This window comes from Neodiprion virginianus, chromosome 7, assembly GCF_021901495.1.
Source record: "Neodiprion virginianus isolate iyNeoVirg1 chromosome 7, iyNeoVirg1.1, whole genome shotgun sequence".
In the NCBI taxonomy this organism is placed as follows: domain Eukaryota; kingdom Metazoa; phylum Arthropoda; class Insecta; order Hymenoptera; family Diprionidae; genus Neodiprion; species Neodiprion virginianus.
Genome location: NC_060883.1, coordinates 20,603,348 through 20,876,539, shown reverse-complemented (window position 1 = coordinate 20,876,539; position 273,192 = coordinate 20,603,348). Strand labels below are relative to the sequence as shown.

Genomic DNA, 273,192 nt, shown 5'->3' with positions numbered 1-273,192 from the left:
GCTTGATATAAAAAGTTGAGATACAAGATGTGAACTTTTGAAATGTTGATGTTTGCCCACACTTTATACCAAATCCGCGTGATTCTAAGATCCTTGGATAAACAATAGCGATAACTTAGCATTAATAAAATGTTCGAAGGCATGTGTAACTCGGATGGGTCTGTAATCCAAAGATGTCCGAGATAACACTAAGTAATCAGTAAGATATCTTCCTGCCTCATTCACGGCGATGAGTTGAGCTCGTTGTCGCGAAGGAGAGAGTTTCGGCTACGGTTTTGATTCGAGAGAGTTACTCGCAGAGATGTCTCAGCCAGTGGAAATTAATGACTTGGTGAACCCACTGGCCGAGGAGATCTAGGAGAAACAGCAGATCGTATCAATTAAATTGAACCTCCCTGGAGATCAAAGGAATCTTGAAACGAAGGTTTATAAGAGGCGATGGATCGGTATATATGCCTCCAGGTTATTTAGACGGTCGTCAATACCGGTCAGTGTATAGTAACATAGTATAGATGTGAGCTGGAACTATATCATATGAGCTGAAAGAACAACAGCTCCGACCAATGTCTTAGTAAATGAATTGCCGATCTTCTTAAAGTACTACGATGTCTCAATATTAGCCGTTGACTGGACAGCCATGGCCACCATGATGTTATATTCCCGTTCATCCTCATCACCACATATCTGACGAACCGGATGGACCATATCGCAGATCATTTGCAACGTCATAAACTGTTGAAGATCTTGAATGGAAGTGTTCTCTGTGGCTCTGGACAGGTTCTGGCTAACTTTCACTGGCCAAGCGGTAACTGCCACGACTCAGGTGATTATACCGTCGGCAATGACGTGCCTGATTTGCGAAAGACACGTAATCAACTATCGACAATCTGCCAGGTCTTTCTGAATGGAGAAGATAAAGATCAGCGAAAAGAAGGAACCGTTTACAGCGCCAATCAAACGATTGCTGACAAACAAGAATTTCTCGACATTGGTTACCTCGTACGGTATTGGTGTTGGAGTCCTTAATGCCATTGGGACACTCCTCAACCACATGGCAGTCGTCCACTTTGAGGTGAGACATGTGACGATTGGGTATGTTTAATCGCTTCTTGTGGATTTGGTATGCTTCTTCTTTGGTTTCATGTTCCGGTCAGGACGGATAGAAGAGTGCCGAAAAAATTCGACTCTCACTTACGGTAATGAGGCTACTGGACGCCACGATGTTCGGTCTAGTCCTGGACAAAACGCACAAATTGAAGCGAGTACGAAGACACGAGGCGCCGTTTATTACCTCCCTGTCGTTTTGTAACGCGAAACTCGTTCAGTGTGTTAAAACCATGGAAACCGCGATAGCTGTGTACCTATTTCGTGACCCTGCGGGGTCAGATACTACGCAGTAGTGATGACTCCCTAAAATGTACCGCTGGTATACGCCTCGGGGATGTTTCAGGGGTGAGTTTGGTAGTCCAACGTTCTTCGAAAACGCCAAATCGCTCTTCATCGTTTCTTTGAAATCCTGCGTAGGTTCTTTCTCCGCGTATACATATACCTATGACCTTGAGGCATCGACTCTGCGTCGAGTAAATGTTCCAAGAGCCGGAGGACATAGCGACCGGTTTGCTGAACGTGATGAACAACATCTTCGCTATAACGTTTATCCTGGGCTTGAGCAAGCTCGTAGAATCCTACGGTGACCTGGCTGCGCACGTGTCGCAGTTCTTGGGTTTCCAGCTTGGTCTCGCAATAACCGTCATAACCAAGGACGATCAGTGGCGAGAATGGATCCTCCATAAGAGCTGCACTTTGTCTCTCCTTGGCATTTAGTTGACGTCTGACTGTAGAAACTGAAATCTTAAAGACACTACTACTCCATCGGCAGGTCAGGTGACTCGATGATTGAACCATCCACTGGAATTGATGAGCAGTAAATTAAGACTGCTGTGTACTGGAAGGCTGATCTGTCACGATGTTCCTCTATTTAAAACCGGATGTCTGAATGACTAGCGTTTGTACCTTCAGTCGAATTTTTTCAATTCTTTATTTTTTTAGTATTTCAAACCTACATAAAAGTGGCTTGTGTTATATCTGCTATACAGAGTGGCAGATTACAATGTAATTATTTTATTAAATTACTTTTACATTCTTTTCTGTTCTTTTTTCTCGCAAATTACTTTTTATAGTTTTAGAAGACAATATTTCGGAAGCTTGATCATATTTTCACAGGCTTGTACATTCGCTTCTGTTAGCTTCATAGACAACATTATAGCTTTTACGACATATGAAGTCGTAGCTTCAGTTTCAGCAATTCGTTAATGAATACCAAGTGCGTTGGTAGTCGAGAAGCAAGCATTGCCAAAAAATCGACGTTCCAATGTTCTTTACCATATTTGCATAAAGAAGATTCGACTACCTTTATACTAGCGAGTGATTCGGCTGAGTTGTAGTGATTTGCTTTGCACCGATTGACCGTCGCGATGCATTCGCGCGTTGGGTCTTCTGTCGTGAAACCAAATTCAGTTGATTTCGAGGACCGATTCCTCTCACCTTCGCTCAGGCACTGTATCGATGCGACAAGAATTTCCGTGTAATGTCGCAAATATGCGACGTCTCGAATGCTGCGCAGTTAATTGAAATATTCATAAGCTTACCAGACGAAGGGTGGGTGCTAATTGCGTTACAGTCGCCGCAAAAGCCGTTAAAGAAAATGGCAAGAAGATTCTCAGAATACGCCGACGGCAGAGTGAGCAGACATAATACGTATATACAGAGGAAGGTAAAAGGCTTTCGTCTCAATGTATCCCTCGTTCCTGAAATTCTCCTTTCCCCATTGCTCCCTCTTCTCCCTCTCCAATCTCCTTCTCCCCGAATGCGAAGCGAAGTGGATATACATGAATGTATGTACACGGTATACAGGCAGATACTCGCCGAGGTAGTAGGACACGGCTATAAATGATATTAAAATCTCCCCTGATTACTCTTGTAAAAATATGCAAATCCATTGGCGAAAAATGTTCCTCTCTCGGAAGGGGATCATTCCAGAGGCACGGTCGGCACCGAGGGTGGAGAAGAGGTCCTGAAGGATCTCGCTTCACGGATGCAATTTGCTCGCTCACGAGTATGCGTATCCGTCATTCCATTCCGTGACTGCACAGCGCAGCTTAGAATAGCGAACACCATGTTTTGAATAAATAAATCCCCACCTCAGTTTCCGTCTGCTTCCATGAACAGTTAATTACGGGTTGTCCGATATTGGTCTTTTCCCTGCTTTGGTAGACGGCGCAAGCTTTCGATTCTGGAGTATTACTCGATTCGCTTCAAAACGCGACGTTCGCGAGGAGGATCCCCTTTAACGTCATAGAAGTATCACTGTGGCCACTGCTGCAGAAGTGAACCCCCGGAGGGTTCGAGTTGCCCGCAGTGTGGAGGAGAAGAGTCGAGGCGGCGGGGATTAGTGATTTTAGCCAAGCGTAATTTTGGCTTTTCAAACTTTTAATCGGCTTTATCGTGCTTGAAATGAGTTCCTTCCAAACCCATTCTCTCCTCGTTGCCCCAACGCGGGAGACAGATAGGGAGGTGGATAGTTTAATCAACTAATTTCTCTATTTAAGATAGTTTATCTCCTCTTTCGAAACCCTTCGAGATTCGACCTCGTACGGCATTGATGCCGGAATATCGTTCAATTAAACACCGAGCGGCAATGTCTGCACTTCACGCGTCGATGATCGCCCCCAATCCTTTTCGAAATGCTTTTAAAATTCTGCTCGAGCCGGAACTCGGTTCCAACTATCCCCAGATAAGAACGATCGGAATCCAATCTGAGCCAATTCCGTTCCGCTCTCCAAGGAGACTGGTCCGCAGGAATTTTTCCAATTTCATACCATGGAATCGTCACCGTTTTGACTGTCAGCTGGATTCTTTGAGTTGCAGCTCGAGCCTCGAGCGCGTGAACGTGTTACAATCGTAGGTGAAATGAAGAATATCAGGATGATTATCACCCCTTTAAAGTCATCGGTTCGACCAACTTCCCCTTTCGAATAGCAGACAACTCATATTGAAACGAACTCGTTCATCAAAGTCCTGGTGAGTTATCGCGACGTCGATTTGGGCGAAGCCCGATTCTGCAACTGGATAGGCAGACAAACTCCAAAAGTCTGGTCTGATTTTCCTGGCAGAACCTGAGCTCCGGAAGCCGCAGGAATACCTGCGTGTATTGTATAATACACTCGGTTGGCCGGCATTGTTCACCCGACCCTTTGCCCAAATTTATTACAAGCACTGCTACACACGCGCCCCCGTTTGCGGACTTCCCGTTTTTAGGGCTGGCATAAATCCCCGTGTTTATGAGTGACCCGCGGGCCACGCGAGCCTCGGGGTCCTGTCGTCCAGCTGAGCAAGAGTGTTGATACGCCACCGCAGGGAGCCCTTACCGTTGCGAAGAAAGCTCCGTCGCGTGGACCACTAGCGTCAGGTGAGCACGGCTACGAGATTGGCCGGAAGTAGGATCGATCGGATACTTCGCAAGCCTTTAATCGCGAGAATGAACCCGAAACTGGTTCCGGACCATCCTCAAGCCGAGCACTCGAGTAGCTTGCGAAAGAACGGAGAGTTCGTGGAACCCGCGAAACAGAGGATCAGACTTTTTAAGTGGCATTCGAGGAAACCAGAAGGGTCGGGAGGGGGAGGATTGAGTCGATTCAAAAGACGGACCGTCCCCTCGGACCTAACTTGGCCTTTTAAAAGTTCATTCGTCTCGCGGTATTTGCTTGAAGGAGGACCCTGGTTTCACATCACACGCGTGGCCATGGTTCGGTTTGACCTATTTTTCAATCCCCGGCATTGGGGACAAAAGAATGGAAGGCGCATAACCTCGTGGAATGATAAATCTCGTCTTTGTTGTTCGAAGGTTTTTCAACTCCATCACGTTCTCCCTTGATCCTTCATACCTTGTGTTCCACGGTGGATCTCAGGAGTTTTGTTACCGGTATCCTGTCCGAGCGGATGGAAGACCACCGGACAATAGAACGCCGGTAGAGAACTTGGCTCGAACTCATTCAGTCGTTAGTTAACACAACTATTTGGTTATTCAGCGCGCAGTCGACTCGGCGAAACCTTCCCAGGGGGTTCCGACTTAGCAACGCTTCGACAACTCCCAGGACTCAGGCTCCAATTTCTCCTGGGTCTGGTTAGACCAGCTTACGCTGAAAAAGCTCCGCTCGAAATGCTCGCGAAGTGAGACGGCCTGCCCCCGAGTTATCCGGAAAGGGCTGCCCTGATGGACGGACACAGAGGAACCTGTCGCCCAACTTTGGTACAACTGTATCGGGGGTCCCGGCGTGTTCCAGGGGCGAGCATGCAGCCTGAATACACGCGATAAATCCCCGCCGCCAGGTTGTATAGCGGCAATCCGAGAGGAACGGTGTACTCTGGAAACGAGGTGAGGGGCCGGGTTTTCCGCCCCCGTTTCACCGTTTCCTCCCTCCACCGACGGTCAAATTACCGACACTCGAGGCCATAGACCTCGAGGCCGAACGTCCCCGGTAACGCTGTGCGCGAATGCGAATTGCAGTTCTTTGTCCCCGGGAGAAGAGCCTCTTTTTTCACCCGTATCCATCCCTCCGTAGATATATCGGTCCTCTCTCTCTCTCTCTCTCTCTCCATTTTCATTTCCCCGGCAGCTCTTCTTTCGAGCGGTTTTTATCTTCCATCCTCCCCCCGCGAGCAGTTGTGTTCCAGTGAAACGAGTAATGAGTTTTCGAACAATTGACTCGACCGGGATAGCCGAAGAGGGAAGAGCGGAAGGAACGCCGGCGAAGCGTTTATGCAGCCAGTTAATTCGAAACTATAAACAGAACAGCTATTATTTTTCAAACCTGAACTACGATCCGGACCGGATGCTCCGCGCGGGAAGAAACTTTCCTGCTTTATAATATCCGGTTCCGTTTCGTTTCCCAGACTACGCGTTCTTCTCTTCGCGGTCCGACAATCCGTACACGAATAAACGAGGACGCCAAAAGGATCCTGGAATTGGAATTGTACCACCGCGATACCAGGACTCCCAGTCGTAAGTCACATTTATGCGCCGATGCGAGTGACACTCGGGCATTCATTCCGCCGACGGAACGCGGCCGCGTGCGGAGACCCATCCCTGGATCGAACATTACCCGAGCAACCATAATCCCCTGCTTTCTCCCTGTAATATACCTACCCTCGCTTACTAATCTCTGACCATAGTGCCTGCCTTCCACCGTCGTGCTTGAATTAACTCGTTACTTCGTACGCGATTCTGCCAAAGTAAGCTCGACGATTTTTTTCCACCCCTCACCCTCGGTTAATGTTTATTAAGCGACGGAAATTAGCAAACCTTACACCCTTGTAACGATTCGAGTACATCCGCGTAAAAATCATGACAAGGATCGAACGGAGTGGTGTGTTCCTCAGCCAATTGCACCTGTCATCTCAAAAAGTCAGGCTCTTTCTTGCTAAGCTCTTCAAGAAGCACGACGTGCTGAACCGCAAAATAGCAGAGGATAATTCAAGAAAGACGATTTACATTTGTAATTTAAACTCGAGAAACAAGACTTTTTTTTACAATTGTAACTAAAGAAGACGATTTATACGTACTATGTTAATTTTACAAACATGCTTTTGAACAGAGAATATACATTTCAATTTTAGTGAGCGATTGACCAAAGGATTCGACGAATGGTTGTACAATTTACGTCGCAGCTATTGGTAAAAGGTAAAAAACCACATATATAATACAATTCTTTACGAATTTCCGTTTTAACTATTAATTGTTCTTATAAATGAAAATATCAAAATATTATACATGAATATTACAACCTGGGATAGGTGGGCATATCCTTATACACAAACCTTGAGGATATTTCGTAAGAAAATAATTTTTCACGCTGTTAATATCGATTGCACTTCTTGAAAGAGCTTTTTTTCATCATTTACTATGAGTGTTTTTTTCAAAACCAACGTTCTGTGGAAATATTTTCGGGTATCTAACCAGTGAAAACCGTTCACAGATATAATGTTAAAGCTGTCAAACGACATTGCAAGATTTCAATGACAAAATTCATCAAGATAATTTTTACAGAAAGTTAAAACGTAATGCTTGAATTACGACAAGGAATTCGTGAAAAGCACAGACCTGTATTTTCGTCGATATTTTATTATAGGATAGATTTTCTTCGTTTCTGACATTCTTGTAAAAGAATGAAAAAAAATGTTCGAAACACTCCATTTCACTGCATTACGCAATTAAGATGAACAAAAAACGCGGCTCCATTCCATGACGATTTATGCGATTCCGATTCTGCAATAATTATAACTTCAAGATTTCGTTTACACAACTCATGGCTTATAATTATTACGATTTCAATTCTACAGAAGAACGAAGCTCTTCTTTCTCAGAAAAATAAATCGAACGATTGAATAACTGAGGGCGATCGAGGTTGAGGCGTAATTAAAAGCCGAGGGTTGAGGGATGTGGTGATGAATTTTAATGATCTTTGCAGGGGCATTCAGGCGGTCATACCTCGATAGAATTGTCCCTTCTTTCTCCATTTCATTTCTGTTCATATTTCATTACCGGGCTTGGTTCTCGGCCTCGTTTCATATTTCCTCGCATTTCCTTCTTTTTTTTTTTCTTCATCTACATCTTGATTTTCCTCGTCGCGGATCGATGAACGATCTCTTTTTTCACAAAGACGAGGCGAATGTGCGTACCAGTCGTTCAACCGGCGACTATATTTTCCATTCATCTGTCAAGAGCGTCAGGTGAGTATTTTTCTTCCCCCAAAACTCAGTGCCTAATGTATCCGTGATCTGCGCGTCGAAATGACGCCGGGCTTTTTACCCTACAATCGTAATTGATAGTGGCTGTAACGAAAAGACACCTCGGGAAGCGGCGAAAACGCTCGGCATCCATTTGTCAAAGAAACTTTTGAAACGACTCAAAGTCGATCACATACTTTCGAAAAGTGCCGCGCGTTACTTCGCGGGGTAAACTAACTCAATAACTCCGGTCCATCTTTTTCGCATTTTGACTTTAACCCTTGGTCGGATGTCACATCCCCGCTTTCAGAGTCACAAATTGATCGAGGGACTTTTTTCATAACCTCCAGCTTAAGGATGTACTGCCTGTACAGTCTCAAACAAAAGTTAGTCTCCTCGACAATATTGAATTCTTTACCGAGGATATAAAAATCAAGAAAAAGTCAATCACAGTAAAGGCGATAAGAAAGTTAAATTTGATGAATAATAATGCCCAAAATTTATCAATAAATTGTTTAAACAAAACATTGTTCAACAAATTTATAGGGAATGTTATTTTTTTTTCTGTTATGTGAAATGAATTCGTTGATTGTTTTGAACAAGCATGAATTTTGAAAGAATTTTCTAACCAATTTGAAATTTCTGTTTCCGAAAATTTGTAAAGGCGGTACTTACAAAACTGTTCGTTCAATGCTCCGGAAACTCTTTAATTTTAACATGCAACGTTTTTACACAAAGATATCCAAAATTCACTATCATCCTCCATTTTTCAAATTTTCAAATGTTCAAAAACGGGAATTTCAAAATAAGCATTCAATTCTTAAAAAAATTCATGTGCATTCATAAAAATCAACGAATTTATTTCCCATAACAAGCAAAAAAAAAAAAAACGTTTCCCAAAAATTTGTTAAACAATTTATTGATAACTCCTGGGCGTTATTATTCGACTTTAATTTTCTCATCGCTTTTATTGTAGACGATTTTTTTTCACTTCTTATCTTATCACAAAATATTCAATATCGTCGACGAGACTCACTTTTGTTTGAGAATGTAAAGCCGGTACATCCTTAACTTTGCCCCTGAACGATATTGTTATCGCGGGGAGATGTGTCGCCTGATTTTGCCAATATAATACCCAATTTTTTACTTTTTTTTTTCTTAAACCGGAAAGTAAGTCGTTTTATCGGATGACAACCCCGCGACGCAGGAAGCAGCCTGCTATTTGCTAAGCTATTCCTGTCACGATCATACTTGCGCACTGTCTGGCTCACTCCGCGGCTTTAGAACAAACTAGTTATAATTACACGAATCCACCCGTCTTCACCGTTTTCAACAATTATGTAGCAGCCGACAGTCCGTGAAATGGAGATAAAACTATCGCGGAAAAATTTTCTGCTTCCCTTTTAATTCTTATAACTCGCAAAGTGCCTCTGAGTTTCACGAGTAGGCTGCTTAATCTCAACTTGCAGGAGAACACGAGCCGATAAAGTGATAAAGTAATTGATCGAGCTTAAGAGAAAAAAAAAAAAAAAACGGCAGACAAAAAGATGTTGATCAGATTAAAACGGATGAACTTTATGTTCTGGAAATAACGGAAAAGTTCCTAATGGATTGAAAAAAAAAAAAAATTCTCAAGTCAAGTAAACGTTGGTGCTCTGATAAAAATTGAACGAATTTACTTTATTCCGAGCTTGCAAGCGTTTGTTTCGTCATTTTTTCGTACGACCCAATACTCGTTATAATTTCTTATCACAACAACGGAATAGTGAAAAGTTAATTTTCGTAAAGCTTCGCGGCAGTCTTGGCGATAAAGGATAACGAATTTACCCACTCAGAGACATCTCATTATCGGCTGAATTTTCCGCCAAGCAGAATTGAGAAGTGTTGGAAGGATCCAAGAAGCGCGGAATATCAGTTATCGGAAAACCGATACGGCGACAGCGATTAAAGTGTGAAAGCGCAGGTGCTAGACGGGGAGAGTAGGTATCCGGGTATCTGCGAGGGGGCTGGTGGCCTGGCTCAGAAGCACAACGTGTAAGCTCCTCCAGAGCTTTTTATTCAAATCACGAGCCCAGGCTCTGATATACAAGGCGGTGGAATAAAAGCGGCGGGACGAGTTAAAAGGATAAAGCTTACGTATGGCCCATAATGTGGGAATAAAAGCCGATAGCGTTGATCAATGGCAGCTTTTGGCTTGCGGCAGTTACACCGGTGCGCTTATAAGCCTCGGACTTACAACACCCGACTGTATATCTACACTGAGAGAAATTTTCAGTTCCGTTTACCGCTCAGTACTTAACTATTGTCATTTTTTACCACAATCGAAAAATACAGTTGTAGGTAGAAAATGAAAATTAGTTTTCTACCTGTTACCGGAAAGTCGAGTATCCGTTGCTATTCTTTCTCATTACGATCACTGTTACTATATTTTCTTGTAACTGTTGCGAAAATTTAATGCTCGTGCAACAATAAATTGACGTTAAAGCCTTGTTTAACTAAAAAAAGTAGAAACTGATTTTGCGTTGCAATAACCAAAAAAGGATCGACGGTAGCGCAAAATGGTCACGCATTCCTCGTTTTTCGTAATTCCAACAATATTCAAACAGTTTTTTTTAACGATACCTGTTTCAATGAATTTTTCTAGTTACTGTAACAAATGAAATTTTTCTCAGTGTACGTGTATAGTACATTCCATCAAATCGTAGTGTCTTTTTATTTACCACCGTGGAAAAGTTTGACAAATTAAGATGAAACACGGGCTCGCGGTTATTTCACTTTTCATTATTTTATCCAAAAAATAGGGGCGTGTATTTTTTACCGCTAAAAGCGAGCGGCTCGCCCTCTTTAGGCGCCGAGTTCCGAGCCAGTGTTAATATTAATTACCCTTGTCTGCAAATTGTTGTCAAACTTCCACGGCCGTTCGCATCAACGTTAATCGAGCCTGGTAACGAGCTGCAATGACGTTTAATCGCTAGCTAGCCTGGCCACGGACAGTTTGAATTAATTTCAACTATTACGATCGACGAACCGTTGCAAATTCCATCTCTCTCACTCTCTCTGTCTCACCATCTTACTCACTCAGGGTGGGAATAATTTTAGAACATAGGTATTTCATACAGTAGACAAAATTACGGAATGCCAAAATTTTTTTATGTTCACTTTTGAAACATTTGCAATTTGTTTAACCATATGAATGCGGAAGCATAGAATCATCGCTTCGTCACAACTTTTACCTTTTTTACAAACCAAGCTTCAGATTCATCTGACTGTTCGAGTTTTCCGCAATGTAACAGGAAAAAAAAACTAGAAAGAGAAAAAAAACAGGAAGCAGATTCCGAGACGAGTTTCAAGTCACGAAACGGAATTCCATATCTCGTAATAACTAGAACGTTTTCAATTCCCCCCCGAGAGTTACATGCATGCATAAATACACGTACAAAGGGGAAGAAATTCGCACACAAAGTCGAAGATGTATCGAAGCCGGATGTGTCTATCGGTTAGGAGGACTGCGAGCTTCCTTCCTCGCCGAGTTGGGGATGGTATTGTGAAATAGAGGGAGTACAAAGTCGGCCCGAGTTTGAATTTGAATGGGAACAAGACCGGTTGTCTGCAGTTGCTGCTGCTGCTTCTGTGGGCTGCAATTTATAACAATGCACCGGGACGTTTATCACGAACAGCCCCCGGAGCTAAGTGAACGTGTGATATAGAATCTCCGGCTGTAAGACGCGGGTACAAGGGGTGGCTGCAATTAATTAGGACGCGCAGCGATCGGCCAAAATCACAATTGCGGCTGAAGTTTGCAGGAACAGGATTACGGAAATCGGGATGATTTCAAGCCGCGTGTTCGTTTCACGGTAAAAGGATCGCAGACTCGAGTTACGGGTGTGTACGGCCGTCCTATTTCCTCGAAATCGATTTTTACCCACCCTCCGATCCAGCGAAAGGACATGAAAAGAATTCCAATAAATATGCCTTTAGACTTTGTGGATTGTCATTGCATGGCACATATGTACTTCTGTCTACCCAACGGATATAAGGGGGCGACGCCCGCCTAGAAACCCTCGACTATCTATCAGCGTGCAATAACCGATCGGTTATTTGATCCAGAATGGTATTTCGGCTCGACAAAGGGGCGGTTTGTCAACGACTGATGATCGTCGGAACGACCATCCGTGATAGTACATGGATCTAGAATGCCGGTTTGGATTCAAGGATCTACGCGGCAGACGCAATGGCTCCTCGAATATTTCTGACGGATGATAAAGAGAATCTAAAACCAAGATTTCAGAGACGCCACTGAAGTCGATCGCGTTGTTTATTCGTTTCAAATAATATTGTTTGATCAACGAGAAAGAAGGAAAACAAAAACACACAGGGGCGAAAGAGGGGATTCGACTGCTCGCGTTCACCCTCGTCTTCTATTTGCTTCGAATATCAGGTGAACTCGTTGTAATACGTTGTAATTTATACTCAATTTTTCAAACATCGAAGTCATTTTTTTGCTTTTTTTCTTTTTGCATAGTCGAACTTCTAAGGTGTGAATTTTAATGCTTCAAGAGGGATTATTATGATTCCGCAAATATAGTGAGCGCTTTAAATAAACAAAGTGTTGAAAATGTCTGTTTTTCCGAACGAATCTGCTGTAAATATTCCAGAATTCAAGATATTGGATCCAATATAGTGGACCGAAAATATAATAATTGATCCCAACCACTCTTATTAGTTCCGCCATTTTGAATTTTGAAAATTTCTTACATTTGACCCCAGTTTTGAAATCAGCGACTTCAAAAACCATTACATACACATTTTCAAGTAATTTGACAGTAGGGAAAAATTTATGCTTTAAAGGGTTGGGTTTGAACGAAATTTGATCGAGGTTAAAACACCAATAAATATATTCAACGAGTTGATCCAGCAGTAGATCGATGTGATTAGCTGTTTACGTAAAGTTCTTGCTGATAGATTATGTTACATAGGCATAGATTAAAATTCATGGAGAACACGAAGAAGGACACACGAAATAAGGGTAGAAGACTAAAAGGCCCAGTGAAAGTTAGCAGAAAACATTTTGGAACCAAATGTGTGGTTGTAAATTACATCTTAAAGTCTAGCGCCAGGGTCTTGGGACGCAACATCGATCTTCGAAGAATTTATAAAGGAGAAGGGTTTTTGATGGAACGGAGCTTCCTAATTTTCACACGTCACAGGAAGGAGAATTAATTCGTGAAAGCTCACGCGGGGCATTCGAATTAATCAGTTCTTTTTTCCTGAACCTTCTCGCTCAGGATCAGGGGCAGGCGATTTTTCCACACCTGACAGGAAGTGCCGGGGGTGGTTTACGCCGTAACACTGTATGCAGAAATTGGTGATCATTTTGCGAAGCTAGTCGACTCGACTCGGCGCTCTGCAGTGTTGTGCATATTGCAAGAGAGCAAAAAGCGCGAGGGGCTGCGAGCGTTTGAATATCCGCGTTCGTGTTCGTGTTCCGGTTGCCCTCTTTTCCCCATATTCCTCTCCATCTCGTTTTTCTTCTTCTTATTTCTCTCTTCCTCTTCGAGCATTTATAAGGATTATTTACGAGGCATCTTAGCGGTAGATTTATAACTCCGTGCGGGGCTTCTGCTCCTATTTATTTTCAAGCCTAGTTATACCGCGACCGTGTTAAATTTCATCCTGCTCCGTTGAACCCGGCTTGGACAAAGTGATTCCGAACCTCAGGGTTCTGTCCTTATCAGTCAATCGGTCCCCGTCGTATCGCGAATACGGTCGCATGTCGGTGAGGAGAATTGTCGAGAGATGAGAAAACGTCACGACTCAAAGCGTAAAGTTCATATTCAACTACCGCGATTTTAATCCCACTTTGCGTCTCGGTTTTGGGCTCGTTTCTTGAGAAGCTGAGCGGAATTATCATGCTGCATGGCAAGTGTCGCGCTGCAAGCTCAGCGGGGAGACATTCTCATGCATAAGTTAGTCCCACGCCTCGAAGACGTTTCAGGTGAAAACTACGCTCATGTCTCGACACACGTGCTGGTACAGCGATGCAGGAATAAAAGTTGGTAAGGATAAAAGTCTTCCGCAAAATTATCCCTGGTCTCACCCCCCAAGAACACGCAACCAACAACATTGCAGACAGTTTTCACGGGGATCGGCCATACAGTTGTACACATATACATATATTGAGAATTGAAAATGAAATTTGGAAATCGGACATTGGATTAATTGAAATCGCCGAACTGCAAGAACAGAGCCTGATCGTACCGTGCGCAAAAAAGGAGCTGATTTTCAAAACAAAAATGAATTTCGACTGACTGTATCTTCGCTTTTACGATTTTTGATGATTACCGTTCATGAACTTGTGTGGTGAAATTATTACAGTATGTTTTTCGTTGCGGTGATGTTAGGATTTCATTATTTTTTTTTTTTCTCACAAATGATTTTTGTACCGCGATGCTATTTTTCTCCGAAGTATAAAAAGGAGAGACACCGCTTGTCGCGGGCGGTGAAATAATTACATCAAGCTTCTTCAAAGAAATTTTTTTTTTTTTTATAACATTACGAAGTTAGCCAAGAAAGAACGCGTCAAGCTGCCGCGCGTCTTGACAAAAAGCCGAAAGGCCCGAGGACCGTAGAATTACCGTAATTGTGAGCCACTTGGCACCTCGGCTCATTTTTCAAGGGACAATACGGAATGACCCGGTTGGTGCTGCAGTTGTCGCGAAAATTTTTTACTCTTTTTTATTCTCCAGCCCCTTTTTTTCTCGACGCACCCCTTCGGTCTTCGCACTCGCGATGAATCTTCCCGAGGATTAATGTGGCTTTCAAAAAGTACCCAAAGGGCAAGCTGCGACGTCTCCAATTTTCGCACTCCAAATATATGTATACATTTTCTATTGTGTGAGCTTTTTTTGGAAGAAAAACTTCCCAGTGTTTCGGAAATAATTCCTGGGGCAATTCGATAATTACAAAGTTGAATTTTGGTAATTAACGCGTCGCAGGAAAGCCCGCAAAAGTTGTTTGCCGTGTCGACAAAGCCGGCTGGGAAAACAAACGGCGCGGGTAGTTTCGTTGCAAGCGAAATTATCCGAAATCAGCGAGGGAAAATAAGAGGAGAGGCAAGGGGAAGAAGGCAAAAATGAGAACAAATACCGTCGACGTAGTGGCTTTGAGGAAATCGGGGAAAACTTCCCGCGGCCATTTTACCACGTTCTTACCCATCGGCCAAATCCCCAAGTCCATGAAATTCAGTCGGGCTGAATGGAAAACCGTTCCAAGGTCTGATTGGGTGCCGGGATGGTACGAAGGATTTCCGAATCTCGAGCCAACTTGTCTCAAACTTTAGATTCGGCAAGCTGCCGAATATCGTCAATGAATTTTCAACGGAACTCTTGATTCGCGTCGATCAATGGTCCGTAAACAATTTTGCCGCCAGATTCTCAACGTTTGCAAAATACTGCGTGTAGTAAAAGTGTCCCAGTTATTGACATTCTTTTGGTTGTATCTGTTCGATACTTGGTTACAAATTACCAAAAAATAAATTTGCAGTATTTAACTCTAGCAATTGGCTTTAGTCATCGAGGAATCCACAATTTGTGCAGTAAATTAATAAATTTGAAAGATAAAATGGTCAAAAATTAAGTTCAAACGTGTCAATAACTGGTACACTTATCTTAGCGATTGAATCTTGTCCTTCCTTTACTTCAAATACAGCGACGAGCGAATAGACGATTTTCGTGAAATTGGTGGCAGCGGTGGGATTGTTTGACGTTTGGTATGCATTGTACATGGGCTTAATATTCTGGGGTGAATTCATCCCTAGACAACGTGTTGCTCTTGTAGTAAATGTATACACACCGAACGATCACCCCGAGAGAATAATTTCTATTTGCATTTACTACACCGCGATATCAGTGCGGTTTACGTAAGGTAACTTATTCATCGCGCTACTACATTTCTGAAGAAGTATAGACGAAGACGAGAGGTTGAAAACTTGGAGAGATGGAGCGAGATGAGAAACTCTCGGAATTAAGTCCCGCCTGCAATAAATCTGAATACTGATGAAAATGCAGATTCCTTTTTGTTCCCTTGGTGTTCACAATGCTCTCAACGCAGATACGAACCCCCTGGAAATACGGGGGAAAGTTTTTCCTACTCGCGGTGTACATCGAGTTTAAGCATGATTTTCGGATTCGATTATCAAGCTCAAGCCGTCCTACACAGTTTGTAAATTTTCCCAGGACTCAAAAGGGCGCCTCGTCTCTGTGCAGGGTGAAAATTGGCTGCAGGAAAGAGGAGAGAGTGTGGAAATTTCCCAGGTGCCAGGTGAGGCGTTGCGCATAACTGTAGACAGTCTGTTGGCTGAGGAAGTGAGTTAACTAAAGTGGATGCGCAAATGTCTAGTCCCATCTCCCGCGAGGGCGCTTCCGTTGTCACAACCGTGTCAGTCGCGAGGTAAAGACGATAAACGCATTCCCCGAGAAGCGGGTTGCAAAAGCTTCTCATATTCTTGCCGGGAAAAATTCATTTATGATCCAGACCACCGACGACGCGCAAGCTCAGCTGAGACTTGACGAAAGCACGTCAAAGTGGCCGATCAATTCCGAGCGTGATTGAAACCGAACGAATTCGTAAAACCTCTCAATCTTATACTCGAATTCTCACCCCGGAATATTTTGCGAAAAGTTTAAAACACCCGAACAGCTTATGCCGTTTGCGAGAAATGTGAAGAGCTTTTTAAAAAAGGAGTCAACGCTCACGAAGTCTGCAATTCTGCCGAGTGCTGGCATGCACGCCTCTTCGGTGGAGGGAATAAATTCTGTAAGCTTGAAAGAAATCTCGATCCCGAAACTCCATCTCGGATCTTTCCAAGGTGTTGACCGCGCGCCAGATCCATCCTTCGGGAACGGGATCGCTTTGTTGCTCCGACTGAAAAGAGATATATGCGAGAGGCGCGGATTGAAAACTCCGAATTCGAGTCGCAGTGTAACCGGTGTATGCAAGTTTTACGGCTCTTCATCTTTCCCGGAACGAAATGCATGAGGAACAAAAAACGCGTACATTTTTCACCCGGTCCTCGAGTACTGCTCGTGAGAAAATACCAGCCACATACTTCGGTCCTTCAGACCACTTCGTGCACCCGGGGTTATTTCACCGCAAGCTCTGTCGGTCTAGCGATTTCGAAAACATTGCAAACTCCTCGAAAGTCAGTTGCAAAAACCCTCGAAGAAGGGTCTGAAGCATCCCAGAAACCGTTGTTGCTTTTCAATTAGTGCGTGCAAACTTTTATGTAGCCTAATGGAATCAACGATTTAGATCGTTTCGCAGAAATCGTCGCACCGTCGAATTACGATCGTGCTTTTTTGCTCGGCATTTCACATCGGAGCATTATTTCGATATGTACGGAGGGTATCTCATATCGGTTTTCAACTGAAAAAGTATCTGAGAAAAGTGACAAATAGTGGTTCAACAAGTCACCCGAATAGCGCCAATGAGCAATCAGGGTTCTATCCGATCGGTACTTTCTGTTAAATGTGGAAGACTTTTCCTACAGCAACGCCATCTTGTAATCTATTTTATGGACGCTTTCTGTAGACGGAGACAGTCCTCCTTACCTCTACTCTCCGTATTGATATTTCATACAGGAAATTTAACACCTGCGTTAATGCAATCGCTGCAATAGACTTCGGCAATACTCATCCCCAATTGGATCAACAAATTGGTGAATTCATCCTGTGCAAAATTACCCGTGTGATATTACAGGAAAACATCCCGGTATATCGAGGCATTAATGTCTTCCGGTTTCCATCGTTCTTTCTTATTCAAACACCGGCTGAAGCGTTTCCGTAATGAAAACGGAGCTACGTTACAGGTGCAGGATACGAAGTGGAGCGGTATCCTCGGAGTACAAAATACGTTGCAAGGATTCAGCGAGCCAGAAGTGCTTCAGCCATCGCCCGCGGGCGAGAAAAATAAATCTCAACGACTCGACTCGAGAAGGTAGCAGCAAGTGGAGTCGGTTACTTGGAGTCCTCCTTCCAGACCGGGTCATCACATGCATTCCATTTTTCCATCCGAAGCTCATGAATCGATCGTTTCTCGTTTTCTCGCAGTGTTGATTTTCTCCCCCCGTCCCGTCACACATCAATTACAGTGCGATTCATCCTCAACGAGGCATCAAATCATCCGGGCAGAACGTCCGGAGCTTGCACCTTCGCATCGTCACCGATCACTCGATGTATCGGGATTATCGTGCTCCTCGCGTTCAGAGATCGAGTGACGTTATTGGCACTCGGGTGTGTTTGGCAGAGTTGATTGTTCAAGACTCTTCATATATCCTGGGACAGGACCTCGACAAGGAGCGGAAGGGGGAGGGAGGGGGCGGAAGCACCGGACGCCTAACGCAACGCAATACTGTATTAGCTATGTTGTCCCACAGGCTCGACGTTTTCGTTTGATTGAGTGCCTCCCGTCATCTCCCTTCCGAAATATCGCCTACATCGGCATCAGCTATTCCCACGATCATTGTTTGTGGGATATTTTCACCGTTGGTAGAAAGAACCGTCTCGTTTCAAGTGTCTCGTCAAAATTTCACCGGCTCGCAAGTACTCGACGTGAAAAATCACGACCCTCAACCATTTTTTGGGGTCGGTTGTTGTTGTTGTTGTTTTATTCAATTTTTCCAGCTTGTACGGACGTTGACGAATTCGTCCGATCGATCCCAAGACCGTAGATGATTTTCCTCGGAATCAGGGTAGTAAAAAAAAAATTTATCTCAGTGCACACTAACTATCTGAGGACGGTTTACTAAAAATTTTGCACTCACGGTTTCGTATCGGTCGTTATAAAATCGTGCCATACGTCGATTGTTTGAGGTTCCGGTGCAATCGAGAGGATAAATATGTGCGGAGGCGATGCTGGACGTGGAGGAGGAAGGGAGTGTTAAGGGTGGAAACTAACGCGGCAATATCCTGATTTATTTAGATTTGATTAGTCCTGGAAATTGGCCATCCCATGGAAACGGCCAATTGACGCTCCACGGTCATTGGATTAGAGTTGGGCAGAATGGGTCGAGCAATGAGAGCGCGGCGAATTCGACCCTTGGCCGAAGCGAGCGGAAATCATCCTACCTGGAATCCCGGGGGACAAAAATGTCCCAAAGTTCGTTCGACTGCCTTCCGGCGAATGTATCTGCTTAGCATAGTATAGTTTACCGGTTAATCTTCGGCTGGGTTTCCCGCTGCCAGGGGAAATGAAATTTTTCACAGATTTTATACGACCCTCCTATTCCCTCCCGGGAATTCCGACCCTTTCTCGACTTCTACATATGCGCCGCAATTTATTACCGAAACATGAGAAGTCGGCTCCCACTCTCCCTCCCAACCCTGCTCCCTTTTCTCAGATTCTCCGAGCTGTAATCTGATCGGGAGAGCTCTTAATCTGAGAGACAGATAGAGAGATAGAGGGAGAGAGGAAGGAGGAGAGGAACCGGTTACTCGAAACGGCGAAAAAGAGATTGAAACAATGCGCGAGATAACCGAGTCGAGGAACGGCGCGGCTGATAACGAGCCAGTTTAAAGGGGGCCGCCAACTTTCGTGGAAGACAGGAAAAATTCTAGACCCCAAAGAAAGAATCGCCTCATAGCCGCCCCGAGACGGAGGAATGGGGAAATGGAACGTGCCGAGGAACGTCGGGAAGTACCGATAAAAGAAACAACGTCCGCAATTCGAGGACTCGGATTCTTTCTCCCCCGTTTTCTGACCCCTCGACCGTTTGCCGAACGCGAACCCGTCAACCCTTTTCTATCCCCTGTTTGTCGGATGCTCGATGTTTCAGTCCCTCTTAAAGTTTATCTAGAATTTTCTTTCAAGCGAAACGAAAAATCGGAAAATCATCGCAGTATTATTCGCTCGATAACCGCACTGAGTAAAATTTCATTTGTTACGGTAACTAGAAAAATTCAGTTAAACAGGCATCGTTAAAAAAAAACTGTTTGAATATTGTTGGAATTACGAAAAATGAGGTACGCCTCATCATTTTGCGCTATCGTCGATCCTTTTTTGGTAATTGCAACGCTAAATTAGTTTCTGAGGTTTACTCTACATTTTTAGTTAAATAAGGCTTTAACATGAATTTATTGTTGCACAAGCATTAAATTTTCGCAACAGTTACAAGAAGATATAGTAACAGTGATTGTAGTGAGAAAGAATAGTAACGGATACTAGACTTTCCGGTAACGGCTACAAAACTAATTTTCATTTTGTATCTAGAACTGTATTTTTCCATTGTGGTAAATAATGAGAATAGTTGAGGACTAAGCGGTAACCGGAACTAAAAATTACTCGCAGTGTGGGAAAGGGAATCCGAAACAATTTTGATTTTTTTTTTACTTACGAAAATCTAAAGCTTTCAAACTAATCAAGAAACCTTCATTTTGGCACGAAGATTCACTCAAATACGATAAGAGGGAGAAGAGGGTATACAGCTTTTACAGTTTAAAATCATACCTATTTTTAGGAGTTTTTTGAATAAGAAGAAGAAGAAGAAGCAGAAGAACATAAAAACACTTGGAGTAATTTGAGTCTAAGGAGTTTATTATTTATAGTTTGAAGAATATTTTGAATTTTTTTTTCACTGATATTTATTATAAAATTTTGACATGACGCGTAATAGTAGCGAACGACCACGTTTTCAATCCGTTGGCGTGGATTCCTCGGTCAATTTTTATCCGATTGACTTGAAATTTTGACACAATCTTTGAAACTCTTTTATATCGATTTAAGCTCGTGGGTAGATTTTTAAATTTCCATCCCAACATCATTCTATACAAATTTTATTCAATAATTTTTTGTTCATTACCGTATATATTTAGGATTTTTTTTTAACATTTCGGCTACAGGCTCAAATCCGAAAAGGTGTTTTTAACTGTAAAAAATTTTTCCATCCATTACAAGTTGGACAGTGATGTCAGGAAATGCGCCACCGTGAAAGCTCTCGAGTTCGGAGTCGTTCGCTACTTATATGCGCCATGCCGCCATTTTATTATTAAGTTCAATGAAAAAATTCGAAAATATTCTTAAAACTATAACTAAAAAAGCCCATGAACTCAAATTGCTCCAAGTGATTTCATTAACTTTAAAAAAAATCTTAAAAATAGGTATGATTTTAGACCGTCAAAGCTGTCACCCCCCCTCCTCAATACCACCAGACATGCGATTAAAGCTACGTTTCGAAGATGTAGTTGCCGATTTTTTGGCATTGAACGGTGCGTTTCGCAGAAAACTGCCGGCATGTCTTTTCAAATTCAGAGATCTTGACGGGGCGATTGAAGTAGATCTTGCACTAGGATCAAGGCTCGAAACTGTTCTCGGAGTTTAACATCAGGCGCAACAAACTGAAAGCGCGTAAAATAGAATTTCGTCTTAGGTGGAACCGAAAGCTCCAGCGGTTGATATCGCTCTTCGCCCGTAACTTCGAAGCCATAATGCAATTTCAGCTCTCTGCGGCGAACATAACCCTGCTAATTTCGGCATTTCCAATTCTGAAGGATCGCAAGCCTCAGCTGAGCGATTATCCAATCCATGCACGGCTTACGTTTCAATGCGTCACGGTGGTATTGATAATTCCGTTACCGTCGTTCGCCCCGCGGTTCAATTACTCGAAATGAACGGTATCGGAATTTCAGGCATACAGGGAACCGCTTATACATCGCTCGTCCGAAATGGAAGAGCGGTTTGCCCGAAGCAAATATATTATATTCCAACAGTTTCTCTGCAACCAACAAATAAAAAAAAAAAAAAAAAATATTGTGAGAGAGAGAGAGAGAAGGAGAAGAAAAAAAAGGAAACTTATACAGGGTAACGAGTTTTCCCTGAATGAAATTCTGAACCCGTCTCTGAATTACGCAGCGACATTCACCCCCCTCAACCTGCAGAAAATGTTGCGCTGTTGCACCCCGCGTCACTCCGGGCAAAATAGAAACGTTCTCGCAGCCACGACATCCGTCCTCGAGATTTCATAGGGAGTAAAATCGTGAATAACGCTAGACTCCGGCACTGCAGTTGACACTGCCTAATAGAAATACAGAATCCACTTTGCTTGGCAGCCTTTCAATCGAAATTCGACGCGGAAATTTTCCGAGTATGCAGCGAGAATTTTGTAGGGCGGGAAATCCGCGTGATTGAAAATTAAGACTCAGGGTTCGACCTGCTTATCTGTACTGTGAAATGTGAAAAAAAAAACAAAGTTGAAGTTTCGAATTTGAAAAGTTCTGTAAGCGCCTAATTCCGAATTATTTTTTGGGGAGACTTGAAGTTGAGAAATCAAATTTTGAGGAAACAACCAAGTTTCGAATGCTTGGAAAATCGATGGGGCAAACTTCCCAAATGCAAGATTCCAAAAATTCAAGTTACGTGGAGCAAAGTTTCAAAGAATAAAGTTTCTATAGAGCTAAATTCAGAAAGTTGAAATGTACTAGCACAAATGTACTTCAAGTTTCACCGCCAAAAAAATCGGAACGTGGAGCTATCGAAACTCTTGAAATTCAGATTTTCAACCCCGCCCGAAATGACAAAATTTCAAATTTCATCCCCTGCAATATTTGTCGAATAATTCGATCAGCTGTTATCGTTGTTTGAAAACGCGAGGATTATTTTCGGGAAGGGGTGATCATTTCACGCTTGAATCACGCGTTCGCAAAGCAACCCCTGAATCTCTTTCCCCTCGGGACGTGAAGGGACCGAGTTCACCCGGTATAAAACGATATTAAAGATTAACGTTAACGCACGGAGCAATCTGGGACAGGAAATGTCAATACTTAGCGACAGAGCACACTTAACGAAATTTGCAACAGCGACTGGAAGTCGGTTCGGATCCGCACCCCCTAAAATCGAGTTCAACCGCTCGATATTACGCGTTATATAACATGGCGCGGGAAAAAACTGGGATAGCAGACAAACCCGCGGCTAAAACGGTGAAAATGAGACGCGACTCAAGGTCTGAGGAAAAAAACTGAGAAAAATATAAAAATTTGGGGGTATATATATACGCAACCCTTCGTCCTTTCTTACAACGCATCTCCACCCTTTATATACACCACGACGGCTCTGAATCGGCGATAACTTTTACGGCTTACATGCCGAATCTTCCGGCGCATGACAGGGTTCGGTAAACAGGTGACGCCCCTTTCGAATTCCTCCTAATGCGGGTAAAAATTCCACCCCCGCGTCTCGCCCCTCCGTCCCTCCCCCATTCCCTCCCACCTTTTTAATGGTCTCATAAAGTTTTACCAACTTTTGTCCCGCTCGGATACTGCGGTCTGCGGCCCGCGGGGGTGGAAACTCGTTTCATCCCTCTCGCGATTCTCTCTGGCTCCTGATGTACGTTTTCCATATACATACATATATATATATATATATATATATGCTTTTGGGAAAGTTTTTAATCGGCTTTAACTACACGCGCCTGGCTCTAAGTGCCAGACAAAAAGGCGATTCTTGCGGGGGTGGATTGATCTCGAAAGAATAAGATCGGCGTATCAAGGGGGTGGTTGGCTCATCTCGTCTTATCTCTGCAGGCGTGGCATCATCTGTGCCTTTATATACTCGCTACGTGAGCCTGCCCTCAGAGCCTGGATTTGGCAGGCTCGATATTAGACACACAACCTAGGCGATAGAATCGCCTGACGGAAACCTCTGCAGGCGTCTCGTGCACCCTTGTATCGCATGATCGTAGTAGATGCGTGGTATAAACTTCAACGCTCCGAACGAATAGTGCTCGCTATCAAAAAATCGCTGCTCCTTCACCGTACTCCGGATATTACAATTTTTATTAGAAAATCCAGATGGCGAGGACGAACAGTTATGACAGATTCTTCAAACCGAGACTCGATGTTATCCCCGCGAATTTAGCGCACCGAAAAGTAGAAAGAGTATATAGACCGGCTAATATCGTTCGTTCTACCAGAAAAAAAAAAAAAAAAAAATAGAAAACAAAGTCATTAATTTATTTATTTAAAAAAACCTGAAAAAAAAACAACAACAGCCTGCATGTTATTTTATTTTTTACAATCTTACTTGAAAATCATTGAATCAATTAAGACTGCGATGAGTGTATATAATAATTAATTGTATACCGCTACACGACTTGAGCATTTAGAGGAAAAAAAAAGATTTTATATATGTGTCACGAATAAACGAACGTCAATAAATACTGCAATTATAACGATGGCCAATTTACAATAAAAATAAGAAAAAGTCAATTGATTCAATAGAAAGAAAAATAAGAAGAATGGACAATTGAAATGTGGCAAGTAAGCTGGGATTGCAAAGGGAAAATTGCAATAATCGAATGAATAGGTGGTAAAACATATTATATGTGTAGGTAGGAGAAATGCAAAGTGAAAGTGTCCGCGACGCATACATCAGGAAACGTCCGAGCTTTTGCAGAAGTTGACAAATGCGCACCCATATACATATATATATAAGTGTAACGAATCGTACACGCCGGTTATACCGAAGGAATATATATAATCCGTCAGGTTTTACCACATACAGAAATCGGTCCCTGAAGCCCGACAATTCAAACCCCTTTGTGCAACTGTCCGCGAGTTTCTGAACTGACTCGGACCGATCGTTTCCCATGGTCGTTAACTCGATAAAGCTTGCGGGGCATTAATACAACCTTACGTATGCAAACACGCACACACACATATATGTATATATTTATATGTATATGTATCCTATATTTGGCAAAACGATATTCATTATACTTGACAAATTTCACCGCGGGTCACGTATTAGACCCTCATACACTTATATAGGCATACATATACGTATGTTTATGTATAATGTATATGTATGTGTGCGTATAAATGCGGTGGTGAAAATTTACTGCCAAGATTATTCTCGCCGTGTCGAGAGTAGGTATATATGTATATAAGAGGTACGATAATTATTCCATTCGCTAATTATCATCCCCTCGCTGGTGTTCGGCGATAAGGAATTCCGGTTTTGCGGAGAAAATTTTCACCGAACGAAGAAGAAGGGCGGGTTAGGCGAGGATCGAGAGACTTACTTTTTGTTTTTTTTTTTTTTTTTTTCATATATATTCTTACTCGTTTTATTCTATTCCGTTTTACCATACTCGGCGCATCGGTTCCGCTTACTTATTAACCACAATTCGTCTACTTCGACCAAGGTCAGGCTTTCCGTTTCGTAGCGTCAATTTTTTACCAACCCCCGAGATCAATTTCAAACGGCCAAGTTTCGGGCCGTGGAGAGAAAAAAGAGACGTGAAAAAAAAAAAATAAAACAACGTTCGGGCCAATAAAGAAAGTGGGAAGAAAAGGATAGAGAGGGGGGAGTAGAAAAAAGAAACAGAGAAACATGTGAAAGTTATAACAAAAAAAGCTCGATCGCAAAGTTTTGCGGGGCAAGCATTTATGGATGAGATCTCGAACCTTTTTAGGTACTCGGGGTTATTAATCTTGGAAAAATTATCGTTTGTCTTCAGGTTCAGGTCATTGGAATGAACGTCAAGTCCGCAAAATTTTCAACCAAAAGATACGCGTCTCCTATTTATGTTTCTGTAAACACCTCACTCGGATCACGTAGTTCTGTTTACGTTACTCGAGGTCGTTGAGATAACTCGAGATCACTACCAATATCAGTATCGTCGCGACTTTCTTTCCGAGCAGTCCGTCCGCGTCTTAATAATCCTTTTGTGAAACTGTCACGTGCTTTCATTTCGCAAAGTCGGGTAATTCGCGTAGTTACAACAGTTATAAGTGATGAAAAGAAGCTTAATCAACGCAACTAGAAACTACGATTTAATCTTCTGCTCATTCAACTATCACCGTGATTTTTTAATCATCTTATCAACGATTTGTAGAAACTTTAATTCGTCGATGGAATTGGCTGCGATTTATCGTATTTGTCAGAAAAATGATACGGTTTCGACGGTTTGAAAAAAGTGATCACAAATTTTTTGTTTCCTCATCAAGTTCGTGGGTTTTACAATTTTCTTTGCAATTCATGAAATGCTGTTCTAGTAAAATTTAAGTCAAACATTTTTAGCCACGTCTTTTTAAAAACCTTTCTCTGACCATTTCAACTTTCTTGTTATTTTCTTCCGGACGATTAATAACATCCATAAACTCTTTGAAATCAGCGAGTGAGTGAGTTGAGTGTATCAAGATTTGAGAAGCAGACGAGCATCTATTACGATTCATCGATCATGAGCAGTTCTGTAAGTGATCTGAAAACTTCTGTTTTAAATAAAATAATCTCGTTTCTTATCTGGATAAAAATTAGGATTGAAAACTCACGCGAAGTAGACATAATATCGAATACTTCTATCTTGTCACTTGACAAATCCATCACGTATACACTGAGAAAAATACACCGGTAACAGCTAGAAAAGTAATTTTCATTTTCAACCTAGAACTATATTTTTCGATTGTGGTAAAAAATGAAAATAGTCAAGGCCTGAGCCAGTGACCGTAACTAAAAATTTCTCTCAGTGTATGTGAATTTATTAAATAAATTAGTAAATAATTGCTTAATTCCGGATATATCGAGAAGGGTGAGTATCGAGGCTTTGCGTGCCTGTTGGGGTAGGTCTGAGGGATCGAGCCAGTTCCGTTCTGGCAGCACACACCGCGCAACGACCTATCGGAGTGAATAATATTTCACTGAAGCTCATACATATTAATGTGAGAAAAAAAATTGAGAAAATGTCGCTGCAGAAACGAGAAGGGGAGGCTTGAGTCCCGAGCGGGGTGGGGGTCGTACAAAAGGGAGGCGGCCATCCGCCGCGGAATAAATTCTCATATTTGACTCTCATAATGTAAATTGTTTTTTCATATCGCCATCGCTTCGCGTCGGAGACGAAACAGAATTTAATATTTTCCTTATTTCGGTGTGTAAAACCCGTTGACTTTCTCCGTTTGCAGGCGAGTGAACTAAAGCGCTTTCGACTCTTTCTCCCCCCCTTTTTTTCTCTCTCTCTCTCTCTCTCTCTCTCGTTTCTCCCAGCCTCGTCGACGAAAAGCAAGGCAACACCGAGTGCCGTTGGCTCCTAATGTCTTTCCCCTTGTGATTTATAACGTCACTGACAAAACCTGTCATTTGCCTAAGCCGCGCGATATGATTCTTCGAGTGGCCCTCGGATAATTTTTTTTTTTTTTTTTCTCTTCTTCGCCAAATATTGTATAAAACACCGGCTACGAAACACCATGAATAATTTAACCACCCGATGACGTGGAAAAAATGTGACGAATGTTTGAGGGTTGTACGAAGAAAAGAAAAAGAAAAATAAAATAGAAACTTCAAGCCCGTGCAACGTTCTCATTACTCAAACTTCTCCTGAGCTAATGACAGTTTAATTGCACCTCGAGCGGTTGTTTCTACAAATGCAACGAGCTTTCGGAACTGTTCGAACGCACGCATGAGATTTCGGTACGACGAACTATCGCCAAATTACCGTCACTGTAGCGAGTGTGAGGAATATTGTACAGAAAATGGGTTTTTAGTCGACCGTCTCGTTAGAGTCTCGAGCTGATTTGGTAATCATATTTTTTCATCTCTCTTTCCCGGCTTACTTACTTAAATCTTTGCATGAAAAATCGTACATATTAGGTACAGAGATATTTCCAACCGTTCTGGCACACGCGATTTCACCCGCTCGTTTAAGCTTCGCATGCTCGATGGGCTGTAAAATTGAAAAATCCATCTCATCGCAAGTCGAGCGACTTGCGATTTATATAATAAAAAAATGCCGCGATTGATTTAATCGTCGATGTTTTAATCACTGTTCAAAATCCTTCTTTCCAATATAAATTTGTCGTAAAACAACGGATTAGCACTTTTTAACTTATAATATTAACAAACATATTTTGCAACGAAGTTTGCCATCCCTGCAGAGACAAAAGATTCCGTACCTCGTCGCAAAAGTAATAATTCCATATCCATAGCTGCTTCTGCTTTTGTCTAACGTTATAACGTATGCGAAACTGAATATTATAATTCCGCAACGTTATTTACTCGACAAGTTTATACTCCTCATACATGAAATCTGTAAGCCTGTTAAAAGTTTTAATGAAAGAGAGCAGCACAATTTATTCAAACAAGAATTACAACGAACGTAAAGAAGAACTTTGATCATTGATGATTAAAAAATAATTCGCACCGTAGGAAATTGCGATTTACATAACAGGTGCGTAATGTAACGTACATGTTTAAAATTTCTTGAGAATCTAGATTTTTCCCGAATTGATTTTCATTTTCGTACTGATCTCACTTCTTTTTACCTGAAAAATGATTTCAAAATATTCCAAAATCGTCTAAAAAATACACGAGCATTTTTCATCCCCTTTTCGACGTTTGGTCGTAAGTTTTTCCCACTTTTTTCCCAAATTTCTCGAGTGAATTTTAACGGGGCAAAAGGGTTTGAGTACCTGCGGCGGGACGTCACTGCGGTTGTTGGACTACAACCTGCACGAACCGAGGGGGTGTTGTACCTTGGGAATTGGAAGGGGACGTTGTAGAGGGGTTGGTTTTGGTCCTGGCAGAGGCTTGAGGGCTGGCATGTAGCTCGGGCAGCGGCACTTCATCACTTACGCCGCACTGAGTTATGTCCTCATAAATCTCGCAATCTTGTTAAGCCGTGGCGGGGATTATAAAAAATTAAAACTCCTTAAAAATGTTATTCCATTCGTTAAGGATCCTGCGAGAGCTTGCGAGCCGAGTGGTGGAAGGTCCCGAGGATGCCGCTTCGCAATTAATGTCGCCACGGCACTCGCGACCCTTCGTTTATAACGCGTGGAATATACGCGCGTTGAGAAATATTTTTCGAAAATGGAACTCTCTTCGTATAACAGAGTCCCTCGCCTGTCTCGGAAAACCGCGCCGATTATCGCCGTGCGGTTTTTAATCGCCGCGCACGTCTCAAAGCCTCTTGCATGCAGGGTAGTTGGAAAGCTCGCCGTCTGCACAAGGATCGAATCGGTAGTGTACTCGAATTTTCATAACTCGGTTTAACCAACGAATTATAGGCGGGGTAGATAAATGCGAAGGAGCAAAAAGTCGACGGGTAGAAAATTCGAAATTTTTGAGATACGAATTTTAAAATAACGAATGATCAGTGAATCGAAATTCGGATTTTCGATTAATCGCCCAGTTAGAATAACTGGTTTCTCGAAAGTTCGTTTAACTGTACGCTGTTTTATTCAGAATAGAGTGTTTCTAGAACAGTAGGCAGTAGGAACGAACAAAGCGTAGAATGTGAAGACACGGAAAAATTGAAGTTTCGAAATTAAAAATTGAGAATGGCTGATACTTAAAACAGCCAAAACTGAACCAAAGATTTTCTGTCGAAAACCAAAGTTCAGAAGGAGCAAAATCTTGATCTGCAAAATGCAGAAGGACCAAAATCCCGAAAGGACGAAATTTTGAATCGCCTGAGAATTCGAAATTCATGAAATTCGTTGACTCAATGCTAGTTTTATCAAGATTATTTCGTTGTATCAGATAATCGTTGGTATCATCGAAGAAAAAGGTCGACAAAAAAATTTGAAAAGTCGACTTTTTGACTCTTCGGTATTTTCGCAATTCAATATTTTGCCCTTCGTAATCTTGGCCATTTTCAAAAAAATGTCGGTATTAATTTGTTTATAAATTTTTGCCTTCTCAATTTCTATTTTTCTGAAAGTCAAATTTTCTCATTCGTGGTTTTTCTACGTCTTTAACTATCGGTAACTTGACTTTCGACATTTCGTCCCGTCGAATTTTTGATCTTTCGCATTATCGTACACCACCCGAATTATGGACAGCTTGCCAGGGGCTGAAAACCCGAAGGGTGAGTCTGCGTGTGCAGAAGACTCGAGCCAGTACATCATCGGGGCAAAAAAATAGAAACGTTGAAACTCACGCGGAAATGAGAATGGAAGAAAAAAATAAAAATAAAAAATTGTCACGGTTTCCTACGTATAGTTGCAACTCTCGAAAAATATCTGTAACGCGTTATACGTTTTTCACTCTATCCTGCAGATTTACGACGCTCAAGAATGCGCGAACGACTGAAAACGGTCTTTTCAACGCTCGAGGGTCTCTTCTTCACGTCCATAGCTCAGATTATCTCTCCCTTCATCAAAGCTGTGTCTTTATTTTCTATTCCCTCCTGAACTACATTTTTTCGCACCCTTCCGCGAGCAGCTTTTTAAAAACTTTTCCCGATTTATCGATAATCGCTGGGAATGAAACCCGTACCTCGAATCGACCAGACTTTCCTTTTCTTCTTTCACCGATCAGGATTAAATATCATACATAACCTCGATGTTTACTCACGGTTTCGTACAACCGCGCGGCAAACAACAAATCTCAAGGGTTGAATTCCCGCCGCGGTTTATATACCTAGAAGGAAGTGCAGCAATTGATTCAGTCCGAGCGAGGGGCTTTCGACCAGATTTCCGAACGCTTGGCCGAGTACCAAGTTGCTTCGAAGAGCTTGCGAGCTTCCTCGCAAAAAAGATCGCCACCTTTTCTATCGTTTTGCAGGCGGCTGCAAGGACGTGCTGGTCCGTGAAGAGCTCGAGCTTCCGGTTTAGCGTTGACCGTAGAAACGACAAGCGCGAGTCTCGTTCAAGTTCGACACCAAAAATGCAACCGCGTGTTAAATACTGCAGATTCAAAATAATCCCTGATTCGTTAAAATAAAAGAATAAAAAATCTACTTGTACATCTTAGAATTTTGCTTATCGTCTTTTTGCTTGAAGAGAAATTATTTCAATGAATTTCAACGAGATTGAATAAATCAGTCGACCATCGTAGGAAGATTTGTAATGAAGAATCCACTATTTTTTATTTTCCTACACTTTTAAGGATATATTTTCAGCCTATGAATACAACGATGTAAGAAATACCGAATCCAGGACTATATTTCCGGATAAAACGACTGAAAAGTGTTCATTTTTGGCAAACCAAGCTTTTCAAGCTAGTCCGCCACTTTCATAAAACCCCAGTACACAAAATTCGCAGTTTAATTCCTCAAGGTTGTTATGAAACCAATAAAAGCTCGACGTCAGATTTTGACAGAGGAAACCGCGATTTGTTGACGTAAAGAAGGGTGATGATAGAATAAAGTGAAGCGAAGAGAACGTAAGAAAAGGAAGAGAAAATAAAAAGTGATAAAAAATAAATAAAATAAAGAATCCGTTAAGAATGGGGCCAACCGAAATCTAAACAAGGGTTGTTTACTCCTCGCCCTCGAAACCTCGTCCCCGAGGTAGACCCAACAAGAATCTTGATCCTCTTTACTTAGGCGTTGAAAATCCCCCGTTTCCCGTACCTGTACATATAACCACCCCTGCAAGCTCGTCTTCTTAGGCGTAACTCGCTCTCCTTCTGCACCCCTGTGTCTAGTATATGAGCGTGAATCTATCCGCAGAATTACACGGTGTACTTATGCAGTTTACCCCTCTCTCTCTCTCTCTCTCTCTCTCTCTCTCCTCGCTAGTTGTATAATAACGACGACGGCTCGAAGTCAGCGGGTCGTGAAATCCCGACGAGTATATGTACATGTATACACCTCAAAAATCAACCCGCTAGCGATTGCGGCTGTGATCAAGGGTGGCGGCGCCTTTCAACCTCCCCCCCTGACTCGGAACCCCATCCTTAGGCCGTTCCGCGTTTCGGGAGGGGTTGAAATACTGCCGAGATAAGCTAATATATGACAGACTAGAAGAGGGAGAGATGGGGGACGCCCAGATAAACCAGAACCAACCCCTAGCTACGCTTCCTTTCATCCCTACCGCGAACAGTCAACGTGTAAACTCTCCACCTGTAAGGTCCTGGGCTCAAACGTTGCCCGGTCTCGCGATCGATTGATTCAATCCTCCGGGATGCGTGTATAAACATCGTGTAATGGATATTCGAGATTACGATGAGAAATTTCACGGATTTTCAACACTTTTGAAACACTTCTTTTTATAATTTAACTTTCCCGGGTTTCGTTGGTTTTCTTTTCAGTCATATTGCAGATTTTGTTGTATATTCATTTATCCCAATGATAAAATCGATTGCAGATAGTGTTGATACTGATTGTGAATTTACTATACATTTAATGTACGAAAGACTTGGCAATTTTACGTTATCAGGCTTAAAATTTACAAATTCGATGCAACGATGTAAATTACTGTGTATTTGTCTTAAATTTACAATGAAAATTTTTGATTCTACTATTATTTATTTAAAATAGTCAAAAACGTAATTTGAATTTGGTGTTTGTAACTTGAATAAACAGTAAATGTATGGTGAATTCACCGTTAGATATTCGAATAAAATTTCCAATACAGTATAGGAAGTTCTATATAGAAATTTTTAAGTGTGACGAATATCCTTCAAAAAGCTCGACATTTGACAGTAAATCTTTGTTGTTTTCTTTTTTTTTGGTTTTTTTTACACCAACCACGAATTTTCATTATCAATATTTGAGATACAATCTTTGTAAATAACAGAATTGAAGTTTAGTAAGTAAGTAAGTGATTCAGAAGTCGAGTTGACGACGAATTTTTCGAGTAGTTCTTTGAAATTTTTGATATCTAGATAAAAATTTCAGTCCAATATCGTGTCCGGTGATATTTCAGAATATTAAAAACGTATAAAAAATCAGTTACCATACCGATGCGAAGATACGAACTCTATGAGTACGATGCACTTTATTGTTTAAACAGTTTCTCATACGAATTGCTACACATTAACATTCCGGTGTTACCTGAAATGACAGACCAGCATCCCTGCATGTCCCGAGTTGATACCCGATATAGAAACGCGTCACGTTTCGAAGCAGTTTTACAGCTTTCATCCCGTCGCAAGTGTACACAGCGAGAGTATGGCCGGATTTTTCTACGAGCACTGCAAAGAAGATCCGGCGATTGCCATTAAGCTCGGATAGAGAAGATCACTCTCGAGTGAGCCGGAGAAGCTGTCGTATGCCGTGGTCCTTTTACGACCGACGACGTCAATCTTCCGAAGTAAAATTATTACTCATGCATAGCACAGAGAGAGAGAGAGAGAGATAGAGAAAGAAGATGTCAAGAAGTTTGGGACGGGGTTGAAATTCTGAATTTGTAAAGTTCCGAAGGCGCCAAATTCTGAATTGTTTCGTGGCGAAATTCAAAGTAATGAAAACAAACTTTGACGAAACATCAAAGTTTCGAAATGAGAAAATGTCGAAAGGGCGTAACTCCGATGAGACAAAGTTAGGAAATTGTGAAAATGAGAAAATTGAAGGTTGTGAAACATCGAAATTTCGAATGATCGAAGATTTTCAGTCCTGTGAATTTCTGGCTCGGTGAAATTCCACCACGTTGATCTTTTTTTGTGTCGGGAATTCCGGTCATTTCGATTTTCGGTTTTTCTCATTCTTCACCCTCCGTTACCCTTTGACTCTGTGGAAAGTTTATTTTTTGGAATTCTGCTCTATCGGAGCTTTACTTTTCGGAACTTTTCTCTATCGAGACTTGAATTTTCGAAAGTTTGAGCCGTCAGGTTTCCGATCATTCGAAACTTTGTTGGTTCTCCAAGGTTTTATTTCTTCACTTCAAGCTTCGTCACCAAATAATTCGGACTTGGGAGCTTTCGGAGCTTTTAAAATTCTTAACTTCAACACCGGCCCAGAAGTTCTCGCCGCAAAAATGACAAGGGTACGTCTGTCCGTCGCTGAATCGAACGGCGATCCTAATTACACGGGGAAAGTATTCCGGTTATTATTTACCCCATCGATACCATTATTTACGATATTCGAGAGCGTATATCACGAGCTTACTTTCGGCTGCGCGTCCTACGAGTGGAATTGATCCGGCTACTCCGGAGGCTGCAGGCTACGCGAGACCTGATTTATAGTGGCAATAACTTATTTCGCTCCAGGTTTTCATACCTCAAACCGATTTATCGATCTTTAGATACCTCCGAGCCTCGATCCGACTGACCATATCCGACTTGTTTATCTTAGCGGGGGTGGAAAAAAAAGCAGAGACAAGGAACGGCACGTTTCTTGCGAAATTTCCATCCCCTCGGCTTATGAATAACCAAGTATATCAATCGAGTGATGGTATTGAAAAGCGATGAGATAAATGGACGCGCGAAGCCGCTTCGCCTCCCGCCATTGTGAAAAGCACTTTCAGCGGATATCAGCTTTCTTCCTCGGAATGATTTTATTATATTTCACCGATATTGGGAAAACTGAGGAACGGAATGCGCGAACCGTATTATACTCGAATATATTTCCAACGCCTGTCAGGTCATCTCGGCCGTCATATCTGCCACTTATTTCGCCTTCGAGAAATTATTCATTCATTTTTTTACCGGAATGTTTCATCCTTCGAGGATATTCGCGTCTCCCCGCGTCTCAATTTAATTCTCGCGTCACGTTCACGAATACAATATTCCAAAGATTATTCTTTCGGACAGTCGGGATCGAAAATCTATTACAAACGTCAGAGATATTTTCCTCCGTGTTTGCCGCAAAACTGTGCACCAAAAAGAAAAAGGAAAAAATAAAAAGAAAAAAAAAAGGTGTGTGTTTCAGCTCCGACGCACGACTGGAGTTTACTCCTTACGAACGATAATTATGATATATATCAGACCTGTCCTTAAGACGGAGAAAATCGCATCGTAATGGTCTTACCCCCCAAATTGGTTCGTAATAATTCAAAAAAAAATGTAAGAATTTTTAAAAAATTTTCCCTCCATATTTACCCACCGCTAAGAAGCCTTACTTTTTCCCATAAGAAAATCATTGATTTTTTGCGATTTTTTATCTTTTTTTTTACCGCTGCCCTAATTATCAGCTAAAGAATCGTAAATGCTCAGAAAATGTTGACAGTTATGTTACCTTTTTGTCGAATTTTTTGGAATTCGATACAAGCATTTTTGAGCTAGATCGATCACATCTTTATTCTCTGTATGTTGCGAAAAACGTGAAAGAAAGCAAAAAATTCACCCTGCCGATTGTTGATTGGAAACTAAATTTGCAGTGAATGAACGATATTCATCTGCAGTTGAAATTGCATGTGGTAAGAATAAATCGAATACAGTATTCAATCGAATTATTACCACATTGCGAAAGGAATATTTCTTTTCTTTTTATTTTTGTAGCTCCAAAAAATTTTCACCATCTTTTATTCAACGTCACTGTTTAGACAATCGACGAAACATGCAATTCCTCACACTTTTGCAGTATCGAAAAGTTTTAATAATACTTCCGTAAGAAAACGTTCCTTCGAGTTTGGTGTCAAGTAATTTTTATTCCGGTAAACGAACTGAATTACTAGTTTATATATCGAGAAAATATCTTGAAAGTTTGCAGTCCGTCACCACCGAACCCATTTTTAATTTCAAACTGTGAAAGATCGTAAAATTATTGCATCGACGACAACAACGACGATTATGTTTCAATTTTATTTACGGGGCATTCATTGGCAAAACATAATCGTCGTCTTTGTCGATGCAATCATTTTGCGGTCTTTCGCAGTTTAAAACTAAAGACGGGTTGGCCAGCCTGCGAGAAACAAACGAAGAGCTCGAGTGGGTGCCGAGTCGGCGGTGACCGAATTATCGAAGAAGAAGAAAAGAAAAGATTCAATTTCTAGGCATACGGGTTACTTTAAATCGTTTAATACAACTCGCAACCACCTCACCGTTTGAAAAGAAAACAAATTTGTGCGTACGTGACGAAAGTTTACAATCCATTGAAGCCGATCGTAACATTGACGCGAGTCTCGAAGGACGCAGCGATGTAAACACGCTCGAAATGTTGACCGACAATCGGTGCTTTACTATCAGTATTCGACTGAAGCTGGCTTCGAACGCATGTAGGTACCGAAAATTATTCTCGTACTACGTGACTGTGCAAAAACGTGCCAAGTATATAAGCTCAACGATTTCCGTTACGTTGTATTACGTAATTGGGGGTGAATTTCGTGTCCCGAGTTTTCATTGTTTTGTGCAACCGTAAACCTGAGATGCTTCGAGAACTACTACATGTAAAAGTGTGGAGAGGCCCGGATTTCAGGTAACGATACTGACTTTAATCATTGATTGATAATTCGATGTCGTACATTTGAAGCCGAACTTTTGTTACAGTGTGCAATGCGTGAATATTAAACTATACAACGGTAACAATTAATGTGAGAAATGAAAAGCCGATTTGCTAAATTAATCCGGGCCTCCTTTTTCGTTCTACCGTGCAACTTCAGGTCTTTGCGAATTCGATTCTCGACTCTACGCGTCGCGTGTCGTTTGTTTGTTATTTGTTGGTGCGGCCGACCTTCGGTGAGTGCGTAGATGCATCGTTGACAATTTCAACTCACAATCAGTCCTTTAAGCAAGCAGCTACGACGCAAAAAGTGAAATCGAGTTTAATTATCACGCTGCAGATCTTTAAATTTTAGCTTTCCGAAGCTTGCCGAACAGGCTAACAACATATTGAAATTCCTCTCGGGCAGACTTTTGACTCGTCAGAAGCGTTTTGTGACAAGAAAATACTCCGATAATATTCCGTTGCGGTTTTCTTTCTGATATTATGAAAAAACGGGCCTTGCGGAAGGCGAGCTTCGTTTGACAATGAGTTCGTAATGCAATTGTAACGTGTTTATCAGTGAGTGGTTTGTTTGGGCGGCATTCTTTTTGTATAAAAATAAATTATCGGTTCGTCAACCGAATACGGAAGTGTGTTATTATTCACGCATGTGTAGCTGTGTCGTTACATGTTCGTCACTTCGGAGGTTTGTCTTTCGGTTAAGCTCTATCGGTGTTCGGTCTTTGATTATGTTTTGTAAAAATGATCGCTAATTTTCAATAGAGCGTGAATTTATTTGGAACATGGAATACTAACAAAATGTTATCTCTTATCTGACTACAGGGACGGACTACATTTCAGTGTGATTGACCAAATTTAGCAACGATCCGAAAGAGGCGGCTCGATCGATTGATCTCTGGAGATAAGGTGAAAACTAGACCATCCCCTACAGTGGATAAAATCGGCAGGTACGTAACAAATATGATTCTTGATTACATTGTCGCTTTTGGTCGTAAATAGTGGTAGCTGTTCACAGGCCTTACTCATATATATATTCGATACTTGTGTCTATTTAATTAACTTTCTGTTACTCATTTATGGAGTTCATTTATTAACACATCGGAAACCACTGAAATGTTGTGAAAAAAAAAAAATTAATATTATTTTGACACACACAGTTTGTAGGGACATGAAATCTGATCCAAGTATGTACAATGAGTAATATTCTGTTATATTCTTATCGCAGTGTAAAAAGTGCGACGCTTCACCATTCGACCTGATTGTGAGATGCTACGCGAACTACTACATTTCAAGTGTGGAGCAACCTAAAGGAGGTAAGAATACTCATTTTGATAACCGTTTAATTGTTCAAGGTGGTACATTTGAAGCATAATTTTAACCCTTGCGTAATCTGTAAACAACGGTGATAATTAATTCGAGAACTGAAAATGCATTTATACATAAATTAATTCGGGCCTCCTTTTTTGCTTTTCCAGATTTAAGCAGAGACTTCCGAGCAACTTCTCCATTACTCGGCAACGTCGGTGAGTTTGCACGTATTTAGGTTACGGGTATTTCCCTGGGATTCCCCTGTCACGTGGCGTGGCGGTAACAATTGTTACACAAATCTTGGATTTCTTAGCTGCATGGATAGGCTCATTCGCGATCGCAACGTGCTTGAATTTTGGTCAGATAATTTTCGTTTCGCAATTTAATTAACCGTAGCTTGCTTGAAGTTAGAAATTTTACACGTTGCTGAAAGTGGAATGAGCATCGCGACAGGTAACCATCGCTTACTCGGCACTCGCGAGATCGAATTGTGTTTCGCAACTGATGTACTAATCCACGTTTCAATTTACCGACGATGTCATTTAAGCGGTGGGTTCACCTGAGGTTTTAACGTATTCAAATATTCACATTATTGTTATATCGATGAAATTCCAAAGTCTGTCATAACGTAACGTAATCAAATTGCATATTATATTATACGTTATTTTCAATATTTTAACATTGAACAAGTATCGATCAAATGCTTTGTTTTCTTAGCTCGCTTAGAAAAATGCTAATTGGCATACAGGATGTTTCTAATCACTTTTACAAAAGGTTGATGTACCGATAGTCTGCCAACATTTGCTAAAATGATACATACGATATCAGGTTTGGCGGGAAACAACCGCGATACTGTATTCCGAGTAGGCAGACTACGATACAAAAACATTTTGCTCCCGACAGGTAACCAACGAAAATGTAAGTCAGTGACCACGGCGCGAATGACGAAGAATGACGTGTGTTGGAAAGAATGGAGAATCGTTTAGATCGAATATAGGTAACCGGGTAGGTAGGCGAACGTTTTCGGATCCGTCGCGGGGTTTGTGCGTGTGTGTGTGCGTCTCTCTTTTCCATTGGGAAACAGGCAAGGGTAGGAAGGTCGCGATGTACCGCGATGTTGCTAACTTTTCTAATCCACAGCGTCGAACGATCGCAGAGATTTTTTTCCCAAGAGACTCCGTATTCGAGTCTCTCGACCGTTTGTAAGCGTTTGAATATTAACGAGATAGAGTTTTCCATTTCTTGTCACTCTGCAACCATTTTTCCATTGTTGTTCAATTCAATTATTCAGTCATCACCGATCGTTATTCCATTCGATTAATTTCTGTGATCGTCCGAATGGGCAAAACGCATCTCTCGACCATCCATCGCGTTCCGTGGTACGCTGGATGGCGAGATGCTGAGCTCGAAGACTTCGCGTCGAAGAGGAACGCCGACCGTCACGCCACACAATATATAGGTGATTCATGCCCTCCAACCTCCCTCCCGGACTTGACCCGCATCTCGGAAGAACAATCCGCATCGCGACGTGTCGGATTCGAAAAGACGCGGATGCGGATTGGGTTTCTGCAGAATTTTGCGACAAGTTCTAGATGTTTAAGGTATTTTGGCAGGTAAATCGGTCGCGCCTTTTTCCGCGTGTAAATTAATCATCGGAATCGGACGCGCCTTTTGCGCGATTATTAATAATCAGAGTGGCGACAAACCGGGAAAACCGGAAGTAGTCGGAGAATTTTGTCTATCGGGAAAAGTCAAGGAATTATGACGAACCATTGGAAAGAACGCACTTTTCTATAAATTGTTTTCAAACTTCAGCCGTGCTTTGTAAATTCGGCCAAGCTAACTGCCGGAAATAGAATTGTACAATTTCTAATTATTCGTGTGAGACGAAGCAATATTATTTGCGTTTTTTAGATCCAAATTAATATATTCAAGATGTACATTGTACAACTTCCGGAGCTGTGAGATCGTAAAAGCTGCTCAACAATATTTAAGTTTCGTGGGAAAACGTCAGGGAGTTCTGAATTTTTTTACGGGAAAAGTCAGGGAATTTTATTCGAGCACAATCGGCGCCATCCTGCAAATGATCCAATGATCCAGTGATCGAGGGATCGGTGGGATCCGGTAATCGACTCCATCCGGTGGTTAAGGTGTCCAAGGTGATCCAGTGATCGAGTGATCGAGTGATTAGTCCGGGAGGTAACGACAGATTTCGTTGCACAATTTTCACGAGCTTCATTTTTTTTGTTCGAGTTATCCGTGTTACATACAATAGAGTAGCACGAACGTCTTCCAACGCGCCCCCACAACGAGGGGTTACACGAGGGTTAGACTTACAGCAAAAAGTGAAGACATGACATTTTCTAAGCTTCTTATGTTTCAATTAATGCGTACGATAAGTTTCGCGTATTCGGCAATACGTTCATTTTTTTAAATTTACTTTGCTGTAATTGTAACCCTGCCGCAACCCCCCGCCGTGAGGGTGATTTGACAGACGTCCGAATTAATATTATGTGTTACACATTCAACTTAAAAAAGATGAAGCTTGCGGAAATGACCCGAAAATCTTTGACGCTGCCTCCGGGACTAATCGAGTGATCGAGTGATCCAGTGGCCCAAAAATGGATGATCCGGTGACCCGAGTGATCTGAGGTTCGATTCGAGTGAGCCAGTTGAATCGAGTGATCCAGTGATCTAGTGATCGAGCAGCGTGGTGAGAGACTTTTAAAACCGAGAAAAGTCGGGGAGATATGATCGACCAAATGGAGAATCGTACTTTTTTTTTCATAAAAATCGTTATCAATCTTGAACTATGCTTCATAAATTCAGTTAAACCGACCATCGGAAATGGAATCGTTCAATTTCTAATTATTCGTCTCAAACGAAGCTATGCTACGTGTTTTTTAGATCCAAATTAATATATTCAAGGTGCACAACCTCTGGAGCTGTGAGGTCCTAAAAGCTGCTCAATAATACTCAAGTTTCGTGGGAAAATGTCAAGGAATTCGGAATTTTTTTACGGGAAAAGTGAGGGAAAAGTCGAGGAATTATACTTTAGTAAAATTGTCGCCACCCTGATAATGCGAATCGAACGATCGCGCTCTTTGCCTAGCGATTTCGTAAGCGGTATATGAAAAAGTAACGAACTTTCGATGTGTTAAGTCTACAGCTCTTCGGTCAATTTTTTTTTTTTTTACCAACAACTGAGTTTTCAAGCTTCAATTGACCGCGTCTGTTGCGCGTCGGCTTGATAGTTTTTGGTTCTGAGAGAAAGCGCGGCGTTTCCAAGCCGGCGGCCAATTCACGGGGATAAAAATCGCGGAGTGTGTAGTGACGGTGAAGAATCTTGGCGTAAGTATTTATGAAATATATCTGAAATATACAGAAACACTCGTTCAACCGATCGTATTATTTTCTGTTTCAGGGCAACAAAACCAATTTTTTAACAAATGCACTGACAATGGGAACTATAGAATGTTGAGTCGAAAACGATATTCACTGTAATAATTTAAAGCACAAAGGGATGTCCAGTGTATGGACTTACGTGATCGTGCTAACCGTACCATCGGTTGTTTCAGGTAATAAAACTTTTGCTTGTTTCAGGTAATCAAATTATCTGTGTGTTTCAACTAATTAATATGTCTCTTTTTGTTAATTATATATTTTTTACCTATCTAAGCTAGGTATATTTTTGTCTTTATCGACATATGTCACTAATTATATTTTCCTCTGATCGAGGTGACTGAGGTTTATTGACTATGCTGAAAAATTAACGTTTCATTTCTTGGGTTAAAAAAAAATAAGTTTCTGCGTCAGCTCCGACGCACGACTGGAGCTTACTCCTTACGAACGATAATTATGATACATATCGAATAGAAAAAGAGGGTAAAGGAACGCATCTTCCAAAATAATAAGAGAAACAAACATATATCTAATTATTCGGATTATTTATATCACTTCAATAAAAGCGTAGTACATAAAAATACACGTATCAATGCATAGAAGTACAAGAAAACTTTAAAATCAAAACATTAAAAGTTGATGGTTAGGTTGCTGTTTGTGTACGTTGTATCGATGCAATAAATGCTACTATATGTATTTATTACATTCTTTTGCACGTTCAATATATGTGTTTGTCTCTTTCTATAACGCCTCAAGTTTCCGTGTTACACTTGATTTTACTCCCCATAAAATTTCCGTACCGGGCCCTATAACTCAAATCGTTTCTTAAGGAGTAAACTCCAAAAACACTTCCAAAAATATACAGCGTCGGTGTCGTTCGAAGCGATTGATTTTAGGCATTTTTGCACAAAATCGGTGACACGTTTCAATCGGAAAAAGAATGAACTCGATTTATCAGGTTTCTTAGCTCTATCTTTTGTCTCTCTTCCGAGGGATCTTCACTCCAAATGCGAAGTCATTAACGCTTTTCGGCCTCACTCTTAATTGGCATCCTCGAGGGTGGTGAAAATACGTTGAGCATTTCCCGGCTGAACTTTTCACCTCTTTCCATAATCTGAATTCCGTCGGAGAACTCGGAATTCCTCTGAAGCAAATGATTGAATCAATGGATCGGGACTTTTTCGATTATATATATACAGTCGTTACGTGAAATTCAGAATTACAGAACGAATTAATCTTGACGTAAGTTATATACTTACGGTTCTTCAATAAAATTTAACGGAATGCTGGAAAATCCAAAAGCTGCAGTACGGTTTTTGGGGTCGGTGATTACGAATCTGATATCTGATTTAAAAGATTCATGATTGCGGATCAATATGGTGGACGAAAATTTTTAAATTTATCAAATACGGTCGAAAAACTTTACGCAGGGGACTTTGGGGCCGCTGATTGGATTCGACATACTGAATTTTCAAAATCCGATTTCAGATTCGTAATCATTGATCCGAAAAACTTATAGTTTACGTATGTAAAACGTGTATATGCGTAGAACGGTGATTATTCCTTCAATTCACACGATTTTTTCCAATCAATTTGCTTCTAACGATAATAATTTACACTACATCGCAATAATTACTCTCGACTATTGGAAACCTATTTTAGTGTATCATCAGAAATAGCAAAAAAGTATGTTTCCAAAGTTCTCCAAACATACAAAAAAAATGTGTATAAAATGTGTGATAAGAATACTTGATACTTTGACTCTGGTACATGGCAAAGCCGCGAATTTCGTTTTCACCGGCAATTCACAGCCCCAGTAAATTCCGTCGACGTTTTATCAACGGACCGAACCTTTGTCTTGAGTTTTGAATCGAGCCGCAAGCTTTTGTTTCCTGCGTTAACATCATTAGCGTGGTGGGATATTCCCGGAGCTGAAACGTCCAAGAATGACGTGGGTACGAATTGAACTTGCAGAAATTAAGACGGCTAGACATATTCCGACACCGGTGCCTCCCGTTTGTTTCATTCGAGTTCACCTTTACTTTCAGCCATTACATTCTCGCTCCAGTCAATCCGCAGATTCTCCAAATGTCAAAGCTGACTTCGTTCTAAATAACGTAATTTTCCACGCTCTGCAATTTTCATTTAAATTCATCCCCTTCTCTCCTCCTGAGACCCTCAAGTGTCCTTTGTTCCGTTGTAAAATCTTGCGGCGAGGGTATGGAAGAAAAATAAGAAAAAAAAAGAAAGAAAAAAAAAAAACGAAGAAAATGAGAGATCAAGAGAGGGAGAGAAAAACAACGAACACAAAGTTCGCCCTTAGGTAGGATTTGAATTGTTTAAGCAGAACAACAGTGATTACACTCGAGTTTTTGAGCCGGGTGATTGTCAACGGGAAACTTATGCGGCCCGGGCTTGCGGCTGCTGCGATTTAATAATTAGTAGTATATAAGGTACTTCTCGACGACCGAGTGCAAGCGAAGGAAATGGAAAACAAAAGATGGGATGTATGAATTGTTAAAAAAAGAAGGGGAAAAAAAAAAAATAAAATAAAATACATCACGAGCTTACGAGGTAAATTGAGAAGGTATCCTTTTCTTTTTGCTCATCGGTGAAGATGCAGAACATGTGAAGAATTTCAGGTGAACCAAACCAATGTCTAGCTTTCACTGTTTTTGATTCTGTTAAAAATATTTTCTGAAATTGTACCGACTCTGGAAAAGAGTACTCTGAATTTTTTCAGATTTTTATTATTCGACTGATTACTCATTTATAAATATTGAGAGTGATTTTGAAAATGACTTTTGTTAAAATCGACAGGAAAATTTAAAAAAACAGACAAAAAAAAAACTGTATTTTCTTTTCCAAACATCTCAAGACCAGGCTCATGATGGGTAGACTTTTTTATATTTTATTTCAGCACTTTCAATTTCTTTTTGTTGAACTGGAATTTAAACATCTTTTAAACTGTTTGAAATTTCCGAAAAATACTCAAAACTTCTATTTTTTCCTTAGATAATTTCTATACCCGTCCCATCATGAAGTGATTTTTGTCTATTTTCAGACACATTAAACTTTCTTTTTTCTTATCAACTTCACAATGAAACCGGCCAAAAAATGTTTTACCTTTAGCTGACAAAAAAAAAAAAAACAAATATTGAAGGTGTTGAAAAAAGTAGAAAAAAATCGGCCCATCGTGTGATGTTTGGAAAATAAAGTACAGTTCTTGAAAATTTCTTGAGTATTTTCAAAAAGGTCCCTCTTCAAAATCACGTTGAATATTTGTATATACATAATTAAGCAGTTGAATAAAAAAATCTACAAAACATGTAGGGTACAATTTCGGGGTTGATACAATTGCGGAAAGTTTTTTGAACAAAATTAAAAGTCGCGAAGCTCGGACGTTGGTTGGATTCGCATGGAATTCACCATACATAGACGATCATGCCGAGCAAAAATTGACCATCTCGGGTCTCTATATACGTTCGAACGTTCGCCACGTCAAACAATTAACGAGGGGTGTGGAAAAGCCGACGGTTTTACACTCCCACGCACGTTCAGCGATATTCGCTAGACCGTGTATACATCGGCGGTACATTAACCGTCGAAACTACACCCAAGCTAGCCATGGAACTGAAAACTAAATACAACGTGTTTTAGCGCTGATTCGTGTATCCGGTTTGTGTTTGAGCGGCCATTCCGAAACTACGAAGCTCTTCCCTGTTTACCTGGCAATCTCGAAATTGCCACGTGCACACGTTACGCGCTACGCTGGGAGCGGAAGTAACAAGAATAATGAAAACTCTGCAAACACGAAATCGTCGTGACCAGTCTCGACTAGGATCCGAGGAGGCTGGTTCTCCAAAAATCGATACTTTCCATCAACTTCGTTACGAATTAGTTGCGTAACAAACTGTGAAGGTATTTTCGATAATAGAAACGTAGAGGATACTGGAATTTTTAACTGAAGATTAGAATACGAAGGTGATTGATAGTATAAGATCGTGTTTTCTGAATAAAACGCGTCATCAATATGGCGTGAAATCATTTAACGAAAGCTTTCTCTTATCGCATTTAATAAATACGACTACCTGTCTGGTAATAAACTGGTCTCGATAAGAAGTGTAAATTTTTTGCGAAAAAACCTCTTTGAACAATCGGCTCTCTGACTTTTCTGAAGTAACGGGAATTAGAGAAGGAGTTTAAAAATTAAGAGGTGCTTGTATTTTTATTTCTTTATTTTTTTATTTTCTTAACTCTTCCAACGATCGATCCACGCAATTGCCACTTCAAGAACCGCCAATTACTCAGAGAGGAGAAAGAGTGAGAGAAAGAGGGAAAAGAGATAGAGAATAATTGCGGCGCTGGAATAAAATTTCAACGTAATTATTCCCGCACAATGGCTTCGGGCGTCCGTGTGCACTATCGCTGATTAAAATTAAACAATAGCCGATGATTGATCGATTCGGGATACCGATTGTGACGATCTGATGCCTGTAAATGACAAAGTAGCTGTTACAGAACAGCGGCGCATCTTTCGCTGTAACACAATTATCTTTTCTTAATGAAAAAAACAAGGTTCGGTTTTCAAAGAATTTTAATCTTTTGAAATTTAAACTGATCAAGTGTTCAACTGAACAGAATTTAGCTAAGAGTCTACACTTCTGATATTTTGAAATTTCGAAGAATTTATTTCAATTGAAATTAGAATTTTTTGTGAGCAATTTAGAAAAGTGTTCAAGAGATAATTCATGAAATTTGAAATCAAATTTTCATATCTCTCTGTTTGAAAACTAATGCGACTTAAAAGTTTTTCGTGAGGAGTTTAACTTCATTCCTGCTTTCATTGATCGTTACAAGAAAAGATTATTTTATATCTACTAGGGTATCATTTAGTGATTTTTTTTTTCTAATAAATGTATATATCATATTACTCTAGAGGTTTGAGAATCGTGACGAAAAATTAATGACCTAGATGCAAACAAATTTTGTACTAGGTTTATCATAGTAGAGAATGTATAATTTTTTTGTCGAAAGCGGATATTAGACCTTTAGAATCCATAAACTCGAGCCACCGGAAATTTGAAACGAGTTGAAAGTTGATGGCCTGAAATTTTTTCAGCATTTAGAATTTAAGTTGCGTTATGAATTTTCGTCATATTGAAATGGATCAGAACCGCCTCGATTTTTGGATTTCTCTGATAGTCGAGGACACAAAATGAAAAAAAAAAAAAAAAAACTGCAAAACTCACGATCCGGTTTAAAGACGTGTTTAGCTTTTAAAAAAGAAGTGAACGGGACGGACAAGTACGTTGGCATTGACACGTGGTTTCGGCAGCCTTAAAACTCGCTTTTCGATCCCGCCTTGCGGTGGCATATTGGCTTTTCCGGCGGTGTGACTGAAAACGAAGCCTTTGTCAGAGACCGAGTGGGTATACATAGATGCTCGATTTCGATTCAGGAATAAATCCTTGTCTCAAGAGCCCAAAGTTCACCCCGAAAGAGCTTTGCCTCCGTGTCGCCTCAGCTGCTCGGCATAAAATACGCCTTACACTCACAAAAAAAAAAAAAAATCACGGTGATGGGTTCAAGGCTACTGAAATATTAGCTCCGCCTCTAACGGTGTTTCGGATGAAAAAAAAAAAAATTTTGCATGGTCTCTCAAATAGAAAAAAAAAATAACAATAATTCAAGTAGCTTTTTCACCTAGCTGAAGAATTAATCTGAATTCCTACCAACAATAAGCAGGACTATTTTCTATGCTTTAAAATAAATTTCCAAGATGAATTAAAAATCACGAGAAGGAAATAGAAAAATAAAACTAGCTTCGCATGAATGAAATAAATGTGTCGTGATTTGAAGTCAAGATCCATTCGATAAACGGGGTAAAAAAAAATCAGCAAACGAGTACAAGGTTGAGTGTAAATGATTCTGGCAAAATTTTACGTTATCGTGTAATTTTTGTAAAGCTACAAAAGTATCGTCTTATCAGCGAATAAAATAAGCAGAAATTTTTACCATCTATTTTAACTTATCAACAATCACTGTATTTCATTTATTCAAAGAGCTTTAACGACACAAGGACTTTTTTTATATCTTACGATATTTAGATGAAAAATAAAAATACTCGTTTACTCCTAAAATAATTAGATTCTATTTTTGGGGATGATTTTGGCTTTACTGAAATGTATTAGGGTTAACTAATGTTTTTCATATCAGATACGGATTTAGAGTAAAGAAGTATCACGGTCGCTCTTTCAAGGCTGAAATTTTTTTTTTTCTCATGTCTCACAAAATGTATCGAAATTTCTCGACAGTGCTTTCCAATATCTCCGGAAGCATTCGTACTAAAATTTCTTCCTGAATATTAAGGTATCATAAGGTATCGTTTGGTCCTTGTTTCGGAAAAATTCACGTAGAGCCTAAAAATGAGCAATTTTTGTGGGGTCCTTTACGGTTCATAATTTTTTTCGAAAATTCAGCTGAATGACATTTGGTAAGGATTTTAAACAGTGCAATGGCTGAATCCTTTTTTTGGAATCGACCCTCTGAACGAGGTTCGGTACAAAACGCAAGGAGACATGCAGGCGGATTATACCTGCCAATATTTAGGAGACTGTAGGAGGATCGGCGAGAGATAAAGGTCTTGCCGTATTGCGAATTCGGGTCGCGTGCGCGACCCTTGTTCCGTTATTTCCTTATTTCTGTTTGCAAAATCGAGTGGCACAAATCTCACGGAATCAAATCGATATACGTGTCCAGGTTGAGATCAGCGGCTCACGTAGGTCGGATACCCGACTGCAGCATCAGTTCAACGTTCGAATCTTCCTATGAGGGAAAATATCTCTCGACTTTCGCAGCTGAGAAACGATTACGACGGAAAACCGAGAGGAAATTGTAAAACTTGGCAGATTGAGTGTTGGATTGCGCATGCGCGAGGCTTGCCTGCCTTCTTTGCACGCAGGCTGACCACCTTAAACTTCACAAGTCAAACGTGACTCACGGAGGTTATGTAGGCGATACGTACTTATTCGTGTTGAACAGATCTCAAACAGTCGATGGTAGGAATTCGGAAAAACTTGACACCCGTTTGTATTCAATTATTACTGCTAAGAGTCATCGCAGCAACATAATTTCAATTTATTACTGAAAATTGGAGAGTTTAACGTCTCACGTTCTTCTTCGAGTTAAGTTGGCTATCCTGTCTAGCAGACGAAAATCTTGCGCAGTCGGTAACTTTGCTTAAGTTTTACCCACTGATCTATATAGTACCTTGACGGCTGAACAGAGTCCTCGGCCTGAGTCGATTAAAAGCAAATGAAATTGATACCAGCGCTTCAATATCCTCAATGGATCTAACGAATCACGTTTTTGACGATATACTTTTTATGTGTGCTTTGAATTTAATGTTATCGCTGACAAATTTTAGGATACAGTTTTCACACATCGTCATTTGATTGACAAGGAGCATGCAATCAAGCTTTTCCAAGTCGAGTCACGTGACTAAACCTATTTCTGACAGACTGTCACCCACCGGTATGACCAGTTAGTTCAACTTCGAGTATTGCAGCGCTAGTGTCGGTTTTCGGAGCTTCTAATCAACACAGTCTGGCGTGTACTGAAAGCACAGGAGTCAGCCAATCGGTTAGTGTAAAGATCAGTGGTTTTACCGTTTATTCTCGGTATAATGAAGGCGGTGTGGAGGTTATGTTACCGCCACACAATTATAGATACAATCCGCCAGCCGCGCCATCTCGTTTCTTATGAAGAAGAGTCGTCCAATTGATATCCAATGAGAAATCTTGGGGCTGCAGTGTGAAGAATTCGGTAGGAAACGAAGGGGGATTAATTCACAGGTGGTTGCCTCGGGCTTATTGTTTATCGAGTCGGGCGTTGACACGGGGCGCGCCTAATTTGCCGCGGAGGATTCGTTCGTCTGCAAATTCGAAACGCCGCCCTTTCTGATTTCTTCCCCGCTAAACCGCACGGCCAACTTCCGCTGGCGTTGCTTTATTTCCGCAGAGCGGTAGGCGCAGATGTACCACCATCAGCTATATATACAGCCCGCCGCTGCTGCTTCGGTTAAATGTAAATGCGAAAGCTCGCTCTGCGAAAATTGGTTTCGCTCCGGGCTACCAAACCGCCGCGTTACCCCGCCCGCCTCCTGCCCATCCCCAAAAGCCCCATCTCAATAATTCAAACAGTTTCTGTTCCCTGTCTCTCGATGCCATTACCAAATTCTTTCTCCGTTCTTCTCCGCCTGTTTCACCCCCCGCCCCCCAAAAACTCCCGTCGCTCGGCCCTATCTTGCTTCTCTGCAGTGATCGTTATATCTAATGGGATTATTCACAAATTACTTATACTTGCGTTCCTGCAAGTTTCTCAGCCGCAGTGATCACGAAGGGTTCCGAAACCAGAACATATTTATTCACGCTGTGGGTAATCAACCCCTTTTGCATTACGTGTACAAACACACTTTCATCAACTCGAATCTATTAATTGAAGCGAAATTCATTGGAAGTCAATTCTAATGGGTCAACTATGAAAATTCGATGCCGGTGACTGGAAAGCTTTACATTCGAATCAACACATCAATTTTTCTAAAAATCTTGTCAATTTAGTGAAAGAAACTTGCCCAAGAATAGAACACTGGAATGAAATTCGGATCGAAATTTTTTTTAGTACACAGTTTACTTCACCTCAGTGTAACTCAAAATAGTCAGTAGCGATAAAGCTTTCAAAGAATCGCTACGCGACATATGTAAGTGGAAAGTTTTTGAAGCGTAACATAACAGATGTTAACAAATGATTGCCAGAAACGCAAGCTCGTTTCATTCCTGCTTTGAGAAAGGAGAGTGGGAGAGAGAGAGAGAGAGAGAGAAAGTGATGCTTTGCCATATTCCGGGCAATGCTTGCGGTCGAGCCGGAATTCGTCGTCCCATTCCTTAATGCCTACGCGGTGGAAAGGGTTGAGCTTATGTCTGAAATATCTGGGGTGATGTACGGTTGCGCGTTTGCAATTCTCCGCGCTTCTACGGCGTCCCTTGATGGTGGTGATGCCGGTACCGCCGATGGTTATACCAGCATTACCCGGTAATAGGATATTTGCCCACTCTTGTAACACTTGCCTCTTGCAGACGTACCTGCGTATGCTCACGTCTCTGAATCCTCACGGTTGGATACCAAACTTTGACATTCCTTGGGTGAAACGACGCGATTCTCGTGTGAAAAGTTCTGCGGTGGTGACGATCACTCATAAGGAATGTATCCCAGGTGGATCTTGCGATTTGATTTCTTTTGTAATATGTTATAGTGGACTAAAAACTAAGCGGCATATATATTTTTTTAACTGTCATCAATCACTTCAAGTGGGTGAAACCGCCCTTTAAAGTAAGGCATGTCAAAGGGTGATATGGCAGTTTCGCCCACAAGAACATAATATTTTTTAACCAGTGCTACTGAAAAACTTTTCTCATAACGAGAAACGAAATGTGTAATTTTGTCAATAAAAAATAAACGAACCAAAAAAAAACTGTCAAGTCACCCCTTGACATGTCTTATCTTGGAGGGTGGTTTCACCCCCTGAAAGTATTCAGTGACAGATAAAAATAAATATGCGTCGCTTAGTTTTTAGTCTACTGTAACATATTACAAAAAAAGTCAAACCGGAGAGATCGATCTGGGATAGCATCCTTGTCAGTAACACTATTAGTTTTAGTGTTGTGAAGATTTTGTCAGTTTAAAAAATATTCGGAAGCTTCTAAGCTTCATCAAAATACAGGGTATCATATGATTCAATGATGTCAAGCTGCAGCGGTGAGCGCAATTCATACAGGAAGAAATTTCTTCAAGGAGGATAAATAATTACACTCACAACGGCCGCGCGCCTTTTGACCGAACGGTAATCGATTTCATCCGGATGTAAGGGCAGAGGCAACATCGCTAAGGGTTGAAAGCCGGGCTGTTTGTCTTGTCTAAGGCTGAGCCTGGCTCTAAGCTCTTACGTGATGCCATCAGGAATCGAATGGCGCTACCGACAGGGGAATAATTTCTAGAGAATGACGATAAATAACGGAAACTCGATCCATCGGGATGAAAGAACGCTGATTGTGCGATTTTGCCTGACCAAACAGTCCAGGATGTGTTCATGAGCGTAAAGTCGCGCAGGATGTTCCGATAAAGTGAAGTGTCCCGTAGGCTGTTGATTTGGTACCCGAACCTTGATTCGCGGAACTGAATTTCAATTTTACTTCTACTCTACTCGAAAATCTTCGTCTACCCGAAACCCCGTCTGACGACAAGGGTGTGTTTTCTTAACCCAGAAGCTGAGCATTATCGAAACACGATCCAGCTTTCGAGATAATTTTCTTAGGTGTAACGTTGAAATTCGAAGCGTCACCGTCGCTTGTCTTGTCTTGTTTTGTTTGTTTTGGATAGGAACGCGCTTCTCGGAAGTTGAGAAGTGGAGAGTTTCGAAGCTCTTGTCATCTCGTAAGCTCCGGGTGTTTACCAATCGCGACTAACTTCTCGCCCTTAGTCGAGCGAATAGTCATTTTTGAGTTTACATTTCAACGTGTTTGTGTGCTTATTAACTGAGCGGAATATGCTTCTAGAGAATATTCAGTGAGTATACCGTCTACAACAAGCCCCGGTAATCCCCCGTGACTCGAAAGCTGTATGTCATTATATGTTTCGCCGTTATTGTACCTTGTTATCCGTCAATACAGATCGCGGTACTTGTTATAGGAACCTTTGTGTCTCCGCGAAAATTCACGGTACACTTCTCATTTTAGCGAGCTTGTATCTCTCCGTAAGCTTACTAACGATAAACATAGAAGCGTCCCTGCCTCTCGAAGCTCAATGTCATCTGAACTCGTGCATATGAAACGTAATTGCGGCAGAATGGATGGCGGAATAATTGATAGCAAAATCGATCAGAGCCATTATCAGTCGGCGGCATTGTGCAACAGCATCACGTACACTGCAAGCGTTCGTCGACGCGACACCGGAAATAGGGGGGCTGGTAAGGGGTGGATGACGCGAGCTGCAAGGACGTGCTCCTTGACCCGTATTGTATTTCGAGGAAATTGTACCGCGTAACATGCACTCGGCTAATATCCCGGGGCTGGCAGTTGGCGGATATCATCTCTCCTCTCGTCACCAGGTCTCGATAGACATCCGTAAAACCCAACTCGTGCCTAATTCCGAGTCCCGAGTCCCGGAAAACGGAGAACAAGGGTGCGTGGAAGATGGTATCGGCCCTGATCATCAGCTCGTTGTAAATTAATCCGCACATCGCGCGGTCTCGGATCCAGTGAGTTAATTAAAATTTTTCAACCCACATCCCACCACGCTGCCACCAAAAACTCTTCTCGATATTTTTCATCAGTGCCAAAATACCAGAGATTCGTTTTTTTTTTTTCTTACTTTTTTCTCACCCCTCGAGAATGATGAACACAAATTCTACCGCGTCTCCGAACCCGCTAGCAAATCCTTTTGAATCTTGCAATCAGCGTTATTTATTGGAAGCCAAGAAGCGTGTCCCACGCTCCCGGTTCTTTCTCGCAAAATTTAGTCGTAGATCACGAGTTTCAGCCCGGGTAGGGTGCGGAATAATGGGCTTGCGGGATTGGGAAGAAAAATAAGTACGATGATCAGGTGCTAACGAGAATCTGTAGCTGCCAAATTGAACGAACTTCACTTTTCGCTACCTAAACTCTACGACAATTCAATATCGTGCTAATCGCAGTCATTTTGGGACAGAAATATTTCGCGGATTATTTGACGAACCAGAGAAATAGGAATTCCGATGTAATAACCACCTGCTATTTGGTATCTCGGAGTGTGGTTGTCATCAGTTCGAACTTGGAACGTTCGAACGGTGGAACGAGTATGAAGAACGCGGTCAATTTGCAGAAACATCCATATTCATCATCGACCTGATCTTATTGGAACTGAATATTCATGCAGCCGCGGTGAGTTCCGACTCGGAGTGAATAAAGTGATTTAAGAATCGTTGACTAACTTTTCCCTCTTACCCGGAGCCGTCGAAACTACCGAAAAGATTCTGACTCAGGAAAGTTTACGTCTTGTTCGTGTCGCACACACGGTTATAATACCGCTTCGAGGCCCCGGGAACGTCTCCCGTTATTCTATTGAAGAGTTAGGCCAACTTTCCAAAATGGGCTTTCTACTCCGTTCCCTTTTTCGCCCCTGAAAATTGTGTACAGAACCTGGAAAACTTTTCTAAAATCCATGCAGATTCTATTCCGTTATACGTGTTATTTTCGAAATGGTGAGCTGGGGGGCGGATGAGGTACGCAGCTGTGAAGTTGCGGCAACGGTTCTTGAGGAAATAAGCTCGAGCTTTTCTCCCACCGTTTCTTACGCCGATCATTGAGGTCAACTGAACACGACCGGGTCGGAGGATTGCTTCCATCTTTCATGGAATGGTTCTTTCCTTGGTGCTTTCCGGAAAAACAAATTTCAACCACCGCTCCCCAAAAGTGGTTCGTCGGAAAATTGTACTTCTTATTAATATTATTTCGAGACAATCATACGTCGAGTTTTTACTCGATCATTATATTCTTAATCCTAATTGATCACTTGGGATGAATATTACCCTGCACACATTCATCAAAATCCCCGTAAAGTCCTAAGGTATTGAGACCTTAACTTTACCGATGTTTTAAAGAATCAATTTCGGTTAGGACAACTGCAAGAGCTTTTTCTGCGATGCTTCAACAACACCGAGATATTTTTTCTTAGATTTTGAATGAAGTGTGACCAATTAAGTCTGCGCTACAAAAACCTCTTCGAAATATACGAAAATAGCAAACGCTGCAATAAAATTAAAAGGATGATCGACTTTTGGCCAACCAATGTCGTTATCCAAAGGCAGTAGAAATAGTAAACATCCACAATCATCTCGATTCACAGGAAACAGTTGAAGTTTGTTTTATAAAAAAACACTGTACTAAAATACATTGAAGTTGATTAGATTATTTTTTAATCTTCCCAATTCTCCCGAAACTTCTTTGATCTCGGAATAAAAAATCGAGGAGATGAATCTAACATATGGCTACCGAAACGGAGGGGATCTCTTGGAAAAAACGATGACTGGTCAAATTTCTTACCACATTTAAGGCAGTACCTTCGTAACGTTTGGCAGAATTGAAATAAAGCTCAATCACGAATTCCTCGCCAGTGGTTATTTTTCACGGGTAGCATCTGGTGGCTGCTGCTGCTGCTGCTGCTGAACGCGGTAATATGAGCCAGCAATATATATAAATGTGAATAAATTTTTGGCGAGCATCAAGATGGGGTTCATATCGCTCGCGTTGCGGGCGAAGGTGTAACACCCCGGTGTTAAGTTGGCGTTATGGTAATGCCGGGGCTTCTTGAGGCGATGTTTGCGGCGGCGATTTATGCTCGTCACGGTGGTCAGCCTGGGCAGGGACGGGACCCTCCATCCCTTATTTTCATCCACCCGTGTCAGTGCGCGAAGGCGAAGCGCAGGCCTGGAGTTTATTGGTTATACCGGGGATGGAGAACCTTGGGAAACTTGATTTATGAATTATCAAATCCAATAGGGCCTGCCCTTCTGACCCAAGTCTAAACCGAGCTCGAATCGATTTCTCGCAAACATTTGCGGCCCTCTGTTCATACCGCGGATGCTAAAATCAACAATTTCTCCAAATACCGCCGGCTGACTTGACTTCGAATTAAAGCCACCGGCGAAGTTTGTCTTTTCCAAAGAAACGCCAACGAGGATTTCCACGCAAATATACTCACACGAGCAATCTCTGTATAAACCTTGCTCTAAAATCATCACTACAAATTGATCTGTAATTTACACTCGAGGAAGAATCGGGGTTATTATTTGATGACAAATAATACTCTTCAACGTGAATTCGGTTATCGTTATTATACAGAAGCTTGACGGATATCCGCAAATATTTTCATTATTATATACCGAAATTTCTGTTTGAAGAGAAACTTGACGAATGTCCAGGAAAAATTGCCGCAAACTTTTTCGAAGCTTTGAATTATTCGACGGGTCATTTCTCGGAAGTCAAACATTTTATTATTTCTCACTAATACGATTCGGTGAAAATCGTTTTAAACGGCATCAAAGACAAAAACTGAGCATCAAAAACGCTTCCTTGGGATGATTTTTTCACTTTGAAGTCAATTGAGATTTATAAATAAAATTGTCATATCACGTCGGGTTTCATAGCGAAAAGCATTCATTAATTTTTTCTTCTAATTTTATAAATGAGGGTCACAAAACTTTATTTTTCATTAAAAAAGCTCAGCTCTTTTTGAAATATTGACTTTCATCTTGCAGTCAGTTATCGTGGTATCCCACTTCTGACACCACTGTAACAAACTTGGCGTTTCGAAATTAAATCGGGTTGATTGACCGCTAAAGAAGTGACCAAAAAAGGTATAAATTAAAAGACGGGAAAAATGTTTCATTAGCGACACTTGTTTCTTGGTGTGAGTTAATAACCAGACTATTTTTACAATAATATCGATTGACGTAGCATGTCTTTGATCTGTGACGACTACTAGATCAGAAAAAGGGGGTGAAACGAGTGATTTTTCACCTTTTGTAATATTTATCTTGTAACCGTGGTTTTGAGACATGATATCTAAATACAAACTTGCTTTCTTTTGTTGACCAGGTATACGTGATACGAACAACTATTCGAGATATTAGTGAATTTTTTATTATTGCACAGTGTAATTAACCAGAAGTTGCTGGTTTCAGCAGGTTCCCATTTTGGATAATATCTATCGGATTACATCGTAAATATTTCAGCTCCCTGTGATTTCAAGCCACGTTTGGCAGGAGGGATGTTTTTTTTTCTTTTTCATTCTAGATTAAACCATCGAAATTGTGAAAGGTCGTTCTTCACCCAAACCGATACTTTTTATCGTACGAAATTGACAAGAGTAGAAAATCGAGAATTCGTTTTTCCCCACTCATTCTTCGGCATCGATCTTGGGTCGCGAAGGAAGTGCGAAGCACATGCCCCCTAACGCGGGTAGGATGGTAGGAATGCCGATGTAGGAAATGTCACTTACTCTCAGAACACTTCACCTTGGAATAAAATTATTATTTACATAATTGGATGGGTTCGGAAGAGTTTTCGGGGTATCATCAAAACGATTTCCGCGTTCACAGTCTTCGAGGACGATAAAAGCACCCAGGGAAACGATCACCACCGTTCTCGTCCGTTGACGGGCTACGTTTAACTCTGGTTCCAGTGACGTCGGCCTCCCCAAGAGAAGCTCACCCCCCACGTACGAAAGCGGGAAAAAAGATGGAGGAAATCGAAGAGGGACGGAGAAACGGTTACGCGGCTGTTTGCTCATGCAGGCTGCGGAATTCGAGATAGTTATTGAGGCTTTGCCACCACGTTTTGATTACAACCTTCACGATTTTTGATACCCGTTTCCTTTCGAAGGACGATTATCTTCTTCCTCCAAAGCCTCAGAGTGGATCGGCTCAGCTTACTCATACTTTGATTAATCAGACCACGGGCTTCAGCTCCTCATTTCCGTTATTTCCTAAAATCTTTTCTTTTTTTTTTTTTATTTTCTTGAATTACCTTCTCACTCGTGGATGAAACTCAGGGGTGAATGACCGACTGATTCGAGGCCGAGGGTGCCGACGTTTCGCCGTTTCACCATTTCACCCTTCACTTTCGAAGCAAAGACGTCTCTGGAGGTGCTTTACAGATTAGAGGCCATCTGCAAGGTGGAGCTTGGCAATGACAGGCTCAGCTTTTTACCCCGCTATCAATCAGCACTCGCAGCCTTCTTGTCTTCGTATTTTGCACCACGGTCGCGTCTTCTTGCTGCTGGATCTTCGACGCTCGCCGAGTCTGGTCTCTCGGATCAGGACCACGTCCTCGTTCGGTGCGAGCACCTGGTGGCAGCGGTGGGATTGGACCGGAAGAGAAACGGAGTAATGGATGAATGAGGCGGGGGTTGGGACCCCCTCATTAATTCGTACACACCGAGACTGCCGAACCAATAACGCCGGAAAGCGGGACTCGCTCCCTCGACACGTTGGGAGGAAGTCGATGAGGAAACGGGGCAACCGCTTCCGGCTTGCTTCGAGCCACGCGCGGATTCAACGCCGGCGACGTCTTAATTTGTCAACATGTCACTTAATCCGGAATAACAGGAGACCGGCTTCGCCGACGGCACTTTGTGACGCTTCATTTACACCACTGCGAAATACCCCTTACTCTGAATTCACCAGCCTTTGGCCAAAAATTGAGACCAGTGAATCGAATCCAAGTTCATTCGAGTGGAGCTCGAGAAGGAGAATGGTCAGGAAATGAACCGCTCATGGAAATGGAAATTGAACTTTACGAGCGTGGATTGAGTTTTATTTAATATAAAAAGCATGTTGATCGAGCTTACTTCACTTATTCCAATTCTTATTTTTTATTTCAAACCATGATTATAACATTTTTTGTCTGTTTGAAAAGAAAGAGTTGCACATTTTTTGAGGTAAAATCGAATTTCCACTTCAAACTGTCGATATTATACGTAACGAAAGGATAATTCAGATTATAGCAAAGAGCATCGACTAGTCCAAAATACTGTCTCTAAATTTGAAGTTATTCGGTTCAGTCATGTTTTTCAAAGTTCGCAACGAACACCAAAAATGTCGCTTAATGAAATGGTTAACGTTATCGTCGATAACAATGCTTCCTACAAATTAATTTCGATAAAAAAAATGCGTGAACGAAGCTCGATCTAATTACTTTTAAATTAAAAAAAAATTCGGTTGTCGAGGTATAAATTTTCGAATTCAGCCCTTTCTTCATTCGTCTATTCTGATATTATAATGCATCGAGTAAATTTGTCATTTTTCATTTCCCTCTTTCTCAGTCCCTTTTGAGGTTTTATTTCCATTCTCAGCCGTCTGATTGAGACACCCTTGTACGCGTAATTGGGGACGTTAATTTTGATTTTCCTCGCTTTTAATCTACCTCCATCTTTCTTCTCACTGTTTGAAATACTTTTATCGAGGAATTAATTGAAGACGATAAATCTTGAGCGTGGTCAAATTTCGAGGAAGGAAGAGATCCCGCCGCGGTATATTCATTCATGCCGGAAATATTACGGAATGTAATACAATCTGGAGACTACTTAGGCTTTTCAGAGAATTCAATACAGCCGTGAACAGGACCGGGCAGTTCTCGGAATTTTCTTTTTTTTTTCTGTTTTATCCTTCGACCGTTTTGTTCACTCGGAGAAAAAGTTCTTCACCCTCGTCCGATTCTGGACACGTGGCGTAGTCGAGACGACAGCCGTGTGATGTGTGAAACGATCGGAGCAAAATCATTAATTGATACTCGGATGGATTTAGGAGAAATTCTACCGTTGGAAGAGAGAGAGATAGAGAGAGAGAGAGAGAGAGAGAGAGAGAGAAAGAGAGAGAGCGAAACTACGGAACTTTGTATTCACCGTGTATAAACTGCAGGAATGTCGGGACAAGTAAATTCTTAAGAGATCGCAGATAAAAGGAGGGACAGAATGAATGTTTAATCGAAACGCAGTTTTCCAATCGCTTTGCATGCGCATTGAAACGTTAACGATTTCCCGGAAGTAATTTTCTATGGCGACGTTTTATAATACAACAGTTAGTACGTTTTGCGCGGAACGGAGAAGGTGGAAAGAAATTTTTAAACTTTTCAACTCTTGAGACCCCATTGAGGACTGTTGAATGGATTTTTTTTCTCATCCTCTTCTTCTTCTTCTTCTTCTTCTTCACATCATTCCTTTTCGTTCAGCAAAGTATAGCTGGTGAGTGATATCTTTTCAACGAAGTTAAGGCCGGTGATTAAAAAACGGTGCAGCTGATTCATCTTTTCACAGCGACGTTAAGATGTACTTACACATATATACGTCTCTCGTGCAGAAGAAAAAAAAAAAAAAGATAACAAAGAAAAGAAATAAATGGCTCCTCAGTGATGAGCATGCGAATATAAATATATCATGTGCATGGGGCATTCCGTGTCAAATTAGCAGTAGATTTTCTTCATCCATTGATGAGTTTTATTGAAAATTGCAAAACGAATTACGAAAACGCCAATTTTTCAGAAACGTAAAAAATTCACACGGATTCTATGATTCAAAATGTGATTTTTGAGCAACACAAGATAATTTAACCTCAATAGTTTCTATTTGTTTTTGATCATTTATTTTTTATATGCGTCGATCTTAACATATTGCTGAATCATATTATTTTCTTATTCCGTAATCCACTCACATCGGGGAGTAGAACAAAAAAATCAGATTCCGATATGGGAAGATTAAAAACTTGGGAAAAAAATTGTAAATATTGAGATCGCATTATCGTGTGGTGCTTGAAAATCACATTTCCAATCATAGAGTTTGTGTACATTTTTTTCAGATTTAAAAAAAAATAGCGTTTCCGGAATAGATTTTTGGATTTTTTTCAAATTTGCCCGGTGGTTGAAAAAATCTGAAAAAAAATACCGATACCTTTTTGGATCAATGTAAACATTACACTAAAAAATGATTAAAATCGTAGAGGATGAGTTTCATGGGCTGCTAATTTTTTGTAGAACGCCCCATATTCGAGAGTAAAGAATTTTCTTCTATCCGATCGCGCAACGTGTATGCGAAAACCTTTCAAACTTTTCGATTGATAAAAAGGATATCGCGCTATTTGTATAGAGTTTTCGAATATAGGTGCTGAAGATGAGACGAAGTATTCCTCTATTGCAAAGAGGAGCGGACGGATGGAGAAAAAACGTAGAAGAAAAATGGGCAAAAAAAAAAGCAAAACCCCGAGAGCGAAATACGAGTTCAAAAATGTCCGACAAGTTTTAATATCAATCCAACGAGCACTTCAATCGCCTCTCGCGACTAACCCGAAATGAAATTACTCAATTTTGCAAACGAGATTTAAATGTTTACGTTTCTCATTCTTCGGTTCGTGCCTCGGGTATCGCCGTGTACGCGATTTTTCATACACTTTTCAAGCTGTTCACCACCGTGAAATTTCACGTAGGGTGCTTTCGATATTCCCTGACCGAGTCAGCTGCCGTCTGTTAATGATCCGTGATCTGAAATAGCTTTTATCGAGGCAAAGCGAATGCCCTCGAATCAGTGATTTCCTGCGGATAAAAGTCCAAGAGAAAGCGCATCGGTAATACTAAATTACACGTAATAAGAGAACGAAGTCGAAGATTAATCGAATTTTATTCCTGTGCTGCAGTGTTACATGTACACGACTTTATTTCCGACTCAATTCTGGCCACATTATTGACTTAAAAGTGTTTCCCTTTTATGTCTAAGTGCGATCTGGTCTGTATGAAAATTATAACGTTATTGAAAGTTTGTGATAGTACAGAGATACGTAGTTTAAGATAGAATAGAAAGAGAGAAAACTCGAAAAAGTGTAAAATTAAGCGCGGGAGAAAAGTGATACTTTCTTTTTTTTTTTGTTTATCGGGGATGAAGAAAAAATGTAAAGAGGGAATAAAATGTTACTTTTGTCCCGATTTTTAGGTAAAATAAAGTGAACGTTATCGTTGAGCCGGGAATAAAGACTACAATCACAATTACATCGCCACGAATGATCGATCGTCGGATCTCGATGGATGGATCATTCTTTCGTGTAAGGGTATAATACACGATGGTAATCGACGAGTGATATAAGATATTCGTAGAGTGAAATTAAGGCTAAGGGGGAGTATTAAGTCATGGAACCGGAATAGAATGAAATGTAGCCAATCACGGCATAATCGTCGAAATCGAATATGGTGTGCATGCGTGCGAGGCCGAGCCATGCTCGAATGCGTGTTCGAAGGCAGTTGAATCGGCGAGGCGTGATGCCCAGCCGATAGGCTTCAACGCGTATCGCGAAATAACAAATGTCTCTCTCAAAGGAACGCCAGCCGCCTCCGGCTAATCTAATCTTTCCTGTTTCGTTAGCCTGCGGAGGGTTAAAAGCTGCGCGAGTGGCGTTGTCGCTTTTTGTGAGTTCCTATCTCTCTTTTTTTCCCCCCTTCTTTTCTCCTTCAACCTCACCGTGATTATCGTTTGTCCGGGGATGGGATTGAAATTTCGAATTTGAAAAGCTTCGAAAGCGCCATATTCCGAATTTTTTTTGTGGCAAAACTTGAAATGAAGAAATCAAACTTTGACGAAACATCCAAGTTTCGAATGGTCCGAAAACCGAGGCTCAAAGTTCCGAAAGGTTGCAATGCCGAAAGGGCGTAATTCGGACAAGTCAAAGTTCCGAAAGTGCAAAAATGAGAAAATTGAAACATCTGAAACATCGAAATTCCGAATGATACAAAATTTGCAGTTCCGCGAATTTCTGGCTTATTGAAATTTCCCCATTTTGATATTTTTTTGTTTTGGATTTTCGGTATTTTTACATTCGGAATCCTGGTCATTCTAATTTTCGGTTTTTCTCATCTTTTACACCCACTCGTTGAGTAAACTACGCTCTGTGGGTATATTTTAATTTTCCAAATTTTACGCTATCGAAGCTTTATTTTTCGGGACTTTCCTCTGTCTCGACATAAATTTTCGGAATTTTTGAGCCCTCGGCTTTCCGATCATTCGGAACTTTGCTGTTTCTCCAAAGTTTCATTTCCTTACTTCAAGTTTCTCGACGAAATAATTCGGAATTAGCCGTTTTCGGAACTTTTCAAATTCGCAACTTCAACCCCGTTCCGCTCTTCCGTTCACTCACGCCCCGCGATGCAAATTACACACGCCAAGCGGAGTGAGCAATCTCTAAATCGTATTGCTTTCGCAGCTCGGTCGAGCTTGCAGGCAGCAGCTTTTGGGCCGCGTCGTCATCGCGCACTGTCCAATACCGGGGCTAACGAGACCTCGGGACGTCTAACGACGCGTAGGTCCTTTAATTACCCGCTTAAAGCTACGCCCGAGTGTTAAGCTTCAGGTGGTAAGTGGCATTAAAGCACAACGGACAGGGTCAATATTCCCTAAGGCGCCCATCCGGCACACACGGGATCTCTTACCCCGTACGTGTCCGTGAACCGCAGACCAACCCCCGTATAAATCATCCTCGTGAAACGACCCTGTTAATTGTTCAACTTAACACGGGACCAACTCCGGGCCGAATCACCCTAGTCGATACATTTTTCACGGGGCGCGTGATTCGAGCTTTAGGAAAATTCCCACCTTCGGCACCTTTCTCACGTCGGGGACGAAGACTTGGAAGGATTGAAATTTCAAAGTTGCGGAAAATCAAGCTTTCGAAAAATGAATTGTACGAAAGCTTGATTTTCGAAACTGTCACTGATCAGAATAACTATTGATTGTATCGATGCTTGTAATTTCGATATATCGTCCATTCGGAATATCGACCCTTCCAATTTTCAAACCCCACCCAATTTTCAATCAGCGTATTACGGAAAATCGAAGTTTGACGCGCGTAGCTTATCTCCAAAGAAGCTGGAAAATCTTTTCACCCGGCGTCAACTTTCGACAATGTGTATTGAACTTGCAAAAAGCTTGGAGAACGTCGAACGCGGATTGGTGTGTGTATATATCTGTATTTCAGCACTGAAAACCCGACTGCAATCCACTCCGCGATGCAGAAGAGTAATAATATTCGCGGAGGAACGTAGTCATTTCCGTTACGAGCCAGTCGGCGGGGAAAAACGTTGGAAAAGCCGTGAACAAGAATACGGCATAATAACGGGCGCTGCTCCGAAGGGCGGAAAACCCCGAACGGAGCTCAGCTCTCTCCTTCTCTGACTTCTTAATAAAACGGCGTTCAATTGTGTTTTCTTAGAGAGAGAGAGAGAGAGAGAGAGAGAGAGAGAGAGAGAAAAGAAAATCTCGAGCAAAGCTCCCGAAGGGTGGCGACAGCCGAAGCTGACGATGGAAGTGCGGCGAGGGGCGCGTGGTCTGAGAATTGAGTTTCGTAGATTTTCCAGAGCCCCAGGAAATTGTGTTTCTCGTCCTTGCTTCGCGAAGCCGTCATCCAGAGCAGACGACAGCGCGTAGCTTGCGACTTGCGGCGTGTTAAATTGCCAATTGTCAATTTGGCGTAAAGTTGCCGAAGGCGAATTTACACGCGTGAAAATTTATTTCTACATAATTATTCATCGTACTTGATAAGGAAAGCGATTATTGCGAGCTTGTAGGAGCTCGAGTCGGATGTTTCGGAAAAGTTTTCTAATTAACGCAATGCTGCCTGCCTGCCTGCCTGCAAGGAAAAAAACTTCTGAGTTATTTAGCTCGTTCGAGCTTCGAAGGATTTACTAAGGATCCTTCGGGATTTCGGTCTGTTTGGTATTTCGGCTAGGTTTGTTAGTTTTTTTTTTTTTTTTGTCCAATTAAGGAAATTTCATAATTTTGTACTGATCAGATTTTTTAACACAGCGTGATTGATAGTTTACACTGACTATTTAAGGGTGGTTGGAAAAAAAATTTTCCAAGGATTAGAAAATATCAGGCTTACTACAATTTAGTGATTTTTTGAAAAGCGAAAGTTTATTTTATAATTCGACGATTCTGTGTTTCGGCTTTATTAACTTTGATCTCACCACGTTTCAAATTTTCATAAAATTGATTTCGCCGTATTTGGAAATTTCATAAATTCTTAGCCCTAATTCTATTTTCATCGATCATCCTGAATTTTTCACTCTCTTCGATAACACAAATTTGCTGAACAACAGACTCTGAATATTTTCCCCAGGGAAAAACTCTGGGAGTAAATTTTCACTTGCCAATTGTTTCGCGGGGCGTTATTTTCCCCATTTCTCAACGGTAAATAATTTCCCTAATAGAATCACTCTCTCGCCGTTCAATAATTTCGAATTATATTTCTGCGTCAAGGGCCTCAGACGGGCGATAAAACCATGACAAAGGACACCGCTATACCCTCGCTAAGCCGCCCCTTCAACTTAATCCTTTAATGTCTTTAATCATCGTTGACGTGCGGCTGACTCGAAGTGTCTCGGTTGATCACCGTTGATTAGATTACTCGTAGCGAAAATAAAGGAATATGAGATAAAAAAAAAAAAGAATGAAAAGAAGAAAGAGAGTTGAATTGAACGAATTCAATTTAGGCGGAAAATTTTTCCACTCAAAATTAGCACCATTTTTGTTGTTATTATTATTATTATTATTGCTTGTGCGCACATTAGTTTTTTTGTTTTTCTTTCACCCCAACCCGACGTCCAATAAAATTAGACGTTACCAGGATAAATTTCACACAGAATTCCATTTGCGGGATTGTCTTTCAAACCTACCTGAAAAACGGAGGGAGAAAAAAAATATGCCTCACAGGGTGGTTTATTCTCGATCTTAATTTCGCGTCTGATGTAATTCTCATCCTCCCTTGTCCCCGCTTGCAATCTGTCAAGCAGCCCCTCTCCCTATTTTCGCGGTTATCTCGGTTTAGTCGGACGAGGGGCGGGAGGGCAGGGGTTTAATCTCTCAGGTTGATTGGTCGATTCAATCGTAAACTCCGTGAGAATCGATACTCGCTACGGAGCTTTTACTATGCTTGCATTACCCACCCGAGGGTAGAAAATTTTTTTTTTTCACCAAAGTTTTATCCACGATACCTCGATCGTTACAACGGATGCAACTATCTTGGAAAAACGCGGGGGATGATTCCGGGGGTGACTCAAATTGGCGATGATTTAATCGAGGTTGGTATTAACCCTTGAGTCAAGGGTCATTAACGCCCCTTTACGCAAGATAAATAGATCAATTACAAAGAGCAAAAGGGGCGGTGAGAGGGGGGGGGGGAGGGGGGGAGGAATACCCCAGGGTTCAAAGAGCGCTGCAGCTGACTAGACTCGCAACGAAACTTTTCGGGTAGGTATAATAATGGTATTCAAATTGCTCGCCGAGGAATAACTCTGGCCAGTTTTAATACAGTCCTTATGGTTCAACTTACATGCTCAGAAAATTTTTGAAATTAATAACTAACTCTCGACCGCTTGAAGCTTGCGGACTTGATTTTACTACGTACCTTATTTCGGTGTTAAATTTTTAAAGAATTTTTGTTATTTTTTTTTTACTACTTCTTCTTCTTTCACTCAATTATCTTCTTCGACCCCCTCGTCTCTTCTGACCGACTTTCAAAGCTTTATTTTTAGCTTTAATGGCTCCTCAAAATCCAATTTAAAAATCTTCTCTACCATGTAATACACCAACTCTCGATGATAAATCACTCGACTGGTGAATTACCGATTCTCGAATCCTGGCTCACTTCGGGACTCTAGACATTACGAGCTCAAATATAGTACGTTGTTCAAATTCATGAACAGTGATTAGAACGGAATACGCAACGTACATTCAATTATATTTCACTTGTCAATTCAAGAAAATGATCGAAAGATTCTGTGAATGCCGTTTTTTTCCCCTTACAAAATAGATAAGTTTTGACGCCAGTGTCTTATGAAAACAGAAAATTATCAAGAAACGAGGACCTTACATGCTGATTTAATTCTTTTCTTCAATTGTATATATTCGATGGGAAAGTTGAGTGAATTTTTTTTCTGTTTCATATGATGGTATAAGTTTAGGGAACAATAATTTGGTGATATTTTTTCGTTTTACCTTTGAAACAGAAAATTAAACCATACACATTTGGTTGAATAAATTTAGTTAATCGTGACATCAACGATTCTAAATTATGCATATTCTGTAAACATCGAGATTTATTTGCCTATAATATTTACAATCATCATTCTCGAGGAAAATGATAAGAAGAAAAGAAGGATGCAATTATTTGAAAATACTCTTCTTTATTCACACGTAAAGGAGACAATTTTTTTTCCATAAATTTTCCTTGAAAATTTCTTTTTTCGGTATTTCAAATTTTTTTTTTTAACCTACATTCATTAAAGCTTTTGGTACAGGGAAACAATCGTGAATTGTACCCTCAAAATTTACACCCTTGATACGTAACGTGGAGAGATTGAGAAAAGCTCGTGAAGAGTTTGAAATTTGCAATCGAGTCTTCATTCACTCGCGAGTAATAAAAAAAAAAAAAAAACAGTTTATTACGTGATCAAGGATTGTCGGTCTTCGTCGATTACTTTTTCTTTTTTTCTCGATTCGCGTTTTTCTCGGATATCTCTTTACACCCCTGAGTATTTTTTTTTCCTTTCTTTTTGTTTTTACTCCTTGCCATTTTCTTTTTCTGATACTCACTTTTCTCAGACTCTTCTCGCACTCCTCCACACTTTTCCTTATCATCAACCTCCCAATGGAGCTTTTCGCGCCATCGTCATCCGCATCATTCGTACCTTCCCCGTTTTACTTCGAAGAGTTTTTTTTTTTTTTTGACAAGTCCCTCCTTAGCTTGCAGCAGGATGAAATCGCGCACGCGGCAAAACCTGGAACGGAGCTGCGCTCAGCCTCTAAGAATGATTTTATAACGAGTTGAGAATCTTTTTCAACCCTTGAAAATTGTAAAAAATCATTTCGATCGCTTGCCAATTGGCGATAATTTCGTTGCAACTGCCTCGAGCCGAAAATCGAACAACGGAGTGTGAAAAATATCGTGCGGATATCTTCCCATAATCTTTTATCGGGTACAACTGTACAAGGTGAGCGGATGAGCTTTCAGACCCGTCCGATTTCATCCCCCCGGCAATAATACTCGATGCGGTACATATTACCCGCATACATATACCGATGCGATTTTCCTCCGCAGGTTTGCGAACAACTCGAGGGATCCGAACGGTGCAGCCGACTTAACCCTATAATTAGCGTTGAGCTTGTTGAAACGAAACTAGCAAGTAAGCCGTTTCATTAAGCTGGATGAGATCGTTAGGTGCGCGTTTCCGAGCCGAACTCGAGCGCCTCGGCAACCGGGTTGGAAAAATTATTATCGTAGCATCATTCGGCGCGACTCGAATCCTGTTCCTCAAGCTCCTTGCTCTAACTTTTATATATTTTCCGATTTAACGACCCGCCCTTAAACGCCCTCGATATAAACTCCCGTCGATCCCGAGGCGGCATATCGAACTTCGTTAGAGAGAGGCGGACTTGGTATAAGGTACATATTGGATTTTCTACTCCGATTCTTGCTGCTCATTCCGCTCGGCGGTCGCGCTTCTGATGCAGGAGGATGGATACGCGGGGAAAACTTTACGCTGATACCGGTTGTTTCTTAAGTACATTATAAGAAGCAATATTGGAGAGAAGACGAAGGGAAGGGAACGAGAAGTTGGCGAATCTGGGAAAAAGCCGTGCTGTATTAATTATCACTAGTCTACGGCGTTGTTGCAGCGGGGTTGGGGGTCAAATACCGAAATACCAAAAAGTCACGCAAGTAGAGATCCGAAATTTTCGAGATACGAATTTTAAAATAACAATTGGGATTTTGGATAAATCGTACAGTAGATAAGTTGTTTTCCCGAAAGCTCTTTTATTCGAAAATGTATTTTCAGAAAATACGGCACTGCTAATGAACAAAGCACAGAATTTACAGGAAATATTGCAAGCTTTCGGTATTTTCTCCATTCTGTCTCAGTGGGTTCCGGAATTTGTCTTTTCGAGTCTTTGATTAGTCGTTATTGATAAATTCGAACTCGTCAGTTTTCGATAAAAGCACGAGTCTGAAATTTGAAAAGTCGTCTTTTTCACTTTTCGGTACTTTCGCAATTCAATATCTTGCTCTTCTTCGAGACAACTTTTCATATTTATGGTCTTTCTACGTTTTCGACTGTCGCTAGTTTGACTTTCGTAATTTCGTCCCGTCGACTTTTCGGTCTTTCGCATTTTTCCACCCCATCCATTGCAGTACACTTGATTCGTCCTCCCACTAATTATTTTATTCATCAACGCGATCATTATTCTTCCTCTATCCTAGGATGAAAAATGGTCTTCGCAAAACTCGCGCAATTAACGTGACACATCGCGGCAATTAGAGACTTGGATAGGCTCGCCTGGTTAACCGAGCTTTTTAATTACGCGTTATGCGATTGAAACGGTCACTTATTCGGTGATATGCACCGCGCGAGTTCCGCATAATAGTATATACACATATTTAGCAGCTGCAGCGCGTCAGCGATAATTAATTAAATAATTGGGGCAGCTTTTTTTTACGTACTTACGTAACTTGGCGATGAAAACCGCGTGAAAACAAATTCAAAAAAAAAAAACGCGTTAAATTAGATTGTTTTTCGTGACAATTAATGAATCCGTACTCATAAGCGGCGTCTAAAAAAAACTTTTTCCCTACCGTGTTTAAACCCGCTAAATTTTGCTTTAACATTGAAAATAAAAATCGAGCCTAAAAAAGGGCGGAGCTTAGGAAAAAAAAGGAGGGGGAAACGCAAACGAAATTCCGGAAGCGAAGACCAGACTGCAATACGGAATACGGCCGTCATTCAGCCTCCGGCGATATTCTTTTGAATCGAAAATCGAATGGAAGAGAAGCTTCGGCCGCCTCGAGATATTTTCAGGTCAGGTTTTCTCCGCTGTTCAAAGTAAGACCAACCGGACGAGCAAAACGACGCCGTTCGCTGGGGGCGGATAAGAATCTTGACCAAATCGAGACCGCAATGCGAAGGCAGTCAGGAACACGCATTTCTTCTCTCTCTCTCTCTCTCTTTATTTATATACGTATATATACAACCTGCCTGCCTTCCTGCTCACTCTCTCTCTCTCTTAGGGTTAAGATAATTACAAGTAAAAATTCTCACTTACAATATATGTATCGCTTGCTCCTTGCACTTAAGGGTTACCGCCCTCGCACAACAAAAACATGTTCTATTCTACTCTATTTTATTCTTTCTTTCTTTTTTCACATCGGATCAAACGACTCGGTCCGATTCTGTGAAAGAGAGCTCAAAATTTTATACCATATTCGTCTAAGAATATTCCTCGCACGATTTTACAAAGTAAATTTCCTCAAGGCTCATTCCAATTTCATCCATCTATCGATTTTGAATGGTATTTCATTACGGTTTTTGTTTTTTTAACACCAGAACGGTTACGGGGTGCGAAGAAACACCCAACGCGAATTTGAATCTCCCGCCGCAAGAGAAAGACTCACGTTCTCGACTCGAGACATCGAACATAATTCAATTTCATTATTCGAGAGTGAAAAGGTTTTTTTTTTTTTTTGTCCACGTGATTCTTTGGTGAAAAACGATGAAAATTGAACGCTATAAAACCCTTAATGATACAATGCTCCCGAGAGATGGAACTTACAAGATTGTGACATTTCTTCACCGACATCTAATAGACGAAAAAAAATGTTTAAATAACGTTACCATTCTAGGATTAAATCCAAACGATCCACTCCGTGATTTTCCCTTACGTAAATTGACCGGAAAAAAATGGAATGTCAGGAATTAAAACACAAATTTAGTTCATTGCAACACGCAGTTTTTTTTTTTTTTGCGTATAAAGTAATCGTATATGTTTAAGTATATCACAGATAGAAATTCCAACAATTTATCATTGGATGTGATGTGGAATATACTGAATAATTGTTTATAAACAAATGCTTTTCTCCTTCGATGAATCGGAAACCGAACCGCATTGTGTCGATAACAAACAAACCGCTGATAAAGTCTGATGACACTTTATCGCATATTGTTCTAGATTCAGATAAACTTCTGATGTTGCAAAATATCGGTACGTAGATTTTAACACTGTTTTGTTTGTTTTTTTATTTTTACCTTGTACCTTTAGTGAAAAACAGATACCTATACCTATACTATATTTCCTGTATCTATATGTATATCTACCCATATCGACGTATCCTGCAGGCAGAAATTTCGATGCGCAATTTACGTTGCAGTCCTCGGGTTAATTTCAAACTATTGTTACACTCTCCGGAATATGTTCGTAACTGAATTAAATGACGATTGAAAAGCTGATTGAAAACTGTATCCGACGATCGATTTTTACCGCCCAATTAATTACACGGGCAAGCTATTGAGGGCTGAAGTGCAATGATTGATCGTCAAATCTACAATCAAAATTACGAACTCTGTGAAAAAAGTTTTTACGGTTGAAAAGAAACTTGAGGAAAACAATTTTTTTTTTTTATGAAAAGCGGAAATACCGGTAATTCCAAATTGTTATTCGAGGCATGGCGTGCAGAGCCCGTCGGGGTGAAAGTATATTTCTATTGAAATTCGGACAAATTTATTCGATACGGGATCTAGAGGGCCATGTCACGAGTTGTGTTCTGAAGTTGGGGAAAATATGCGCTTCGTTTATTTCCTTCACGGAAAATTTATATCCTCCGAATGAATTTTTCGCAGGGTTTAAGCAAAGCGTCATTTTTATTCCAGAGCAGCTGAAAAGTAAATATATACAAAACCAGTGGATAATTTATCCGGTAAAGCCAGACGAAGATTAGCTGGCGAGTGAAATTAGAGGTGTTGAAAAGATAGAGAGAAAAAAAAGGAATATAAAGAAAAAGGAGAAGAAGAAGAACAAAGAAAAGACAACTTTTTCTTAAACATAGGATAATATCTTTAATCGTAATTCGCTTTTTACGGAGATTTAGGGATCAGAGATAACGTCCTTGAAATAAGCTTTACTCTGCGATCGCAACTTCCTCTTCCAAATAAAAAGCGAGGAGGAAAAAGAAAAATCGAAAAGAAAATCTCGTGGATTATTCGACGATTTTCTGAAAGACTTGGGCCTCGTCATTTGATAAATCCAGTGGATCACATTGCGAAATTACTCTCTTCGATCACACTCGAGTGAATGTTTCAGGGGCTCAAATTAATGGATAGTTTAATATCTTGATGTAAATATTTGTACAAATACTCACATCGCTGAAATTGAAGAAGAGATTGAAATCCCGAAAGTTCAAAGTTCGGTGGGCAATTTTATCTTTGAAAAGATCCTATTTCAATACAGTTCTTATAATGCGATATTATAAAGCAGTATGCAATGTATGGTGTACGTAAATTTAGTCAAGCAGCGGTTGGAATCGTTGAAAAATGAGGCTTGGTAAACGCAGAGTTTCCGGAAGTAGAAAGGAGGGTCAGCGTGATTGGCACGCTCATAAAGCAGGATATAATGAAATTAGCGGGTAAGGTAATAAACGCGATCCATTATGTACGTATTATAATTTCGCCCTCAGGGACTCGGCGTCAGGGTGAAAGTCGGGATCTCCGGTCGGAGAAGGGGGCTGTACACAGAACCGGGCGTACTTCCCGCTTACGAAACTTGAAAAAAGAAATCTCAAGAGAGAATGAGAAAAAGAGAGAAAGAGAGAGAGAAATATTCATCGGAGAATGATAAACAGGTGTTAAATTATAGGCGAATATTGTTACATCCTTGAAATTTGACGGGGAGAATTCGGCGAGTCGAAGAACAGTCTCAAAACAATCATCTCCTAATTATTCTACTAATACATTTTCCCGCAAAGAAACGTGCCTCGAATTAAATTCACCAAAAGACGGAGACTCGGTTTCCCCAACTGACGAAAGATCAGCGCGTGACTCAATTACGTCCGTAATTATTCCGCGAGCTGCGTTCTTCAAAAGTGCGAAACTCAATGATCACGGATGTATATCTATATATAGTGAAACTCGGCTACAACCAATGCGGAAACTTATCGAGAGAGGGAAATGACAACTTAATTAAGGAGACCCGCAAGTGAAATTACGGCCCTACGATACACGTGTGCTAAAAAGCCGCTGATTTTTTTTTTTTTTTTTTTTTTGCGTACGTGGTCTTGAATACGAAATAATGTCGACGAATAATTCCGGCAAAATCTTTGACATTTTCGAAATTGACATTTTTCAACGCAGAGTAATGTCGAAAAATCCGTGCAGCCAATCCCATTGCTATGAATTTTTTTTTTTTCACTTTTCCGTTTCGCTCCTGTTACTTCCGGTACTTTTATATCTACATCTTATTACAGTAGTAGTCATAAGACATGAAATTGAGAAGCTCGTTGATATGAAAAAGAGCCTGTCAGTGGTTTTTATTTACTTAAAAATACATCTCCTCTTTCAATACTTGATATCTTGATATCAAGATTCGCCGATTTTTTCACATGTCCTGTTGACTGTTTCGAACAAATTGGCGTATGGATTTTGCGACATTGAAAATTCTTCGTTAAAAAATGTGAATTTCAAAAATATAGCGAAGATTTTACCAGAATTCTTTTTCCACGTGGGATATAATTTCTATTACAAAAACTATTTACAAAAAAAAAAAATGAGCGGTTTTTTTTAGCATTTTTGTATCGTAAGGCTAGAATTCCTCTTGCGGGTCCTCTTAACCTAACTTTCGCGCAGATAATTTGAACCACGATACCTGTGCCTGTTGGTCAGGAAATTAACTCCCTACCAAGGACGAGATCCGTATCTCAGGTGAAACCGCGCTTTCGAAATCTTGACAGATACGTTGAGCCCGGGTTTTCGAGCTACGTTCAGCCGTTTGACAACCGGGGGATAACGAGCTGTTTTTCAGACGCGCAGAATCCGCAGCGCAGATTCAAGTACAACTTGTTCCAGCGATCTTCGAGAATATTAATTACTTTTCGTACAACGCGAACATGTTTAACGCGTTTTTCCACGTGTGTTTTCCACACACAAAGTACCCGTTTCCATGACGGTAAGGCGAGTCTGCGAATGTGCGTGCTCGGAGCACCGAACAGATCACTTTTAAGTCCTAGGAGTTGAAAGTGGTCTTTTCCGCACTGCGCGCATGCGCTGTCGTTAACAAATCTTTGATTACGCGACCCTAACCTCAATTTTGCATTTCGTGAAAAAACGCGCAACATACTTTTGTTATGTTAGGAATCGTCTGCAAGAAGGAGGAAACACCCTTTTCACCTCGCGTATTTGCGATATTCGTCTTCGGCTCACCTACGACTTATATTGCAAGCTTACGCTCGGCCCGAAAAGCCCGAGTTTGCATCCTTGTTACACAATGTACTGTTTCCCGCCGTAATCCGAGGGCTTGACCTTGAACTGCAAGCTCCACGACGCGCTGTCAAAGCTTGTTTACATAACTTGTACACATAAATTGGACTCAGCGCATGAATTATTTACAGCTGAAACTCTCACTATAGATCCGCTCGTTATATCACCGCATCCCGTGGTTGACGTCATTGTTATCATAATGTCAACGTGGCGAGGAGCACAGTTTTCTAAAACAGATTGAACTCGTTTTCCCGTGCAAATTCCGACGGCGGAACTATAACGAGGGGTGGTCCGAATTCATAGTTCACGGTAGCGGACAGTCGTTACGCTACTCGTTGATCACACAATTGTTACCATTGTGGTAATAAATCGCGGTGTAAGTCCGCTCGTTATATGGCCGCTCCTCGGTATAATCAAATCTTTGCGATGCAATGACAGAGAAGAATTTGAAAATGACTTGAAACATGTCAGAACGTCGCGTCGGAGTCTGATAAAGTGTAAAACGCGACAGCCCCACGAGCGGAAAGTTAATGAGAGGCGGCTGTATCTCGGGCCAGGATCGACCGATGGCGACGAAACAAAATGCAAATGAATCGGTAGAATCTGAACAAATCGTTTCCGATCTGTGCTCGGTAATATGACACAGAATTTCAGTCGACAGGCTTTGGAGTGACGGAAAATTGTCGAAGTCTGAGCTTAATCAGATTTCAGTCAACGATCAATGGCCGAGCAGCTGTGACTGCGAACTCTGTAGATGTTTGCTTGGACGTGAGGGTGTTTTAAAATAAATTGTACCATCACTCGGGCCGACGCCGCGACGCTGCGAGGCGCGTAGAGTTAAGTGAGACCTGAAAGGAAAAGTTTTTGGGGTTGATAGGGCGAGGAGAGGACTCTCGTCGTCCGGGATCCCGAATCTCCCGGAATCTGCACGGCTCTTGATATATCCCCTTCCTCCTCCCCGCCGCTTCTCGTTTCTCGTCCTTTATTCCTGACCCCGAATCCGACTGGCGCTTCGCTTATTCTCGGATGCGAATTGATCGTTCGCATTAGGGGAGCTTTTATCGTGGATTAACACTTCTGTATTAGAATGGTCGAAATAAATCTCCTCCCTCACCGTCAGCCATGCGAATCAAACAGGCACCGCGGCGTTTCTCCGAATCTGCAAATTCGACTCGCTGATAAGTTTTTTGGTGTTCTTGAAAAATTAATACGCGGTTCCGCGGTATAACGAGCCTCAAACTTTTTCCATCAAATAACTACACCGTCGTTTGCATGAGCTATTGAACACCCTTTAACGCACGCCCCGTCTAAGCTCGCGTTATTTAACCACTTCCTGCCTGCCCGTTTCTATGTCCTTCGAAAGCGTTCACTTTACACATGCCCGAGCATCCACCGCTGCAAATTCAAGTTGCGGGTACGTTAGTTTTAATTAATGAGTTCCACGACACGCCCTCCAATTTACTGCCACATCGACTGTTATTACTGCATACTTGAAAAACATATTTTGTTACGCCATGCGTACATATCGTATGTATGTATAGCATTCATACTGAATCACTGAGGAAAAATAATATTCCTGCAATTAAAAATTGTCAAACAAGTTGTTAAAAATTTTTTTACAAGAATATGCATACCTACTTGCGATAATTGTTGAGGAAACTTCGACTATGCGAGACGAAAATTAAAATGTTTCTCTCTCGATCTGGAATCATTAGATGCCTTAATAAAACAAATCATACATCCAATGATCATTAGCTAAAATTCATCGAAAACATTTATTTACATCTCTTCGAATATCTTTTTATTTTTTTTCATATATAATATAATAATATAACTTCAGTTACATGTATACATATATATATATGTATGTATGTAGGTATACAATATTTTTCGTGATATACAGGCGGGGGTTCATTATTATACATATACCTATATCTTAATCATATCATATATTAGGTATATATATATTATATAATATGTTACGTTCACTGCGATGATATCTATACAAAAATACTTGTGAACTTATAACGATAATAATTAATAGAGATTGCTTGTTTTCAATAATATCAAATATTTATGAAACTTCTTTTCTTCCTCTTACGTTTCTTCTCTTCTTTTTCTTTCTATTTCTCCATATCCTTCTCTCATTTGCTGCATTGAAAAACGATTTACAAAACGGGCTAGAGATTACACATCAAATGACCAAGCGGGCTCAAAGATTGTTGTTGGCGTTCATTAAAATTTTGTCAACAAAATTATCGAAATGTAAAGAAAAACATAAAGTAAAATTTAATGATCTTCAAGAAAAACAAACGTAAAAACAACCAAAAAAAAATATCGAACCTCAATGAATTATGCGATTTGTTGCAAACGACTTGCTCTTTAAGAACAATTCATTCAAATTTCATTTCTTATGGTCAAAAGAAAATTCTAACAAAATGGGTGTCGTCTCGATAACGGTTTAAATATCGTTGTAATTGCAAAAAAAAAAAAAAATAACAAAACCTTGTATCAAATTTGCACGGTCACTATTTCGATCGAATATCACCTTCGATAGCAAATTTTTGGGTTATCGGAACGTGAAGTCTAAATGTTTTTCCAATTAATCATAACAACTTAACATCAATGCATCGTTTCACCGTCATCAAATTAATACGTTAATTAATGGTGCAAAGCTTAAGAAGGTTAAAGTAGGAAAAAAAAACAGGTTCCCCCACATTTTTAACGATGAAAAAAAGAATGAAGTAAGAAATCGAAAGAATTGTGGGAAAATCGACGAGGTGTGCAAGTTGTCACAATTCACGATATCCTCGGAATTACCAAATACCGAGACGTCGATAACGGAAATAGAAAATGTGGGGCGGGGGAGGACACGAAGACGTGACACGTAGGCAGGACTAAGGATAAGACGAAGGATCGCACGCAACGTTGCGCGTTGCCTCCTCCTTATAGATCCGGGTAGGTATCCGAAACTGGTCGCAACTTTACGCACCAGATAACGCATGGTTATTGAGGAGAGACTGTAACGGATTACCAAACGGACAGAGATGTATAACGATCGTTTCGACACACGGAGTGGCCCCGTAGATCCATTGCAGGATCGATCCGGATTCTAACGGCGGCAGTAGAATTGCGATTTGCTAGCCCTGTTTCCTGGCTCCCATTTTACGTACAATGATCATCCGTCAAGCCGCTTTTGCGGGTAACGGACTTTTCAACTTACGTGATTAAATGAATAATACAAAGATTGAAGAAATATGTTTATCGCGATTAACACCCAAAACTTTCTTTAAACACTGCTCGTTTTATTCTTTTTGACAGATATTGCTTAAGGTACGTCATTGATTTATATTCTCTGTTTATTTATTTATTTATTTTTTTTTCTTTCCTTCGAACCTCTTCTCGATTATTCGTATTTCATTTTGATACATGCATGTATACCTTTGTTTTTACCTTTAATTTACATTATTATCATATGAAGCGATCATTAGCAATTGGGGGAAAAACTGCCCTTTTCATGTTTGTAAGAACGGATGAAGACGTTTGGGGTGAATTTTTTCTCTTTCTTTTTTTTTTTTTGCTCCAAGTGTTTCGTTCTTTTGTACTGTTCTTTGTATATCTTTCTATTTTTCTTTTTCTTTCTTTTACCGAAGCGACGGAAATACCACAATAATAATAGCGTATGTTTGAAAAAAAAAAAAAAAAAAAAACTAGACATTCCTTGATAGAGAATAACAAAGAAGGAAATGAAATTTATCAGGTTTTTACTTGCAATCACTTAAACGTAATCTATAATTCGGTGTCACATGATAATAAGGGCTTCAAGCGATTAACGCGATAAGATCGTATGATTTTTCCACTCCCGATCCGATATTTTTCTTAAATTTTTTTTTGTCGACGGAGGTGTCAAGAAAAATGATCTTTTCTCACGTGAAAATCGCGAAGTTATTCAATACGCTATGAAAAATTATATGTTAGTGTTTGGCACGCGTACATTTTACATTTACATAATAGTTAGTTTATTTATGGACTTACACTTTGCTACGCACGCTTCTCAGTTTCGTTATAGCCTTTTATATTATATGAGGAACGTTTGAATGTGTGTTGGGGTAAGACTTCTGAGTGGGCGCGTAAATATGACCGACACATCACTCGCAAAAAAAAAAAAAAAATTCAAAAAAAAAACTATGACAATCGATAATTATCGTGACAAGAATAAATAAACTAAAGTGGTAAAAATAAAAAAGAACATAACGACTGTATATAATACATATTTATACGTATAACACATGTACAAAAACAAATTATCCATTTTCAAAGCAACCAAGATTGTTTTTTTTTTTTCGTTCTAGATTCCCATTTTTTTTTCCTTCTAACAATGTTAATAATGACAACAAGCATTCAAATATAAATGCAGCGTATGGCAAGATGAAGGATCCGTCGTTCGGCAAGTATCTGGGCGGATTCAATGAACCTAGATCTTTGAGTCCCCGAAATTACTCACCGAACAAGGCAATCCATTTTTTTTAATAACAAAAATTACATGAGCGTATAATTTTTATAGGCTTAATACATCGTTTATATTCATGATTGTGTGTGTGTTTTAGGTGTTTTACAATCTTATTGATATGAGTATTTTTTTTTCTTCCTTTACATTCGGTTTTACAACTAGAGTAGATCAATAACAAGAGACACGTCTGGTAATTTGTAAATTTATTTACTGGCTTAACGACCGGTTTTACAATACGAACAAAAAAAAATTCACAAAGTCATTTTCCAAAACGAACGAATGAAAATCCAGTAGTAACGCAATCGAGCGTAATATATTCAAGTGAGTCAATTTGCGCAAATCTATAATAATAACAATGGATACCGTCAACTATAAATTTGAAAATTTGTCCGGCGATGAGAAAAACGAATGATTGTTTTTTTTTTTTTTTTATCTACGAAACGTGCTAATTATACGTAGATTATTAAACGATATCGAAAATATATCACGCCGGTCCTTGTAATGGCTGCCTTGATTGCGAGAGCCAGCCCTCTTTAATCGTAATAGCATTTCGTTGTTGAACGCCGCCCCTCGATAGACGACGATGCATTTTCCTTGTTAAACAACACCCTGGCTAAGCCCTCTAACAAGTACGAATAATAGTCACGGTAACGTGATAGAATATCTAATGCGACAACGATTTTTATATTCGTTATTTTTATTTCTCGTTTATTCGTTTTTCTTTTTTTTTTTTTTTTTTTTGTTTTCTTTCCTTGTTTTTGTTTCTATTCATTTTTGGTATTCTAATTTTTATTTTATACTTTACCCTGTTTACAACCGGCGAATAGATAGAAGAGTACACAGTAAGTATAATAATCGATATAGCGCATATGAGAGCTTTGATAAATAACTAAGATATTCATCGCGTCTGTTATAAGAGAAAATGTAATATTTAACGCAGCATACACGCAAGACTCGACATTTCTCATTATCGCAGGTAAAATGAATTCCAATTAATTCAATCGAGTTATACGCCTATATACAGCTAATCCGTAACGTTTTTATTACTCACCTTCGTTTCATGGACGGAAGATCACAACAACAAGAACAACAACGAGAGATTAATAAATATGCCAAAAATATTAAATGGTATTATAAATTTGTTTTTTTCTTTTTTTCTTCTCTCTCTTTCTCTCTCTCTCTCTCTCATCATCTTCCAAATTAATGAGGGGCTCGTTTCGAGGATAAAAATGTGATGGAAGAATTTTTTTTTTACCTTCTTCCTTCGCCTTATTAAAGAAATTGCGAATCTGATTCCTATAACAATTAATAACAGGAAATAAAAGCACGGTTTCCGTTCTTATCCTATACACGCAATTTTATAAATTTCATTTTCTCTCTTCTTTCTTCAACTCTCGTATAATATAATGTAATGTTATATTCGTCAAGATATGTCGAGACTTGCAGCAGAGCGCATGCTGTTTGAATTGGCAAAAAGAGGGGCGGGCGTCACGTGTCAATTTGATATTTTACTTTGCTTGTTTTCTCCTCATTTCTTTTCCATTTTCTCTTGTCTCTTTTTTCAAATATAATGTACCTATCAATATGTAATGTAACAATTCTTATATTACATATATGTATATATATATATATATATATATATCGCTGATCGTCTGATTTTCATGCGATATTCATAATTTTACATGACGATTAACCGATATATTATAATTAGGATAATTAATATATTAATGTAACAATGATACATAAACTTTTTTTTTTCTTTTAATTTCTATAATCGTCGTCACATATGACCTCCGTAGATTTCTTCTTAACCTCGCGACTTAATTTCAATGACAAGTATGATGAGGGGTAGGGGTGGGGTGGGGGGGGGGGGCAGCAAGGGGATCGATTATTTAATGCTTTTGATATTCGTATCAACGCCTACGTACGTTGCGTAAGTACGTCACGCGTGTAATTATTAATTAAGTCGTTAAAATATCACGAATTCTGTACAATATATAAGTTCTAAATTTAATCGTTCATTATTACTATTATTATTATTATTATTATTATTATTATTATTATTATTATTATTATTATTATTATTATTATTATTATTATTATTATTATTATTATTATTATTATTATTATTATTATTATTATTATTATTTATATCATTGTTATTTTTTTTTTCTTTGTGCACACAACATGTTTATATACACGCGTTTATTATGTATACATGTATAGGGTATGGATAGGCTATTCGCATATTGATGTTATTATTACCATTCTATTTCAAGATATTATAATATTTATAGCCAGTGTTTATCTAACGATATTCTACCAGTTCACCGAGCATAAGCTGCAGGGTATGATTCACGAGCAGCTCTCATGAGTTTGAAAAACGGGAAAAGGGTTTCTTTTTTTCAAATCAATAAACGATCGTGAAAAGATGATGGAAATTCAGTAAAAACTCTGGCGACCCGATCTTTGTATAATCGTTTTTTTCTTTTCTACGAATTTTTCTTTTTCCAACTGTACTCTTCGCGCGTGCCACGGTATCGGGGGTTTTTTATTATACATAGAGAGAAGGTACGTTAGTTGATCCCATATACATATATATAATATGATGCGTGCCTCCATATTGCGCGAATCGAGACATTGACTCGTCACGGTACATAAATAAATATATATGTATGTACAATAGGCATCTTCATACCGGTCTTCGTATTCCTCGTTGAAATCCCCATCACTCCCTTGATCCTTGATCCTGAAGACTTCAAAATCGTTACAGAAGCTCCTCGTTGTCCTGATTGTGTAGAGGACCGTACATCGAAGGACGCTGCTGGAGCTGTTGGGGCTGTTTTTGTTTCTGGAGGAGAGCGATGCTGGCAGCTTTGTAGTTTATAGGCCCGTAGGAACGATAGTCTACATCGGCGTAGTCCAAGTCCGAGAACTCCGGTCTGTAGGGCTGGATTTTTCACGAAGATGGAGAAAAAAAAAAGAGAATAACAGTCATTTGGATTGTCTTGAATTTTCCCCGTAGCACAGAGATATTTATATAAATCAGGGATAAATTTTCTCTCGTAGTATATACATCATAGTATCGTAAGAAAAATTATTGCACAAGAGACACACATACGTACATATAGACGCACATAAAGCGTAAAATGGTAAATAAAATAGGCGGCCTAACTCTCGGCAAGGATATTACAGTTAATGATGGCATGACAGCGGACATATTTTACCTGATCAGTGTACACTGTAAGAGAGAGTGTTGAGAAAAATGATGAAATATTAGAAGTATCGATTGTCCAATGGTTCTGCTGATCGTTAAGCGACGGCAAACTTCAACGGAACAAACAGCGAAGAAAAGCGAAGCTCACACTTGGCTGTTGCCAGTTTATAGACGTTTAATGGACCCGCGGGTTTCCAAACTGAGTATGGACGTGCGACTCGATTGCTTTATGTGTGGGAAACTCGACTGTTAAGTTATTGCTTGTACGTATGGATTCAGTGGGATGAGTGCTGGCGTAGCGTATTACAGGCAATTATGACCAGTGATGGTGCACTTTCTGCAGTAGGTTCATGAGAAACGTAACGTACTGTATATTCATACATTATATATGTGCGAAATAACGTGCGGTTAGCCCAAAAGCCTCGGGAACACAACGCAGCTATGCAGCACAACGAGTTAATCCGATTGCTACAAATAGCGAGAATAGTACAATGTCTCGATTGTATGTTTGTAATAAGAGGTATAACAAATGAATAATGCAGTATGACAGTTGGCTAGGATGGATAAAAAAAGAGAGATAGAGATAAAAAAATAAATAAAAAATTACGTAGTAATGATAGGATTTACCTAATTACCGAAGAATTTCTTCTAGAAAATGTAGGTATCGCTCTTTGCCTTCGGGCCCTCCTACGAACAAACAGTGAAACACAATGGTCATTGTTGTGCGTACGATGGTGGCTGCGGGACGGTGGATGGTGTATACCTACATTGTGTCTTATATGCATGAACGGGTATTTGTAGAAGGTATACGAGACACAAAGTGCGCGTAAGCATGTGAGATCGGCATGCCTACGACTTAACAAACTTGTGTGCAGGCCGAGCCCGTATGGCGTAAAATTCTAATAGATGGCCGGACCATTGTGCGGGACAATGACAGCGGCTTTGTATCGGGGCTTTTGAGCATAACTCTCCTCTTGGTGTCGTGTTCGCGCGTACGCTACGCCTGCGAGGGATCCGGGTTCGGAAGTGGAACGCGTGATTTCAAACGGCGAGGTCCGCAGGAAGATGGGCGAGAGGGATGAATTTCGGGAATGGAAGAGAACGACGCATAATCGCACGGTGAAAGACCGACTCGACGAGTCTTGGAAAGTGAAGAGACAACTCGAGATAATGAGAGGGTCAAAGACGCGGAAAATCGAGGAACAACCACTGACCTTGAACTTTAGGCATACTTGGAGGTCCCCGAACGCGGCTTCTGGCTAGGACGATAGTGCAGACTGAAGGGCAGCGGGGCCGCCTGAAGAATTGCAGGGTGGGTAACACCACTGAACCATACTACGATTGGAACGCGCGATTCCGTAAGAGAGAGGGTATCGTGTAGGTATACCAAGAGTAGTAACGACAGAGATTCTAAAATACTCCTTGGAGTTGTGTGCATAGATATAACAGACAAGGCATGGATATAGATTGAGGTACTAGAAGTGAATCCGAATTACCAAGTGTCGAAGCTCAGATTGGCCATTATTATAAAACGTCAAGTTTTGAAGTATAGATGTACCTAATGGTCAATACTCCGAACGGTCAAAACACCGAATAAGTTGAAGATCCAAAGGGTCAAAACTCCAAACGTTACTAACCTTCGTACATACATGGAGTTCCAACCATTCGAAATTTCGACCATCGGAAATTCTACCCTGCTGAACTCGACGTTTCGGAATCGTTTGCTACGCGGAAATTTGGCCATTCGAACTAGCGAGAGTCAATGTAAAGGTCAGTCGAAATATTGACATTTTGTTATCTTTACTCGCACCCGTATCACCACTTTCATCTATCTCTCTCGGCACGTCGATTTTCGACCAGTGCGCGTTCCAATTTTACAAAGGTTCAGTGATGTTGACGGGGAGCGGAGGGTACCGGGAGTGCAGAGAGGCGGCAAAATAGCCGCAAGCGGATCGCGATGCCGTACCTACCTTCAGACGTCGATCTCCTGACCGACGTCTCGGAACTGGAGTTCAGGGTACTGGGTTGCGGGCGGCGCGGACGGTGACCGAGTCTGGGGTTCCCTGGAGGCGGTCGAGTGCCTCTTGGTCTTGGCGGGCTTGCCATTGGCCTTATTGTTCTTGCTACGCCCGCGAGCGGATGGATTTGGGTGATGATGATCAGCGTACCGAAGACTACTGTTACTATTTGAGTACCTATCAACGACTTCTCGCTCCCTGTGCTCCCGGGGGACTCCCTCGTAGGACGGGTAGTCCAGGGGGCACTCGGTGATAGAGTCCTCGTAGTAATGGGGGTAGGATATCTTGTAGGTACCCTCCCTGCTCCCGCTACCGCTCCGAGGCTCCTGCGATATCTGGTTGAAACCCGTCTCCCGGGAGAAGGTGTAAGGCGACTCGGTCCTTCGGGGGTCCTGTCGCCTTTGCTGTTGCTGCTGCTGCTGCTGTTGCTTCTGCTTACGGTCGTTGCCGTGCTTCCGGTATTTCCGACGCTCGTGCCGGCGTCCCCCTTGCCGTGGCTGGTGGTCGTGCACCAGGTCCATCTCCATGTCCCCGTGGATCAGGGCGCGTGGAAACGAATGACGGTGATTCAGGTGCACCGAGTTCGTAGTCGTCGTTGTCTGCATGGGACTGGGACTCACTACTGACGAGTGGTGAAGGCTACGCGTTAGTGGAAGGGTTAGTTGGTTCGAGCTGCTGCTGGCCACTGGGTAGCCGTACTGCTGCAGCTCTTGCTCGTGCTGCTGGTAGTGTTCTTGGTAGTTGTATAGGTTGGCGGTCTGGAACAGGCACGGTTAGTTCTTCGAGCGGACATTCAGATTGTTAGTAATAGGTGGGGAGAAACGAGTTACGGTTTGGGGGTAATTCGCTACGTTAGTGTCAGTGTTAGTTATAAAGGGGAGCAGACGTTTCTTTGACAACGACGCGTGAAGGACCGAGACAATTACACGTCTTGTCTTCAAGGAGACAGATGTTGCGGGCAGTCAACAGAGTGCTGGCGAGAGTGATTGGCTTTAGAGCTAAACGACGAGACTAGCCCGGGCAACTGCTGTTAGTGTGGTGTCTGTGTCCCTTAAACCAAAACTTACTTGCGGCATGGCCGACATGCACGAGGGCGGTCGCTATATAGATGCCCGAGTCCAGCTTGACAGGGAAAACATACGATATCCAATTAGAAGTTGGAGAAGGGCGTATGGCGTGTAGCTGGGAACAACTGGGCCTCGGCGGTCTCCCTTGTCTCGGGATTTTCGAGGGCTCTGGGTGGTGCATTCTGGGTGATCGGGGTATAGTGCGAGCGTCTACGAGTGCGTATTGTTCATGCGATGAGTGTCCTTGAGCTCTCGCCGGTAGCCGCGACGTTCTTACAAGGTCGAACGAGACCAACTTCTCATTGAATTTCCTTCACCGACTGGACAAGGGCAATTTTTCTCTCATAGATTAAGGAACGTCACGACCTTGGCGAGCACGCCGAGGAAATCATGCGAGTGAATTAGCGGCTGGCGACAAACCTTGACGTTTTTAGTTGCCGAGTTTTGTGGAAAAACAGGTGGAGGAACGTTTTGGTAAGTGTGTTGCGAGGGGTCTGTGACACGTCTTGTCCTTGGCGCTGGAACCGGAGGTGCGACGGTTTTCGAATCCTCGTTCGAAACGGTGGCGAAGCCTGTGATATGAGCGTCCGTAATTTCTTCGACGGACCCAGACTTGTGCAGGCAATTCTTCCGAATGGGAACAGCATAGAGCTGGTAGTTATGATGGGTGTTTTGATGCCGTCTGCACAATCGGAGCGAGTAGAACTGCGCGTGTTTGTGCTTTCTTCGGCGTGGTTTGAGCGAGTTGTACTTTGGCTCGGGCGAGTTGCTCCTTGGCATGTTGTGCGGACTGTAGTGAGGGCCTAAATGACTTCTGGTCGATCCGTATCCGGAACTTCCGCCGCAAATACTCGCTGAACGACTAGGTGGCCGACTTGCCGGCCTCGAGGAAGCCGGCGATGACGTGGTCGAGTGCAATGTGCCATGCAAAGGCGAAGATCGGGCAAACTTAGGAGAAATCAACTAAAACACATCGGGCGCAAAAGAGCATGCGCGCTAAGGTTATCGGGCGTAGTGAAGCTGCGACCTTGGCACTGATCAAAGCCGTCTTCGAGGATCATAGCTGAGGATTGAGCGTTATCTCGATCCCCGAAGAAGGCCTTTATGTCAGACCATCACATCGAACGGCGATCGAGGTTTTTGCTACACGACGACAATTACAAGCATTCCGGGAACATCGCATACTCACCAGATTCTGATCACTGGGTTAAGCGAAGCTACGTGTCAGTCGCGATGCGCTCCGGCTTTCGGTTGGGATTGGGAAAAAAATTATCTCATTCTTTGATCTCCTCGTATTGGGACTCGGAGGATTTTCATCCCGGTAGGAAGCAATCGGCGGAATTCACGGCGGTGGAAGAGCCCGTTGGAAGGGTAGGATATTAACATTAACGGGCTATGGTGCGCGGTCTTATACGGATGGTGAGCGACCCTCGCTCCACCAATCTCGCAGTCCTTGTAATACGATTATTCCGCGCTTGCCGGCTCCCGGAATCGGAGACTGTCGAATGTCTGAAGGTGGTTGAAGCGGTGAACTGGGCGAGGGCATTTCCATCTCTGCGTTTCCTTCCATATCACGTCTCTCAAATTGATTCGGGTCGCGAGGTAGATAATTGTAATATATCTAGCGTTAATAGCACTGGATTCTATTATCACTGCCGACGGAGTTAAATTGAGTCATTAGGACTTGAGCGACGGTTCCTCGGCTCCGACGAATCGGAGATCATTTGAAGAAATTATTCCCACCAACCGCTTTCCACATCGCGACGCTGTTAAGTGGCTCATAATTATTTCCGCGTCATTTCCCATACGTAGTAAATCTCCGATACGAAATTTCCCGTCAAAGCTCATCCTCGATAAACATTGGATGACTGATTCTTTGCGGATTACGACTTAGAGGATTTCATCTATTTTTTACCTTTTTACAAAGTATCGCGTGATGAGAAATTCGACGCTTAAAAAAAAGCACAACGAATTAACGAACTCCCAGTGAAAAGCCGGCGGTTTCACGACTGACACTTGGCCGGCTGACTGGCTGGCTGTTTAAAGCGTAACAATTAAAGCTCCCGAAACGGCACGAATGACACGTACGTCGCGTCGGATAATTGCCGCTCGGCAAATAGACGAGGCACGATAAATGAACTTGAGTGACATTTACTGTGAACGATCGGTAGACGTTAAAGAGGACAAACCTTGTTCGGAGGTGTCTGTATTCCGTGGAAGGGTAGGTTCTCGTAAAAGGTCTTCATTTCCGGATCCGGCAGACCCTCCGAGACGCTGCCGACGTGGTTATTATTCGCTGCTTGAGTTGGATCTGTAATTATGAAAGAAAGACAAGGTCTCATCATTCGGAAAATCATTGCGATATTGGTGATACAGAGGAGATTAATGAAAAACAAACAACAAAGAAAATCATTTTTCAAATAATTGTGCTAATGTAAAGTTCTTTATTTCTTCGTATCATCGGTGTTGAAATTTCTGAACACTTTTGCGTATAACGAAAAAGAAGAAGAGAAAAAAAAAATATATAAGTAAATTATAAATGGGATGAAAATTTGACGACGCTATTTGTGATGCGGTGGTGTTCGGCGAATCGATCGAAAGCTAGCATTCGAAGCTTTCGGTAAGCCTTGGTGCTGCATGCTGCAATGACAGCGTGGTGTTTATCGATCAGCACGACTAACAATCTGACATTCGCATATTTATTTATATATATATGATATATATAGTGTTATCAATTCGTATAAACCGTGTGAACCTAACATGACAGGGAAGCAGCAACGCCCGAGGTGCACGAAAGGGACTCGAAGATAACGAACTCAAGCTTCTTCGTCTTCGTCCCTTCGGTGTTCCACGACGTGCGCCGAGGCGTAGCATCACGCGTGTTGTCTATGAGTCTACGACCTATGGAGGGCCTTATGTGTGTAAGGTTGTGTCGTAAAAAAAGTGTGCATATATAAACATGATAAGCGGGTACTTTACCTGCTCCAGGCTTCTTACGCTTGCGAGATACGCTGGCCTCGTAATTCGGGCATGTCGTTCCCGACAACGACGTCACCGCCACCTCGCACGAGACCCGTTGACGTGGTGGTACTATTCTCTTGTAAGTCACGGCTAAAGGAAACACATAACACGAATACTGTCACAACACGTAAAGCTCTCACCATGCGCATTCCGCTGCTAGCTTTGCCCACTCCGCTACGAGACCTTATTCCTTTATACACGCTACAACAAATTCTTATCCGTCCTTTTTCGCCGCTTGTCGCTCATGCCCACAGTGGCGTGAATTCTCACCGTCCTGGTGCGGAATTGTTCTTTTTCTTTCCGGTACATGATTGATCTCACGTTTTGTGATATTTCAACTACAAAAACTCTTTTGAAATAGTTCTTTGTACGTATTTTCTAAACCGTTTAACGTTAATATGAAATTTCTTCAGTATCGGTGAATCAGTCTGTGATGACAAATTTTAATCTGCTGTGTTATAAAACACTATATGCGTGATCTTGTGCACCTTTGTATTGAAGTCAAGAACTTCGCAAAGCTTTAAACGTACTCTCATGGTTTTAACTGACTAGACTTCAATCGATGCGAACTTGTCACTAACGAGGAACACCAGTTTTGCGTCCATCTCGAATTCACAGCAACTCATGTATGTTGTAGAACATTGAAAACCAAAGGCTCGGTATTTTTTTTTTTTTTTTTGTATGGGTAGAAAAACGGTTTGAAGGATTGAAAACGACCCTCAAAAATGGGCAATCAACGCGGTGATTTCTTCATGCTCTTGATACATGTGAACGAACCCAACGCTGAAATGTTTCTATCGATACATGAAACATTTTACCGTTGGTTTCCTTCAAATTTATACAACAAGCACTTCCATTAAAAACTGAGAAACCAGTTCATTGGGTCTCCATCTTTGGGAGTCATTTTTACCCCTTTAAACCGTTTTTCCGTGTCGTTCAGTTTTCAATGTTCTACAACATACACGAGTTGCAAAGATATCGGTCGGGGATACCCCGAACTCGTGTACCTTGAGAGTGTATGGTCAAGTACATCAGGCCCAATCAGGACTACTGAATATCGTCCGAAGACGAAAACAACAACCAAGCTCACCTGTCTTGTCTCTGGAGATTCCCGGAAAGGTATCGGAGTCTTTAAACTGAGCTCCAAACATGGCTCGAATCCTGTTCGCCCTGGCAAGCATGCCGTCTTCGTGGACATTCGACATGCTGAGGGCTCTTCGTGTGTCTTTCGATCGCCTGTAGGCGCGGACCGGCGTTCTCGCGACGGTGTGAACGGCCTCGTGAAGGACGGATCTCCCTTCGGAGTCGCTCTCTAGACACGAAGAAACGGGGCGAGAACCAGCCACCCGGGACTGCAGGTCCAGCCGAGTGCTCAGCCCGGAACGGAGGCTGTGCGAACGATTAATGTGCACGAGAACGCCGGGCTTTAGAGGCCATCTAGGTGCTGGCGTTGGGTGTGAAGCTGTCGCTGCTGCCTGGCTGGGCGCTCCTCTGTCAGGGCTGTCAGGGCACGTCAGGGTGTTACACGGGATTCACCGAGGCTCAGGATCCGGGAACGGGGACCAGGAGTCGCGGGACCAACGTCGAGAGTCTCAGGCCTGATGTATAATTCGCCTCATATTTCAGAACGGACGTCGTTCCGTGGTGGGATTCGATTCGGCCAATCATCGAGAAAGCAGCAACACCACCACCACCACCACAGACGTGTCCGGGTTTTTCTCTTCTCTTCTCGTCTGGTCAGTGGGTTTAGAAGAAAGCCAATCGCTGACCAATGCCTTCAATCGAATTGGTTGGTCCCGCGATTTTCATCCCGTTTGTTTGTGGTCAGGTCTCTCTGTTTGCTTTTAGTTCTTTTACTTGGGATAGGGACAAAAGGAGATCTACTACAAGGATACAAAGAGAAAATTGGAACGGGACACTCTACGTGGGACATGGATGGGTCCAAGTCGTTTCATTTCATGGTTCACGGATCAAGAACATCTCCGCTCTAATCCGGCGTCCAACATCGAATCTACAAGGAAACACGGGCAACCGGCGGCTGCTGCGCTAGATTTTTTCACTTTTTTCGCGCGGTTTCTCCTACTTCCATTTATATTAGCTTTCGTTTTCTGATTTCAGAACAATCTTAATTAACAAAATTCTTGCCTTGATCACCACCAATGATTACGGGGTGCTGTGACGGGAATTTTGAACATTTCAAAGTAACGAGCTTGGCAGAGGGGGGAAGGAATTTTGTCATCAGGATTGCGTCTGGGTTTATGATAATACGGGGCACATAGCGTAATGGCAATAAATTTAGTCGAAGAAGATTAGGAAATACCGCTTACCTTCCGCAACCAACTAAAGTTGAAAACCCCGAGGTGTAAGGTGAGTAAGTCGTTCAGGGACTAGAAAACTGATGTTGTTGCGAAAGAATTGCTCAACTGATTCAAATCGGAATCATTCTCACATCGTGGATGCGCGAAGTGAGCGATTCAAAGAGAATTCACGATCCTGAACGATTTACTGACACGGTCTAGATAAGTTAACAGATTTTGCAAGAGTACTCATGCGTGCTTGACATTTATTACACTATAAATATATAGACGTTCACATATACAGCCGGTACACAAGGTGATCAGGTTAAAAATATCGACGCAGCTTCATGCAAGTTTGACAAGAATTAAGCATAGTTGGATAGGTCAAGTTCACAGTCGACAGCCTGGACAGACGATGTGGAAAATTCATGATTTGACATAAAGATCCTAAGAACCGCCCATTTCGATGCTTGAAAGAAAAAACGAAATCGTCGAGATTCGAAGAAAGTTTTTTCGCTTCCATTCTCAAAGCTCTGAATCAATCCAAGCACTGTTTCAAAGATAATTGCGGATTGTTAAACCGCTTTCGAGGACAGGATTCAAGTTTTCGTTTCAAGGTGCCTTCCGATTGATATATTCAATATTGAGTAGATCGGGTCTGGTGAGCTTGAAAATTCGCATAACTTTCAAGATCATCGTTCGGTGGTTCGAAATCCCCTCAACAATTCAAAATCACGGATCATGCACAACGGGGAAACGCAGAACTTGTAGGCGGGGACACACTCCGTCTGTCTGAACAATAAACAGCGAGCAAATTTAAGTCCGCATTGTTTTTTAGGAACAAGAATCGGTAAATTTTCACCGGATTCTTGGTTTTGATTATTCCTTGTTTTGACAAATGCCTAGGGAAAAAGCTACTTATAAGCGAAAGGTAGGAAAGCTAATGGCGAGATGAAAGTAACTTGTTGCGGAAAAAAAAAGATATCCATCAAGAGTCTACGTGTACAATTTTGGCTATCGAACAAGAGTTCTATGAATGGTTTTAGTAATTATATACGAGGAGCGAAAATCATAAACACGTGGAATTGTAATTCAAGTTATATAATAGGTAAGATTTATATTACAGATATACTTACCGATCGCGTTCCTCCATCTCGACGACCCGGTTATTGTCTGTATTTTGTTTAGTAAGTCCAAATCAAAAAGCGAAACAGAAACAAATAAGTTCGTGTTAGTGATGTTTGCTAATTCCGCATCGTTATGCTGCAACGTTAAAAGTCACGGAGTCACGTGACGCGTACTCCTCTAAGCCCGGCTTTTCAAAAGCTCAAAAAGTGAATTTAAAAGTTTCACGACGTCTTCAAAACTCTGCAGACGTATAGAAGTTTCAAACAGAGTAGAAGCGAAGGAACACATCCACCGAGGTTCAGACTCTCCGTACTTTTAATGTTGAAGCAAAAATGCACGGTCACATGCTCAATATCATGAGTATACATACTCGTATATATATATATATATATATATATATATATATATATATAATATATGTATGATTATATATATATATAATATATTTATGTATATATCTACACGTTACGGAAAACAGAAGAAAACCAATGATATTGACGTAACAACGATTTCATTTATCTGCGGTTTTCTCTCTGTCTTCTAATTCCCATCTCTCGTTTTCGTTGTTTTCCTTTCGAACATTTTCGATCAAGTATTGCAGGTGACATTAAATACATAAAAAAAAAAAAAACTCAACGTACTTGATAGCTTAAGGTGCAAAAACTCCCGTCAGAGGAAAGAAAAACAGAAATTACAAAATGCCTGCGTTTCGGAGTTTGGATGAAAAATTCAAACACAACAATTTACAATATATAATCCTATTCTCGTTTCTAATTTCATCACTCATCCCAATTCAATATCTCCTTTTGTTCAAAATTACTTGAACAACACAATATAACGATCAATTTTCGAAACGCATATATATATATATATATATATATATATATATATGAATATAACAAAGTCAGGCAGCATGCAGATTAAGCCCGGCAAAATCCGTCACGCTGTGGAAACACGGTATATAAATATATTTGAAACAGAAGGAGAGAGAAGAGAGAAAGAAAAATCAAATTGGTCATATTTCGTATGCCGTTATATTTTGTGCAATATAAATTTTACCAAATTTTTCATTTCACGGTTACAAAATATGCTAAAACAAAAAAAAAAAAAAGAAAAAAAAGAAGAAGAAAATATAGGAAGCTAAAGGAACGGAAATAAATGAGCAGAAATAACATGTAGAGCTGTATACTTTGTCACAGCAAATTATGTGGTAACTTTTCCCTTCTTTCCGTCTCTTCCTGTGTTTTTTCTTCCTTTTTTTCAGTTTTTTTTTTTTTTTTTTGTGAATTTATTCTCTCTCTCTCGTTTCGTTCTTGCACTTCCCCACTTTAAAAGTGGAATATACACATCTTCTGCGGCCTGAGAATAGGAATGACGAAGAAAAGGGGGGGGGGGGGGGATAAGTTGAAAGCAGGGGTGAAGGAAAAAAAGAAAAGAATGTGGAAACGAAAAGAAAGGAACGATTTGGTGAAAAGCGGACGGTTCCTTATTTTTCCTACATTTTCGTCCTCCTATTGCACCGCGAGTATGTATTTCGCGGTATATATGATATATATGTATATATATATGCGAATATACTCGAGTACGAAGGGGATTCCCAGGCGGTGGGGAAAGCTTTTATATCTGCCTCGTATATTCACGCCTGATTACCCCCAAGCAACTGCTTTATAGCGAGGGGCACCTATCGGATTAGCATACCCAAGGCATTAGTCTGACGTTAAACACCAGTCATATGCTACGGTTTGCGATCATTCGCTGGTCGCATACAAATCTTACAATTAGCGTCATTGCGACTCGAATCACAATGAGCTCGGTGAAATATATCTCTGGTTGAAACCGTCGGACTCCTCGCCGATTTATCGCCAGCCCTTCCCGTGATTTATCATCGAGCCTAGTTATCCGCGATCCTAGATCACGCGCTATCGTTTACCCATATCTATACTCATTTACGAACTACCCTCGCGACGATCTGATTTCGTCCTTCATCGAAGCTAACAACCCACGAAAATATCCTTTCGAGGCGAATTTATGGATTAATGGAACTGACGGTATGAATGGAAGGTTGGGAAATCTGAAAAAAGAACTCCATCGATAATTCGCTAACTTTTTCGATTTTTGATACCTGCACGAGTTTAACAACGTATTTGTTAGGCGATGAAAGTTTGTCTCTGCGGTAAATTCGAATGATACGAGGAAAGATATGAATGATTTGGAGTTAGGTTTTGTAATCCGAACATTTTACCCTTGAACGACAACGGGGGTTGAGAAAATTACGGTGTCGTCTTTCGTTTAATAATTTTTTAATAATTTTTCGGAACGCAGAAAAAAAGTTTTTGTCCCACGTGATTCTTCATTAAATAACGAAGAAATTGAGACGCCGTAGAGCCCTTAATGATATTATGTACTCGAGAGATGAAGTTTACAAGATTGGGGGGTTTCCTCCCCCCCCCCCCCCCCCCCGTTACCGAAATAGGTAAAAAAAATAACTTTATCGTTCTAGGGTTGAAAATGCTTAAAGTCTGATATTCTCGATTCTATCTTGCACTATCGAGCATGTTCATGTATGAAATCATGTAAATTTTTATATGAATTATTTTGCAAATTCGATACAACATATAAGAAATCACACAATAAATTACAAAAGCACAAATCATCAAATATACCAGACCAAAAATCATATAATCAAATATACAGTGAACTGTATGAATTTCGATCTAGTATATCTGATGATTGCTGTTTTTGTAATATATTATATGATTTCTTACATATATTTTTTTTTATCGAATTTACAGGGTGAATCATGTAATAAATTACACGCCGAATCCTTTCAAAACATTTTATGATTTAACACATGATCATCTCCAACAGAGTGATGCTGGGAAATTTTTTGATACGGTTTTTTCTCGTTTCCTAACATTTGATTAAGACTCTGGACGTACACATTCGGTAAAAGCAAGACGATTCAGAGAAGAATCGAATGCAGTATCGAGAGAGAAAAAAAATCCTTACATTCCCGCTTTTCGGTGAGATTTAATTTTCAATTTTGAAAATGGATTCCGGAGAGAGTAAAGAAAGAAAGAAAACAAAAAAAAAATGCTGAAAACACGCCCGGTGAAAAACAGTCGGAACTGCACGTTTCGGGAAAGTGGGGCTGCTGCATATCGGGTAAAGTAATTTGAAAACTGTAGCTTTCCCTTTTCCGCTTCCGCCTCGCGCTCCACGCTTGTCGTCATCCTTCTCTCTCTCTCTCTCTCTCGGTTCCTGCATCCCGAGTGTTTTTCGATTCCCGGTAAGTAATATCTGACAGGATGACAAATTGACTGCCTTGTCGGAGCCGGCGATATTGCTCTGTGTCACACTGTGAGCACTGCTATACCTACCTGAAGGCATAAGGCACAGTGCCTTTCCCTTCGGGGCTTTTTTCACTAAAATTATTAGCATCCCGCCCGAACATTGAGAAAAATCTACACGCTGCTAGTAGGAGGAGGAAGGAACTCGCGAAACGCGAGAAGACATGCTGGAAGATGGAGAAGAGAAGAAAAAAAAAAAAAAACAACAAAAACGGCTCGCAACGGGTGTGAAGTTTAAAAAAATATACGAGACAAAATCTGCGACGCTGTTGTGCAATTTTTTAAATCGCATTAATACCGTGTTTCTCACTCCTGTGTGACGCCTGCCCTAAACTACGTTGCATTCACCGAATTTCTTCTTCGTTCGAATATACCAAAGATTTTTTGAGGAACTGAATTTTTTTTTATTCTTTCTTTATTTTATCGGTATGAATTATGCTCGATTCATTTTTCATTGAACAGAGATTTGTAGCTCGGGAAAATGAATGTTTTTTTCAGCTGCTTCAATGTCAGTGATCATTTTAGGCGCATAAAGTAGAAAGGCGACAAAATTTTTTGCACAATACCCAGTGAAGGGGGAATTCGGTTTCGCGATTTCAAAGGCATGCAAATAACGCGACTTCGAACAGCTTGTAAGCTAATTTTTTTTTTCTATTTTTGTGTTTCATGAATTTCAAATGCGTAATTATTTGAATTTTGTACTCACGCTTTGCTTGGTTCCGCTTGCGTCGACAAATTAGGTAGATTACTATCCAGATGATTATGATAGCCAGAATGATGACAACGGCGACGATTATTATGATCAGAAGAAGATCGAATTTGTTCCACCACGGTACTTGTACGGTTTCACCTGTAGAATTTTTAAAGAATTATTTGAAAGGCTTGTGGTCCGTTAGAATTATATTATGAAAGAAAGGAAACAAATTATTCATGGTAATCGGATTGATTTCCTGCAATGTTTCTCTCGCGATTTATTTTTGTTGCGTCATTTCGGAATTTAAATTCGCGAGTTAAGGAATTCGTTGACAGACTGTTACAGGTCCGAAATTACGCCGGATGCTTGCTTGCTTGTTTTTGCATGCTCGCTGTTTATTTAAGCTGTATCAATAATTGTAACAGGCTAATGGATAGTCAAATTATAAACAATTAATCATTCGTGACGCCAGTCTGTGTGTTTTGTATATTACGTTTTATCTCGGTCAGCGTATTTATAAATTACTGTACGCTTGTGTGTGAAATAATTATTGTTCGATATAACGAGACTAATAATTGCTCGGTGTAAAACGACGCGGAAAATGGGCCGAGCCAATTTAGTGCCGGATAATTAACGACGCTGATAATCAGTTATTAAAACGAGACAGGGGTGAAAAATATGGAAAAAGTGTCGAAAGCAAATTCATGCCGTTGAAATATTTTCCACGTAATTATTGATTCAATCGCGTCATCGGAATGTACAAAAATAATTTCTGTCGTTTTTTTAACTTACTATGGCCTCCATCGCGGGCTGCTGAAACATGGAAGGGTTGTAAGAAATGTCTCGAGACGATTCAGGTAATAATTAAGAATTTGAAGGATTTGGGAAAGAAAGAAATTGGCTAATCAAGGATCTATGAGGCGTAAGGATCAAGTTTTTTAAAACGAAAATGCGGCGTAATGAATAAAATCGGAAATCGATACACTGTGAGTTAAACTTCATGAAGCGATTCTCTTCTGAGAAAGAAAATGAAATTGAAAATTCAGTGATGTAACCGTTTAAAAATTACCGATGATCTCTTACTCTGATTCCTTTAATCAAATTCTACTCGCGCGAATTCAAGCAAAGCTTTTGAATCTTCAGTTGATCGATTTCGCTTATTTTAAGACTCTTCTCGGTCCAGATTGTACAACAAATGAATCATTAAACTCCAATGGAATTAAGAAAAAATTAATACCATGAATTATATTTGTTAATAAATTGCAATTTTTTCATTTTTGGTGCTTTTTCAAAGTTGAATCGCAGAAGTTTTATGTGATCAAATAAGTGTTGAAATATTTTCACTTAAATTTGATACTTTGCTTCAAACTTACTGTGACTTCCATCGCGGGCTGCTGAAACACGGGAGAATTGTAAGAAATGTCTCGAGATATTTCAGTTATAATGATTAAGAATTTAAGGCATTTAGGAAGGAAAGAAATCGGATGATCAAGGATATGTCAGGCATGATGATCACACTTTTGAAACTCAAAAACGCGGTCTAATGAATCAGACTTAAAATCGATTCACTGTGAGTTCAACGTCACGAATAGCAATTCATTTCTGAGATTGAAAAAAAAAATCGAAAATTCCTTAATTTTACCTTCTCAGAATTATTCATGATCTCTTTTTTTCATTCTTGTGATTTTAATTCTACCCGACTGAATTCAAGCAAAGCTTTTCAACCTTCATTTAATCAATTTCGTTTGTTCGAAGACTCTTAGTAGATCAGGATATACCTTTACACCAAATGAATCCTCAACTTCGAGTATTATTATTAAAAAAATTAAGTCAATGGATAAACCGGTCGAAAAATTATCATTATTGTTTCTTTTCCAAAGCTGAATCACAGAAATTTTAATCTATCGATATGCGTAACAATTTTGTGTCTAAAGTTTTTAACCCTTCGTCAAACTTACTGTGACTTCCATTGCGGGCTGCTGAAACATGGAAGGGTTGTAAAAAATGTCTCCAAACGGTTCACGTCGTGATTGAGAATTTAAAGCATTTGGGAAGAAGATAAATCAGGTGATCAAGATCTACCAGGTGTAATGATAATAATTGAAACTAAAAAACGAGATCTAACGAACAGAACCCAAGATCAATGTACAGTGAGACAAATTTTATGACGCAATTCTCTTCTGAAAATGGAAAATAAGGAAAATCCCGTAATGTAACCACTTCAGAATCATTGATAATCTCTTCGGCTGATTTTTGTGATTAAATTCAAGAATCTTGCTAAAACTGTTCACTAAATGTATGGTATCATCAATCTCCAGTAGAATTATTAGAAAGGTGAAATCATGAATCACAACCTAGCCAAAAGGTTAAATATTTTTGCGCGAAGCCGAATCAAAGAAGTTTGAATCGATCGATATGCGTGAACAATGGTTTCACTAAGATTTGACAATTTTCGTCAAACTTACTCTGGCTTCCATTGCGGGCTGCTGAAACATGGAAGGGTTGTAAGAAATGTATCGAGACGGTTAGAGTCATTATTGAAAATTTGAAGCATTATTACGGAAGAAAAGAAATCGCGTTGTTTATGACCAAATGAATCCTGAACCTCCGTTTAAACTGTTAAAAATATTAAACGATGAATGAAAGCTATCTTTTTCTTTTCAAAATTACGCATCGACTCCTTTGGCTAATTTTTTTACAGGAATCGAAATACGTTCCCAAAGCTATTCAAGCCAAAAGAGAACCTTCCTAGACTTTGTTGATGTCCTAAGAAAAAAAAGAAGATACTGGGCATGCTTCCAACACCGCGGAACTTACTTTGGACGTTGATGTGCGTGACGATTTTTTGCAATCCATGCCGGTTCGAAGCCTCGCATATGTAGTTGCCGGTGTTTCGTTCAGACAAGCCGTGGGAGAATGAGAGTACATTGTTTTCACTTATCGTGTCGTTGGATCCCTCCCTGTACCACCTAAAAGACGGCTCAGGGTGGGCAATCGCGAAGCAAGTAACCGCCTCCGGAGTCTGGTTGAAAGAAACATTGACGGCCTTTTGCGAAACGTTGATGTTCTCCGGGGGAACTGAAACGTAAAGGATGTTTGGTTCCCATTCGCCATTGGAATAAGATCAAAACATTCTTGAGTGATCAAATAAGGCCGCTATGAGTAAGCGATGATTTGCTTTGCGGGGAGCCACCCTCCCGCTGGTATTCCATGTAAAGGGGATCGATCTTCTCGTTCCTTTTGTCTTCGATTCGCGGTTTCGTTTCAAGCGTGGTATGCGTCCGGATTATCGATAGTAGGGAACAAAAAGAACGACCGAACAAAGCTTCGAATGCTACAGCGACTGATGTCGATCAACGTGAATATACGGTCGAAGTAAAAACCTCGTCAATTCAATGATGCTCGGTATCTCGATGATCTCACGCGAAAAGTACCTATCCGAGATGTACCTCACCGATTTTCTTTCATCCGTGATATGTTGTAATTCATGAAAAACCGTCAGTCGCACATTAATTTTCACGTCCCCATTTGGCCGTTGAAGGGGTTAAAACTACCCTCGGAAATCGATTTCTTAGAATTTCTGTACAACGAGATAAAATTTTTGGAGAACCAAAGTTGATAACGTTTTTGAAAGAGGTGTTTCACACGATTGGGTGAATACTATTTTTGCTTCTTGTCAGAGATGGTACCGAAGTATTAAAAAACGGAAGGCATATCCGTGCTTACATTCAACGTGGAAATGGGTCGTGCTCTTGACGCCGGGTCCGATGGTGTTCGGAGTGCTTTCGCAAGTGAATTTCCCATTGTCATCGAACCGGTCGAGCTTACCACTCGGCCACCAGGAAAGGTTCCAAATGAGCTCCGATTGAATGCTCTGAAAGTCGTTGGTCTTCGGGTCAGGATCGTGATAGGTGTTTTTCACAAAGTACTGTTTGTTGTCGGTGAAGTTCATCGGGACGTCGTCCTTGCTCCAGGATATATTGCACAGAGGAACGCACTCGACCGAACAGTATATGCTAGCTTTCTGGGTGTCATAAACGACCCCCGTATAAGGGGGTAGCTTTCTCACAAAGGCGGGGGGCGCTGGAATGAAAGGGAATGCGAATCAACAAGGGAATAATCGCGACTCAACGACGGTGGTTCGTGAAACTCGAGATAACCGCCGATGTTTAATTAACAAATTGGTATTTACTCACCGAAAACTTGGACGAAAACCGTCGCCGGGTCTCCGTCTCCTGCCTCGTTGTATGCCCAACAAGTGAAGTTCGCCTGGGTCTCGAGGTCAGCCGATTTTATATCCAAGACCGATTTGTTCTCGTCGGAGAGACGGTGCTGTCCCCGCATCCATTTGTAACCCGTTACTTCTGGCCGACCCGTGTCCACCACTGAACACGTTAGCTTCAGCCGATCCCTTTTCACCACTTCCTTTGGCTCGTACGATATCGAAGCTGGACCCGGTTTGTCTAATCGTAAGGAGGAGAGAATTTTTTGAAAAGGAATTTTTGTCAGTATAGTGACTTCGTGAATACCTGAACTATCATCGACAGAAATTATAATCAAGAGGTCATATTTCTGAAATTTCAATCGTTGCTCACTGCTTATTTATAATTTTTTTTTCCAACGAAATACTTTAACATCAAATTCCACAATTCTTTAAATGAATAAGACGCTTGAATGTGGTTTGAAATTCGATTCATCGTAAAATTCACTTGGGATGCATTGGAAAAATATTTCTTTCGGATCAAATTTTTAACGTCAAGTCAAGTTAATGATCAAATTTTCCATGTTCCAAACAACAATATTTGTGAAATTTTTAGAAAGCTCAATTACTGAAGCTTTAATATGTAAAATTTTGGTAAGTTCAGGATTTTTATCAGGATTAAGTTCGTAACTCTGTCAATATGAAAATGATCCACTCAAAAGAAATATTCTTAATTCTCACCGAAAGACTGTTTGAATTTCATTCAACGATAATGAGAAAAAATTTAGCTCCTTCAAAATCAATCTAAAATCACAAAATGGTACTGATTTTTCAATCAACATTTTGCAAAGTATTAACGTTATACTAATCTCAACCTCGTGTATTTCTACGTTATCGTAATTGAATAATAATCGAACTTTGATAAGAATTTCAAAAATTTTTTTTTAAATTTTCTGTCAGTTAAAAATTCAGCCGCTGTCTCCAAGAAATATTCCCTATCAATTACTGTCGACTTACAATAGACAACAACAGCTTTGCTTTCGGAGGTGGGTCCCCAGCCGGCGTCGTTTCTTCCCTTGCAGGAATAATTTCCGTGAAAAGACCTGCCGACGACTTCGAGGAGCAGCTTGCTCGGGTCAATGTCGCAAAAGGTCGAAGATACGTCCATGGTGGAAGGCGTTGAGTTGCTAACGCACTCTGGCAGTTCTTTGAGGAGATCACCGTCCAGGAACCACTGAACAGCGGTGAGGATCGTCGGGTTTCCATCCCGAACTTCGCATTTCAGAGAGACGTTCAGTCTGTCGGCCTCGTTGACAGCGTCAGGAGGATCGGTTGATACCTCAACCACGGGTTTATCTGGAGGTAAGATGGGGCGTGAAGTTCGAATGGGAATCGGAAGCAGAAGAGGCCAAGGATGTGAAAAATAGGAGTTGGTGGACAATCGACGTCTGGTCATTGAACTGAACTTGGGTACACACCCAACTTCGTAACTGCACAGGACTTCAAGTGACTTCATGATTTGAAGTAATTTCAAGTGACTTCAAACGACTTCATGTGACTTGAAGTGACTTTAATTGATGTCAAGCGTCTTTCGATGATTTGAGATGATTTCAAATGACTTTATCTAACCTTACGTGTCTTCAAGTGACTTCCATGACTCCATAACTTCATGATTTCAGGTGTTTTCATACAATTTCAATTCACTCTGAATGACATGAAGTTTAAGTGACTTCAAGTCATTCGAAGTGACTTTGCGTAACTTCACGTGACTTCCATGATTTCGTGAATTTCTGATTTCAAGTGATTTTAACAGAGTTCATGTGACTTCAACAGACATCATGTGACTTTGAGTGACATCAAATGATTTTAAATGATATCGAGTGACTACGAGTGACTTTAAATGACTTGACGAGATTTCAAGTGACTTCAGAGCATTTTTCATGGTGTATACTTGAATTCAAGAATGGTAAGCCCCTCACTTGTACTCGAAGCAGCGAATCATCGTGCGGGAAAGAAGCAACAATTGCAAATAAATATTGGGTAATTGGTGGTGATGATAATGTCGAGGATGATGACAAAGCTCTGCTTACAAACAAAGGAGAACAGAAGAAAAAGCAACAACTCACACAACACGGAGACCTCGATATAGTCCTGTGAGACAGATTCTCCGACGCTATTTCCCAGCACGCAGGAATAATTCCCCATGTCCGAAGAGCTGGTGTTTTTTATTATTAGTATAGGTTGCTCCACGGTACCACCGTCGAACCGATCGTCCGTCAGCTTGATCTCTTCACCGTCCTGGAGCCTAGGGGTGACACGATAATTGAACGAGCTGATTCGGATGATGGGGGTTGAAAATTGAGACTGTAAGGATATTCGCGAGGATTTAGCCGTCGTTTCGGCATCACCAACCGGTTGGCTTTATTAAAAACTTTTCAACGAAAAGACAAAGTTCGTAGTCATAGCTGGTTTGCACCTGTAATATCTCTACGTTATGAAATATCTTCCGATTGAATATCCGCCAAGTTTGACTGCTGCAGGGCGGGTGGCGAAAGTCAGAGATATTTGAGGAAGGTGTAGAAGAAACTTGAGGGAACTTAATCTTATTCGCCTTAAGCTCCGCAAGCTCAACGCGAGCATGATCGCTTCCCGAAAATACGTTATTGAAATTTTTTTTATGATTGTGAAAATATTTGACCCTTTCCGGATTATCATTTCATCAGAGATTTGATTCAGCTTAAGGTGAACGAGGCTCTTCATAATTTTCTTTCATTTATTTATTGATTTTTTTCTCTCTTCTCGAAAGCCGAGAATTTTACTTGAAACGCGATTTAAAAAAAAATTTATTATTCTTCTCCACTATTCTTGCGGAAAATGTGAAATAAAATTTACAACTCGAGAGGTGTTAAATCTTTTCCTACTGAGGGATAAGCTCAACACGTTTTCAGGGAATTGAATAGATATACGATAACATTGAATTAGCGTCACAAAAATACCGACCAAGATTATAGTACCGATATCACAAACAGTTGCGTTACGTCGTTTGAAGAGGCGTAGTTATCACGAAAGTTGGGCTATAATGCGTCTCGAAAATACACGAAAGATGTTTTTCAACATTGGCTAAGTGGCCGTCGAAGGGTCGATAAGGAGAAAAACAAGAGGGGCGAATTGTATACAATCACATTTTCCTCTTCGGTCCAAAAAAATCCTTGCCTTCGAATCTAATTTCTTTTTACCTCGTCGGTAGAAAAAAAGTGTTTCCAAGTTGTTGGGTAGTATAAAAATCAAAACATTGACAATAATCGTTGCCAAAACGTGACAGGAAATTTAAGAAGGCGATAAAGACGAACGTTTCAGGCTCGAATAATTATTTGATTCCCGGTAACGGGGTTCAATTCAACCCAAACACCCTCAAAAAGTAATTTTCGACCAAAGGGTTGCGGGGACAAAAGAAGAAAAGAAGGGGGCTGAAAAATGTATTCTTAAGGAAAGCGAAAAACGTGTAACATTCGTTACGCGAGACCTTCAGGCGAGCCCGAACTCACTTGAAGAAACTCTTTAACAATCTTACTTCTCAAGCTACCCTCGACCAACCCCCCTTCCACTTTCTCCTTTCCTCTCTTCTTTCTCCCCGTCTCGCGATGTAACTTTCTTTAAATCTTGGCGCTCGTCTGCTGCCAGCGAATTGCCTTTGCTCGAAAAGTCTCGCAGCCTTTTTTCACCCCCCGGGTGTTTCGGAATCTCTACGCAAGTCTCGCGTCTTGCAGGCGGATCTTAAGAGCCTCGTTCGTGTCTGCCAACTCGCTCGCTCACGAAGCGTAACATTTTAATAACGATTCTAACGAACTAATTCAGAATATTACTTGCAACGTTGTTCGGCTCGCAGACCGAGAGCCCGGGAAACCGGGTGTTAATTCTTAATACACTTGCAAACATCTGAAATTAGAATTTTCAATACTCCGCTGAGATCGCCGGCACGGTTATTCGCTTTCGCTCTCATTTTAAGTCTCAAGTTTTACCGCCTCGGTTTTTACCTACCGACGAATATTAAGTGGAAGTTACCACCTACCCTTCCACCCTTCAAACACTCATGCGTATACTCGATTCTCCGCCAGATATAACCAACCGCCCTCAATGCTCTTCGTTACCTTAATTATCCCCATTTCTATCTTTATACTGCTCGACCGATATTGCTGCACACATCTATACTCCGTGCTTTTATCCTCGCTGTATTCGTTAGAACGAATTGAAAGTGATGGTAAAAGTAAATAGTTGTGAGATTAGAAACAATAATGTAAAGCTGTTATCGTAAAGTTAACGAACCAGATCATTATCAACAAATATTAGAGATTGTATCGTATTTTTGCACTTTTGATAAGCGTCGACGTATACTTTTTATTCTAACGAATCTTAAGAAACTGATCACTTTTCAGCTACTGAGTTTTGTATTAGGAAAAGGTATAGTCACAAATCACTCCAGAAAATTGTGAAACAAAAGAAAACAGCTTGAATATGAACGTTGAAAAATTTGTGAATTTTACCAAAAATCGATTTAATTACACAACAAAAGTAATAACAAGCACCATGAAAGCTCAGCTAATTCGTGGCGGTAAAATTCCGAGGGGAAAAAACTCTCTGACACGAGAATATCGAAGGAAAATTTATACACACGGACACTGGATTTGATTGATTGGTTCTGAATTGACGAACCGCGTTGATTCGGGGATGGCGTAAAGAGGCTTGAAAATTTTTATGGAAAAAAGAGCTTCGGCGGTGCAGGGGGGGGGGGGGGGGGGGGTAAAATTATCGTTTCATCGTCGTGTCGGCGTTGCCCAGGTACTTTGAAGTGCGGATGGAGTATAGAGGCCCGAAGAATGGCCGCGGGACAACGAGTGCCGATAGATACGGTCTGGAATCGCGATATTGGATTTCCCAGAGTGTGGAGTGTAGATGTACGGGAGAAACTCGCGCACACGATGCCTTGGAAATAATAAATAAGCAAACAACGGAGAGATATTGTATCGCGGCCAACTTCTCGAGGACCGCAGCATCGACGTCACGTGCACTCGAAACTTGAAAGTCAATTTCGTCGAATACCGAGAGTATACAGTGAACTAACTCCAAGTCTTACAGATAACGTTTCTTATTACAACAGTTCTCGCTCCTATTATTATATGTAGGTGAATCCCTTCTTTTTTTTTTTTATTTGAGAGATTCTATTGAGATGAATAAATTTCGATTCTATACATCGAATGATAAACGAAACCTTTATTTATTAGTTGTAAAGTTTGTTCTTTGTCTTTTCTACGTTGATAAATAAGTCTTGAAGTTTTTTGTTGATGGCTAATATTGGTGCCTATTTAGAAGAGAAGGGAAAAATTTTTTCATCAGCATTTTATGGACTTTATAAACGTTATCAGGGGCAATATAATTAGAGCATGATGGGAGATTACGTTTGGAATTCGATACGAGAAAGACCGTACGAAAATAGAAGAAGTACGAAAAATATTCATCTTTAAACTTGGTTTAGCAATTCTTTTACATTTTTAGTTTATTAACAATTATTATTCTTGAATAAAAGTGATTCAAATGCATAACTAAAGTTTGCTCAATTGTTATTTACAATAAATGTTTTAGAAAATAGGTATTCTTTCTTTGAATCCGAAATATCGTTCTGGTTTCTACAAAAACAAACTTTACCTAATAAAATTAATTTTTCATGACTCATAGTTACGTATAAGAAATCACTCACCATTTTACCGTCTCCAACTGCGCCGGGTTAGCGATGTACTCGCAGATCAAATGGATATCCAGTGTTTCGTTTACCGTTATATTTCCCACTGGATAGCTGACGATCGGCGGATCTGTAAATAAAGAGCACCAAAAATTGGTCAACATTTTTTTAATTCTCCATTCCTTGTGGTATCGAGTATCAAATTTACCAAAAAGATTCGAGCCTCGATTTGACAGAGAGTTTAAAATGTAATTCACAGAACTTTGAAAAATATAGTACCCACGAATGTTCTACTCTTTTGTTTGTTTATACTTTATATCTTTCTATCTATTACAAATAAATATTTGCGTCGTTGAAAATTCGATATTATGGCCTTAACATTGTATTATAGAAATTCTAATTTTTCACTCCTGCCCAATTTGCCTTATTTTTGATTTTACTTGTTTTTGTATAAAAATATTCCGTCTTGTTATAAAACGATTTTCTTTCCTCAGTCACTAACGTTACGGTTGGCAAAATCACCGCAAATAGTGTTGAAAAAAATTGAATACCTTCGTAATTCGAGCTTATAAATTCATGTGAAAAAAAAAATTCAACCCTGTGGTTTGGTGAAATTTCACGAGATTGCCGATTCTCACGTGCAAACGATCGTATTCAGGGACGGGAGAAGCTATCAAGGTTATTACGATGCTGGGGAGAGATTCACGCAGAACTGAAGGCGCGGCAGCACAGCAATTTTGCACTAAACTTTGGCTTCATTCTTCTTATTACCACTGTAACCCTTCTCGATTTATTGCGCGTATTGAGGGAAAGGAATGGCTGCGCTTCTTACCGCTCCTTTTACTCACTTCCGGTACCCGCGAAACCGGTGCGTGGCTTACCACCGAGGAGAAGAAGGAGAGCGAAGAGGAATTTATTCGCCAAGGGAGAAAAATTCGTGAATTTTGTGTATAGCTGAACGCGTAACGTCGTATCAGGCAGTTTTATTTCAATTCCAGGGGATCCTGTCGCTGGAGGCGTCATCTCTCAGCCAGAAATCAGGTCGACGGAGTTGAAAGGCGAGCTAAAAAAATGCAGAATTGCAGATCGCCCACGATGATAATCCTTGGGAAATTCGGCTACTCGTTCGAAAAGCAGCTGATATCCTTATTCCGTAAGACTTGAATTTTTCTGCCCCACCTCCCAAAATAAAATTCAAATAATTCAAACACAATTTCCTAATTTTTTTCAGATTTTTACCTCGGTTCTAAGATTATTCCGCTTTGTGATCGCAGTTTCTCATGGAAATAACACGGGGAAAAACTTTTTTTTTCTTAATATATATTTTATTGCAAGAGTAATAATGTTCCTATAAATTTGCAACTGCGAGGTTTTAAAGTCCATCGGTGCTACTATCTAAAAACAAAAATAGACATTATACCATCAGTGCACTTCCTCGAAATAAAAAAAAGTTAGATTTCGAGAGTGTGCGATTTGTTTAGAGTAGCTGGTATGATAATGTGATTTTTTTTTAAACAGTAGCAATAATGCCCACTAAAACTTTGCAGTTACAGATTTTTTTGAACATCATTAATTTCACAATAAAATATATGATGAGTAAAAAAGTATTTCCCATGTTATTTCCATAAGAAATTTCGACCACAATGCAAACTATCTTAGAGATGAGGCAAGAATCTGAAAAAATTAGGAAATCGTTTTTGAATTACTTGAAGTAGATTTCTGAGGTGGGGCAAAAAAAATTTGTCAACACCCTAAATAAGGACGACCCTGATACAAATGATATTTGAAACTGTCGATTGATCGAATATTTCGTCGTAAATAATTTCGGCGCGTGTTGCAATTGCGGGGGAAAAATGAACCGCCCTTAAAGCCATGACTTTGCCGCAAGAAGCTGCGGGAAAAGAACAGGTAAAAGATAAAACGCAGGAAAAAACGAGGGGGCTGAAAAACTCCACGGCGCATTTATAGCCCTCGGTTAATCGGGCGAAAGATGGACGATGTGTTGCGTCAACACCTTCGGCTGAAGGATAACTCATGGTGTGAGACGGGTTGCGGGGATCGTGTATAGTCGCAAGCTTGATAGCATAGCTCGTATCGGTCTTCTCGCGTGTGTCTGTGTATATAACATATACGTGTATTTTGAACGACGCGCACAGCGTGTCAATGTGAGTATATATTATAGCATATATAGGCGCGGTACAGTTAGTTTCACCAGTCATTTCCACCGGGTGGCTTTTCATAATGCGCCTCATCCCTCAGCTCCCGCCGCAGATAACCAACACGCTGCTATAACCAAGAGCGCGCCGCTTTCATGTATGTATCGACCTGCGAGTTGCGCGGAAGTTTATAATTTTTTTTTTATTTTTTCTTTAAATTTTGTTATTTCTCTTCTTCTTGTTAGGTACTCTGTTATCCCCCAGTTTCCTCCTTCTTATACCGACTCTTCTTCTACCATTATTCAGAAATACCTCTGGAACACGCGAGAAAGAGAACGAGTGGCAAATTCATTATTTGGACATCTTGAATAGGTTCGACACGGACTTGAGAGCCTGGTTATAAAGCGACGACTGCAGTTTCATTATTCCTGTCTCTGTATTATATGCGACAATTTTCATTTTACACGGATCTTCGGATTTCTCGGGATAATAACGACACTGTCGTTGCGATTCTAGCGTTATTATATAGCTTGGCGGGGATTCAAGTCTCGTCGTTCAAGATGTAAGGGAGAAAAGCTCCGCAGTTATTCGAGGTTCTGTAAGGAATGTCATCATTACTTATACTCTCAATATTGCGAAAGTACTAGTTTCGAAAATTCTGCCCGCTGTTCATTATTCACTTATCTACAAATCCTTGTAGCTGACAAATGAATGAAAACAAATTCAGATATATATCATACTCACAGTAAACGTCCAGGATTATCGACTTCTTCATCGGCCTGATGCTCTTCTGAAGCGTCACGATGTTCTCGGCGTGACAACTGAACTTCTTTCCATTTTGATAGTGGGTCGCCTCGAATATCAGGCTGCTCTCTGTGCGGTAAGTGCCGTCAATCTGGCGGCAAAGTTTTGGAGGAACAATGAGTTAGCTTTATTGTCAATTTCAGGGCAAATCATATTTAATCAGCTATCATGTACCGACTAAGCGATGTACGCGATTAAAATACACCTCTTCGAATAATGACTTTACTGCCGTCTTGGTAAACTGAGAGGGAAAAATTTTCGACTTTATTATCCATTCAAGAGTTTGAAAACTTGTCTCATCCAATTTCACACTCAAGTTCTCGAGCCGCCGCTGAGTTGTTGAGCCGCGAGTTTGCTGCTCAGAAAGTAGTAATACAAGGGGAGATTATGGACACAGGGATCTACTACCGACACTTACCGACATTTTACCCAGAATCAAACCCTTCTCCGCGATGATGTTACAGTGATAGATACCTGCTATACCGACCCGTAATTCTTACCTTCGATCTATAAAATTATTGGTAAAGCAGCGCGATTTTGAACTTCGGGTCGGTACAGCAGTCGTAGATCACTGTGACGTCATCGCGGTGAATGGTTTCAGACTGGGGAAGATGTCGGCAGTAGATCCCTGGGTCCCGAATCCTTCTTGTATGATTACTTCAGAATCGTCACGAAAAGACTATCGCATCATGTTTGTTCGTTTCTGGGAGTTGTGATAACCAGCGAAGTATCAAGAGACGGGATTAGAGGCTCAGAATCAGATCGACGGACGATACAACCTTGACAAACTGGAAGATAAACGAACGGGAAACAAAACCTGGATGAAAGAGACGCGGAAGGAAGAAGAAAAAAGGTTGGGGGACACACGATGAGAGTGGAGATATGAAACATTCCTGGACAATAGGTGGAGGTCACAATAAGACCTGATTAGCGAGGGATAATACGAGTCTGGAGCAACAGAGGATCCTTTGTGTCCAGGGTACACGTAGCAGTTACACTTCGTCGGTGCAATGCAGAGTCCTTCGCGAAGGAAACACAAGAGACTGCGGAAGCCGCAAGGACGGACTTCGTATTCGCAGTTGAAAAGACCTTTCGGTGAATATTTTACAGACGGTAATGATAATAATCTCCCATGTTCCGTTCTCTTTCCATTTCGGTTCGGTTTTAACCGAGCGAGAAACGGGAACGAGGAAAAATGACTCGGAATTCTTCCACGTTGAAATAATAACGCTAAGTTGACACGACACGCATCCTCCTTCACCCTCGGGGTTTTCCTTCCCGACGTTGTCGGAGGGAAAATTATATACACTCATTCATATCTTACAAGCAAAGTAGCCGAGGTGCACCTCGCGGATTTTCTGCATTCTGTGATACGTTCTGGAATATCAAGAAATGTAGAACACGTATTTTTTCAAGTGCCAATTGAGCTCATTGAGGGCTACAAACAACCTCTCAAGTTTACTCCCCAAAAATCGGATTATTACGATCTCTCTACGATGACGTGAAATTTATCGATAAAACCAATTTATCGTTATTCACTGTCAACAGACGATAATATGCAGTGTTTTACTGTCAAGGGTCGCATCCCTAATTTTTAGGGGTAACCTTCAGGAGTGGAATCAGTGCGTCAAAAAAAAAGCTTCCTAATTTTTTATTTAAGCTCTTGAATATTACAGAATAATGAAAATCGATAAGGTACACTTCAGGCGCGTAGGTACTTTCTTTGTTACTGCAGTGTCTCGAGAAATTTTTCGCAACGATTTATAGCATTGCCCGAAGGGCGGCAAGTCACGGAAAGTGTTACGCCGGAAGGAAGATTCGTATTACGATAAATTGCGTGGTAAGCGTTCGGTGAAATTGTCCAAATGCACCGTTCAAAACTTCGGCCCATCTTCGGATGGGGGGGAGGTTGGGTTAGGTTTATTATCCAAACTGAGAGAAGGGCCATAACACCGGTTAGAAAAAACTGAAGCATTTAGTTCATTATTTATGGCGGCAAGTTTAAATTGCTCAGAGTCGTTCTCGGTGCGCTTACGCCTCTGTGTTTCTTCCCTGCCGCATTATACACCGCAGACCTAAGACCGCCCACACCTCGTGAGAAAATTACATTTTTCTTCGGCTTGTTTCCCCACTTCCATCCACCCCCGGCGGCGAAGAGAGACTCGCGAAGCTCGAGGAGTATAACGAGATGTCAGTTCGAGTTTTTTTTTCCCTACGTTCTTCTTCATAATATTCGCCAAAATATACCAGCCTAGCATTATTCTTAAATATAATGTCGTCTAAATTCTTCGAGGAAAAAAGGAAATCCGAACGTTCGCCTCATCTTGTTTCATTGTGTGCTACCAAAACGGCGATCTTCGCTAAAGTAATTAATCGCGAACGTTCGGGTGAAACGTGACTGAGTTTGTTGAAACAAGGATATGTGCCGGATACAACCGAACTGTTCCAATGCCAATTACGACAGTCAGTTTGCCGGCCAGGGATGCGTGTTCGCTATTTCGCGAACTGGATGTTTCTGACACATTCTCACTGCTCTACGGCAAAGCGCTACACGCTCTGCCACATCCCTGTATTGCCCATAGCCGGATTCGGCACGGTCAGAGGAAGGATGCAATACACGTTAGGGTGTGAGTTGATGCACTCTATGCAGAGCCGATATCGAGCAGTGGTCAGTCCTACTCCCCGGTAGTATCTCGATGGATTCCGAGCCTGCACCTACACGTATTGTGCCAATCCGCTATCTCTGCAACGCGATTTCGACCCGGTACGAATGGATATGCATCTCTAATATCGGACCACAAATCACACCGCGCCTGCAGTAGGTAGCCGTTCTCCACTGTTCAGTTCTCGACATCTACCAGCGTCCGCACGATTTTAACCAAAAAAATTCTCGACACGCGTTTCGTGTTCGTACACTTTCCAAAGAAAGAAGAAACAAGCGTTTTCTAGCGTCCGATTTCTCGCTCTAACTGGTGATCAGAGATTCGAGCAGTTTGGAGTTTCGGCACAGTGTACTCGCTAAATTTCCTTGGAGTTAAAACCATGCAACTAGCGTGACGATGGGAATACTCACTCTGTAAGAATGAAGTTTTACAATCCAAACGCTTGGAGTCAATCGAGTCACTCCAAACTTAACTCGATTTGGAGTTGCGCAGGTTTCATTCTCGATTAATGATTTTTCACTTCATTTGAGTAAATCCTCACTTCAACACATCAAGAGAGTGAGTTCGAAGTAGGAGTGAATCAGGCTCGTGTGAATGAGCGGCGAATCGTTTAGCGCTAATTAAATCAAGCACGCCATGAGCGAGCTTCAGGGCGTTGGGTAAGTGACGATGTGACATGGAGGTATCACTCGGGCTCTCTAACCTAGCGAGGAACCCGTCGAACCGTGTATCACGCGAGACCCGTAAACAACGGGCAATTACACAGCTCTATCAAAGTCTTCATATTTTGCCAGTGGCGAATCGGCACTCGTTTGTTTTTTCTTAAGAACACTTTATGGATCTCCGATATCCAGAGCTCATGGATGGCTTACGTCATCCCCTGGACGTACTGTTAAGTTACGAGAGAACGACGCATCGAGCTACTACCACCGTCTGTTTTAGCATACATATTGTTACTCAGAGGATAAACATGCTGTTATGAATAATCCACCAAGTATATACTATTTATGCTAATCGCAACTCTCCGCTACATCAATTTACATGCTAACGACCCGGACAAACTCCCTGAAACGTCTTTCAACGATACTCCCGCAAGGTGCCCGTTTCGATAGGATTCCTCGCAAAATCCCATTTGACAAACGGGGTGAACAGAATTGTCAGCAAAATCTTGTACTCTGTTATAAAACTGGAATGCCGACCCAGTTTTCAATCTTCATTAGCTGAATCCAACTGAATTAACGTCTGGCAGCTTGGTATGGAATCTTGTGTGCCCTGTAATCAACCCAAAGCGATCAGCTGATCGCTCGAGCCGGCGCCATTTTACCTAGCCAATCCCATTTTCGTCAGACCACAAAAAACAGCGTCCATAAAATCCTTTTATGGATTCCGTCCTATTTCTGTTATACATCATTGCCGCAATAAATTCCTTTTGAACTTGGATATCGAAATAAAAATTTCAATGATAAATTGTGCGGGTGACGAAAAGTTGTTTTAAGTAATGTGAGGTTATAGCCTATCTTACGGATAGGTTGGATGTAGGTACCTCTTGAATTTATGTGGCAAGGATGCGGCGAGAGCTAGTCACGTTTGCTTTAAATATGTAAAATACGTGAATTTTTCCTCTCTCGTTCCGCGATAAGACGCCGCGGGAGCGAATCGTCCTCGCTATTCCGCAGTGCCAAGACGGCGGGGGTTCTGTTTTATTTATACACGGACATCAAGTCCCGAGTATACCGGCTCACAACGGAGAAGCGGTCCAAGAGGTTAAATAAAATTAATCGCAGTGTAAGCTTATCATCCCCCGCCCCGCCGTCCGTGCAGAGCTTTTTGTCAAATATCCCCACCGACATCCACCGTCCTCTTATTTTACGGCTATACGCGTATTGTACACGCGTTTCAGTGTATACGAATCGGTAAGCATGTATTCCTCGCCCACCCTTCAGACACGCCATCCACCCTCACAGAACAGGGTTGACGAACCAAAAGTCTTTACGCTTTTTCGTAATTCCTGCTCCCTTATTTTTGCTGGTTTTGTGATTCCTTTTCAGCGTTTTGTTTATTCTTTTGTTTTCATCTCTCTACCTACATGCAGCTCATACTTCGACCCTTGACAACGAGGGAAACCCCCAAGCTAAAGATACTTGTGACCCTTAAACAGAATTGAGGGCACAGATCCTTGACAGGAAAAGTTGAAAGAATAGAGACAAACGTAAATCGACTATGGAGGGACGGAACTTGTTGATACAGCCTTTTGCGAAAATCGCATCAGTGCTGATCGATCAATAGAAATTGTAATTATAGGATCATTTTGAGTGAATACATTATCTTTTGGATACTTACAAGCTGTATTATGCTGGTCTTTAATTCATATGGTTGAGGCTGCGTCAATGGAAAGGGTTGACAATAATTATTAGGAACATCAAAATGACTTGTTCATTACACCATTGCTTAAGGATTAATATTCAAGTATCGTAATTCAATAACGTGTCTTTTTATTAAAAATTTCCTTCGTCATACAATTCACGCATTTTACATAAAATTTGACAAACTTTCGCTCCCGTTTATTCAAATCTTTTTTCTTTTTTTCATTCTGTAAATTGAGTAATTATTTCTTCCAGATAGACTAAAATTCCAACTACAGTTTCGAACCTGTTAGATAACTTTCATCGCTATATTTCCTTCCCGCGAGTTGAGCTGCGTTAAAAATACGTCACGAAATGTTACTCTCAGTAATTTGAAATTCAATTAATAGCAGAAATTAGGATTAAGAAGTTTTTTCTCCTCAGGCAAGCTTAAACAGACTATCGGGTGGAGTTTGAATAAATGAATGAATAAATGAAGGAGTACAAGGTCTGCAAGGGGGATGAAAAAATTCTCATTTACAAATTAGAAACAAGAAGAGAAAACAAATGAGAAAATTAATATAAAAAAAAATTTTCCCAATACAGGAGATTCACTCTAATTGTTCCCGAGAAACCAGTTATACTATATGTATAATACGTAAGGGTAATTTTCCAAGGCAAAAGTAGGGGTTGAAATTGTAAAAGCTTCTACCAAACACAAGGCGGTGTCTTAGAATCTGTTGCAGTTATTTTTAATCCCAAGCTCCGTAAAAAACGATAATTAAAACGGTAATTCCTAATTCTTATGCGTAGCTAAGTTGGCCGAGAGAGAAAATCCACGGGCTTTTCGACGAGGGTTTGGTGAGGCAAAGAAGGGATGACGGGGGAAAGGAGAGTGGCACGAGAAAAAGAAAACAGATGAAAAGAGGCCGCTGAAAAAACGGGGAAAGGAGAGAGCACGAATCTCGCGAAAGTGTTGCGCCGGATTTTCCTCCCCCTCGTCAATCCTCGCGACTCGCGACCCTCCCTCTCTCTCTCTCTCTCTCTCTCTCTCTCTCTCTCTTTCTCTCTCTCTCTCCTTCTTTCTTCTCCCCCGCTGAAAATTAGCCGTACAAACCAACAAGCTCCTCCGTAACCCGCAGTTACTCTGATTGCGTTGCTATTGTTAGAAAAATTAATTATTACACAGGGGTTGTTTTCCCCTCTTTATCGCTGCGCGCCCTTCTTTCGCCGTCTTGAAGCCTGCAGCCGAATATGACCCTCATTTTTTTTTAGAATCGTTAATCCTTCGTCGCTAAATACTTGAAGTTACGGGGAAGTTTAGGATAAAAACAAAAAAAAAAGACGAAAATCCAGACTCCCTCGTAAACTCCCGACGCAACAAAACGCGTTAGGGGATGCAGACTATCCAGGAGTGGTTGGATTTTCCCAGATATGAATTCGACTCGCCGAATCGCGAGCCGCGGCCGACGAACCGCGCCCACTGTTTGCCCTTCAAATCCCCAGGGTATAATTAGCCCTCGCCTGTTTGCCGTGAGTCTGATTCCTGCCCATCCGCTCCGTCACTCGCCGTTTCGAGCTTTGCCCGGCCAATTATTGACTAATTAAATACTATACTTATCCTCGGTGGATATTCTCCTCCGGTCTGCGAGGCCACAACTTTGGCAAATAGTCGACCCCGTGCAGCGGCCGCGATATTTGTCGACCTTCCGCTGCACCGAGTCCAATAATAAAAGCTCGACAAATCGATGACGATAAAATCACTCACCGATTCCGCAAGCTCGCGGTTCAGCACGTTGACTTCGTTTCCGATGCTGATCGGCTCGGTGCCGTTGAACCAAGTGATGTTGGCCGCCGGCCTCGCGCCCTGCACTTGGCACTGGAGGATCACCTTCGAACCCTGGACGACGTGATTCACGACACCGCTGAGGTCCATACCAAGGGGGCGAACTGGACGAGGGAACGAAAACAGTCTGTGATAAGGCGATTACGCGGTCTGAGGTGGCGCAGTTAAACTTCGCCCCGAGTTCCAAGGTCGGTCGAAGTCAAGCTTTCAACCTCTGACCGCGGCCAAACGGCCGTTGGGTGATTTTAGAGCCAGACGCGATGCTTGACGGGGAGGGGATAACGGTGGAAGGGGGGAGGGGTGACCACCTCGGTCAGGGAATCTAATATCGGAAAATTGCACTCGACATTTCACGTAGGTACCAGGGACTACGGAAAGACAAGGTCTCGAGTATCGCCGGCTGGGTCAAAGCTGCTTCGCCAAATACCCAGCTTCTACAAAATATTATGCTGATCTATTCCCCCGAAGCGGTGCTTTGGAATTTTTACCCCGACGCACCGCCTGGATACCGTCCGATGATCTCGATTCAGCGTGGATTTTATGATTGTATTTTTATACTTGTCAACCACGGATTTTATATTCTTAGTCAAGATTTGCAGACGCGTCGATTTTAATGAGCATAGTGATTTTGATATTTCAAATGGTTAGGTATCTATCACAATCACCTTTGCGAGCAGGTGTTTTCAAAGGACAGTTGAATAACAACTCGATGGTTGAGTTAGAATCCGAATTTAACTAAGGCTCGCAGGGGCGGGGATGAAATTTCGAATTTGAAAAGTTCCGAAAGCTCTGAATTAATTTTCACACCAACTCGTTGAGTAAACTATGCAGTGTGATATTTCAATTTTCGGAATTTTACTCTATCAAAACTTCATTTTTCGGAATTTTTCTCTATCGGAACTTAAAGTTTCGGAACCTTCATCGGTCGGTTTTCCAACTATTTCATTACTTCAAATTTCGCCACCAAATAATTTGGAATCAGACGCTTTGGAAACTTCTCAAATTCGGAACTTCAACCCAGCCCCAGTTAAATAACGATATAATTCATTGTAGAATCTCAAATTTCACGATTGCAGAATATCGACCACGGCTGCGGAATACCTTTATCCAAATATCAGAACTGAATCGAGCCAAACTTTCAGCGTACAGTAAAAACTACGGGACTGTGGAATGTAGGACGATATTGAAAATTTGAAAATTTCACTTACCGTTTACTACCACCGCTGTTTTAACTTCCAGGGGTTCTTTAAGCGCGGGGCTGCTCGCCCTGCAGATGAAACTCGCCCCTAGGTCACCACGTGTAACGGCCACTTCTAAACGGCTGCTCGCGGTTCCGATACCATTTTCCTCCACCTCGGTTGAGTTCGTTGCTGAAACCGATGAATTTTCCTTTATTCTTCGCTCGCCATTCTCGGGTTTGACAGTTTATTTTATTCTCGAAATAAAGCAAGTAAACCGGCACTTTTGACTTGTCGGTGAATAAATAACTAAAGATAATATTGTCTCTTCGATCTTTGTGTTGACGTTCGAATTTGACGTTAAATAATAATTACAAATCGTTGATCAGATATTAATTATGTCACGGAAACTGATTACCTTATGGAATGCAATTATCCAGTTCTTATCTCGAATACTACAAGTTCTGGAGGTTTCCGAAGGTCTATAATAATCAGTTTCCGCGACATTCCGGTTCCCTTGATAGTATCATGTTTCGCCGAACATGTCAAAGGGAGTTTGAGATAAGGAACAATTGTCACAGACACAAAGTAATCGGGAATCAAACTTGAAACCTTACAACATAGCAAAAGCACAAAAGCGATTCAATGATTTCAACCTGAATACTGTAGAGATATTTGATCTTTCATTATCCTGTAGAAGCGATATCTTGAATTACCGAGTCAAAAACGTGTCCCTGTTGAGTAAAATCAAATGACTGTGCGTAGCAACAAATGAAACCCTCGATAATTTGATAATTATTTATCGGTGTTTGGCGAGGCGTGAGAAATAGGATCGGCTGGATAGCCGGGTTATTAATGGAGATGTAAAGTTACAATGGAATTAGGGAGCTGTCGGAAACCTGAAAAAGGGCATTGGGGAACTTATCATCACGAAGCCTGTCCTCGAGGCTCGTTGAACAGGAATAAAAAGCGTGGCCGTATAGTGAAGCAAGCTATTAACACCGTTATCACACGATAAAACTCCCAAACAAAAGGCTAATTCGAGCATGACGCGTTGCCATTTAGGATACAGGGCTTTGGCCATGACGAGTAGAAACCGGCTTGAAACAGCTTCAGCTAGAATTCATTCGGCTAATGCGAAAGCGGAACAAAGTCCAGAAACACGAAGAATGGAAAGAGAAGAAAGAGATGAAAAAACAAAAAAAAAAAAGGCAAGGGTGAGAATTGAAGAATGAAATTTCTCTTCAAGGCAACTATTACAGTACCACATTCGTGTGCGCTACCGATGATTAAACTCTCCGTTTGCAAAGAGTATTATTATAGCTATACAATAGAAGCTTTACCACCAGCTGGATAAAATTTCGCGACATCTTTCAGCAGTTTCTCCAGACGGGTAAAAAATATTCGCACTCGAGAATATGTGCGGCGAGGGTGGAAAAGAGCAGGAAGCGCAAAGGAGTGCAGAGCAAAAGAATAAAAAAAAAAAAAAGGGATCGGGGACCAACGACGTGGCGAAAAAAGGGAAGAGAAGCACCATCCTCACCATCCCCCAGCTATCCTTTTCAATCCGTGGACAGGGGGAGGGACCAAGTACAAGGGAAGGCCGCAAAATTACGCGGAATCAAGGCGCGGATGTAATTCAAGCGGGACGTCCGCAGCCCCTCTTCCAGCCCTTCGGATGTACCTACCGACCAGCCGAGGGTGGTCGGCTCTTCTCCATACTCTCCAAGTTCCCGAATTTTTCGTTGTTATCCTTTCTCTCTCTTTCGTATTTTATCCGCGGAATACACACACGCACGCGTCTACTCCAGCCGTTTCCCAGCATTTGTCACAATAAACTTCTGGCCGGGGGTAAAAAATCGATGGAAACGAGGTGATAAGAATGTGAATTAGAGATCCGACAATTTCGTTACCGAAGTTTCGATCCCTTCTTCCTTTCTGCTACTTCTTTTCATCCTATTTTTATCCGTACAGCGGGTGTGGAACACTCGGAGACACGGATTCGAGTGGCCACGGTCCATATTCCACTTTTAGATTGGTAACACGTTCCGGTGCACCCATGCACGCTTATTGCGATCTGGGGAATCGACGACCCAGCGATTTCTATCTCGGAAAAGATGGTTCAGGGGAAACGAAGCGACCTTCGACCTCCAGCAAGTGTCGTTCATCTTGTTCTACTATTGCTGTGAAAATTGTTTCATGGAAGTAGGAGATTTATCACACTCGAGAGAGGATCAACGATGTTATTCAAAACTCAACGATGGTATTCTTCTAAAAAGATATCATTCTCTAATCGATCAATGAATATTGTTCATCTAAATTCAATGAGACGTGATCTTTGTGCTTAAAATTCACGAATTCCCTGATCAAAATACAACCATCGATACTTCGTTCAATGTACCAAGAGAAGAAACGACTTCCACAAATCACCACGACAAAGTCGAAAATTGCGGTAATGGAATCGAAGACAAAAATCATCCTCATTTCGTTTCTTCGACATTGAATTTCCTCCACCACAATTTGGAGATTTTGTCGAGAAGCAAAGTCACACCTTTGTAAAGCGTTCGACGAGGCAGTCTAGGATACAAGGTAGGCGGTATCCCAGGTTGTTAACCTTATCGTCGAACGTTAGCGTGGAGATTGCGAATGGAGAGAACGAGGCATTAATCTCACGTTCGTTATCGCACCCTCCAAGGTTTCCAACCGGAGCCTGGAGCCCCCAGTTTGTGGTTCCTAGTCCCAGCCCTCGGCTTTTGGCTGACCAAACAGCCCTTCAACGATCCGGGCTGAATACCGATCGGTTATTTGAAGCCCGGAAAGCTTTGCACGAGTCCCCATGAATCCACGGTGCCATCCTTCCCCGTTCCAGCTTGGGAATAACCGCTCAAAAGAATTCTTCTATGTTTCAGCAGAATCAGGAAGGGAGGATATTTTCACGTCGAATGAAAATGAGGGGGATCGTTAAGCTCCCTTCGACGTCGAAAGCTCACCTTCCAATCGCTGCGTTCCGTTGAACCACGTGACCATGGGAACTGGCTTTCCTGGTCCGCTCTCGCAGTTCAGAACCAACTTCGTACCCTCGTTCACTGGACTCAGCGTACTCTCGTGGACGATCGGCTCCGACGTATCTTCGTTCGTCACGATCAGCTTTTCCGGTTTCACTGGAAACAAGAGAAAGAGAAACGTTAGATGGTGAGTAGAAGAAATTAATGATAATCAGGGGTCGAACGGCTGTTCAAATTTGCCGAAATAGTTATCGTAGGAAAGGACTTTAACAAGAATAATGTGATATTATTAACGCGCTGAAAGATGTTGAAAGCTTTGGAATTCGAGTAACCAAAGCTCTGATCAATCAGTATTATTGAAAACTCAACCTTTCACTTATCCTGAGTTCCAATGATAGTAAATTACACATCAGCGCGTTTTTGGAATTTGGAATAGTTTATACCAAGTTTCATTAATTCCCAAATACACTGTCACAGTTTTTGATCTGAAATTCGATCGATAAAAATATAGTTTATATTTGAATTCCAACTGCGGAAACATTTTAACAATTATTGTTATCTTCTTCGATCCAACCAATGAATAGTATCTTATTGAATTTGAGAAAACTTGAGGTAGAAGATTTGCGCGGCTTTTGCAAGAGATAATAATAATAATATTCGCATCTTGCACGATCACGAGCATCGTCGTACATAAGGGTGGTTCATTTTCCGGAGATCGTGTCGCAGTTTCAGGGGAGAAGAAGGGGACGAGGGGATTTAATATTCACAGAGTATGACCCAGTTTTCGGACACCTCGGAAAGCTTCTGCTTTCTAGCTGCAACGGGAATCGCTACGTGCATGCTCCATCCATATGCCTTAACACCACTTTGAAAACGGCCCGTATACACACCCCCCGGTATTTGGGTTAGGTACACACCAAGAGCCGCGGGTAATACACGCGCATAAAAGTGCGGTCGGCAGGAAGAAGAAGAAGACGAAGAAGAAGAAGAAGAAGAAGAAGAAGAAGGAGACGTAGGTTTGAGGGGTTGGAGTGGTGGTAGCATCGTGGAAGAAGCCGCCTTCTCTCGTTCATTGAAAAGTTTATTCATATCCGCGACTTTATTTGCCATCGTAATAAAACGGGGTTCACATTTTCGGTACGAAAACTCCCGCCTCCCTCTTTTCCAGGTGCCTCTGTGTACTCTTGGAACGTTTTTGCGCTTGTTACAGACTCGGAGAATTTCGTACACCGTGGTTACCAGCGTGAAAAATTTTAATACCACGCAAAAGTTGAAATATATATGTATAATAAATTGCCCGCGTATCCTTCATCGAGATTTATTTATTTTTTTTTTTTCTTTCGAGCGAGATTTGCGACGGGATCGGCATTCGAAATTAAACCGTAGGTATAATACAGCTATCCCATGAACTTATATACACATTTATATATATGTGTGTGTGTGTGTGTGCGTGTGTAACTTGGATCGAACAGCACATCATCTCGAATTCTCAATCACGGTTAATATTCTTTAACCGTTGGAATTTCACACAGCGCGGAAAGAAGCGCGTGAAAATTACCAAGGGTGAAAAGAAAAAAGTGGGTTCTTTCCTACCAGTGGCTTCTAATCTGCCCCGCAAGTTTAAACCTGCACCCTTAATCTTCGGCAAACGAATTTAATTATATGCAGCCATAAATCCTCGGGGATTTAAACTTCCGTCGTTGATTCAAGCAGCCTCGTTAATATGTGGAACGGCTTCGCAATCTGGTTCGCGAACCGTTGCTACGGTTTCATCCTAACTCATATACTCCAGATGCAGGAAAACTTTGAGGAGAACAGCAGGGTTATATCATATCGTATCGATTTTCACTGCTAAGCCACTTAAGTTCCGAGATCTCGGCAAAAGAAAGACATTTTTTTGGTAAAGAATGGGATAAAAAATTCGGCCGCAAGATTTTTTATTATCGAGGATCAAATTTACGAAAAACAAAAACGCTGACATAGAATATCTTTTTTTTTTTAATGACCAACGACTAGAATAATAGATAATTTACACAAGCCATACAAATTACACATATACGTCTAATGTAACAAACAATGAGAATTTTCAATGATGCTAGAAGAACAGGTTCGGTTTAAAAATTTGGCATCAAGTTTTGAAGAGTAAAGAAAAAAACAATTTTTTCCTTCTTTTCAATCTATGACACAATTTCGGTTCGAAATGAACTTAAATTCATATCTTGTTTCCAAACATCATCACGTTGACTTTAAAATAACAATATTGACTCAAAATGCTTTTATTTGAGTAGAGAAACACTTACTGGGCGATTTTGAGACGTGTTTGGGATGTTTAAAAAATAGCGGTATATTTTTCAAAAAATTTTCGTTTTCTCAAAATATATTGATATACTTGAAAATAATTCACATACTCGACAATTATTTATTATGCAGTATATTTCGAGTAGTATAAGATTAAAAATGAGTCAAGTATTTTCTTATATTTTTAAGTTTGAGTTTCATTTCTTTCTTTACGCTTCCATTACAGGTTCAGTCCCACCGTTTTCCCTCGGACTCAACGAGTCATTCGATTCCTCTAAAACGCTGAGCTCGTTTAGAAGCGCTTTTCCCACCGCCCGCGGCGCTTGCTATAAACCGTGGGATAGCGGAAGGGGTGGGAAAGTATAATAGTTATGTGCCTGCGCACGTGTGCACGTGTGTATAAGTTGCGCATGGTCGTAATAGCCGGACTCGTAAGTCGCGTCATAAGCTACGTGTCGTAGTATGGAAGCAGCATGCTGCGGAACGGTGTCGCGGCCCGAGATGCAGCCCGGCACCGGCACCTTATTACACCCTCCACCCCCGTCTTCTCGACGTCGGATTAAAGGTCTGCTTCCTGTGCGACTCCTTAACCTCCGACTGAACTCCTCTCGAATGTGAGAACTACGGCAAGGAAATCCTTTCGGATATTTCACAACCCGGTCGTCTTATGGCTTTGTGAAATTCGGAATGAGGAATTGGGAGCCTACAATATGGAACTTGGAAATTGGAGTTTCACGGTTTCCAGTGGTCCTGGAAATGTCCTTGAATTTTGCTTATCTCTCGAAAGTCTTGCGCACTTTCCTTCAATTTTTCTTGTCTTTCAAAAGTCCTGGAAACTATCCTCGAATTCTTCTAATACCTTGGAAATATTCTATTTTTAATGTCCTTGAATAATCTGAAAATATCCTTCAATTTTGCTTGTCTTTCAAAACTCCTGGTAACTATCCTTGAATTTTTCTTGTCCATCAAAGATCCTGGAAACTGTCCTTGAATTTTTCTTGTATTCTGGAAATATTCTATTTTCAATGTCTTTGTATAATCTGAAAATGTCCTGGAAATGTCCTCAAATTTGTGATGGGTTTTTAACTGAACACCATGACTTTGGAACATGTGATTTGGAACTTCATATCTCGAATGTGAAATTTTTAATTCAGAATTGGAACTCGGAATCTGTAATAGAAACTCGGGAACATACAACTTGGAATTTCTTAATTACAACTTGCTGAAGTTTGGAATTGAGAATCAACGAGATTCTGAAACAAAATTTTGGTTAAATCAGTAAACTAATATCCCTGAAACTTGAGAGTATAGATTTACATTCAAAAAATTTGAACCTTGAAGAACTTGACTCGCAGTAAATTTCTGCGCGGTGTGTTTTTTGGGAATAAAAAATTTCTGTGGTTTAATTTTCATTGAGTGAAGAAGCTAGATTCCAAATTTTCAATATCATAAACAGGCGTGCCCATTGATCCAATTATTACCCTCAGTGATATTTCATGAATTTCAATAGCGCCTGTCGACTGAAGCAAAAAAATAACCGGAGCGTATAGCGAAAGAACTGTGAGTGGAAAAAAGTTTTTGAAAAAAGCGTATTAGGGGTGGGTCGAATTGTATTTTTACACGCACGTGCGGATACGCATGGAGTACCAAATCGTGTGACTGTTATTGAAATCGTTCATTCCGGTGTGAAGAAGGAAAAAATAAAAAAAAAAAAAACCGTGTGACATATTTGCAACGGCGACGAACCGATTCGTGAAAAAGCAAATCCACGTGAAAACCTGTCATGCGAGAATAAAAACACGAGAAAAAACGTGAAACGAAGATGAAAAAAGACGAGGCAAAGAAAAATAAGGGAACATTAAGGGCGGAAATCGATGAGAAAAGAAAAAAAATTCTCGAGAACAAATGCACAGCGTAATTCGTAAAAAAAAGGCTGGCCGCTTCGGGATCGGGGTCACTCAAACTGACCAAAAAAAGAAGTCATCCCTGCATGTGAGTGCCAGTGACAGTTGGGGGTGTTTCTCGGCTCGATGCGAGTGCCTAATATCCACCCCTATTTCTTTACACTTCTGTACGCGCCAGTGTGCGTGAGTGTGTTTTTTCAATTCTACGCTCTCTTTCGTATAGGAAATTGGCGGTGTTTTGAACAGAGAATTTAATATCGGATCAGAGGAATAAAAATTGAAAGGAAAAGAAAAACAGGGGGATGGAGATACCAAGAATGCGGACGAAGGGAATAAGGGTTGCAGGTTTTGTGAGGTTGATTCGCGAAAGCTCATCAAAGCTTCTGTTTGACGTTCTGACTTTTTCATTTCGGTACGTCTGTTAATGTTGTAAAATTCGACAAGGCAGATACCGCAGAGCTTGGCCTACAATGCCAAACAATGTTTTATCCCCGTAACGGAAGTTGACGCGCACTCGGACTTCCGTTTGATTGATCGACGTTTTCGGAATGATTTATTGGCTAACACTGCAGCACGACCAACAAAATGGACAACCGAGTTCTGTACGTGGCGTGTAGACACGAATCACCCGTCGAAATGCAGCACAAAAATTGCTGTACAACCTCGCGTTGATACGCGTGATAATGTTTTATTTATTTCTTTATTTCTTTTTCTCTTCAATTTTTCAGCCATTTTTTGTGCCAGTTGTTTTTTTTTTTTTTTCACATTTCGATATACCGATTGATCCTGGTTCGCTGACATGAAAATACGACGGTGACGGTGTGAGACAGATATTCGCCGGAAAGGAAAAATTGAAATCAAACCCCTGGCGGGAATAAAAACGTTGAAAAATCAGAAAATAATACGGGGTCTGTTTTATAGAAATGAAAATGCAGAAAGTCGAAAATATACTAGAGTCGAAATTCATAAAGGTCAAATTAAAGGTATAAAAATTCTGAGTCTAAAATCAGTGGACGATTTTCGAATTCAGGCGATATTAAACTCTCGTTTTCATTCCGAAACATACTTTCAAACTTTTATATCGTAACCATTTCATTATACGATCATTATACTTTTCTACCCCCAGTGAAAAAATACGGCCGAAAATGATGAGGTAAACCAGTTCGAAAAACAAGTTGCAAGATAATTACTGCGAAATTGAAAAATTCAAACTCCTTAATTCAATTTTAAAAATCAGACGTTTCGAATACAGTCACTTAATTATCGTTAGTTCAAATTTGACGTTTTCAGGCGGGTCAGCGTAGTTTCAAAAATACGAATCGACGCTATGGTTTTTCTTCTTGTAAAACCAACCATCACAACCGGTCTCCGGTTGGATTCCGCCGTAGGCGTTAGATGCGAAAATGTCTGTCGGGGATGAGGAATGGAGGGCGGAGGGGGAGGCGGGGGGGAGGAAAAAGTCACTCACCGGAGCTAGGGGGCCTCGAGGATAAGCTGATTCGACCAAGAAAGCTTCGCGTTGTTGGTGCCAGAAAATAGAGTTTAGAGGTTAAGGCTGCCGTAGAGGCGGAGAAAAGCTGCTCTGCGAGGCAGGCGGAAGGGCGGCGGGCGGGGGCCGGGGGGGAGGGAGGGTGGAGGGGGACAGAGTCGTTTGGTTTCCCGAGGGAGCGTGAAATTAAATTCCTTTGCCTTCTCAATTCCCGCGGGATCACCTGGAATGACGAAAACACTTCATCACTGACCCAAACGGCGGTGGTGCTGCACTGCAGAGACGGGGGGAACATCTATATATTTCAACTGTCTCTTAAGAGCGGCATCCCTCCCCCTCTCCTGCCATCTTCTCACCCCATAAACGCCCAGCGTACGTTTATATATTGTAACAATGCCATCCCAAAGTCGCAAAAGATATTCTCTTACCGGGGGATTATTAATGCGAGAAATTCTTGCGTGACTTGACGCTGATAATTGCAACAGTTCTCAGCGTCCTTGTATTAAAAAGTTGAGAAGTGGAATAAGTTTTTTGAAACTGGTTACTCGGGGGCATTTGGGGTCGTTGATGATGAATTTTTTTATTGTGAATTGAAGAGTTGCGAAACATAGGATCCAAAATGGCGACGATGATACTTAAAATTTTCGTAACGCTAGACAGTTAATCTGAAAATCATCACATGAAGGTTTTTAGCGTTGCTGTTTACAAATATAAAATTGGAAAATATATGAAAAGGAAGACAAGCATGAAGTAACGAAAGATCAGCTATAGTCTGAGTAAAACTGGATACCTAAATCTCTAACTAAAACCGAAACTAGCCAACTAACCAGCCTCATCACCAACGCCAGCCTGATGCCAATGTAAAATAAGGAGTAAAGTAAATTTATGACTAGTCTCTTGATATGCTGGGGATCGTTTTTCACCCTCAAGAGGTAGCAGATTGAAAAAATAACTTTCGCAATGGAATCGTAGACCACAAAAAAAAAAAAAAAAAAATACACAGACACAAAATTTCGAATTTGAATGTAACAACAAAATTCATAATAAAACAAATAATTCACCCGCGTTTTCACCCTCAGGGCTTGGCGAATTCAAAAAATAACTTCTGAAATGAAATAAGGAACCCAAAAACCCCGGGTAACAATTTTGGTATAATTCGGTCGATTGTATGTGGCTAACGATTCTAGCACGAAAACTGAAAAAAGTCTGTACCAGTTAACCGATTAATACGGATTTGATCCCTCTTTGAACCCGTGATTTCCGAGATATTATTAGGAACGCTTTAAACCGTTAATATACCGACTACTTGGAATGGGCGTTCCTTTTTAGATTTGATCATCGTTTACCCGAGTTTAACCATCGCAGATAGCGAAATCGGTTTTCAATTAACGCTTTGAGAAATGAAAACTCGTTGACCTCGAGTATTTTCGCTCCCAGTACTCGAAGAGATGAAAAATTTGTTCACTCTATTTGCGCAGATAACACGCAAGGGCGTTTATTACCGGTTTTTGTTCGGTTTTTATCCCCCAGCTTTACCAGGCGAGACATGCAGCCCTTTATCGTCGCTGGTCCGATGTTTGGCAGCCCGTGTTTGGCGTATCGCGTTTGCCGCATCTCATTTTTAACGGGCACTACACAAACGAGTTTTAGTTTCGACGTGGACGCACCAAAAATTGAACGTTCTCTATTCGCGTTATCTCGAATTTAATAAACCAACTCGCTAAGGGCAAAAAGTCATCTATTAAAACAAAAAAAAAAAAAAAAAGGAACTTCTCTGTAAAGGACCTCGCTGAATCCTTATTGAAGTTGGCTGGATTTTCAGTATGTTATAGTACCAAGTCCTAAAAATCAGCACTTTCCGAGATACAGGATTCGGAAGGGTGTTGTATGGATTTTTTGATATGTATGGATTAGACGATTTTTACGAACGACGAAGCTTCAAGAGGGACTTGAAATAAAATATATTGCTCAAAAACTACACAACCGATTCGCAGAGACTCCACAGACGAGTGAAAAACAGAAAAAGTCGATTATTGCAAGAGTCGAGGGGTCTCATTCTTCAAGCAAAATCTGACGTTGCACCTTCTTCCGGTAAACCAGGAAGTTCATGGATGGAATCAATCACAGCTTTCTGCCTACCTTTGAGAATGAACCGTGCAGTTTTTCGAGTTTTTCGTTCGATTACAAGTATCCTAGAAGCTTTATTATTCACGAAAATCACCAAATCCATGGATACCAAAAAATCTGGACACCGTTTTTCCGAAGCCTGCACCTCAAAAAGTGCTGATTTTTGGAACTTGTGTAAATGATAAATTTTGATCGGGAGGATTTTTACTATGACATACTAAAAATTCATCCAATTCTACCGGAATCCAATTACAATAAGGATTCTCCGAGGTCCTTTGTAAACAGGTTCCACATTTTTGATTGAAAAATTGCGATCCGGAGAACACGAGTGCGGGAATAATTTCTAATCTCGGAGGATCTTTTGCCGCGGAGTTCATAACGGAGCGAACACAGGATGAACAATTCCAACTTCCAGGTCCGCTGGAAGCTAATTGGAGAGACCGCAGGCCATGCATGGTAAGTGTGTCGGCGATGTGGGAAAACTCGGCGTCGTCGATGACGGTATTTAACCGGTAAGAAATTGTCTTATTAAACTTGGTAGAAACGGGCCGCTTATCGCGGTTGTAATTAAACGATATTACCCCGCACGCTGGATGGAACGCCGAGAGCTTTACGGTTTTACGTTAACCTAGACACGGCACTCGCCTATATTCTACACTTCGCGTCGAGGTAGATATCTACCAGCCCTTCATCCACGTGCCGACCGAAATTACGTTGGATTTATGATCCCAGCCCATCGCGGAATACAATTCGCTCAGGTTGCGTAATTGCGCTATTTTCACGCGCTGCTGCAGCGATGCTTCTGACGAACGGCTAAATTCAAAGGCACAGTAGTTGGGAGTGGCCCGAAAAAGTTTTCGAACATGTTTTACGTTGACAAGTTCGCAAGCTTGAAAAACCGCGTGAAGAAACGGTCTTGGAAACCGGAACGAGGAACTCGAAGGCTTCAATTCGCTGACGGAAGCAATCAGAAGCAATTCAAGATACCTGAATCCAGATAATCGAGGGTAAAACGAATTTCATACTTCTTGTTTGATACTTTTATTAAGCGGATGAAACCAGCGCGATAACAAAAAATAAAAATGAGTTAAGGTCGTGTAGCAGTCCTACCCTTACCGATCGAGAAATCTCACCCCTTTTCTTCCTCTATTAAATAAACAAACGAACATAAAGGGTTCAAATTTCGTCGGCGCATCGCTTTTTCATAGCGGTATTTGAAAAAATTTACTATTATCCCAAAAATCTTCGACAAAAATACGTAGTTTTTTGACTCGTGTCACTACTTCCACATTCCCCGCCTTTCTCGGTGTTAAAAACTGCATAAATGCGACACTTTCCGCAATCCTGGAAAGAATGAGAAGTCAAATTAGCAAAAAAAGAGACTGTTTTAGTGCAATATTGAGGTCGTTGGTCGAAAGCTAAGAATTACAATAATTTCACGAACAAAAGATGCTCGGTCGGTTAGGGTAGGACTGCTCAATGACATTGATAATTATAATAGTAAAATTCTACGTAAGATTGCGAATTTTTCATCTTGGATTTCCAACCTAAGACAGACCGCAGCTACCGAGACGTCGATCAGCCATCGTACAAGTTTGGCGCGTTGAGTACCGCGTATAAATCTATTTGCGAAACGTGATTTTAGAAAAATTTCAAGCCCGCGTGATGAGGGGTTGCACTTATAGTGCTCTGGTAACTAAAGAAGATTGTTTGCCTTGGGAATCCTCCGTCTTAACCGAACAACTAACTCGGTTACCACTTTGGGTAGCGCTGGGCAAAGTGTGCCAAAGGATTCGATTCCACTCAATTACCCGGCAAGCTACTACGCCAGGATTTCTGTTTGAACGTGACAGCCGCGCGCCACTCGTGGCAGCCTCCTCTTTGGCAAATTTCGCATCTCGCACGTACATTTTTTATGTAACAGAACCCAACGCGTGTGCCGTGCACACATGATTCCCGGTGACATTCGGAGAGCTTTTACCCTTTTCCAAAGATTTTTTTTTTTTTTCTTTTTTTTTCCATTTCTCTTCTTTCTTTCTCCTTCTCTCTTATTTTCCCAACCACCCCGCCAAATATATTTATACCTTTCCCTATCGCATCGCTGGATTATTTTCCACGTCGAGAACTCCGAGTGAGCCTATATTATCGCCCCCTTTTCGAGCAAAGCGAAGCGTCCCGTATGCGGGCTTAGAGACACCCTGAGATTCTGAAAGGTGCACAATGGCCCGCGTAATACAAACCGAGAACCAGTTCTCGATCTCTAGGTGCTAGAGAGGAGATGGAGGAAGACACAATAGATACCTACACATAATCAAGTCAGGATAGGTGGAGCTGGAAGTTCGACTCGGAGGCAGGAGAATAAACGGGGGAGCAGGTAATGTTCTGGAAAAAGCTGACCAAGAAAAGCTTTCACTGGTTTCGCGGAAACAGGTGTTTATTTCTTTTCATTTATTTATTTATTTTTTCTTTTTTTCACATATCCGGCGTGTAAACCCAGCCTTTGAGAACATCCATCCATTTGATGTTTATAGTAATGTTTTACTTTGACTGAAATTCGTTATTGATTATTATCACTAGCCGTTTGTGAAATGCGAGCTTTCATTGTAAGTAGCAAGATCGGATTTCAATTTTTAGACGTTATTCCACGTGCTTGAATATTCTTAGGAAAAAGTTATCCCAGAATCAAGTTCTGATCACTAACAATCCTTTTGCATGGCTAACATGACCGCATATCTTACTTTTCAGGATAGAAAGGATTTTCGACTTGTTACAGGATCAATTATTATTGCGCCGTATCGGCAGAATATTTCTTTCGTATGAAAATATTGTTCGATTACGGTAACCCGCAATTATTACCTGTAATAATTTGGTAAATTTCATGATATATCGTTTATCGAACGGATTTAATTAATAGTATGCGTCAATGTATTCGAATCCACCAGAGATCTCATCATTATCATTTGGATGGTATCACGAAACGAATCGTATTTCATCACGTTTCTACCAAATCAACATCGTTATCTCGCGTGCACGATTACCTTTCGTCGAATCAAATGTTTTTTTACAATTTTACAGGCAAATTTTTCCAACCATTCTCGTATTCGCAACGAAATACCGAAATGTTACCAGCCAAATTGTGTTCAAAAATTGATTACGTCAAAAAATGCGATGACTTTTTCCTTTTGCAAGGAAGCAGCTGGAGATCCCGAATCGTTGGCATATGCAGCTCAGTCTGAGTCGCAGTAATAACTTTACGCTTCGCAGCTTGGGTAGGAAAAGCTGTATAAGAGAAATAGAGAGAAAGAGAGAGTGAGTGAGGGTGGAGTATTTTACGCCAAACATAGACTTGCGAAACTTACTTTCGTCTGGAGAAATTTTGTTATACATATATATATATATATACAGATACATATGTACTCAGTTTTACTACCCACACCTGAAACGAACGTTATACAACCGGTTTAGCGGGGGGGGAGGGGAGGTGAAATTCTTCGGGAATGTAAAAACAGCGTACCTACCTAAAAACGGTAAAATTGCAATGGAGAAAAAAAAAAACAGCAAATTATAGAACCTTTCAAATACCAGACGTAGGGAAGTTGAAAGTGCGGCATAAAGCTCGCCTTAGGCGTCGTCACAGCTTCAAGGGGTGGTTGGGGGAGGGGTGGGAGGGGGGGGGGGGAAGAAAGGGGTCGAGGAAGCGGCTGGAGACGTTGATGAAAAGTGAAAAAAAAAAAAAACACACAGGGTCGAAGACTCGCTGAACGAGTGAGGAGAAAAATAAGTTGAACCGAGGCGAGTTTCGGATTCGGTCAGAGAATACCCTCCCTTGACCCCCTTCGAAACGGGAAACGGAAAACGGGAGAATGGTTGATGCCAATTCCCAATATCAATTTTCGCATACCAGCGCCACGTGTAACCCGCCTATAACGGTGTGCACCAGCCAGTTATGGAAAAGCAATAAATTCCCAAAGGGGATGGACCGGCGGAGGGTACGGGGGGGGGGGGGGGGGGAAGAAGGGGGGCGATAAGCTCGGGGACCGGGGGTTAATATTGAAAAGTTTCAACGCCTATTTATTCACCGTTCTTCACGAGTGAAAAACTTTTTCACGGATCTTACCAACCAACCAACCAACCAACCAACCCCCCTCACCCTTCCTTTATGCCCCCTTTTTTACTTTTTTCACCCCCCCTAGCCGCAGGCAGCAGCGTCTCGTCGTCCTCGTCTCCGAATTCAATTGCCTCAGCTGTTCTCGTTCTTTCCACTTTTTTTTTTTTTTTTTTATTTCCCCTATGCGTTTGTCCCTTTCTCTTCCTTTATATCCTCCTCTCTTCAATATTCTTGCGTGATGTAATTTCACTTCGTTTAAAACTTGAAACTCGAGCCTTTCATCCTCTGGGGAAGAAATCTCCGCGTCTTGAGTCTCTTCATTGTTATCCGATTGAAAATTAAACGCGGCTAAACTCTCGACGAAGTCTGAGGCTACTCTTCTCCGTTCACTTCGTACGTATCGGGTCAACTTCGTTTCGCGTAAACGTAACCCGAGAATTTTTGACGAGAGCAAAGCTCAATTCGAGAGGTTTATTATCACTGCGAATTATTCGAGATCCCCCTTCCAGGATTAATTAATTATCCTCGAATGTTATTCAGCGGTAAAGTTTATCCCCTTTCGGTATGCTTCACGGCCATTTCACAAATAAATCAGGCACCCTTTGAGAAAGGGTGAACGATACTGGGAAAGGATAATGCTTCTGTGACCGCGGAATTAACGACGCTGTATAAATTGATCGATGATATTCGCGTCACTCGGTGAAAGTCGAAGAAATATATACCGACACCTGTTTTCAGGATAATACTCAGAATGCTTCATAATTCATATTGTGATGCATAAAAAAAAAAAACAAATTTCGAAAAGTAAAAACCAACCTTAAGGTTTATTAGTAAAAAATAAAAGATGCACCCCGTAAAGACAGTAAAAATACAGCAGATGTTGGCATCGGCTTATCTAATTAGTAACTGTCAATTAGTTTTGTTGAAAAATTTTACACCGTTATTTAAAAATCGAAACAAATCCATCATCGGAAGTTTGGTGGTGAGATTTTTTACGCTTATACGACCGAAATGGCAGCTAGAAAAAAAAAGAAGAAATACTTGACCGAAATGTTCTTAAATGCTGCGAAATATCGTGAAACGAATAAAATCGTCAAGTTACATTTGATAAGCCAACTTAATTTCTGGTCAATTTGTATTTTTTTTTTTTTTTTTCTCTTTCCGCGTTTCCGGAACTCAAAAACTTGAAGTAGAACGATGGATTTGGGAGGGGGAAAAATAGGTCGAAGTTTTGTTGATGTATTTTGCGACGAGGAGTGATAGGGGTAGATATTTTGCGAGGGGGTGAGGCAAAGTGCTTTTTCCAACATCGCACTCTTTGATCCGGGGCTTCAAGGCTGGTTAGAAATGATTGATGACGTGACTCCGTACATGCGGCGGAGTTTGGTTAATACAAGAGCCCGAGTCCACATGCAGAAAATCGCCTGATTCTACTCGCCCCAGCAGAGCTATTAGGGCTGCCTTATGTACAACCGATGTAATCACAACTCTCGTTAAGTGTCCCCAAACATCGATTTTACCTCCCTCTCTTTTTACCTTGGATAGCTGGGGCTCGAGTTTTTTTCTGCCGTGATGAATTAGCACGGACTGAGTTTGTACAGAAGCATCGATAACGAGTCAAAGGAACACACGTGTTATAATAATAATAATAATAATAGTAATAATAATACAATTAGGGGAACGGGAAGAAATTTTTAACGATTTTTTTACGATCACTTCATTCAACTCTATAGAAAATATTCCGATGGACAATAATGTCATCGGAGAAAAAAAAAAAAAAAAGTGAACAAATGAAACTTCGGCATTGAAGTTAGGAGAAATTGCGAATTCTTGCAATATCGACACGAACTTTTGTCCATACCGTAACCATGCTCGTACATGTTGATAATCTTTTTGAATTTTTTGTTCAAGACAATTGGAACTTCGAAAATCAGCCTGAATTTTTTTAGATATTTCGAACGGAAAAAAAATTCTTTCAAATCGAAAGATAGTCAAAATTCAATATTACAACGGCAATATCATGATCATGATCACAAAAAGCCGAATCCCAATATTCCTTACAGATTTTCAGAAAAGAAACAGCACGCTCACTCTAGAATCCTTCTGTTTTCCTCACAGCAATCGGAATCACGTTTCATCGCGAAACGCGTTCATTTTGGATAATCGAAACCGCGTCTCCGTGTATTCAGTACGAAATGGAAAAAAAAAAGTAATCGGGAATTCCGTGGCGAGGGTAAGGCGTACACACCCTCGTCTAAATTGCCTTACCACGCTTTACGGCCATATATCTCCGCGTTTCGGTCAGCCCGGAATCCCCGCACATTACGCAAGTCTCATAATTAACCGTTATCCCTAATTGAAATTATTGGCCAGTTTGTCCTCGCGGCATATAAGGTACCTGTGTAATTTGACGCAGCTCGCGATCCCGGCTTCAGCCAATCCCGTATCCTAGGATATATCGTAGCTCCTGATCCTGCACGCCTAGCCCATTACCCTAATTAACCAAATCTTAAGTTTGATTATCAAACTAGCTATCCCGTTTGCGTCGTACAAGGCCTGGAATTTGCGAATTTATTTCCTGAATTGATCAATTTGTTTTAATGAAAATTTAGTCTTCTTACATGTCCGTAAATACGTCTCTATTATCTTCTACAATATTCGTGAATATGATTCGTATTCAAAGATTCTCATTTTTTCTACCACAGCTGGTTCTAAATCTCAGATCAAAGTTTGAAAGACAGTCCAAATTTTTGCGTACAGAACTGGCAATCAGAATTTAACAACTTTGTTTTTCAATGTCATGTCAGATTCACGATTTCAAATTTTCGAAATTATCTGAATTTTATTTTATATTTTAGATTATCGAATACAAAAGTCCCGCGATCGAAGTTGCTCTCAAGTTTGTCTAATTTTAAAAATGTCAACCCATTATTTCGGACCCATCGAATCAAATTAATGCTGCAAATTTTAGAAAGTAAAATCAGCACACTTGTGATACAATTAGTATTTTTTTTTTTCTACGGGTCAAAGAAATCGAGTATAAAATATAAAATCTGCTACATCGTAAATAACAATACACATACAATCTGACAGACATTTACTCTCTTAATTTTGTCGAGTGAAAACTGCGTCAATCCAACAAAAGTAATATCTAACTGCAAATAAAAAAAAAAAAAAGAAACTCGAAGAACAACGTGTAGAAAAATTTCCCTCGACCAAACGCTCTAAATTTTCTCGAGGCTAATTTTACTTCTGTCCAGAAAACGCCCCAAAAAAAAAAAAAAAAATCATACCGAATTAAAAAGCTCTCCGAATTTTCTTCGATAAAATTTAACTCGTGCCACAGTGGTTCAGTTCTTGATTGTTGAAAAAAAAAAATAAATGAAATGTAGAGCGTATAATATATAACTCATAGATAAACTGAGATTTCAGCTGGAAAAGGTGTTTACGATTTTCAAAATTGTGCGTCTCACGATCGTAAATCTCAGTAAGCACAACGCGTCGAGTTTGTTTTTGTTTTGAATCGGTCTCGCCGCTCGAACGGAGCGAAGCAAATCGAGAATTGAATTTGGAACGCTGTTCAGTCTTGATCAACGCGACGCGGTAGAAGCTTCGCGCTAATCGGTGTGAATTAATATTTGAGTATTCACAGTTAATCAAGTGCAACAAAACGATGAAAGTGAGTGATTGGTGCAAAGTGTTTGAGTGAGCAAACTCGTCCAGGATCGTCTGCGGAAACAGGTGCAAAAGGACATCGTTATTCATCGTCAACATCCGGTGAGCTTGAGCTTTGAAATTTTTGGTCCTTCAAGCGAGCTTATTGCCAAAAATTATGTCATGTATAATGGGCTGCGAATTTTTCTACTTTTCATCACTTTTGGTGATAAATAATAAAAGTGTTGGCTTTGGTCGGAAGTTGCTTTTATTTTTTAATTTGAACGAATCTCACGTTTACGAAACTCTAGAATCCAAAAAACGGTTTTTTGGCTTGTCCGACAATCTCCTGCGATAATTTTGGAAACTGCTCATCAAAAATATTTGAATCTTGACAGGCTTTTACAATCAAATGATGGAAAATTACGTGAAATATTTTCATTTTTCGCTCAACTCAAATTTCGGGTTCTAACGGAAATGAATTAATTTTTAATGTTTTACCGATAAACTTATAATTTTTTCTCCTTATTATACGCTTTCTAAACCGGCATCTGCAGAAACCTTTGCATATACATCGAGAGAGATTTTTAGTTCCGGTTACCGTTCAGTCCTTAACTATTTTAATTTTTTACTACAATCGACAAAATATAGTTCTAGGTAAAAAATGAAAATTAGTTTTCTAGCTGTCACCGGAAAGTCTATTATCCTTTACTATTCCTTCTCATCACGATCACCGTTACTATATTTTCTTGCAACTGTTGCGAAAATTTAACGCTCGTGCAAGAATAAATTGACGTTAAATCCTTGTTTGACTAAAAAAAGTATAGTAAACCTCAGAAATTGATTTTGCTAGTTACTGTAACAAATGAAATCATTGGAATTTGTGACGTGTAGATTGTTGGAAAATCTTTTCTTTCACGTTTGTTCATTTCCTCGGGATTTTCTTTTTTTTTCTTCTTCTTCTTCTTTTTCTTTCCATGCGGGCATAATATACCGTTTTTCTTTATACCTACTCACTCCTTTCTGCGATCATTTTACCCCGATGCGATACCTTGTCCTGAATACCTATCGCGTGCGTAGGGTGAATTTGCAACCGACCTAAGAGGGATATTTTATTCAAAACGTAATAAACATTTCGTACCTCCTTGCCTATCGCCCCGCAGCCTAAGGCTCGCCAACTGTAGTCATATTCGCCCTCGCTACTCGCTGTCTCAATTTGCATAATGCGTTTCTTGATTTTACCAAACTGAATGTCTGCCTGTTGTTTTTCCCACCTATTTTCCACCTTTCGATAAGGATATTGATACCGATAGTTCGCGGACGAAAAATATCCCATCGATCTGTCGTTTTGCTGTCACAAAAATACTTCGTCGAGAGAAGTTTCGAATTCCAATCAAAACGAGCTTTCGACATCTCTGAAAACGAAATTTCGGCATCGATTGCACTCGATGTGTTTAATTCTTGTAAAAATTGCATTAAAATTTTTCATCACAGATAAATTTCATAGTTTCGCATAAAAAAACAAAATCGAGATTTTCTATTGAGATGAATAAATTTCGATTTTATACAACAAATATTAACCGAAACCTTCATTTACTTTTTACGAAAGTTTGTTTTTGTCATTTTTACGCCGATAAATAAGTCTTGAAGTTTTTTGTTGATAGCTAATACGGAGGCCTATTTAGAAGAAAAAGGAAAATTTTTTCTTCAATATTTGATGGACTTTATCGTTATTAACGTTATCAGGGGCAGTATAATGAGACCATGATGGGATATTACGTTTGGGGTTTGATACGATAAAGTCCGTACGAAAATATAAGAAGTACGAAAAATATTCATTTTTAAAATTTGTTTATCGATTTTTTTACATTTGTAGTTTATTAACAATTATTATTCTCGACTAAAAGCGATTCAAATGCAAGACTGAAGTTTGTTTAATTTTTATTCACAATAAACGTTTGAGGAAATAGATAATGTTTCTTTGAATCTGAAATTCCATTCTGGTTTCTACAAAAACAAACTTTATCTAATTGAAAAAAAAAAAAAATAAAAAAAAATTTCCATTCATTATTCACGCAGAAGAAATAAAAATTTGACATCCGTAACCGAGACTAAAAATTCGTGTCGACCGGTGTTTATTTACGCAGATCTATAATTTGAACAACTTTTCGTTTTTTTGAAAGTCTTAATATTACGATTACACGATCAAGTGAATTATACATATTTTTCTACTCGAACGAAACGCGTTAATTGACAGACAAAATGTATTCGACGCTGTAACTGAATTCAAGAACCCATGAAATATGATCACCTGAGATAATTAGGAACGAGGTGACAATATTTGAGCGGGATTTGACGAGGTGTAATATTGCGGGATACATATATATATATATATGTATATGTATATGTATATGTATATATCCGTCGCTTTATAGTTTCGCGACGGAATCCTAGAGCAGGGAGAGAAGGGAGTTCGCTATTTGCGGTATGGGAATAATGGCGAAGGTTGATTAAACTGTGTATCGTTGAGAGTGAGTGTATGGCAGGTAATGCCATTCGCTAATTGCCAAATAACGTGATATACACTATCGAGCTTGCGGATCGCCCGACGGATTTCCAGCTTCGCGGTAAAACAGGGTAAACGGACGCTTGCGGGGTTCTTGATTCCTGATCAGGCTGCTCCCCCTTTCGACAACTATAAACGGGCTTTGCCCAACCCTGTTTACCCAATCACGATATTTACCCACGTGACTATATGTTTCCCTCACCCTAAATTTTCAGTTTTATTCGCTGCGCGATTTTAAGATTACAGAAATTTTATCGGGGACACGGTTTCGTGAGAATATCCGTGAAGTGGAAAAAAGTTGAAATCTGAAATTCCCTGATTTTTCCAGGTATTCCAGATTTTAAAAATACGATTTTTCCAGAAACCCTTCAACAAATATCATACTGATTACTGACAATTTTGTTTTTTAGCACATTAATACTTGAATACCTTTAATATTACATCTAGAAAATATCTTACTGTCCCACTACCAATTTACAAACAATAGCCTTCGATTTTCCGTACAAAAAATAATAATATAATAAAATAAAAATAGAATATACACAAACTAGTCCGACGAAGCAAAATTTTTAGCGCAATTTTTTATTTTATTTTTTTATTCAAGATCGATATCACTTTGTATATAAGCGAGTTTATTTCTTCGATGGACTCAAAATTACAGTCTTATCTATTGAATTTCCTGACTCTTTCAAGCTTTCTTCGATCAATTCAACTCTGACTGATTTCAATCAGAATTGCCGAACAGTTTTTGTTCCATCAATTCTTCACCGTACTATTTTTGTTTTCATTTTTCACGGCCACTTTAATTACTTCTTCAATTAAATAGACCACGCCGATGTTTATTACACTGGTTGAAAAATTGACTTCGATTCGAATGCAGATACGAGCTGACATTTTCACCAGGTTACAAATTGCATTTCTGTCTACGATGAAAAGTTACGGACTTGTTAACGTCCCGGTTCAAAGAGAGGCGGAAAAGCGAGTCTTCTCGATATTTTCGCGTAATGAGAAAAGTACCTACAGTTTTCAAATAAAAGTTGATCCACGTATCGCTATCGAGAGGCTGAAAGTTCAGACGCCGATCTGTATCGAGTAACGAAGGTTGAATCGCGGTATAAAATTTTTACTGAAATGATGAAATTAGTGGAAAAAGAAAATATACAGTTGAAACGGAGGAAATTAACAATTTCTCGTTATTTCATAAGGCGAAAAAAAATATTTACCATCGTATTTTCGAGTTCAATTTTAGAATGGAAAACTTTTCCTCATCCCCGAGTCGGTGTAAATTACCACTTCTATAAAAAAATAATATTTTCTTCGTAGGATATTAATTGCTATCACTTTCAATGATGATAATTTTTCTGAAAAGATATTCCTCTTCGATTATATCGCAGATTTAATTGTTCCTCGTATTTATTATTTTTACCACATATGAAACGATGTGGGAAAAAATCCATTCTAATTCGCTTCACGTGCACCTCAACTTATCTCAGCATGTAGGAATAATTTGAGCAAACGTGCAATAACCACTAAAACCAGCTTAACATGGATTATCCGCGTTGTGAGAATCCGGAAAGCGAGTTCAAGTGCTTTGCAAATATATATTCAAATGACGAGTATATTCTGCGGTTATGAAACCGCGTATCTTTTTGCGGCGATAAAAATTTCAAACCCACAATCAGAATAACGGTTTGCGTATAGAGTAAAATAGCGTTAATAATTTATGCGGAAATAAATCGCGTGTTAGACGAAAGTGATTTTTTTTTTTTTTTCACCTCAAATCACAGAACAAGGCAGATTTTTATGAAAAAAGGATTTTGCATCGCGTGCAAGAGATCAGAGTCTCTTAATATTACGAATGATAAACTCCTAAAAAAAAAAAAAAAAAAAAAAAAATCACTCGAAACGATGAAACTCTGCGAGAATTTTTTTTTTATCCGGTTCCAATAATCTTCGGACCATAGAACCAAAGTTTAAACGACGATTCGGAATCTTTACTCAATAGGTAAATCAGTTTTTACCAATTGTTACGCAAGTTAATATTCACTACAAACTTTCGTATACAAGATAAAGAAAAAGAAAAACAAAAACCACAAGTTGATTGAAGATTCTTGGATTTTTCTGATATTATACTATCGAAATTTTTTGGTTAACCTTGGACTTAATTAATCTCTAATTAAATTCACGTCTCTGTCACGTGAGTTTGATATAATCGAAAAAAAGCTTACAATCAACAAAGGCAAGAAGCTCAAGGTGCTTAAATATACTTTTGAATACCTTTCACCGCTTCGTTATCGACGTATTCAAATCGTATATCTGTATACCACGTCGGACTTGATCTTTGATGAAAATTGAAACGTTAGAAATGACCAAAGTGCAAAATCTGGAGACGACGTGAAACGGTGTAAAAGAATTTCCTCCGCGTAACGTATTTGTTGTTAATAATAATGAAAATGAGGTGTACTTGTTCATTACGAATGCAGAGGAGAGAGGGCGCGCTTTGTGAGCACAAGAAGGATCCCCCCCCCCCTCGGCGTTTGAAAGTCTGTGAGGTAACTCTGAGTGGATCGGATGTATGTATAATACATACACTTTATATACCTGTAATAAAGCGACGTTAAAGCGAAAGAGAAAAATGAGAGCGGATGAAGAGTGAAAGGAAAGAAAGAGCAAAGAAGTGCGGAACAAATTCAAACCCATGAAACGAAGAAGAACGCCTTAAGTACCGTCGGCTTCCCCCCCCCCCCCCCCCTCCCACGCCACGACCATCGGGCTGCTTTCTAATAAACGTGGGCTTAAGATGCCCCTTTTAAATTTGAATACGATTACCAGGGGATGCCGAGTATTTACTGGTTAGGGATAACGCCCAAGTTTTGCCATATTTTTCTACACCTTGTAACCTAACCACGCGATTTTTCAACGAGGAACTTTGTTACCCCTTAATTAATTGTTACAGTGCAGCAAACAAACTGCGAAATCGATACTTTTTGTCAAATTTGTTAAAAGATTGTATTTGCACGTTGATTAGTTATCGAATTACCGTGTGCTTTTTAAACTTGCTTTTCGAAGATTTCTTTGAGAATGCATGAAAAGGTGAAGAAGGTGGTCCGGTTTTATATTCATGCTTTAATTGAAATGGAATAAAAATTACTGAAAATGTAGAAAGTTCGTTAGATTTTAGTCCGTCATAGCAATATCTGGTACAAAGTTATTGAAACAAGTTTTCCTTTTATTTTTCAACCGCTTATTCTATATTCGCATATGTTTATTGTATTCAATGTCGCTGTAATGTTGTATAATTGAATATTCAACGATGCTGATTACGCGTAACGGAATGGGAGATTTTAAGGGAGTTGATGAAAAATAATCCTTCCGCATGAAATGATTAACCTGAAACGATTAAAACGAAATGGAACTAAATATGCGAGATTTTCATACGATTTAAAATCAATTATCGTCGGTGTCTGATCTTTTCCTCACGATTCCAATGTCTTTCCATTATTTTGTATTTTTTAAAAAGAACTTCGTAGCTTAAAAATTGGATAATTTATCTTCGAATAAAATTACCAAACGTCATCGATTCTTGGGTAACGAACAACGTCTTAAGCGATCGGTAAAAAAGTTAAAATGTTAGCCGTCATTACCGTTCGATATCAGCCAGACTTCGGTCCCCTTTGCCACATTATGACGTTGCTTTAAATCGTCTCTCGGTCAATGGTGCGGTAAATTTAATGTGGAAAGTTGGCGAAAACGACCCTTGTCTTTTACTTTTATCCCCGCGTCTCTCGGACGACTCGCTTTGCGATATATAATACAACTCGGTCCTAATGCGTCTGTCGATAAGTGACCTTTGCGCGGAGTAAACAAATAGCTGCTATATTTTCTGCTTCTTACTGCGAGAAATCTTTTTTTTTTTTTTTTTTACCCTTTCCCGTCGCAGATTGACCGATTATTCTTGTCAAAAATAAACCACAAGGACAGCGCTGCAGTTTTCAATCGTTGCCGAAACCGAGAAGAATTTTTTTTTTTTATAAATTTTCAAGGATGGGGGTTGAAATCCCAAAAAGTCGACTTTTCGAAGAGCCGAAAGTTTCGATGTAAGAATTTTAAAATAACGAATGATCAATGGAGTGAAATTGGAATTTTCGATAAATCACCCGGTAAAATAAATGTTTTTCAAATTCAATCCGAATAAACAAAGCACGTAATGTGGAGATATAGAAGAATGAAAGTTCGGAAATTATTTTTCTACAAGACAACTTTTCGTATTTATGGTATTTCCACGTTTTCAACCTTCGGTAATTTGACTTTCGGGATTTCTTTCCGTCGACTTTTTTTTCGCTCTCTCGAATTATTTTTTTTTTTTTTTTTTTTTTTTTCACCCCAGTAACAATTTGCATTATTGGTGTGGGGGGGGGGGGGGGGGCGGAATCGTAGGACTCGATGCTTATTTTCCTGCAGTATATAACAGTGACGATATTCGAGAGGAGCAGATGTGAGGCTAACAACTCGAGCGTGACTTATCCAGATATTGGAGCACATTTCTCGAGCTTTTCTGCGTGCACGGTGAGAAATAAGAGACGAAGACAGACGCGGCCGCACGAATATATGTCTAAGGGTGAAAGAAACGAGAGCGGAGATAAAGAGAGAAAGAGAGAAAGAAGAAGAGAAACGGACGTTGAGACGGAGTCGGGGGACAAGGATCGAGCTGAGGGGAAATGAAAACTTGCAGACTGAATTTTTTGCATGAATGCCTCCGTCTCAGTAGATGAGTCTCGTATAGCATCGGCCAAGCCAAGTGTACCGCGTGCCAGGAGATGAATTTTTCAATCTCTCAGATCTCCGCGTGTACGTGTAATTTATATATGCGTACGAAATTTCGCTTCGCATTAACCGAATAACAGTAATTTTTAATCACCCGAGGATCAAAATATTATAATCGTTGAGTGAATTTTTTTTTTTTTTTTGGCACGATCGGGAAATTAGACTGAATGAATTTTTGACTCTCGGAAGATATTCTTTGGGGATTTTTAAGGTGAACGTAAAAGATACTGTGTTGTAACAGAACGACGAGAAAGAAGAAAATATACCTACTGAGATTAATGTTTAGAAGATGAAAGGAGGTTGATAAGTATTTGGTGGAATTTGAATAAAAGAATCTAACTTTTTAATGCGGACAAGAATTAAAAGCTAGAGTTTGGAAGATAGTCTTGATTATTGAATTAGAAATAAGATTCGAAATTGGGTTGTAAAAAAGATTAAATAATAACGCAACCGGTATAGAATGTAGGAAAAAATCCAGAATTCTCTAATTAGAAGTTTCATCTTCACTGCATATTTTCTAACCGAGTCAAAAATTTTCGTTGTGCGTTTATCGCAGTTTTAATCAACACATCAAATTGACGGATGTGACAAAAAAAATTTCAATCGTAGATACAATTTAGAAATTATTTTCCAATAGTTTACTAATCCGTGTATTTAAATTTCAAAATTATTAATAAACCGATTCTATTTAAATTTACGAACGGAATATCGAAATTACAAAAATCTAAACTTTCTAGAAAAGTCAATATATCTCCAAGATCCCGCAGAACGAATTTTTGATTCAACCTTCTGTTTTTGAAAAACTAATAAGAACGTTCCTGAAAGTCTAAATAAAAAACACAGAATGTGATTAAGAAAAGAAAGTTGCAGCTAAACCAAATTTCAATTTATCAAAAATTGTTCCTTGGCAGCTCAGAGGATAAATTGACGATTTAAAAAAAAAAACCTGATTCTTGTATTTCCGATATGCCGTTCACCTACAAACTTACGGTTACCGTTTTGCGAGTTATTTTTCGCAGAGTTTCACTCAAACGGACATACCGGCGTAAATTTTCAAAATAATCCAAGAAACTTTTTTTTTTCGTCTTTGAAAGTAAAACTCCGCAGCTTTGAAATGCGTTTTAATTCAATCTGTACCGTCTGTTAGTCTAGTCACGATAAAACATCAATCGAAACGACCATTTTCTATCGCCCTCGCCATAGAAGCACCCTTGAATTAAATTTTTCTTCTTGCGATCCGGTATTTCCAAGAAATCAAAAAAAAAAAAAAAAAAAAAAAAAAAGATAGTTTCTCGCACAAGATAAGCGGCTTGTGAACTTTTCCAATTATTTTAATGCCTACAAACTTACGCATTGTGTAAACTACGTATCTATACATTGACTTAGCAAACTCGAAGGTATTGTTTAAGCTCTTGTGTGTAGTATTTGTCGCACAAAATATTTGCCGGTAAAAAGCTCTCGAAAATAATTGGCTTCGTCAACGTAATGCGCTCTAGGTAATATACATATATATATATATATATATATATGTGTATGTATAAGCATCGACCAGTATTATTATCATTTCGCGAATGTCGGAATCCCGTTGAGGAAATTTCAGTAGAAAAAGAGAATAGCGAAGAATATAGAGGGAACGAAGAAGCGAAGACATTTATCAAAGCTAGTCGGCGAGTATTACTCGGGGGTGGATAAAACGCCCCCTTCAACCACCCCGACGCTACATGGCAGTGACGTTTTAATAAAATTATCATTAAAATCAAGTCGAGTCTCCGGGCGGAGAAGGATGAAGGGAAGGCACGCCGTAAATCTTTGTCTAAAAACTTTGGAAACTTGAACCTCACCCCCGACGGGGAGGGGATGTGAGGCGTAGGATGGCTGCGAAACTCTGTATAATCAAACCAAAAAGCTCTCTCTCTCTCTCTCTCTCTCTCTCTCTCTATCTCTCTCTCTCTCTCTCTCTCTCTTTCTCTCTCTCTATGTTTCTCCTTCTCTATTTCTCTCTCGCACTTTTCGGAAGAGAACTTCACGTGGAACTTTCAGCCGAAAGGCTCGAGGGCAGGATTTTAAGCGCAGCAGCTGTATATATTCTTCACTAGTGTACATTGCGCCTATACGTCAGCCTGAATATACTCCGAATTATCTTCTTAATTGAACTACTCGGGGCGCAGGCACTTGTCGACTGTCATCCTTTCTCCCCCCGCCCCCGGATTTCACACTTTCGAAGTAAACCTCGACGTAGTTTATACCTGCACGTTACGTTACGCAGTGAACGCGGATTCGATTCGCAATTTTTTTTTTTTATCACAGATTTGACATTTTATTTATTCAAGATTCGAAGATATGATAGATTGGTTTTGTTTTTTTCACGGTTGAACAATTTTTTTTTTACAATTACTCCTACGATCATTCTCTCGTGAAATTGATTCCAGAAAACAATTGTAAAATTTATTAACGTAAGAAAATTACAACGATATCTGTGTATCGATGATAAACTGTATTGAAAATTTATTACATGTTTGTTATTTTAGACAGAAATGTGAAAATATTAGGATACAAAGATGTTTTCTTAAGTTCTAGAGAGTTAGAGGTCAGAGTTCAGAGACGCGATGAAATTGCAACAAAATCCTCAAACATATATATATATATTAGAGTGGTCCTTGTTCAGGGTGTTGACGAATTATTACCGCCCCATCACTGAAATCAATTTTGGGGGATGGTCTGGCAAAAATTCGTCAATACCCTGAATGAGGACCACCCTAATATATATACATGTATAAATTGGATGAAAGGACAAAGCTCAGCTTTTCCCCCGTCGTCAAGCACGGGTGAAACAAATGAATATCATTTTTAATTGCCCTTCAGTGGGGTAGAAACGTCCTGGCGACGGAATCCCCGCGATAGGAATGTCAACGGTTTTCCTTGGACCATTTATCAACGGTTAAAACAACTGCGACGAGACGGAAGCTGTTTCACGAGTCGCGATGAAATTCACCTCACGATGAGAAAAGTACACGGTTTATAACAACGTGTGAAAAAAAAAAAAAAAAAATTTAAGCGGGGAAAAAATTTGTTTCGGTATGGAACGAATTTTGATTTCATTTTTGCATTTTTTTTTTTTTTCGTACTTCTCTTCTCTATTATTTGTTATTTTTATACTCGTTTTGAATTTGTTTACTTTATATTCATTTGCAATTGTGAAAAAAGCCGCAGAGGAATTTGGTTTTCTCCGCGACGTATGAATAATTAATTAAGCATTTCGAACGTTGGTGAAATTTCAACAGCGTTGCGAATCGCGACGCGTGCGTATGTGACGCTGAAATTGGGGTTGAAGGATGGAAGGAAGGAAGGAAGGAAAGGGGGAAATATAATGAATTTTACAACCCTCTTGTCGTTTCGCGAGTTACGAACTGTCTGGCATTACGGTTTATGGCCTGATGGCAATTGTATTTTCTAATTGTACTCGGCTACCAGCCTTTTTGTGCTTTCATTAGCGTTCTTAACTCGTATTATAACAATATCCTTATTATTATAACAATAATAATGCCGAATTGGCTCAAGCAAATCCCGCCGCAGCGACGAGTAGGTAATTTATTTAAATATACTCGCGATGACAATTTCGGCTGAATGACAAAAACGAAATATTCTCCGAAATAAATTACAATTCTTAAACATTTCCGCTGATTATTTCAATTATTCTTTTTCTTTACAACGCAATAATTATGATTCAGGTTCGTTTAAGTTTGGGATTTAGATTCGGATGAAAGAAAAATTACACGACACTCATATTAGAGAACTGTGATTAACGTTCAACCAGGTTGAATTTAATTGTAGAAATAAATATTTTCTTGATATCGAAATTATGTCGATTCAAAATTAAAGGGAAAAGATCTCTGATTCATCAAAACGGAGAAGACTGATATAAACATAACCCTTTGATGTAGTAATACAAACAATGCTTAACTACTTTGAGGTTGTTGATTAATTTCTTTTTCGTCACACGAAGTGATTCTCCCCAATCAAAGTCTGTTCGATTTATTTGGTTAGTTTCTTTTAGGTTCACATCGAGTTTGTTTTTTTACTGATCCACGCATTCGCGAATCATTCGCATTTTTGCACAAATCTTCTTATCGTGAATTCACTCACCTGTAACGGTCAATATAATGTGCTGGACGTTATTGCACTCTCGGTTGTTCACCGCCATATAAGTCGCTTCGCATTTGTAGAGTCCTTCGTCGTCGAGTTTAAGATCAGGAATCTTGAGGAAGGTCTTAGTCGCGTTCGCTTCGTACGTCATATTCGATCTGAAATATAAGATTTCAACGAATATATTCAATTTCATAATAGTCTCATGCTTTTAAAAATTAAACAATTACTTCCATCGTTATATGCATTAATTACATTTCTACATTTGCATGGTATTTGCCACAAGCAAGCCGCATTTTCCGCACGCTTATAAAAAATGCGTTGGAAAATCTGACATTTTTTTCTGGCAAAACTGGTGCGCAAAGTCGAGTTTTCCACACCGCGTTAAGAAAAAATATCATTCGTCACTCTCCGGGAGAAATTCCGTTTCACCTCGAAACCGACGACGTATTTTCGCACACGTGTGGAATATGTGGACACGGAACCTAACGGATTCTCCGGATACTGCGAGTCGGACAATGCCGCCGGATTTGGAAAGGCGATTATTATCCACCGGCCAGCAAAGAGAGGAGCGGAGAGAGAAAGAGATAGAGAGACGACTAAGGGACTTCGGCAGTGGGTTAGAGAGGTTCCAGAGGCCGGCTGACGCGCACCGTCCATTATCCTGACCGCGCGCTTCGAACTTTCACGGGAAGTTCGAAAGTCGAGAATTGGCAATGCCTTCGGCGATTACCCAGTTCGCAAAATTCCGTCTGCGAACCGAGCCGCAACCTCAAAGGACGGCTCAAGCGAATCCTTGAAAGCTTTGAACAGGCCGACGGATTTATCGTGAAACGAACAGCGTTGTTTACTTGATAAAACATCATTGATATTCATTGGCCATTCGCTCGAGGAGAAAGTTAGAAATTTGGAATCTTTAATAGTGAAAAATCGTTAAGCAAGGAAACTTGAATGTCTGAAATATTTTTTAAAATTCAACAACGAATCGATCGAGCTAACTTAAATTACTTTTCGATTTCGGTAATTTATAGTCTACCAATGATTTCTTTTTTTTTTCCCCAGTGTTCCGAATGATTTTATCCAATTTGAAAATCGAAGAGGATTCTACAAAACCATTAAAAAATTACGTGACAATTTATGAATCGATGTGAATTGTTGTTACATCAAATTGTAATCCATCGTGTTTTTTCCTAAATGTGCGTTAAAAATCGCAGGTATAATTTGTTACTTACTGAAATTGAAAAAGTGCATTTCAAATTTTTAGAGCATAATGGTTGATCGGGCAAAAAATTTGACTCGACGAAGGATTTAATTTTTGCATTTGAGAAGTTTCACTTTAGGCTTCGGCATAGAGGGAAGAAGAAGGATCGCTTTTTCCGCTCAAGTAAACTCACTTCCCTTCAACGAGGGTCTTCAACCAGGTTCTAAGAGTGCCAAGACAGGACAAACGTCAAAGTCGGCCCCCGCCTTTTATACATGGAAAAAATAATAGCTCTTCCCTCGATTGCCGGCCTTTTTTCCTCCTCCTGTCTTCCTTGTCTTCGTTCCTTTCCCTTTTCTTTTTCGTCTTCGCAAACACTCGTGTGCAGACTGTAGACCTTGGACAAACAGTTATCCGTATAGATAGATACCGGCTGTACAAGCTGCAGGAGTCGAGAGATTCGATCCTGATTACCATCCCAAGTCCGGATGATTGTCCTTTTTCTTCATCGCGTGTTTCAACCCGCGAACGAATGAATTCCCGCTGATTAGTTTGACCGACTGAAACAGCGACTGAAAGATTCATTTTATAATTCTCTTATCTTAATCTCACAAACGCTGCGCGAATAGATAAAAATCAACAACAAAAGTAGGCGGGTGAAGAAAAGGAAGAAAGAAAACTTGGGATGTGAAGAGGTGCTTTTATATCTGACGTATAATATCCTCTTAAAAAGTTTGCCAAAATATCGTTCCTCAGGGTTTTGCTATCCTTTGTATTTTCTTTTTTTCTTCCTCCCACTTTCTCTGGTAAAAACCAACCGTATTCCAAGCGGTTTCGAGGGTGTACCGCAAACTCCGGAAACCTGTCGAGGAAAAAGTTTTGACCAGCTACCGTCAGCTGACCGTCATCCGTCACTTTGCGAAGTCCCGCCTGATGCGTAACAGACGGTTTCGCCCTCCGCAGTGTCCTTAAATTTTTTATTTCACGTTGAATCCGTTGTTTCTTCTGTCACCCTGTCTCGTCTTGTCCCTTGTTTTCTTCCCGTTCCGCAGCGCAGCGGAAAACTCGACCGCAAAATCATTTACCGTTCGTCTCAACGTTCCGTTCCGATGTACGACTCCAAGGGATGATGCGATTCGGGAGCAAAGATCGGTGAGGGAAAGGGGAGAAAGAGAGTTGATGTATCGAAGTGCTGTCGGACGATTTGTTGGACGAATTAATGCAGGAGGTTGTGGAAATTAAGCTAAGTATCTCGTGCAATCAGTATTCATGAATAAAATGAATACATTTACAATCGTTACCGTCCCGCAGCCACCCGTGAGACTAATTGTTTGCCTTGACTGCCGGAGCCGAAGCTCGGGATCCTTCTCCGATACCGTTTTAACAGAATCTCTCCAGAGTGATGGAGAAAATTGCGGAATTTTAGGCAATCCGTGTATTGTCTTATCGGCGCAAATGTTGTACCGAAAGTTTTCTGTGAAACTGGCCATTCAACGCGCGCTGACAGAGAAGTTTCACAGGAAATCTAATTACAAAACATTGAATTATAAATTTTGTCATCGAAGAACTTTCTCTTAACATCTTGAATGTATTCGATCATATTTGCGAAAATGTTGTACCGGGAGTTTTCTGTGAAACTGGCCAATCGACGCGCGCTGGTAGGGAAGTTTCACAGAAAACTTGATGAAATATGAGTTAAACGTGAAGTTTCTGACCGAAGAACCTTCTCTTGGCATCTTTTTTTTTTTCAACTATTATATGCACCAACGGCCCTGAAATATTTCACCAGGATCGCGTTCTTCCCCTCCTTCTTCCTCTTCGCCGAAACCTGAGATTATTTACTACACTCTACTTCTGCTCGGTCTCCTCCGGGGCACTGCGATAACATCGTAATGACTGCCCGATATCCCGACCGGCCGGACACTAACTCAGATTATCCCTAGGTCAGCCCTCTCAGACGCCGCAGGGTCATTTATATCGGCCGAGAGGGTGCCGAAGGGGATTTTGGAACGGTGGCTGCGCATTTTCCTCCTCCCTTACGTTCGATGCTTATACCGGACATGAAACTCTGAATTTCTTTGGCAACTTAACTTTGGTTAGCCTAAAAATATCCGCAACGAATTCGACTTTCGGTGTGTTAACGATGATATCGAGAACATTTTTTTTATTACCCTATCCCCGTTGCCAATTAATTAACAACATTTTATCCGTTACGAGGAGAACTTTGCTGTTTGAAATTTTTCAACAACCGTTGTATTATACGCTGGGCTAATTAAAGACAAAGAATGTTCATTAACATTTTTGACGATGCGTGATGATTAAACTAGGAAATAAATAAATTCGTTTTTTTGTTTTCTTTCATTTACCTGTATCGGCTGTCAAAATCGTTAGCAGAAGAGAAAATAAGCGAGAAGTATAACTAATAGAGAAAATAGGATAAAAGTTTGAAGCAAGGAAGAAAGTTCCGAACCTTTCTCCTCTTCCATCTTAAAGGGAGGACGTGCGCTTGTTCGTGTGAGAAGAACTCATACCAGCCGATATATAAACTTGTGACTGTCCGTAAGAAGGCGAACGAATGACCGTTGTAATCGACTGACGTTCTATTTCAGCACCTTCGGCAAAGCGAGGAAACTTATCCAGTTATGTGTTCCCTGCAAGTTTCCTATACACGTCATTTTTGTAGCGTATACCTAGATTGCAATTGTCGGATAGAGAGAAACGGGGAAAAACTAACGCCGAGAGATACAGACTCGCGTTTCGCCGGCACGGTGCTGAATTATAAACCTCCGGCGTTTCGAGGCTAATTCACAAACGGCGAAGGACCCGCGGATTAGAAGTTAGCTACAGGCTCTGGGCTCGTTAGCAATACGTAAAAGTTACTGAGCCTCGGGTCATCCGGAGGTGAGAAGACTCCTTGGAAAACCGGGAACAAACTCTGCTTTTCCTGGATTCTGTTCCTCTGGGCTGAACGTTCGTTCGTTCGTTGCGTGAAAAGCTGCGAACGAACGCCTTGATTACGAGCCAGAGCTTTATCCCTAGGGATCGAAATCCCCAACATTCTGAAACAGCGCTTGACCGTTTTCTTTTGTTTTCTTTTTTTTTTTTTTCCACCTCCCTTTATACCTTAACTCATTTGACAGACCCATTAGGATTTGTTCTCTGTCTCTTTCATTCGTTTTAATAATCTTTTTTCTTTTTTTTTGTCGTTACTCAGCAGATTGGTCAACATTGTTTGTTTTTTTTTTTTTATTTGAAATTTTTCGACACAGTTAACATAGATTTCTTAGATGAAAATTGTGAAATTTTTTGCAAAGAAGAAATTATTCAGGATATTCTGAACTATAAACTTACAAGTTTTTGTAGCTGAAATAACCGAAGACTGTATCAAAGAAAATTTGGGAATTGTTATATCTGTTATTATCGTTTTCATTAACCTCAAAATTCTCCATCGTTCTCTACCGCGTTATCCTCGGTATGAAATTTTTTTTAAGCTTCAATGTGATAACAATCGCTCTCTGCAAAAGTGAATTATCTGTTCAGGAAATATGATCTCTATACACGAATTAATACCCGGAGGGTTGGGTGAATTTTTTTCGTAAAACCGAGTTTGCGGTACTCTGATATCGGGGATGAAATTTGAGGAGATATTTTTGATTGAATAACTGGACGTGTGCAGGTGTGAGTATGGAAGTATCCACTTCACTCCTTCACTGGTGGGTAATAAATATCGTTTTAAAAATTAAAATTTCATCCCGGGACATTAATTGTGTAGAATTGACGGTGCGAGGTGCGAGCGAATCGGAATGCGGATTACATTGTCGGTATATCAAAACTGCTCCCTTATTATCACCGTTAGAGCTTAGTTTCACGAAGTAGGTACGCGAAATTATTTATGAGGCTGCTTTGGCTCTGGCTCGATTCTCAACTAACCCGAAAGAGCGCGAAAGAGAGAGAGAGAGAGAGAGAGAGAGAGAGAGAGAGAGAGAGAGAGAGAGAGAGAGAGAGAGAGAGAGAGAAAGAGAGAGAGAGAGAGAGAGTGAGAGAGAGAGAAAGAGAAAGAGAGAGTATTCCTGTTTAATTGAGAATAATGACTGACATTGACGAACCCCTGATAATAAAACTGGAACCAGAAATCCAGAATTCGCCAACAAATACGCTGATTATCTTCTCGTTAATAGAATCATCGCGTGGAGTTTCATTTCACGAGTGATATTATCTGCAAATGTCATCACTTTTTACAAGCCTTGCGAATTATGTTTTAAATTTTGGATTCCACCGTGCTTTATCTAGATGAATGAAACCGACGCAGTAGTCTGGATCAACAGGTATAAGGAAAAGCGGAGACGGAAATAGTTTCGAAAAATATTACGGATATTATTTACTCTGTGAAGAATTTACGTGGTAAAAGAAATTAGCCCAAAATCATTGAAATTTTCTAAAGACACCACAGTTTGATGACTCGAAATGTTTTAATTGTAAAATCCAATATCATAAATTGTGGTTTATCCTGAACTAAGTGTATTCATTCATTTCTATCACACGGTAATGATTTTTTTTCATACGTGTTCGCTGTCATAGGAGCAAATAAAAATATTTTAGATTTTTCAAAAACAGTTTTTTCTCTCTTCTTATTAATTTTTGATTCGGACGGTCCGGAAATTTGATTCTCAATCGAATTTAAATCGGTTTGTTGCCATTTGTCTCTCTGGGTAGAACAGCAAAACCAGTTCTTGACACAGATACCTTTACCGACATCTTACCGACACTTAGCCGAGACACAAACCATTTTCCAAAATGTCTTACCACTCGAGTGAATATCGTTTAACCGCAGAAGGTTTGCGTTTTGGCTAACAATAATTAACGATAAAATGTCGACATAGAAACCTACGTAAAAAACCGGCCTTACTATTCTATTACTCCGACTCCTGACGTATGTTTCGATTTGTCTCACCTGTGCGATATTTCGTCATCGCTGGCAGTCAGTCCAACACCCTCGCTGAATATGAAGATCCGCGTCGCCCCCCAGTACCACTTTATGCTGTGGAGACCCCCGCACTCCGGGAGCTTTAAAGCACAGGGTAATTCCACCGTTGACCCCCTCTCAGCGTGCACGTCAATCGTCAGCGAGGGCTGATCGTTGCTGCCTGAAATCAGAGATGAGAAAAATTTTACGTCTGTAACAAATTACCGCGGTATATTACACTTTGGAGGAATTTTATTGACCATTTTTCACCGCCCCTTTATTTTTACAAAAATATTTCGGTATAAAGTGCGCTCGAGGGCTTGTGTGTGAAATATTGCGCGCAGCTGCTTCCGCCCCAAAATTTATTCACTTTGCGTGTCTGGGAATACCAATTAGCAAGAGGTGTGCAGCGAATTAAGGAAAACGATTATTTCCCGACCCCACAACGCAGCCCTCAAAGTTCACCAATTTCGAACCCTTGTTAAAAATTAAAAATTTGCTCGTCGTTCCACATAACTATGAAACACGCAAATTTTCTACATGTAGGATAAATTCACTTTTTATCTGGTTCTTTTTTTTCGAACGTTCGATGCGTCTCTTGTACGACCGGACTAAATGTTCTGTTCCATATTCAAACTGAATTACTCTGCTTTCAGGATAATTGAAATACTCTGACGTTCTTCAATGAAATAATTTCATAAAAATTACCCACGATACTTTTCAATCTCGTGAGAACATAAAAATGTCAGTCGATAAAGTAAAATCATAAATCGAAAATAAGAAAATAATCATTATTTATCAATGATTGAAATAAAGAAAAAAAAATAAATAAATAAAATCGAGGCAATTCCGTAGGTACTGTAAATCATGGAATTCTTTCTCCCTGTGTAGGGAAAAATCGCTTCACTGCGTTGAAATTGTTTGTATTATGCGGCTGGCATTCGTAAATTCGAAATCCAAGCTCTTCGGACGATTCGAAAACATCAATATCGCGGTTGCAATGCGAGAATCGAATAACTCCGGGGTTTGTCGCACGTAGTAGATTCAGCGCGCGTTGAATTTATACACATCCTGGGATAGTTTTCATCGGGGAAATCAGTCCGCAATTGAGGACCTGCAAGTATTTGACCCAGGTCAGTCACGTCCATGGTGAAACGTGACGCGTGTCTGGAGCCAGCTAATCCAAAACTAATAATCAACCCTCACCGTTCCTCGCAATTTCTATACTACACCGCTCGCCGCGATTTTATACCTTTCGTCCGCCAATCCGCAGCGCTTTATACGTATAATCCGTCCACAGGATACACACATGACGTGTAAAACAATTGAGGGATCATGGGACGTCCGTTTAATTGATTGTGTTGGGGCTTGTTTGTTATCGATTTATTTTTGTTTGTTTTTTCCTTTTTCTTTTTTTTTTTTTGTCGTTCCCTCATTTTCTGGAATTTTTCGTCCCTCTCTGCATTTATTTTGAATACTTTTTGATAAAAGTACGTTACCGTTACACATTTTTACGTAATATTTATGTTTTAATATTTGATGATAACGAATTTTTGATTTTTCGTTTATTGTATTACGAAATAATTTTACGTTGAGTGTTTATCAAATTTTTTTAATCTGATATTACAAAGATCTCTTCGAAAATTAAAGAGTAAGAAACGTTGGAATTGTAGATGAAAGTTTAGAGATATCGATCATTTATCGCAAAACGCTTCAAAGTGGTTCTAGTATAGACTCGATCAACCTCGCTCTATGACGGCTCATTTTATTCGGCAGACTTTTTTCTACAAATTAACTGAAACACTTTTCTGATATCTTGGCATTTTTGAACACTCAATTTTACAATGTTAAATGCACTGATACCAAGACTACTTAGAAAAAACTAAAAAAATACAATCCATTTCAATGACTCGATAACAAAAAAAAAAACTCGACTTCAACTAATTTTGAAGATATTCTTTCTACGTCCATTATTTTTAATTTTTGCATTTTTTGAAACGTCTTGATCGTGGCTCGGGAATACAACAATTTTATAAATACTCGATGCGGGACTATCTCCTGATAAAAGGGCTAAAATATATCAATTTCTGGTCAATCAACCCCCTCGATCAGCCCCGACGTGTACTTCGTTTAATTAATATTTTCCATAACGGACGAGAAGAAATGGAAAATACAAAAATCGATTATTGAGATATCGAAATTACGGCAACGTTACGCAGTTGATAATCGTTATAAATCAAATCGAAAGAGAAGGAGAATTGATGATTATAATCGAAATTACCACCGCGTTTGATCGTACGAGAGGCGAAAGCTCGGCTGTACAATTAACTACGATGACTAGGGTTGGACGAAGGAAAAAAGCATCCCTTATTGGTCCGTCGTTCACGTCTATGTCTCGGACGTGTGATTGGATTTGGCACTGGAACCGATTACCCAATCACCGTGACAAGTGTCGTTTATTTCCATCGACCACCCCTCTTCTCTCTTTCCGTTTCGACCAAGTACGAAAACGTTGTTTGCCGAATGAACGTCACTGTTCCGTTTACTTCCTCTTCGGATGTTTGGGAAAATTTGTCAAAAGACTAAATAAATTTTCCCTCTATTCCGAGCTTTGAAAGTGTTCGAGATTACAGTTTTTCATCGAAAATTCTAGGGGCTGATGGTAACGAGACAATATGCGTTCCAAATTCTAACCGGATAACACGCGTTGGGAAATTTTGATTGATTGACATATTCACACGTATGTAGTTCGACGCGTTGACATTTTCCTGACAAAATTTTCTCCCCTCAAACGCCTCGCAATCCTTTACAAATTCAACACTCGCCGAGCTTTTATGTCTGGGCCTTCGTTCCTCGCAGAGAGAACTGTTGAAAGCTCTCTCTTTCTCTCTCGTTCTCTCTTTTACTCCATCTTTGCACAGCCTGCACTCTATCCCACGTTTTTATTAGCATAAATTTGTGTTCGACACAATTCTCTCCGACACTATTCTACGACAATCGGGATTTCACTCCGCGCAAGCAAGAGAGGAAAAGTCAGGAATGAGAACAGGGATTTTTCTTCTTATCAATGATTCACGCGTTCGCTGGTTAAATCTTCTACCCAAGAGAAGAGGGCTGAATCGGAGTGAAAAACGAATGTTTCGCTCAAGTGCGAATCAAATTTTTACCCTTAAATTTAATGCGGAGGATTAACGGCTGCAAGTTTGATGAAAAAAGAAAAGAAAGAAAATTTGAATAAACGATCAAGAATAAGACTTAATTGTGAAGATAAAAAAAGTGATCTACCACGGCTGCGTTTTTGAACACAAAATTGTAATATTTCGATCTTTATTTGACAGAAGAAACTATTTAAATCGAATGATTTTCGGTTCCGGAGCTTTCGGAACAATAAAACCCTCCAATTAAATTTTTGATTCCGATATGCATGGAAATGAAAAAAAGTCACGAATCAAATATCTCGTCAAACTTCTCGTTTACGGAAAAAAAATAACCGACTCAAATCTTTATTCGCTAGTCGATAATCGCGTTTTGTCCGAATATTTCTCGTCGTCTTCGGAATAACACGTAACTATTTCATACGTTGAAATTGTTTCTATCGTGCATGGAACGCGGCGTACAAACGTCCCGTATGGATTCAGGTCCCATTTACATCATCGAGCAATAGGAACAAACCCGGGGCACGTAGAAAATACAGGGAGCGTATGTTACGTGCGAGATTCTTCGGGTGATAAAAATGTACATTTTCTCTTCCCCCCGCGGTTTCATGAGAGGCATAAATGTCAATGGTATAACATACGTATATGTACGTAATGCCGATAGCGGAATAATACATCACTCCACTTTCCCGCCGCCTGTCGTGTCGTCGCTCACGCCAACTTCAAATCCGGAAAATTACCCGCATTTGGAAGAAAAAAAAATTTACAACACTCGATTCGCAAACGCGGAGTGAAACAAGTATCACCAAAGGACAAAAAGAAAAAAAAAAAAAAAAGGAGAGGGAGAAAATAGAGGGAAATAGACGTTGTATCGAGATGCGAGAAAAACTTACGCACAAAGTGACAGAATATCAGCAGAAACACCGAATGGCTGGATTCTAGTTTCATTCTTGGCGTCGATCGAAGTCGTTTTATAGTCGTTTATTTGTTATTGTTATTATTATTACGACTGTTGTAAAATTATAGAAAATTGCGAGGGTAAATTGTCGCCGCGCTGTTTCGCATTTGCGCAAAATAATAAGAGACCCGTCAGCCGTCTGTCAACGCATCGTATCTACTAATTTGACAGAAGAATGAGAACAAAAAAAAAATACAACGATCCGAGAGAAAAAAAAATTGACAGTTACGAGATAAATTTATATCTATACGGTGGAAAGAAATTATATTCACTTAATCGGCTATAAACGTAATATTTTATTTTTTTTAAAGATAATTGTGTTCCGCTTGTTTCACTTGAAAATAATCGTGATTGTTAATAACGTTCGTGGAGTGTAACAAAATGTTCAATCAAACTGTGCGCAAATTTTGACTGACTCAATGAAATCAAATATTTACTGCATTGTGAAAGAAGTTGACGGTTTTTTTTTAAATGTATTTCAATTGTTTTATTTAATTGTCAATGTGTTTTATTAATTTAATGTGAGACTATCGATTACGTACAATTTGAAACAGAATGATGAAATGGAAAACATGATACGTTTTGAATATTTCGCATTCGTGAATCGAACTGATTTCAATCAAACAGCGATATTTTCGGAACGGCATAAAAAAAAGGTCGCTACTGCCACGCTTTCGTTTGAAAAAAGACTTTGCGGAAAGTTTTATTTCGGCAGATTTCTCATTGAGAATCTGTTCGGAATAAATGAGAGTCTAAAGTTTGCCCCGACCTCGATGTATCTTCGCGATTCTTCCGCTAGCGGGTTTCGGATCTACTCTTTGGCTTCCGGCCAGTTTTTCGAGCTTGCAAATTTAACCAATGGCGCTAATATCGGTGTAGAAGAATCGCAGTTTCGCGACAATGCCGCCGACTTTACGATTCCGGTTATCCCGGACGCAATGCACGCACGTAAAAATTTCCCACCCTCAACCTTTTGAGTCAAACATTACTGTGCTGAGCCAACTTTTGTAACAAAATAGTTTTCTATGATTTTTTGGAACACTGATTACGAATCATAAATTCAAAATGGCGGACCCGATACAATGGACGAAAATTTCAAATTTTATCGAATACGGTGAAAAAGCTCTGTTCAAGAATTTTCGGGATCGTTGATTGTATTCGATATACTGAATTTTCAAAATCTGATTTCGGATTCCTAATCAACGACCCCAAAAATTTTTGGACAGAGTTTTTTCTCCGGTTTCGATCAAGTTTGAAATTTTCGTCCGCCATATTGGAATCCGCTATCTTGAATTTTTGAAATCCGATTTCAGATTCGTAATCAACGATCTCAAGAACTTGTCTGTTTTTATAAAACATGCATATGTACTGAGGGATAATTTTCTCAGAAATGAATTATTCCTTCAATTTTCGCGTTTTTTTTTTTTTTCAATCAATTTTATTATGTCATATTAGTATAGTGTCAGAAATAACAAAAAAAAAAAAAGGCACAGAAATTAAATATATTTTCAAAGTTCTCTAAATATAGAAAAAAATTGATCCAAAACAGGTGGTGAGAATAATTACCAATATGACTGAAAAGGCTAATTCCGCAGAGCTTTAAGCTCGCGAACGGGGAATAGCAACGAGAATGCGGTGTGACTAAATAATTTTCACCCTCTTTCCGACGTCGTGACGAGGAGTCGGTTACCCGGCAATCAAAATTCATTGTCAAAAATTGGCCGGCAGTCCGGACCGAGAATTTTGGATTCGAGTGGAGCTTTTCAGCTTTTCCGCGAAGCCTGGTGTTCCAATGGTTCGTTAACGGGCGGCGGCTCTCCTCTCCTCTCCTCTTCTCCCCTCTCCCAATAGAGTTTCGCACAAGGAAAGCAGTTAATTAACTTGTCGAACAATTCGCCTAGTGGGAAATGAAATCGGCGGCATGGCTGCCATTGCAATGCTCGGATGTTTCCGCGGCTCCGTGCCATCGCGAATTCGGGATAAGGCGAAGATGAGCTCAAGATTCTACGAAGCTGGATCTCGCAGTTCTCGGTTCACGCTTCCTCCGCTCTCGGCTCAGCTTCTGCAAGTTTGTAGCGTCTATTGTCCCCGATTTTGTGCCCCGGTTACTCGAGGAAACGTCTTTGAATAAGTCTTCGGCTAATACGGTGGGAAACAAATCCCTGTCGTATCGCGAATTTTCATCCGTATAATATTACACACCTAAGATATCGAATATCGTTGAAATTTTAGCACCTGATACTGAAAAACTGACAATTATCTCGTAAACGAACGAGTTTTTTCGTCATACTTTTCATAAGCTTTGAAAAGGAAAGAGACGTCGGTTTGTCTGCCCGACAAACTTTCGCTGTGATCTCGAAAATGTCTGAGTGAAAAATTTGAAACTGATGAAACGTGGCGATCAAATGAAAAAGTATTGAAAGAAGAATTGAAAAAAACATGAAATTGGTACTTTTTTTTTTTACGAATAATATATAAACTGGGAAAAATATAATCGTTTATTTAAAAAAAAAGTCTCCTCCACTTGTCGGCAAAACATTGATAATCGATTTATTTCCGGTAGAACCGGAAGTGTCAAATTATAAACTGACTGCATGTAAATTTTTTCATGCCCATAATTTGATTGTGAAATCCTGTAAGTTTCAAGATCTTTTCATCGAGCTGTTTTCTAGATCATTTTTTAGAAGATGACAAAAACTTGACGTGGTAAAATTGGAAAATCAAATATTCACGTCTATAATGCGTTTTTGATATTAAATAATATGTCTGCTGATTTTCCTTGGATCATCATACTGAAATTGTTATCGCTATTATTGTAGTCGCTATTCGTTTACAATTCCTCTGCTTGGCACTCGTAACTCTGGTGAGAAAAAAAAAAACAAGAAAAAAAAAAATTGGACTGGACAAAGATAAGATTATAATTGAAATATCGTCAGATTTATCCGAATGAAACGTTAGCTCAATTTATCCAAGCCACGTGATGAGATTGTGCTTGAAAAATAAAAAATAAATTGTGAGAGAAATTTTTATATCCAGTTACCGCTCAGTCCTTGATTACTTTTATTTTGTTACGACAATCGAGAAATATATTTCTTGGTAGAAAATGAAAATTAGTTTTCTAACTGTTACCGGAAAGTCTAGTATCCGTTGCTATTCTTTGTCATCACGATCACTGTTGCTAGATTTTCTTGTAACTGTTGCGAAAATTTAAGGCTCGTGCAACAATAAATTGATGTTAAACGCTTGTTTGACTAAAAAAGTAGAGTAAACATTAGATACTGATTTTGCGTTGCAATAACCAAAAAAGGATCGACGATAGCGCAAAATTTTTACGCCTACCTCGTTTTTCGTAATTTCAACAATATTCAAACAGTTTTGTTTTTTTAACGATACCTGTTTTACCGAATTCTTCTAGTTACTATAACAAATGCAATTTTTCCCAGTGCATAAAAACTTTTGAACAAAAAATTAGAAACTGAGAAGGTCCGACACCGGTCGAGTTGGCGTCGTGGAACGATCCATACATAGTTACATTCTCTTCGTTGTTTATCGAAAAACGTGGAGCGTAATGCAATCTGCGATGGCTCGGTTCGCCTCCCGAGGGGCGGCGGTTACTTCGAGATGCGAATATGCCCGAAAGTCGAGCTTGCAGCCAACTCGCCCCCCCCCCCCCCCCCCCCGTGGATATGAGGAAGTTTCGCCCCCTCCTCGCCACCCCCTTTAACCCCCATCGACGATCGTAGATGGCAACCCGCGCCGTTCCGGGTACCGAATCAACTTTTGTCTATACGCCTCTAAAACGTGACCAAACTGTCGAGGGGCATTGAAATCCGCACCATGAATACATGGCCCGGTTTTCCGATCGCCCCTCGAAACCCCGGAGCGAGTCGTAGGAGCCGATGCGAGTGATCGGAGAGTCGCTACCCTCCTCCCAACCCTTTTTTCTCCTTTCACCCACAGACCCTTAGACCTAGAGGAAAGGACGCTCGATCGACGATTCCTATCACAGAATTCACCTCCCGTTTACACAGAGTGACTTGTTCCAGACCGATTCCCGAGGGGAATTATCAGGGGGAAGGACACGTGTGTTTCTGTGTGTTTAGAACGAAATCTTGCTAGTTTTGACCTGGCGACGATTTCGCGAGGCTCGATCTTGTCGACGAGACAAAGTGAAACTTTGAACGGTCAATTTTATTATGGGATTTTGAATAGTCGAATTTCACTTTTGTTTTTGTTTTTCTATTTTTGGCCCTGGGTTGGGTATTTGCCATGCGTCGAAACGATGGAAAAATATATACTCCCCAGTTTGAAGTTTGCTTTTCTAGTCGTGGGAGAAATAATAACGATTTCATAATTTCGCTAAGCACAAGTCTACAGAGATTTATGCACGCGATTGTTGTATGTTGAGTGATATTGAATAGGTGAAAATTAATATTTTTTGAACAAGATTGAAATTGAAAAAAATCCATGATTTGAATTATTCAGCTGATAAAAAACCGAAACAATATTATTTTTTTGAATAAAAGTGATTTTGGTGCGAAACTGAACTTTGTTTAATTGTTATTCACAATCAGTGTTTGGGAAAATTGGTAATTCTTCATAAAATCCGAAATATCGATCTGGTTTCTACAAAAGCAGACTTGTTCTGGGTACTTTTCTTTCGTTATTTACCTGGAGGAAGTGAAATTTTAAAATCTAGAATCCAGACTCAAAATTCGCGTTTGACCGTTGGAGTTATTCAGAGGTTATTTTTGAAGCTGCAGGAATGATTTTTCGGAATCGTTAGAAAAATGAATAGACGTGCAAAAATTTTGCTAACGTAAGATTGGATAACCCTGCCTTTTATTTGAAATCTTGAAAATCTTGTGCATTTGTTCACATCATTATTTTTCACAAATACCTTGAAGCAGATTATTTATTTATTTTTTTTTTTTTACTCATCGATCCCAAATGATTGATAAAATAGCGTCTTGATGAAATTGCGGAGAACTTTCTTCGCAGTAAAATTATTACTCGTCGTGAAATGAAATAAACATTACGGATAAATTATAATTTTTGACTATTTTAAAGTGATTGGAAATGAAAACTCGTCGATATTTTCTACAACAGGTTAAATTTCGTAATTTTTTTGGGTATTACTTTTTCTTGGGGATTTTTAAGAAAATTTTCGTTGCCGACGAATATTTGAATTTGAACAATTTTCAATATCAGTTTTATTACTACTATCTAGCAACAAAAGAAGCGAATAGTATTATTGTTTATCGACTCGTCAACCTCCCTGAGCTGAACGGGAAGTTTGAAAATCCTATTAAATATATCTAACCTGAGTAGTGAAAGGGAAGATTTAAAATATTCCCTTAGATCTTCAAGCCTGAAATGTCTTAAATTCCGTCTTTCAAACGTAACTCTCTTCTAATTCTATTTTGAGTTTGAGCTTCCGTGTTTTTTTTTTTTTTTCTACTAATGAGATCAAAAATCCTTTAGAAACTCAACCAGAATTACAAATCTAGTGAAAAATTGTTGAATTTCTTATACCATGATCAAATATGAGATTCGATGCCTGGGAAACGATAATTTGCAACGTTTAACCCTAATTGATCACTCTAGGTAAATTTCACCTGAAACATTTTTCAAACTTCTCGCAGAGTCACTTAGTCGTGGTAATTTTGCTAAGAAAAACTGAGACACAGAGTTTTTTTCAACGATCCTTAAACAATACCTAGATGTTTCTTTTTTTTTTTTTAGATTTTTAGAACTCGTTTTTGAAGCAGAATATCACTTTTTTTTAAACTGGTCTGAATTTCATTCGGTGTAACTAGTTAGAGACAATTTTTCGCCAGTAACATTTCAATTTCCGATCTTATTTTCGAATATGACGATTAACCAAATCAGGAAATTTTACACAAGGATGCGTATATTTTCCGACCAAAAGAACCGGGCGACAGGACGAAATCCTTGATGTATATGCGTTATTCGGAGATAAATTTGTGTAAATCGTGCCAAGTCACCGGTATAATAACCATCAACGTGAAAGGTTGCCTGATCCCTGGAACAGCAGTAACGTCCTGTAATTTCATGCTGTCGTAGCTGCCTGGTGTGTTCTATCTGGCGTTTCTATACCACAGTTTTCAGCCTTCAGCTGGTTCAACAATAATTTCACTCAACGAGCTTGCGGCAGCTTTATTGCATGCGCAGCATCGCTGTATCACCCTCTCGTCGACGTTATTAGGTAGCGGAATAATCATTTGCAATGACGCGAATTGAAGAGAAAAATTAATAAAGGCTGTAAGTGCCAATTAGGAAAAAAAAAAATGTCTCTAGAAAGTATTTTGAAACGTGCCAACGTTTTCCGGGGGAAAACAAAATTTCTATTTAAAATATTGACACTCGCAGGCCTTTTTTTCTCACTTCTCATCGCCTTAGGCGAATCACATTCTTTTTTTTTCCCCAACCAAAAGCATGTAATGTTGAATCATTTCTTTGCAAGATTGCCGAATTGTTTACTAATCGCTGCTACAAAAAAACGTAGCGAAAAATTAACGAATTACGTGTAAATAAATCGTGACGTAATAAGTAAATCTGACCGGGTTTAACAATGAGAATGAGAAAAATTTGTCAACTTTTTTCCTTCCTTCATTTTCTCTTCAATATTTCTCCCTCTTCTCCCACTGCGGCAATGAAGTACGTGGTAGTTTTTCGCTACGAGTTTGCGGGATCAGGAATCGGATTACTCGACTCGATTTCGTTACCTGGTTTATTTCCTGCAGCTTGAAAACCTTCCCGGTATGGTTCATAGATTATTATCTTTTTGCGCGTGAAGTGATGCGCATAAGAGTCGATTTCCAGCAACGTATTTTCACCCCGGAGACTGCGGCTGTAAAGAATCGCAAAAAAAAATACAAAAAATAAAATAAAAAAATTTACCACCCACACACTTATTTTTATTGGTCACTTTTCCTTCCTCAGTTGGTGAAAATCGAGAGGTAATTAAAAATTCCAAGGGTGCTTAGTGCGAGTAAAAAAAAAAATTTCATCCACCCAATTATTCTTGTCGTTTTTTTTTTTTTTTTTTTTTTTCACTGTATATTTTATTCCTATTTTCAACATCACAAGAACTGTTACATACTTCGTTATTTCAACTGACAGTTTCGAGCACCTTGTACATATATGCACAAATATATTCGTGCGGCAAGCGATGCGATGTTGCGATTCGAGGCTCGAAGCCATGGAGTGAAAAATAAAAGTCAAACTCTACCCGCTCTTATCGATGTTACGTTGCATAATCGCGTTGGAGAATCGTTTTTGCTTGCGCGTGCGTTTGAAACTGAAGTGCAATTTGCACACACGCGTGTACTCAATAATTTATTGTAACAAGGATCCTCGAGCGATTAAAAGTAGGTACCGATAAAAGAGCAACCGATGACGACGATGAACGAAACGAAGGCGGGAAACGTTTGAACGGAGTCATCGTTTCTTCGTTTAGTCGACGTCACGTCGTTACTTAAACCTAATCGAACGGAAAGGCAGATTATACTTTAAAACGAGGATTTCTAACTCCCATGCAGATAAATTCACGTCCTTGAAAACACATTTTTAACGATCCAATCTCGATCGTTCGTCTCAAACTCATTCCCAATTTCTTTTTCCCTACCTTTACCCTCAACGTTTATTCAATGTTTCAACGACGTTTCTCCGCTCTTTGGGTCGTTGGAAAAAATCTCAGTCAATTCTTCTCAAGCTCGTTAGATAAGCCGAACGGTAAGCTTTTTTTTATAACTTTTTTTTTTTTATCAGCTACTCAAGTGCCGGGTTTGAAAACTGTATTAAATCTTTTTACGCGAACAATAAAAACTGTCTTCTATGTTTGGACAAAAAAAAAAAAAATGAAAATTGAAGTAATGCAGCGGTCATTTTTTGTTTGAATTTTTAGTACCGGTTAATATATTTTCGGTTCTCATCGTGAATAAAAAATTTATTGTAACTCTGGATGATAGAATAAGAATCGATCAAAAAATCAACGAACTTACGTTACATTATATTTTTTTGTTACTATAGCGATAATTTGATGTTGATAAAGCAATGACGCGATCGTAATTCTTTATTCAGCCGAAGAAAATGAAGCAAATTCAACAAACAAAGGACCGAATGAATACTAATCTTAAAATTTCCAGTAAATATAAAAGAGTTAAAACTACAAATACTCTGAGAAGTTTCTTTGAACGAATCTTTCTTCGATTCGAACAAGATTTGAAAACGCTGTTATACAACTATACTATAAATTTTTACAAAATTTGATCAACTGTGTAAAAGTTATCGATAGCTTGCATTGATATATCGATGGTAAAAACTTGGGGCTTGTTTGAAAACGTCCGAAAGCGCCAAATTTTGAATTTTTTGGTGGAGAAACTTGAAGTAAAGAAATGTAACTTTGAAGAAACATCAAAGTTTCGTATCGTCCGAAGCCCGACGCTCGAAATTCCGTGAGGTGAAAAATTCCGAATGGGCAAAACTCGGAAAAGTTTAATTTTCCGAATTTTCATCTGTCGAAACTTTATTTTTCGGAACTTTACTCTATCGGAAGTTAAATTTTCGGAATTCTGCATATCGGAACTTTGAGCCATCGAATTCCCGACCATTCGAAACTTTGTTTCTTCTTGAAAGTTTGCTTTCTTTACTTCAAGTTTCCCCACCATATAATTCAGAATTGGACGCTTTCGAAAGGTTTAAAATTCGGAACTCGAACACCACCCCAATAAATTGTCCGCTTTTCAGCAATGTCAGACTAGCTTTTGATGGAATCTAATCTGCTCCCTGCATCGTGTAAATTCGGCTTGCAGCGTTATTATAATCTCCGGCGTTTATCGCGTCGCGATAAAAGTTGAATGTTCGTGCTTCGGCAAGATGAGCTTTTCCTACAGCCCCACCGAAACTTTGTCAGGGTTTTGCGAAAGGGGTGCAAGGTAGGTTTCCACGACCCGACCGAGCCGAAGCTCGCGTTCTCCACACCTCATCCTCTTAAGTGGTATTCCGAGTCCGGTCACGACGAGCTTTCCGAGAGGCTTTTCCGGATTTCGGTGAGTTTGTCTTTCACCGACGTATGCGCGTCTGAGTTTATACGTGTATCTGTCTCTACGTGTCATACAATACATCAGTTACACCTGCACCTTTATAAATTTCTCTATACATCCTGCTGAAACTCGGAAACATTTGTCAACTTTTTACCGCTGGTGTACGTACGTGTATTACAACTTTTGGAAACTTTTTGCCTGACGTTGATCGTGATGCTCGAGTGAATAGGTTTTACAGAAAAAAAAACACGCAGCAGTAAAACAATCGTAATGACTGTAAAACTTGATGAAGGCTTAAGGGTTATAAATCTAAGTGGTGTTAATCGGTTGAACCGAATTTTTCAAGACAAAGAAATTTACACGCCTACATTGAGAGAAATTTTTAGTTCCGTCTACCGCTAGGTCTTTAATTATTTTCATTTTTCACTACAATCGAAAAATATAGTTCTAGGTAGAAAATGAAAATTAGTTATCTAGCTGTTAACGGAAAGTCTGGTATCCGTTGCTATTCTTTCATATTACGATCACTGTTACTAGATTTTCTCGCAACTGTTGCGAAAATGCATTCATTTTTAACATCAAACTCCTGTGGAAATCAAAATAAATCATTAATGTTTTAAATAACTCACACCGCTTCGCATTTTCAACATCAGGTCGTGAATTGGAAAAAAAAAAAAAAATAGAACCGAATTTTGACGAGTGATTATTTTTTTTTCTCGTTCATCCAGTCGAAGTAACGAATCTCATTCGTTCACTCTTACTTTCTTCCTTTTCGATTGCTTACGCGATTGTTCAATTCGTTTTTCCGCAATTGTTTATCGTACAACGCCTTCGCATCCGAAGTGTGAAATTCGGTCCGACGGAAACCCGCAAATATCTGCGTTAAGCTTCGGGCCGATCGAGCAGTGAGAGGAGGAACCGTGGATGATGCGAAATGTGGGGACAGAGGGGGAGGTGGTTGATGTTATCTCGCTCCTGTTTTCCGATAATTATGTTTCGTTCCTCGTTTCAACGACGCTCCAATTTCCTTTTCAAAACGTGTAACGTAAACCGGTGCAAAACTCGAAGGTCCGATCGGGCGTTAAATTGGCTCCCAGGGCCCTCGGGGGCCACTCAGAGCTTCGGTAAAACATGAAACGAAATCCAAACCCCTTCGTTCACCCACCACCCCCCCCCCCCCCCCCCTCTCCTGGCCTCCCACCCTCGTTCGCATTTTCGCCCTCAAAAAACAGAGAGTCGGTTGACGAGGAACAACGTAATGCGACACCGAAATCGAGGAAGGGTTGCGTGTTTAGAGATGTGTAACTTTCTCTCTTCGATTGCCGCAGATTGTCGACGTTCAGAGGTGAAATTATTTCACGCAGGTATCCTGATCACCCCGGGATATTATAAAATGTTTTATCAACAGTTTTCGATCGCACGCAACTGCGAGAAGTGATTTAATACGTGTTTTTTATTTTTTTTTTTTTTTTTTAGGTCGAGTGATAAATTGAAACCGATAAAAATTAGGAACAATATACACGTTCCCAATTGCATGTCCTGAGGGTGATCGGTAATGACAGAGATAATCCTCGAACATCCTTGTCGATTTCTTATGGAAAAATTGCAGTGACGTATTTTTTTAGAAAGCTTTTGAGAGATGTCGAGTTCGAGATATACGTTATCGAAGTTGTGCATTTTTGATCAATGAGGAGTGACCTTTAGAAATTTTGCCAGGAGAGACAAATTTTCTGATCAAAGATGTATATTCGCTCATTTTTAGGATAAGAATAACAGCGTCGAATATCAGTTGGACAAGATTTATTTACAGAGATAATGCTTACGGAATTATTTGTTCGATTATATAATACAGTGTTGAAGAATTTCTCGGCGTTGTGTTGGATTGTGTAGAAATTTTTTTACGGTGGTCAAGATCAGAATAAGGAGGGAGAAGTCTAATTTTTTCATGTCTTGATCCTTCTCGGAAGACTAAAAAATTATTTAATGATGTTAAACAGGAGTCATGGTATAGCATTTATTTTTTGAAAAGAAAATTGTATCGAAGTCGACTAAAAAAATGTCTTCGAGTTAATTTGCTTGATTTTCAATGAAATCAACAATTGATTAGAAATGATACGGTGGGTTGAGCTGAAAACAAGAGACTTCCTCTCGGAATACCAAAAAGGATATTATTTTCAGCTAGGCACCAATTCTAACCTAATATAATCAGAGAAAAAGATGTTTTATTCTCGTTGTTGACATGAGAACCTTGTTACCTTAAATTTGAAATGCGCAATTTGATAAAATGGTGAAAACGATACTTCGTACCTCAGTATCGGAAGGGCTGCTTAATTCGAAACGATGATAATGAACCAGTTACAATCGGTATTCATGAATTTAGAATTTGCGTTGATGTAGATACCGAAAACTTGTTTTTAAAAAATGTTGATACAGTTCACCCACGTATTAGTTATAATGGAAAATGATAAGATTATTAATAATTGAAAATGGTTACGAACCTCGAAATTCTCAGTATTGTAGCACGGGTATAATAACTGAGGCAAAAATAGGGCGTAAAATTACTCGCGAAAAATAAACAAAAGTTTGATTGATGTAAAAACGAACTATTACACCTATTTCGTGTACAATATTATCTTGATGGTTTTGCATGCACGCTTTGACTCAGTCTTGTAAATAAATACTCCAAATCACGACGAGGAAAATACATTAGAAAATGAGATTCTTTGATGTCTGAACTACGTCGTTCCAGTTTCACTTACAATTAATCAGCTATATTTTCGCGCCTTGTGAACAACTTGACACTCGACTTGATATTATATTAAATCCACTAACGATACTGTAGTGATTTTTAAGCTAAATGGATCTTGGATTTCAGAATAATAACAACGAAACCGATAACAAAATTTGAGTGAAGTGAAAATGTCGGGGATATTTTTTATCTTCTCTTCTTTACCGTACGAATAGTAACAGATTGCAATACAGCTACAAACAGCTACAAATCTAATTTTCATTTTGCACACAGAACTATATTTTTGCGATTGTGGTAAAAAATCAAAATAGTTGAGGACCGAGCGGTAACCGGAAATAAAAATTTCTCTCGGTGCACGTCGTTGGTTATAAGTAGTTGCGGTTTTTCTTTGCGAATGCGATAACGTGTGAATTATTATTATTATTCTTATTATTATTGTTTTTATTGTTATTACCGTCATTACATCGTCATTGTTCATTCTCTCTCCGAGATCCTGAGGTTTTGTTCAATTGCTTTATTTTTATGTATTATTACGTTGCAATTCAACTACCCTCAATTGTCGGGCAGGAAGTTGGGTCTCTTTTAACCGCGCGGTTTGCCAATTCGTACGAACTTATCTATTGTTAAACTGACGTTTTGCGGTAATACAAGTTTGCCGTGAATGGAAAAACCGCAATGATGAAATCGTTGCCTGGCTTTGAGCGGCGGTTTGCCCGTCAGATACAGAAGTCTGACCATATGTGGATTCTTACTCCTTGCGTGCAGACGATTTTCAATTCGGTTACTTCATTCTTCGCTTCCGGTTCTCCGGACTGACTCGATTATCCTTGATAATCGTCGGTATTGTAAGATTTTTATGAAATGCGGTTCGAATCTACAGAATTTTATTCTACAACAATTTTCTTTTTTAAGAATATTTTATCTACAGAAAAATTGTTCTACCGCATATTTTCTGCAGAGTAATTTTTCCCATAAATTTTTCTACACGCAATATTTTTCATGTACAAATCGTCAAAATCATAAATTTAACCTTCAATTTCGTACCTTTTTATTCAAATAAATTTAATTTAATCTAATTTAATATTATAAATTATTTGTATTGAATTTTTGTTGCGTGAAACGGATATTTTCTTGGATGTGTGAAACTGTAAAACTATTTTGCAGAACAATTTTGCCGCAGAATTGATTTCTGCAAAATCGATGCTGCTCCTTCTGATCCTTTTTTTTACTCATCCAGATGTGCGTATATTTTGTTCAATAGTTTTCACTGTGAAACTTTCGACACTTCTTTTTTTCATTTCTACTTTCTTGCAACGCATCGAAAATACTTCTACCGTCTTGTATTTTATCCCGAACGAAGTCTCGGAATCTATTCGACATATTACTGCCAAAATCTGTGTTTAAACTCGAGTGCTCCTATTGTGTCCTGGTTGTATACGCCGTGATGTATTATTACGTGTAGAAAAGATGGAGATACGCGTACGAATGTATGCCTGTGATACAAGTGAAGAATTTTTCGAGCGTGATTTTGAATTTATCTCGGTGTGGAATAATAGTGGTTTCAACCTGTGCTTCTGCTTCGTAAATTATTCTTCGTATTACCGTCGACGTCATGGGAGGATTTCGTCGTTAGCGTCAACGTTCGTCTACCACGACGTTTTCTATACCGGCATAAGCTTCATCTTCGCACAACAACAAAGACGACGCGACACTCACTCGTATTACAAATTTTTCCAAGAACAATTTTCAATTTCTATCACTTGTAGCGAGAATTCTACCCTTGGGAAAATAATCATTCTGAAAAGTTTGGTTCGCGCAAGTTTTTCTCGATTCAGAAATTTTTCTTTTTTTTTTTCTTATCTCAATCATTGAAACAGTCGTCAACAGTGCTTCAGGAAAATTGGAATATCTCACACACGTGATTTAAAAAATTACGTTCGTGCTTTTAACATATGCACGAAATAATGCAACCCCCAATAAAACATCCCATAGCTAGGAATCGGGGAAGAAGGAATTCGTGTGAAAAAGCTGAAGGAATCTTCTCTTTTTTTTTTTTTACTCTCTTTCTCTTTTATCCCCCGATGTCTCGCCCTCGTCGTGTACACGGCATTGTACGTAATTTTGTACCCTTTGGGGACTTTTCAGGGCGTAGAAAAAGACGCTGTAACTTCAACGTCGTGATAAAATCGAATCTATACGTTGGCCAAAAGATGCTCGGTAGAAAAAGGGGAAGATGAAACACTCCGTGTTAGATTCGGTGAGGAATTTGGTGTATTCAGACCGGAAATGGTCGATCGGTCAATCGGGGCCTCGAGTCCCTCGGTTCCCCAAAATGCGTGACTCAAATAGGATGACCATTGTAACCACGTGGGAGACGGACATCCTCCGTCCAGAATCCGTCGCCCTAACGGCGTGTCACGAAGTCCTGTGGCGCCCAGGGGGCGGCCAAATTAATGGGCTCTTGCAGCGGTATATATACATGCGGAAGGTAAATGCGAGCCGAATCACGGAATGGAAGAAAAACAGGAGCAGAAAAAAAAGGAGGGGAAAATAAAAACAAACGGCTTTGGAATGGCCGTGAGCGCCAGCCCTCGTACTTTTAGTTCTCACGCTGCAGGTTCCAAGTTCAGAGAGAAAAATAATGAACGATATCAAATTTGAATTTTAAACTAGAAATTCAGATTCGTGATTAACGATTTTAAAAGCCTCGGATATCGTGTTAATTTAATATATGAAGATGTTTTTTTTTATTTTCAACCCCGTCGCTAATAATTTTTGAGGTCTGACCTTGGGTTTGTTATCGGAGACCCAAAAAAATCTCCCTCGTGACAATTTTTAACTGAATCGGAATATTTTTAGATTTTTTTTTTTTTTTTTTGACCATATTAGATCGCCATTTTGGATTTCACAATTTGACTTCAGATTCGTGATTAGAGACTCGGAAGAACCTCACCTTACAAATTTTCGTTGAAATTCAATAATCCATCAATCTCAAGACGTCATCATTTTTATTTGATTTTTTGGAATATTGTTATTTTAGTAATGGAAAAAGTACCGAACGAATCAAACCCAAAATCTCTATCGGATGATTATACTAACTTTCTTTCTTCTCTGAGAACAGAAAAGCGAGAAGTTAATATTAATGACAAAAAGTTAAACAAAGGAAAAAATTTCAAGCTGTGTTCTAATTCGTTGCTAAAAAAATATATAGGTGGAAAATTTTCGCAAAGATATTTTAAGCAATATTATATAACGCAAAGGGAAGGACAGATTGGTGTTGAATCAAAAATAAAAAAAATTAAAATTTTCCAAACTTCAAGTACTTTATACACACACAGGGCTATCTCAGACTTGCTGTAGGAATCTGAAAAAATTTGGCGACTCTTTTTAAATGATTTGAAATTCATTTCAGTGATGGGGCGGTAAAAATTCGGCAACACCCTGAATAAGGACCACCTTAATATATAAATAAATAAATATATATATATGTGACACAACGAAACCCTGCAAGTCCGAAATATTTACGTATATTATAATTGCCGCAGAATATTCTCCAGACTTTATATACCCACCGACCAGAATTCGCAATTCGAAATTCGCATCGTTCTATCGCCCCTTAAAGGGGTGGAATATATGGTACCTAGGTAGGACAGCTTCGATCGATCGGGTTGCACAGTGTGCCTGCAGGCTGCTAGTCCACCCGCATATTATATAGGATTATCGAGGGGCGAGGGACGAAGATGTGAAAAAGGAAAAAGGAAAAGAAAAAAAAAATCAGGAAAAAAACCGGGAGAAGGAGAAAGGGAGTGTAAGAGAAAAAAAAAACGAAATTGAACAGAGAATAACGGTGAATGAGAAATATATATATATATAAAGAAATCAGTGGCTGTGTGTGTGTGTGTGTCACACATACGACAACCACGTAAAAATGCATGCATGTACATTGTACGCACAGTTTAAATAAACCGGTAGAATGTTTAATTTATCGTAAATTCCGGGACTCGGTTTTCCACCGTCGTATTTAAAAGCACACGATGCAGAGAAGCTTATACGATGTACTTATGAGGGTGGAAAAGAAGGGGATGGGGATGAATATAACGTTTCAATTTCGCGTCGCATCGGCCTAGCGGTTCTGTCGAGAGAACGTTTATTATTACGAATATAATATCCTTGACGATGATGATGATGATGATGATGATTATTGTTATGATTATTGTTATAATAACATGGTACGACACCTGATGTGACGAGCTGTAATAAAAAAAATTTTTTTTTTTCAAATTTCATTAACACGAGTAAAAAAAAAAAAGAAAAGAAGGTGATAATAATCTGCAAAGATTAATTTCGAAGGGACGAAATTTTTACGTTCGATTAAAAAATCGCGACGAGATAGCCCGAAACGTAAATGGGGGAAAAAAATAATTGCTCATTGATCGTTAATTCGAGTTTTGATATGTATTTACAATTTGGTACAGAAATTGCCGTTATTTTTGTTTTTTTTTTTTGTATTCTTCTTTCTTTCTTGCTTCGTTTTGCCGTTTTTTTTTTTTTGTTTGTTTGTCGGACAGTCGGCTCACCTCGAGGCAGGCAAATCAGGGAAGGTTCCGGACAATTTCACGATAATTTCTCAACCGTGTAAAAAGCAATTATAACGCCGAGTTTCACTGCATGTACATTGTATGTCACTGGTGTTTTGTTTTTTGTTTGTGTTGTTTTTTATTTTCGTTTTCATTTTTATTTATTTATTTTTTTTTGTTTCTCAGAGCCAGGATACTGTCAATTATACCCTTTGCTTGTCGTACCGTGAATTTTGTTTGTTTTTTTGTTGTTTTTTTTTTTTCGTCGTAATTTGTTCCTCGACGCGTGGGGAATTTTTTATGTTTTTTTTTTTTTTTTCTTGCCCTTGAACGTGTGAATCTACACCTTGTTGGTACAAATTTTTTTTTTTTTTTTTGCTTTTTACCCGAGGTGATTTAAAAGGCAAATTACGCCAAAGAAACTGTTTAAATCAATGAATATTTATGGAAATAATTGTGCTCTAGTCGATATTACAGGCTAAGCATTATGTAGTACGAACAAAAATTCTACTTCAATTCTTTACTGTACATAATATTTCAAAGATTGTAGATATGTTTATTATTATTATTATTTTTTCTTTCTCTCCACCTGTCGGTTCACTTTCATTGATTTTTAATAAACGAATGAAACGAATCACGCTAGAGCGAAGATTATCTCTGATATGATACTCAGCGAGCGGAATTTCCGAAGGTCTGAAATGACAGATGGGGTCGATAAGGGGGTTCGAATCGTGGGGTGCGTGTAGATAACGGGGGTTCGTTTGAAATTCTCGAAGCGAGATGAAACGACGATCTTAGGGGCAAAAACTTATCGGCACAAGGAGCATATATATATATATATATAATATATTCCGATCCAATCGGGAAGTGCAGAACCCGAGGATCAGAAGCCGCCATTGCATCTCGTCGAGACCGAAAATCCGATACGGAATTATACAAATTGCGAAGAGATTATCAGCGGCTCTGATCAGGAACCTACACACTCGTTATATATACTAACGGAGACGAATCGCCGCTGCGGATTAAACGGTAAAATTGCAAGCTCGCGATGAATTTATTGACGACAGGGAGAGAGGAAAGAGGTGGGAGAATCAATATGGAGGACGAAAATTTGAAATTTGATCGAATTTTGCCAGAAAACTTTATCCAGGGGTTTTTGGGGTCGCTGATTGGATTCGCCGTACTGAATTTTCGAAATCTGATTCCAGATTCGTAATCAGCGACCCCAAAAATCCTTGGATTGAGTTTTTTCTCCGGGTTCGAACGAATTTGAAATTTTCGGCTGCCATATTGGATCCACTATCTTGAATTTTGAAATCCGATTTCAAATTCGTAATCAGCGATCTCAAAAACTTACGATTTATGTAAAACGTGTATACGTATATGTTGAGAAAAATTTCATTTGTTATAGTAACTAGAAAAATTCTGTAAAACAGGCATCGTTGAAAAAACCTTTTTGAATATTGTTATGGGATTACAAAAAACGAGGTACACGAAACCATTTTTCGCTATTGTCGATCCTTTTTTGGCAATCGCAACGCAAAATCAGTTTGTGAGCTTTACTATACTTTTTTAGTAAAACAAGGCTTTAACATCGATTTATCGTTGCACGAGCATTAAATTTTCGCAACAGTTGCCAGAAAATATAGCAACAGCGATCGTAATGATAAAGAATAGCAACGGATACTAGACTTTCCGGTAACAGCTAGAAAACTAATTTTCATTTTCTACCTAGAACTGTGTTTTCCGATTGTGGTAAAAAATGAAAATAGTTAAGGACTGAGCGTTAACCGGAACTAAAAATTTCTCACAGCGTAGAGGGATGACTTTCTCGTCAATGAATTATTCCTTCAAGTTTCACGATTTTTTTCAATCAATTTGTTTCCAATAATAACAAAGGATTAAATTCTTTCTCTTCTTTGATTCAGGACTAGTTGCAATATCAACAATTTTTTTTTCATGCTAACCAAAACTATAAAAACGCCTTTGATGAAAATATTGAAAAATATTATACAATCATCTATTCAAGTAGATATAAAAGTTTCCGTATGAATTTGGTGAATATTTGTACGAATCTTAAAGTTGAATCGTATTATTGCTGCCATTATTACATCTAGATAAACGTGTCGAAAATTCAAACAATTTTCTTGTTCCCATATTTATATTTTCACCCTGTAAGCGAACGGAAGAACGAATTTACACACGAACGAGAGGCAAACAAGTTGAAAGTAAATATTTTATAGCATCGAGAAAGCGAGACTTGGTCAGAATTGCCCGAGGCTTGCACGGTAGAAAGGAAAAAAAAAATTGAACATTGCAGTTTCGCATTTCCGCGCCAACAGATTTGCATTACATAATTGAATCGCAATTTATTATTTTTATTCCACGTTTCTCAACCGTTTGCATTGTTGGTTTTGTGTATTTTTTTCATTCACATTTCAACATACATATTAAAATAGCAATTGAACTGCCTGCTTGCAACAAAAGTTGCACTTTAAAACAGTCTCTTTTTGCTTCATATTTTTTTCACGTTTTTTTAGTTAACTTTGTACCGTGAATTTAACGTGCATACACTAATTATATTCTGTGTAACAGAAATCGATCAGTGCTTGCGTACTGTTTATACATAATTACGGAAGATCAAAGAGAGATTGATTGCGAGAGCTTTTTGCTAATTAATGTACTTTTACATAAATGATTTGTGTACTTTTACACATAATGAAGAGTTGAAGTAAAATAGGTAAAAATTAAACGTCACGTCAGGTTTTTCGATATCAAATTGCGATTTTTCTTAATTCTCTTTCGCTCTCTCTCTCTCTCAAGTTTTGAAATGATATTTTTTACAATTTACGTGTATTAGTGCGCCTGACGAGAGATTCTTTTGATATTGAAATAATTATCGAGAGACGGAAAATTTGCAAAGCGGAAAACGGAAATGGAAAAATCTCAAGTAACGCATCAGTCCGGCATTCGAGGGAAAAAAAAAATCCAATTGTGCCCGCAGGGAGTCGGTGAAAGAGGAAAAAGAGGAAGGGGGGAGGGGGGGGGGGGGTGGTGGTGAGGATCAACGACCAGATTTGATAACGAAAAGGTGAAAAGGGAAGAATACACCGGGCGTAACGAAACGTGAAATTCCAAAACACTCTTAAAGTGTAACACCGCTGTAAAAACCTAAAAAGTGACTCTTTATTTACTGAATGGAAGAAAATGTAAGAAGATAATAATATTTTAGAAAGTTATCGAGGCGTATATTTCAGTGTAATAGGAAAAAAATTGTTACCAACAAATATTCAAAAATAGCGACACTGGAGCCATTTTCGCAAGACATTTTGCATGCAAATTTTGATTTGGAGAAAAAAAAACCACTCAGTCTACATATTGATAGCTACAAGAAATACGTAGGGGATTTTCGATGAGGTGATTTGAATATTATTTATTAACAAAGAAATGACCTTTCTTTGCTCGAAAATTCAGGATTTTCATTCGATTGCTCGCTAATTGCGCAAAAATTTATATTTTAAAAATCCCCCATCTATTTCTCTAGCTGTAGATATTTAGCTTAAATAGTATGACTATTTTTGGTTTTTTTTTTCTATTTTCTACATTCAATTTTCTCGCGTTAATGGCTCCAGTGATTTTCTTCCATCGAAAAAAAGGGGTTAAAAAGCTCTTTTTTTTTTTTTTTTGTTCTCACAGTGGTATCAACCCGTTAAAAATTCCTCAATTTTTATACAGCAAGGAAATCCACTTCCAGTTGTCTAGGCAAATGAAAAATCAGACAGAAATGAAGATTTTCAACGGTGATGGCACGCGGAGAAAAATAAGGAGATACTCCGGGAATCCTGCTGAAGGAGCACGAAGGAATGTCCTTTGCAAATTCAGACGTAGGCGGACACATCCTTCGGAGTGAATGAGCGACCCTGCGCCATGCATGAACGTCTATACGTATACATGTACATATATGTATGGATGTATGTATGTATGTATGTATGCATCTACGGTTTATATATGGCGAGGGATGAAACGTGGGGATGGGGTTGAGGACCGGAAGGGAAATAAGAGAAGGGGAAGCCGGGTGGAAAGCCTCTTGGCTACACTTCGCAAAAGAGATACAATTTATTCAATCCTCATTCCTTCTGAAGCAGGTGACCCTTCGCACGGGCGTTGGGCGCTGCCTTTATTTATTATTTTCCTTTTTTTTTTTTTTCTTCTCCTTCTTCTTCAACCCCGCACTTTTTTACCTTGACGTTTTTTTTAAAAATGTATTTCTATTATTCCTTGTTTCCTCTGAACCTGCGTCTGTTAAACCGAATCAATAAGCGTCTGTATCTCTTTATTACCGCGCCCTCGAATTACGATAAAAGATGATAAAAGATTCTCACTTTAAGTCGTTTTGGGTTATTTTTATGCTTGTTTTTGCTTTTATATTTATTTTTTATGTTTAGATTGCTTCGACGATCACCGAACTTTACTCAAATCTACTGATTCGATATTTCACACTCGAGAAAATTATTTTGACGATTTTTTACGAATCGTTGATAATTATGTGTGTAGATTTTTTCTTCGTAACACGCTGAGAAAAATTTCATTTGTTACAGCAACTAGAAGATTTCGGTAAAACAGGTATCGTTAAAAAAAAAAAAAAACTGTTTAAATATTGGTGGAATTACGAAAAACGAGGTACGCGTAAACGTTTTGCGCTATCGTCGATCCTTTTTTGGTTATTGCAACGCAAAATCAGTTTGCGAGGTTTACTCTATTTTTTTTTTTTTTAGCTAAACAATTGTGGCTTTAACGTCAATTTAGTCTTGCACAAGCATTAAATATTTTTCGATTGTGGTAAAAAATGAAAATAGTTAAGGACTGAGCTGTAACCGGAAATAAAAATTTCTCTCAGTGTGCAAAGTGAAATAATTTTACAATGATGAAAAATAATTCCTCTTTCATTCCCGTTCAATTTTTTTTATCCAAATGCGTCGTATAACTTTCCACTGAAAGTATGACGTTACAACTTTTGTTGGATAGGTTTTGTTTCTTGCTTTTTTTTTTTTTGTTTTTTTTCTTTTCATTTCGTTTTTCACCGTTGAACCTCATGCTGCCAGCGTAAAGATATAGAGTAGAGGCAATTTTCTTACGACCGTTGATTTCCGGTCTGGTGCATCATCGGCTGCCGGCTTGCAACTGTGTCATTTTGTCAGGTAATGACTTCATTCGTTTCTCCCTTCACCCTTTCTTGTATAATAATACTCGATCGGCCGTAACTTTGCCGGTTGGAATATTACGTGGAATTTCTTATACGTATGGATTCGGGGCGTCGGAGGCGACGGCGGTTCTACTTATCTACTTCGCTTATCGACTCTGCAGCGCCGTTATACACAGACTCACGTACGTAGAGTCTCCATTATTCATTCAAACGTGACACGCGCCTCGATGCTGGTTCACAAAGAGCTGACTCTCCTCATCCTCCTCATCTTCCTCCTCATCTTCTTTCCTACTTCCGATGTCTTTCAGGGCGATGCTTTCACTGACGAATTGAAACGATTCTTACATCTTCGCATAATTTTATTTTTCCAAATTCAGACATTCTCGAATCGGGCTTGCGGTAAAAGCAGACCGGACAAAAAAAACTTTCATCGAGATACTTTTCGTCTTGTTGAAAAGGTAAAGAGTCTTTCGGTCTGACCGACAAACTTTCTGGATGATGTTGGAAAACGGTGGAATAAAAAATCCGAAACCGATATCTAAGACTTCAAAAATTTGTGTGATACAAAAACTTGATATATTTAAAAAACAAAAAAAATTTAATATAAGTATATGAATTGAGAAAAAAAACTAATCGCTCATTTTGAAAAAGTATATGCTTGTCCGTAAAAAATTGAGTATCGATTTATTTCCAGCAGAACCGGAAGTTGAAATTAAACGAAACATGGCAATCCTTCATGTTCGTCGTTTGATTGTAAAATCCTTTGTGATAAATTCTTTTATCAAGCCCTTTTCGAGATCATCTCGAGGGTTTGTCGGACAGACTGACAGACCGAATTTATGTCAAAATACTCATTATTCGGACCCTGGAGATTGTAAAACTCGAAGATTCGTTGAAATTCCAAAAGCGATTTTCGAGAAAAACCGAATACTTTGATTACGCCACGAAAGTCGATGATAAGTAAAAACATTTGTACGAAATTCGAAGCGTTTAATCGGCTGCAACTTTAAACCCTAAAATCCCCCGCCTAGAAAATATCGTTCTTTGAACTTTCGCAAGCTCGTAACGATTCCTCGTCACATGATTTCAAACTACGCTGCGTTCACTTTTCTCCAAACAACTCCTAGGGGGTAAATAAACTGTATCGCGGTAGCGGAAACAGTTTGAGCAAAAAATTTCAGCGCGGTGCATTCGCTGTTTTTATCACCGGTGATTACAGTTAGCGAAAACGTGCGATGCACGGTTCTGTTTAAATTTGCCTCGTATAAAACGTTGCGGTCTTGTTTTTTTTTTTTTTTTTTTTATGTCGGTTTCTTATTTAACACAGCGGTTTTCTTCTTTGCAAGAAAAAAAGAATGAAAGAACGAGAAACAAAAAAACACCGCAAATAATAGAATACAACAGTGATCCAAAATTTTTGAAAAGCTTGATTAATCCCCTTATCAAAAATTTCTACATTTACTCTTACCTTTTCTATTCTACTTTTCTTTAATTCCGGTATTTTCGGGGTTGCATCCCCCCCCCCCCCCCAACTTTCGCGACCGTTTTTATCACACCCCCGGCTTAAATAACCGGGTCGTATTTTCGTTGGGGGCGCTTTTTGCCTCGTCCGAGTCAGTTGTTGTATTTTTTTTTTTTTTTTTTTCCCGTTCCGTTTTCTCTTTCTTTATCTTCCTCTCCACCGGCAAATCGTGGAACCTCAGGGAAGATCGTAGGTACGGCGTAGCGTCACGCTACTTTACGCCACGATTTCAGGATGAAGATATACGAAGTGGAGGCTGCTGGGCGTCTCTGGCTGTCTCGAGGGTATAACTCTGTCTGCCGGTTTCCCGGGACGCTTCCTCTCTCTCTCTCTCTCTCTCTCTCACTCTCTCTCTCTCTCTATCTCTCTGCCTTCGGGATAAAGAATGTCTCTGGCTCTAGGTTAACTCGAAAAATTAACCGCCCTGTGTTTCACCTTTTGCGGACGCCTCTCCCGCAGGCATGGCACAAAAAAAAAAAAAAAAAAAATGAAAAAACAACGCCCGATGCGAAGAGTGATGATGAGAGCTCGCTTCGGGATTCCCGCTCTCCGGAAAAATAGGAATCCCGGAACTAGAGAGAAGAAAATACCTAAAATCTAGCCTACATTCACTTCTTTCGTCATTTCTTGGAACTGCTGTTTACAAATCATATTATTATAGGTACCCAAGGTTTCAATGATCAGAGTAAGAATTATCAAAAATAATCGATTTTTTTTTTTTTTTACTGGATAAATTTTTTTTCTCACAATTTGTTTTTGTTTCTTGATCCCATGAACGTCGCAATACGATGTCGATTTACGTGTTTAAAGTATCAATTATATATGTATCTAGTACCTATTTGATGTAACTAGTGAAAGATGTATTAATATTTTCACCTGAAATTAAAGAATATTTTTAATGAGACTATAGATTATCAAAAAACTTTGACGGCACTAAGACTTCGTACTGAAATTGATGAAATTTTGGTTCTAACGCACCGTTTCAAAAAAGTACGAAATGATCGATTATTCGATTGATTTTTACCGATTTAATCGAGTCATGTTGGATTGTTTTCAGTTTAGTGGCCATCAATCTGGTCTAGAAACTACCCTCACGGAAAGGAAAATCCGAACTTGGGTGTAAATTCGTACCCCTAACTTTTTTCTTATGGGAAATTAGCATTATCTATGAGATGGGGTTTTTTTCCTTGAGGGTAGGAAATATTTTTCTCATTTATCAATATTTATAACCATCAACCTAGAAACCGTACTTTCATAATTATTGATATAATTCTTGCTTCAGCAGAGATGAATTTTCGAAATTTCTATAAATCGATTTTGAAACCCATTGAAAAATGCACCGAATTAATACTTATACTTATAATTTGAATTTTCATCGAAACTTATTCGCACCGCGTACATTGAATTGAATAAAACAATTTTTCACAATTCTATAACATAATTCAATAAAAAAAAAACTGCTGTAATAAAAAATGTCTGTACAGCATAGATCGACGAGAAATATTTCGGGCACTGATTTTTTCTTAATAAATTCATATCACTTAGGTAAGTCGGTGTAATTCAAAGAGAAGCTCGAGCTTTCGTTTCTGAAAATAGACTTCAACCCGTGAAATAGAAGCAACGTATATCCGGCCGTAATGTTAATTTATATGTATGATAGCGAGCGGTGGGATTTTCGGCAGGTGGAATCAAGGCTCGAGGCGAAACTTCGTGGCTGTAACTCGGTTTGTTGTTGGTTTATTTATTCTGCTGTGTTATTGCTGAACCGGGTGGGGGGGGCATGAATAAGGCGGGCCGGAAGTAGATTCGATCCGAGTGAAAGTAGCTCGTTGCCTGCAGTCTGGATCCGGAAACAGAAACCGGCTGAAAATGCACACGGGCTTTGTGATCGGTGCTTTTGAGCCGAGCTTTTTACCCCGCGGGGGAATTAACCTCTCGGGAAAACCTGACGAGCGCTAAATAAGAGAGAAGAAGAGAGAAGGGGCGACGGGAAGGGAGGGACTCGAGTGGTGTAATAAACTACGACCTGCATCCGTCCACCCTTCCACCCTTCGTGTCTTTATCTCTCAACCGTTGTAGCGAAAACTTTCCACGTAAATACGTATTATGTCGCTTTTATTAAATTACTTATTGACATATTATTATCGAAATCCCGGACACGAAGTTTGCCGATGTAGCTTCAAAAGCTTCGATCACTGAAAGAAATGCAGCTTTAATTCAAGGAATAGAATATAACGTATGCCTTTTTAACGCGTGAAGAAGTTTTAAACTCTGTAATTTTAATCTGAGAAACACTATTTACGCGTTATTGATAATTCATTCGATGAAAAAATTCTTTTATCTACCCTACACTTATTTTCAAGCTATACTTTTTGTTGTACTGTGCTATAAATTTTCATGTATTTTATAATTATTGACATAATTAACAGGATAATTATGGTATTAAAACTCTAACAAACTGAACTCTGATCTACCAAATTGGACACGCGACACCATTTTGACTTTCAAGAAAACAAAACGACCAAAAAAAAAAAATTTGATAAAAAATACACATCATTTTTGTTTTTACTAGAATTTGGAAATTTCAATTCTTCCAACATTGACGAAATTATTTTCCAATAAAATTTAACTCGATTATAAATTTGAATTATTAGACTCTTGAAACCTTGTTTTTGAAAATTGTTTACCTCCTTTAAATATCATCCGGTTACATTCCTGGCTGAGAAAAGCGAATTCTGACCCGTTGTTTCTGCAATCCCAATTAAAACTTTTAATTTTTATTCTTTTTCTCCTACTCGCTCTTTTTCCCTCGTTTAAAACTACAGCAGAGAAATAAGTGTCACGGAATGCAGATGCCAGAATGCGGTAATTGGCGTGAAATTTTCTTTTTTTATTTTCAAACTCATTTCTCCTTTCCACTTTTTTCAACCTACCTAATCTTTAGCAGCTTTTACGCTCTCTCGTCAGTTTACCGGATTTAATTAAATACTCAAATCAGTTTTACGTCCTGTTTTTGCACATACGTGACATGCAGCTACACGCGTTACTGGAAATTACTTGTAACTATAACCTTTACTGTAATAGATGCAGATTTTGCTTGTTAATATCTTTTTCGAAGCAAGTGCGGTGGTAAAGTTTAAATAAAAAGAGGAAATGCGGTAACTGAAATAAAAAAATGCGTGGTAATGTGTACCCGCGAATTTTACATCGAGAATTTATCGGACGTTCGATCATTAAAACGTTCAATTTTCGAGGTTTCACACCTTTGCCAAAAATGATGCGAAAATTTCCAAACAAAAAAAAAAAAAAAAAAAAAAAAAAAACAACTTTTATCGAGTAGTTTCAACAAAAACAAGTTTTGTGAAATTTACGAAATTTGTTTGAAAGTAAATACAATTCAAGACTAAATTTTGAAAAAAACTTCCCAACACGTTATGAAATTTCTGCAATAATTGTACAATATTTGTTATACTCGCTGTGATTTTTCCCTGAATCTTATCACCAATCTTCAATAATTGATAACCTTCTTTTTTTCAACCAATCTATCCAACAAGTTGAATTACAATTTTCTCGACTAAAAAAAAAAGACTGTGGGCATGAAATTTTCGGGTGCTGATGTGAGAATTCTTTTTTTTCTTACATTGAGCAAAGAGTTTATTTATTGATAATAAACGTATTTTTGTATACAGCGAAATGAATGTTTCTTTGTTATAATCAGATTTTAGTCGAGTCAAATATTATTCGGAAAATTATTAAAAAATTTCTATGAATCATTGTTCGGCTCGACTTAAATTTGATAATGATAAAAATCATTTATTTCGCCATGTCGATATATAAACAAATTCTTTTCTCATTGTATCGATCAAATTATCAGATCAAATGTGAATTTCACGCGTGACGAACATGTTCCTTGATAAAGCCGTAATCAAGCTTTCCTCCAAGGGCGAATGCGGTCAAAATGGAATCTGCGGATTATCGGCTACGATTTCGAATCCAAATTCGGGTCGCCCCGCGGAATTCTGGGACGGCATAGCGGTGGTTTCAAGCCGCGTGTATACGTTTGTCGAGCATGAATTAGCGTTGCGTCCGCAGCTGTGGTCAAGCAGCCGAAAGCTTGTTGTACCAGATAATAAACATAAATAAAGGCAATTAAACAAGAGGCGAGGAACGCGCGAGGATCGTACAAACAGCGGCTGGTAATTCGAGCGGAAACTACTGCAGCTATCACGCAATAATACCCGCGTATTAACCGGATGATAAAATTTCGCAAATTAGGAAAAACCCGACGTGACTCTCGAAAAGAAAAAAAAAAAAAACTAAAAAAATCCCCCCATGTTTATTTTCGCAAAAATATGCGCGCGTCAATCGAGTTAAGCTCAAAATAAGCTCGATTAAGTAAGATTAAGTAAGCATTCCAGAGTAGAAAAACGAATTATTACTTTTCGGTATTTTAAACCCATTGTCGTTTAATTATGCACACTTTTTTTTCTTTTTTTTTTATCTTCTTACTTATTATCACTTTTGGTGATTCATAAGAAAAGTATTTTTCTGATTTCAACGAATCTATACGTTTTCGAATCTCTGGAATCCGAAAAACGGGTTTTTATAAAAATGTCGATCTGTCGATAAAAAAAATTTGAAACTCACAGGATTTTACAATCAAGTAATGGACATGAAAAATTACCCAGTGTCCCGTTTAATTTTCACTTCCGGTTCTATCGGGAGAAAATCGATTCTCAATGTTTAACCAACAAACTTATATTTTTTCTCAGATTAGCCTTGTCAGTTTGACATTTTTCACTTCACCGTTTTGCGAGATCATCGGGAAGATTTGTCGGAAAAACCGTAAGGCTCTTTCCTTTTCCAGGCGACGAAAAGTATGGCGAAAAAAATTGTCTTCCGACTTGTTCCTTTCGCGGCGAAGAATTCTCGTATGTGAAAATTTGTCGTCGTTATGCGATTAAGAGAAAGCGCGTTTTCTTGCAGATTGTAAACTGCAAGTTGAGGGTGGATCTTCTCCAGTGGCTTTTCGCGAGGCGGTTTATGCGGGGGATGATTTTACGGGTCGACACTCAGAGACACTGAGACGCGTCGTGAAAGTCGAGGGGGCGACTTCGCCTCGAGGAAGCGCCGCAACGCCGTTTCAAAAGACGCGTCTGCCGCATCGCGAGGGTTTTGTGACTCGGTACGTACCTGAGGCAGAAATACGAGGCGGTGCCGGGAGACCCGCACCAGCTAGACTGGTTTTGAACAAAACTTTATAGCCGACTCCTAAAAGTCCCACATTTCATACCTCCGCATGGTTACTTTTCAAACGCCCGCGACCTCGTCTTTCACCCTCCATGCACCCTCGACCCGGGAGGCTCTTCTTCTCGAGAGGTACGAGGAAGAGGAAAGAAACTCGAGAGAATGTCTAGGTAAATGTCTCAATTTTTTTTCTTTCTTTTTTTTACATATACTGAGCTGGGAATTTTTAACGGGCTTATTCGACTCGGTTCACACTGAGAGAAATTTTTAGTTCCGGTAAATATTTTCATTTTTTACCACAATCGACAAAATATAGTTCTAGGTAGAAAATGAAAATTAGATTTCTAGCCGTTACCGGAAAGTCTGGTATCCGTTGCTATTCTTTCTCGTTACGATCACTGTTGCTAGATTTTCTTGCAACTGTTGCGAAAATTAAATGCTCGTGCAACGATAAATTGACGTTAAAGCCTTGTTTAACTAAAAAAAGTAGAAACTGATTTTGCGTTGCAATAACCAAAAAAGGATCGACGATAGCCCAAAATGGTTCCGCGTACCTCGTTTTTCGCAATTCCAACAATATTCAAACAGTTTTTGTTTTAACGATACCTGTTTTATTGAATCTTTCTAGTTACTGTAACGAATGAAATTTCTCACAGTGTAGGGAATAAAATTCAGCCTCAAGTTTGTTCCTGTCACAGATTTTAACCAGCCCTCCTAGATGAACGCCAAAAATATATATCCTCCGCCGAAGATACGCGTCAAAATGTGAAATTCCCGGGTCGAGCCATCGCTCAAAATCGGACCGCTGCAGCATGACCGAATGGGATTTACGAGCACTTTGGACTAACGACAATCTCGTGTAATATAATATAGTATCGCTTGTGTATACACGACGAGGTATATGGACGATGGGATTACACGCTGATTCCGCTCGATATGTATACACGTTTGCACCGCGTCGTGAGGGATCTACGCCCTCCACCCCCAACCTATGCTTCACGTCGTGCCATTCTCACTGCATCCTTCTCCCCATTCAGCAACTCACTCGGCTCCTCCTCTCGCCTAAAATAGTCGCCGGTTGGTTATGATTATGTCGCGATAACGCTGAGCAGTCGAGTTTATTCGATATCGGCGTTAAAAAAAATTATTAAATTAATCCTTTCGGTTACAGCGAAAATTTCCATTTCCTAGGCTAATAACAGTTTATTTATTTATATATTTATTTATTCTGACTTCAGATTTCTCATCAGCAGTTCCAAAAACCTCCGGGTGAGAAGTTTCGACAAAAATCATGTAAGTATTATAGTTTTTTTCCGATTTCAAATCCGCCATCTTAGATTTTGAAATGATCGAATTCTGACGTCAGATTCGTGATCAGTGAACCCAAAAAATCTCCGAGTAACTAAGTTCGGGCCAATATATCGTATTCAAAAATTTACGACTGATACTGAATTGCCGATTCTTTTGATATTAAAAAATTTAATCCACTCGAAACTCAAAAAAGTATAATTACAGTAACGTGAAGAGAGAATATTTATAATTTAACAATCATTTTACTTCTTTTTTGTTTTTTGTTTTTTTTTATTAATAAACGAATTTTTTTCAAAGTCTCACTTAAATCGAACATTCTCTCACCCCCTGTTTTGGTTTGATTTTCTTTTTTACATCCCGATGGTTGAACGACTAAAAATCGATGTTGCGTAAAATGTGTTTTTCTCCGGTAGTGGAGAGAAAAAAAAAATACATATATAAAAATAAACGGAAAGAAAAAAAAAAAAAAAATGTCGAAATTGTGAAAAGAGTTCGTTGGACCGAGTGAAATTTTAGGAGTTGTTTTTCCCCCGAGCGACGGATCAGGGACTGGCAAACGAATTGGTTTCAATTTGTTCTGTTCATTGGCGTCGATCATAGCAGCGGAGCGCAGCGGTTGGTTGAACTGCTCGGCATGCAAACACGTTATTGCGAATTGGCGCGTATGATTTTGGCAGAATTAAATTGAAACTACGGGATAATGATATTTTGGTCGAAAACACCGGGCACCGCAGGTACGGATCGCGTGACGTGCAAGCTCGACGTTGTAAAATATATTTAATGTATATAATTCGTCATACGTTATATACGAGTATATATATATATATATATGCATGTATTGCATATAAACCGCAGCACGCGGTATGTTTGCGAAATATTAATCCTCTACCAACGGCAATGCCGAGTCCATATTTGACACTTTGGGTAAGCCAAGCGTGAAGTTATTAAAAGTACACAGTTTAGCTGTATTAAACAATATAATACGATAGGATTTTCTAGTACACCGAATTTAACGCACTACAGGTAATATATTTCACGCCAAATTACGTCGATACTCTTGTCGTGATTTTTTCCACTATTTCTAAATCCCACTATTCGCAACCAGTTGTTTTCATTGCCTCCCGAACACGAATGAACGATGTGTAGAAAAAGCGATAAAATCGTCGTCATCGAAATTGCTAAGTTGTATGAAATTTTCTTCAATTTATACAAGACTGTATGTCGATGGTTCGATTTCGATCGCCAGAAGTGAGCGCGCCTTTTTACATTTTTTTAAAATCCGTGATTACGAGTTGTTGAATTGAAAATTGTTTTTTCTTCTTTTTTCTTACAGCTTTAGACGAGATACGAATATTCTTCGTCATACGGGGTTGTTGAGTTTATTTTTGATTTTCTCGTTTCGTTATTTTATTAATATCATACATATTTGGTAAAAGCTACTACAAAGGGGGTACAAACTCACGTTTTCAAAGCGAGGTGGCATGGAAATTACATTTCCAACGACGTGATGGCGACGGCGAAAAGTGAGCGACAGGGAATGAGAAGAAAAAAATATAAAAATATAAAAAAAAGTTACAAAAGGCGTCGGAAGAAAGAAGGAAAAGAGGGAATCGGCAACAAGGAAGAGAGAGAGAGAGAGAGAAAAAAACGAAGAAAAGTATCGCTGAAAGTAATATGTAACCAAATGCGTCCTCCTGTCCGAACCGTGGATCCATTTGATAAGCCAGCCAACCTCGCCGCGACACCGCGCAACTTTGGATCACGAAACTTTCCGTAGGTATAACTTACTTTAATAACCTTACGCGAAACATGTCCGACAGCCAACAACATCTGAAACTGGTCCATCTGATCTTCGTTCTCGTGTCTGTGAATCTCTGGCTTCGTCAATTTTCGATGTTGAATGTCCGAAGAAGAAAGTAAGGTTCGTGCAAATAAACTAGGTGATCAGAATTTTAATCCGTGCTTCGGGTTTTTGAGAGAAAAAATTACACCGGTCAACGCGTCGACTTTTGAGTCTGGGTTCTGAATGTCAAATTTTAATTTCTTCTACGTAACTGATAAATGAAATAACAGTCTCATAAAAAAAAGACAAAAACAAACTTTATAGGTAACAAATAAAGGCTTCGGTTATTATTCGATATATAGAATCGAAATTTATTTATCTCATCAGAAATTCATAATAAAAAAAACAAAATTTAATTTTTTTATTAACCCGTGTAATCCGTCGTTCGTTTTTCAGTTTGTCCCTGATTCTTCACCTTCAACTCCAGAAAAAATGCTGTACCGATTTGTTTCCCGATAATGGATAGGTTGAATAAAGCGACCTGATTTCGACACTTGTACAGTATACACTAAAAATTCAGAGGTTTCTTTTTTTTCTCTCCACTCCGTCAGAATTCTTGCCCTGGAGATTCGTCGTGCAGATTTAAGTGTGGGGGTTGCCGGGTGTTTGAGCGAGGCGTGAGTCGCAACGGGGGGATGAAGGAAGAAGGTAAGGAAGGAAGGAAGAGAGGGTGGTTCCTGTTGTGGGGAGAGACGTACACCCAGGACACAGAATACCCGCACCCCTAGGTGGCTGGCTGGTTGATGGTGGCGAAGCGAGCAAACAAACAAACTTGAGCGAACCTTCTCCTTATTTATTGCACACAGTTTCGTAATGACGCCACGTGCGCCGAGGAACCAGCGGGTTTCTCACCCTCGAGGATCACCGACTCAACACAAGTTTATGGTCCAAAGCGTGCACCGCCCTTCTTCTCCTTCTTCCTCTTCTTCCTCTTCTCCACCCCACTTGCAGTTACCGCCTCTGTTACCGATTCCACAAATTGCCCCAGAATTTCCCTGCACGATCCTGCAATTACGACCAGACGCCGCCCGCGTGCGGTTCTCGACGACGCGAAACTCGCCCTGAGTTATGTCGATGTTTCGTAGAAGACCGGGAATCGGGGATGTAAAATAGAGCGACAATTTACGGGGGTCCATACTTGTGGAGTTGAAGATTTTATTCCAGGCTATCCTCCAAATCAATTCCAAATAACTGAAAAACAGTTGTTTAATTTTGTCAGATTTTTAGCTTAACCCTAACGTCTGGATTCCACCATTTTCAAACACACGTGTTTCGGACACGTTCTCAGTATATATTTTGTTGTAAGATTAATAACGTTTCGCGGGCATTGGTCCTGATATCTACGAAAAAAATCACATCGTCATACCAGCCAATTTAGACGGATTGGACTTCCTCTAAATAGAGAAAAAAAAAGTCAAATTTCAAGGGTGTGTGATTCGTCGAGATTTGATGGTACGATGGTGTGATTTTTTTCTCACATAAATATCATCACCAGTTCCAAGTAAAACTTCGCAGTTAGAGATTTTTTTCAACATTGTTATTCTTCCAATAAAATATATACTGATAGTGTGTCCGAAACACGCGTATTTTAAATTTAACAATCCATCCTGGCGATTGTTTTTGAATAATTTGAAGTTGATTCGGGTGAAAGCGCAGGAAAAAATCTTCAGCACCATAAACATAAACCACCCTAAGGCGACATGCATTTACCCACTGTCTCATCAATTCATCCGGCATTCGCGCGGGAGGCTGTCTTTTCGAAGGAGGCCCGTGTCTGCCAGCCGAGACGTGACGGATCGGCAGGATTATACGCAGCACGTGCCGCACGGGGGCGCCTGACGTCGTATTTTGTTGCGGATTCGAGCCCCAGGCGGCGCCACCAGTCAACGGAACCGCGAGAGCGGCGTGCGGGACCGCACGCAAGTTTCCATTTCCCCTTATTTCCCCCTCTCTCTCTCTTTCTCAGCTCGGATCTCACGTAAAATATTGCGTCTATTAGTCTGTGACGATGCCCGCAAGCCTTCGCCGCGGGACGACTGCGCGGTTGGAGCGAGCGAAACTGAAAGACAGGAAGACGCGTGCAACGATAATCGCCCTCATTGATCGGATCGATTTACCTCCGTGGTGTTTTTATATCCCCCTCTGGGATATCGTAATCTCATCGTTTTTTCGTTTCCCCGAAGCTTTTCTTCTTCCATGCCTATGCCCATCTTTTTCTTATACAGGTATACATTCTTCTTTATGATCTTGGAAACGCGGGAGGGCCGCGAAGAAGTCGGAGGGGGTCAATCCTCCTCGATGGCCGGAAAAACGGGGAGGGTTCAGGTACACAGGGTTGAAAAGCAACGTCTATGAGCTCGTCGCGTAGGCCTGGCTCAGTGGCTGCAAGGGGGCGACGATGGTGGTGAAAGATTTGAAAGGATTCTAAGGGACTTGAAAGGATTTAAAAGGATACGTTCGCGCTGCGAGATTTTACCCCGTAGATTCGCTTAATGGTACCGCGTCCGCGATCCTGACGCCGCTCTGGACCGCAGCGGACGGGTCCTTGGATTGGATTAATTGCTAGCTGCCGGGGGATAACGACTAGAAAAAACGATACAGCAGCCACCGGCTGCTGCTCTAGGGACTGAGGGTTGACCAAGAATAGCGGAACGAAAAGAAGGAGGAGAAGGAGCCAGCGGGGAGAAAAAAGTATCGAAAAAGAGGGAAACCGATGACTCAACTCGATGGTAAGAGAAAAAAAAAAAAAAAAAAACAGTTCAATGTAGGCTGGGGTTGAAATGTCAAATGATTACATGGTTGCGGATCGGAGGATTCGGATTCATCTGATTTCCCGACAATACTTCGCTCAAAGTTCCTAAAATTGTATGAATTTCATTCACTGGTTTTCATTGAACGTTGTCGTTATCGAATAGTTATTTATTAGTTGAAATCTCAAACCAGTTCTGCTTAATTCGCTCATGAATAGCATTAAATTGCTTGACATCAGTGTCAAACTGCTAGAAATAGCGCGGTATCACTTTGAAATTGTTTGAAAGTTGTTGTAAGTTAGTTTAAAACCGTTTGTAATTGTTTCGAAACCTCTTGAAATCGGTTTCAACAACTTGGAAATTGCATGAGACCACCTTGAATCAGCTTTAAACCATTTTAAATTTCTTTTAGACCGCTGGAAACTGTTTGAAATAATTTTGAACCGATTCAAAAGCGTTCGTCGCTCAATATTTAAGCGAATAGCCCCTCGCATGTTGAAATTACTGTGCGATATTACCATTGTACTTTCGACTTTCCAGTTCTTCGTAAAGCACCGTTTAAAGAAAAAATCTTAAAACTACTCGGAAGATGGAAGGATTAATTTTGGTAATTTCAAGTAATTCCTCCACGTCCGAATGATAATTCCGAAAGTTGCTTTCCCTCTCTTCTCTCCGAGGCTGCCTGCGGCACGGAAATCGTCGAATCGTTGATGCAGGGTGAATTCGGTCGCAGAATCCCGGGAGGGTGCGTATGGGATGAAGAAAATGAGGAAAATGTGGGGGAGGACGGAGGACTTAAAGGATTAGAGGATTACGCCCTTGGTATTTACGACAGGATGCCGGGAGGCTCGCGCACTGACCGTACGTACCCGCATCGTTCTCGTCGCCTGCGCGAGGTGGACGCACGCTTTCGAGCTTAACTCGAGGTTCGTGCCCTGCCTCAAACTGCCGGAAACACCAATCACTTACGAAATTCCTCTTTCAACGGAAATCTGCCGCGAGACCTAATTCCCGACCCCGGAAAACCCGCGTGGAATGACCCACGCGTTATTATGTTCAGGAAAGTGGTCTAATATCGTTGCGAGTTAGTCCAAAGCTTCTTAAATTGGCCCCCGACGCAACTACACGATAGTTACAAACTGGTATACGTACCTACGATAAAACGAGAATCGTAACTTTCCCCTTCGACCCACCAACCCAACTTTTTCACCCCCGTGTTCTCGTTCTAAGCTCCGTAGAAGTTTGAATATTCACGGAATTATCTCTGAGAAACGATCGGAGACTGTTTAAGAAACAGTCCACGAATTGGAAGTGTACCAGTTATTGCCCATGTTCTAATTATGGGTCTTTCTTTGTACTATCTGTTTTATCCTGAGTTCCAATATTATGAAAAATTAAAATTTGTAGTATCTAACCCTCCAGCAATTGGTTTTTGGTCAGCAAGAAGTTCACAATTTGAACCATCGATTTATAATCTTGGAAAATAAATGAACCAATTCTTGGGTCTAAACATGTCAATAACTGGTGCACTTATCGTAGTGCAGATTCATTCGTGCAACGAGTGGAGAGTATGGAAAAGCATCAACGACTCCTTGCTCGACTTGAAACATCAGGCTGAATGAAATGCTGGAGTTGAGGGATACAAGTGTTGACATTTTGAGCGCTGATGAATACTATCTGATTCGAAAAGAGGATTTAAGGAGCGTTCTTTGATCCGGATGGTGGCGCGAACGTGGAAAAGGGTGTCTTGACTTCGCGAGCTGACGCGAATCTATAATCCGAATCTATTTAATTAACCTCTGGCTGTTGAGAACTTGTTCATAACCTAACGAACCGGGTTGGTTTTCGAATGAAATCTACCTCTAGGAGGGTATAGAGTGTGAGATGGTGGCTAGAAGAGGTTGATTCCAAGCTACGAGCCGACCGCTCGATTCGAACTTGGGAGTTAGTTCTGGCTCTAAGAGTTGGTCCGTACAGTTTGGAGGCAGAGTTCCCCGATTTTGAGATTCGCAATTAGCTCGGGGACGGTGATCGAGTCTGTTCATCGGACGTGTATTATAAAATAATCAGAATCGGGGATGGGGGCTGGAGAAGAACGTGGCAGTGTGGCCCTCCTCGTCTCTTCTTTTTCTTGGTCATCCACGCAAAGAAAAACGGTCGGCTTTGGGGCTGAAGCACCTCGGATCTTCTTTCAAACCATTGACCTGACCGGCCGCGGTCTAGCCACTCTTTCCTGCGGAGCTTTTGAGCTTTATACGGTAAAACGGGCGACCAGCGACGTGGCGGTTTTCCTTCGGGCAACTTCTTCCCTCTTTTCATCCCCTGCTTCCTTCGGCTCTCGAGCCCAGTCACTCGAACCTTTATCGTCAGCTTACAGATGCTTCGGCCTTCAGAAATATTATTCTCCACTCGATAGTCGGTATACTTTGCTTCATTCCCAGGGACATTTTTGGCCACCACCTTAACTTCGCAAAGCCTCAAAGAGTTCAGGGGCCCTTACATTCCTCTTCACGTCGGCTCAAAGGAACATGATCCTAATATCGAACAGCTGATACCCCCAAGGCTGATTCCACCCTCGCATATCCTGACCGACATTCACGACAAAACGAATTTGCGTAGTGCGTGGATGGACCGTGGTTGTAACAGGTTCTTTGCCAATCTTCGATCGCGCAGAACATGAATCATAAAACAAACGTCCAAAGTCTGAAGTAAACAACAGTTGGGTTGTATTCGGATGAGAGGATACTCCTCGTAAAATAGAAGACTTCAAAATAACCAAGCCCCATGTACAGTAGTTCCATTTATATCTCTGTTAGCTTTCTTTTTTCCCAACACCGTTGATCCAGTTTTTATTCAACCGAACCATCTCCCTTTTACACATTACAACCCATGACGTTGGAAGTTTCTCTGGACTGTGCGCCTGATGCATCATCAACCGTGTAAAAAACCAACAAAGTTCAGGAATCGAAAAGCTTCGTTACATGTTCGCTACTCTTGTTCTATCTGTTTCATCTATTCCAATTATACCCGGCTATCAGACGTGTACCTTAATGATTCAAGCCCATTCCAACGCAGGGAAAAATTTGATAACACACCGCGTGATATATTTCGGTGGTTAGTTGAAAGTTGCATAGTATCATGCGCCGCGGTATACGTTATGTTTAATATGTGAGCTTGGAAGAAAATTGAGAAAAAAAAATCCCGCAGGAGCAGTTTTGAAATGAATGAAAAATAAATATGCGCAAACTTTTACCTACGCTACTTTTACTACTGCAATTCGTAGAACAGAACAGATATCGATTCGCGACTTGGTTTCATATTCACAATATGTAACCGTATCGAGTGTCTCTAACTTTATGACATTTATATCGCCATCTACATGCTTTATGGTAGACATTTCCTCTTGTTTGTCATAATTGTGTTTAGTTTTTTCGACGAATGGAAACCATCGAGTCGATTCAAATTTTAACAAGCATAGACAAAACATACGCAACGCGTCTTCTAACATAGAAGAACATTATACTGTATATTCAAAAATCTGTTTCTCACACAAGACGTGCTGTACATATTTACCAATAGGTGTAATTCAACTTTCGTAAATAGCAGCTGCATTTCGAATCAGAGAGGAGAATAATGAGAGCAATGATGATATTTCACCGTTTTTTTTTTTTTTTTCCTCTTTCATGATCTCTTTTTTCTTTTTCCATCCAGAGATGAAATCATAGCGGATCTCAACGTGACCCAAATTCGCTCCTCGTTTCCAGGATCAAATTTCCCTACGAAGGCTGGCATTAGCCTACACCCGATGCTCACAACTGCCGAGTTGACGAGCAGCGAGATTTTCATTTTCAAAGCTGATAATACCGTGAAGAGGAGCTCACGCTACGATCGAAAGGAAAGCTCCCGGGTGAATTAGTAGTAGGAAAATGGAATCGAAAATAGAATCTACCTTGCGATTGCGTCACGATAATCTCTTGTTCGTCCTGATCTACACGCAGTAAGGATCTTCCTACTCTAATCCTCCAGGCGCCAGATAAGGGTTGGGTTTCAATGCTGATAGAGAGCTGCTGCTGAGCCAACGTCACAGTCAAAACGAAAACTGGGTACCTAACGACTAGGCGTTGTGTATGCCCACATGTAGGTAGAAACCACTAGCAAACATGAGAAGCCGTGGAAAACGACCCCGAGGCTTCCTTTCGTCGGGAGACAGAGGGCGGCTTTGTGCGTACCATGTTATCTTTGTCCTCGGTTTCATTTGGGGAATTTGATATTTAACCATGGACCTCTTATGCCTCCGGCAAATCAACGACCTTTACCACCTCCGCGAGCGTCAGCCTCACAAATGATCAGCCACCAGTTATACTGCGTATGATACGAAAGCAGGGAAAGGAAGAGAGTGAGTGGACTCCATTTTGTGCCACTGAATGAATCCAGCAGATATAAAGGACTTTGATGCGAAAACAACACAGGTGTGAAAAAAAATGTTTTATTTCAGCTTTGGGTGTTTCTGGTAAATACTGTGTATCCGAGTGTGCTGAATCCAAACATGACTTCCACAAAGTGCTTACATAAAAGAAGCATAAGAATAATGAAAAAACCATCATTCCGTTACAATGAACCAAACAATTTCTTTATGAAATGTACCTAACATTCCATGTTCAGTTTTTTTTGCCTTTGAAAACTTTCCTTTTCTTTTTGATACTTCTCCGAACAGGGTTCCGCTTTCCATTTTCTGTTTCCCTGTTTGTATTTATTCTTGACTCTCACTGTAATACATATTAAATGAAAGTAAGAAATTACTTTTGCATAGGATTTTTAAAATCAAGACTAAGATACCAGATATCGAGTTAAACGGGAGTTTCGCTCCAAAGGAAACTACAAGCACGAGTTCAAGAAAAAACTTATCATGATGGAATTTTTTTGAGTATATTTCCTGGTTTCAATCAGTAAAAATCTATACGAAACGGTATGAAAAAGTTTTGGTTCAAACCTGTGTAATTGTTCCGACCTCTACGGTCTGTATAGATTTCCACGACTGATCGTAACATAAAATGGATAAGAAGACTTAACGTTATTGCATTTAAGACTATTCCATGAATTAGAAAAGTTGTAATTCCCAAATACATAGTAAGGAGCACTTCGATACGCAGAAACATTGATCAAATACAGGATGAAGGAAAAAGTCCGTGTTTCCTGTGGTTTTCTGTCAAACTGAATCGTACTTTCAACCGGCCTACAATTTCGCCGAAGGATCTGCGCATAACTACGCAGAAATATCTACACACTAAAACGATTCCTCGAACTACATGGCTATGACATATGAAACCCGATAGCTATGTGGGTATAATCGTCACCACATCTTCCTCTCAACAAGAGCCCTGCAAGAGCTTGCGGTGACTGAAGGAAAATTCACCCTCCCGGCGTTTCGCCAAACTCTGCGGTATTACAGGTATATATACAAATAAATTGCTGGGAGAGTTTCCGCCCAGTTCGAAAACGTGTTTGTCAGCCTAAGGTCACTGGGAACCAGGCTTGAAAACTGTACGGTAACAGTGTAATCGAAACAGGCTTTATTTTTCCTGGGTCCACTCCTGGAAACCGCAACTTGTGACAACGCGGTGTTGACCGATTCCTGGTTCGAAAAATTGGTGGCAGTGGTGGGACGGCCAATTCTCTAACCAAACGTAGAACTCTGACTAAATGACCTCTGCGATCGATGATTCAACGAACGTGGCACCGGGTCAAAGGCTCGGATTGTCCGAGGGTCACGCCGGAAATCTCGGTCTCAAATGTCCCTAGATTAGCACGCGCAACGTTGGGCCATCAAGCAAACCTTGGTACCATGCTTAAGGGACACAGACGCCGCAGCCTTGTTCCTTGGACCGTTCAACCGGGATTAATTTTGTTTCCAAGTCGAGTTTACGCCGAGTCAAGTGTTCCTTGGGTCCTGCGAGAGGAGACTTCCGGTCACGCTCGTCCTCCCGACGGTTATTTACGTCCTGGACATCCCGGGCCTCGAATGGCCGCTGATCCAACGGTCGCATCGAAACCCTCGATAGCGATTAAAGAGGATACACTTGTCCATTATGGCCATTGAAAATCCCGAACCGTGGCTGCAAAAACTATACTATACCGAATTCCCGCGGGTGTGAAACGCAAAGTGCCTGTCAGTTGATTGGCCGGTTGGAAAGAGACGGAGCCTGGGATCAAAGGGCGAGTGAGTGCGCGGGGAGGAAAGGGGAAAACTGGAGTGGATGTCGGTTAGCAACGGCATGTGGTTGCGGGATTGCAATCTAGGAAACACGTGTATTTTCCTGTCGGGAATGCACTGGGCGAGATGCGAGCGCCAATCGTAGTACCAGTGGTTGGTTTGGGTGCCGTTGCAGTTGGTCCATGAGTCGCGCCGCGGCGGCCGGATGACGCGGATCCTGTTATTGCCGGGGATCGGGGGTTCGGACTGGGTACCAGACGCATGTAGAACAGGAAATAAAGGCATTCATTAGTGAGCGTTGACCCGCTGGCCCGCTTGCCGTTCGCAGCCGTTGAGGGGGAGGGAAACCTGTGGGAGCACAGACCCGTTCCATTGTTGCGTTTAATTATCCGTCACGCGAGCCGTAAATACATCCGCCGTACACGACGCTGTTTACCCCCGCCTTCAAATTGCCCAGTTTTTTAAATTGCCGCGCTTTTTCAAATTCATTCTTCGTTTCAAATTGCCGCGCTTGATCAAATGGGCGCTCTTTTTCAAATTAACGTGCTGTTTCAAATTGGCGCGCTTTTTGAATTGCCAGGCTTTAGAAATTTATTTTTCATTTCAAATTGAAGGGCTTTATCAAATTGGCGCGCTTTTTTAGTTACTGCACTTTTTTAAATTCATTTTTCGTTTCATACTGGCACGCGTTTTCAAATTGACGTGCTTCCTGAATTGCCGCGCTTTACAAATTTATTTATCATTTAAAATTGGAGCGCTTGATCCATTTGGCGCGCTTTCTCAAATTGGCGCGCTCTTTGAATGAGCTTGCATTTTCAAACCGTACAATTTGTCGGGCCTGTCCAATCCGGCCAATGATCGAGTGGTTCCGAACAATCCACGTCAATATTTGATGGAGAAATATCGAAAAGAGAGGCTGAGGTGCCAACGGTTACCGAAAACCTGTCAAACTGAGTAAGCGAATCGCGAAGTTATAATATTGAAAGACTGACGACTCAGAATTTCACGGGGACCTTTCTCTTCGTCCTTCTTTGGCGCTTTTTCCTTTTTTTCTTATACAGCAGAGCGGACGTCCTTCGTTCGGGATATCGGCACGTGATAAACAACTTTGGTCTCTCGAGCATCGACCGCTTCATAAATAAATATGGTAACTTTGCGACGCCTTTCATTTGTCAAATTTGGTCCACGTGTAGTCGTTCGGGAATTCCGAAAACGCGTCGAGGCCGCGAAGTCTCAGGCTGAGAAAATTATCTCGGAAATGAGATTAGATACGTGGCATAAATTTTTCAATTTGACAGTCAGAATCCAAGTTACGTAAATTGGGAAACTGGAGAAACTTCGGTTGACATACAGACGTAAAATAAAACGTTAAAAAAATTAGGACGAGGACCTGATCTCTGGGTTCACCATCAATCTTATATCCTTACCAGGATCATTATCATCCTGGACAGCTTCGGGGAGCGGACAAAAATGGCAAGGAAAAATATTTCCTTTGTGTCAGGTTGCAAAGCTCGCTCGTCTCTACGGTTGTATGTATAGACTATTCGCGACATTGATATTCGCGAATTTTTCCTCTGTAATGTAATTTTTTTTGCTTTTCTCCGATTCGATTCAGGATCGGGGAAAACGTGTTTACAAGGAAAAATGGAAGAAGAATGAAAAATAAAATTGTGTCACTGTGTGTCAGCTCTTACCGAATAATCGGAGCGCTGTTACATAAATAACAGAAAATATTTTAATCACAATCGTACCTTCAACGTATTTTCATTCATCGTAAATACTTGTATTGTATAAATATGTCATCGACTCAACTTTCTTTCTTTGTTGGTTTAAATTGAGAGGCTGAATAATGGAACGAGGCGTGCCCACGGCTGAAAAAGAATCGTGGAATTTGATAAAAACCGCTTCTGTATGCTCTCGAATCAACCGAGCAGATTAAAAATTCAATGTCTGGGCTGCCACGCTGGTCGGATTCTGGGTGGAAACGGGTGAGCGGACACCGCCGATTATGGATACAATTGACACGATTCTTAACGTTTACACCGCTGCAGAAAAATAATAAAAGGTGAAAAGAAAAAAAAAAAAAAAATCGTCGAAACAGACAAAGAATTTCTAACAAAAGCTACGGTTCTAAATCTACCGGTTTAAAAACGACGCTAGAAATTAGCGGACGTGTGATCGAAAACGAGAACAAAAAAGAAAATTGAAAAACGAATTGTAAAAGATACGAAACACAAAAGACGGGATTATATCTGCGTGTGTCTAAAGTGTGTTATTTTACTTTATTTTATTTTTCCTCTTTGTTTCATTTTCATTTCATATTCTTCAAAGAGGTAAAATATCAGACAAAATTAACACCGCGTTTGATCATTCGACGATTTTATATAATAACCGGATACAGCTTCCGACAATTGTAGTATACGCCAGAATTTTTTGTGAAATGATTGAAATAAAATTTGTTTCCGTCCTTTGTTATATTCGATCTTTGATATGGACGGTTAGAAATTTCGGGCTGATAATAAATTGTAATTAATTTTGGTAGAAGATATTGGAAATTTTATTGAAATTGATCGATCCCTTTTGTCTAATTATTGTAGCTTCGTTCTCGGAATAGTATGAAATATCTGAGGATGAAGCGAAAATTTTTACGTCCTGTAAAAATATTGGGTAAAAATTTCATGACCGATGAATCGTGACTGCACAAGTTTCGAACCAAGAGCCGATTCATCCGGTACTCGGAATTGAATAAAACGAGACGAAACGAATGAATAACAACGTACTCGAATTTCCAATGGGATATTTCAAGTGTAGCGGAGAAATTCGTTTAAAATTAATGCCGAAACGAGCACTTGAATCGAAATGCATATACATACGGAAATCGGGATCGTACGAGTGACGCGTAATAAATCCGTGTCGATTGGAACGCGGAACTCGAAGAAGGGACCGTTATAATAAAATAGAGTAGTAGGTACAGCGAGCCCTTAACCGCGGGATAAAATCGTAAAACAAATCACGGCACGTTTGAATTTAATCGGTACTTTGTTACTCGGAACACAAGCTTCAAGGCGGATAAGTCGGCGGGCACCTGCGGGTTTCGTATCCGATCATCAAATAAAATCTCTCTACGCAGCCGTTGAAAATTTAACGTCCTTTATACCCTCGATGTGACGGCGGCTTTCCGCTCCTTGCATCAGGCAAAAACCTTTCGTTCGCCATGCAATTAAAACGATTTCGTGCCGTTCCGACGCCTCTTAGCTCGCAGATTCTGTGCTGAAAATGCGAATGGCTTCGGGAACCCTTAGTCAACGATGAAATCCCCCCCCCGTACACTTTGAATCCTTGACAATTCATTTTTACGTCTCAACGCCCCGCCGCAAAAGGCGTTTAATTGTATTCGCGGTGGTGAAAATTGAGGAAAATTAATCAGAGAAGGGGAAACGCAGGAGTCGGAAATCACAGTGCGATTTTTGAACCTTCGTGGCTTCGGTGAAATTTGTGCGACGAAAAACGACAATTTTTAATCCTGAAAAACTGTTCAAAGTCGTTAAGTACTCCTGGAAACAAATTTTTTTTTTTAGCTTGCTGTGTTGGTCCATCCTCTTGAATAGTTGGGAGATTTTATAAATGTGTAGGTATATATATACACGCCATACGGTTACTTTCCTATATACACGCGGTAAAGAAAGCTCGCCATTTTCAAGATATATTTACATTGCAGATGAAAAGCAAGGAAAGCCACGACCGTCGAACGCGCGTCTCTAAATTTGACTTTCAAAGTAGCGCAACAGATTTTGCGGGTTATGGGTCATCCGGCTTTCCTGCAAGCCGCCCTTCCAACTCGTCCGCAAGCTTGAATTCTATCAACAAGAAAAAGAAAAAAAAAAACAAATGATATTTGCAAGAACGATATATTTCTCTTTCTTCTTTTCACTCACTTTTTTTTTGCGGGAAAAAAGTGCGAGGTAAATTAGAGCGCGAATTTTTCGAACTAACGTTGAGCCCGCAAGCTCGATTTGCCGCCCCCCTTTTTCCGTGTCTGACGCCGGCTGCGTACAAGCAGTCGATTCGCAAGGGTGAAAAAGAGAGCTGTGCGCAACAATTTAGAGTCATCGCGAATCCCTGCGCAAGGAAAACAACTCCATATTTTAACACTTCCGACAATTCCTCGGAAGAAAAGAGAGCTTAAAAAAGCACTCGTGCCTCGGTGCGGGCGAAAGGGGCGAGGGTGGAGGACGCGTATAATAAGGGGGCGAAAAGGGACAGCCGGGGGTTTACGAGTCCGCGCAAGGGACTCGGCGACCCGAGCGAGTGCCGCGCGTACACCATAACTCAAGAAACGCGAATCACATTATGATGATGAGAATGAAAAGCGACGAGATTTTTTGCGAAAAATTGCGCCCTCCTTCCTCGGCTCGTGATATAAGCGAATACAACCGCGTTATTACGCCGGCTCTATCAGTCATTCGCTTTAAGAATTTTAGAAATTCTCCACGCGCGAGCGAATATTTTAATTATAATGAAGATTGCAAAATATTTTCAAGTGTAAGCTTGCGCGCGGGCTTTCGTTCCAAACGCGGAGCTGAAATTAAGAGATTCAAAACTTTCGAAAGCGTTGAATTATGGTTTTTTTTTTTTGCTCGCGAAATATCAAACATTCGAGTTGCCTGAAAGCCGAGGCTCAAAGTTTCAAAAGAGCAAAATTGTGAAAGGACAAAGTACCGAAAGGACGTAACTCCGACAAGTCAATGTTCCAAAAGTGAGAAAATTTAAAAACCTGAAACACCAAAATTCCGAATGATCCAGGATTTTTAGTGCCGTGAATTTCTGGTTTGGTGAAATTTCACCACTTTGATCTTTCTTTGTTTTGGATTTACGTTATTTTTACTTTCGGAATCCTGGTCATTCTGATTTTCGGTTTTTCTCTTTTTTTACACCCAATCGTTGAGTAAACTACGCTGTGTGAGTACATCTTAATTTTCCGAACTTTGCTCTATCGTAATTTGATTTTTCGGAATCTTGCACTTGTAAACTTTAAATCGTTGGTTTTCTGACCGTTCGAAACTTTGTTGCTTCTCTAAAGTTTGCTTTCTTTGCTTCAAGCATCGCCACTAAATAATTCGGAATTAGGTGCTTTTCGAAGTTTTCAAATACGGAACTTCAACCCCGCCCCCGAAATCTTGGTAGTTTTTAAGTAGATCCATACCGACTAGCGTGTATCGGTCGACTCGCGAATAAATTGCCATTTGGCAAACGGCCAGTTATCTGCTCGCCTCTCTATGCGGCAGCTATCCGCTTTTCCCTTCTTCGATCCAAAATATCGGCTTCATATTTCGCATTCGTTCTCTTCCTACGGAGTCCCGGGACTCCAGCGAAAAACGGCTTCCATACTTCCCCGGATATTTTCCGATATCCCATCGTTACCCGAATTTTTCTCCCCGAAAATTCTTTTCACGTAATTGAATACAGACTCTCTGTAAGGGACTCGGCATTTTGTTAATCATGTTCGATTCCAACTTGTTGAAACGAATATGTCGATAAAAAATTTACAACGCTCGTCGTACACGTTTTAGAAACAACAGGTTCAACACAATAATAATTTTGTGATGTGGGAAAACTCTGTGGACAAACATCGTACTCCGTGTGCTCTATTTTTTCCTATTTCCGTAGTCTCAATCTAACCTATGAAAGAAATAATAATCAGACGTCGATCTGGAACGTTCAAGTTTTCTAACGATGACTTTATCAATTGGCAAGGAATACTATTCCTTCTCCTAATTACTGTAGGACGTGTTTTTTGAATGGTACCGAATGTATTAATGCTGTAAAACACGAAACTAAGTTCAAAAAATTAGTAGAAATCCCCAAGAAATTGGCTAGAAATTTTTATCGAACAAAATTGATATCGATTTTCTAGTCTAAATATTTTTTCACATTTATGATTACTGGTTGAAAAAATACGACCGAGCATTGGAAAGTTGACTGACCATTTTTAAAACTCTGTCCCTCGGACTACCTCTAAAAAAAGGGACGAAGTATTAGATTAGAAATCCAGCGATTCTCCATCGCACGGTGGCTGAATTGCAAGGGTTGAAACGGAATTGAGTATAATAACTCGGGGAATTTTACATGCTGCAGAGTTGAATGTACTTACAGAATTCGAGAGCAGCGTGAGCACACATGGGTAATTATACCTTGTCAAATTACCCTGGTTCTGCACTGTACAAACATAATTACAAGCCGGAATGAGTGGACTCACCTGCAACAGAGAAAAGTTAAAAACCTGATGAGCAAGCAATAATAACGTTAGACGTAGATTAATGGAATAATTGAAATAGGACCGAGCTGGAATTCCGAATTCGAAAAGTCCTGAAAGCGCCAAATTCTGAATTTTTTGATGGTGAAACTTTAAGAAGTCTACCTTTGACAAAACATCAGAGTTTCGAATGGTCCAAGACCTGAGGCTCAAACTTCCAAAAATGCGAAAATGAGAGAATTTAAAAATCTCAAACATCGGAATTCCAAGTGATCGAAGATTTTTAGTTCTGTGAATTTCTGGCGTGGTGAAATTTCACCACTTTAATCTTTCTTTGTGTTGGATTTTCGATATTTTCACATTCCTAATCCTGGTCATCCTGATTTTCGGTTTTTCTCATTTTGTTACACCCACTTATTGAGTAAAGTACGCTGTGTGAGAATATTTTAATTTTTAGAATTTTGCTCTCTCATCACTTCACTTTTCGGAACTTTGCTCTATAGTAACTTGAATTTTCGGAATCTTGCGTTTCGGAGCATTGAGCCGTCGGGTTCCCGATCATTCGAAACTTTGTTGTTTCTCCAAAGTTTGATTTCTTCAAATCAAAGTTCGCCACGAAATAATTCGGAATTAGGTGCTTTCGGAGCTTTTGAAATTCGAAACTTCAACCCAGCCTCAATTGGAACGATGAATGTGCCCCCCCCCCCTCCCATCTTCCCTCTCCGATCTCAGTTTCAAAATTTGGCAAATAGCGATATTGACGGCCGCAAGCTCATCGTCCCCGATTCCTTTTTTCTTCAATTCCTGGATCCCGCGGGAGGTGGAGAGTCAACTTCCGAAATAGCGCAAATAGCGCCTGAGGGACGCGCGACGCGATGCAGGAGCTTTTGTTCTCGCAGATGGAGAAGGAAGCTCGGTGTAACTTGGCGTTCCGTCTCGTCTCGTCGCTTCGCTTCGCTTCGCTTTGCTTCACCCTGAGAACAGCAGCGCTCGTTCCTGGTATGGCTTACGTAGTTGGAAGCCTCCCCAGTTTTCCCGGTTCGCCGCCGGGTCTAATTTAATCGCACCACCGACTGTAAATACAGCTTATTGTTCCTTCGCCGCGAAAGCTTATCGCAAAGACGACGGAAAATTGCGCGGTGGAAGCCCCGGCACACACCCTATTCCCGACGTACGTGCTCCATCGAGTCCTCGGGCATCCCGGAAAACAGGGGCGGGCACGAATTTCTAATCGTGAGTACCCGCTTCGAGTTCCCTGTTATCCGAAAGCTTTTTCAAAATCGACCCAAGCTTTCCGAGTTCCTATTTCAGGCATCAGTTTTAAATTCAACAAAAATTCGAAACTCAGATATTCCGTTTACAAAAAACTGTTTGCGTTTCGAGTAAAAAAGCTACAAGTCAAGCTTGCGTGATCAAAATTTGTACGATCAATGTTTATAAATACAAGTAGAATGTCCGGAGCCTCGAAAAAAATTATCACAAATTTTTCAGTTCAATGAACTATGGTGATGGGTTTCAAAACAAATCGAAAGAAGAAAAAAAACCGAATATCACGCTTTTTTGGATGCACGTGAATTTCGTTTTTATATCCATCATCGAAATATTCGCCAAGAGCACAGAACACATCACAGACCCTCTGTGTTTCAGATATTCCGACCCAAACGAAATAGCTAGCAACAAAAAACGGACCAATGAATAGGTTCGTGAGCTTGAAAAAACCTGAGCTTTAAAAAAAAACGTACCAGCCGATGGGTGAGAATTCAAAATCAGATCATACTGTTTCTATAGAGGTACTGCTCTAAACCATTGCTTCGTATGCATATATGTGTACAAAGCTTTAATTCTGCCAAATTTGAAGAGCGCGACTCGTCGTTGATTGTACAGATTGCGCAAAAGCTCGTCCGACGTATGTCTTGTGGTAAAAATTAGGGGTTAAAGAAATCCTGGAACGATTCATCGGAGACGGTGGGCGGTGAGGAAAGGAAGACAAACGAGTGTATAAAAAATACGTCAGAAACAGGGGCGAATGAAGTCCGGGGTGGAAAAAAAAGCGGGTCCGGAATTGACCTGCGGCGACTTCCAGAGGACAGGCCGGGCCGACCTCGACTCGGCGAGTGGATGGGTGGGCACGCACGTAAGCGTCCACATACATATTGCATAAAATATAGGAATAGGAAGGCTAAGCTCTGGACGTGAGCCAGGTCACGTGAGTTCAGGGCACATCTGCATTTCCCACCGCGGGTTGTGAAAATAGCTGCACAGCGTCATCGGAGTGTACGAACTGGACTCGCGGTTCGTTCGAGATCGCGGCCTCTGAACCTGTGCAGAACTGGATACGACAGTCATTATCGGTTCATGCATCGCGCCCCTTTTCACCCCCCCCCCCCCCCCCCCCCAAGACTTGTGCCTCGTTTATTCATAAATTCATAATCACGATCTCGCCGGGTGCTCGTTAACGCTCGGGAAATACACCCTTGGAAAATGATACTTTTTTTTTTTAAAGATAATTATATGTATAAACACATCGGTCTTGAGACTTTCTATCGTCAGATGTATAATTATCCCAAGGCCATGGTTGACACGTCGTGTCCGAATAAACACGGTTTCAGATTCGCCTCTAAATATAATTTTATCTCGTCAGATTCGGTGCCAAATCTGTCCAAATCGGATGTGACGTCAGATCAGGTTGTCATACGAATCTGGTCAATGTGATTGGCGATCTATTACAGCGGTAAACACGAATTTTGAGTCTGGTTACTAGATGTCAAATTTTGATTTCTTCTGCGTAAATAATGGATGAAAAATTGTTTTACTAGATAAAGATTGTTTCTGTAGAAACCAGAACGATATTTCGGATTCAAAGAGAACATACCTATTTTGTCAAACATTTGATGTAAATAACAATTGAACAAACTTCAAGTTTTGCATTTATATCACTTTTATTCAAAAATAATAATTAATAATAAACTACAAACGTATAATAATTGATAAACAAAGTTTAAGAATTAATATTTTTCGTGATTCTTTTATTTTCGTACGGACTTTCTCGCACCAAACCCCAAACGTAATCTCCCATCATGCTCTCATTATACAGCCCCTGGTAACGTTAATAACGATAAAGTCCATCAAATCTTGGAGTAAACGTTATCCATTTTATTCTAAACAGGCACCGATATTATCTATCAACCAAAAACTACAAGCTTGTTCATCAACGTAAAAAAGACAAAAACAAACTTTGTAAGTAATAAATAAAGATTTTGGCTATCACTCGATGTACAGAATCAAAATCTATTTATCTCAATAGAAACTCATGAAAAAGAAAAATTCGTTGACTCGTGTTATTCCAGCAGTGTTTGCAGATTGGACCGAGAGCGTATCGTCTTGAACAATGCCAAGTCACGCCAATGCAAGACTCTCTCTTCTATCTCCATGACAGCGAGTCGGTACTAATTTGGAGGCAGATGAGTCGATGAGTATCAGTGGTGCTATCCATCATCGGTTGAATGAAGAGAAGGGGCGCGTGCGGCTCTGAAGTGTTTCATTATCCCTCACACAATCATTGGCGGAGGGTTGATAGGAGGGTGCAGTGTGGCGTAATTGGAAAATAATTATTTCCCTCGGCGGTGTAATCAACGCGCAGCTCCCAGCGCATCGAAATCGGACTGCAAACGGAGCCGTGAAAGAAGGGTTCATCCATAGGTGTGTAAGGTACCTATAGACTGAGTACCGTGTATTGCGCGCGAGCTTCAGTCGTTAGAGAATTAATTATTCCAATTACACGAAACAGTTAGCAGCACCCGGAGTTTTGGCCATACTCCGTTTGCAACCCTCTTCCAGCTGCCGGAAGTCTCGCGAGGACCCGCGAATTTCTTGAATAAACACACATGTATCTTGCGCCAGGGTGTAGATACACAAGCGGCAATGCCGCCTCTTCGCCGCCTCCCTTCCATTCGCGAAAATAGCGGACTCGAAACGTGTACCGGCATCTGTGCCCCGGAAGCTCGAATTCTCTCCAACGGTGTGCGAGTGTTCGCTTATGCCGGGCTACATAATTCGAGATGCGACCCAATTACCACCAGCTTCTCGCCCTGTGCCCGCAGCTGCCTGCCGACGAGGAACAGGACCATTATTAGACGCTAATGAAAGTGACGCTGTGAAATTTACCCCGCGGAAATGGATGCTGGGTATATTTTACCGCCCCCCTCTTACCACCCATCGAAACAGTGCCACGAGCTTCTTACCCAATTAGTCAAAACATTACAATGCGGTTTCAGTTGGCAGCGTGTGCCAAGCTTACCAAAAGCTTATTCTGACTGATAGAGTCATTCCTGATTTTCAGCCGCTTCACTGAGTCTCTACTTTTTGCCCTTGTTGTGAGACAGAAGCCCCGGTATTGCAGTAACGGTGAAAGATGAACCTCATCAGTTCCGGTTCAAGCACTCTACGAAACCGTTGCACATCGCTAACCATTCGGACTTGAAGGAATCCATGATACAATCGATTTGGCCATTGTGGTATCAGGTACACGTTATATTGTACGAGTCCAGGCACCGTAAGAAACCATTGCACATCAATGACCATTCAAAACTTGCACGTATCCATGATATAATTGATTACATCGTCATGGTACCAAGTCCACGTTATTGTGCTTCAGTCCAGGTACCGTAAGAAAGCATTGCACATCGCTGAGCATTCGAACTTGACTGAATCCTTGATATAATAGATCAGAACATCGTGGTATCAAATCCTCACGCAATAGTGGTGGAAAATTTTTCGCAGGGAGCAAATCCCTGTTCTCAACAGTTCGTTCTTCCGTTCTTTTTGAACAAAGGGATGATGGTGGAACGGTTCGCTGGGTTTCTACAATGCAGAAATTTATTGTGAAGAGTATATAACAGCAGCAACAACAAGAGCAAGGGTGAACAGAGAACGTTGGTTGCAGGAGTGGTCGGCGGATGGCGGTTGCACTTCCGCAGCGAAGCCCCTTTTCGCAACGTTACACGTACATACGCGAAAAGAGAAACTCGATAGTGTGTTGTTGAGTCATGTTTCGCGTCGGGTCCCAGAGTTGAAAACACGTGGTCCGCCAGAGTTTCCTTATATTTTAAAACGCTTCTACCGCGGACTTTCGAGCGGGATATTTTGTGGCCTGCAATGTTGGTAACCCAGCTTCCGCCGGGGAAGCTCGAGTCCCTTGACTTTCCGCAACAGGGAAACATGCAAATTAACCACCTCAACTACCACCAAGCATCCACTGTGATCAAGCACTGCGAGTCCTCGATCTCGAAGAATTCCTGGGTTCGTCGTTCACTTCGATAGACGTGAGCTCGAGCCAATCCAGGAACGAATTGGCATCAGATCCAACTACGCAAGGATGAAAATGGTAATCAGCAGGACGACGTGGCGAAGCGGACAAATGACCTCGGGAGGAAGAATCTCTGAGCTATTCCAACTCTCGGTGGTCGAGAGATTGGATAATTCAATAAACGAAAGGAGAAAGAGAGATCCTGGCCTGATATAGAGACTCGGACTTTAGATGTGGCGCCGACTTATGAGCACTCACGTTTCGTCTGACCACGACTGACACTTTGCTACTAGAGCCACTCAAGTCGCAAGCACTCAATGGTCAATTGAGAAGTCTTTGAGCTGAATTGAGCCCAGAACGGTGCGAGAGTCGGAGACATCGAGGTGTGTAAAAAACTCGGTGCAACGTAGCCTCTCATTTCCGAGATCCAAGTCGCTTCATCGACACCGTCGTTCATTCTTTCCGCCAAGCTATTCGGTGTTCCGTTTCCATTTGCTTAATAGATCCATTGATTCTTGAATGGGGGCTAAAGTCAGACGCGAATGATTGAAATTTGGAAGGTTTCCTCCGGCAGAAACTAATAGTACGAATCCGTTTGAAAATCAATTTCCACTTGGGTACAAATCGCCAACTCAAACGCTTGATAATTACAGTAAATACATTAATACACCGAGACTACAATTGGATTGTCGATTAATTGGAATCTCTCTGCCTTTGTTACCGACATCAATTGAGAATCAGATTCAATTTATACTCAAAAGAATGTCGTTGAATTATTTAAGGATATACTGAGCCGCGGATGAAAGTAAAGGCAATATACGTAAGTAAATAAATCCCAGTCTTGTTACAGTTCGTAGCCAAGATTTTAATTGCTATTCAATCAGGTCTTCTGAACAATCGATCAACGATCGTTGCTATATTCTAACCACTAATTAGTAGAAAAAAAAATATATATATATATATATATATAAATAAAATTGTTCAACGTGCGCGATCCTCTATAGTAGATCATCGATCAGTGCAGCAAATCGCGTTCTCACGATGCGATCAAAGTTTCGTGAGAAGCTCTCTCGTAGCATGCATACGGTTATTACTTGTATTGGGTATCGGTTTCAACGCGTTCTCCTTTATCCTGTGAGCCTGTAGAAATTACGCGACATGATTTTGCAGTCGATGAAATCCAACACCCTGCACATCCCTTCGCATTCAAGCATTGATATACTTACTTCAAGAGACACGGATTAAAAAGATTAAGGAATTAACAAGATAATTTTCTACTTTTCAACCAAAGTATCAGCGAACAATTTCGTAGCAGCGAGTCAATAAATTGCGAGTGTAATATTTCAAGTTCAATATCATCAGGACTCAATAAAGTTTCAACCTTTGAATCAGAGAGTTATAATTCTGATTGTATATGCGTAATAATTTTCTGTACAATGGATCATTTTTCAACCATGTATGGAGCGAATGCGAGAAGGGTGAAAGGGTTTTTTTGAGCTTCGCACGTTTCTCAAATCTGGTCATTCTCTTTTTTGGCACTCTGAATGCCGCATGAGTTATTCCCAGGGTTATATATTTTTGCGTGTGAAAATTTTACCTACGCTGTGAGCAGAGAGAAAGAGAGAAAGAGAGGTACGTGTGTATAGGTATAATTTGAAACGCTCAGAGAGAGTATGATAAAGGACAAGAAGCGGAGAAAAAAAAAGGAAAAAAATAAGATGAAAAAGCGCAATAATAATGATGAAAAAAAAAAAAAGTATGCCCACCCCCGATAAAAAATTCCGGGCACATACGAAGCAGTCCCGCGTTTCATACGTGACTTTGGCTTTTTTCATCCGTCGCAAGACAGTTTTCTCGACGTATATGAGAGCCGGTGCTTTGCACACGAGTAACGTAATAACCCAAATATATATATACATGTATTTATATATTGTATGTATATTGTATATACATGTATGTATAATGTGTCGTCCATTATACATACGTCCGTCTTATTTATACGCGGAGACGTAGGATTCTGGAGTTTTTTTCCTGGTTTCATCAGCACGCAGAAACCGCAGTAAAAGGAATCCCGCCAGTCAAGTAATCTTTTTTATGGAGGACCGGAAGAAAACGGTGCTGGAAAAGGGTGGAGGGGCAGGGGGAGGGGAGAGTTAGTGGGGGATTGAACGAATATCTTTTCCTATATCCTACGGAATTTAACGACTCCTCAAACATTATGACCGGCCCAAGAGTATCCGAAAATACATATAATCATCGACGCGGGTTTCAATCTTCATAAAATCCTATCGGACTCTCTTCGGCTTTAACCTCGGGCAGGGTTAAATCTTCGCTACTTCTGCTCGTTCGGGTCAAAACCCTTGAGAAGAACCGTGAATATGGTCGTTCATTTAATGATGTGTATCAGGCGCCGGCCGAGACAGAAAAGGAAATTTTTATATCAGTAAAAATGACACAATGTCAAAGCTTGAAAAGCACGGAAGGAAAGTTTATGGAGTAAAATTTTATTGCAAGAATTGTTCTCTGAAGTGAAATAACAAAATTCAATTCAACGATTTCAAATGTGAAACGTTCAGTTGTTTGTAATCTTTTGAAGAATCATCAGATAATTGAAAAAAAATATTTTTTTTTTCTGTTTCTGCTTATGTAATCTTCGCCAAATTTTCTATTCAGTTGAAATGAATGTGGTGTAGTAATTTTATGGATAAAATTTTTTTTTCTCACAATCCTTCCGTCACCCAATGTAAAGAATTTTAAGAAAATGTTTTTAAATCATTTTGTCACAGGGAATGAAAAAGTTTTTGACCTCTCGGTGAATTGACATTGTCTTCACAGAATTCAATGTTATTAATTTCGGTTGCAGATTTCTAGCCTTTCGTTAATTTTCTTCTCAAATTTACCTACTCTGTAAAAATTGCCCAGTGCTCGGAAACAGCGCGTCTACAAATTTTGAAAAATATTCGTCGGATGCGCATTTCCTGTTTCAACGACACGTACGAAATTCCATTTCGCTCGCAGCCGCGGCGCGCATAACTGAAACGGAATTTATTTATCGGATGAAACGCTCGGTCAGCGTTTGTGGGATCGATATAGACACGAAGGATGATAATTGAAAGATGGAAAAACGTGAGGAAAATATCAAAACCAGATCGTTGTAAGGTTACGCAGGGCGTAATAAAACTCGGCGGTGAAAATACTGCTCGGAATTTTCGTCAGCATCTGCCGGGAACTTTTGGATATTTTCGTAAAACTAAAAGGCGATCATTTTTTTTAAAATTTCATCAACAAGCACCGTCAAGTTTCTTACCGAATTCCTGCTTTGAGCTGTTCGAACGTTACGAGTTTCGTGATGAATTTTTTGTGTACTCCATCCACGTCGAAAGAGTGTCAGAAACAGGAGTGGAAGTTTAATTGAACAGAAATCTCCGAGGAGAAAGAAAATTAGAGAGCGAAGTTTTAAGAAGCTCGTGTTTGCTACGGAATCGCCATTTAATTTTTTCCCCCAAGACGGAGACGCGCGTCGATAATTTATACACCGTACCATTTGGATCTGACCCTTGACCTGTCGGATTGAGCCCGCCAATTTTTATATGATTTTTCTCACTTTGAAAGACACCCGGTTTTTTTTTTTTGTAGATTTTTTTGGAGTCGATTTGAATTTTCTACAATTTTTTTAAAACGATTTTATCATTTTACACACAATTTAAAAATCTGAAAATGTTTTGAAAAATCGTGTGTGAGATATCAAAATTTTCAAGTTTCACGCGAAAGTGAGGAGATTTCTTCTGCTTACTGTTTTCAAGCTTTTTCCGAAAAAAAACGTTAAAAAAATTTGAAGCGGGAATCATTTTACCATGGATGGTTGTTGAAACATTTTCATGTGTCAGACCAGATTTTTCAAATGTATTAAAAAATTTTCGGAACCATTTTACGATTTGCAAATTTTTCATTAGCAAAATAAAGACGAAAAAAAAACTCGCGAAAAATCTAAAAAAAATTTCAAAAATCAGGGATCACCTACGATAACTTTTCAGCAATCATCCATAGTAAAATGACCCCCGATTCTAATTGTTTGAACGTTTTTTTTTTTTCGGACAAAGCTTGAAATCAGTAAGAAGAAAAAATTTCCCTAGTCTTATAATCTTCGAAATTCGTTTAATAATCAATAAAATCGTTTTAAAGGACTGTAAAGAATTTAAATCGAGTCCAAAAATTAAAAAAATTAAAATAGAGTGCCTTTTGAAGTGAGAGCAATCGTATAAAAAATCACAGGCTCAATCCGAGAGGTCAAGGGTCAGATCCAGGTCCAAACGGTACGGACTGCCCCATATGTTACTTATACATTGTATATTGTTATTTCAATTATTTCTTGCTTGTGCTGTTACTAGAACGGTTACAAATTCTGCACAACGTGTTTATAACACGTTCCAACGTAAAGACGTCAGAACGATTTTTAGCCACGGTTTATATTCGGTTCTCGAAACGGTTTGTGTGTGTTTGAAGTCGACATGGAGCTTTTCGCGTTCTAGTTCGACGGGAATTCCACCTCTCTCTCTCTCTCTCTCTCTCTCTCTCTCTCTCTCTCTCTCTGTTTTCACGTTCCTCCTTCTTCCTCTTTTGATTTATTCTGATCGAATGGCCGGGCGTCGACTCGATTCGATGCCGAGAACCTTCGCCTTGTGTTTTCCGTTTTGCATTTCCTTTTCTTATTTCTCTCTTTCTATTTCAACCGGTCTGTTTATTTAGTCGTCTATTTGCAGTCATTTTAGAAATGCGCTCGAGTGTTTCGAGAGCCGCCCGAATTAAACGCTACGCACTTAAAATTACCTAGACTCGCTACAAGTATCGTGCAAGTCTCGTGCAGCAAGCCGTGGTTCAAATGCCTGAATCCCTGCTAAAAATAATCTCCGTTAGGAAAAGCTCGAAGAACTTCACATCTCGGTGATTCGCCTTGTTTGAAATAACAACGCTGATTACATACGAAATTCGCGTCAGCGATGATTATCTGTTAATTAGAAAAATAAGAAAAAGATAAAGGAAAACTGACGGATTATCGTCGTTTTCGATGAAACGAAACGTTTCGCGGTGTAAGAAATTTTCCATTCAAAGCCAAAAGCTTCTGCGGCGACGGCGGCGGCGTTGATGCGATTTTTTTTTTTCTTTTTTTGTATTATCGTTATCGTTGTTATTCTAACCTCATCCGCGGTATTCCCTCAGACGAATTTTTGAGGCAGCGTCGCTTCATATTTCTGGAATCGGGCTAACCCAATAAATGAAAAGAGCAAAGAATTGAATCAACCTCGTTGGCAGCTCCTCGCGACGAATCGAATAACCCGCGGGAAAAGAAACGGCGAAAATTAGAACGAGCGAGAAACTTTCGGCTCTGCCGTTCCACCGAAATCACCCGACCAAACAACCAACCAACAAACTCGCGATTCTCGTATATACGAGATTAACAGTAAATTTTGTAGGTGGAAACGGATGGTGTCGAGAATTTCGAAGTGAAGAGCGGAGGCAACCTCGTCGTGAAGTTGTAACGCCATTGTACAGAAACTCTGCAAGGTATATGTATATATATATATATACGTGTATAGGTATATAAGTACATATATATATATATATATATATATATATATATATAAGAAGGTATATCCATCCATTCAATCCAAAGTCAAGCTGCAAGAAGCTGGGTGAGACAGAGGAGACAAAACGCGAAACGCGAGTTCAGCATTCATTTCACTTATAGCGCGGGGACGACGCGTTGAAAACCGGCAAGAAATTCACGGCACTTTAATTACGTCGCAAAGTTTGCACACAGTTACACATACACGGGTGTGTATGTGTATGAGAGAAGGATTGGCGAAAGGAAAACAATGCCGGAGCTTAAATAACGCTCGTCGAATTCCCGAGAGTTGTTTCTGTTTAACCGATACACCGTACAACACGGTGTGAAATAGTCGAATCAAATCATCCACTCAGTCCCAGTTTGACCCTTTGAGACTTAGTGGTAAGTATTTTTAACATCTGTTTTATATCCATTTTTTTGATGTTTAGAAAACTTTGAAAACGTATTTCTTTGCGGATTTTTTTTTGCTATTTCTGACAGGATGCTAAGATAGGTTTTCAATACTCGAGGGTAATCGTCGCGATGTAATGCAAATTATTATTGCTAGGAAGAAATTGATTGGAAAAAAATCGTGAAAATTGAAGGAATGATTCATTGACGAGAAAGTTATCCCTCTACATGTGTACGTGTTTTACATAAATTATAAGATTTTGAAGTCGCTCGTTACGAATCTGAAATCGGATTTCAAAAATTAAGAATGACGGATCGAATATGGCCGACGAAAATTTCAAATTCGTTCGAATCCTGAGGAAATATTTGATTACGAATCAGAAATCAGATTTTGAAAATTCGTTATGCCGAATCCAATCAGCGGCCCCAAAAACCGCTACATAGAGTTTTCCAACCTTATTCGATCAAATTTCAAATTTTCGTTCAGCATATTGGATCCGTTATTTTGAATTTTGAAAATCTGATTTCAGATTCGTAAAACTATCGAATCCTATCTACAAATCCTGTCTATAAAAGTATACTCATCACAGTCACAAATTGTGACTCAGTTTGGTTTTTATTATATCTTTTCCTCTCTCTCTCTCTCTCTCTCTCTCTCTTTCATTTTTTCCAACTCTCACTTCTTCAAATTACACAAGTCAGTTCTTTCGCCCCGAATATCCTCGGTATCTACGTAGCATTAAAGCCTCGAGATTATATGAGGTAGCCGTGAGGTTGCGGAGCTTTGGAAGCTTCGGTTCAACGAGATCCCGGAGGGTCCTGGGGGACGTGGTGCAAATGGGGGTAGGGGGTGGGTGGTGGCTTTGGTCGAGAAGTTTTCAGCTTTTTACGCGACTTCATTAGCTAATTAAATCCCATCCTCACCTCCGTCGTCGCGCCGCTGGTCGCCGGCTGCTGTACCTACTTCGAATCAAAGACGAGGCGCTTCTTCTTTCTACGGTTCCTCGTAGCCGCGCCGTCGACGTCGACGGAGGTCATCAGCGTTAGCCATCGTCGGGACGACCTCTGCTCGGACCTCTGATCCTCTCTCTATGCTCAACTCCCCCCTCAGCCTCCCTTGCCGTCCCTTTCTCCATTTGGACAGCAGCCCATCCAGCGACACCCTGATTACCAGCCTCTCTCATTGAGCCGGTAGATAAAACCCAGTCTGCCCCTGTGTCTGGATGGGTGGCCCACTTCTTACGCATGCGAAACATAATGACAAAAAGCTCTGACTACGCTAGTTCGCGCTCTTGAGGACATGTCTGATTCGATCCCATTTATTTTTTTCTTTTTCTTTTTCGAATTCAAGGCAAAGCAGGTACCAGTCTGCGTGCATTCGTGACATTTGATGATTTTTAACTTTCAATACCGGACATTTTCCAGGCTGAAGGATATAACAGATCGCAGATGCTTTTTTATGGGAAAAGGATTTTTTTTTTTTTTTTTTTTTCAATTCAACACTCAAGTCAGTGTCGAAAATATTTTTCGACCATTTGCAGAAGTGACAATTTCCCATCACGGGTTCGGTTAGGAACTATGTGCAACATTCGAACGACGTGATATGATTGACAAAACGCAAAGAAAGATGGTTAGATAACACAGTAGCATAAAAACTTTGATATTATCTCTTGAGTTCGATTTTATTGAAAAAAAAAATATGAAACGTAAGACCCAAAATTTGAATGATGAAGAAATTTTGAGACTGGGGTAATGAATTTCCTAACTACTGCAGCAGTCACGTGGAAAGAATTTTTAAAACTTCTCTGGCCACGGTGACAATCGGATTGTAAGAAAAAAACGAATTGTAGCCTATGAATTCACGTTATTTGCAAATTAGCCATCCCCTAATTTTTTATTCCTCGTTTTTTCTGCCTAAATTTTAAAATTTTATCCGATATGTCATTATACACAGCGTAATATTTTTTCGCTGTTTTTTTTTTTTTTGACATCTTTTTCTCCCTTCCGATTCTAATTGCATTCCTGTGAAAATTCAAAGAGAGAAGCAACGATATGATCCACCTTTCGTTATTCAACACCGTTTAACGGTCGCAGCGTCCGGATCCCCGCGGTGTTTAGTCCTGTTTTGAAAGATAATACTTTCCAGTCAAGCGGGGAAAACGAAACAGTTGGGATCAAATTTCTCTCGCATTTTAATTCGACCCCCAGCCATACATAATACATACAGTATCCTATAGGCGGCTAGCGGCGAGCAATCGAGGAATAACAAGGATCGCCGCAAAACCGCAATGAGATAAATCATCGAGATTGCGAAATTGCGGAATTGTAAAACTTCGTACTTTGCTGCGTTTCATATACGGAAGTAATTGCTAACAACCGAATTGTACGTCGTTTGCTAAAATTTAATGCGCATGCGCTAAAATCCGTGAGCAATCGTTCGCCAAGATTGCCAACCGTCGTGAACCTAACCTCAAAAATTTTTACAGTTGTCGCTGGCGGTTTTGCTCAACACCGACGGTTGTGAAATTTTTGAGGTTACATTCATCGCGATTTTTTTTTAATTGTTTTTAGAGTTTTCGAAGGAGTATTAGGTTTATCAATTTTAATTTACATAGTTCGCTTACATTCGGATGATTATTTTCAAGTTCTAAATATTTTCAGGTGACGGTTGGTCACCCTGGCGAAGAACTGCTGTCGGATTTTAGCGCATGCGCATTGAATTTTAGCAAACGATTCCGATTACCGCTCAGTCCTTAACTATTTTCATTTTTTACTACAATCGAAAAATATAGTTCTAGGTAGAAAATGAAAATTACTTTTCTAGCTGTTACCGGAAATTCTAGTATCCGTTGTTATTCTTTCTCATTACGATCACTGTTGATATATTTTTTTCTAACTGTTGCGAAAATTTAATACTTGTGCAAGAATAAATTGACGTTCAAGCCTTGTTTAATTACAAAAGTATAGTAAACCGAACAAACTGATTTTGCGTGGCAATTACCAAAAATGGATCAACGATAGCGCAAAATGTTTACGCGTACCTCGTTTTTCGTAATTCCAACAATATTCAAACAGTTTTTTTAACGATACTTGTTTTACTCAATTTTTTTAGTTACTGCAACAATTGAAATTCTTCTCAGTGTTACATACGACGGGCTGAAGTTAGTAACGTTAGCGTAACGAAACATTGGTAAAAATAATCACTGTTTTGCAACTTTTTAGAGATTTCGAAGTGGCTCGGTTTTGAAAATATGAATAACTTTTGCCCCATTATAATTTACTGCATTTACACGAATCATTTCAATAATGGCACTAACTTCATCCTCGTTACGTACGTGCGTCACAGAGTAAAGTAGGAAAGGAAGGTCCTGCGGACGCGAACGGATCCTTCTAGGATGAAAAACAATCCTTATCCCCGAGAAAGAGTGGAGGATCAGCTGTGCCCGTTGAATACTCGGGTGCTAAACAATATCGGCTCCGCAGTTATAGTCCGTGTAATTTCCCGTTATCACCTGGTCGTCTGTTCTCCAGGACAATCGAAAGGTGAGAAAGGATATCGCCGGAGTGCAGGAGAGAATTTTCGAACCGCGCGTTTCGACGTCGCCTGTCGAGTTATGACTCAGTTTTATCGGCATGGGGGGATAAAAAATTCATTGGAAAAGTGACTGAAATATTACTGAAAAATCACGCGACTGGAGATGTCAATCAAGTTGAATTCAATCAAAACCTTATCTCTTCGTCATAAATAAACACATTTGACGCTATCGAATTCTAGCCTCAAAATATTACCATTTTATTTTCACGGTTTATTTTCAATATCGAATACGTACCAAACGATAAAAGTTTTTATTAGAACGAGAAAAAAAAGTATAAAAATAAACAAGTCTGGCGGAATTTTTCGATTTTTACGTTTGTTTTCCACAATTAGCGAACATATACCCAATTCTTTGAACAAGATTCGATATTTTCTATCGTTCGTTTTTTCTGCCTTTTCTTCTTTTCGATCGACGTTTTTCCCTCGTTTATTACAAGCGGTTAGTAAACTTTTTCAATATAAAAAGGATTGTGTATCTTTCGGAAAAAAACGGGGGTAGGAGGGTGAAAGTTTTGCCTTTAACTTCGTTTGATCCTGCTGCAGAGAAGAAGAAAAAGATGAGCAGAGAAATTTATTCCCGGCTACAATTTTTCACCAATTTTTTACTAAAATTGCCTCGAATCCGATCTGACCCAGCGGATAATCAAATCTCGTTGAATACGTACGGAGGAAATGAAGGTTATAATTACATGGAAATGGCGCCCTGATGCATTTGTCACAAAATCAGGTCAGGAGCGAGATGCAGAACGGAAGAGAGAGAGAGAGAGAGAGAGGATCGTTCGTTTGTTACAGGGAATTGCAGGTTATTGGGACGCTGTTCGACTCCAATTCGAATTTCTCCATCCATCGGCTGCAGCACGGCGCTAACCTGCATAATTTTCGATGCAATTCGGCCGTTCTCCGGGCGGTCAATTTACCATTAAAATTTCGAATCGGACACCGCGTCCCACCCTCGTCCTCCCGATTAATCTGCAACCGTGTTTCTGGAGTTGACGGGCCGTCGAACAAGCCGATCGGGAACTGACACGTCTCAAATTATCTCCGAAACACGCGGGAATCAAAGCCGCGGCCTTTCGATGCCTGATGGCTACTCGTACATATCATGATTTACAAATATCGTGCACGTCACTTTGTTGGTTTGCCTGAGCGATAAGGCTTTTCGTCCGGATGTGTCATTCGTTTGTGACAATTAGGACAAGAGAGATGATTAATAACGAAAATTCGAAGAATCGGTATTTGGTAAACAGGAAGTGCTGATAGTTTGAAAATTATCACGGATCATCTATACCCGATATACTTGATTTTTTAACTAACTTTTATTCGAATTGATCGTTTCGTTTTTACAAAATTCAAGATTCAACTTACTCAAATATACACTGAGAGACATTTTTAGTTCCGTTTACCGCTCAGTCCTTAACTATTTTCATTTTTTACCACAATCGAAAAATATAGTTCTAGGTAGAAAATGAAAATTAGTTTTCTAGCTGTTACCGGAAAGTCTGCTATCCGTTACTATTCTTTCTCATTACGATCGCTGTTGCTATATTTTCTTGTACGGACTGATTTTGCGTTGCAAAAACCAAAAAAGGATCGACGATAGCGCAAAATGTTTACTCATACCTCGTTTTTCTTACTTCCAACAATATTCAAACAGTTTTTTTAACGATACCTGTTTTACTGAATTTTTCTAACTACTATGACAAACGAAATTTTTCTCAGTGTAATGTACCCTGCATTAAAATCATGTCAAAGAATCCATTTCAAGGGTACTTTTCTCACTTCACTTCTCGATCCTTTCACTCGCACATCTTTCAACTCAATATCACGTCTATAAGTCATTTAAATGACGGGGAAATAAGTAATTCGCATGTAAGACGCGAGTAACCGATGTTGGGATTGTTCGATCCTCGGATATCGCTGATGGTGACCGGAAGTTCGTCGGAAACGAGTTAACCAACGCACGATGCCAAGGGTGTCCTTATTCGGTTTGGTCACGTGAGGCCTGCTGGTCGTAAGCTGCAGGAGAGATAGGAGATGGCACTCCATTAAATCCGATACAGTTATAAAGGAGAACTCTTATCGAGAACGGGGGATGGAAACGAGCTGCACGAGCGCTTCGAAAGGGATGGATGGTGCATATATTTCACCCTCCGCAGACGAAAGAAGCGATTCTCGTACGCTTCGTGTCGCGCCTTGCGTCGAATCGGCTTTCGCATCTAAAGCTACGTAGAGGGAAGTTCATAATTCTCGGAAATAAATTAGCACACATCTATTTTTCGGGTTTAATTATTCTTGTAGGGAATGTAAAATAATTCACACACGAATTCCGTGCCGAATTACGTTCACGTATTACATCGTACTGGTGGATATTCTGGGGCAGGGTTGAAGTTCCGAACTTGAAGAGTTCCGAAAGCGTCTGATTTCGAATTATTTCATGGCGGAACTTGAGAGTTGAGAAATCAAACTTTGGTGGAACGAAAAAGTTTCGTATAATCGGAAAACCGACGGTTCAAAGTTTCGAAATACAAGATTTCGAAAGTTCAAAAATTTCCGAAAATTAAAGCTTCGATGGGGTAAAATTCCGGAAATTAAAATATACTTACAAAGCGTAGTTTACTCGACGAGAGGGTGTAAAAAATGATAAAAACCGAAAATTAGAATGACCAGGATTCCGAACGTAGAAATATGGAAAATCCAAAACAAAGAAAGATCAGAGTGGTGAAATTTCACCAAGCCAGAAATTCACAGGACTGAAAATCTTTGAACAATCGTAATTTTGATGTTTCGGATTTTTATATTTACTCATTTTCGGAACTTTGATTTGTCCGAGTTACGTTTTTTCGGCATTCTACACATTCGGAACTTTGAGCATCGGGTTTTGGACCATTCGAAAATTTGATGTTTCGTGAGAGTTTAATTTCTTTACTTTAAATTTCGCCATCGAAAAATTCGGATCTTAGCGCTTTCGGAACTTTCCAAATATTTTTGATTTCTCTCTATCTCATCCAATCTAATAATAGTGATTAATACAGTTTGCAATACACCAGCAATTATCTTGATTCGTGACTAAAGAATTCGGTTCTCTGACTCGACCATGTTTCAATATATTATACATTCCGTGCAAGCTAGACTTAAAAAATTCGTGAAATGCATGACAATTTCCTGTATATAAATATTTTTTTCCCTTCCTTTTACTTGTTTTATTTCTCTTCTGAAACGTGACACTGAAAATAGCTCGACGACCGACTTAACATTAGTTCGAAGCATCTTGTTTGATTCGAAGAACCGACGAGTCACAATAACACAGATTCAAGTATTTTTAGAACGGTCGACTGCATACAGTTGCAGATGGAATTTGATACTTCCCATTACCTCCATTTTCGTGTTCTCTCCTTAACTAAAAAACGGCGAAAGAACAAATCGTAGAAGAAAAAGAGAAAGAGAGAGAGAGCGGAAACAAACTTGGACACATTTTTCTGTGTTCGTGCAACCGGGCGTTCGAACTGAAACCGCGGTGTATGAAAAAGTGATGAATTATTAACGGGGACACGTTGTCCGTCGCTTTTCGTCTCTACCTCACGTACTCCGACTGTAAATACTTTATCGAAAGCGATCTACGATAATACCGAAAAGCCCGTATAACTATAGATTAGCCTGCAGGGAATAAGCTTCTGGAATATAAGCTCACTTTGAGGATCAATTGTGTCGGCTTTAACAGCACCGATAATTTTGTTACCTCCTCTAATATACAGCAGACACATAAGTACATAACGATTATCCCACACCCTCGATACATTCGGTATTCATTTTTGATTGCGTATACTCGCCTCGAAAACCACCCGGATTATCCCCATCACGCCTGATCCGACAAACAGTGTTGAAATTTAGTGTAAGGTTCGATTAATAATAACGCGATTGAAAAGGAAGTACGTAACTTCTCCTTCCCCCTTTTTATTTATTTATTTATTTTTTTTTTTACCATAGCATTTACTCATTTTCACGATCACTCAGAGTCTGAAGAATAAGAGAAAACAAACCCAAGAATAAGAAAGAGAAAAAAAAAATCAACACTTTGTTAACAATCTGTAGAAAGTTGGTGTTTTAATCAAAACTTTTCACGAAAACGAGTATGAGAAATTTTTTCAAAGTTTTTTAATCTCAATCCTTCAGAGTAATTACATACTGAAAATTATAAGTCGTTGATTGAATCGCTGAGATCTGAGTTTCCGGAGGAGAGAAGAAAAAAAAAATTGTAAAAATCATCACAAACACCGATTTTCCACAATACACGTATAAATTCGGTCAACGATAACTTTTCACTCCGACGATCGCGCGTTTTTTGACTCTGCGGCGAGTTGTTTTGCCGTTTTATTTATTTTTTTTTTTTTTCTCTGAATTATTCATTACATGGGACGATAATCGTTTAACAACCGTTGAAAATTCTCGCTGACCAATGAAAAAACGACTATTTTTTCAAGTGAAACTTGACGGTTTCCAGGATCCTTTGCCATTTTCTGCACAGGCGAAACAGGCGTAGTAGATCCGTTATGAGTAGCGAAGAAAAAATAATTTCAATATAACGCAATATACATGGTATATCGCCAAGAAACGAGCGGGTCGTTTTTCAGATTCGATAATATTTGGAATCGTGTAAAAATAGAGAGCAAGGTAATGGAAAAGTAAAAAAAAAAAAAAAAAAAAAAGAAAGAAATTGAGGAGGAACCAAAAAATGAGAAAATCACATCCGCGAAATTTATTCGCCGGTGAATCTGTTTTATAGCCGAACATGGCCGTTGTATTATTGTGAAAATTTTTGCTTTTATCGAGAAATAGCGTGTTTCGTACGCTCGACGTCATCGGAACTGGGGATAATTCTTCCGGGCGATAAAAGCACACTTATAGGTATATACGGCGAATGGATCGCGCCTCCTCGGCCTTTCTCGCGTTATATTATAAGAAAAAGACACACACACACACGCACAAATTTACCGCGTCCATTATACACTTACGTGTATACATATAAAAATAAAAAATAAAAAAGTGAAACGATAGGAACGACAATTAGATTCTTGAGATTTTTAAAAAAAGACAGATTTTGAGATCGATCTAAATAATCATGAAAGATTTACAGTAGGTGGGAAAAATCTGAGAGAATCTAAAAATTCTTTTTGCAAAGATCGGACAGTCGAATAAAAAATGATGAGGGAAAGTCGTCGGTCGAGTCGAAACGGAAAGCTCCGTATATAATATTTGCGGAAGACAGGAAAACGATACGAGGCGCAATATCGACGTAATCGTTTATAGATACGGGCCATGCGGCTTTGTCGAGCGATGACCGAGGCTCCAGTCCCGGTTTCGTCGTGGCCGTGGCATAGCGCCAATCCTTGCGACACAGAAATAGCCGGAGGCTGCGGACAAGACGAAACTCTCTCATCTCCCGCTCGCCTCCGCCGAAACGCTGCGAAACTGGGTGAGCTCGGCCCGCCTTCAAAGAACCGAATTCGTCTATCCAAATTCACCAAATTCCTTTATAATTGCTGCGGGTATACAAGAAGGAGAACAGAGAGTTTGGAAAGAGGAAGGAAAAGGAGGAAGTCGACTTTCGCCTGGATTTCAAACTCTTCGACACTCCTGGAAAATGGACCAAAAATTTTTAGTCGCTTTCAAAGAAGCGAATTCATTTATGCAAATTCAACAAATTCCTGTTTAATTGCTGCGGGTATACAAGAAGGAGAACAGAGAGTTTGGGATGAGGAAGAAAAATATATTTCTTCGAAGTAGTAGATTTTTGACAAACAATTGATGATACAGTAATTTTTAAACACATTTCGCGATATAAGCATTTATAAACAGAAAAAAAAAAAAAAAACGGTTTTCAAAATGACTTTACTTATACGAATTTAACGAAAATTTGTAAATCGTACATCGAATCGTTTAGAAATCGACATTCTTATGTCAAATTCAAATTTTTTTCAATCGACGATCTCAAACTGATGAAACTATCGATGTGGAGACAAACTAATTTTACCGCGGTTATACTGATGGGGGAAAAAAAGGCACAGTTCAACATTAGATCGGTGGGGGAAAGAAGTTTTCAGAGTATCATGTTCCGGTCGACGTTTGAAAATTGGTGATTGATCGAAGAACCTTGCCCGAGCCATTAGCGAAATTGAAAAACAGGAATAACGACGAAGCGGCTGTCGGTCGAAGCTGAAGGACTCTAAGTCCTGGAGAAAATGACATTCCGTTCTGGTTTCGAAGCGGGAAATAGAATCCAGGAAAACGATCCCTGGGGTAGAGAGAAAATTCTGAACGGATTTCGAATCGGAGCAGAGATGCTTGCGAGCTTTCGAACCGAGGAATATGTACAGAAGCATTTTGCAAGCAGAGAAATGCAGGAGACGAAAGCTCGATCGCGATTCATTCGAGGGAGAAAATTCTCGGGGATTCGAATCGGTGGTTGGATCGGTGTTTCCTCCGCAGTTTGCGGGGGCTTAATTGGAAGGAAATGGGCTGCATCAGCTGGCGACGCCGATGTAATCCAAGCTTGCGAATCCCGGGGGAACTGGTCTGCGGTATAAGGGGAGGAAGGATCCGCTTCTTTGCCTCCACCAACGACTGCAGCTCGCTTATCAACTCCCGGGATTTCAACTCAAGATTTGCGAACTCTAACTCACTCCGCGAAAATTTCCGGTTCAAGTTACGCCTCCGGATTAAACCGAGACTCGACTCTCGCTTTTCCGACGCCATGGAACCTCCCGCGGGAAACCCGAGCCTGTCTTCGCTGAATCACTCGCGAAGCAATCCTGATCCACCTACATCCCATCCACAAATTGACACGTCTGTAATTCTGCTGGCCATTTACGCATCGCGAATCAGAAATTCGAGATGGACGATCGGTTTGCAGCCTGAAAGCTGCAGGCTCGATAATTCAGGAATTAAACTGGGAGGATACGATTCGGCATTTTTAAAGAACAGTCGTTTTCGGAATTGCAATTTTTATCGACAATACTTTTAAACTTTTGGATAATTTAGTTGAAACTTTTAGAAAAAAGAAAAAAAAAAAAAACAAATGGTGTAAAAAACGTGGGGTTACACGGAGGGTTGAGGACGACTGATGTAACCGAATGAAAAGTTTGATAAGTCAAAAAAAAAGGGTCAAGTTAAGTCATTGAATTAATCATGCTATCGGAAAAATGATACCATTGAATTTAAACGGTGAGACTGAAGTTAATTGAGTTGGAGATTCAACGTTGGAATAATTTCTTTTTCTTCGTTTTAAATATCTTTATACTCAGATTAAACTTCGCGGCATTAGGTAGAAACTTCCAAAAGCCCTTTGGTTGAAAATTGTCTTTACTTTTTACTCCGTTAAATTCCTTTGACCGTAAACAGAGTTTCGACGGGAAGAGAAAAAGAAAATGCGGTCATGTATCCGAATATACACGGCTTCCTGTTATCGGTTCGAAAAGATTGTATCCACCGTCTTTTGACAATCCCTTTCCATCCGAAGTAGGAAATAGATTATTCCTCTTCCCTGATCTCCGTTCCCCTTTATTTCAACTTTCAATAACTTTGTCGTTGGGATCGGAAAGCACGTGGCTACACTACACGCTCCTAAACTTAAATATATACTCGATTCGTATTTTCAAGTAAGTAATTTTTCTGCCATTCGCTAAGATAATCTCATTCCAGCCGTACAACTGATTGTTATTTAAAAATTACGTCAAATTCGAATCTGGAATTATGACTCGGTGAAGATCCTTCACTTTGTCTCTCTCTCTCTCTCTCTCTCTCTCTCTCTCTCTCTCTCTATTTCCACATCTGTCTTTCCATCTTCACCTTTATCTTACCTTCTGCGAAAACAGAAGGTAAGTAAACTTGTAGAAAATGGTACAAGTACTCCCGCATTATCAATTTGCTTCGTGAAACCCGGCTGCAAAGGGAATACAAATAGAAGTCTGTTACAGCCAAAGTTAGACGGCAAAGTATACTTGGGACCTTATATCCTTCAGGAGTAAAACTTTCTCAGCCTTCTCTCAGCCGCTCGAAGAACCGAACCTTCTACCCTCCGAATAGAAACTCGTGAGAATCCGTAACTCGAACTTGAACCTGTCAATAATTAATTGACAGTTTCTCAGACGTTGTCGGATAAATACGTGTCCACAAGCTTCTTACGCGACTCTCATCCGCTTCCTGAATTCTGCATTCAATTTCCAAAATCATTTCGCAATTTCTTTTCTCTCTAACCTGTCGTTTTTCACATCCATAATCCCGTCTTCGCCGTTTCATTCGTTTGTAACCATCAATTTATTCCAAATCGTATTTTTGCAGTTGTATTATTTATTCTCCTAATTGCAATAATTATATATGAAACCGAAACGTTTTTTGGTGTAGCTAAACAACCCTCTGCGCATTGTGCGCTCTGGTATTAACGATAATGTACGTCATGCTGATCGTCAAGTTTGTGCGTTCTTAGGACTTCCGGGTGGATCCAACATCCGAATATACAGGGAACCAAGGAAGCGGGCAGTTTACAAGGGACGACATTTCGCCATTGAGGCAAAATACGCATGCCGGTTCAATTAAGTTGAAAGCATCCAAACGCCGCGGTCTATTATCATAGATAATGATCGTTAACCGTGGATGATTAATCCGTCAGATTCGTGAGAGCGTTTGCACGTTCTTCCTTGGAAGTGAGTAGATAGAAGAGTAGCAAACGATCAAAGGGATCAGCTAGAAACTTGATAAACTCAGTGATTTTCTACCTACTTTTAGGCTTCCGAGACTTCAAACATGGTCGGTGACGTCAGAGAGGCTAACAACAAGAATTAGAAAAGTACCTGAATGGGAAACATTTGCAATGGTATCGATTCCAACCCTCGTCCTTCGTTCCCCGGCTTACCAATATCACCCCCTTTCAATGGACGAGATACTCTCTCTCTCTCTCTCGCTCTCCCTCTCCCTCTGTTCATTTACCTCCGATTTCCTATCCTTTCTAGCAGTCGACTCGGTACGTAACTTCCCGATCGGTTGCTCACGCGATTTATCAGGCTCCACTTAATTTATCCTTTTACCGGGGTACGGCAATCTAATTCCTTACACTTCGCGCGACTGCATCGAGTCGATCCATCTCCACGATTACCAACCTCTACACGGTGTAGGCAAATGCTACTTGTGACGTACGGTATTTAAAACCTGAAATTAAGGTGTGCGAAAGGTGAGGCAGGATACAGCTTGAACGGTCTAAAATCATATCTATCTTTAAGAGTTTTTTTTTTTGTTTTTTTTCAGAAAAACAATTGACTTAGAGCAATTTGAGTTTGATGGCTTTATCATTCATAGTTTCAAGAGCATTTAAGAACGATTTTTAACAGAAATTAATAAAAAATGGCAGCACGGCGCACATAAGTAGCAAACAACCACTTTTTCAATTCGTTGGCACAGATTCCTCGCTCAATTTTCATCCGACCGACTTGAAGTTTCGACACAATCTTTAACACTTGTTTAATGAATCGAGCTCGTGGCTAGATTTTTCAGTTTCAGTACCCAAATTTTTTTAAACAAACTTTTATAACAATTGTTTAATCGAAAGATGAATTTTTCAACTCACAATCGTATATATGTGAAGAAAAATTTTTTTTTTCACATTTGTACTTCGAGCTTGGAAGCGAAGATGTGTTTGAAGGTAAAAAAAAAATATTTTTATCGATTAAAATTCAGACAGTGATGTCAGGTTAGCTACTTATACGCGCCATGTCGCCATTTCGTTACTAATTTGAATTGTAAAAATTCTAAAATGTTCTTGAAACTACGAATAATAAACCCCTGAAACTCAAATTTCTCCAAGTGTTTTGACCTTCTTTAAAAAAAAAATTAAAAATATGTATGGTTTGAGACTGTACAAGCTGTACTTCCCACCACCGCTTAAACCATCCCTTGAAGTATATGCTCGATTCGAAATTTGTGCAGCGATATAAATCCAGCGATTCGTCGAGTCGCGAACACTCCAAAATCACACTTACAGATAAGCCATCAACCGGTGCTCATGGTCTTTTTTACTCTCGTTACGAGAGCGTCGCGTCGGCCCATTCAACTCACGGATGAAAGCCTTCCGTCGCTTCATTCCCGGGTGCATTATACCGACCAGCTGCTGGAGGCAGTCTCGCCTTTCCACCGGCTCGTGTAATCGGTTTTGGGCTATATCGTGGCGTTGACTCCTGGTAAACATTGGCTAATAGCCAGGTGCCAGGGGCCGGTCATCGGCTCTTGGCAAGTTGAAATTCATCCTGATGTGCCGTGACTCGAGACGATCCTCGCACGAGAGGTCATTTCACATTTCCTTACTGTCTCGATGAAATGTTTGGATACGAGAGGTTACACTATTTAGAAACTCACCAGCAGTGTCATTTGCAACGATGATAGTGAACACGAATGAAACAACGTCCCCTACCATGAGGTGGAAATGAATTTGAGGAAATTCGGTAACACAAAACTGTCAAAGAAATGAGGTGTGGACTTTTATAGAATATTTTTTCGTGTCGATCCAACACCATTTTATGTCGATCCAAACCTATTTATCATCAACGGAACACTATCTGACGTTCATGTTCTAAATTGAGCATGAAAATTGGTCTGTCGTAGTCCACACCGGCCACTTTTGATCAAATTTAACACCGTCAATTTTTTAACGTCAAGATCTTGTACCAGATAATATTGCGTCAACAGTGTCGGTAAAGGATTTCAGGTTCATTGTTCATTAACAAAGTGCATGAAATACATAGAAGACATCTTACAATATAATATAGTTGAAACGCGAAACTGTAATTCTTGATGAACATCTTTTGCACCGTAAAATGATGAACAAAATAAGCCGAAAAACATTATAATCGTGTTAAAAACCAAACACTGCCAAAGAATCTTGTTCCAAGCTGGGCCTCTGATGTAAATAAATGATTCATATAGCAGTGCATGGTGCTAGCTCAGTATAACAAAAACAAAAATTATTTCAACCTACGAACGTGCGTGCGTTATAAAATACAGTTACTCAAAGTTCGTCAAAAGTGGACTCTTCATCAGAGGTGTCAAACATTACAAAAATGTTTTCTATGCGTACGTTTGGGTGCTTCAGACATTTTTCATGGTGTTTGGCATAACCCAGGTACCAAATGACGGTTAGAATGTGTGCACAGCATCCCACTTTCGAATAACAAAGAGACTCGACACGTACTGTAACTTGTGAAACGGTATGACTTGAAGTTTCATGTTAAGGTTTCATGCACACGCGATAGGACTTGGGAACTCTTATATTATTAATATACACACCATAGACTACCCACCAGTATGCATTACAATATTGTACAAATGTGGCCGAAATCCCATAGGACTTGGGACAAGGTTCTTTGGGTGGTTTGTAACGTCCCCAACATAAAGTACCTGTTCTCAGAGTTTTATTGACACGCCTCAGCTTTCGTTGTTAGAATTTTCTCAGAATCGTATCCACCACACTGTAGGATCGTTGTTTAATCCTCGTTAACCATCATCGGCAGGTATGACATCGCCGAAAGTTTTTTCAAATGGTTTTTTCCTGCCCTCCTAACTTTGGATTCGTCTGGTCCGGCCGATTCGTCCTTAATCGCTGGGTAAACGGTTAAACCGTCTTGAGCTACGACGGCACGGACGGGTGGGAACGGAACCACGCATCAAGAGGCACGGACTGGAGACCGAGAACAGGAGTCGACTGCGCCCACATGCAACCTGCGTGCTGCACGTGGGAACCCCGACGTACGTTCGTTCCGCAGGCTGCCTCCGAGCCTCGTGGCCTCGACTCCGTCTCCCAACTTGACGCCGCCTTATGGTAGTCATCCTGTTCTCTTTTCAATTAGAACCACCGTGACCCTCAGCCACGGCAACGAGTCGAGTCTTCCGCCCCTCGTCTTACCACCTCCCATGACGTAAGGAAATAAGGTGCGTTCGCATATCCAAAATGACGTCACAGAAATGTAACATGACATCAATGTTTCCGACAACTGACTCCAAGTGTGTAGGTGACTTATTTATTTCCGTATATTTTGTTTGTTGAAAATTTCGGTTGTAAACACTAAAGGATGAAATATCAAGTTTCTTTCATTCCACAAAGAGGATAATTACGTTGACGTTATTTAGGTTTGAATTTGACGCCTACACGACGTCACCTTGGATATGTTTTCTGATTCAACTTATTTTCTTACATCGTGCCACCTTCAAGGGACACGCATCGCTGCATTTTTAACCAGTCTGACCTCCAGAGAAGGGAGACTTCGTCCTCTTCTTACACTGTGTAGGTTAGGTCCAAGTTTCTCATGGTCTGTACACCAATATGGATCAGTCCTTGAGACGGTGGAACCATCCGAATGGGGTTATTTGTCATTTGTAATACCCAAGGAGGTTTCAGATGGACTCTTCAAATCGGAAGTGGAGACTCGTGTGTCCTCCTTTTTCCAAGGGATTGGAGTCTCGATGTCGATGTGCCACTTGATTCCTACGGTAAAATTCGTCGATCAAGTGACTTCGGTGCTGGTTAGATCGTCGTAGTTTACCGGGACTTGCTCGGCTGGTCATCCGAATAAACGCTGCTCGATGTGGTCTTTCATGACGGACGTGATGGTCGTGCGGTGAGCGAAGTGAATGACACCGAGGCTATGCTGGAGACGGGAGAAAAGAGAACCTCGAACTGAGCTGAGGCCATAACGTGATATACAAGGTGGAAAAATTGCGACGCTGCAAATATTTTCAGATCTTTAAACCCCAAAGTCTCTAAAATGTGCTTCGAATATTTCACCGATAGAAAATACTCTCCGATTTTAGTTGCGCTTGGTTGTGAACTTGAATGTTGCAATAAAGCCATGAATTAGAGTGGCGAAATCCGGTGGAAACTGCACCGAAGTCGTAGTTCTGATCTTCCTTTCTCTCCTCGTTCTCTTTTTCCTTCCCTATGTTATTCTCCCTGTCAACATACCTTACAATACACCGAAGGCGGAAAATCGCTGGGGATAAATTCCGTTTATGGGTCATTCGAGCCTTGATTCGTTGCCAGGAAACGTTAGGAGCTTGAAATCGTCGGCAGAGTTTCGTATCTGCAATGAAACCGGAAAATTGGCCGTGGTATGCGCTTTGCTTAATTAACGTCACCCCGAGCAATTGACCGTAAAATCGGGGGCGCGTTTATCCGCTCAACTTAAAATACCATCCCCCGAACTTTGGCCATGGTTTTAAACTGCAGGACCGCGGCTTGGTCTCTTTGTGTACAAAAACGGGACACCAAAAAATCCAAAATCCTCGATGTAACATTCTGATTTGGAATAGAAGGCGAACAACGAGGTCTCGGTTAGCAGGAAGTTAGGCAGAGTCGATTCGATTTTTCTCATATACGTGTTCCCGAGAAAAAAATTTCGGAAGTCAGAGAGCTATTTCCGGTTCTTCGTTCGTGAGCTATGTGGAAAAAGTTTTACGGAAAAGAAAGCAGGTACTACCTCCTAACCAACGAAAAGTTTACACCGCCGCGTTTGGAAACTGCGACGTAAATCAATCCTCGCCTCTCCGTTCTTCTTTTCTGGCCACTGTTTTTCATCCGCTCTGCACAAACACGAGCACAACCTGCCCAGCGAAACTCCTGTTGTTATACTCTTTGCAAAATACGTTTCTTTCCTCTGAAGTGGCTGCATTATATGCACATCGTGCTCCGGTTACGCCCCATAAATTTAACGCTCTAACCTCGAATCCGATCCGATCCCATATCGGGTCGTTGGGTATGCGGATCTGAGACGGAAGATCCCAACACACAACTCGTGAATTTATTTCAAAGTTAGCTGCCCTCTTCCCGGTCATATATTCTTCTCAACTTCTCTCAAGTTTCTTCTAGATTTTCAACCTTCTCTTGGAAATTTAAATTCGTTTCAAAATATTTTTACAATTTTCAGAGATTTTGCACTAAATATCAGCGAATCCTGAATATATTTCAGTAAAATTACAACAGAGTTAGAATTTAAGAAAAAATAAAAAATAATAGCACATTAATTAATTGATGCTAATTTGGAACTTTGCGAATTGAATAGAAATTATTTTTTAATGGTTTTAAAGTTTATTTCAAAGTTAGCTGCCTCCTTCACGTGATATATATTCTTCTCCACTTCTCTCAAGTTTCTTCAGAAATTTTAATACTCTCTTTGAAGCTTGAATTCGTTTCAAAATATATTCACAATTTTCAGAGGTTTTGCAGAAAATATAAGAAAATCCTGAATCTATTTCAGCAAATTCCAACAAAATTGAAACAATAATTAATGTCAATTCAGAATTTTTAGAATAACAGAATATAGAATATTTTTTAACGGTTTTGAAATTTATTTCAAAGTTAGCTATCTTTTTTCCGGTGATATATTCTTTTACACTTTTCTCAAGTTTCTTATTGAATTTCAACATTCTTTTGCAAATTTTAATTCGTTTCAAATTATTTTCACAATTTTCAGAGGTTTTGTACAAAACGTCAGAGAATCCTGGAACCATTTCAGTAAAATTCCCAAATCAGAATCGGTAATGAAAATAAGAAAAAAAATAAAACAAAATAACGAATGTTGATTCAGAATTTTGGAAACGAAGTAGAAAATATCGAAAAGTTTTCCTTCTTCGATATCCTCAATTTTTTAGTTTAGCCGTAACAGAATTTACAACCGAATAGCTTATAGCCGGATGGATCGAAAGATGTTTCTTCAAACTTTCACTCTTTTTATTCCCCTCGCATATATCTTTCGCCTGGATTTCCTCGTGTTTTTTTTTGTTTTTTTTTCGCTGCGCTATTGAACCGAATTGCTGGTTTTCGAAACGCGATATTTCTCCGAAATCGTTTAAAAGAAACTTCTCGGCATTGGCCGTCTTTCTTCGGTTTTTCACACCGTTCGGTGCTGACCAAGGGATGCGAGAAAAATTTGCGAAAAATTGACAAGCTCATATCACAAATATCTAACTTCATATCCGCGCACCTCGTGTACTTGAATGAACGTAACCTGTGAACGTAATTCACTACATATTGAAATTCTCGTTTAAAATATGCGATGGACGTTTTTTTCACCATTTAAAATTGACAATTTAATCGGCCGTGCGACGATGCACTTTAGACGTGATGAAAGCAATGCGAATTTTTAAAAGCCCCTGATAGTCGAAAATCCATCGCTGAAAATATCTACTTTGATATCGATATTGCGAATGCGAACGACTGAAAAATCTGGGCTTATAAAAATTTCTTTGAAAGCTCGGCCCGTTTTTTTGTCATACATTTTGTTTTTATTCACTCGTTCGTTTCACATGCCGTTATATATATATATACATATGTATAATGCTTTTTTCTTTCCTTTCTGTTTGTTTTTAGTTGAAATTTAGCTTTCGAATCAATTACGAGCAATACGTACCAGGCTTCGAGGATTTCGTTAACAGTCTGTATGATAAGGCGATCTGACTGATTTAATTTCCGATAATTGAAAATCAAAACCACACACAGTCGATCTGAATTGCTAATTTTTTTGGCATATTTATTTTTTTTTTTTTTGCCTTTTTTTTCCTCTCGTATGAAGAGACGGGATTTTTCGTAGCTGCATCATGGCAGAGACTCGATTATAGTCGGAAACGTTTCGATATCATTGGCCGGGCAAATATTTGACGAAATTGACGTTTCAATAAATTTTGCAACGCGTATCCATCGAATGACGAATAAACGGAGCGTGGAGGTACAGCCGGAATTGTTTCTCTCCCGATTGTTATTGTTGAAAAAAAAATCCAAAAATAAATACACATCCTAGCGTTGTTTCAAATATGCATGGAGACCAATCTATGCGTGCACGCTTGAAGGGGTAGAATTTCATTTTACACTTTGAGCGAAATTCTTGGCAATATTCGAAACTCTCGACCTTCCCGACCCGCATGAATCTGCACAACGAACCAATGCAGGTTCTACTATATACATATTTATATATATATATACACACAGCTACGCCTGAAATCGTAACTCGATATTGTATATCTGTACAAAACGTGGAGGCTTCAAATTCACTCGGGTAACTCCGTATAGGTTGGTACGGAACATATTACCTACATATGTATATTTTTGCGGTGCGAATATCTACCCGATCTGGAATTTTCGATGAAAAGATTCCCCGTATTTTCCGTACCACGAGGAGCAACGCTGAAAATAGCCGATCGTGATCGAGGATACCGAGGATTGAGGATTTCATTTTTAGGGAAATAAGAAAGGCGATCGAGATTTTTTAACACGTTGTTGTTGAATTTTTTGCTGTCGAGAATAACCAATTTTCGAATACTGAAACATTGATAGTTGAAAATTCATTTTACGTTCAGTGATGAATTTCTCGTGACACTGATTACTTTTCCTTTTCTTTTTTTTTTTTAATTCGAAAACGCCGAGAGACAGTTGCGATATTCAAAACCTGCTCCTTCTTCGTCTATTCTCGCCCCCTTTCTTCATCATCGTAATTCTTTCGTTTAATTCGAACCGTATAGTTTAACGGCGAAAAGCTCCATCCTTTTTTAATTGATGGAGAGGCCTTTCGGCTCGGAGTTAAAAAATATGGAAAAAACTTTCGCAGGAAGTAAGCTTCAGGATTTATCGGGTGTACAGTTTCAACGAATACGAGCCAAAATGGAAGAGGAGAAAAAAAACTCTTCTAGTTCGAAAAACTCATCGTTAATCTAGTTTCGGTAAACTTGTGACATTGTTACGATTATTATTACGTTTTATTTCATCGCGAATGAAATCCTTCACGCTCGATTACTCAAATAAATTCCCTTGTCGATGGTTCGAATAATAATGAAAGAATATTTGATGCCCAAAACGATAGGAAGAATTGATCTTCGTTCTACTTTTGATCACAAGTTTTTATATGGTTATTTTTTTGACTCGATCAAACGATATCCTTTTCCGATGACTTTTTTTTTTTCTTTACTTCCGATACTAATTACCGCGCAAAAAGCGTATCCGACTAAAATTTACGAGAGGAAACGAAAATTGGAAAGTGTGGATTCCGAGTCAGGCTGTGCGTCGAGAGGCTCTTATCTTTTTTCATCGCAAACGTCCTATAACTTATCGTTATTATGGTACAATCCTTATATAGACGAAGCCCCCTAAAACTTTTCCCTTTATTGCCACGAGCCTCACCACGTTCCCAAATCGATTCTCAGCACCGGCTGCGAGAATCGCCAAATAGATTTAGGACATCGCGTTTTGATTATATCATTTAGTAATTTTCCACAATCAGTTGCTGTCGCAAGGCTTTGCATTTTCGCAAATCGATTGGCGATCGATAAAACGCAACGCTGCTCTCCCGAAATCCATGCTGGGATAATAAGCTCGAAATTTAGTTCACCACTGCGGATCTAACGTGTGTTTGTGTGTGTATGTATTTATACATGGATATATTTATGGATACATACATATATACGTATATATGTGTATATATATTATATATGTTACAGTGAGGGAGGATTCGGGCGAAACCCTTTCAACGGATAAAGCTATCAGAACTGCACGTACAGCGGGCAGCGCAAAAAGCTGACGGTAAGCGGAATCAGTGTATCACATATATAGATGATACGTGTATGTATGTATTCATATGTAGGAAAGAATAATTACTGCACCAGGTTCGCTAAATTTTAACGAATTTTCACACCACCGGAATGAAATACTCGGCTTTAGCCGATTCGCATTCACCGCATGACCTCTCTTTTCTATCCTTACTCATGTTTCAAATACATATATATATATATATATATATATATATATATATATATATATATAATAAACGAGTTATTCGAAAGTGACAATTCACGTACGAATAGAAAATATACGAATGTCAAATTGGCAGAGATTTTTTTGTTTTTTTTATCTTCTAGTTTTCGGCGGTGACGAATAATGCCAAGAATTGCAGATGTTGAATTTACTTTCGAAAAAGAAATCAGAAAAAAAAAAAAACAAATGTAACGATTGCGTTTACATTTTCATTTTTCGTCGGACTGAAGAAAAGGTTTTTCAAATTTCAGTATTTTCGAACTGATTAAAGTTGCAGATAATGTATAGTTTTTTTAAAGTGATATATTAGACCGTTGAAAATTAATTGAAAAACTGATTAAGACAATTTTACAAAGCTTCTTTGATTTCGTTTGAAATCTTTAATCGCCGTAGTTTGATCTTTTCATTTATCGATGCAAAAAATTTCAGCGATTGAAGTTACCCTCTTTTTTCTGGTAAAAATTGAAGAAGAGAGAAAAAAAAAAAAAAAAAACAAAAGAAAAAATGGAATTAAACACTTTGCGGGATAAATTCGCGTTTTGATATGTTGAGTCGCTGGGGCAAAAAATGTCTGAGAGGCTGAAATTTCTGAGGCGTTTGAAGAGTCAAGGGATCAGGTTTTCATTGGGCAAACAAATTTCGAGAATATCTTCTTCCTTTTCGTAATTCGTTGGGTGTTGGTTAACTTTCTTCTTTCTTCTTCTTTTTTTTTTTCTTTTTTTATTTTTATTTACTTCCGACTTCTCTTTTCGTCTCTTATCTTCTCTTCCACTCAATTGGGCGCCGCCAGTTAGGCCAGGGAATCCGGGAGCGCCGGTTAATCCCCTTGAACATCGCCCCAAGGGTCCCAAATTTCTCTAAAATAAAACCGGGCTAATCCGACGCGAGAAAACGGGACGACGGCTTGGCACGTTTCGCGGATTTCTCATTCACAGCACCTTTCAATCTACCATCATCGCACTTGGTGGAAAAAAGATCTTTTCGGTTTTCTTGAATTAAATAAAAAATTTATTTGATTACGAATCGGTCGAATGATTCACTCGGTGTGAGCGAGAAAATTTTATTTCATTCGATTTAAATTCCTTTCAACTCTACGATTTTTTGTTTTTTCGTTTCTTTTTTTCTGCTTTTTGTCTAAAGGAGAAGCAAATTTTTCAGATATTTATTTCATTTTGATTAAAATTCACCTCAACCCAACCACTTTTTCTTTTTCTTTTTTCATTTTCTTTTTCTTTCTTCTGTTCTGACTTTGTTTTAAAGAGAAGAAAATTTTCCTGATACTCATTCCTGTTCTCACAGTCGCAATTCTAACGAGGTTGGCTTACGATTCCATAATTCACACTTTTTCGCTCACTTTTTTCTCACGAAATAATCGTGTAATAGGGTATTTAAAAAAAAAATCACATAATCGCAAGTTATCAGATCGAAGTAAAAAGAGAAAGAAAATATTAATCGTAAACCAGAGATTCAGTGTATCGACTTTTCACTTTATATCACTGGAAAATGGTAAAAAATCTATAACGTCACATTTCTCCGAGTTCATTCTGCGGTGGTTGGTTATTTTTTGTTTTTTTTTAACAAGACTGTAAGTTTATTTTTTTATCACTTTAGTTAGTATTGGAGGATATTTAATTGTTCAAGATCTGGCTGATTTTGATTGTGATGAAAAAACAGCAATACTAAATTTACGATTTAAATCGATGGAGTTTAATACGTTTTCAACAATTTCATTAGCGATTTGAAATGAAAAAAAATTACATCTAAATACATAAGCTATTGTATATAATTTTGACGTTGATTATTTTTCTTGAATTTACATGAACGTCATTGCGACTTGAACGAATCATTCAATTTAACAAATTCCCATTTTGTAATAAAAAAAAAAAAAAAGTAAAAGTCCCATTTTTATAATCAATATCATTTTCCATTACCGGTAATAATTAATTGATGAGAAAATTTTTCATTCAAGTATATAATTCAAACAATTACGCTTATATATCCGTTTGAAAGACCGATCGTTGTAAAAAAAAAAGTCAAAATTCTTGAAAATTAATAATAAATAACACCGCGTGTTATTTCTACAGAGTATCGTCGAAAAACGGTTTACTTTTTTCGTTTCGTGTGTGTGTTTTTTTGTTGTTTTTTTTTCAAATTTGTTTCTTCCGCTTCGCGCAGAGCATATTTTCAATCGGTAAAAAACTTCCGTCTCGGAAGTCAATGGACTGGGAAGGTCGCGCGATGACGAAGATTGACGATGACGATGACGACAGGTGGGCAATGCGCGTCGTTAAAGTGGAGAGAGAATGTTTTAGGTTCGACCGTCGAACAGCTGACCGAACTTCCTTAATGGATTAGAAGCCCCGGTAGCACCTGCTGCGAAAAACGGATATAACTCCGTTTAAGGGGCGTATATACCCGCCTTGTTCATGGACGGATATCAGAGGCGTCGTAAAAATTTTTACCCCCTTTTAGGTGCGCGTCGATTCGATTTCTCGTCTGGGTCTCGTTTGTCAATCTTTTGAGGTGCAGCAGCAGCAGCAACAGCAGCAGCTCTTAACCTTAATTAAATCACGCAATACAGATCGCACGATAAATATAAACGCTCTGCTGTTATAAAAAGAAAAAAAAAAAAAAAATCAAAAACACACTCTAATTACTCCGATCAATGAATTGATTATTCTTCTTTTTTCCCTTTCTTTTCAATGTCTTCCCTTCCTGGGTTAGGAATTATATTTTCTTCATTCACGCGTCTGAAAGAGTGGAAAAAAATTTTTGATTCGCATTGACCTGTATTGTTCTAATACAATGACGCAACTTAGACTATATCCAATCGTAAGATATAAAAACAAGAAAAAAGTGGACACTTTTAATTTTCGATTAATGGAGGTGATGATTTTTAGTAACATACTTGGTACGAAAAATGTCACGCGAACTTTTACGGAGTATTATTTTCAATCAACTTGTCCACAATAATCACCAAATTTTCTATAAACAAAGACTTTAAACGTGCGTATAAAATAAAAGATAAACATTTAGGTTTATAGTAGTAGAGAACTTTTTTATAAAAAATTTGACTATCGGATGGGTCACCTTCTTTTAAATTTTGCTACCGTGTTCCGCTTTCACGAGGCTTCGTTTCGGGCTGAAAACTAACTTTTCGAAAGGTACGTAAGAAGAATTGGTGAGTAAGAAAAAAAAAACCACGCGAATATACACTGAGAGAAATTTTTAGTTCCGTTTACCGCTCAGTCCTCAGCTATTTTCACTTTTTACCATAACCGGAAAATATAGTTCCAGGTAGAAAATGAAAATTACTTTTCTAGCTGTTACCGGAAATTCTAGTATCCGTTACTGTTCTTTCTCATTACGATCGCTGTTGCTATATTTTCTTGCAACCGTTGCGAAAATTTAACGCTCGTGCAACAATAAATTGACGTTAAAGCCTTGCTTAGCTAAAAAAGTAGAGTAAACCTCAGAAGCCGATTTTGCGTTGCAATAACCAAAAAAAAAGTACCGACGATAGCGCAAAATTTTTACGCGTAGGTACCTCGTTTTTCGTAATTCCAACAATATTCAAACAGTTTTTCTTAACGATGCCTGTTTTACTGAATTTTTCCAGTTACCGTAACAAATGAAATTTTTCACAATTTACTGCTTCCGAAAAATCGGTCAGGATTCTTACCCTTCTCTTTCCTCCCACCCTTTGATTGCAAGGAGATTACGAGGAGAAAATTCTCTTTAGATTTCCCGCGCGATGCCGGAGGGGGGTATGGGAAGGAAGGCGGGGGGTGGTGAAGGAGGAGGAGGAGGAGGGTTGGTAATATCTGCGCCGTAGTCGCGCGTAGTTGACTTAATGGAGTGCTTCGTCCTCATTAGCGAAGCTAATGAACAAACCCTCGTTGCAGGCATGCATTTCCATTAGAAGTTCGTCCGTCCTTCTGTGTATATGGCGGCGCGGGTGTTTCCGGGTGACGAAGCGACGACTAGTCAGTATCCATCGCTCGGGCGAGCCGCGAATTCAAACGACAGAAAATTGCATTCCGGTCAAATGCCTCGGCTCGCCTCCTCGCTTTTTCACTCCTCTTACTCTCGCTCTCTCTCTCTCTCTCACTCCTTCTCTCTTCTTCTCCCCCTCTTCAATTCTCCTTTCCTCTCTTTGCCGCTCCTCAGGCAATATCGCATGCCACACGCTACGTCAACGTGTGTAAGCGTTTCACCGCTTTTATATTTCCACCTCTCTCTCTCTGTTCTTTAGCCGCGTCACGCCGATGTCGAACCCTTTTCTTTATTTTTTCTTTTTCCTCGACTGTCTGTTTTTGTCATTTTTTTTTTTTTCTTTCTCTTTTTCACTCGTTTTCCTTTATCCTCTCTCTCTCTCTCTTTCTCTTTTTCATTTCGTCCTTCTTTTTGCGGCGCTAGCTCCGCGTTACCCGGCACAGATAATTCCCTCTTGAAAATGAACGCGTTTACTATAGAGATAAAGAAAAAAACGTCACTCCCCGTTTCTCTCCTCCTCACTTGATACCTAACTTAAACTTCATACAATACAATCACACACGGTAATTCGAAATATTAATAAATTAGGTAAACTCCGATTCAACTGATCGATGAAAATAAAATTTCACGTTTTATCAACGAATTATTTTTACGCGTTGAATAATTTTGTCACTTCGTGTTATCGAAGTTTGTTTATTTATTTATTTATTTATTTATTTTTTTTACCGCTCAACAACGCGAAAGAATTTCGTCGAGGCAAACGTTCGGGGAGAATGAATTAAAACGAAGACGCGGGTGTGAATTTGTTTTTGAGAATCTAAAGTGGCTGGCCGTGTCATTAGAGACAATCGAAAATTCGCGATCCATTGAAGCGAAGGATAAAAAAAAAAAAAACCGGAGCCAAAGTCGAGCGTTTTAACCTGAAAGTCACGTTCGTTGTAGCCGCTGTGTTAATTAATGGGGTCGCGCAGAGTGCTGATGGAGTCCGGAGGCAAAGCGCGAGTTGAGCTTTTATCGAGGCTGCAAGCTCTACGTTTCTTTCTCCGCGATGCTTTTTCACGGTAGAGAGTATAGCGCGAAGCGCGAGTGAACGGAACGTTGCCAATTGAAGAAAAAAAAAAAAAAAAGAAACCGGAACAAGACAAACGGAAAACTGTTTAATACAACGAATATAAAGTAACAACCTTACATCGAGTCTCTCACCACGTTTGAAGTTCAAAGCCTAATAAACTATGCGTTACGATAGGCGTTTTCTTTTCTTTTTTTTTTTTTTTTTCTTTCAAAAATTACAGACCGATCGGTTCCATCGTTTCAACATACCGTAATCGAAAATCCGTTATTTTCGCCTTTACCTTGCGAATTACAACTGCATGGTAGCCTCGTTGCAACAAATCCATTGCGAATTTTTTTGAACTGCAATTTATCCGAGTTTTCGATGCCGAAGCTTGCATGCGGTCAATAATCGCATACCTGTGAGGCCAGGATAAAATTTCGCGAATAGTTATTGCGATGCCCTACAGCAGATAGGATCTATTTTTGTGCAAAAGTTCGCAATTTTGGGTGGAATTTTTTTTATTTTGTTTGCTTACTGTTTTTATTTACTATATTTTCCACGTTGATATTTTTCCTTTTTTCACGTCATACGGTGCTGGTTAAAATGTAAAAAATACCTGGAAAGAATTTGATGCGGTGAAGTGGGAACTCAAAATGTTTGTTGTACGTAGGGCACAAAAAGTAGAATGGCAAAATAATATGCGGATGAGTAAAAGAATATCGAGTTTTCAAAAAGTCGAAAATCTGATTGTGAAGGTGAAAAATATGTTGAAGGATCAAAGTGTGAAACCAGGACGAAATATAGAATCATAATGTATCAATAATCAATTAGAGTTAAAAATGCAGAATGGGCTCATAATGAGTAATGAAATATCAAAAATGTGTTATCTTTTTTCCGTGCAATGTTTAAACCACGGAATACAGAAGTACAGAAACATGAAAACGTAGATGCGTAGAATATAGAAAACCGAAACATAAAGATCGTCGAAAAATATGCTATATTCTTATTCGTTCTATCGTAGTTTCTACATTATGGTATTCTATACTTTACCTCTCTCTTTAAACTTATTCTACGTTTCGAAACTCTCTGAAACGGAGTTTCGCGTCATTGAAAATTCTACATTATGACTATTTTATTTTCCGATCTTTCTACTTTCTCGCCATAAAAATATGGCAAAGTTAAATTGGATGAAGGTAAGAAAGAAGGTACAGAAAACCAAAACATAAAGATCGTTGAAAAATAAGCTACATTATTATTCGTTCTATCGTTTCTTATAAATAATACAGTGTTTTGCATATTTTTACTTTTACATATTTCGACTTATTCTACATTCCGATATTCCTACGAGGAGTTTTTCGTCTCTTTGACGATTCTACAGCTTGACCCTTTAATTTCCCTGTCTTTCCGCATTTTTACCCCGCGAACCCAGATATCTCCTTTCGAAAATCGACGTCTCCTCGCTCTCGAGGCTTCACTCGCCGATTACCGGATCGTTTGGGGAGACTATGAGGGTGCTTTAGGCCGTGTATATAGGGTACTTACAGCTCGTAAACAGGACTTTGGTTTGGCTCGAAGCGAGCAATGGGGGCGGGGGTGGGGGTGGAACCTTGCGAGGTGCTGGAAGTCCGAAGTATTGCATTGTTTCCCCAAAGTAGTGCGCGAGGGTTGAACTTCGAAATTAGTTTTACCTACGTGACCGAATGTTGGCTCAAGTCCTCGAGTCTCTTCGTCATGTGAACTGAGAATGAGAAGGGAGGGACACAAGGAATCCTGAAGGATGCAGGACGCGAATTTTCACCCAGGTGATTGCTTCGCTGTGGAATTCGGCATTCGTCCAAAATAATTGAAGAAATACTCTCGATTTTAAATATCCAATCGAATCCTTATTGCTGGCCAATTTTTAAAGAATTTGAAGATAAAAAAAATAGCGGCGGGGTTGAAAATCCAAATTTGACAAGTTCCGAACGCGCCGAATTCCGAATTTTTTTGTGACGAAAATTGTAGTACAGAAATCAAACTTTGACGAAATATTAAGATTTTGAATGATCAGATGCTCGAAGGTCCGAAAGGACAAAATTTCAAATATCTAAGATATCGAAATTCCGAATGATCGAAGGTTTTCAGTTCCATGAATTTCTGGTTTGGTGAAATTTCACCATTTTGATTTAACTTTGTTTTGGATTCTCGATATTTTTACGTTCGGAATCCTGGTCGTTCCGATTTTTGGTTTTTCACATTTTTTACACTCACTCGTTGAGTAAACTACGCTGTGTGAGTATATTTTAATTTTCGGAATTTTCCTCTATCGAAACTTTATTTTTCGGGATTTTGCTCTCTCGGAACTTGATCTTTTCGAAACTTTGCTCAATTGCAACTTGAATTTTGGAAACCTTGAGCCATCGGCTCTCCGACCATTCGAAACATTGTTGTTTCTTCAAAATTTGCTTTCTTTACTTCAAACCTCACCACGAAATAATTCGGAATCAGGCGCTTTCGGAACTTCAACCCGGCTCCAAAAAGAAAAATCTCTTTCCTTGTCAAGAATATTAATCTAAGATTATGCAAGAACATTTGAAAAAATATCTCACCTTCTCGTTCAATAATTTTTGAAATATAACATATTTCATCGCTGGTACAGAAAATTCTCTTTCAAAGTAACAAAGACGCATCATAGACAAATAGCGCGGTGCAGATTCTTTTCAAAATTCGCCAGGATTTTGACGCGGGCGAGTTTCCTATATATCTGTGATGAATGTCCTCGAACTGAAAGTTTATAAATTCTCGATGAATAAACGTCGGGCCACCCGGCTAGAAAAAGCTGAGGTTTAAAATTACGTCATCCTCCATTTATGCCCGCTGGCAAACTCACGTAATGTTTCCTGGTACATGCCAACTTGCGAGGCCCGCTTATTCTAGGTTTCTGTAAGTTTTCTAGCGGTATCGTGAAAACTGACGCTGACGCTGCTTATTCCAGCTGTGTAAATAATCAATTTTTTACAACGTGGAGCAATATTTAATCTCGGAACGGAAGTTCTCTGGCCTTGAACCGGTTAGAGATGAGTTTTTGGAAAAACTGCTAGTCAGTTATAAATTTTATTTGAATATAATCGCACATCGAATGTTTATCAAATTATCATACTCGTGAGCTGGAAATATCTCTTCAAAAATTAATGAATAAAAAATACCAAAATTGTAGAAAAGAAAGCTTGGATACCTAAGTTTCATTTCAAATCGTTTGAAAATTATTCAAATCACGGTTTATTCGTTCGATTTTACTCCAGAGGCGGTGCATTTTATTGTAAAGACTATTTTTCGACAAAGTGACTGAAGTAAATGATTATTTATTTATTTATTTTTTTTTTTCAATAGTCAATTCAATATTGCCGATTTTTTATCGTATTCGATATCGGTGCAATGTTTTGTAATTGAATATTCGATGATACCAAAGTAGTAAAAAAAAAGTGTTTCATCCAATTCGTTATAGAGAATTATTTCCCGAACAAAGTGAGCTATCGTAAAATGGAGATGGAAAAAACGATCTGCTAGATTTTTTTACAAATTTTGAAACTGTTTGGAACGAAGCGTCGAGGTCTAATCTTTTCTTTTTATTTCCAACATTATCAATATCGTCTGGTTTCATATTTTTGAAGACGCTCACAAATGTATAATAATCTACTATCTCGTATTTCAATCAGTAGAAAGTATCCATCTTTGGCCAATCAATCTCCTCGAGGTGCCAAAATAGCGAAATCGATGCTACGTCGAGCGTTTTCAGTACATATAATTAACAATAACGACGTGTACTCAGCGAAAAGCTTCGTGCAAACGGGCCAAAACATCGTTCGTGACTGACAACAGCTTCCGCAAGCGTTTATTGCACCGAAGTATAGGAAAATATGTCTGAGGAGTAATTTTCTGTCTCAAAACAAAAGGATGTATTCAATTATACCGCGGGCTAAAACGACCGGAAAGAAATCGTAATAATATTCAAATAAAGCACTCACAAGCAGTCGGGAATTTTCTAATTTTCCAATATGTATATTAGACTGGTCCAAAAAAAAATCGTATATTTATTTATTTATTTTTTTTTTCTGAAAGTCACACGTTTAATATTTGTAAAAAGAAGAAATAAGACGCCTGTGATAATTTGAACCCCGATTGTTAATATTTTGTGATTTCTCCTGAACGCAATTTTTCCGTTTTTCATATTCAATTACGACAAGAGTAAATAATTTTAGTTATTTATGAATTTTGTAGATCAGTATCGAATAAAATTTACACAAATGTCCGATATATATATATACATATATATATATATACATATATATTTTCGCAGGGCATTTAAGGATTCAAGCAAAACAGATCTCTTACAATTTTTTGATAAGTAAGATCTATCAAACTGTTACTCAAGGTTAATGTTGAAATCGTGCAAAAATTGGCTTGTTTTTTTTTTTTTTTTTTTCTTTCTTGAAAAGTATTTCAACCGCTATAAAATCATGCCATTCACTTTTAACATTCTACTTGAGAAAATTTAATCTGTAGTCGTTACAAGTAATAATATGTAATACATGAAATTCCGTTTAAAAAAAAAAAAAAAAATAAGAAAGAACTTTTTTTTATTTTTATTTATTATTTATTTTTTTTTTTTTTTTAAGGGAAAAAATAAATTTTACCCGCCATTGGAAATACGGAATCGAGGAAAAAATTCGGTCGGTAAAAAGCCTCGGGCAGCTTTCTTTTCTTTTCTTTTTCTTTTTTTTTTCTTTCTTTTTCTTTTCCTTTCTGATTCTCGGGGAGAAGTTTCTCTCGCGATATTACTTTTAAATAACGCGGGTCAGAGAGACCGCACCTATTCCCCGGGTCACCTGGTTCTCCAACCCCTCGGGAAACGGCCATCCCCTTGTAACTTTCGTATTCATGACGGCAGATCGACCTCAATGCCATAGCGATAAAAGCATCGCTCCGCTGCCAAATTTCAATGCCCCTCGCTACATTCTATGCGGATCATCATTCGCCTCCTCACTCCGCTTTTGTGTCTTCCTGTGTGTGTGTGTGTGTGTGCGTGTGCGTGCCTTTACAAGTATTGTATTTATCCAGGGTCTCTGCAGACGCGCAGAGGCGATTTAGTCAACGTGTGCTGTTTGTCGGAAAGGGTTCGGGAAATTTTATGAAATTTTCTTTTCACCTATATAATTAATACCGAGAAGCTTTACAGTCGTTTTTTTTTTTTCAGGTTATCCGACGATCCGTAAGCTTTCGTTGGGCGGAGAGCGGGGGGGGGGGGGGGGGGGGGGGGTATTTTCGCTTCCATAATAATCAGCCAAGTCGACAACGGGAACTGTAGGGTCAAACGATTTTATTTCTTCGACACCTTATTTTGTGTACAACACTGAGAACGAATTGTTTCACCTCTGGTTCAGTTTTTTTTTTTTTTTTTAATTTTTTTTTTTTTTTTTCTACCTTTTTGTTCGGAAACGTGTTTCATAAACCGCTCAGGAGATCGCTGATTAAAAAGTGTAAGGAATTTTGCATCAATAATTCAGAATTCAACATATGAAGAACCAAAATTCAGTATGATTGGAAATAATTAATGACATTTTGTGCGATTCTAGTCACTAGTTTTGGATTTGATGTTTTCCAATTTTATTATTTTTCAGTTAAAGTCAACTCAAAATATGTTCGAACATAAATTTGTTTGAGAATTATATACTGTTTTACTATTGTCTGAATAAACTGAGCGAATGAATTTCTATGAAAATTCTCCGCAGGAAAAAACATGCATTCGACATTCGAAATTCCAACAGTTGGTCTCTTTTTATCATGACAAAAGTGATGAAGATCTTTTAAATTTCAATTACAATTCGTTCAGGATCGACAATTCGAACAAGTCAAAGTTTCCAAAGTACGAAAGTGAGACTATAAAAAAATTTGAAACATCGAAATTCCGAGTGATCCAAGATTTTCAGTTCCGTGAATTTCTGGCTTGGTGAAATTTCACCATTTTCACTGGAACTTTGAGCTGTCGGCTTTCCGGCCATTCGAAACTTTGTTATTTCTCCAAAGTTTGATTTCTTTACTTCAAGCTTCGCCGCCAAATAATTCGGAACTCTTTAAATTCGTAACTCCAATCCCGCCCCTGAAATTCATCCCGTGGAACCGTCAGCAGCGTAAACGCCAAAGCGTTGAATATCAAAATTCGGGCCAGCTGACCCTGCGTTGCTACATTTCCACTTTGAATATGGTTTCCTGGGCTCGGTTGGTGCCTCAGTCTCTCTTCGGTCTGACCGCCAAGCTCGCGTTGACGAACTATAAACCATTAAGCTCGGTAGCTCGGGTCCTGGATGTGCGGTTACCGCTATACCATCATACACCAGCCCTTGGTAAGACACGTGCCTGAATTACGACCGGCGAACAGATGCGGCGGTTCATAATTACGCTCGTAAGTCGCCCTTGTAATTAGACCACTTTTCTGCAATCAGCGTCCCTGATCATCGAGTAACTAAAACTGACCCATCAATCCTACGATCCTTTTGCAATTTATTCATACGTATTCAATTTTCGCGAACGGAAGAAAACTGGTTTTTTATTTCCCGAATTATTGAAATTTTAGAAAATTTAGCCTGAACAGGTTTCCAACGGTTTTTTGAATCCCGTACAAGTTCACGAGGCCTTTGACAGCATTTTTGAAATTGATTGAGATGTTTTCAGAACCTGCGGTACAATACTTGTTTATGCTATTCAGAGCCTTGGAATCCTCGAACCGTAATTCTGGTCAGGTTTCACGCTTCTCTAGAACGTTTTTCTGATTTTTGAATTCGTCTTTTGGCCAATCGTGTTTCGAAGAGATCGTTGAAGTTAGTTTAATTCGTTGGAAATCGTGCCAGAGAACGATTTAACGCGATCGTCAAAAGAACAGTCGCGAAATACGTGTAATCGGATTTTGGTAGGGTGCGGCACTTTGAGTAGCGAACGGTAGTCAGAATCCGGGTGCCAATAAACGGTGCGAAAGTGTAATCTGGCCAACGGTAGAGAGAATCGGGAATGGAAATAGCTTGGAGAGTAATTTGCATTCGCGGTGAGTCGGTGTGGTTTTTGCTCCGGAAAATCGCAAAAGGATAAAAGGAGAAGGGTGATAGAGATAGAAATTCGTGAGAGAGGAGAAAGGGAAAAGTGTATTAGCTGGCGACGCAGACGGACTGGCTGCAAAGGAATCCGAGGCTGGCCTTTCCGTTTTTTGCAAAAAAACGAAAGAAAAAAAAATTCAAAATTCAGATTATCACCAAACACGCCCTGCGAATCCAACTTCAATGGTTACCAATTGCCACCGTGCACTCGGTGCCATAAACTCCATTCCAGAAAATCATAGGCGTAGCTGCAGCTGCACTTTCATCTGATTTATCATACAAAATCAAATTCAAAGTCGTGTCATTCGACGACCGGCATGATTTTCAACGCGAACGAATTTCCACTCTATGTTGGTAAACTATGTTGCAAGGATGATTATGGGACAGGATTTATTTCATGGTATACTTCGACTTTTGGAATGTATTTGTTACGATGTAACAAGACACAGAACTTCACACAATTGGCACAGCGTCTATCTTATCGTTATCTTCACCGATGACGTCTATAAAACAACACGGTATCAGAACTAGCTCCAAAGAAGATGACCATTGAATAACAAGTGTCTAGAAGGTAAACTCAGTCTATGTCTTAAGTCTATCTTTATAGTTTAGTACAATATAATTAAGGATTAATTGAAGAGAAAAAGATCATAGAATAATAAGTGTCTAGATAGTCAATTCAGTCTATGACTTAAGTCTATCTACATAGTTAGCCTCTTTCTCATTGGCTCATTACATATCCAACAACCGAATCCTTCGGGGCAAAAGTGTAATGACACAAAAACTTGACGAGAGCTTTTAATCGTGTCCCAAATTCCAAGACTTGTCGTATGAAAACTCTGAGCTTAAAAGTGTTGAAAAATGAAGACGAGTCAACGATTTGAGCCCGATCATGAACTGTTTTTGGTAAACCTTGAGAGCAGATTAACGTCAAATGATTCCAGAGTGGATTCGAGTCCTGCTTTCTGACTCTTTGAAGTCGCGTCTGATTTGTAGAGGTAGCTTTTGGATCTGTAGTGATGTCGGAATTCAAATAGAGGAGTTTCCGTCTCACCGTTAGTACAACGACTGTTCCGAACGACCCGAACAAAGTTCCAGCTACCCTGTCGAGTAATCACTCGCGTCTAATCGTAAGATATGAATCCCGCGCCGAATCGAGGGGCTGAAAAGAGGGTGAAGGCGTATTTGTTGATACGATTACGCGTCGCTGAGTGTATCAAGTGGCTTTGAAACTCGCGGCGGTGTTTCCGCAGGGGTAGTTTCCACCCCCTCTGGTTTCCCTGGCCCTTGCAGTATGGCGAAATTAAAACGAGCCAGCGCGCTGCCTCGACGCTTGTCAAGCGCAGAGTCGCCGGATGATTAGTGGGGCTCGTTGCGGGCCGGCCGATGTGTGGGTGCGTATTTTTCTCCCATCCCTCGGGACGCCCTGCACATCCCACAGCCGCCCGCAAAACTGCCGGGAATTGCGGCCGTGTCCTGGAGGATAGACGAATCCTGTATCGCAAGACAAACATTCGAACGATATAACGGCGACGGTCAGTCCGGTCGGTGGAAAAACATATCACGGGGATCACATTATTCCTGGTCGTAAAATTCTGGGAACGGTGATACTCTCAGGCTTTTCAACATTTATCGGAGTTATGTTGCAGCGGCGGGAATCGATGGGGCCAAAAATTGATGAGGACCCGAAAGTGGGGCCCACGAATACGGAATTTCTTAAACGCAGATAGTCGAAGTGTAGACGATACGGGGTGAGGGTGAAAAACTGAGATATGGTCGATTGATAGAAGATTGATCGGAATGTCGAATTTTCAACGGCGCGATAATTTAATTCCTAGAATTATCGAAGTGGAGAAGATACGAGTGAAGAGAATTTAAAATACAGAAGATCGAAGGATGAAATGTCAAAATTTAGAATCTGTATACGATTCTATTGTTTGATACCTTTCGATTTTTTTTCCCCCCTCACTTTTCCATATGTTGACCTTCTACATTTTTTAATTCTATAAATTGAATTGTTGCTTACTTTAAGATTCGATATTGCGGCCCCGGTATTTTTTGACTATACTATATTCTTACGCCACCCAAAAGTCAAAGTGTAGAAGGCCGTATATATACAGAGTCTTCGGACTGAATAAGAATATATAGCAAAATTCTGACCGTTGTATATTTTGGTTACTTATGTGTACTTATTTTTACTTTTTGCATTTTCCAAATTTTAAAAGAGATTTCCACGATAGTGAAAATTCCATACTTCGACAATTTTCTTATTTCCCTACATTTTTATCCAACTATGTACCTCCATTTTAATTATTGTACACTTTAACCGACCTTTTGTATTTGGAAATTTAATGAACCGGATTTTCGCATTGTTGAAAACTGCATATTCCGAATCTTCTATCTCCCAATCTTCCAAAACTTTCTTCACCCCTGTTCTCAGTCTGAATATTGACGATTCTATAACCCCGGCTTTCCATATATGCTTCAACCGTCTACATTCTGGAATTTCATGAAATGGATTTTCACGTACATACGAAAATTCGATATCGAACTTTTCCATTTTCCGTTCCGCCTGCATTTTCACCCCCTAACCAATAACGAAACAGTTATAAAACGAGGTTTTCAAAATCCCCGCTTTTGATCACTGAATTTTTACCATACCAATCGAAAAAAAAAAATGAAAATACATCACGAGGTTTCCCCCTCGGTTTCCTTTCACTTTTATCGTCATTTTCACCTCTTCTTCTTCTATTTTTTTTTTTTTTTTTTTTCTTTATTTTTTTTCCCCCCTTTTTTCTTCTCTTATCTCAAATTCACCCTAAGCACTCGCGGTATTTGTTTCCGGTTCCACGCGACGTGCGCCGCCAGCCGGAGGCGATGAGAAAACGCAAGGAGGGTTGGAAAGGACTACGTCGAAACAACCGCGAGCGTTTTAGAAGACGATGAGCCGAGCTGGAAGTCGGCGACGTTTGCCTGGCCTGCAGAGGCTCCGGGATTTTCTTGTTGGTTTGAAACTCGGGGCACGAACTCAATTCTCCTGGCGCTTCGGGGCGCGACTCTCTCTTCCACCCCCCCGCCCGTCTCTTCTTTCTCTGTATCAGGAACAACACACCATCTCAAAACACCGCGAGGATTCCAACAACCGAAAGCTCCGACGTCTCCGAGCGGAGCTTAGCTTGTTAGTTTGGATTAGGTTCATCCATACGCGACTCATTACCTCGTTATAGAGTCACGGATGGATGACGTCACGCTTTGGAATCGCATACGCTTGTATAAACCCGCCTCGAGCCATTGAGAGGAAATTTTAGTTGGTACTGGTAAGTGTACCGTGGATTGCCTCGAAAGAAAATGATTTAAAAAAAGAAGACAAGAAGAAAAAAAAATGCATTTTTTTTATCCTATCCGATACTTCAGGACACGATAATTAATAACGCAATATTGAACCTCCCGAAAGGAAAAGACGGGGCAACTTGCAATTTTTCTTAGAGGTCGCGCATCGACCTTTCGTATTCGATATTTGAATAACATACGTAAGAAATCCAATTCTGAGGGTTGAATGGAGATCATCATTTTTTTTCATATAAAGGACCGGAACTTTATATGGTAGCGTTTTGACAACTCATTCGGTTTCCGTTGAAATCGAGGCGTCGTTGAACATTCGAAGTCCTACAGTGTTCGAGATATTAAATATAGTGCGAAACGTCGGTTTTTACCCTTCGAAAAATCGGTAATAGGACAAAAACTATTTGCATTTCTTACCGTGACCCAATACACAGAGAGAAGAAAAAGAACACGGTTCACGGTTTTCTAATTTCTTCACTCCAATTCCGGAGAATCTCAACACACAAAAGATATCGTACGGTTTTTGATCGAAATGTTTTAGTCAGTCATTCATTCATTCTATCAAACTTTGAATAATAATTTTCAGTGAAGAAATAGAGTCTGTTTTTCTGATCGAAGCTCAAAGTTTCGATTCAATATTCTATAACCCGATACCTCGTTCATAGTTATTAAATTTTGATTCGTTAGAAACAGTCAACCTCAAGAAAATAAATTTCTGTGAAGGCGATTCCGGTTGAAGCAAAAAAGAAGAAAAAGAAAAAAAACCTAAGTGCCTGATGAAAATTAGCATAATTAAGGCATGAGAATTTCCGGTGGGACAGCAGAAAGCTCGGTCACGCGTCGACTAATCCCAGATTAAAACGTATAAGACGGAAACAACTGTAGAAATCCGCGTACAGGAAACAGCGGCGTATTAAGGGTTGTTTTATCTAACGAATCTAACGCAGTTTGAGCAAGACGTAATCCAACTGTATTAAAAGTTTCCGTCAACTCGCGGCGAGGGTGGGCGAGTAAAACGACGGGCATTACCCAACCCTTCGAAAAACCCCTTCAGAACTCTTAATAAACAGTTGGCAAAGTTGCCGTTGCGGGATTGGGGCGATCAAACGATTATGATAATCATTACGACGATATTAGCAACGGTAATAATCACGGCAATTTTCTAACGCGATACGTGACAGTGATTGAAATTTTCATTCATCCAAAACTACCGTCAACAAATTGTCCAAACTTTATTTTCACATACAACAAACATTCAGCTGACTCATTGAGGTTGTCGTTTTTTTTTCCGTTTTGAAACAACGCGCAAGGTTTTCGAAAATCAGACTAAATTATTGTGTACATTTTTTTCCGAGTTCATATAGTTGGTCTTGGATGTAAAAAAAAAAAATTTTGTCAAATCCTGCAGCTGAGTGGAAATTTTCGGAATAAATCGGTGAATAAATTTGAAGTCGAAACGCTTCGTTTTTGCAATGAGGTCAATAATTTTCTGTAATTTGTAAGAATGACGGAAGATTATTTTTACTTGATTAATCTAGTATAATCGATTTTTTTTCCTCACAATCGGTTTTTGTTTTTCAATTTCACGAACGACGCTATACAATATCAATTTATGTGACTGAATTATCGTTTATTATCATTGTCTTACTTACTAAGTACCTGGATTCGATGTAATTAGTGAAAGATAAATAAATATTTTTACCTGAAATATAAATACTTTGAATAAAAATATAACTTATGAAAAAACGTTTCTGCCGTTAAGACTACGGTCTGAAATTGAGGAAATTTTGTTTTCAAATACACCATTTCAAAAAAAAAAAAAAAAAAAAATAATAAGAAATTTGACGAGTTCTTACCGATTGTCTCGAGTCGCGTTCGATTATCATTCGGACTCGTTTAACCGCGGCATCAATTATTTCTACCCGAAACGTGAGGATACATCTGTTTTCGCGAAAACGTTGGATCGCAGCGCAGCCGTTTTCGGGTCTTTGACCAAAATACGAGGATCTCTCAAAGGTAATGAGCAGCGGCTCTGCATTGTTGGCGATTACGATATTATGACCGTGTGAAACCGAGTAATTATCATTTCCGTTTGAAACGCCGCATCCACTGTCGCGCATACACAGTGCCTAACGGGGTTTTCCGTTTTCCGGTAAATTACGCAAACGTTAAGATAACGCAGATGCAGAGAGCGTTTCGCCCCGACCGGCTCTCGAGTTCTGCAGGGCCTAATTTCATTTAAACTTCAGCTAAGTAAGATTGATAAGCGCAAAGTAGCGGGAGGGGGGGGGGGAATTTAATTTTACAGTAATTAAACTTCGGTGCAAATATCATCCTCTGAGATAACCCGACGGTTCTCATCCTTTGATCGGCGAATATTCGTCGAAGATTATGACGCTTCGTCGTTCCGTCAAAGGCGAATTCCGACTTTTCGATCCTTCTTGTTTTCACTTTTTATATCGCCACCGACTTACTAATTATAATTCGACGGAGCCGGGAAAATTTCGGAGTCTCGATCCGACTCGATACGAATATCTGGGTTAACAGTCCGACTATTTCCAGCCGCGCGAAAACCGCTGCTCCACGTCTTGATCCGATATCTCAAGACGCGGATTTAGATCCGAAATGAACGAAGAGAAGAAGCGTGAGATATTGCAATATTCGACGATCGCCTTTCGGAAATATCGACAAAAAAAGGGACTCTAAGCTGGCCGTGAGCCAGCTCTCGAACTTCTCGTTTTCACACCGCAGGTCCCAAGTTTGCAGAAAGACAATATTAACGACCAATGTCTGACCTTGGATTCGTTATCGGTGACCTAAAAAACCTTTGCCTACTAATTTCAACCAAAATCACTATATTTTTAGATTTTTTTACACATCATATTGGATTTGCCGTTTTGGATTTCGCAAATCTGACCTCAGAATCGTGATCAACCACCAGGAAAACCTTCGAGTACCAATTTTCAACAAAATTCAAATGTTTATAGTTTTTCTTTTCAGCATATCGAATACGCCAAATTTAAATTTTGCAAATCTGACTTTAGATTCGTGATCAGTGAGCCGGAAAACTTTACAATATCAATTTATCGTTATTTTTATTTTATCTCTTGGAAGTTTGTTATTTGAATAAGTGAAAAAGTACCGTACCGATCAAAGCCAAAATCTAATCAGTCCTATGTTTGGAAAAGCCGCGTCAATTGAGACCAAAATCATCTCGTTCTCGAGATATCGTCGAACAAATAAATTCATCACATAATGATTCATCTCAACTTCTAAACGTGTAAATCTGGGGAAAACTCAACTTTTCATTTTCGGATGATTACGACAACTTCCTGTTCTGTGAAAAGAGAGAAACGGGAGGTTAATTAGAAACGAAGATCAAACTTTTCTCCGTCCTAACGCGACTCGTAAATTTTTTTGCGAATCTACTCGGCGCAGGGTTTTATCTGTAATCTACGCTTCTCGATTTTACTCTAAGAAAATGTATTTACTATTCACTCTGCCGTGAATAAGAATATATTATCACGAATTTATGTATATTATATAAACTAGTCTCTGAAGTCTAAAACTGTTGCTCCAAATTTATAACGACTGATTTTACGATCCTGTAATAACGATCATTTGCGGCGAAAGAGATACGCATTGTAAGTTCCGAATTCAGTTTCAGAATCAAGATTCAGAAATTTTTTTATCCACGGAGTGAATCACCGTCGCTTTATGAAAAAGGTCAATCAATGATGGTCAACAAGTGAATCTGTAACGAACGTTGGGAAAGTAGCCAAAATGTATCTCATCGAATTTATTCATTCTGCGATACGTTGTAGCACGTAAAAAACATCGGATGCGTGTTTTTCTCCACGTGTCAATTCGACTGTCTGAGGGGTAAAAACCACCCCTATATTTCCCCCCAAAAAACAAGGAATTCAACACCTAAGAGTAAAAACACAGTAAATATTATTGGTTTTTTCTTCCAATCGGTTCGTTCAAAATAAATTTATGTCATTATCGATAAATTCTAAAACAGAATCGTTCGTTTTTTTTTTAAGTATAAAACTTCACCCCCCGAAGACCCAAATTAGAACTTGAATTTGTGAACTTTTAGTTATTGATAGAGGAAGCTTAAGGATGTACTGGTTAGACATTCTCAACCAAAAATGAGTCTCGTCGACAATATTGAATATTTGTGATAAGATAAATATCGGGAAAGAATCAAACACGATAGAAACGATGAGAAAATTAAATTTGAATAACAGTAAGGCTCAAAAGTTACCAATAAATTGTTTAAGCAAAACATTATTTGACAAATTTTTACGGAATATTTTTCTTCATGTAAAATGTATTCGTTGCTTTTTCTGAATACACCTAAGCTTTCAAAAAAATTTCCCATTTTGTTGAAATGTCCGTTTTCAAAAATTTGTGAAGACTGTATCTACGAAAGTATTCGTTCAATGCTCCAGAAAATTCTTAATTTTGATGTAAAACGTTTCTACGAAAACGTAACCAAAATTCACGCTTTTCCCCCATTTTTCAAAATTGAAAATCATTCGAAAACGGAAATTTCCAAACAATGAGAAAATTGTTGAAAAATTCACGTGTGTTGAGAAAAATCAACGAATTCATTTCACATCGCAAAGAAGGTAACACATTTCCTAAAAATTTGTTGAACAATTTATCGACAACCTTTAGACCTTATTGTTATTCAAATTTAATTTTCTCACCGTCTTTGTCGCGGTTGATTTTTCACCGACTTTCATCTTATCACAAAGTATCCAATATTGTAGACGCGACTGACTTTTGGTTGAGAATGTACAGAGCCAGTACACCCTTACACGGAGCTTTCGGTGATCCCTACATTAGACACAAAATGCAGAAGCGAAACGCCTCGCAGAGGATCGGAGAGACAGGCTCCTCATTCATTAATACCGTATCACGAATCGCTCGGCTATTCAGGGTTGCAGGTATCTAATTAGCCCTCCAGGGTAACGGAACGGTGGATTTTAGCCCCCGCTGATTCTGTCAGGTCTAATCACTTCGGAAAATTGATTCAAGACCGCGGTATCTAGTCAGGTGTGCGTAAGTCGTGTATGACGCGGATCGCGAAGGCGAAAACGTCCCCCAAGACGATCCGTCAATTTCTAACGGCGGTTACACCGCTCGAGTATTAGTCGGTAATATCATTTCAACGAACGTGAATATCGCCTATTCCGATATCCGATGTATTCCAGCGAGTTAATTTAAACATTTATCAAACTAGTCGTGCAGAAGTTTAAATTTATACATCGCCTCGGTGACGCTAAGTCGGCTTGACGAACGTGATTCACGTGAAACTGTTCGCTCGAGGAGCCTTGAAAAAAAGTAAATCAACGAAACGAGACTGAATAATTAAATGAAAGCTTATGAATTTTATTGAAATCACGATCTCTCGTTAACAGTAAAATAAGACCGGCAATATTAATTATTCTGCGTCTCATTTTTTACGCTTTCAGATCGTTCCTTAATTCTCCAATATTTGTTTCAGTGATCAGAGCTGAACGAAAATAAATAAAATATTTATAAATCAGTGATCAAATGATCCCAAAACCTGTTGGTATAAAGTATTTCAATAATTTCTGTTCATTTTTTTAATTCCTTAAAGAATGCACGATGCTTGCAAAAATTGAGAAAAAAAAAAAAACCTTTCAGCTCGTCTCATTTTCCCCGCAATTTCCATCTCGCTTTTTTTTTTACGCTCTCAATGGCATTTCGTTATATTTTAATTGCTGTACGTAGTAAATGCAAGACTGGTTGACTGCCCTGCCGAATAAACGAGCGAAATATTCACTCTCACCTTGATTGCCTTTATATTTACATCCCGCCATCCGTGCGTCACGGTTGAGGAAAATATTTTACTCGGCACTCCTTTTCAGATTAAACACACAGAAAAAAAAAAGAAAAAAAGAAAGAAATAATTAAAGAAAAAACAACTCAAACTTTTACTCGTTTATAATTAATTCGCAAGCTTTCGACAAATTTAAATAGCCCCTTGAAACGTGCGGCTGTAGTGTTTCGTTTGGCGGGTAGTCTTGCAAGTTTTACTTCGCCTCTCCTGATTCCTTTTCCTTTCTCGTCAAAAAGGAAAATAAAATTTTCGCAAGTTAGCTTTCCCCCAAGATATATTCATTAACAGTGATTATTCGCGAAAGTAAACCTGTGAAAATTCCATTATGTTCTCTCTCTATTATACATATACGATAAAAATTTAATTTCCTGTTTGGTGAATGAAAAAAAAAAAAAAAAAAAAAAATTGTAATTACATCACGAAAGTATAAATATGTACGTATATCAATACTTAATTATGTGAGAGAAATTTTTGGTTACTTAAATTCCTTTAAAATGAAAAGTTGGTACAAAATTCGGATGAAATGGGAAATTTTTCAAGGTTTGTGTACTCACGAAAGTTTACAACTGAATTGAAACTAAAAGCTAAGTTGAAAAAAAAAAAAAATGATACACGCGTGATGTATTATTACATTTCTTCTTCAGGCAAAATAAATACGAAATTGCATGAAAAAAAAATTTTCTAAGACTTGTCAGAATTCAGAGCCTGAATAACCGGGCGATTTCGCAAATTGTCGCGTCTCGAGTTTCTCGGCGAGATAAATGGTATTAAAATTCTGCGCACAGCTTCGCGAACCGTTTGGAAAACAGTTCAAGACTATGCATCGCGTTCATTTGTTTCGGATCCGCCTTTTCGCTGTTCACTAGTCTTGGTGCTACGAAATTTTCGCAAGAGTCTCCGAGAGAAATGCATTTCGGGAAAGAAGCGAGGAAATGCAACGGCGTAATGTATACACGTATCGCGTCGAAGTGCTTTTTCAAAGCTTGCGATATAGCGGAATATCCGCGACTAAAATCACCCTCGCAGATCGAAATTCAGTAAAGTTTTCTTTTTCTCCTTCTATTTTTTATTTCCTCAAACGTCTCGCACTTCTTGTTCTCCTATTTCCTCGTCGAAGTAGAAAAGAGTGGCAGAAATGAAAGACAAATTGAGCCGGCTATTAAATGCACCTGCCCTAGATGACGGTGGCAGCTGGTACGAGGCAACGTCCTCCTCGAGGAAAATCCCCAGAAGTGCAGTACGGCGACTCGTTATTTCTCCAGGTAACCCCATTTTCGCGAGAGCACGAGGAGGGTTAAAGCCGCGCGATCACATTAGCATGACAATAGTGAAGTATGCGGCTAAGTGAAGTACTCTTGGAGAGAGGCGATCCTCGTACGCCTTCCACACACACACACACACGCGCACACACGCCTATATCTAAGCTAAGTGAGTTTTTCAACGAGATCAAAAGTGCTCCGGATGGATAAACCTGCAGCCCTTCTTTTTTTCTTTTTTTTTTTTCTTTTCTTGCAGAAAAAAGAACAGAAACGTTTTGGGAAAACTTTTTCCTGAAACAGCTTTTGCGAGAAATTTTTTTTATCAACCGAACGCGAAATACTTGCAACGTACTTTCCGTATTCCGTGATTTATGGATAATTGGCCTCGTTGGGCAAAAGACACGCGTTTTCCTCTCAACGTTCACCGATTCTAAGGGGAGAATCGTTACAACGCTGTTACTCCTGTGTGAGGACAAACGGTAGGTACGTGTATTCACATGTGTATACTCAAGAAACGGAAGTAAATATATTCTACACGTTTCTTACCACTAGATATTTTTACTAATTGCGTTTCGTTCTTCGCGCGAGATTTTTCCTCTTACCTTGGACTCGATCAGGCCAGGCAGCGAAAAGCCCCGCGAACAGAACGAGGGTGAAAAAACCGGTCATTTTATGCCGAGCAATTTCCTGTTGGATGAATCCTTGGGTATACTTCCGGCGTGGTTTTTTTTTGGTAGGTTGAAATTTTTGGGGTTTTTAGGCTCCTTTCAGCAGGCACTTATTTCCCCGTCATCTCGACTTCGGTGTGACGGGTGCGAACTTTTCTCACAGGTAAATCTGAACGATTTCAGTTGAATAAACAGTAAAAAGAACCCAAAACGGGACACAATAAAACAGAAACAGCAGCAACAAATCGTAAAGCTTCAAACTGACTTAAAAAGAAAACACTCTCGCTTTTGGCGCTCGCGAAATTTGACGAACTGAAATTCAATCACGAAAGTTCGCAGCTCACAGAACCCAAACTCGAAATCCGGACGACGGCGGCTGGCGATTTTCATGCACGAACTGGCGAATCGGCTGTTAATTCGTCTTGTCAAGTGCGGTTATTACGGCGATTGACCCTCGCTTGAGGCGACGAAAAACCGCGCATACTAGGCAGGATGAATTCCGGTTGCGTTTTTAAAAAAACCGTAGGGGGCGACGGGACTTGGCCCTTCTTTCCAAATCCAGAATTGTTATCCGCACAGCACTGGTTTGCGAATCGCGACGCGGAATATCCGACGCGGCTGATAATCGCGGATTGATGATGATTCGAGGGACCGGAGAACGCGTCGCGACCGGACGAGCGTTTGACCCGCAAGCAACTAAACGCGTGCCGGATCGCTCAGGCGGTGGAACCGGCACCACCAGAGACTCTTGGAGTTCCCCCAAACGTCGGTCGAATCTTCGCGCCTCTTCGACGCGCACCTGGCTGTTTGAGCGACCTGCGCATGACCGGCGACCCACTCCGAAACGTCCTTGTCGTAGGGACGTGGCGCGGAGCGTCGCGACGCCGTCCCGGACCGATGCACACAGCATCCGCTTACACGAAGACGTCGCAATCTCTTAAGCGGATGTTTTTCTCTCGGCTGATCGTCTTTGTTCAAACGAACCGCCTCTCAAGCTTTTGCTGTCTTTTTGAAATTCCCGCTCTTCTGCTTATTTAGTTTTTTTTTTTTTTTTTTTCTCGGTTTTTTCGGGAAAAAAGGAAAAGTTGTTCCGATCAAACGGAAAATTTAAACTTGACTGTTCACCGGATTTCGACGGTTTCACCCTTTCAGTCACAACGGGATGATCGGCATGCTACTTCAAAAATTTCCATGTTTGAACCTTGTCACAGTTTATTTACAACTACAAATGATCTTTGTAAATTTGTACAACCCCAAAAACCCCCGAATAACAAGTTTCGGCGAGAATAATCGTTTTTTAGTTTTTTCGATCTTACATCCACAATGTTGGATCCGCCATTTTGGATTTAGAAATGCTCAAATTCTGACTTCATATTAAGAGATAAGAAAAATATGAACATTTCATTTGTCATTGGTTTATGAGTTTGAAATACGCTGGACATACTTACTTTTCTCTGCTGGATTCAACTCGGGGTTAGACTATCTTACTTGACAGCAAATCGCAACAATTTTTTGATAACTTGTAATGTTACTCGAACACGTCAACACTGTTGATATTACGCCAATCCGTAACAAATATATTGTTTAAGTTTATTGGGATGAGGTTCATTCACATTGCGAAAAAATTACTTCACGCCGATGTTCCGTCCATGTTAGAAACATGGCAGTCTTTCTGGTTTCTTTCTCTTTGTACCCCTAATTGCTCGAAAATTTACATCCACACTGGTACAGAATAAAGTCTGAGGACAGCTTTCAATGAGACTGACACGTGACTGTTAAAAAAAAGTAGGTTGACCATGACCCAAGAAACTTGACCTCCGTACACGTTGTAGACCATTGACTAAAAATAATGCTGATGCCCAAAACGATGGTAAAGTTATGAAAAAATAGCTTCAAGGATGATTGTGCCCGTGTGATTTTGATAAACGTCAAAAACCGCAGTTTGAAGTGTTGGAAACTCGTTGGAAAGGGTCTGAAATTGTCGAACTAGATAATTTTAATTTCTCTTTCATTCCTCGTTTCACTTCTGACGAGAAAGAAAAAGTGAACATCTTCAGCGTACGAGTGAATAAAAAAGACGTGGGTATCTGTATTTCACGCACGGTCGATTTAGCCAGCATGATCAATGGGAGTTGCCAAATATACTCGAGCGTAAGAAATTCGAAGAAAGGCAATCGACGCAGAAATATTGGTGCGAAAATTTCTTAACTCAAGAATGGCTCGCGACTTCAGTCGGACTGTACGTTTTGAACGCAAATGTAAAATAGTGTGTAATGAGTATGCATTAGAGCAGAAGATGGAAAGAGGAACGAAGACGGCTTTGAATTGCGCAGCTGGTGCAGTCGTTGAAAAAACAGCCCATCTTCCAGCCTGCGAGTGTATTAGTTCGAGGGTCGGAGCTTGTTCCGGAGTGAAGATAAGACGGTTCGATTGTTTCCGTTTCAATGCATCTCAACAAGTCGTGCAAGGTATACGGGCCTTGAAAAGTTTCCCGCTACTTTCCCTGCAGCTCGAAGCTACCAAACGAGCTGGTCTCTCGATTCGCGAGCTAGAGAATTGCTCCAGTCGTTGCAATTCCTACCTAAAGAACCTGCCGTCTTCAACCATCGCGGTTCAACCCACTTCATAAAACTTGGAAACAGTTTCGGCGAGATATTATACGTATACCTTACTCAAGGGGCTCTTCTAATTGAGCGATTTCACGCAGCGTCGAGTCGAGACGGCGACGTCTTCGCCTTGCAGCTGTGAGTCGGATGCAACAGCACCGGCTACATCAATCTTTATACACCTCAGCTTTCATCAAACTTCTTATTTTACCCCCTCGGTGCGTCTCGGATACGCCGCAGACTGATCAGGATCAATACGGGCCGCTGGAAACGGGCATCTGGAAAGTGTAAGAGCTTTTTCTCAGTTCACGAAGGTATTGAAACATTCCAGCAGAGCTTTTCCGCAGTTCGTCCTTGAGCCCACAACTACCCCAAAGACAGAACTTTCCTCATAATTACAATTTTAATGAAGTCTCAACGAAACCTTGAATTACTTTCTCTTACGAGGAAGGTATTCTTTGATTCCTTTCGTGATATGTTATAGTAGACTCAAAACCAAGCCAGATGTGTTTTTTTTTTCAACCGCCATTAAACACTATAACGGGGTGAAACCACCCTCCAAAGTAAGGCAATTTGGCAGTTTTCTGTTTCTTTTGCAATTCTGAAAATAAAATTTTTCATATCTCGTTATGTGAAAACTTTTCCAGTTGGATTGGTTAAAAAATATTATGTTCTTATGGGTGAAAGTGCCAAATCGGCCCTTAACATGCCTTACTTTGAAGGGTGCTTTCATCTCCTCAAAGTGTTTAATGGCAGATAAAAAAATGACGTGTTGCTTAGTTTTTAGTCTACTATAATATATTACAAAAGAAATTAAATCGGAGAGATCGACCTGGGATACCTTTCTTGTTAGAAACTTGATTACGAGTACAACTATTGACAAGTGGTTGAAAACCCTGTTCCCACGACATTGCACCCACACTCCAACTTCTTTGCGGGCATTTTAGCCCAGTGGTCCTTGAGCGCGGGGTGCAGTTCGAGAGCGGAAAAGGCGGCCGTGACTTCGGGCCCGATATCACCGTCGTCAGCGTGTATCTTCATGGCCGTTTCCAAGACTGCCTCGACCCCCAGGTCCAGGAAGGCTCGTCGTGCATCGATCTTCCTGCTCCTCGCCATGTTAGATATCGCCCGGGTGCCATTCCGCTGGACGATTACGCTCCCCGGGTACCTCTTCATCGTCTCGATGATCAACAGGGCCGCTTCACAGTCGTAAAAGATACCCGCGTTACGCCAGCTTCCCAGGGTCAGTGCTCCGACGCAATCCAAACCCGCCACCGACACGGATCCCGTCTGCATTGGGAAAAATTATTCCGGAAGATATTCTTACTCAAGGGAAAACTGAATATTCTACTCTGCGAAGGGAACTGACTATGCTTAGACTTCGCGGAAGGAACGATTCTCAAGGGTCGAATATTTTCACATAAGAAAAAACTCGAACAGGTGGACGATGGCATTTCAAATGAGCAATATCCGAATTGACTTCTCATCGTTCTAAGTGGTCTGATGGTCTCTCAAGATTCTGAATTTTGAAAGAGTCGATGTATCGATTGGTTTGGAGTCGATGATACCACTCGAAATGGTCTAGATTCCGAGCAAACCAAATGTCACGATAACCAATGTATTATCTAGTTTGAAGATCTTAATAGTCCATAATCATGTGTCCAAGGTATTAAAATGACCAGCACCGAAAATTATGAAAACTCTGACAACTTGGAACCATGACCGTAATAATCGAGTCTGAATTCGACTATTCGGAATGTCGAATAGCTATCAAAGGTGGGAACAGGTGACTCAAAGACGATAATTCATATCCGTGAGGCACTAGGCTTGGCTCACCGAAGCAAGACTCTTCGAAGGAATGGCGGTGCAGTCGCATTCGTGGCAGATTCGCACGCTCGGATTACGCGTGTCATTCAACTCGCGCAGCGATAGGTAACTCAATTCTGATCTCAATCCAGGTCTGGGATAATCAAGAACTGGAATAAACTCACGGCGATAAGATTTACCTCCGATCGTTCGAACAGTTCGTAACATTTCAGTAAGAAACTGAACACATGGTTTCCTAGGAAATACATGGTGGCTTCAGCGAGGTGGAAACGTACCCCACATGAAAGCTGCGCGTAATTGGCAAAGAAATAGCGCACGCATACGTCACGGTTAACAAGATCAGGTGGGTGTACTGTACACTATATGTATACGCGCAGTTTCAAACGAAGTTGTAAACTTTACAACAAATTGCTCAGCCCGAATGCGTAGGTGGATGCAGTTTACGGTGCTGCATCTGCTTTAGCGTCTCGGCGTCGTTCGTAAAGTTCGCATCTAAAGCAATATTCCGGCTATTTATGAACCCGTCATCGCTCGTTGACTGATGGTAACGACTGTCGTCCCAATGAATACTCTTCGCGGAACGCACCAAGGATCCTCTATTCACCTTCTTTCGACCTCTCACCTGTATCCTGCGCATCGCCGACACCACAAGAGACGCGGCACCTTCGACGACGAGACGCACCTTGACGTAGTCGTTCCCAGCCAGTCTCTTAATGAGCCTGAGAACCAGGCAGGTCAGGTTCTCGTCATCGGGGTGTACCACCATGGTCTGGAGAACGAGGCTGACTCCCCCGATCTCTTCGACCTTGACGCAAAAGTCGTTACGCACGAGAAGCGCTGTCAGGGTCTTCAATACCTCGCAGACCGTTTTCTTCTTGTGGATGAATTCTGCGATCGGATGATTTACTGACGGGATGGTGAACGGGACGTGGCATTAAAAGGACTTTTGGTTCCTTACTGGCAAGGAGAGGAACCACGAAGATGACGGTCTCTTGGGCAACGTCACGGGTCCGTTGGACGGAATTTCCGTAATCGATGGTCAGGTCATCATCCAGGATAAGCGCCCTCAGCAGCGAACAAAGGTCGCTGAGTTCCCCTGCCGTGACGGTGTCCTTCTGCAAAACCTCTTTAACACGGTCCGTCACGCCCGCCTCGAAGATGGCTTGTCTGTTTTTCTCGCTCTTCAGACAGCACCGCTTCATCCATCGCATAACCAGCCGTGAATTTCCGGCGCTGGTTCCTTCCTGAAGCAAGCTAATAGACAACATCCAGGAAAAAATGAACGACCATGGCGGTTAACTACTTCATCTGACGAGCGATTCCCTTCTCATTCAGCTCATTTGACTGACTGCTAAGAGTGACCAGAGCTTTCAGACACGAGCGGACGACGCTTTTTACGTCGACGAAATCGTCCAGGACATCCAGAATGAGCCCGCAGGCTCCAGTCTGAAACGCGTGCATCCTAGACTCGAGACTTTTGCTGAGCCCAGAATTTAACCTCTCCAAAGTGGCGGAGACTTCGATTGGAGTTTTACTCTTCAAACCGCTGTTCAGGATCTCGAGACACTCTTTGACCGCTGTGTCGTTCACCAATAATGAACCCATCTCGTGCTCAAGGATCAACGAGAGTTTCTTTATCCTCGATAATCTGGACAATATCCGATTCCGCGGAGACAGCGTTGTCGAGAAAATGACAGCTATCGACGTACGTGACTTGAAGTTAACGGATAGTGTAACAAGGTGTCAGTCAAAAGTCGGAAGAGTCAGAAATATTCCGAGCACTCGGAATCTCGCATGATTTCACGGGAAACAGTTTAATGCGAATTTGCCGATATGGAGGATTTTATCACTAGCAATCCCGTGATCGATGCGGTATTGAAACCCCGCATAAAGGATAATATGCAGTGGCTGCATAACGAGCAACTGCGGGTGATTCTTTTTTTCCAACGACTGGCCACGGTTCTTTTACCCCTTATCGCACTAATTGAGTCCGATTCATTCGACGCAGCGAGTTTTACCGCATAAAAAACGTCCGTATTTTCATGGAAATATACATACGCCATCTGCGATTGAAAATCCCGGTTCGATAATTGCCAGTTCCCATGCAGAATATATCAACGAAAGGGAATATTGCGCAGCCCGTGAGATGAAATTTTCTCCCCTTCGGCACTCGGCGGAATTCTGCAGAACATTCAGTTCATGCCTCGTGGTCGTGGTGAAATTAGCCACTCTCGTCCTGGACAAAAGATCTGCGAATTCCGCAGAGCTGCGCGACGGAGTTGGTCGACGACCGCAAATCCGAGCCGCGCGTCACGGTGAATCTGATCAGCCGATATCGGATGGCGGTACATCTTGAGGAGATAAAGTGGTGAGAGAGGCGGGGGATGCTGCTGATCCTAGAGAGGCTCGAGAGTAGAAGCAGGTAATTTCGGAGCACGGGAAGAAAGTCGTAAGATTTTTTACCCCCCACGCGGTTTGCCGCGGACAATGAGGAGGACCCGAAGTACGGGTCTTGGTTCCCCCGTCAACCGAAAACCTTGACCGGCACCAATCGTCGGTCCATATACTTGGGATTGGCCTTTTGTTCGGGCGAATCGTTCGCCTAACAAGTGACCGGAGAAAGAAACCGGTCCAGTGATTTTCCGACTCCTTAAGATCCCCGGCAATCGAAGGAGCGAATGAGGCTCCTTTGCGGCTCGCGCTAAACGCGCATTTACCAAGCTATTCCCTCGGGAGCGAATATCACTCACTTCGAGTCGCGCCTTCTCCCGATTCCACTTACTTCCTCCTCTTCGAGTCCTCGAGCCAATCAACCGGCCCTTTTCCTCTGCAGTCAGCAGCCATCCTCACACACCTCACAAAGGACAATTAGGAGAGAGAGCTTTCACACCTCTGCCTATGTGTTATAGGTACGTACTTACTTATGTCCCACTCAGTGCGTTACGGAAAGTGCCCCGATATGGAGAGGCTTTTTTCCAAAGTCTCGAGAATATCGGTGTTAGTATAACGAAATCGCTACGGTGCGTTTCACTTTCCAAGGAGTCTGTGATACAGTACCTCGCTCCAATTTACCTCTCGAGTCTGTTGCAAAATCGTGCAAAGTCATTGTATGAAGACATGGCAGGCTAGGCGAATTCACTTTGATACGCGAAATTATTCTGAGTAGATATGTAACTCGATCTCGCATCAAACTGCTAATTGATATCGCGTGAAGTTGTTCGAGTTTACTTCAAGCTCTGCAGTTGCTTGAAACGAATTAACTTCTCAAAGGAAAATTCAGATTCCAACTTGGAGCGTCAAATGTTTGGTCAAATTCCAGACCAGGGCTTAATTTCAGCGATATAACATCTAGGAAAGATTTAGTGGTACTCGAGTGCTTCTGAACCGAGAGACTAACGGTCCGAGTCTTTATCCGCTTAGGGTTCTACTTTTCTTCTTCCCTTTGGTTATGTCCCATTAGGGCGAGCACCAACCTCTTCAGAGTTGCATTGCGGCGCAGTTGAAGGAGGCGAAGGTAGTCAAGAAGGATTACTTCGTGGACAGAACGGTGCAACCATAACTTGAAGACGTGGTTAGCGGAGATGGAAAGCCGCAGCCGGAGCCGCAGCATGGCGAGTGGAACGAAGGACCGAGAGACTTGCACAGTTGGTACCAGATTTCACCCGTTGCCTGCATGGCGACTCTGTTAACCTGAGTGGAGAGAACCAAGTGAGCGGTTCTTTGCCAAGTGGAAGAGAGACAGAGGGAAGGGTCGTAACGTGATTTAGACGCAGCTCGTCTTGGGGGGGTAATGAAGAAACTCGATTAATGCTTAATTATTCGGATACCTAGCGTGCTTCTACGGGAAACTAAGAGCAGCCGAGAAACCCCTTGGAATGGATACATGTAATAATGGCGAGTAATTGGTCTTCTCTGAGAAATTATGTACACTCACTCCAACCCAATGAGCCCTGCTCAACGCCAAAGAAGCGCACGAAAGGAAATCGGCGGTTGTGATTATTTCCGTGGTTTCATTATTTTATTTTTTTTTCAATTTTTTATTTCACCGTTACTTGTTATGAAACGAACAAAAAAAGAAAAGAAAATTCTTTTTACGAACATTTTTATAATTAATATGGTTATTCTTCATTTTTCATCTTGTACAACGAAAATTCCCCAACGTATATTAATTATCGATGAAAGGAGAAACCTCGCGCAAGGTCGAGCTCCGGGTAATTTATATTACAGCCAATAACGCGGCCCGAGACCCACTTGACTTTTCGAGTTGTTATAACGCGGCGAAACCCCGAACCCCTAACGGGCTATAGGCATTCAACCAATTCGTACATCCATCCATCATCCATCAAAATCATGGGGACACTGCCTTCCGTACCGAAATGAAATAAACTTGAAATACGTACCTACGTGGGTATACACGCGTCAACTGTTGAGAAAAATAATAAGTGAGTGTGAAAAAGGCCGCAACGTATGATGCCGTCCATCGATCACTTTCAAAGCCAGTTTTTCTCCGGAATGAATCAGGTCGAGCCATTGGGGATGGATTTTTTACACGGATTCGTCCAATTTAGCTGGCAATTTTCGCCGGAGCTTGCAGAATATCAGCTCCCGGAAAGGGAAGATTAGAATTTAAAAAATAAAATCGTGCAGCGAAGTGAATCGTTAGCCAAAGTCAGGTATACGTACCCACATTGGAGTGTTCGAATAGGAAAGAGTCACGTGGTATGAGGTGCCTCTTAAACGTGAGCTTTTCAATCCTATACTTGGGTAGGTTTTTTTGTAATATAACAAAAAATATCGAGTAAACCTTGTTTTTGGGGAAAAAAAAGAAAAATCCACCCAATTTAAAACAGTCTAACCCACATTGACAAAAAAATATTCAATTTCCTCGTCGAGACTCGGCTACGGATGTTTTTCCCACTCTCCTAAGCAAATGCGAAAAGTCATTCGTCGGAGGAGGCAGTCGCTCGGTGAGAGAAAATTCCAATCTGTGAACACGTCAATACAACTGAATCTTTGGCAAAAGACTCGGGGCTCGTAAAACGCGGTTTGCCGATATTCTTATGCAACAAATCCACCGCTGAATGTGCGACACTCGATCCCCAACGAGAGCAACAGCGGTAACCGGAGTGCTTCGCAGTTTCGCATTCAAGCGTTCCGGAATTCCCTTTATGTTGCCACATCCTGTCCCGCTCTGTATAACTTCTCGAGAAGCGTTGACACGGCTTCGAGCAAAGTGGTAATTTTGCGTAAGGCGGACTCGATCCATGAAAAGGTACGATTAGATAGACCCTAATTGCAAATCGATACCGAACTTTGCTCGCTCAGTATGACTGGTACACTTGTGAGCTGCCAGTTCGCGCTCCAGAAACCTAAACTAGTGGCAGGTGGAGCGTCATGTCGATAAACAAAGAACCTTCGCCGAGGCATCAAACATTCAACGATACCATTCATTAATTTCACCCAGCACCCGCCATAATTTGCCTCACAGGAATCGCTATAGTATAGCCTCATTGTTAGAGGATCAGAGCTGCCGTTGCATAACCAATGAACACATAGAGTGTTGCTGTTGAAAACGATGTTCAAAATTAGACATCAACCCTTTTTATCGATCATCGGTAAATTTCATCGATATCATCGATAAAGGAGGGTTTGAGTCTGAGCTGTGAAGCGGCTAAATTGTCGGTAAAACGTTGGCATCGGAATCTGTACTCAGAAACGGCGTTATACATGTATCTACTGGATAAAACGAGTGCCAACATCATTTGGAGGTACTTGTGATGTTGGGAATAGTAGCCATTAGCTCAGCGTCAACTCCTAGTGGACTGTTGTTTTCGGGGTAAAGCAAAGGAAAACAGTTTTTCAAAAGGATCGCCCCAAAAGTGACTATGAGTTTCTTTTATACGGCGACAGTCTGGATGTTTTATGCCCAAGTGTCTAGCGTGGAAGTCGGGCTAGAGAAACGGGAAAGTGATCCTGTCGGGAGCGTCTCGGGCTGGTGCCTCTAAGCTAAGAAGTTCCTGCATCGAAGAAGAAGAAGAAGAAGAAGAAGAAGAAGAAGAAGAAGAAGAAGAAGAAGAAGAAGCTGAAGCTAGGCTTGCATGGTGGCGAGAGCGGTTGCTTAAAACCCCTGTTGTTTTTCCTGCGGAAAACCTCGGCTGAGTGGTACGTTTCCGTTATACCTTTAGCGTCAGCAAAGCGGCTTACAAAGCGAAAGCGACTGCTTCGCATTTCTGGTCTTACTCAATCACTGCCTCGTCGCACCCCAGTGTTTAATGTTTTACGCCCTAAAGTTTTTCCGGTTTTTCCTTGTTCTTCTTCTTGCCCTTCAGCCTTTATCTCTTATACTTTACACTCTCTTCTATATACAGTACATGTATATGTTACATCTCTGATATACGATACGAATATAGGTACACCTTATACCTTTACCCCACACATACAGCAACAGCGAATCGATCCTCCAACTCTTTCGTAGCAACGAAATAGGGGAATGTATAAATTCTCGCATTTTCCCTCGTCATTACCTTCGATTCTCTACATAATTGCATCATATATGTATGTACTCAAGCCCGGAAGCATTCGACCAAATTACATTTAATGACGAATACCAATAATTGAAGAACGTTATGCTAATACAGAATTAATAGGCAGTTTTGATCGTTACCTCGTGTTAGCAGTATGAAGGGTCGTATAAAATCGTCTGCGAATCGAAACCGAGAGACCTGATGAGGTGCGTACAGTAAGCCATTTTCACAAATTAACCCGAGTCTCGTACTTCGGTTGATACATTGACAAGTGCGATTATTATTTCATCAAACATTTGATCCTGCGAACTGAATTTAATATCAATTCAATATTCTGTAATCCGAATCCAATATCATAGACCATTTTTTCAGACCATGTATTATTTAGAACTAAAGCTTGTATATTATTCATCTGATGAAATCTGCTAAGTAATAATTCAAGCTAATCGTTCGATCTAATTTTACTAAGCTGAGATTTAACTATTTAATTTTTACTATCAGGTCTGAGAAAATTTGATGCCATATCTGTACAAAATTGCAACAGGATTAATATCGTCAGTCTTAGTAGATACGCGTTCATCAATTTTTTTCCACCCACGATCCCGACATCCCAATAAAAGTTTTCCAACTTGCTGATCACAGTACACAAATCACAATTATTTATAATCCTTGAAAGTTTAACTGACAAAAAAAAAAAGAAAAATGAAATTCTTTATATTTCTTTTTTCTTATTTACGCTTTCCGGGGCTTGCGCCACTGATTACGGTAAATTGTACCGAACGTCTCGACATTTCGAGGGTGAAATTTTACGCGCTTTAATATCCACTCGAACGCCTTTGCCGCACGCACAATGGGAAATAGGGACACAATAGCAGCCCTGGGTGTCCATGGTACGGCGATCAGGGGGCGGAAGTGGAAGTAATTGGTCGACGCGCAGGTACAACGTGCCCCTGCACACATAAGAACCGGTTAGCTAGTTTTAGTTTCAGTAGTAAAAGGGGGGCATGCTGCAGGGTCTAAAAGTAGTTGCCTCCGAGCTGGAAAACTCTCGTCCTTTGGGAGGTACCGGAAGCTCCGTGTCGACCGGTCAAAAGATTCAAAACCGAATAATTAAAACACCCGGGTACAACTGAAGGTCTGTTGAATTAATGTACGAGTGAAAATATGCGGTGTTTGCTTATTTTCATACCGCTGGACGAATTTTTCGAGGAAGAAAAACGCGAGGAACGATTGATCATAAAATACGTTTTTTACGTTATAATTAGATCGGTTTTAAAGGAAAAAAATCAATCCAAATCAACAATTCGACTCAATATTTTTTCAGACGAGAAAATCAATCGTTTAAAGAGAATAAATTGTTACTCAAAAATGGTTGACAGAATCTTTATTCAATCTTCTGTAAAAATTTCAAAAAATTTACGGTACGATACTTGTATCGATGTTGCGATGATATTTAGAATCGATTTATATTCATCTTCGAAAAACTAATCAACGAAGCTCTCTCTTTCTTGCAAAATTTGGCATCATTTTCTGTGCACCGAAGGTGCGAAAGCTCCTTAAAGCGATAATTACATTCCTTGCGTATAAATTACAGTGGAAAAAGAAATGTGCCGCTTCTTTTCTCGGCTGAGACTGTAGTCATGATAATGTTTACTTTTCTCAGATGCTGCTGCTGCTGCTTTATAAGAGGCGGGGGGGGGGGGGGGGGGGGGGGGGGGGAGGGAGGCGAGGAGGGTGAAAAAAGATAAGGGTGGTGATTCGTTTCGGAGGCTGGTTGCAAGATCCTACGAGATGCGGAGAGGTGAGGAAAAATTACTTTACTTGAAAACAGCTTGCCATCTGAGGAGGCAAGATTACGGGAGAGGTATTGCGCCGGGGAAATATATACTCCTCTTCTCTGAATAACGGTTAATCAACCAGATGGTTAAATTTTAACTCCATCCCCCCGCCTCTCTCTCTCTCTCTCTCTCTCTCTCTTTCTCTCTATACTTTTTTCCTCCCAGGAGAACTTAAAAATCCTCATTCTCCGACGAAACGAAACGTTCTTTATTATTATATTCTGGTGAAAAAATTTCCCTCCAATTCTCCACAGACGTTTCGTTTTACTCTAAAATGGTCGACAGGAATTTTCAAACCCTTCCGTCACGTCGTGGTTTCATTTCATTTTATTTTTGTTTTTTTTTTCCGTTCTTCTCATTATCAACAATTTTCATCGACCGAGGCTTTACAAGAATAATCACGTTCTTCAAGGTCCAGTTTCGGGATAGGAATGAAGGTGGAATATGAAAGTGATAGTGGTAATTTTAAACCCCTTGCATGAGAGAAAAACACAATTATCATCGAGTTGAATTTTATTGAAAGATTTTTTTATCAATAAAGAAAAAAAATTATGAAAATCGTTAGTACGAAATGAGGAAAATTCGGTTGTTCATAACTTAAAACAGACGACGTGATTTATCGGTTTTTCTTAATGGTAATATCGTATTATTTTGACAATTTTTGATGATCTAAATTTCAAATAATCCAAGTATTTATTTTTTTAACAGAGCCTAATTAGCTTAATTTGATTAAATCTTTAAATATTTAACATGTATAAAAACAATACTGTGATGGACTAAAAAGTTAAAGAACAATTAGATTTCTAAAAATTTGTAAATAATTCCTTTAGAAACAAATTTACCTTATTGTTCGTTGTTGTTGTTGTTTTTTTTTTTTTTTTTTTTTATTCACAAGTTTCGGGCATTGAAAATATAGAGAAAAATTAAAATTTCAGCGAGATCGTCGAGGATGAAAAACCGCCTGAGATGTGAGTAATTGAAAATAAAATTGTGAAAAAAAAAATATACAGAATTCTCGAAGCCCGATGATTAACTTGCGCGATTATCAGCTTACCTAATAATTTCTCTCGGCACGAATCGTCGACCCTTATCGATGTCCTAATTAGTCCCGAGGTGATTATGACCGAGTATAACGCACACATACATATGCTTATATCTGGCGGTAATCAGTATCCAACACGTGTTTGTACGGATGTAGCTAATCTGCCAGTCAAATGTTAATCAACTCAGGGTGATCAAGGCAGGTCCTGATTATTTATCTTTGAACTTTGGTCCCCGGGTTTCGTGAAAGCATCGATTTAATACAAGCGACCAAGTATCAGGAACGAGGTTAAATGTTGTTTAAACAATTAGCATTTCACGTTTTTATTTCTCATCGTTAATTAACCTCCGAAAGGTAAAAAATACAAAGTTTCTTTCCTATAATTGAATATTCTATAATGTTAAGCTGTTGCTCAGGGGTGTTGAAGAAATTTTGCATTCATTCAATCGCCGAGTTTTTTCCCCCTACGGTATAAAGTATTAAATTATCCTCCGTGTTGTTATCCACGCTTCCAGGAGGGATGAAAAAGGGTAAAGTCTTGAAAAGCGATGCATCAACCTCGCTCGCTCAAAGCTTTTCCACTGTGTTTTCCGCCCCTTTCGTCTGGACGCGTGCCTTATTCGAGTTCGCGCCGTCTTTCCCAGTTTTCCGGGGTTTTCTCCGCTCGCTCCCGACTTTTGGTAGGCAGCAGCGTTGGTATCGGATAAATAAATACATCAGATCGAGAGGCGGACGATTCCCCGGCCGCCCTAAATATCCGAAATTGCCAAACTTGGGGAGAATTCAAAAAAAAAAAAGGGGGGGGGAAATTCCGGGGGCGGTGGATCAGCAGAGAAAAGCCGCGTGGCTTACTCAACGAGCAGCACAACAGCTAAGCCACAAATCTTATCGTCCTAGTTAAAGAGCTCCGCAAATTTTCGGGGCGTGGAAAGTAGTCGGTATTTTATTCCCTTCAAGTTTTCCTCTAATTAACCCAACCTCACCACAACTCCCCGGCTTCAACGCGACGATTTTAATCTTTGTACGCTCTTGGAACGAGAATTTAATTCTCCAAGGGATGTGAAGAAATCATTGTAAATTTGCGGGGATTCGTAAAAATGACGGTCAACGTGAAATCAAATTTTAAGATCATGTGGTAGCGTTTTTCTTTTTTTTTTTTTTTCTTCTTTACTGATAGTGGAAATTTCAATCAATTGTTAAATCGCGAGACTCAAAAATGCGTTTGTACATTTCACGTTTTTATCTTATATTTACGTTTAGAATTTGTTTCATATTTTACAGTTTTTCATTGACTACCCAAATCTGAGATTCTTCATTTTTCAACCCGATTTCAATGACGAGACCGAACTTATCAAATATTCAATTTATTTAAAAGCTACCCTTGTAGTTATAAATTTCAATTGAAACCTTTTGATAAATGCGATCT

The 273,192-nt window shown here is 40.1% G+C and overlaps 1 protein-coding gene across 20 annotated transcripts; it reads right to left on the bottom strand.

Annotated features, from left to right (window-relative positions):
• Nucleotides 1-79,190: 79,190 nt before the first annotated feature.
• LOC124308652 (uncharacterized) lies at nt 79,191-258,664 on the bottom strand. 20 transcript variants are annotated; one of them, XM_046771539.1, is made up of 27 exons: nt 257,864-258,664; nt 151,004-151,196; nt 144,852-145,009; nt 117,724-117,894; nt 114,764-114,925; nt 113,478-113,659; nt 111,708-111,746; nt 106,645-106,795; nt 103,763-103,874; nt 100,137-100,315; nt 99,028-99,366; nt 98,006-98,272; nt 97,536-97,892; nt 96,627-96,887; nt 96,275-96,292; nt 95,768-95,788; nt 95,183-95,203; nt 94,602-94,622; nt 93,822-93,965; nt 89,774-89,810; nt 87,431-87,840; nt 86,299-86,430; nt 85,509-85,630; nt 83,740-84,282; nt 82,430-83,010; nt 80,870-80,921; nt 79,191-79,967 (listed from the first exon to the last, which is right to left on the bottom strand). In XM_046771539.1, exons 1-27 carry the CDS (start codon nt 257,928-257,930, stop codon nt 79,785-79,787), a joined length of 4,923 nt encoding a protein of 1,640 aa, XP_046627495.1. In that variant the 5' UTR covers nt 257,931-258,664; the 3' UTR covers nt 79,191-79,784. The 20 variants fall into 20 exon arrangements, with proteins under 20 accessions (XP_046627495.1, XP_046627497.1, XP_046627496.1 ...); XM_046771541.1 differs by having other exon boundaries at nt 95,183-95,200; XM_046771540.1 differs by having other exon boundaries at nt 95,768-95,785.
• Between the last annotated feature and the right edge of the window lie 14,528 nt (nt 258,665-273,192).

Bases quoted from the DNA above. Each gene is read 5' to 3' on its own strand.
- LOC124308652 (XM_046771539.1), bottom strand. From the start codon at position 257,930: ATGACCGGTTTTTTCACCCTCGTTCTGTTCGCGGGGCTTTTCGCTGCC. The intron at 114,926-117,723 runs GTGAGCTTTCGA...CATCGGTTTCAG, and splicing joins CGGAACGCAGCGATTGGAAG to CAACGAACTCAACCGAGGTG. The intron at 106,796-111,707 runs GTAAGTATCCAA...CTTTGCCGCCAG, and splicing joins AGACCAGCATAATACAGCTT to ATTGACGGCACTTACCGCAC.